The sequence below is a fragment of the Pagrus major genome, chromosome 22, assembly GCF_040436345.1.
Source record: "Pagrus major chromosome 22, Pma_NU_1.0".
Classification (NCBI taxonomy): Eukaryota; Metazoa; Chordata; class Actinopteri; order Spariformes; family Sparidae; genus Pagrus; species Pagrus major.
Window position 1 is genome coordinate 16,895,541 of NC_133236.1, and position 288,358 is coordinate 17,183,898.

A 288,358-nucleotide genomic window follows, 5' to 3' on the forward strand; every position below is an offset into this window, starting at 1 on the left:
CAATCTTTTCACTTTATAGTCGCAGCCCTTTTAAATAAATATAGAGTAAGAGCTTGTATTTAAAATCTTTCTCTTAGGAAAATACTGTGCTGAATTTTGCAGATTTCCATCGGAGTTTTAGGTTGGTATACACTTATTTTTTACAACTAAGGGACCTTTTGAAATGGATATGTACAAAAAAGTATATATGAGATCGCCATATATTTATGATACTGCATTTTGCATTGATTTTGATAATATAAAAACTAATCATGTCAGCTGCAATATGACTTGTGAATTGAAAAGTTTATTAAAAATCTCTACTGTTCTGAGTGTCTTTATTTGTCTGTCAGTGTGTGATTGCAAGTCACTGTCGCTCCAGCAGGTGGAGGCAGTGGTTCAGTATGTTTGAGAAGATTTCCTCCACACACTCCTGTGTAGAAAAATAGAAATGTTGGTGTATGGACAAGGACGAAATCTCTTTGTGGAGCTATTAGTCATTTTGCCTGACTTTCTCATAAATCTTCTCACTTAAATGGTGTCTAGTTACCATGCAAGAAAGATTTATCACACTAAAATATGAATCTTAAAATACTATATTCAAAGGTCTCATTCAGAATGCAAGACGAGCACCACAGGCCTATCATTTTCAGATTAAGGGCCGGAAAGGGTGTGGTGAAATTTGGCATTGATTGGTGGTGACATAACTCAGCCATTTAAAGAGCGTGCTCAGGGGAGAGAAGTGTAGCCTGTCGCCCTCAGGAGATGAGATGGAAGGCATATTGCCCCGAGATCAGGAAGGACAAAGTGGTCCTGTTTCTGTCTCCCACTCCTCACTGACGAGCTGCATCCTGACAGCTCTCATTTACTGTCGGGCTCCTGCAGAAATTAGACGAAGAAGCACACACACACACACATCCTGCGAAACAAGAGGAAGAGGAGACATCACTGCTTATGTGGTCCCTGGATATAATGATACTCGCAGAACATAAAGGAATAGTTTCACACAAAAATGATATCATGCTCTTGCTCTGTCAGTTCAGCATACAGAGTAATAACTCCCATAAACACAGCAGAATGATGTCATCATTTCAAAAATAATTTCAAGACCAGTTCTGTGCTTGCCAAGATTAAAAATCTTAGATTTTGGAAATATTAGATCAGGTGTTTCCATCCTTTTCGACAGCACGGACCAGCCATGAGCTATAATTTTTCTGGCGGCTTTTACGTAAATAAAATCAGGTTTTTGAAAATTGAAAATTCTTTGCTTTTCCTGTGATATGTAATTAAATAGTTGCCTTTTCCAGAAAAATAAACAAAACACAGTGCAGTACATAAATGTTGATTACATCAGCCCCCTTATTTCCTAGGGTCAGTGGGTTTTCACAGCCCGGTACTGAACGACCCAAGGCAGGGTAGTTTGGAACCCCTGTAGTAGATAAACAATCTTGTTACATAAGTTATTCACCAGTTTATATATTTGAATTTGTTGTATATTCTTAAATTAATCATGAATATGACTTTTATGCCTCTACTCTTAAATCTTACATTGAGTAATTTACAGGCAAAACAAGATGTAGATGGAGTAAAGCTACTTACCATTCTCTTACACTAAAAGAAACCTGTTTAAACTAACAGCATGATCACACCCACTCACTCATTTTCAACTTAAATTTGTGTTTTTGATGTTGTTGCTCGGCCTTAATTTTTTCAGTTTGCTAAAATTAAAAATGCCAAGAAATTGAATGAAGAATCAGGATCTGATACTAAAATATATGGGTTTCAGTCTTAATGTATCTCAGCTTGTTATTGACATGTTGTCCATATTGCAGATCAAGTGTTGGAGCAGATGTATCCGTGTGACCGTGTGGTGTATTCAGTGTCATCCGAGGGTCATTTTTGTGTCGAAGCATCGGAGGTTTGCACCGAGGATCAAATGTCTTCCCCTGAGCAGCGGGCCTGCTAATAAGGCCCTATTAGAAACCCAGCTACATGGACACAGCAAAATAGGGTTAGGGATAGAGGAGATGATGAAGACATTACAGGGCTGACTGGTGTGTAGCGATGGAGACAAGGGCAAAAAAACGCTGGATCAATGTCACTGAATGTCTGGAAGACAAATGTGAAGATCGATGGGTTTTATCCAGCAGGGCCGAGGTTAAATCTGATGCAATGTACTTCAACATTATTTATGTTCAGCCAGTCAGTAATAAACATTAATCATTTTCTGGGCCTGACCTGTGAGGCTGCAGGTCAAGGTCATTCTTGCAGTAAGTATACAGTATATATGCTCATAAAGTAGCTGCATGTAGATACGACACGTCTACGTCAACCGGCTCGTCTTTCTTCTCGTTTCTTCAAGTCCATCATTGTTAAATTAAGGATTTTTGGTCACAAAAAGACTGTGAATACGACCCTTTTTTTTTTTTTTAAACATTATCATTAATTTCTCAGGGAATGATGCATGGATGAGAAAAATGAGGCATATCTAGGTGGCTGGTATCTATGAGTGAGTACAATTAGATGCAGATCTAGTGGATTTATGTTTGATTTGATAATGGGCTAGGCCTGATTAAATTTAACAGTATGGTAGAGCTACACGGTCCACCGAGTACCATTCTAGTTTTTATATTATATTGTCAATTTTATAATTAAATTGATTGCTTTTTGACTTGCAGTTCTTCTTATTTTCTGTATCTCTTATTTAAATCTTCGACTTACTGTGTTTATTGTTATTCACCAAAATACCATGTCAGTTTCTTGTATGTGAAAACCTGCTTGACATTTACAGCTCATTCACCACATTGAATGAAAAGAAGAGGCTGCATGTTGTATGTAATAATCTCTCCAGCATTGCTTACATCCAGCTGTCCTTGATGCAGAACCAAAATTGCTTCACGTAACGACTATAGCTGCCATATAACTGACAAACCTCTCAGCTCAATTTCAATGTGCGGTCAGTGGCCTTGAGGGATGTAATCTGCCAGGTTGACCTCTTGGCCTGTGACACCTCTGGCTTCGATTTGTTATCTGCCTGTCATCCTTATCCACAGCTCTCCAGCATTTCACAGTCAGGTCTGGTGCAGTGAACATAAAGGAGCCCCTCGCTCTGCTGCAGGTCAGCTGCTACTCCATCCTTACACAGTAGCTCACGTAATGGAATTAAACCCATCCGTCAGTATTTTAGCTGGACTAAGCAGCTTTTCTCTCTCCTGGTTATGCCAATGGCTCTTGGCTGAAGTCCATTTTTCTCCCGTGCATGCAGCGAGGATGGGACGCCTCAGAAACACGAGGTGCTGGTGACTGACACTGGCATGTTTTGTGAGATCTGTATCACTCCTCATTTTAATGGAACACATAGATCTCACCACTCTCTGCACCCTGACGTGTTGCCTCTGCTTTTGAATGAAGAGGCTCTTAACCTTGCCACAGCACCAGGAAATTATTGTCTTGTCAAGGTGCCTAAGTTGGGACAATATTGAGTTCCAGCATGTTAAAGAAATAGGTACATATTATACTGTAGGAATTACATATTCACCTTTTTGCCAAGAGTTAGATGAAAAGATCGATACCAATCTCATGTCTGTACAGCTAATAATAAGAAACACCAGTAGCCAGTTAGCCTTGATTAGCATCAGGACAGGAAATGGCAGGAAATAGCTTATTTAGATTCTATCTAGTTAATTGATCTAACAACTTATTAGTTATTCTAAAGATGTGATTTCATTATACAGTTAATGTAACAATTAATTGTGGTGGGGTATGCTCCCCTAGTACAGAGCAAGGTGTAATGCTGGTGGATGTAGCCTTGACTCAACTCCTCCCCCAACAAATTCCCTAATCAGGGCCAAGCTATAAGGCAGAGTGTTTTCTGTGCTTATGTCTGGTGCATGTGAGGTGAGTAGGCTTAGTTTTTAAAATGTATTTTAAGATGCAGTGAGCCTAGCTAATTTTAGTTTCCCCTTTTTCAGGTTCACCTGCACAACAACACTGCTGTTTTGCCTTTAGTTTAGGGTTTTGCCCACATTTTTACATTTAGTTTGCCTTAGCCATTTAGTTTGCATTGTCTTGCCCTTTTGCCTTTAGTTGAGTTTTGTGTTTTAAACCAGCTGGGTTACCTTACTTTACTTTGTGTTTTGCTACCTTGTTTGTTTGATTACTTGTTGTTTTTTTCTGACCATTTGTTATTTTCCTAAGCAGAGTGCCAAATTGTTGGTGGTGAGGTCCCTTCACTTTTTGTAAACACACAGGTATACAATATTGACTGCACCATTTTGCTGTGCTGCACTGAAGGTGAGTAGTGGTAGCACCCCTGGATACTACCTCTGTGTAGTCTGCCTCTCCACATATGGCCTCAGCTTAGTTTTCCTTTTTTTATATAGTTGTGGTTGGACTGAATTTTAATATAAGTACACTGATTCTTTTTAATATTTCATATTGAGGCCTTTTTAAAAAGATCATTGTAATAAAGTAATTTAATTCACCTTACTGACTTTAAGTTTTTCATGTGCTCATACCTTTCTTTTCCCCCTCAGCAGTTCCAACCCCTGTCGGTTTACATTGATTATTTTGGTTATTGTTTAAAATAAAACCTTTAATTCACTTTATAACTCGCGTCTCCGCCTATTCAGTAACGAGCCCGTGTGTCCTTTTCTATTTCCCAACCATTCTCAGAGGTTCAAATATTTCTTGGGGTTGCAAGTCCCCAGGTGGCGTTGTTCGGCTTCGTAGTGCCCCTCGCCACATAATGTAAAATTTAATTTGATGAAAACATAAGCATCAGCATCAGTTCCTCTAAAGCTCACAAATGAGCAGGATGTGTAATTTATTTAGGATGTACAAAAAGTAAAGTGTAAAAACAACATTTGGTGATTTTTACAGGGGTTTTACCATGTTGATTAGCAAGCTTTAGATGTGCTTGTTTGGGGATTTTCTTACCTTCAGAAAGAGCCAGGCTAGCTTTTCTCCCTGTTTTCAGTTATTTATGCTAAGCAAAGCTCACCATCTGCTAACTGCTTAATGCATCAATGTGAGAGTGATATCTTATCATGTAACACTTGGCAAGAAGGAGTATAAGAGTATTGCTGTGATGTGAAAAGACGGATACTTGTCATTTAAATCATATAATGCAACGACCAGGTGTGGAGGACGATGGAATGAGAACTTAATGTAGCCTGAACAGTGAGACATTTAAAGAGGGGTATTTACAGTAAATCACTGCAGCAGGTGAAGCTGTGCCGTCCTCCTTCCAAATAAAGTGACATTATGTTTATTACATGGAGTCTTCCTTTGTTATGACTCTGCAAAATAAGCAGCTTTGGGAGACCACCTTGCAGAAATCTGAAATGATCTGGGGTGTTAGAGATGGTGGCTGTAGCCCTGCCAAATGCACTCACTCACTGTAAGTGCTCTCAATTCAGTCCTCATTTCCTGACTCCTGCCAATCTTCCCATGAGAGGACAAGAGCTTTTGGCCCATCCTCACTGCTCACTGAGCCATTGCTTTAACAAAGACTGTGCACAATGACATTATTTATTGCTTATGCGGCAATAAAACACGTGATATTTTCCTCATGACATCTTCGCACACTGGGTCTGGTGCCAATTATATCTATTTTTGTCCCCCACCCATTTGTGGAAACATTAATAGGTACACTTCACAATCAGATTTGTTGATTTTCATGTGTGAGGCCCAATAACTTCACCTTGCTTGCCAAAAGCCCCTTTCTGTGACCGACATAATGTACGCAAGTGAAAATCAGCTACATTACCATTGTCATTGTATCCCAGCTGCTGGGCAAGCTCAAGCCATAAATCGTTGACTTGGTTGTTGAGGTAGTTGTTGTGGTGTTTGTCATACAGTATGTTGTAAGACCCAAGAATGTTATATTAAACCTGGACACAGTGTTGCAGGTGGAGCCCCATTCATTCCTATCAGTTATGACAGAGAAACAAGTCATTTCATGGTGATTGTGATGCTACAAAAAAAGATGTATCCACCATTTTACAGCCACGTCGTTCACAATGAAAGCTTATGGCAAAAAGTATTTTTGGTGCAGAGTGTATCACGTAACAATGAATTAAATGTGAGTTGGACAGTGGTGAATGAAAAGTGGAGGTCCATGCGAGACAGATTTAACGCGGCGTGCTCTTATTGCTTAACTTTCATGCCAACGTGACGGACACATGGAAGTATGTGGGCAGTGATGGTTGTATCATTTGAAACTTACATATATATCTTTTTAAATGAGCCTTAGGTGGGAGGGGCAAGGGGTGTGTTTGTATGTAAAGCACTTGAAATGGGCTTTGAGTATAAAAACAGCTATAGCAATAAACTTGCCTTACCTAGACACTCTTTTGTCGATTCTAACAGCATCATCGTGCAATCAACGGCAGAAAAGCATTAATTTATCTTGTTTAAGCTTAATAGACCTTGTCTTATAACAAGCATCTGTTTGATATAAATTAATTTCATATTGCCAAGATTTCGTTCAAGCTTGACAGGTAGTTAATCTTTAATCAGTGAAAGTGTTGGTTTAGCAGATTTTTTTTCTCTGAGTGTTCAGTTACATCCATCTCTTTAAAGATATTTGGGGAGTAGAAATGTGGTAAATCACCCAAAGCAAACAAACACTCCACTGAACTCACAGTCGATATACAAAACCCACATCAGCATTTTTCCCTTCTGCATGAGGATGTTTCCTTCAAACCCCTGAGGTGACAGTTTCTAGCTTGGTCAATGTCCTGTTCCATCTTGCTGCGATGCATCTCTTCGATCTGATGGATCCTGACTCTGTCATCATCCATCATAAAGTCATCAACATGCAGCCTTCTCCTCTCCGAGGGGAAGTGATGCAGTGGCCGAGTAGCTCTGATTTATCTGTGATTCACTGTTTTATCTGTTCGCCTTGCGTTTGCCTACTCGATCCGTCTCACCTGCACCTGTCCTCCATCACCAGCACCACCAGCATGATTAAGCAGCCCTCGTGTATCCAGACGTGATGGAGTGTGAGCCTATGTCAGCGAGGGAGTAAACTGGACGATGGGTCCTGATTTGTTGAAATCAGGAATTCTTCAGAATTATGGTCTGGTGATCGATCCAGGCACGCAGCCAGAGCTCCATTAGTGAACAAGCTGTTCTGAGAGCTGCATGATGAGGGACCAGTGCGTTTTCTCAGAGGGGCTTTCCCCAGATTGACATCTTTAACATTATTCATGAAAGTATGTGCAGGGTTTTAACATTAAATCATACATTAATGTAATTACACATTTATATATATAAGGGCCTCTTACTCGGGACATTAGGGACACTACTCGTTTAGGAGCATGTACCCTATTTTATCTCTGTCATATGGGGTACACTGTACAATTGTATAACTATGGGGTGTTTCATCATAATATTATGAAAAGATTTCTAAAAATAAAACAACAACAAATTAACAGCATAAAAAGTCCAAAATGCCCAAAATAACAATTATCAGTCAAATTAAAGCACAAATGATCTGGTAATGTAATGGTTTACACATCCACTTGTCATATTGATAACACATTTCTATAGACAAATCACTTAAAAAACAAACAAACACCTACAGAGCTTGTAGAAAGGTGCAGAAAAAAGTATCTCTTTTCCTTCAGCATCATTTTGCATCATCACGATTGTGAATTAATAATTTGAAGAACAAATCAAAGATTTGTTGACGTTGCTCTCACGCGGTATCTGTGTTTCATCAGCGTCAACAGTCCTGGCAGTTGCCATTTGTGGAAAAAAAAATTTAGATAGCTAGCGTTAGCCACATTTAGTGGCTGAATGTAATCAATAACAGCTTTAAGCCTCCTGAACTGCTCACACTGCTCACATCTGGGTCACCCAGATAATATCAACCATGTTTCATATTTTTGATTTGAAATCTGGATAATTAAATTAAATTTTAATGATTTAATAATTACATCAGTACTTTCCAAGCCGGACCACGAGAGTGGAATCCTGGAGCAGCTGACAGGGCTGCCAAACAACGGTAAACATTGTGGCACTTGATGCTAACGTTAGCTAGCATACTGCTGTTGACAGAAACTTAAAATTTCACCTCCAGTATCCAGACTCGTTTAAACATCTGCTTTTGTATTTTTTCTCACTACTACACATTACTACAGAAAGTGTTGCACCATGCTAATCTCCATTTGTTTAGGTCTTCTTCCCCTGAAATCACGTGAGAGGGATCACTTGTAACATTAAACGTGCTGTGGGTCCAGATTGGACCCTGTACTTCCTCAGGTCCTCGGAAACAAGCCTGACAAGTGTGAAGTAGATCAGATGTACGGTTCTCGAATTATGCAAATGACAAACAGACAGACAGTGATTCTTTGCTTTATAGTTTGATTATTAGCCTTTTTAAACATCTTCAGCCTCAAAGTTGTCTCAAAGCTAGTTAGCTGCCAGGCCCATTTGCATTTGACTTCTTGACAGGTGAGCAGATGCTGACCTGACGTCTTTTGAAAATAACAATCTTTTGGCAGATTTTAATCAATGATTACAGTTTCTGGGCAGTAGGAGGAAGCAATAACATGGTTATGGTGGTGGGTTTGGATGGCAATTCAAACACAAATGCACAAATTTCGGTTATTTCTGATGTAAATTTCGGTTTTCTGTTTTTTTTTATCTTCCATGTCTTGAATGTCTTGAATTGTTTTAAAGGATTACCCTATTTCCTGCATGTATAAGGACGTTGTTTTACTGGCCTGAATTACGACAGCAAAGTGTATGTTTGCAATATTTGGCATATCAATTTAGAATTAATGGCCTAAACATCCATTAATGTAGTCCTTTAAAATAAGGGTTAATTTTTCCTCCAGAGCCAATCTGCATATTGACTGGTTGCTCTTAGCTGAATCTCTACAGCTTAAAGTCTTTCTGAGTCAGGCCTCACCCGCCTATTTCTCTGAAGGTTTCACGTTTCAGACTACATCATTGTTGTGACTAGAGATGCTTCAATACATAAAACATGAAACGCTTCTTTCACAGAACAGAACAATACAATCGCGGCTCAGACCTGCAAACTGAGCTGTTTTCTCATCTTACTTTGGGAACATAAACGACAGTATTTCAAGGACAACAACAACTTGTTTAGAATTTACAACTTTACAGCACTTCTGGCTAAAATCAATTTAAAAAAAACCTTGAAAATCTGATAATTTGATTTTCTGATAAACCGATTTTCTCCACAAAGCCTTGGTTCATTTCTTTGTTTTGACACATTTGTATGCAGCGGTGAAGAATACACAACATAAATCTTTTAGTTACACATTATTATACACTCGATCAATAGGACCATTTTCACTGGTGCCTGGGAACAGTCTACATCAGACTTATTGTCTCCTAATGACCGCACAGAAAGCTGTTTCTCAGTCTCTGCTCGGTGGCTACATTTTGCACCCCGTGTGTTATTAGACAAGACGATCGCTCTGTCCAAGAGTGCTTTCTCTGTTTACATACTCAGGTAAACACACTGTCGCCGTTCATTACAGAGAGACTCTTGCTCAGCTCTTATTTAAATTGAACTGACAACTCCAATATCGTCCACATCTGGGCTCCAGCATAAACAATTGTGCTCATTCTCTGCAGCCATTCTCTGGATATTGGAAACATGTTATGTAATACAATATTAATGTAATGAGGAAGAAGTGTAGACTGTTCTGCACAACACCATCATCAACTGAGCTACCGTGCTGATTAAATGCAAAGCAAAGTTTATTGAATAACAATAAGAAGCAGTAGGTTGGTTGATTCAAGAAAAAAAACACAAAAATACCTCCTCGTAACAAAGAGGTTATTTTTCCTTCAGAAAAAATTCAGTGAGATTATGGGGGAAGCACAAGCCAGTCACTAGAAGAACATTTTGGCATTGTATGGCATAGTTCTGCAAACCACAGATACATTACATTTGTCCATTTCATCTATCACATCAACATTTCTACAGTATGTTTCAGCTGCAAAGCGAGAGACCACCGTTAAACCACGAAAGCGACCAGTAATTTTAGGACATTTTGCAGCCATGTTGGGTCAACAAAATTGTATATTTTATCGAGACATAATAACTTTTTGCAGCTTTCTTGGGGGCAGCAAAACCAAATAAAAACAAAGTTTCAATAAGTCTGTGTGATAGGAAACTTAAAAATGTAACACAGTGGTTTGTGGTTTGCAGAATCGCACAATGCCAAAACATTTTTTAGCCATTGGGATGGGGACACAGGGTCATCTCTGTTTGTGCTTGTGGTTTTATAATATTTTTCCGAAGTTTGAATAAAGCATGGCATGAGAAACTAAGATAAATTGATCAAATTAATCAAGAAAAAGTAAATCAATAATCTGCTGACAACACTGAAGAAGTAAGTTGCTTTCAGATTCAGGCTGCTGTATATCTTAGGAAAATGCAGGATCTCCCAAATTAACTGATTAATCACGTTGGCAAGATCCTCCAGAAATAATTTTATGGATCATCAGACCAGAACAGCAGTCCGGGGAGGTTGTGCTTATTTTAAATGACATTGCTGTTTTCAGTTTTCTTATATTTAAAGATAAAATCAAATCAAGTGAGAGCAGGTGCAAGCACTTTTTGGAAGTGCACAGACATTTACAGGATTACAGGAAGAAAGAACAAAATGCACACAGTGACTAGATGTACTTTTGCCTTTTGCAAATCAGCTTTGTAGTGGCATTAATCATACAGGAAGAAATTCACAAATCAATCATATACAAGGTCATCTCAGGCTAATCAAAGCAATCACTAGGGCACAATAAGACTCAGCAATGCAGCAGCCAATTACTCACTGAATAATGCCCTCAGAGCTTTGTTAATTGCTTCTGATCTTACAGTGCGGGGAAGTCTTTTTCCATTTTAATGTTAAATCGACGACGCAAATCAATGCCGCTTGTAACTGATACTGACACAGTGAAATCTGATACGGGCAAATCCATCTTGAGAGCTTGCTGTGTCACAAGAAGAAGAAGATGAAGAAGAAGAAGAAGAAGACGAAGACAGCAAATTAGTCAGACTGAGACAGAGATATGACCCTGTGGCCAACTTGCGACCAAACTTTAACATTAAAGAAACTTTTTTGGAGGTGTTTGAGGTAATGGAGAGCACATTTCTCCACCCACTATCATTACTGTGGTTATTTGAGAGGTGCAACAGATAGTTTGTCACCATTAAATTTGTCAAGCTCATCACTTTCTCATTGTTACTGTGTGATTTGTAGATTCTCTTTATTTTATAGTGCCACATTTATCACTCAATGACAGAAGCAGTGGCTTCATCTCAAGATTTCACACATTTTTCTAATGTCAAAGAGAGAGAGAGAGAGAGAGAGAGAGAGAGAGAGACAGACAGACAGACAGACAGACAGATAGACAGACAGACAGACAGACTGACCTCATTCATAAGTTGTCTTTAATGGGTCTCTCTTTTTCCAGTTTTAAAGCACCTCTGCGAAAATTGAGGGCATTGGTCATAATAACATCATTCAAAATTAGTTTATGAGATGGATGTTCCCATCAAGCTGTTTAATCACAAGCATCTCCTCGTTACAGCTGCCAAAAACTTTCCAGTCATTCACCAGAGGTGCTGCAGTAAAGACAATTAGCAATTAAAGCATGATGCATAAAACTAACTTAAACTACAGCCAAAATAGAGGTCAATACAGCTGCTGATTCCAATTGATTTTTAATAACAGACATTATTTGATGCTCTGAAAGGCTGACTGGACACAATTATGTAGCACATGCATTACACAGCACAGGCAGTTAACGTCAGATGACTGTAAAATCTGCAGTCGAGGTTAAAATAAGATATACTGCAGTAACTTTCAGGCTCAGCCCTGATGGGTTTTATGGATGCATGGATGCATTTTATCATTATAGGTTAAAGGTAATAAAACCATACATCCATGTACTTACTGCATTTAGGCAGAATCCAGAGCACTGCAGTGTCTTTCCAGGTTTTGACTGTAAGAGTTTGGTTTATACAAAACTAACTTTAGCTATATCATCTCTGAAATATAAATATATATATATATATATATACATATATATTTTAAAAAGTCATAAAGATGAACTATGTGCTCATAGTTGGGGCAATTTAACAAACTGTATAAACATGGACATATCACGTTATAAGGTTTTTAAGGAAAATGTCATACATGAATGTACAGCCTTGATTCCAAAAAACGCTGTGCAAAACATAAATAAAAACAGAACACAATAATTTGCAAATCCTTTTCAACCTATGTTCAGCTGAACACCGTACAAAGACTAAATCTAATTTTCAAACTGATCAGCTTTACAGTTAAAATATAAATTTAATATTTATTTTCCTTTATGCTCTCCATCGCCTCCTGAGGGACACATCTGGCTCTTTCATCCACTGTGCTCACCAGCTCGTTGCTAACTTTACCATGTATGGAAACAACACAGTAAGAAAGAACCAAAACAGTGTTGTGAACTATAAAACCGAAACAACAAGCTGAAAGATGCTAAAATGCTCCATAAAGCTGAGCCAGAAGTGACCATATTTGGACGAGAAGGTGGAACTGTGGTAACGCCAGCCGTGGTAGCAACTCAATCACAAGCCCTAAAGCATATCCAGCTTTATCTCCTTTTTTACTCTAAATGTGACCATAATTTACTAAGTTGACTTAATGCCGTATTGAAGAAGACTTGAAAATACTGATTGAGACCATAAACTCATAAGGAAACTGATCACTTAGGTAAAAAATCCAGTGAAAAGTAGGGTAATTTTCTCATAAGCTTACACACAATCAGACCTGTTTTTTGAAACCAATGGAGTCGCCTTCTGCAGGCTATTAGAAAGAATGCAGGTTTAGGGTACTTCTGCATTAGCTTTACTTTTCACTCCACCTTTCATATTGTCTATGGTTTGTCACTATGAATTTACTGCTTTTTGTGGGGAGACATTTGAATACATTTAATATCTTTGGGATTTGGAGTGTTGTTTGGACAAGACATGACATTTGAAGAGTCGCCTCAGAGTCTGAGAAACTGGGATGGACATAAAAATAATCAACAGATTAATTGATAACAGAAGTATGATTAACTGCAGTGTTTGCATTTATTGGAAGTGTGTTCAGCACATGCAGCTATATGAGGTCCGTGTCAGAGTGGTGCTTTGCAGAACATGCTGTGTTTTCGTCCTTGCGTCTTTCACTGGCCCATCCCTCCTCTGTTCAATCCTCTCTCTCCTCTCCTCCCTTCTTCTGATTCATTAGCAGAACTCGGAGCCCTCCTGCCCTCTTTTACTGCCTCCATTAAATCCTTGCTCTCTCCATTGCAACTCTCCATGGATAGCGAGTGCGTCAGTTCATCATCCAAGCTAAGAGCCGTAGCAGTGTACGCTACATTTTTCATCCTCTCCACTTTGTCTTTACTTAGGCCCGGCCCAGCCCAGCTTAGCTCGGCTTTTTGTCACTTTGAAACACATTAATGAAATGTAAATTTAATTCATATAATGCTTGTGAGCCTGTGATTAACAGTTGCAGAGCTACGGTACGTCTCTTTTAACAAGTGTATCTTTCCTTGTACTTACCACAGAGAAAAACAGGAAAAAATTATTTAATCATATTATTTATAAATACAAACTGTCTAACTACAGCTAATATAACACACCATAAACATCAGTTGAGAAGGAGTAAATTTGCATTATTACCCAATTCATTTCGACTGTTGGGAGTGACAAATGGTGGGAAATCCTTGTGCCCAGAGACGAATCCAAACTTGCAAGTAGATATCTAAAATGATGCACAACACATATAAAACATTACGCATCACATGTTTATGATCTGATTTTAATACCAGGAAGTGGAGGGGACGGTGGAGTAGTTACAGGCAAGAAGGCTGTCAGTCAGTGACCACAGTTCAGGTCTGCGTTTCAACATTTATCAGTGAAACCACTGACAATTTCCAGCTGCGTTTGTTGCAACAAAAAACAGATATTTCTAACGGCAAGTTGGGACATCTCTAGCTTTGTTTGTGGCAACAAAAGTGGGTGTTTTTAACAAGACTGGGGGATATCTCCAGCCATATCTGTGGTGACAAAAGAGGTATTCAAGCAAATAAATACAATCGAATATTTAACCTAAGAAACTTAAGGTTGCAACATAAATGAATATAAAATATCTGTGGTTTACAGAAATGTACATTACGAACATTTATTCTGGCAATTGGGTTGAAGGAAAACAAAAGGGGAAACTGTTAAATATCACTTATAACTACTACCCACAGTTTTAAATGACAAGTGCTTTTGTAAATCTGAGAACTATAGTTTCTCCTTACTGCTTATATACAGGGATGCTTTAAGCTCTGCAGCAACCTTGCAGTGTTTAAGCATTAACCTCACGTAACCTGTCAAGACAAACAGGAACTGAATCCTTCTCCAAAAACAAATACCCAGAGGAGGTGATGCTGCTGTGAGTGCTGAACTGGAGTTGTGTTGAGAGCAGAGGACTGAGGTCAGGTTATGTAGAGCCCCGAAACCCCCTCTGAGATGGATACCAGGCTACACATGGGACACTGGATTATCTGCTTATTTCTGCCCTAATAATTGCTGAGGATTGAGTGTAACGGTGGACAACAGACATGGCCACAGAGGGTAATTGAAATGCTTCAGTCTTCTCTTGTTCTTAATTGGATGAGTCACACTGCAGTGTCCAAGGTGAGGTGAAGGTGAGTTAGACCCTAGATGAATTTTTTGTTGTTGTTTTTATTGTCAGAAAGGGACAATCATGATATTTTTCACTACTAAATATAGTTTGGTTTTAGTTTTTTTTTAGTGGTTTACGCAAAGTAAATCCATAGAATACAAATTAATATAAAGATAAGAAACAAAAATGAAAATAAAAGGTGCTTGAAGTGGCTTGATCAGAGCAGTCCCGTTTTTCTAAATTCTGTTTATTCATTTTCAATATTAACAAAACATAACCCACATGATGTACTATAACATAACATGATGTACAATAACATAACACAACACAACATAACATAACATAACATAAAATACAATAAAATAACATCATGATAATTAACATAACATAACATGATAAAACATAACATAACATAACATAACGTAACATAACAAGATGTAAATTAACATAACATAATATGATGAAACATAACATAACATGGTGTGACATGATATAACATGACATGACACGACATAATATAACATAACATAACATGTAAATCAACATTATCATGTAATGTTAATAATATGATGAAACATAACATAACATGGTGTGACATAATAAACCATAACACAACACAACATAACATACCATGTAAATTAACATAATCATGTTATGTTAATAATATGATGAAACATAACATAACATGGTGTGACATAACATAACATAACATGGTGTGACATAATATAACATAACACAACACAACATAACATAACATGTAAATTAACATAATCATGTTATGTTAATATGATGAAACATAACATAACATGGTGTGACATAACATAACATAACATAGTGTGACATAATATAACATGGTGTGACATAATATAACATAACACAACACAACATAACGTACATTAACATAATCATGTTATGTTAATAATATGATGAAACATAACATAACATGGTGTGACATGATATAACAACATGACATGACACGACATGACATAATATAACATAACATGTAAATTAACATAATCATGTTATGTAACATAACATGATGAAACATAACATAACATGTGTGACATAACATAACATAACATGGTGTGACATAATATAACATAACACAACACAACATAACATAACATGGTGTGACATAACATAACATGGTGTGACATAATATAACTTAACACAACACAACATAACATAACATGTAAATTAAAATAATCATGTTATGTTAATAATATGATGAAACATAACATAACATGGTGTGACATAATAAACCATAACACAACACAACATAACATACCATGTAAATTAACATAATCATGTTATGTTAATAATATGATGAAACATAACATAACATGGTGTGACATAATAAACCATAACACAACACAACATAACATAACATGTAAATTAACATAATCATGTTATGTTAATATGATGAAACATAACATAACATGGTGTGACATAACATAACATAACATAACATAGTGTGACATAACATAACATGGTGTGACATAATATAACATAACACAACATAACATAACATGTACATTAACATAATCATGTTATGTTAATAATATGATGAAACATAATATAACATGGTGTGACATAATATAACAACATAACATAACATGTAAATCAACATTATCATGTTATGTTAATAACATGATGAAACATAACAACATGGTGTGACAACATAACATAACATGATGAAACATAACATAACATAACATGGTGTGACATAATATCACAACATAACGTAAATTAACATAATCATGTTATGTTAATAATATGATGAAACATAACATAACATGGTGTGCCATGATATAACAACATGACATGACACGTGACACGACATAATATAACATAACATGTAAATTAACATAATCATGTTATGTTAATAATATGATGAAACATAACATAACATGGTGTGACATAACATAACATAACATGGTGTGACATAACATAACATAACATGGTGTGACATAACATAACATGGTGTGACATAATATAACATAACACAACATAACATAACATGTACATTAACATAATCATGTTATGTTAATAATATGATGAAACATAACATAACATGGTGTGACATGATATAACAACATGACATGACACGACATGACATAATATAACATAACATAACATGTAAATTAACATAATCATGTTATGTAACATAACATGATGAAACATTACAACATGGTGTGACAACATAACATAACACAACATAACATAACATGATTAAACATAACATAATATGGTGTGACATAATATCACAACATAACATAAATTAACATACCATGTAAATTAACATAATCATATTATGTTAATAATATGATGAAACATAACATAACATGTGTGACATAACATAACATAACATGGTGTGACATAATATAACATAACACAACACAACATTACATAACATGGTGTGACATAACATAACATGGTGTGACATAATATAACTTAACACAACACAACATAACATAACATGTAAATTAAAATAATCATGTTATGTTAATAATATGATGAAACATAACATAACATGGTGTGACATAATAAACCATAACACAACACAACATAACATACCATGTAAATTAACATAATCATGTTATGTTAATAATATGATGAAACATAACATAACATGGTGTGACATAATAAACCATAACACAACACAACATAACATAACATGTAAATTAACATAATCATGTTATGTTAATATGATGAAACATAACATAACATGGTGTGACATAACATAACATAGTGTGACATAATAAACATGGTGTGACATAATATAACATAACACAACATAACATAACATGTACATTAACATAATCATGTTATGTTAATAATATGATGAAACATAATATAACATGGTGTGACATAATATAACAACATAACATAACATGTAAATCAACATTATCATGTTATGTTAATAACATGATGAAACATAACAACATGGTGTGACAACATAACATAACATGATGAAACATAACATAACATAACATGGTGTGACATAATATCACAACATAACGTAAATTAACATAATCATGTTATGTTAATAATATGATGAAACATAACATAACATGGTGTGCCATGATATAACAACATGACATGACACGTGACACGACATAATATAACATAACATGTAAATTAACATAATCATGTTATGTTAATAATATGATGAAACATAACATAACATGGTGTGACATAACATAACATAACATGGTGTGACATAACATAACATGGTGTGACATAATATAACATAACACAACATAACATAACATGTACATTAACATAATCATGTTATGTTAATAATATGATGAAACATAACATAACATGGTGTGACATAACATAACTACGGAAGCCCTAAAGGGCCATGCATTCATACATTTTATTTCCTCCGTTTTCCCGTTATAACGAGTTAATTTCATTTGTTTTCTCGAGATCTCGAGTTATTATCTCGAAATAACAACAGCCGTTTTCCCGAGATAACGGGATAATTAATTCGAGATCTCGATATAATGACTGTGATATGGTAGGCCCGGGACCTCGTAGCTGGTCAGCTACGTAGTTAACGACGACATCAGGCTCACCTAGATTGCGCTGCCGATATAGCTGAAGCCTTGCTAACCGTCTTTTTAGATTACGCACACTATGTGTATATTATCTGTAATAGCAAGAAATAATTCTATTTCAGCCTGTGTCAGGCCTTGATTGAACAGATATGTGACGCGGTGATCGATATGCTCCTGCTCCTACACTGAATGATGTTTCCTGCAATGATTTAATATACTACAGTATCGTTTTGTTTTCTCAAGATCTCAAATTAATTATATCGTTATCTCGGGAAAACAAAGTTTCGTTATCTCGAGATCTCGAGAAAATTATCCCGTTATCTCGGGAAACCGGCAGTTGTTGTTTCGAGATAATAACTCGAGATCGGAGGAAATAAAATGTATGAATGCATGGCCATTTAGGGCTTCTGTACATAACATAACATGGTGTGACATAATATAACATAACACAACACAACATAACATAACATGTAAATTAACATAAACATGTTATGTTAATAATATGATGAAACATAACATAACATGGTGTAACATAATATAACAACATAATATAACAACATAATATAACAACATAACATAACATGTAAATTAACATAATCATGTTATGTTAATAACATGATGAAACATAACATAACATGGTGTGACTACATAACATAACATACCATAACATAACATGATGAAACATAACATAACATGTAAATTAACATAATCATGTTATGTCAATATGATAAAACATAATATAACATGGTGTGACATAACATAACATAACATAACATAACATAACATGGTGTGACATAATATAACATAACACAACATAACATAACATGTAAATTAACATAATTATGTTATGTCAATATGATGAAACATAATATAACATGGTGTGACATAACATAACATAACATAACATGGTGTGACATAATATAACATAACACAACATAACATAACATGTAAATTAACATAATCATGTTATGTCAATATGATGAAACATAATATAACATGGTGTGACATAACATAACATAACATGGTGTGACATAATATAACATAACACAACATAACATAACATGTAAATTAACATAATCATGTTATGTTAATAATATAATGAAACATAACATAACATTGTGTGACATAACATAACATGATGAAACATAACATAACATTACATGATGAAACATAATATAACATGATATAACAACATGACATAACATAACATAACATAACACAACATTACATAACATAATGTAATATAACGTTACATAACATGGTGTGACATAACATAACACAATATGACATAGTGTGACAATAAATAAATAAATACTGTGGTGTTGTATCAAAGACAAATGTTCATTGGTTTGTAATAAAGAAATTCTGAATCTGAGATGAAGATTAGTGGGCAGGTTAAAGGACCACTACCTTAATACATGGCTTGTGCACTGTGAATAAATATGAAAAGGCTCATATTTCCAACTGAATTACAGTAGATTTATGTGGTGCCCAGCCAAAAACTCAACCTGCGTCAAAGTGATAAATAATAATGGACATGCACAATAACAATGTCCATCTAGCCTCACTGTGATGAACCTGCATGAGGGGAAAAACAGGATCCATATATAAACAAAGTGGTTTCTTTGTTATATCTGAAACCACCAAGCTCCTGGTAAAGGCTGACTGAAAGTGGTCTGACTGTACTCTGTGGTTAGCAGTACCATGTAATGACTCTGATCAAAACATTAAAATACAGAAGCTAATGGAAATATTAAAACCCTCAGCTCGGGTCTTGAAATTCTTATTCAGGAAAACAAGTATACCTCCACTTGTCCGGCTAATTAACATTTTACAAATGCAGAGACATTATTGTGTTTTCTTTGGCGAGTTGGGTCATTATCTTGCCAATTGCTAAATCATGAGCAGCTATACGAACCACCACTTCCCCCTCAGGTAACAATACATTTTGATAATTGGTCATTCACTTGCTAATGAAGCTAGAGTCAGTGAAAGCTACTTTCAATATAGCAATTTACTAAATTGGGTTCAACATAAGATGTACTTACATACTTAAGAAATGTTGCTTAAAAGCAGTTTTGAGAAATGGCCAGTTTGACATGTTCAAAAAATGTACTAAAATGATAAACAGATATACGTAAGAAGTTTGTTTGCTGTTATTTATATTATACTACTTTATGAAATTCTGTGTTTTTATTTCCTGAATCTCCATTACATTAATGAAGGGTTGAAGTTTAAATTGGTGGGTGGTGAACTGGCTCCAGCAGAATTGCACACAACATGAAACTCCCCTTTTGCCTTTTGCACATTCATCACTGCAGTGACCTTTTCCTTTTGTGTGAGGTGGAGGGATAAATGCCTCCATGGACCCTGAGGCTTTATGTAATAGGCTATGCAAGTTCATTCTCTTACCTGAAAACAAATGTCAGATTTTCAAGGTAAGATTTATGCTTTTTCCTCAAAAACTTGCACACATGGATTAGTGTGAGAGCCTGCCATGTTTCAGCTCTCTCCATCCATCCCTCTGCGGTGACTTTTGTTTAACGTCCACCAGACTCTGCCGAAGTATCCCCTCCTGTCAACACTGCAAGCTGAGAAACATCAGTGTCTCAATTCTGCACACAAACAGTTCACTTCAAATCAACATCAAAGTTCTGACCAGTGATCGTGAATATAAATCTCAAAGAGAAAAGAAGGAAGCTTAAAAAAATGTATTGATTTGTTTTTACTTCCCACACATGAAACTGACCACAGTGTTTCTGACAGGAATTCGATTATTCAGTGACACCTTTTATCCTGGTGGTTTAATGCTCCACTGCATCCAATCAGCTTGGATTAAGACTTTATCTGTACCAGCAGATGTATCTTGGTATGCAACTGCACACCAGCCTTCATGTAATATAGGTTGTTTTTTCATTTAAAGGGAAAAAAAGCCGAAAAAAAGCCGAAGTTTGAATCACTGACATTTGTGCTGACACACTCACCGTGACCTTTACAGGTAATTGGCTTTTTGTCCCCTTTACATCAACAACACGCTAACCAATGTCATTCATGTCCTGTATAACAGACACTGCGTGATTCAGTATAACAATGTATATCTTGTTGAAGAGACACATAAACCTAAATCCACTTTTTAAGTTATTAGCTTTATCACACTTTCTATTGATCCTGGTTCCATTTTGTAGTGTTTATTACATAACAACAACATAGACTTTTTTCCTCTCTCCAGGGAAAATCTAGTAATTCTGTCCACTTGTTTGGAACATACTGTTATACTGTTCACTTATTATGTTTACACTAAGTTAACTTATTATTGCCTTTTTCTGACACAGTTTGGTTAGGTTGAGGCAACAATGATACTTGGTTAGGTTTAGGCATCAAAGATACTTGGTCAGGTTTAGGCATAGAAAGGCATTATTAAACTTTCATGTCAATAAAGCCCCTTTGAATTTGAATTTGAATTTTTTTTTAAAAAACTTGTTTTTAGACAATTCTCACTTGTTCCATTTGCAGATTTTCTTACTTTTTACAAACATGATAATTGTGATTGTGATAAATGATTTTTCTTTTACAATGCCCATACAAGACACTAAAAATAAGAAAGAAGAAGCCTTTATAGGTCTTCAATAGATCAGCCGTGATCTAGTCAAGTTGTTTTTATCAGGAAGACTCTAAAAACTTTAATTCAATTCATCTCGTAAAAATACCAAACTTTTTGGAAGTCAAATGAGAGACACCCGCTGCTGTCGGATATTATGGTATAAAGATACACATCCTGTCATAAGTTCAATAAGTGAATGTATTTTTGCTGACAAAGCATTGACATCCACTTCCCTCAGTAGAAACCATGCCCAAAGCCATGCAGCTAAGAATAATGGTGAGGAACAGGAAACTATCATTATCTGTTGACAACTGTGCTGGAACGTCATCTGCGACTCCTGCAATGGATTCCTCAAAGACTGAAATCACCGTTCACACACACACACGCATTGAATACAGATTTGCCCTAAGAGTGATTGAACTCTGGTGATTAGATATCAATACTTCAAAACGTTCCTCTTTGTTTTTACCTCACATACTGTAACAGCATCAGTCAAAGTGTCAGTATAGCAGCAGTAATGCTCATTATATGCATCGATTATAATTTCATAGCAGCCATAGTTCATTTTTACACTTTTGTTTACACGTTATTGCCAATAATCCAGCCATGCCAGTATTCCCTCATTACCTCCCCTTATTTTGTTGTTGCTGTGGTTCACAACATTTCTGACTTGTGAGCCCTTAAAATAAAGCAAACACTCCGACCCCTCATTAAAGGGTATAGTCTTAGTTTCGGCGTGGGTTATGAGCAGTTCAACTAAAGAGTCATTTTTCTATGGTTCTTTAATGTTGTGTTTTTCTAAAATGTCATTGCATTTTCCAAAATGTTGTTTTCTAAAATGTTTTTGTGTTTTCTAAAATGTTGTGTTTTCTGAAATGTTGTTGTGTTTTGACCCTCTGGGCCACCGTAATTTTCTTTTCCAGATGACAAAATTTGAAGACTTTCCAGAAAGGTTGAAGTTAGCAGTATTTTCTCACAAAAAAGAAAGATTACAGAAAAACCGCACAAATAAACATAATATTCATAGAAGACAATTTCTTATCCCTGTTTTCATACAGTATCCCCTCAAGTTTTTTCTTTTTGATACGCCGCTCTAAAATCAATGCTTGTCTGTTCCAATACTCTGTTTGTCTTTACAATAAATGGCAGCTGACAAAGGCAAAAATACAAAGTGTGGATTAAGCATTATGCTAATATACTTCACCTGATACAGGAAGCCAAGTAATCGAAACTCATCTACTGGGTACAGTAATGGGCTAATGTGTTTACGTTAGACTGCAGTTAGTCTTCAAACAACCTCCCTAACTCCAAACTGACACCCATTTATTTTAAACTAAAGATTAAAGGTTTAAAGTAACTAAAGATTAAAAACCCTCTGCACTTTAGTTCCAATGTGAAAATAAATGCTTCAAGTGACATTTTGGAGTGTTTAGCTCTGAGAGCCGATGCTTCTGGTCAACACCTTCGAGCCCCCTGGAGTGGGAAGATCTTTTACATCGCTCGCTAAAGTAGGACAGCAGCTCATCCAAGTGGCAATGATAGGAGGGGACAGCAAATCAATACTTCCAGGAACAGAAAAGAAATAGAGAAAGTTTCCTCGACAGTTTAAGTGCATTTCACCACTGAAGAAACCACATTGTTGATGATTTTCATCTAGATTCTTAGACTCCAGGAGGTGTTGCATCGCAGTCTTTCGGACATATGGCCATAAATAAATGAACCTGAGCTGAAAACCCTTATGTGAATGAGTGAGTAGTACACTTTCCTGTATGCCGTGTCACAAATGAGAGGCATATTTCTTCTGATTCACTGAGTTTTATTTCATGTCAACATGAGTTACCCAGCAGGAGTCACCAAGCATGCCAAAACAAAAAAGTAATCACAGTAATCTGGCATATCAGTGCTTTTCCACAGTGTTCTGAGAGAGTTGTGCAGCCTCTCTTTATCAGCATCGATAATATTGCATAATTCTACACAACTATTTACATTACTCTCTCTCAAAATGCATCCATTGTTGTTCATGCAGACTGTGTAACATCAGTCAATTAATAGATCTATAATACCATTTCTAAACATCAAACATTGTTGTTGACATTCTAGACTTTTGCCTCCATCTGAACTTTCAGCAAGCAGACGAATCAATACAGGGCATTACTTTGAAAAACATTAACATTATGGCCTCCTACATGCATCATTGCAGTTTTCTCGAGCAGAAAATGGGCTCTCAAACCTCTGAGCAAGGTTCAGATAATTCCCTTTAGATTTCCTGGTTTTAAGCAACGCTGTATATTTAACAGGCTGTTCCCTTGTAGGTAAAAAAAGAAGTTCATGGCCACGATATTTCTCTGTCAAATTGCAGGAGGAAGACAGTGCAGGGAGGCAGAGTCAGTGGTGGAGCGCTCTGCCCTGAGAGGCACGGAGTAAATTTCAGTCGCAAAGGGGAGCGACACTCAGTGAAATGGCAAGAAATCTCATTTTGCTGCCCCATTTTCACAGGTGTCATTATCATACACCTCTATGTCCTGGAGACTGGAGGCATCTGTGTCGTCCCCTGCGCTGCTCTCACTGTTCCTGAAGGCGAAAGCTCCTATAAAGGGGTAAACACTCTCTGTGAACAGGTCTCTGATGTTATAATAAGGGAGTTCTGGGTCTTGTCTCTCAGGTTTTGTGATAGCCTGTCCCTCCATGGCTTTGTTTCTTTGATAATACTTTGAAAACTTATTGAAGATGATGGTGATGGGCAGAGCCACCACTAACAGCCCACAGATGATACACAAGGTGGCCACTATCTTCCCCGCCAACGTCACAGGATAAGTGTCGCCGTAACCGACGGTGGTCATGGTGATTGTTGCCCACCACCACCCCCAAGGGATAGTCCCCAAAACTGTGTCATCCTCCTCCTTCTCTGCAAAGTAGATGAGGGCGGAAAAGATGGATATCCCCACGGAGAGGAAAAGAAGGAGCAGGCCCACCTCATGGTAGCTGTGGCGGACGGTGGCACCCAGCGCTCGCAGCCCGATGGAGTGACGTGCAAGTTTGAGGATTCGGAGAACCCTCATGAGGCGCAGAACCTGCACCACCTTCCCTACATTTTCTAAGTCCTCGCTCTCCTCTGCGCTCACCTCGTCGGCTGTTTCCAGAGCTAGAGTGGCGTAGTATGGCAAAATTGAGGCAACATCGATGATGTTCAAGGGGTTTCCGAGGAACTTCCTGCGAGAGGGCGCAACAATCAGCCTGATGATGAACTCGGCAGAGAAGCAAGCGATGCAGATCTCTTCCAGGATGGCGAGGACAGGGTCCTCGATGGGTCTGTCATTGTCGTCCACCTGCTGAAATTCAGGCATGCTGTGGACGCACATGGCAACGATAGAGGTCAACACCAGGCTGAGGGAGGCCACGGCAATGATCTTTGAGCCTCTGGAGTGACCTGGATCCTCCAGTCGGAGCCAAACGTAGCTCCTCACCTCTGCACACCAGGCGCCTTTAAACTTGGCAAGGTCCTTATCGAGAGCAGAGAGCTCCTCGAAGGAAGAGTCGAAGCTCGGCTGCTGCTGGTCGTCACTCCTGATGTCCCAGTCTCTGTCCTCGATGTAGTCCTTCCTCTCGTGGTACCAGTTGTTACAGCAGGAACTCAGGTGGAGCTCCTGGATGCCCCAGTACTCGATCTCCTGGCTGAAGGAGAAGACGCACAGCTCCTCCATCATGTGGATACGCCCCGTGCGGTAGAAGTTGAGCACGCAGAGGAAAACCCGGGGATTCCTGTCGAAGTAGTACTCCTTCTCGGCCGGGCTGTAGTCGTCGCACAGCTCCAGGATCGCCGCCTCACTTCGGCAGTGCAGCAGACGAGCCAGGCGTGTGTGAGGGAAGCGGAGCAGCGTGTCCGGATCCACTTCATGTCGCACACCTCCCACGTTGAGGTGGACCTGGTCCTCCTCATTCCCCTGCTGGTGTAGGATTTGCCCATACCCCATGGTCCTGATGACACATGAAACATTACAATAAAGAATGAAGTCATTCACTTTTATAGATTTTTTTTATGACAAGAAAAGGCTCCATAAGCATATATAGTCAGGACTGTAAGTGGTACATTTATGTGGAGAGATGTCCACTATTTGTAGTGCACATTAGTCCTCTGAAGGAAAAAAAAAATCAATACAGCACACACAGGAAATGGCTTGAGCTGGAGTGAGTGGAGAGGCGTGAGGTACTGTCACTTCTTGGAGGGCTCAAGTAGAGGATTATCAGCAGGAGAATCAAATTACAGAGCGGACTAGACTAACTCAGAGGAAATGAGAGGCAACAAGTTGAAACTGAGCCCACACATCATTTCAAGCAATCATTAAAGCCTGCGAAAGACTGTTTCCTGCATGAACTGTATGTCCTAATATTTACTCTCCCTTGAAAATCAGAGGAAAATCAACATCTAACGTTTCCCCCGCACCAAACCTCATTTGCAATTAAGTAAATTATTTTTAATTGGACTCAAACTGAATAGAAAACGTAAGGCTTTCACGTACCTGTACTTGGAACCTTTCTTTCCATGAAAATAACTTTTATCCGGCTGGTTTAGTTTTCACATTGTGGTGTAAAGGCGCTCACAGCAGGTCGGAGGAGGGAGAAGTGCGCTGCTGCAGCTTCACGGACGGGACAAGAGGAGCTGGAGGCGGGACAGCGGCACGGCGGCAGTTTATTCCCTTATACAGGGAGCAGGGAGGGGCGAGAGAGGAGGAGAGGAGAGGGGAGGGAGAGTCGGAGACGGCATAGATGTAGGAAGAAATAACTGTGATATATGACATGGTCGTTTTGTAGCGCATTTTATTAATTATGTCACGTTTCGCGTAAAAGGAAGCTGTAGTTCTGTTTTGATATTGAATCCAATCTTCAGTTTATTTTAGTAAGAAGTGCACCTGCAGTAATTTAACACAGATTTATTTCTTTGTTTACATTGGCACTTGGTTTGTATGTTTGTGAACCTGCTGCAGCCAAATCCAGCTGACCTCAGCCTGTCTGCACCTGGAGGGAGTAAAGTAAGTAAAATCACACTGACATTTCAGTCCGCTGTGGCGAGCTGCCAAACCAGGCAGTAACACTGTATTTGGCAGCAAAGGGGAAATGCAACATACCTTTATAGTGGGAACAGATTAGGAGAGTGAAAACATCATCAGTATCTCCAAGATGTGCTGCTTGTAACATAAAACAACACCTCCTTGCAGGGTGTTGTTGGACTTTCTCTGTCCTGCTCCCTGAAAATGAATTTGCCATTTAAAATCTCACTGTCTCCTGAGGGTAAGCACATGTTTGCGGACCTTTTCAGCACATGGTTTGTGAATAAAAGTTGCATCCAGACTCAAAGGTTCACTGCTTGTCAATTGGTGTATTTTCGGTAATGTGGTGACTTGCACATTTGTTAAAAATGCTTTAAATTTGCACCATTTAAAGGGGCACTATGCAGGTTTTGGAGAAGAAATCCAAACTCAGATTTTCAATATTTACTATATTAATGAGGTAATGATACAAACTCATAAATATTTATTTTTTCCATAACTGAATAAACAAGCTGTTCTCAGAGGAAATTAAGGTCCCCAGAACACTGTTTGAAGCTAGAAAGATGGCAGGGTCCGCCACATATAAACAAAGTAAAACAGTATGAAACTGTGTTGTCCTTTTAGTTCAGTTTGTTTATTCAGTTTATTCAGTCATGAAAATGAAAAAAGTTTGTTTATTTAGTTTTTTAACATAATGTCATTATTTCTCCTCTGATTAAACTTTCTCCCCCAAAACTACATATTGCACCTTTAAGTACAATGTCAACTGAAGCAGGTCCAGATCTTGTGGCCCTGAATCATTGAAGTCATTTATCAAGAAAAAATACCAAACATGACCTCCCTCCAGCTGTTCAGGTGTCAGGACATGCTGATTTGTAGTAGCTCATATAAACAGCAAGTTTTGAGGCAGAACAGGTTAATTCAGCCTGTTTATTCAGTTACAGAAAAATATTATTATTATCTCATTAATATTGTAAATATAACAATTCTGAGTTAACATAGTGCCCCTTTAAACCTAACCAGAGCATAAGCACAGGGTTGTCACGACATAAAATTGTAAAAATGAAACATACATTTTCAACATACATCTCTGGTTTGCACAACCTTTTTTACTTAATTTAAAACGTAAGGATACGTACTTAAAACATCCTTTATTCCACAGGTCATTTTCATTCTACACACCAATAGTTTATAATCGATAAAAACATTTTCTAATTAACTATTTTGAAGAAAGCTGATTTATTTCTGCTCATCTGCATATAGATGAGCTGTGGCTGATCATGATAAAATCAATTTCTTTAAATTTAAGTCAACAAGGCCAATCCACTTCTTTGCATGTGTGTGTTGAGTCTCCGTTCAGGCCAGATTACAAGACACTGGTCCACACTAATTATCCCCATCAGGCTGTAATAGGATCCACCTGTGTGAGCAGGAACCTCTCCTCAACCTGCAGCGTTAACGCACACCACACTCTTCATTAAAACCTGTGAAAAACAAGGACTGGCCACCTTTCGTGCCATGGGTCATTTAATTGGATTGGGGTTTGTACTTTTGTTTTTGATCCATTGTTTTCAATCAAAATGTTTTTCTTGCTACTTTGAAAATGATTGAATCTCTTGCAGGTGGTTTGTTCTCCTGATAGCAGTTTTAAACATAGAGGCTCAAAAGAAACCCTCAATAAGTACGTTTTTTTTTGGGGGGGGGGGGGTTTGGTCAATTTTAGATGTTATTTTCCCTAAATGTCATCACTTCAACTGTATCATTTTAAATGTTTGATCGCAGACATCCGCTCAAAATGCCTGGGGAACGTCATGCGTGTGGATGTTGGTCCACTTGGAGGAAATCTTCTCGAAGTTGCTGTTGTCGCCAGTAAGTTGACATTTTGAAAATGTTCTGCCCCTCTCTCATTTTTCCTCTCTTAACTGTCCTCTTTTCGCCTCTCCTCAGACAACTCTGCCATCCCTCTCACACCGAGTTTAGCCTCTCAGTGTGGTTTCAGTATGAAGACAGACCAGCTGGGGAACACCATGATTTATGCCTCCCTTCAAAACTGCTTTGCTCAAAATGTGGTAACGACACTGGAGATATCATTTGGTAGTGCAGCACCAAATGTGTTTTTTAATGTGGTCATCATTTTGAGTCTTATTTCTGTGTGTTTGCAGGAAGATAAGGTGTTCACAACAACATTAAATCTCCGCCTGCACGGGAACCGGATGGTTGAAGACGAGCTGTACCAGGTGGCTGAAACCTGCCACTACACTTCCTGGGCTTCCAGGGAAATCGTCTGTGGCCGCAGCTACATGGAGGCAAGTGAATCTAACAGGACTCTCAGGGGTCATGATGCAGTCTATATGATAAGTGGCTTTATTTCCCCTATGAGCATCAGGGCTGCCTCATTTGATGTCAGTGGGGAGAGGAGAGATTGATTATCACTTATGAGTGGCCTCATTTCTAGGTGTCCGTGAAAAGGGCAGCTCCAGATGATTATGCCTTGCCTGAACATCCCATCCCAGGGGCTGAGCCAAAGTTTGGTGGTCCTCGACGAGCTGCTGAGGTTTGATGAGCCTATTTGCTCTTTTCTTAATATTCTTACATCTTTTTCTGTCTATTTGGGTGTCTGCTAGAAAATGTCATGCTTTAATGTTTTTAAAAAACGCATTTTTCTAGTGCTGTCCATCTCTGCAGCCCCTCTGCTCACGCTCTGTTTTAGTGCCTGTCTCTTTAACGCCCAGGCCTACTCTGATTGGTCAGCTCTCACAGGTCTGAACAGGCATTCCTCACCATGTTTCCGCCTCAATTCTGCCGATGTTTTTGCAACCACGGCTGTGCTGAGGACATGTATAGTTGGGCCATCACAACAGCTTCTAATTTGCCAATTTTGTGCCTCCTCTCTCCTCCCTCCTTCCACATGTAACTCAGAAATTAATCTCTGCGTGACGTATTGAAGGATGTCTCAATTCCTAAAATGCACTAAGAGGAGGGAGGAGAGGGAGGCTTGCCAAAGGAGCAATGAGCCATGACGGACAGTTGTCTCCTTGCAGAAATTGTTTGGCACCCATCACAAAAATCAGACGGGAGCACGCATTGACAAATGTTCCTTTTCATAAGTTGTATTAGTAATTTAAGATGATCAAACTTTGTCCTTAACTGTTCATCTGTTCAAACCACATTTCTTAAATTAAATTTCATCTTTATTACTCAGTTGTCACATTATGCTACAATACGACTTGAATTCAAGTCAATTTTATTTATAAAGCCCACGATCACATTGCCTCAGTGGGCTTTACAATCTGTACAGTGAAGGATATCCCCTGTTCTTAGACATTCAAATTAAAAGTAAATCAAGTTGTCATGACAGATGATCAAAATACTGCTGTAACAAAAGAATGGACAGCTGCTGCAACTGCTAAACTTCATATTTTTCATTGCTTTAAAATAAAGGTCCGACGCACAGACATCTCATTTCGTTAAATGCCTGTTAATATATAAAATTAACTATTTTAAATGGCACATTTTTTAATAATGGTCTACAAAGTGCTTTGACAAACAAGTAAAAGCAAGACAATATTCCAGAGTAAACACTCGACAGTCAAGCCAAACACAAAGAAGCCCAGTGTAAGGTGAGTTAAAACAAAAAGACAATGAGTCATTACAAGTAAGAGGAATAAAAGCCATAAAACGGGCAAAATCCCAGAAAGAGGAAAAAGTGATGCAAAAATGGAGATAATAAAATCAATAATGGACAATAAAGACGACACCACATCAGAGGAATTGAGAACAGATAAATGGAGGAAGCGCAGTAAAACGAATAAAGGATAATAAATAGAATAACAATAAACAAATGAACGGCAAAGGCTGGTTAGAAAAAGACATCACATGAGAGGAATTAAAAACAGAAATGGACTAAGAGCAGTAAAAAAGGATGAAGTCAGTTTTAAAGGGTGACGAGTTACTGTTGCCTCGACTTGTCTGTCTCTTCCTTGCCTCCTGCTTGAATCTCTTATGAGCGACTAAAACATGAGAGAAAAGTGTTGAGGATATACAAACTGAGAAGAGGGAATAGTCTCTGAATCTTTAATGACTTCACTTTGCAATCGTTTTTTCAGAAACCGCCCGTAGACGCAGGATTCAGAATCACAACACTGGTGTTCTTCACTCCTGTGGAGAAGGTGATGAAGGTGGCTGAGGCCCAGAGGAGTGGTTATGGGATTGCAAACACCGCTACAAGACTGCTTCTGAGAAGTCCACATGCTTCACCTGAGATGTACACCCAGAATGTGAGTGTGCCGCTGTTCTCTACATTTCAAACAAGCCTGACGTGATATCTCACCCCTCCAGGCAGCCGCTGGTTAAATTACTCGCAGCCCATTAGATAACTCACTTCTTGCTTACACTTGCAGCCAGTAAACTATTGAATTTGGATCAAATAATGTAATCAAAGTGCCTCTAAATTGATTATTTTGTCTGAAATCCAATTGGCACAGTTAAATCCATTGGTAAGCTACTTTCATTTTATTTACTTCCCCCATTACGTTGAATTACCCACATCCTGAGGAACTGAACTATCTTTGCTTCCAGCTGTATGCATCAATACATTTATACGCAATGTTATGTATCTCCGCTCCACAGGTAGCAGGGGTGCCCATGACGGTGCTAAAAACCTCAATAATATTTGAGAAGAAGTGGCTGGCGACTCAAATCGATGCAGCAGCTGCTTGTCCGTCACTGGAGGGTAAGGAGCATGTTTGGAGGCAGGGTTGTAGCCACGACTGAGGTCATGTCTGGAGTATTTACCCTGGGAATTTGTTTTTTTTTTTTTTGGCAACTGGGAAGGAGTTCAGTCAACAGTCAATCTATAGAGTTGTATGTTTAGACTTAATATATTCAGATTTGACCACTGAGGTTGATCCTGGCAGTGTGGACTCATGACTTCAGTATCTAACATTTTGGCTATGGCCCTTTTTTATACTATAGATAAATGTTTCCATGTTTTCTTTCCCTTTCTACCTGCTGTCATTTGTGTACAGGTAGCGTTTCCTTCACCCCAAACACAATCAGCTGGTTCCTGCCGATGCACATCGACCCTCTGATTTCCTCCGGCCAGTTCAGGCTGTTGGAGGTGCACATGGGCGTCGACGGTCAGCGGCTCGACCCTGCTGAGATGGCTGCCAGGGGATACACGTTGTCTGTCAATGACATGCACATCGTGGTTGAAATTCCTGTCGGGGCTGTCGGTGGCTACTTTAAGGTCAGTGGCACTGAGATTAGAACGATTTCTCCTCCTGATTTCTAGCCTCCATGATACCTTGCGTGAATTATGGTGTGTCTTGTCACTTAACCAGAACCAGGACGCTAATCCTTTTCTTGGCGCGATTGGTACTGCGTATCATTCATTCATGAAGACCTAGGTTAGCGACTTTATCGAGTGAACAGTGCAGGCCCGCTGCACAGCAACTGATTCGTAAGCTATAAACTTGCATCCACCCTGTCCTGTTGGTTTAGACGATCAACTATGATACAATTATCAGTTTAACTTAAACTGGTTACACACACGCACAGCTGTTGACAAAGTTGTTAGTGCTGCAGCTTGATTCCCTGTCTTAACGAGCACTGTCAATATTTTCCCCCGATGTGTCACCCATAAGAGTCCCCCAGAAAAACCACAGTGACCTCCCAGGAAACTTGTGGATATATGAATCGATGAGGATTGTGTCATGCAAACAACTAATCCACCGCCTGCATGGGTTTACAAGATATCATACATTTATATAAGCCAGACATGCACATACATTTTGAAAAAATACTACAAAGTCGAAAAACAAGATTTTCTACAAGTCGCTGATTGTAAAGCACTTTGTTTTTAAAAAAGGTGCCATTTACATGTATAATATAGCACCTTTTTTAAAAACAAAGTTGTTAGATAATTATAGGAAGTTCAGTTCAAAAGTTTGAATATTCTTGAATTCGACTTTAGTATCGAGCAAGAATAACAGGTCAGTAACGACTCGGGATCTTTGGCTTTAGATATGCATACAGTCTTTAAAATGTGGGTTTGATGATGCCATTAAAGGAAGGCCTTACTGAGGATATTTTAATTTTGCAGAGTCATGTTCAGGATGATCATTACTACACTTATTATGCCATTGAGCCGATGCTTGAGGTTCTATGGACTGAAGAAACGACTCATGAGGACACAAGATACAAAGTCCTCCTCCCCATCACGACGCCTTTACTGTCTCGACCTCCGCAAGTCATCGACAGTGAGTCTTATTTTTACACTCTGTGCTTTTTTTAAATGAATATTACAAGCTGCCTTCATTCCTCTTTATTTCGCCCCACAGACACGGTTCCAGAGGAGCGGATATTTAAAGTGCTGCTTGGGCCTTTCGGCGCCGATGTGGCACTGATGAACATTACCTTCCCCTCTGAGGTTTTGTCCGTGGCAGACTGCAATGTCAGAGGCTTTAACGTGCTGGAGCACATGTCCCCGAACAGCAGCACCAAGGTCTTTACACTTGACGTGCCTTTCACGGACCGTGTTGTACTACAAATGGTGAGCTTCACTCTCAACTGGGGAAATTGAATGTTATGTTTTTGTTTTTTAGATGTTTGCTTCTAATCTCCGTCTATATTTCCCAACAGAGAGAAATGGGGGTAACGGTCTACTCTCTTCACCTGACTGTTGGCTTGCTGGTCCTGCCGGAGTTTGCTCCATTTTCTCACACTGCGTATCTGGAAACTAAATTAATGGACGTTGGTATGTAAACATGGAAATGGGCAATCATCCATATTAATCTTGCGGTCATGTAACTGACACACAAAAGGGCAAAATGAAATGGGCTGGAAACGAGTAGCTAAATTTCTTTCTTTCAAATCTGGTTTCTTCCTCTTTGCAGTTCCTCCCTCTGTCTCTGGTGGCTGCGACTATCAGGCCTTCCATGTCCTTGTGAAATACGGGACCTTTAACTTTCAGACCGTAGTGGGAAAACAGATGTTGACCCCAGTTCTGGCTCGGCAGTACGGCTTCATGGAGAACGGAACACACTCAAGTTTTGCGGTGCCGTTTACAGCCCCAGATGTTGTGTTTGAGGTACGATCGGGATCAATTTTTCTTCACCCGAGTGATAAACGTTCAGGAACATTGCTGTAAGAGTTTGTCCTCCTCCTCTGCAGGCTGTTCAGGGGTCATCCATCAGGAGCAGACTCGACGTGGTTCTGAGGAATCCGGAAACCAATAAAAATATCAAAGAGTTCTCTGTGGCTTGCACTTTCTACTCAACCCTGACTGGTTTGTTTTGAGAAAATAAATGTTTTCTTTTTTTTTATATCTGACGATACACCAAATGCATGCTAATGTCTGATCCTCATCTTTGATTTCAGAGTGTTTTCCTAATGGCACAATGACGGCTCTGGCTGTAAAACTAGAGTCTGTTCCCAGTTTGAACCCCAGTCAGCTCACCCTCAGAGACCCCACCTGCGGTCCCTCCTACAGCGACGACCGCTACGCCTATTTCGTCTTCACTGGGAGCTCCTGCGGGACGACCAGAAAGGTGTAAAAAGTTATTTTCCTGATACAGATATTGAAGTTTGACCTGTAAAATAAGCTTTCCTCTCTTATTCCCTCAGTTTTTGCAAAATATGATGCTGTACGAAAATGAAATCTCTCTGCCAGACGAACTTGAGATGAGAAGGGAATCAAAGACAGACGAGCCGGAGTACGAGTGAGTGATTTCAACACGTAGAACTGAAATGATAAGTCGATCATCAGAAGATGAAATGATCATCAAAACAGTTGCCGATTAAAGGGTTACCCCACCAATTTTACACATCAGAGTGTGTGTACAGGTCTTGGGGAGAACTACAGCATATGTGAAAGAAGTAGTTAAAAAATATTTTGTGGCTCCAGAGGAAGCTGCATGTAATCTAATGAACTGCAGTGGCTAAATTGCATTGTGGGTAATATAGGCACCAGGTTTTAAAAAGGAAGACTAGGAAGAATAAAAAAAAAAGATCCCTGGCTCTGCTGTTTTTGTTTTGTTTTTGTTGTTTTTTTTTTTGTTTATAAGCTTAAACATACAGCCTACATTACCCACAATGCAATTTAGCCCCTGGGTGACATCATTGGAGGCAGTGTATCAGATTACATACATCCTCTGGAGCCACAAAATGCTTAGTACTACCGCTTTTTCACATATGCAGTAGTACTCTGAGACCTGTAAACACACTTTAATGTGAAAAAACTCCTGGAGCAAAAATATCAAACACTCCCTTGTAGCAGCTTCTCTAATGTGGGCATTTGCTGCTTTTCTTGGCACAACCACAAAGAAATTCATTTCAGACATTTCCTACTCAACTATAAATTGGGGGGGGGGGGGGGGGACTATATGCAGAGTCATTTATTATAAATAATTATTTGCAGCCCTTAAAGCACATTTTGTTTCCTAAGTCTTCTCTCATGGGTTGTTCCTTTTCTTCAGGTTAAAGGTTTCTTGTTATTACGACATCAACAAAACCCACGCTGTGGCCTTCCACCCCAGACCTCGCAGGAGTGAACCGTACGCTGAAAATGCAAGAGGCGAGCTGCAAGTCACAATGAGACTTGCTTTGGGTAAGAAGTTCTGAACGCATTGTAGTCTCTCACATTATTTCAACATTTATTTCCCAACGATGGGAATCATTTTCATCTCCCATATTTTACAATGCTTCTTGCTACATTCACAAGAATGACAAGTGGGACAATCATGGCAATGTACTTTCAAGTTAAATTCAGTCGCTTATCTGTATTTTACACCTGAAAGTTGTGTGAAGACCTTCCATGCATCAATTCAGCTCAACAAGCCCCGTCTCTCTTCACTTAGACTCCTCCTACAGCGCGTTTCACAGCATTGACGATGAGCCCATCGCAAAGTACCTACAACAGCCGCTGTATTTCGAGGTGGAACTGATGAGGTCGACAAACCCCCAAGTGTCCCTGGAGCTGGAGAACTGCTGGGCAACGCTCAATGACGACAGGACAACCCAACCCAGATGGAACCTCCTCATTAATGGGTAACTTCTTTATCTTGGCCTACTGGGACGTCATGGGCATCAGTCTACTCCCTCATAATGGACAGGGTGACCAATGAGGCATGAGCAGGAGAAAACGTCCAATCTGGTGGATGAGATGAGAATTTGGCCAACAGGTGTCAGAGGTTTAACCTTTTTTTTCCTTTTGTTTCCTTTCAGCTGTGTGAACCCAGTGGACCCGGACCAGGTGATCTTCCATCCTGTTTGGACTGATGACAGAGTTCAGTATCCTTCTCACTTCAAGAGATTTGAAGTCCGCATGTTTGCTTTCGCTGAAGACCAAGATAACTTGAGTCGACAGGTAATTTCAGCTATAAGAATACTCTTCTCACTTCAGATTTGAAAACTAATGTACAAAGCTGTAAATGTCAGTAATACTCAAATGTATTTCCTCTAGCTGTTTGTCCACTGTGACGTGGTGATCTGCGATGCCAAGAATCCACTGGGTGGAGTTTGTAATGGGCAGTGTTCAAACCAGGAAAACAGGATAAAAGGTACGACATGTCATTCTGTCTGGAGAAACAAATGTTGTTGTTTTTTTTTTGTTTTTTTTAATGGCTAGGCTAAGATTTGTCTGCTCTCCCCACAGGTCAAAGACGAGCGGTTTCAGACGGCCAGAGTTTCAAACATGTATCATCAGGACCCATATTTGTAAATTAACCACAAAATAAAAAAGGAATAAATGTGAATTTTTTTAACAATTCGGTTGCATTATTTTCTTGATGGATCTAAATTGTGCTTAGATGTTGTTTCTCCAACTGTGTTTGTTTTCTGTTAAGCATTTTAGTTGAGAGCTCATCTTACTTTTAAAAAAGTATTGGCTGGAGAAGGGCATGTCTGACTGAGCATTATTAACTAGGGCTGTCACAACATCTGATTTTCATCATAATAATAATAATAATAATAATAATAATAATAATAATAATAATAATAAAAATCTTTCTGCCAAATTACCCTCAGTAAGAGTATAGGGAGGTGGAGAGTATTTTGCACAAGGTTGAACAATTTCACTGGATTATTCAGACGATGTTAGTCGTATCAATATTTTTTTTTTTTAATATCGTGGTTCTTGTGACTCACATTATTGCAACCCCTATTCTAAACTAATTTGAATCAGTGCTGACATTTACAAGAGATGGCAGATTACTTGTCAAACTGTTTAACTTTAAACTTGAGCTAAACTTAACATTTGATGACGATGCAGTTGAAATCATTCTTAATGATGTAATTAAATGTTAAATTCCTTTGATACACAAGTTAGCTAATTAAAAATTGATTAAAGCAAGTTTTGTTTGGGAACAAAGTTTACATTTTAATGTGCTCAAACCTCAAAGAATAAGGCTGATTTTAACATTAGGCAGCAAACAAGTATTTTTATGGATGTGCAGATTGTTTCATGGAATAAAGTCTGGACCAGACTGCATCTGTTATTCCAAAGAGCTGCTGCTCCCCTTTTCAGTTAATATAGTTGAATGCGTCCTATAACTGTGGCACAAAATGAAATTGCTTATTATACAGGCCACTAAATGAAAATGTATAGTGTGAGATGTGTACAGCAGTGGTTTCATTTTAAACATTTTTCATAGATCATGACCACTTTCAGTCTTGCACACACACACGTGTTCTATGGAATTTCATTGTGTTTCTGATAATGTAAACAAAAAAAACAAAAAGTAAGGAAATTTGTGTTTGGTAGATGATTTCTTTGTTGTAACGATGCTTCTTGGCAATAAATCTTATACCGTTGGAAAGCCTGTATATTTCCCTTTTAAATGGTGCCATATTTGTAGGGAACATGCATTTGTTGGATGAGCAGCAGAGCTGAGTATCTGGGTTGCGCCCATGAAAAATTTGCCAAATCTTCTCTGCCAAACAGCTTATTCTGGTGTTGACTCTTGTTTGGTGGATTGGATGATTGAAGTCTGAAGAAACAACATATTGGCAATTTAACAATTTATTAATTTAACGAACCGGAGCCTCAGTAGCGTGTGGAAGAACCACACACAGCCACAACAGCCTGGCACCTCCTCCTCATGCTGGTCACCAGGCTGGTCACACACTGCTGTGGTATGGCATCCCATTCTTCAACCAGCATTTGTCGCAAGTCAGCCAACGTGGTTGTGTTGGTCAGTCTGGCACGAACAGCACGCCCAAGCTGATCCCACAAGTGTTCAATGGGGTTGAGGTCAGGACTGCTGGCAGGCCATCCCATCCTCTCCACTCTCAAAGTCTGTGTGTGACAGGTGCCAGGCGGTTGTGGCTGTGTGTGGTTCTTCCACACGCTACCGAGGCTCCGGTTTGTTAAATTAATAAATTGTTAAATTGCCAATATGTCTTGTTTCTTCAGACTTCAATCATCCAATCCACCAAACAAGAGTCATTAGCAGAATAAGCTGTTAGGCAGAGAAGATTTGGCAAATTTTTCATGGGCGCAACCCAGATACTCAGCTCTGCTGCTCATCCCACAAATGCATGTTCCCTACAAATGTGGCACCATTTTAAAAGGGAAATAAACAGGCTTTCCAACAGTATAACATTTATTGGCAAGAAGCTTTAAAACAAAGAAATCTACCAAACACTAATCTCCTTTTTGTGCTATGTTTACATTTATTTCTAACAACTAAAATGACACATTATGCATCCAAACTCAATAAGGTTTAAACTATTTGTTTTACGTTTTGAGAGTGAGGACAAAGAAATGATGGATCTGTTCCAAGTATATGAACCACTGATAAAGAGCCTTAGAAACTAATGACAAGTTGTACATTGAGGTATAATTATACAACTTAAACTAAAATGTTGGTGTAATCATGGGTCCATTTTGTGACCTCAATACCCCTGTGAGAAAAACCAGGGGCAAAAACCTACATCTTTTTCCTTATTTACACCAACTTTATGCATATAAAAGTCAGAGCTTAGGCGGACAAATGGCCAATTGAAAGAGCAAAACACAAAACTACGTAAACTTGCATAATTTCCAAGTTTATGGCTTTAAACACAAACTTATTGCCGATTTTAAATCTGCTACATGATGCAATCATCCAGAGGCTTCAGTGCAAGTGACTCGAAGGAGTCACTTGTCTACATGATCACTCATTGGCTGTTGTAGGCTCCAGGGTGGGCATAGAAGCTTCCATCTGCTCAATTGATCTGCCAAGTGTCAACATAACCCTGTGCACAGCTGGATAAGTGAGTGTGTTTCTCTTTTGAAGGTCCATAAACGAGTTTCTGCAATGTAGTCCATCTCACATCAATGAGATTTTACAAGGCCATATTTCAGATTAAAATGTCAAAGCAGTGATGTACTTTAGGACTCCTTTAAAGAGGAGACATTAAATTAAAGGCAGGGTTTACAAGTGTGCATGGGCTCTGCTCTCGCTACTGAAGAGACAATATGATGGCAACATTAGTCCTCTGAACAATTTATCAAATTGCTTCTTGTAGCTGTGAGCGCGTTGTCTGTATACAACAGTCGCCTATTGTTGATGCAGCCAATCTGCAACAGGAACACTAGTTACAAGAGGTCATGCAGGCCCCGAGTATGCCAGGATTCACTGCAGTAACCACAGTACAGCTTCTCAGGTTGAAAGCAAAGGGAATTAAAACACAGATCGACAAAATGTTTTAAGAAACTTTGTTTATTCAGAGGTTTGACTGAGGGTTTAGAAGAATCGGTCCAGAGGAGATCTGCCTTTGATGGGTGGAGTCTGTACTTCTTCGCTCTGGAAACAAAGTATAGATCAAACTGAATATAAAGTAGATGCCGCTTAACTTTGATTACATGTTTGAGTCCATACAGTTTATATTCAGTCACTTACCCATTTTTATTTCTTTTATCCCATGATGTCTCAAGTTACTCATGCCCGTAGGATCCACACACTGGCCTCTGCAGGCTCCATCTGCCTGGTTGTTTGTGTCACAAATCACTGCGTCGCAGTGGACATAAATCTGTGGACAGAAGGATTTGTTATGCAGGGCTACACACACTCCCATGAGCATAAAGCCAATAGATGCCTCATTTGGATGCGCAAGCCTTTTACCTCATCTTTCAAAACCTCTTCATCTCTGGTGAAGGTGAACATCTTTATAGAGAAGCGCTTGATGTGTGATGGGACTGCAACCCTGGTGTCGCTCATAACAGGATGAAAGATGGTAGCGTAGCTGTCGTCACGGTTCTGGCAACTAGTGAGGGAATAAAAACATGCATTGTAGCATCCTTTAAACCTTGTCTTGTGACTGATGTGGCACAAATACTCACTCTGTCAAGAGACAAATAAGCCGTTAAAAACAATTAGAAATAAACCTGAATTTTGCTTTCAAAATTTTAGGTTGTGTTAGATCATGCTGTGCACTACCTGTCCACAATGATGTCCCAGCTGGGCAAAGATGCTCTGTCCTCTTGAAGGGTGGCCCAACAGTTCTCCAAGATGAGCTCCAACTGTGGGTCAGTTGACTGCATCAGCTCCACCTCAAAGTACAGAGGCTGCCGCAAGTATTTCACGACTGGGTAATCTTCTGCTTGGTAGAAGAGGTCGTAGGATGCATCTGAAGAATTCAGGTAAGGGGGTGGTATGGAAAAAAAAAAAAAAAAAAAAAAAATTATGAATGGTGAATTCCAGTATTTTATAACCTGGGCCCTGTATTCCCATGTTATGGGGTGTAAATGACTTGCTTGAAATTTGCAGTAAACAAGTTTTCTGTTCATGAATAATTGAACCATCAGCATTTAGAGGGCTCCTTTAAACCTTACTATCACTATAAAATTTGTCTGCCAAGAGGCTGGATAACTGGTGACTCACTCCTAGAAATGATTGAACAAACCCACATTTTCAGTTTATTCAAATGTTTGAAGGAGTTCTTTGTGACTGAGGAAAACCAAAATTGTCTTTGCAACAGCGGTGCAAACAATACTTTGAAAACCCTAGGGGGGAAAGTAGTCTGTTGTCACTTCAAGTTTGGAAAATGCTCCAGTAAATTGCCTCAGCTGGCAGCAGCAACACAGCTGCAATGTAATCCTTTGGCGCAACTACAACTGTCGAAGTTACGTTCACTAAAAGTGCTCATTTTGGCCACTCGCAGGCTGAGGGTATTCTGCAAAGTGTCTAACAAGAGTGTTATCGAGTTGCAATATGCAAGTTTGTTAGAGTCCATCTCCAAACATCTCCTCAGCTCGTTTAGTGGATGCATCTTCAGTCAGAGTTGCCAAAAAGCAATTACATTGCAGTCATGTTGCAGCTGTGGTGATCTATTGGACTGGTTCCAAAACTTTTGGTAAGAAGATAGTATGAATCACTTGCAGACCAAAACATGTAAATGTACTGCTGCCAAATTAACTCTGTATGGGAGTTGAGGGCACTGGGGAAATGTGTTTACATCACTAGAGCAGGAGCTTTGGCCTTGGATGGGCCAGGGGGTAGCCGTTAGCATGCTAACTTCAGTAGATGTCACTGCAACATATTGACATCAAGTCAAAACTGTCATTTCTCCACATTCTGTTTAAAACTGGCACCTTTAAAATGTCCTTCAATGCAGTTTCAAGGCAAAAGATAAGTGATGTCCATTTAGTAAAGTACAATCTTACCTTGAGCTAGCCTCATTTGCACCATCAGCTGTCCTGAACCGATCTCTGCGGAGGGCTCAATGCTTCTTGGTTTGTAGCTGAAGGAAATGGTCTGAGTGTCGTTGACCACATAGTAGCAGGAAATGGTTTGCCTGAAGAGATAAAATAAAAACAAAAGCTCTCACTGACCAGATGGCACATCGGGATAAAAGACTGGACGAGCCCCTCTACCTGTAATCCGGGTCAACAGGTGATGTGTAGGCTGCTCCCTTGCGGTTGTCGTGATAGAGGGCGATCTCATTTTCATACAGCATGTAGTGGTCAAAGAACTGGAAAAAAAAAAAGTGGCATTAAAACATTTAACATAGGAACACTTGAATTTCTAGAACTAAGGTGACATTAAACATACTGTTCTTGTGGTCCCACAGGAGTCAACACTGAAAGAGAAATATGCAAAGCGGTCGTCGCTGAACACAGGTTTGCAGGACTGGTCATTTAGTGTCAGCCAACTAGGGTTGAGATTAGGCACAGATTCCACCTTCACAGCCCAAGCTGCCATTGTTCCATTGGCGTAGCACTCTGAAGGTAGAGGAGGCAAGGGATGAAAAATCTTTCCTATAATCCGAACAGTAGAAATACTACAAGTTCTTATATCTTACGAGTTGTTGTCAGGGGGAAGTTGCAGGCCAGGTAGAGATCAGCCAGCACCCAGTTGTTGTTTGGCTCGTATAGAAGCAGGTCAAGTCTGGCTTTGACGGAGTCTGAGGTTATCAGCTGTAAGACAAAGTCAAATTGTCCAGTTCAGATCAAAAGTTAACACTTTAGCTGAAAAATGACCTACCAACATGAATTTTTTAAACAGAATTTGTTTAGCATTTTTTGACGCCTTGGCATCTACTGAAGTTAGCATGCCAACCAGCGAGCCCAGCCCATTCTAAAGCTCCTATACAGTTACGAGTACATGTAAAATGTTTATTTAAGTGTTCAATAAAGACTGAAAAACTTTGCAAGAAAAAAAAAAAGTTATTCAGTACGGATGTTTCAGTTTCTTGACAAACCTCGAAGGCCGTGTCTATGGAATTGTATGGCACTATGAGGCTGAAGTGTGTGGCATTTTCTTGGAAACTGTAGCCCTCGGCCATTTCAGGAGAGAGCGGTCGAGGGCCAACCATGGTCTTGAAATTGCTGCCTTGATTCCCGTATGTCACGCTGACGTAAAACTGGTTCTGGTCGCAGGTGCCTGTGACAGTGGGTAGCACTGAAAGCAGAGAAGAACATACCATTACTCGGCCATGTCGGTTTCACATTCAATTCTGGAAAAAAAAGCAGCCATAATAAAAACAGTATTGTCAAAAGCAAAGATGATCTCACCAACGTCCTGCAGAGAAATGTCCACATCCACTGGGTGGGCAAACGGAGTCTCTTCAGGCAGGATGATGAACCCAAAGATCAGAGGGAGGAAGTAGGTTGTAACCAAGGGTTCAGGGTTCTGCAGGTACAGAAAAACAAAGTTCAGGTCATGTCAATGAAAACGCCACAGTTATATTTTGCAGAGACAATCAGGTCACATACATGTTTCAGGACAACGTCCTCATCAATTGGCACTTGCAGAGAGAAGCTCTTTGTGCCGTTGGGGAAGCTATGCTCCTGGACAGTGAAACCTCTGGTTCTGCTCTCCTCAACAGTGAGAACCCCGGTGGAGAAGGTGATGTTCCTCAGCGCCACATCATGAAGGAAGGTTCCCACAAGAACACTGAACACCCGCTCCTCTGGGACAGTATCTGAGGAACACAGTGGCAGGTTTTTAACCATTTTCCAACAAGCCTGAATTGAGTCCAACAGAAAACAGGTCTTACGGTCTTGGTTGTGGGGAGGTCGAGGCATCAGAGGGGTGGTAATGGGAAACAAAACCTTGTATCTGGTGTCTTCCTGGGAGTTATCCACCCTCCACAGTAACTCAAGCATGGGCTCCACAGAGTATGTGATGTGGTACTGGTAATCTGGGGCATGGCTCTGCAATTATTCATAACATTTCAATAAAACATGCAAATGGACCAGTGACCAGAGTGTTGCATATCAAATCTAGAGGCTTCCCAACCTTGAAGTAGCCATCAGGTGAGCCCACTGGGATCTCAATGACGATGTGGAAGTCTGTGGTAGTGAGTGTGTACCCCCGTGTGGCCATCTGAGATTTATCCAGCTTCTGCCCGTTGATGCCCATGTGCATTTCTGTGATTTTATAGCCACCGTCCAGCAGAGGTGTCACACGGCGAGGTACGTGCCACGAGATTACATCCTCGGTGAAGAGGACACCACCTGTTAATGAGAACGAGACAAACAACTTAGACACTTTAAAAGTACAAATCGTTGTAGGTTTGAAACTCTGTATAAGGCAAGAATGCTTTAGTATCTCAAAAGATTAAGTACAAACCAAATACTTCTGTATACTTGCCAGTGCAAACCAACTAAACTTGAGTATCTGATGATTACATAAGCAACTTATTTTTAGTGTTTAAGTATACCAAGTGTATTGTGTTCACTGAAATCCACAGATTGGCTGAGACTCACCTGTGGGACATGCAGCTGCCAAGTTCACCATACTCAGACCATGTGGCGCCTTGTAATAAGCGCTCACCTTGAAAACTTCCATTGGGATTCCAGCCACCTAAAGGGGATGAATTAATGTCATTTACGAGCAGGAACATAAATGGACACTGGAGATGTGGGTGTGTTGCTTACGTCCTCTGTATAAGACTCTGCTGTATTATACGGGCTTCTCATAACCAGGCGACTTGAAGTCATCATGGCACCGTAGCCAGCCTGTTCAGCCTCCCTCAGCACCATTGACACTGGCTCTGGACTGTAAAATGTCATCTTCCAGATACCATGTGCGTCACCAGATGCCTGTATGGAAGAAAAAAGTAATCCTGCTCATTTCTTCTATTGCAGGGGATGGCAAATTGTGCAGGGTGTCGACTGTAATATGAATGATAAACAGACGTCAGGAACGGCATTGAGCTTTGCGTCTTCTTCCTGAGTCTGCCCCTTAGCTTCAGCTTGTGCAACAGGTTTAGCCATGTGGTTTGACACCTAAAAAACCGGAAATGATTGCTTTATTATTTTCCAGGACCACACACACACACACGATGGTAGGATCAATGTAAAGTGACCTACTTCCATGTAGTTCCTGTCGCAGAGAATCTCCTTGGAGGCCCACCGAGTGTAGCTGCATGTCTGCGTCACGTCATGACTAACCACGTCTGATGGACTCTGGCCGTGCATTTTGAGTCTCAGGCCAATATTAAATGTTGTATCGTCCTAGCAAAGAAAGAGATGCTCGAGGACATTACATTTTGCAGTATTAAAAAAGGGTAGCAATGTTTGTTTTAAGTGTGATTTGTTTAAAAACAGTTTCTTTGGTTTGAGCTTCTCCAGTTTGTGGATATACCGCTTTTGTTTGTTTTATCATTAAATACATAAGCTTGGGTTTAGAAAATCATTTTGAAGACCTCACTCTGGACATTTTTCACAAGACACTGTACCATCAATGATTTTAAGGTAAAAAGTTACATAATGTTGCTCTAAAATAAGTCTGAAGAATAAAAAAGGGACTGTAACAGGTGTTTCATCACTGGAAAAGTACAATAAAATGGCATCAAATACTTTCAACATACTTTGTTGTCCACGTAGCAGGACATCAGAGACGTGTAGATTCTGGTGTTACCCCACGGGTCAGACTCCATGCTGTATCCACACTGAGCAGCCAAGCTGGGTGTTAGCACAATGTGCTGGGTGCCATCTGGAGGAGGGAAAAAAAGGCAAACATGACAGGGATCACATCTCCTAGGGATGAACCACAATCTGCTCATCATTCGCAGTTTTCATACTCACTGATTGCTTCCACCTCAAGCTGGTTCCCCACTGCTAGAGCCTTGTCTAACGACAGCCTCATGAGATTACCCGCACAGTGTGACTTTAAACCACTGCCTGTTTTTAAAGAAAAGGCTTGTGAGGAGGTGAAGCAAATTCAAAAGTCATATAAAAGTGATTTGAATGAATGACGGCTTACTTGACTGCGAATTGAGCTTCCCATTTGGCCTTGCTTGACCCAAGATGATTACTGCAGCCATCAAGTTCCATAACAAACTTAAAGAAACACACACTTTAGAAACGTTCAAGTAGGCAAACAGCACATATTACAAACAAGAAAACTAACTTACACGTTCTCAAGTCTCCTCATGTTGAAATCTGAGTGCAGCCAAACAGAAAACGACAGGAATCCAATCACTATCAGAACTTGGCAGTGAAACCCCAGCAAGCCCCTACCAACAAAAAAAAAGCCCAACTCTGAAGTGACAGGGCTGACTGATTAACCGAGCCATCACCAGCTGATTTATACATCAGTTAATGACAATGAACAGGTGAGGCACATTAGTGATACTACACCCACCTCGGATGAAGTTTGTAATGAAAAGACTCGGAAATTAAAAGACTTTAATCAGTTTTTATGATAATAAAATGGAATTTAATGAATGACTAATGAATCTTAAGACATTTTAAAATAGAAGAGAAAAATCTTAATTGATTGATATTCATGCTTAAACAAACTAAATTAACTGTTTTCATGACTGAATAAACAATCTGACCTTAAAGTTCAACACAATTTCATACTGTTTTACTTTGTTTATATGTGGCGGACCCTGCCACCGTTCTAGCTTCAAACAGTGTTCTGGACCTTATTTTCCTCTGAGAACAGCTTGTTTGTTCAATTATGGAAATTGTAAAATATCTGAGTTTGTATTATTACCTTATCAATATTGTAAATATTACCTTTCAGAGTTTCTTTACCAAAACTACATAGTGCACCTTTAAGCTGTGACTGAGCTTCAATTCAAGAAACCTGTTCTTCCTTTGCAGCTGAGAGACTCATTACTGTATATGCTAACCCTTAATTATGGCCTGTTTATAGTCACAAGCCTCTTCCCAGTGTCTTTATTGCTGACAGTAAAATCCAAGTTCATCCTTTCACCTGGTGCTCCTGGGCTGAACTGGGCTCATACAATGATATACTTTCATTTATGAGGCCATTAAAAATTTTCCAACTGGTATTGAGTCACTGCAGGAAAGAAATTATCGCTGCCCTGCTGAACAAAAATATCAAGGTAAAGGTCTTTTCACACCAACTCACTAAGGCACTCCCATTGCACATCATGGATTTTATTAAAAAATACTCAAGTAAAAACTTTGAAACTCCCAAAACTTTCACTTGTTCAAAGTCCCTCTTGGCATCATTGAAAAAACCCAGTTGCTAAAGAAAGAAGTGTGTAAGCTTATGATTGTAACGTGCTGCCACACTGGCTTGTTAGGAGTCAGCAGTTATTTTCTGGGCAGCATGGGAACAAGCGAACACACAGCTCCATCTAGTGTCTTTGAGAAAACACACCAGACTGAGGTTATGGAAAGAAAAATGCACCTAAAATTGTTCTAAAAGAAAATCAGAATGATTTATAGGTTGGTCCCCTAACGGTTCTTGTAAAGAAAGACAAGGTTCTGTAGACGTTATAGGAACGTCATTTAGAGACCTAGAAGGGACATCCTATAGTATCACCTAATTGTTCCCAGAGTGTCCTGAATATTCCTTGATAGCCACCAGATAACATCACCCTACCCTTTGAAGAACTCCAAATCATGACCGTCTGGGAACGTTCTGGTTTACAAGCAACGTTTTTTTAATGTTCTCAGAATAAACAATTTCTAGCTGGAGACGTTATTGGAATGTGGTGTAGAGAGCTAGAAGGAATGTTTTATAGTAATGGTCCCCTAAACGCTCCCAGAACGTCCTGAATGTTGCCAATTAATGTCCCCCTAACCTTTCAAGAACTCCACATCATGACTTAGTGGGAACATTATAAGAACGTAGTCTAGAAACCTAGACCTAGACCAAGAACTCCACATTGTGGCTGCGTTCTGGAAATGTTCCAAGGTGGTGTCTTTTACACCAGCAGGGACATTCTCAGAACATTCTTGGGATGTACAATTTCTAGCTGCAGACGTTATAGGAACAAAGTGTAGAGAACATTGTATAGTAATGGTCCCTTGAGTGTTCCCAGAATATCCTGAATGTCCCTTGAAAGTAGCCAAATAACTTCTTCCTTACTTTTAAAGAATTCCACATTGTGACCACGAGACTCCTTTTAATTTATTTATTGATTATAGTTTATTTATAGTCACAAATGTCCTCACAGTGTCTTAATTACAACCCAAACTCTGTGCTGTCCACTAACAGACGTATACAATGATATACTTTCATTTCTCAGCCCATTAAATTAGATTTTCCAGTCATGAGTCAGTGCAGAAAAGAAATTCATCAACGCTCTGCTTAACAAAAATCCAGATAGGTGAGGCGCCTAATGCAGTGGAACATTTCTTGTACTGATTGCTTTGTTATTTGTGTTTCACTTTTAGATTTAACTTCACTCTTAATTTATTATAATACAGCTGTACAGAAATGTATGCACAAGTTAAATTAAATTAAATTAAAAGCTCTCAGATTTTAGGACATATAAAACATGTTCTCTACAGCTGATGAGCTTGTCAGTATCCCCTGTTTATCTTGTGCTGCTGGTCCAGAAGTGTCTGTTGCAGGCTCACTTTGGCATCTTCAAAATCTGGATTGAGCTTTAATGCCTGTTGGAAGTCCCTCTTGGCATCATCGAAAAAACCTAGACGATAAAGAAAGACGTGTATAAGTTTATGAGTAATGTGCTGCCAAACTGGCTTGTTAGGAGTCCGCAGTTTTATTTTCTGGGCAGCATGGGAACAAGTGAATACACAACTCCATCTAGTGTCTTGGGAAGGAACATACCGGACTGGCTCCACATACAGAATCATCCAGCCTAATCAATAGCAGACTTTGGGTCACTCCATGTAAACTTTGGCGATTGGTCCTTGAAATTTCAAGACTTTTGATCATTACCAAACATAGAATATGTTAGACCTAGAATAAAACATATCTTTGCAAGCTCCCCCTGACCCTAACCCAAACACCCTGTGATGGAGTGGAAGGATTCTAACTAACATGGCAGGAACTCTCTCTCTGGTTAAAATGAATAAATACAAATACATTTTGAAAATGTAATAAAACATTATTGTGTTTGATAAAAGTGCAGACAGCGATCTTCCACTGTAATCCATAATTTGTTGTTATTTCAGATATCTCAGTGCTAATCGGCTATTAATCGTGACATCAGATAGTGTTGCGGACACTGAGACCACAGAGTGGTGACCACTAACAGAGAAAGGATGCTGCATCAGAGCCAAAGTACTGCATGTTCACGTCCGAGAATTTGTCTTTGCACTGTGAAAATTAGAATTTTATGAAGTCTTGACTGGACTTAACCGACCTACCACAGACTAGATTTAAAGTTAGGTGACAAATAAAAAGTAACAACAACTTGAAGTGTCTTCATAAGGTGTTGATAGACCAGATGTGCAGCCTCTAAACACAACTCTTCCAGGTCTCCTTCCCCTTCCCCTCTCATTATATCTTTGCATCAAACAGCTATCATCGTATTTACTATAGATCTCTCACTTGAATACATTATTTAATTTCACTTTGGACCTAGATTAATAATGAAACAAAAAGGACAAAATATTAAACACAATATAATTTTGACTTTTATTGTGAAGCCTGAACGGAAGTCATTTCGCTGCTCGGTGAGGCTTGACGATGACGGACAGCTGTCTAAACTGTGTGTGGCTGAGTGGTTCAGATATTATTGTGTGTGAATATCTTTACCAAGTCTGTAGTGGATGAGTCCTCTGTTGTAGAAAGGTGTTTCAGTGCAGCTATCAGTTTGTATCGCTGCGGTGAAGTCCTCTACTGCTTCAGTAAAATCCACCCGGAAGTACTTTATCTGTCCGCGGTTGTTATAAGCAGTGGCCAAATGACCAGCTTCACACCCCCTGTGGAAACAAGACACATTTAATGCCACTATCTAAAACAATTAATGACACTGAAGAGAAAGAGACAGGATCGACGTTAGCTAACAGCTAGCGAAAACCGGGTCACAGACTTTCACGGGTCACACAATGTGGCGTAACACCAGTTCGACTACAGCGGCTAACTGTTTGCTCGTTTGACTTCAACAGAGAGCACAAACAGCACCTGGACTGTAAGCAGGACGAGATGAACTCCGTGTACATTTCCTCTGCCTGTTTGAAATTCTGCCTTTTAAACTCAGAGTGAGCATGTTCGAGTATTTGTGTGTTATCGTCCGCCATTGTTCGTTTCCGTGTTTGTTTACTCTTCAATTGCGGATATGACGTCACTCAAGAGAAAGGCGGGGCTTACCGTCAGCAGGCTATGAGGGAATTATTAGAAATATTTACATGAGTTTAAAATAAATATCAACATTTCTCTGAAATTAATGATTTAATATTGATTAATATCAATAAAGGAAAACAAATTCAATTAAATCTCATTTAACTTATCGCTTAATTTTCCTGACTAATTATCATGTACGATTAACATCCACTTGTGAAGCATTTTCCTCCATATTATTAATATTGTGTATACCCTCCTATATTTCTATGGTTGTCATTCTTAACATTTGTAAAATAGCAAAACACTGAAGCTTTCTACACAGCTTTCTAATTATGTAACATATAGATGCATATTTCTCAATTGTTTTTTGTTATTAAATAAAAACAAAAAACAGAAATGTCTTTGTTTATATGTATTTCCTCCTTTTATTTCATTTTGAATGTGTGTTTTGTACTTTACTGTGCACTCATACATATATAATATACCATGTAAATATTACTTATATTTACTGTGCATAGTGAGCATATTTAGTACAAAACTTCCTCTGAAAATCATAAAGCACCAGTATATTTAATTAAAAGTCATATAGAGAGGAAAATGTTAGTCTACATATTCTACAAATACAAAAGGTGGATAATTGTCCCACAATGTTATTTCCCCATTAGAAAGCCCAAAATACCATGTGGTGATTGAAATCCATACCATACCAAACCATGTGTATAAGTGATTTCTGATGTCTAAAATGAATGTGTTTTGTAACAGCAGGGGGCAGACTTGACTCATATCTCATTGAAACATGGCAGCAAAGTAATCAGTGCAAGTACTCAAATCAATTAAAGAGGAAATTTTAGTCTGTGGCTTACTTTTCCACCAGTGTTATCTGAATAATGTAGCAATGGGGGTGTTTTTCATTTTAAAGACAGGACTGTGACTCCATCTCTGTCGCACCAGTCTCCGGACAATGTGGACACTCGCTGCAGTAAATACACAACAAGGAGGCAACCCATAAGCAAACTGGTGAGAAATTCTCAGACGATCACCCGGGTGAAGATGTCAACTGTCCTGGTGAAAAATGACACCTTAAGGAAGTAGAGGTCACTCACCAGGCGTGCACTTCCCTTTAGCGGCCCATTTATCTCCAGACCGTGTGGACGAGTTGAAACAGATCAAACGGAGACCAGTTTGACCCAGTGGAAGAAGATGTAGTCCACCGGCTGTTGACACTGCTGAGAAAATGGCAAAAACATACAACCTGTGGATTACATCACATGATTAAAGGGGTTTTCTGCATCCAAAAACATTCAGGAAGTCACAAACTAAGGCCACATCTTAAAACTCATTCCTTAAGAACACTCTAGGGTTTTCATTGTGACAAAATGACCTGATTGCACTGTGTCAAGAGATCAGGTTTGTTTATCCGAGGCCACTTAAAACTCCTCGTAGCTATGGAAAGTCTCAAAAGGAATCTGTGCACCTGATGCAAATACTGTTATGTACACCATCCCGGGGAGTTGGCACTTCCTCTTGAGCCCTAAATGTTGCTGTTTGCTGAGAGAATTAACACAAAGTATCAAAGTCCACTTTGGTCTGGCAGAACCAGAACAGACATCCATCACACACGTTCATCCATCCAGCTCACCTTTCACTGCCGTTTTAATGTCTCAAAGCTATAAGTCAAGTCAGGTTTATATTTTATAAAGCCCAAAATCACAAATCACATCGTCTCAATGGTCGTTTTTCAGTTAAACCACAAACTGTTGCAAGCGGTGATGGAGTGTATCTAAATCCGTTCACTCAAGTACTGTACTTAAATACAATTTTAAAGGCACTTGTACTTTGCTTGAGTATTTAAATTTTATGCTGCTTTATACGTCCACTCCACTACAGTTTGGAGGAAAACATTGTAGTTTTTAATTCACTGCATTTATTTGGTAACATAAGCAACTAGTTATTTTGCAGATTGCAGGATGCACAGTGTTTACCCGATGTCAAACTTTTAATCTGAGGATGATCATCATCACCATCTTGTTGCTGCTGACTTCATTCTCCCCGATGCAAATTTAAGACTTTAGACATTTGTGAGGATTGCTAAAATATTCAAATGTTTGAAACATGCCCTTTATGACGCTTACAAAAACACAATTATCAAAGCACCAGAGGACCGTTAAACTGTTTTGAGATATTGTTGACAATTCAGCTCTGAAACCTTCTGACCAGGGAACTTTATATGTCTTTCCCACTTCTCAGAGGTGTGTGAGACCCATTCATCTTCTTCCTCTGAAACACTGGTGGGCTCACCTCTCTGACCGCCTTGTGTGTGTGTGTGTGTGTGTTAACCATGAAAGCCTGCGCAATAGCAAACAAACATAAAACAGCTGTCTGGTTAAAGGAAGGAGGGAGAGGATCCAAACCAGACTAGAGGTAAACGTTGGCGTGTTGACTCTCTTCCTCACACAGAAGCAGCAGACAGAGACGCTCTGTTGTCACGGCTGTTTCAGGCAAATAGGCCAACTCATTCCAGAGGTCACACGATGACCCCTGTTATGTTTTCTTGGCAGTGCTGAAGGTGTAAAAAAGACATGATGGTGATAACGGTGCAGAAACAGATTGCGGTGCGGGAGAGGTGTTACAATAATTACTCAGAAAATTGATTTAGTCAGTCAAATGAAAAGAAATCCAGATTTATTTTGCATGTATAGTGTTTGAATATGTGTTAGGGATGAGGAAGTGATTGTCCCCTGACCTCAGGTATCACAACAGTTTGACTGCCAAAGTAAATGATCACACATTGTTAATAGAAATGTCAGAGCTCGCCCGTCATGTTTACCTTTCTATATTGACACAGAAATACACTTACAGTTATATAAGAGAGGTAGATATAATGCCTCCTTTGTATCCACAGACACATTTTAGTGTGATATGTCAGATCTTCTGAATACCCACTGAAACTACGTCTTCAATGAGGGGCACAGCTAATGTACAAAGTGGGATTTGCAATAACGATATTTTATTGAAGGGAATCTGACTTGAAAGATCAGAACTCATCATACTCGTGGGTCATAAATAATTTTGTCCTCCTCACAAGAAAAGGCATGTTTACAGTGCTTGTTAGTATTTAATGTATTCAGAGGATAATGTGATTAAAGATGCTAGAAGTTGTTTAACTGGTTATGAAACAGCCTCAATTTAACACTGATGCCTCTGACCTACATAGGCAAATGAGACCATCAGCGAGAAGATGACCTATTACACCGATAATTTTATTTTTGACATTAAATTTTGCCTCCAAAATCAGCAAAATATCAAAGTTCCTTGCTGTAGCTTTAAAGTTACCTTAAGTTATCTTTTTCCCTCATTTTCATGAAACTAAATCACATGGTGTGTTATAGGTAATGCTTTTAAAGCAATAGTCATTCAGTGTATTCATTATATAGTAGTTTGCACTGTTGGTGGCGGACTCCACCATTTCCATGTTAGATTCAAATTGCTTTGCACGATAGATTTCAGGGCGTAAGGCAGAATTACTTTGTTAAATTTACTTTTATTGTTATTATTATTATTATTATTATTATTATACTTTATACATTTTATTAGATATTTACTATATATACTACATATTATTTTACATATATTTACGTATCATATTTTAATCATGTTATATATCAGTCTGTATATGTTTCCTCATGTAAAGACAATGTACATAAAAGATATCCTTCATATTTATCGCGTTCTATTCCTTTTTGTATCCTGTGCAGTTCAGTAGCTTTGTGCGATTATGTTTACATTTTTATACTTTTTGTTTTTTTAGTATATTATGACACAGAGTGCAGCTTTTGCACACCTTAGGGTCGACAGGTGTGTAGGAGAAGACCGAGGGCCAACAAAATCAGGAAAAAGACTCCTGACAGTGTGCGGGAGTCTTTTTCCTGAGTATATTATGACATACCATGTGTGTATTACACAACTATGGTTGCAATCATCTTGTGCAATTGTCCGCCCTGTTCATATCTCTATCCGAATTAGTGAATTAGTTAATAGTGTATATAGTCTTTATTATTATTTCAACTTTTTTCTACTGTTCCATTTTTGGCTTGTTCGATTTTAACTATCATTCAATGACCCTCTGTTCTTGAATCTCAATGAGTGAATTTCCCCCTGTGAGGGATCAATAACGTCTTATATTATTTTTTATTATTATCAATATTAAATGTGATTAATAGATTTTCATGCTACTGATGTCAGCTCAGTTTAGCCTTTATTAAGAAAAAGAGTATGCGCAACAACTTCCTTTCTTGTCTTTTATTGTTTCACTTTCCAGTTTGCTACATTTATAAATCTTGTATGTCATCTCATAACATTCACAGACACAGAAGATGAACATTTATCATCCACGAAACATCATACAACTTGTAACAAACAATAAGACTTTTGATGATTAAACTATATATGACAAAAAAAATTTATTTTAATGTTGAATGCTTCAGAGCATAAAGTCATTTTTTATTCAAATCTGTTACTAAGTAAATCCAATAAAAACCTCTATATACAATATGCAACTTTGTACAAACAGGATAAATGATACACATAATACAGTACAGGAGAAACACTGAAAATAATACTTGATTTCTTTGGTTATCACACGTCACACTATGTTGGTGTGACATGTGAGATAATAGTGTGACTAGCTTTTACAACAGTTTCAAAACACTGCATCTAATATTCATAAAAATCCCAGCTCAAATGTAGATATTGTGACTCAACGGTCCAAAACAGTCTGAAACTTGAGGAAAGTGAGTTCATGAATCACAGCTTCACTCCATGTGTGGTTGAAATCCACGCAGCAGCTATGGGAGGGTGGAAGACAGGAAGCACATGTCCAAACCAGTGAGCTGTCTCTGCGAAAAGTAAATAAACAAAAGGTCAAACTGTGCGGTGGGTGGGAGACTACAAATCACCCTGGGAAAAAAGAAAAAAAAGCTGTCAACACCTACCACTGTGTCCAGCTTCAGGCGGGGCCCACCATGTTCTCCAGACGCTCTATTCTCCCAGACACATCGGCTAGTGAGGCCAGTCAAGGAAACTCAAGAAAACAGAAAATTAAACATACACAAGACACGCTTTTAAATTATATGCCAGCAGGTTGAAATAAGCAGCTTCCGCCTCAGTGAGACGTGCTGCGGAGAATGTTTATAATAAATCGTCTTCCATCTGAAACAACAGGAAGGATATTCTTGGCCGTGAGCTGCTGGATGGCGGCCTGCGTCTGCTTCTGGAAAACCAGCCTGGCTTCACATTTACACGGATCCTCCACCACCTCCACCTTCACCTCTTCGCCGGGAGAGAGCAAATTTCACATCAGCGTAACAGATCATGTAGAGAGTGAAAAAGCACACAAAATACCACCCACTCCACTTTTTACAACTAGGCCGCTGAATCTCAAACAAATAAAACACGCATCTAAAGATAAACACTTTTCAAAATATTCTACATTACTACTTTGCAGAAATATTTGACCTAATTCTGTAATATTACCTGATAAATGTCCAACAAATGCTACAGTCAATTACAGAAATTATCCACCAGTTGGTTGTGAAGTTGTGAAGCCAAACACAAACTGCACATTTCCTTTTTAATCTTTTACACAAATACTTTTAGCATCAATGTCATGACAAAAAAGTCACATTTGCTGCAGGAATCCATCCAGGTTGTTCTTACGTTTCAGGGAACATGTTTTCTTGTCCGCATTCAAGATATAACCATTCCGGCACTTGCAGTAATAGGAGGCATTGCTGTTGACACATATGTGTTCGCACTCATGTCCCATGGCACAGGGGTCCAGACCTAGAACAAGCAGGGATTAAAGGATGGTGCTGTCAAGATGGCGGCATGGATACATGTTCATGTGCAAGCATAGGTTAGATTGTGTTAGGTAAGGAATGGCTCTGCATGTATGCTGACAAAAAGAAGAACAGTAAATTATTTATATACAGCAATTTCGATTCAATTTGTGATTCAATAAAATGACATTTGCAAGCTTTTTCTCAGGTGTTACTACTTGACCACGTCACTTGTGGTGGAAAACGTGGTCCATTCTTACGCCTTCACCACATCTCAGCCAAGATTTGCCAACTGCTTAGGTTCACTGTGTGTTGGACAACACAGGTTAAAGTCAGAACCCTGAGGTGCAACAGTAACAGCACATTAGTTACGTGGATAAATGATTTCATAAGTAATATGAGGACAAGACAAACAGACAGTCACATGGGAAAAGTACAAGTTCACAGCAGAACCTCATTTGTCCAAATCTTTAATTAACAACTGGCTTCAGGTCAGTGAAATTTTCACGCATTTCACCAGCAGCAAAGAGTGCTTTTTGGGATTCATGTCCGTACAATGTGTGGGATTTAGAGGGATCTGTCTGCATAAGAGAGATAGCCTAAATCTTTCACACTGGCCCTTTAGTTTCCAGATTGCTTTGAAAAAGTGAAGTTCTACTGTGTATTTCAATCACTTCAAATCAAAGGGATACATTCAAAGCAATCACCATAATGACGCTTTGTTTGCAAAACAAATTACTAATGATCGCGATACACATTTTTGCTTTTAAAAAAGGAAGCTGAAAGTTTAGGGCTGCATTGCCCCAAGACTTTACACTGTTTTTACTTGGCAGCTGCAAGCGGGTTCTAGTGCCGACATCTGCAGTCCATGTGGGGGTTGAGAGCATCTGTTATTTTTCCTCATGATGTCAGAGTTTATAATTCACTAATAACACAGTAAATGATCCACAATCTGCAACAAAACCCCCTGTAGACTGTAGGTGCCCCTTACTGAGGAACTAGAACCAGGGTTAATGGTGGGAAAAACCTCTCGCAGGTCGCTTTGTCCTACCGCACAGGGTCTCCCTGAACTTGGAGGTGAGCTTCTCGATAACGCCATACGTCTCCACATAAAAGACGTGGTCGTCCAGAGGGATGCTGGCCATCAGCTGCAGGGAGCGCATGTCAGCACGATCCACTCCGACAGCGTAGATCTCAATGCCTGAGGCCCGAGCTGCAGCAGACACTTCCTCCACCTGGTCTTGAGGTCTCCCGTCTGTGACAATGATGGCCACCTTGGAGATGTTCCTGGAGCGAGGCCGGGCTCCGGACTGCTCGGTGAAGGCTTCATTCACTGCAGTCTTGATGGCAAGGCCAGTCATGGTGCCGGCCGCCAAGGGCTCGATGCGGGAGATGGCTTTCTTCATGTCAGGTTTATTGAAGTGGTCTTTGAGCAGGAACTCGATCTTGACTGTGCTGGCGTAGTTGACCACAGCCACTCTGGTGGCGTCCGTGCCCACGTCCAATGTGTCGACCATGTCAGCCAGGAATATTTTCACCTTCTCAAACTCACCGGGACGCACGCTGCGAGAGCTGTCAATGATGAAGACCAGGTCGAGAGGACGGCTCCTGCACTGAGAGTCTGTCTCTGGTGATCAACCAAACCATGGCAGGGTTAAGTCCATTTAACACTAAAAAAACAGTTCATTATTCAGAGAAACAGTCAAGTTTGCTGGTGAGAGTGATACAGTTAACAATCAAGGACAAAACACAGGGCACTTTGGGATGCACAATACACGTTACCATAGTAACATAAGGAAGCTGTTGTGCATCACTGCAGTGGTGAAATGATATAGTATGCCAACATTCATACTGTATTATTTCAGCGTTTCAACTGTACATCAGAGACGTATCACAGGACATATCCTTTTATCTCATTTCCCTGAATGAAAAGGATGCTTGAAGCGCACACATAAAAAGTGACATCACACCTAAACATGGAGACAGTGGGAGCCCTGCCTGTCCAATCTCAGTGTGCTCCTCCTCACATTTCAAACTTTAAATGCACATTTAGGTTATCTCTTCCAGACATCTTAAATTATTGTCCACATCTCCCATTTCTTAGTAAATTCAAATGGGATAAAAAAAAACAAACAACATGATGCCAATTCAGGCTGCTCCCTTCGTCTCTTGCCACTAAAATATATCACCATTAAAAATGAAAAGACATTACTTTTAAATAAAATGACATCTGCTTTAAAGGAACAGGTGGATAGTTTGGGACCTTTGCTTATTCGCTTTCTCGCAGGGAGTTAGATGAACAGAGACATACCCCTTTTCCGTCTGTATAGTAGGTATCGAGCTTTAGCCAGCAGATGCTAGCTTAGCTTATCTTGGCATAAGGACTGAAATCAGAGGAAACCTCTAGGTTGTATCCCAACCCATCAAGTACTGACGCGTTGGGATGACAGCCGACCCGCTGAGCTTCAGAGGTGCTGGTAGGTGGATTTTACCTCTGGACAGAACCAGACTAATTGTCTCCCCGCTGTTCCCAGTCTTTATGCTATGCTAAACTAGCCGTCTGCTTGCTGTAGCTTTATACTTAATGGACAGAAATGAGAGTGGTATCGATTTTCTCATCTCACTCTTAGAAAGAGAACAACCAAAACCCATTTACTCCTTTAAATAAAATGATATCTACGCTTATATATTTATCTGACTTCAACAGATCTGACCTGGAAAGCACTGAGGAGCATTGTTTGGGTTGGAAAGCAAACCTTACTGGTAATATTCTACCTGTCTCCACAGGACTGATGGTGGTGATGAAGCCGCTTTGGGTACTGACCGGTAGCGTCACAGGAGCGGTGGTCTCCACTGGCGCCACAGTGGTCACCACCACTGGCATGATGGTTGTCATTGGTGCCACGGTAGTTGCTGGCAGCGTTGGCAGCACTGTTGGCTCTGGTGGAGGTGGAAGGGTAGGGAGGTGTACCACAGGGGTTGTTGGCACTGTTGGGTCTGGCTTTGTTGGGCATGGACCTTTCAGTTTGTAAGGGAATGGGCCTTTGAATCTTTGTTGAGGATGGTGAGCTACTGGTGGGGACAGACCTTTGTAAATGTGGTGCATATGCGGTGCCACTGGCCCTTTGAATCTGTGGTGATAGGGCGGCATGGGTACTGAGTGTCTGTGGTAAGTCACTGGAGGAGATAGAGGAATAGGTTGATACACTACCGGTGGAGGGATCCTTGGTGGCTGGTAGTGGTAGTGAAACCCTCCTCTATACGTGTAATCACTTCTGTGAACTACAGGGCCACCAGAAAGGAGAAGTGATAGAGAACATTAGTGGGTTGAAAGCAGGTAAACAGGAAAGTTGTGTAAGTTGACATTGTGGTGACAACAGACAAATTATTAGTTGAAGCATGAGTGTAAGTTCAGCCATCTCTGTTGTTTGCAACAAGCTGGGATTATTCTTGTCAAACACCCAGTGAGAATTTCAGATTTCATGCATGTTGTGTTTGAGAAAAGTCTAAAATCCTGATGTTATATTTGTGGTTCAGTTGCATCATTGAAAGATAAACTACCTCGTCTTAAAAAATTGTATTTTTATTTTTGACTTTCAAAAGTAATAAAACATGTGATGTGCAAAAATAAATGATTATCAGACTATTTTTATTAATTTTGTGTAAACAAATCATAACTGGTGGCAAGAGATCCAAAACGTCTAATGTGGCTAGAAAGCAGTGATGGCATGTAAAATGTTTGCACATTGTCAGCTTTACTTCTGTTTTATGCATTCATGCTTCTATTTCACTACATTTCAGAAATATTGTACTTTTTACTCCACTATAATGATTATAGTTGCTAGTTACTTTAAAATCAGCATTTTACACACAAAACCACTGATGAGCTTTAAGTTAAAGTGAGCTGCACCTTGACCGACAACTAAAATAATGCACATACTGCAAAAACTCCAATTATCTGATATACTATATAATAATACAATACTTATAAGATCTATTTTTCTGCATAAATAAGTATATTTTATTTTGCTGACAAAAATTCTGAATGCACATGCATGAAACAGTGTTTCTCAGTTTGGAGGAAGTATTTATATCTTGTGCTGAAGTACAAGTACGAGTACAACAATGTTAAAATACTCCATTACTGTAAAAGTCCTGCATTCAAATTATTTTTATGTAAACAAATCATTACTGAACAGTCAAAACATCTATTGTGACTTTACTTTAGCACTTTTGTTTTTTTGCATTTATGTTTCTATTTCACTACATCTGAGAGGGACAGACTGTACTCTTTACTCCACTACATTGATTATAGTAACTTGTTAAAAAACAGCATTTTACACTTAAAAACCACTGATGAGCTTGAAGTTAAAGTGAGCTTCACCTTGACCGACAACTACATTAAAATAACCGTTGACGTTTAATCCATTAGCAATTATTATTATCTGATTGGTTAAATCATCTGTCTATATTACTTGGAAACTCCTGCTCTGCTCTGCTCAGTGGTCATGATCACATCTCCAAACGTGGGCCTGCTGTAGATTTTGTGGTTTTTGTCCAGATGTCAGAGTTTTCATTGGCCCGTTTTTTGATCAGATAGTTTTATTGAGTACAAAAATGCAGATGAAATGTTTGGATATTAATTCAAATTGTTCTTAGTATTCAATTATTATTTTTAAAGTAACTGAGTAGTTTACATGATGTAATGCATACCTATGAGTGTAATTACAAACTTGGGAGGAAAAAAAACAAGTTCCCAAAAAAATGACCTGTTTACAGTAATTTGAGTTGATGTAATTAATTACTTCCATCCCTGATATTTGTTGCCAGAAAATTACTTTGGATTCTTACGTACATTTAATATCAGATACTTCAGGACTTTTACTTAAGTACTATTTATATGGCAGAGTTTTACTTTTAACAAAGAAATATTTTAACACAATATCTGTACTTTTACTCAGGTGTGATTTTTGGGTACTTTTTAAAATGATGCTCATCACATAAGTAAGTAACAAGTAGACACTGTACAGACACTCTCTAGTAGCCTTATCATATATGTTGTTCTTAAAGGTAATAATGATTTGAGTAACTAGCTGTCAAAGTAAAAAGTAGACTAAATTGCCCACTGAGATGAAGTAACACAGAGGTATTAAGTAACTCACACCAAAACTGTACTTAATTGAGTGAATGTAATTAAGTACTTTCCATCAATAGTAGATTTTTTTAAATTTCATTTACAATTTTAAATTGTTGTATTGCTACTTTTACTCAGCCAAAGTAAAATCTACTTCTTCCACCACTGCTATGATTTACAAAAAGTCAGAAAAGATAACAAGTGACACTTACTTGCTGGGTTCAGGGTCCTGAACGGTGGTCGGCCATTGTGTCTGCTCTGTGCGTAGCTCTGTGCGGCTGTGAGCTGAGGGTCCCCCGCACTGAGGTGGTATGTGGCCAGTACATCTGCCAGCAGCAGTGAGGCGCAGTACAGCAGGCTCCAGAGCTCGCGCTTCATCGTGTCTGCCTGCACAGGGTCCTCTGGTGGTCTGTCCGGGGTCCTGCTCTCAGTGTCTGAGGGTCCAGCTCTGCTCGGCGGGGCTCCGACCGCCTCCACATATGAGGGGCTTCTCAGGCCAACGCGTCAAACCAGCTGCCCAATCCAAACGTGGGACACGACCTCCAGGACGCGGTACATGACGGTATGTATGGAGGACGGTATAGAAAACGACACACATATCCGTGTGAGAGTGAGTACAGGATGTTTTTTTCAGTGCCAGGTATTCGGACCGGAAAGGAAAACTATTTGGTGGATAAAGTGTCGTAAAAATATAGGCCACCCAAAAGTCATCCCTACTTGATTAAAAGTAAAGACACCGTCTCAAAAAACTACTTTGATAAAAATTAAAGTCACCTATACACGACTTGAGTAAAAGTCTAAAAACGAGGAAAACCCGGAAATCAGTTAGCATTTTGCACTTCCGGTTCCCTCGTGTCAAAGTCAATGGGCTTTTTGAATGGGTATTTGGTTAAATGCCTGAAACAACATCTGTGGTTGCCACAGGCTTGAGATATTTACACGTTTTGTTCTACGACATAAAATACATCAGTAAATGTCCCACGATTTAATTAAAAAGCGCTTACATGTCTGAAAAACTGCAGTTGCTAACAAGTGGCTAAACAAGACTATAGAAGTTGTCGGGGACATTAAATGTCATCACACCAAACACGGAGACTCGTCTACTCACTAGTTGTATTATTTACAGGTGAACTTCAGTTTTAATTATTCTAACTAACTTTACAACTTGTAGAACTTGTAGTACTGTGTACAGTAATTGTTTAGTAAGATGCTTAATGGTAGTGACCTTAGCTTTTTACTTCTAGCTATTTAATTTATGCTTTGAAAATCACAAAAGTGGTGTTCAGATGTGAGGATTATCTTGCTGAACAAAAACATAAACTTGTGTTTTCCATAGAGCTTATTTTACTGTAAAACAGCAATAATCCTAAATCTGATTGAAAAATCTGTTTAGGTGGAGAAAAAAGCCTATTCAAAGAGCAAACTGCATAAAACTACATAAACTTGAATAATTTCCAAGTTAAATCGTAGTAAACTATATATTGCTGGATCTGAAATCTCATTGTCTACATGATGCATCAATCATCCAGAGGTTGGCTTAACTGGTTCAGGAGAAAGAAGAGTGGGCCACTGAACTACACAATCCCTCATTGGCTGTTGTAGGCTCTAGGGCGGGCGTTATTGTCATTTTTCCAGCTTGTATTATTTTTATTAGTTTAACTCTCCATATTTATTGCCGTCTTGGTGTGCGTTGGTCTCTAAAGCCATTTTTGATTTCTTCATTTTCTTTTACAGTCACTTGTACAGCACTTTGAATTCACTGCATCAGTGCTTGTTTGAATTTACCTCAGCGTATCTGACATGTATGAAAGCAGAGGATGGCGCTGTTTGCAAGTGCATTTTTAAGCAGTAATCGAGATCACAAGTTATTTGTTTTATTATTTTTATTTGCAAACACAGCCGTTCTTGGCTTCCGTAGAATATGAACAAAAGAGTCAAGATGAAATAAATGTTCTGAAACTTTTATTGAAGTCAAATGTTTTTCCACTAGGATAAAATCATATTACCATTAAAGTAACAAGGGGGGGGGGGTTGTTGATAAGCATGCAACTACTAATGATCACAAGACTAGCTGTTTGCTCCAGATGTCAGGTGAGAAAGAAGCAGAGAAAATGATCCATCATCAGTGCCCTCTGCTGTCTGGAAAACTATTCACTAGCTTTGCCAACAAATAAGAGCAGCGGCAAGTGATGGAAATGTCAGGGGTGGTGGTGAACTGAACCACAGCGAAGCTAAATAAATAACAGACAAAAAGTGCTACAGACTCCATCAAGACTGAGCTGGAATAGTCTAGATCTTAATAATCAGGAGGGGAAAAGTAACACAATTCAACAATAAGAGCTATAATAATAAGTGGATTGTCATAATAGCTTTTTTTACACTTCATATATCAATCTATAGATAGGATGGTGCTGGATTGATGATAGCATTTCAAGCAATTTAATTTTCACATGTATCCCTTTTACTAAGACATAAAAAAGGCCAGAGAGGGGGGCTGGTAGTTTCTGTTGCAATTCAAACATCACATTCATTCATTCAGATTTCAGTCTTTCCCACCTTTCTCCTCTCACACCTCCAGGATGCTCTACAGAAACACAGAGGGAAGGGTTGAACAAAACATTTTCAGTGGCCTTACATATACACAGTAGGTCAGAGAGGGAGAGTAGGAGGGAGGATAAGGGCATAGTGGTGTTCAGAAAGGGTTAGTGAGGGAAGGTAGGAATGCATATGGTGGTGTGTGTGCATGTGCATGTGTTTTGGCAACAGGGCTGGTGTTTAAGCGGGCATGTAAGGGGGAGGTGGCTCCTTCTCTGGCATCTTCATCGCCATCTCGTAAGTGGGCAGGATGTACTGAAGAAGAAAGGAAAAAACAAAGCGTCAACGTACAGAAAAACAGACATTTCATATAAAACAGTGATGTTTCTGAAAAAATGCAGATCATAAGAGAGAGTGCTGCAACTAACCACTGTTACCGCCGCCAAAGAGGTTTATGTTTACACCCGTGTCCAGTTGTTTGTTTGTAGAAAGATTAAACAAAAACTACTGAATGGATTGCCACAAAACTTGGATGGAGGATGTGTTTTGGCCCAGAACAGACCCCATTAACTTTTGGTGCAGATCTGGATAAAGGCACGAATCCAGGCATTTCTTTTCTTCACTTTAAAATTGTGAGCTGTTTTTCAAAATGGGAATAATGCATGGCTCTTGATGAAAAAAAAATGGCGAAGGTAGGCGCTCTACTGAGTTTTCATTATCGATTAACCTGATGATTCATTTCTGGGTTCACTGGTCTGCAGAATATTAGAAAATAGTTTTAAAAAATAGTAATCCTCATCATAATTTCACAGGCAATTTTTAAACATGTCAACTTGGTCTTTGGGGAACTGTGTGACATTTTCCATAATTTTATACACCAAACAATTCATCAATTTATTGAGAAAATAATTTGCAGATTAATCTATAACGAAAATAATCATCAGTTTTACCATGAGAGCACTCGTTTGGTGTAAACATTTGTAAAGCATGTGCTCCTGGATCAAGAAAACAACTTTTTGATGCATGAATTTTTTGGTGAAAGTCTGTTAAAGCTGGAGATAATGAGTCTTAAATTGTGCATTATAATTACTTGTAAATGTAGCAAGAATGAATGTTTTCTTCCCGACAAGGTAAAATCCTATGAACAGATACCTTCTCGCTTCTTTTTTTTTGACTGACCTCGTGTGGATGAGATGCCACCTTCTGGTTTAACTTCAGCATTACATATTAGTGCCCAGTGTGTTTTTCTGAATGAAGACATAGTGTATATCTCAGGCAGCTTGCATACCTGAGGAGGGGTCTCAAAGGCAGGGTAGACGGCGATCTCTGGCATGTTCCTGTTGTTGATGTACTTGTAGCAGTTCCACACACAGTTGATCAAATAGGCCTGGAAAGCAAAGTTGAGATTGTGTTTGGAATGGAGTCACCTCTTTACTAAACCCACAGACAGGAAAAAAATCCCTATCATACCATATTAGATTTATTTTTAGATATTTTTTTTTTTAAAGCAACCAGATTTAACTGTGAATAACCAATAATTTCACCTTGAGGATGATGAGGAAGGCAAAGAAGACGAGCACAAAGAGCAGCAGGCAGCTGGAGTCCATAGAGAGGAGGTTGTCCTTGTATGGGAAGTCGGGCTGAGGACGTAAAGAGCAGAAAATAAAAATAAAACCTTTTTGAAAACGTATTCAACTTACGTTGAAAAGTAATCTCAAAATAATTTCATGCAGCTGAATTGATTTTTCAGTTCAGTTTCTATGAACGTGGAATCATATTCTAAATGTCAACAGTGTCCTCTTGTGGGGCAATACATCGTTAATGTTTGCGAATATAAGATTGACTTTAAGCTCAGAATAGCTGTGTGGTTTTTTTGGTTGTATTTGGTAAAAATGAAAACGGTGAGTGTGCTGTCAGGATCCTCTGTTGGTCAGACTGTGGACTATTGGTGGGTCTATTGGCACTGACCAGCTGGTCCAGGTAGTCCTTGATCCTTGGTAGGTAGGTGAGAGAGCTGATGGCCACCAGGCAGCTCAGAGCAAAGTCAAACAGCTGGTAGCAGAAGAATGGGATGAGCCAGCCGTCACGATGCTGAGGAACACAGGTCAAATCATGTTAAGAACAATCATCAAGAAGAGAGATCTTCTATCTGAAACCATTGTGTAAAAGGAACATGTTGCCTCTTTTCAACCTCTTCTCCACACACGTTTCTGTTGATCTCTACAAACTCAACAGATGAGGATGCATTCACAGCCTGAGCAGCAAACAGAAACAAAACACTGTTTTTTTGGTTTTATAGGGGTAGTTTAAAATTCTAACCTTGGTTTTCTTGGTTTTAAATGTCTGACTAGAATTTTCCTGGATTTTTCTGCTTCATGAGGGTTGGGAAGGGGGGGACCTACTGGCTTGTTTGTATTTCTTCTAATCAATCACAATCTTGAGTTTTGCATGTGGGAAGACGACTGCGAGCATTAAAATTCCTAAATTCACACAAAATGAAAGTCAACAACAAGTAATTTGATTAGGTTTGAGCAGTTTGCAACCAGGTTGGAGTTGGGGTAATGTGCCATTTTCAGCATGTAGGTGGTTTGGTTGGAGGTTGTTGGTGCCATTAAGTAGAAAACTTAAGCACGCATACAGCAGAGGGATGAGGAGAATGCTGACTGAAAAAGTCGGGCGATGGCAGGCTTATACCAGCAGTGAACATAGGGCGAGTCAGACTACACAGGCTGTGGCTGCATCATCAGATGTGGTTTGGGATAAATGACAAGAGCCTGCCTACAGAGACAGGGAGTGCTGACATTGTAATTGCAAACACAAACATGTCTGACTGTAACAAATACACAGAGAAGGTTGAAAATCAGCAAAATGGTCCTTTGACTGAGTCACTTAACGAGAATCTGTGAAGCACGGTATACTCTGACCCTGACAAAAATATCCACTTCGATCTCCAGTCCTACATTCTGTTGCTAAGTACTACATATCTTTGGTGTATGATGATGATGTAGGGTAGTCCTCTGGGAAACTAAAGCGCTAACGGGGCTGCCACACTGTATTGGACGTAGGGTATCTACTACAGTTTTGGGAGAGTGTGCTTGCACAGCTAAAGCATAACTTTTGCACTAACTGTGTGTCATACTTTAACTGTGCAATCATCCTAACTAGCAGCTCAATGCAGGGCCACGTCAGAAGGCTATCAAACCTGTCAGTCCTGATGCAATCAGAAAGGCCTGTGAGATAAAAATGACAGGCAGTGAGAACATAGCATCGAGAGCTACACTCCCACTGTCTAGGTATTTTCTGTTGCGTCTTCCTTACCTCTCGACTGTGGAGAAATTATGACACAACTTGAAAGCATTTACAGGATTACATATTTGCATAAGAAGCCGGCACAGCGTGTCAAATAAATTGTATGCTGTCAAAAGAGAATTTTAAAACAGGTGACGTCTCCTCTGTGCACACTTACGGTAATGGCTCCATACACCATCATGGCACTGATAGTGAGCATCAGCAGAGAGATGGCAAATCCAACACAGGCGTTCTCTGTATTAAGACAAAGTGAGAATAAATAAATTAAACAAACGCAGGGAAAGATTTATTAACATTCTAGTCCAGCTTTAGTCCTGATGTATATATCAGTGAGTGTATATTTGCCTGTTCTCTTTGAAGCAGCAGTGATTTGCATACAGTATAAGTGAACTGTCTCCAGGGCTTCTCTCTTCCCAGCTCACTCAATTTTAAAAGGCCAGCTCTGGGGAGCATTAAGCCTCTCCCTCTCAGCTGAGTAGCATTGGTAACGATACAGTGAAACTCGGTCTGGGGTAATTAAAAGGTCTGCATTTCATATCCTCTTTTCCCTCCATCACTCAGACTCTCGCTTCCTCAAACTGTTCAGCCTGTTGCACTGGGGAGAAGATGCTTGTGTGAGAGCTACCGCAGCAATGCGGTCCAGAGATGTTTTTTTTTTGTTATTCAGTAGCCATTGCTCTTGTACAACAACGAAAATACGAAAAGGGTCCTGTATGTTTGTCTTTTTAATGTGTGCGAAACTTATCCTTGTGGATCTTTGTCAGATCTAAATGGGTCACTTTCTTTGGATTTATGTCAGTTTTTTGTTTTACCCGTATTTAATTAAAGGTTTATGATTGGGCAGGGCCAGATGTGTCAAAGTATTTGCTATTTTATATGACGTGTCCAAAATAAGTGAGCTTGAAGACTCTTAACATTTAATCCCCTAATTATTTTCCCTTATAAGTGATGTTTACTGTACTAAATGCCAGCAAATTGTGCATTTTATTACAATTAGTTTTCTTAAGCCAAATGTGACCCTTCAAATAGCTCAAAACTCAAAGATATTTTCTTTACTATCACAAAAGATAAAGACGAGCAGAAAATTGGAGATCTGAAAAACCTGCAACCAGAGAATATTTAACATTTTGTACTGCGTTGCACTGAAACAACAAACTTCACTGGAAATTTAACACTTATAATTACAACACGCATATAAAAATATTAGGTTACGTTCTCACATGTTCTTTTCAACAGTTAAAATAATTTTTAACCGTGGCCTGAATAAAATGGGTGCCGCCTGATGAGCTGCACTAATATGCCAACATGGCCTCTGCGGGCTGTGGACAACCTCCACTGCCCCTGCTGTGTGCTGGCATGAGCCTGCTGTGGGAAGGTCAACCCACCATGGTTGTTTCCCCTCATCTCCCGCTGAGTCACTGTTTCGGAAAAATGAAGAGGCCTTCACCAAGCCAACCAACAAAACGACCGCCAGCGAGAAATAAAAGGCTCTCTGATGGTCCTGGCAGCCCTGCCCTGGCACACATAAACACAAACAGCCTGGACCAACATGAATCCTTGAGGATAAACAAAGCAACGACACCAGTGACACTACACCAATGACAACATTTTCTCTCAACACAGCAGTGCTCTGTTGTCCTCATGAGCTGTTTTGTTTTGCAGTCTGTGGGGAGTTGTGCTCCCTGTGGAAGATGAATCACATGTTCAACCTCGGCATACAGAATACAACACATGGGCTCAGGAAAAAGCAGCTTTACACTAAATCCAATGCAGCGAATATTCAGCGATGCTTCACAGGGGATTCAAAGGGCCCACCATAACAGATGGTGTTTGATGTGTGAACGCTTGTTTTTATAATGACTTTGTTAGCCCTTACAGCAGTTCTTATGGAGATTTGACCGCTTACCAGACATCCTGTCTGAGGCAAAGTAATGGTCGATGACCTCATACTGCAAGTCAATAGTGGGGACGTTCTCTGGGTGGGTCACAGCCACAGTCAGCAGGATGCCCATCAACAGGTTGACGACCTGAGGAGAGGAGGGAGACGAAGAAAGGTTTTTGAAATAGATCCTAGCAGTACTTTCTCATGTCTTACCACATTACTTTTGTATCCTTTACATGAGTAATATTTTCTGAATGTGTTTTAGATTGAATTCCTCCCTCAAAGGTAGCCTTTGGTTTCAGTTCATATCAATTTTGTTGGGAAAAATCAAACAGCTGGGTCATCCACGAGACATGCATGATCACAGTGAACAATTCTTCTCCCGTTTTTGTCAAGGTTACTTCATTGTCATGTGGCGATGCCGTCGTGAGGAGGATCCTTTCAAGCACGAACAGTTGGCCTCTGAGAGATTACATTCACAAGATACAGTGTCGTTGAACTATAAATTTCACAAGACAAGCAAGCAAATGTAAAAAAAAGAAATTTCACATACTGACATGAACTGAAACTGATGGTTATCTGGAAGAGCGGAAAATCTGACTTATTACGTGCTATAAAAAATGGTTGGCAATGTTGGAAAAAGTATGAATTTTAAGTTGACGATGAGTGAGACTGCTTTTTCATTGAGAAAAACTAAAACAAACTGGACCAGAAGTGCACTAAATGAAACAAAAAAATCGATGTCAGGTTTAACACAAACGACAACTTCTTATCTAACATTCATCCAACTTACAAGAGCACAAAACTGAAACTCCTGCAAAGCATGTCTGTCGATGTAGGACAGCCTTAAGTGCAGAAATGTCTTGTGTTGTGGGCAGTCCACTTGTGTTAAACTATTTATGTGTTCTGACAACTTCGAGGAGGGGGGAGCTGGAAAAGCATAAGATAACATTTTCCGGAGAAATTCAATCCTGATGGTTTCAGTGAAACGAACATAATAATAAGAGTTTAACTGGTAGTTAAATGGGTTTCAGCATGTTTCACCTGTACAACCCTAAACGAGTATGGGCAGACTAGACCTAGGAGGAAGCAGCCTCATCTGCCTGACCATCATGAACCATAATTAAAACACTAAAATAAGCTCTCTAGGTCTCAATTTCAAAAACTTTCTTGCACAACATGAAGTCCTTGTGACAGGTGCGTAGGATCAAAAACTCTTGACTGGGAAGCAAACAAAGTGTCCTGCAGTATCCCACTGCTCATCACTGGTACTCGCTTCATTTACAATGTTTCAGTCCTCAAAGCATTGTTAAAGACCGACACGTTGTAAATACAATGAGTACAGAGTGATACACACACGTGGTGTATTCTTTGATTGCTCTGCAGCACTGTTTTCTTTGCAGCTGTCTTAACACCAACCCAACAGGTCTAAAAAGGAAGTGATGCATGAAACTTATATTAACCGCTATAAATCCTATCAGTGGAATTATGGCTGATAAATGGAGGCAATAATATGAAGCCAAATTGCGTTCATCGACTTAACATGTGCAGCTTGCAATATACACAGAGAAGAAAAAGAAGAAGAAGTACAGCGGTTGAAGTTAGGAACTTATTTCTAAAATTAAGGGGAGAAAAAAATTTATTGTCATAAAAAAAAAATCCATATCAGGCATCCATACTTCAAGTTTTAGAAAGTGTCTTTCCTGCAACTGGTCACTTTTCCTGATTGCTGCTTCAAGAGGCTTTAACCATAAAAACCAACACAATGGCAATAATAAATATTCAAAAGGTAAGATGAAAATGTTCAGTGATTTCCCCACGGGGCTCTCCAGGGACTCCACTGGCTGCATTTACAATGGAGCTTTTTAATCATTATTATTATTTCAATAGGCTAAATGTTGTTTTTGAGTTATTCACTTTAATGGTTGGCAGCCTCCACCAGATTTGGGTTGAGGGTCCTATATATAAATATAATTACTTTTGCTGACGGGATGCAATATTTTTAACATAAAACACGTGAGCCGTGTTCCTTTTATTAAAAATATTGCATCCCGTCAGCAAAACTAAAAGGATTTTGTGATGAAACCAAAACCGGGAACTGATGCCGACTCCAGCTGAAAGTAGACTAACTGCCTGACCGAAATGCACAGAGGGCAACGACAGCTACCGTTAGCAACCATTAGCTACTTCACCGCTCCTGTGGAAAACAGCTCCTTTATTTAAACTATAACGACAATCTAAGTGACCGTTTACTGCAAAAGTAAGATTTAGCTGGAAGTAGGCTCCATTTATCAAATGTTACTAACTGTGGATGCCTTTATAGTCGAGCTTGTTATAATTTGACAACCGCTACGCCGAGGAATGTCGCCTAGCTTGCGCTAATGGGCTAACTTTTACCAAACGCTAAGTCAAAATGTCACACATGTTGAAGCTTTGGATAACACACAGGTGCTGGTAACTCGCAGTCACATGTTGCCTGTGGTCGTCTTCGGAGTTTTTCTAACCGCATTTTCAAGGTTGGGCGAGTTGTACCGACCAAAACATTTGGCTAGTCAAAACCTGACGTGAAAGCAGGCTAACGCTAGCGCTCTCAGCATGAAGAGCTAACGGTTATTTTAAAATAGCCAAAACACCTAGCTAACACGGGGATAGCTCACTATAATCAGAATCACTAAATTCACAGGAACTGCTAACACATGCCAAGTTGACATTCTTTACATAACTTTGTACTTAATCGACCTACACACACCAGAAAGCGATGCTAGCTAACGTTAGCCTGCTAGCAGCAATCAACCATTTTACGTACCATGTACCATGTTCCCAGGATGATGGTCCCCGTCCGGACATGGCAACATCCACAACACCTGGTGGTGTACAATCTGTCTCGACTGGGTTTAAAGTGATGCATGTCCTCTACAAGCGTAGGAAGAAACATCGGGAGAGCTGGTTGTGGAGGAGAAAGATCTTCTCGGCATCAACAGACAGCGATCGGACACGGAGGAACGCCCACCACTTCCCTGACTACCTGCGTGACACCGCGGATAAAAACAAACGCTCTGACGGGCCGGAAGAGGCGGGGCCCGGAGGCTTCACTTTGACTGACAGGGAGTTGAGCCAATAGCCGTGAAGAAATTATAATTACGACCAATAGGCTTCGACTCCGGTTGAAGCAAGCTAGATGAAACTTCTCCAGTAAATAAATGAGTTTAGCTTTTAAAACAAAGTCTGAAGCAGTGATGGGATGTAAACTAAGTGTATTTACTCAAGTACAATTTTGAGGTACATGTACTTTACATAAGTATTTCCATTTTCTGCTACTTTACACTTGCACTCTACATTTTGAAGGCACATACTGTACTTTATACTCTGCTACATTTATTCGTCACAGTGGTTAATAGTTACTTTGCAGATTACATGCTGTATCAGAGCCAAACAAGTACATTTTTACACCAATTCTCTTTTTCAGCAATCAGATTTAAAAAACAAAACAAAACACTGATTCTGATAATGACAAAAATGCCGGACCTCGGATCTGATCAATGGTCGACCTGTGGTATGCAGTATATACAGTACATACATGTAAATATATGTATAATTTACTTTTACTTTTTGTACTCAAGTATACTGATATACTGATTTTTATTATTTCACTTTATATGGTGTTAATGGTATATTTGACCAAATAACATTGTATCTAATTAATGACTAATAAAAACATACATGCATCAAGAATGACAGAAACAGGTAAGTAGTATATTACAGCATGCAAATAGCATGTACATGATATCCTCAGTTAAAATTGTGATAAAGCTCGTTTATAAACAATTACAAAGTACAAAAATATTTCATTGCACATATCTAGACCATAAAACATGCTACACTGCAACAGCTGATCATTACCTCATCATTTTCATTTCTTTATTCATTTATTATGGATTATTTAGCCAACTGTAATAGGGTATAACACTAAGGTTTCCCTACTTAACATACAGAATCAAATCATTTTGGTACAACAAAAAATTGAGGTCATTAGTCATGCATGAATCTTTGAAAGGCCCCGTTACACCTGTGTGGAACAGAAGGGAAAAGTCAAGAGGTCTTTTCACAGCAGACACTCTGACTAGCCACAGTAGGAAATGCAAAGGTGTGACTAATAACATTAATTATCTCTGTTCTATTCAAAGCATGCACAATATCAGTGCCCTGAAACGGAGGTAGCTAAATGGTATTCAGCCATCATTTATTTATTTGTCCACCATTAAAAGGGCTATAAAGCATTTTCTGTATGCTCACACTACCCAGAGAGGCGATCTAAACAGGCATAAGCCAAACAAAGTAGGCTCTGTAAAAGATACGGAAGAAACGGAATAGTTTTTTAATCATAAATATAAATAAGTTATCAATGAAGGACAGCAGAGATGTTTGCATTGATAGATAATTACTGTCGTTCCCCATGATGCCCTTACCACCCCCCCAAAAATACAGTATTTCCCATGGTACAGAAATGAGAAAACATTGATTTTAAAACGTGTGGACAGCTAAATGACAATAACTTCATCCCTGTTGTGTCTGTAATAATCTTCGTCTGAAGCCCTCTGCTGACCCAGAACGTATCCTTCATCAGATTTCTTCTGCCATTTGTAGATTAATAATCCTGCCAGTCCAGCTGCGAATATCACTCCTGCGACTCCTCCTGCAATAACACCTGTAAACAATAAAACAACTGACAGTTAGGATACAAATTTATAGTGAATCGCTCTCTTAAATTTAGTGTACCATTATACTGCAAAGCACCTGCAAGGATTTCCTTTCTCTCCAAGAAACCCTTACTGTTTGCCATAACGACAAATCCGCTGTCTTTTGGAGACCAGTGTGAGTTGTCAAAGGTCCGGTCTGAAGAACCCTGAAGACGAAAGAACGAACAGTTGCAAAACTTTATTTCCTGCTCTGTCATCCACATTATAAGGCGAAGAAATAGTGAGATTGTGGAAAAGAAGTCATGTGCCGTACATGGGCAGTATTCTGGGTTCCACCTCCGGCATTTACAGCAAATATTCTGACATCTTTGCTGCTGGAGTCGACCGTGATGTTTTTAATTTCACCTGGTGAGATGCAGAAAAGAGAAACATATTCAGAGGTGGGCAGCGACAGAGACAGCGTCATGGATGAAACTGAACCAGGCAACAATGTCGTCAATCACAGAGCAGATTACAGACATTTCTTATTTCTTCTTATTTATTTATTGACAGCTTAATATCCCTAACCCTGTATGGATGTGATATGATCGGTGTATGGCCTGGCTCTGATTGAACCTTTCGTAACAAGACCAAATATGAAACCAGACTGGCTGCCATATCTAGTTGGACAGTCATAACTGATAAAGAACACACATCAATAAAGTTCGCTGACATGCTTGAAGTCACATACTTTCCTTTTCCTTCAGAGTCGCAGACAGCAACAACACAGGACAAAACGATCGCCAGTTACCTTTCCTTTTCCCAGGTGACCACGTGCCCAGTGGCAGACAAAATTGTGTAGTGATTGGGTTTCATTATTCTGTATCCATTACATTGTGCCATCAATATTTACTCCATAATTATACGCTGAAGTCAGGATACGCTGAAGTCAGTTTAAGTTGCAAACAGCTGTACAGGACACTACAGGGAAGTAGTAGGGCCCTGCTTTGGGGCCAAAAAATTACATATTTTTGGCTGTATCAGAGGAATGTCTGATACTGGTATCAGTGTCTGAACCTAATCACTTTTTGGTACTCAACATTACCTTCTTCTGACCAATCCCCTGAACCAGAACTCTCCAGGTCATATCCTGATCCCTCCAAGTCTTCAGGAAGGCCATAAACCTGTTATCATGGAGAAAAAGCAATATGAATGTTTAAAGAGGCTGAATAACAGCACTGCAATACTGTTCCCTTTTTTTCTATTATCAGGGATATGAAAACAGACAAGAGGTGAATCCAGCCTGTAAAGGTACTTTCTTTAAGAGGGCAATAAAGAAATGAATCATGTCTCAGATACAAAGTCCCACTGAAGAAATACATGCACACAATGCATACTGTGGCTGACAAACCCACAATGACGCAGGTGATCACAGTGTTATCAACAATAAAGTGTAATGAGTAGAGAATACAGCCTGCATTAAATGGTATTATCACTCCACCCATTTGGCAAAGCGGTACAGAAACACAGAACCTTTTGTTAGACATTTGCATTCGTCATGTTCAGAGCGAGTGTTTATAGTTTAGTGTTTGAACAGAACTGTAGCAAAGTTCTCTTCAAGTAAAAAGTCCATATTCTACTTATCAACTTGTATTTGCAGTTTAATATTGTCTTACACATGAGGCATTTAAATTGAGAACTGGATTTTTAGTTGTTCAAAGGTGACAACTATAGATGTTTTACAGCCGGTTTTAAGGCTGGGAGTGAATATTTGATACTCCAAAGATTGTTTAGAGGGCGGTGGAGGAATAAAAATATTTGTTTTGTCAGATAGAGTACTGCTGATTACCCAGAGGGAGGAACAATCTGTCACGAACAGTTATACTGTAAAAGTCCCTGCCAGAAGATAAAATGTGCCTGAGGTACTTCCTGGATCAGGGATATTGGTGTTTGTGCTGCCCAGCTGTGCGCTCCGATAAAGTTTCCCGCTGGAAACAAGCTATCAGGCAGTACGGATCCAGCAAACCTTGTGTTAACTTGTAATTGAACCTAATGAACTAAACTAAACTAACTAAACCAAACTAAACATTTCCATTAATTTATAGATTTAAATGGGAATTCTGTTATTTTTAACCTGGGCTCTTTGTTTTCATTATTTTGTATTTGTATTTTTTTTGTATTTTGTGTAAATGACAAATAACAACAAAATGTTTTGGAGTCCAATAGATCATCTCAGAGGGCAGCCATGACACGAGCTGCGGTGGTTGCAGAGATAATCTTGTGGGCAACTTCGACCATTAAAGTCCCCGTTTTTATCACCGACAGGCTGAGATTGTTATTTCTATTATGGAACATTATGGAAAAGATCCCTTCAAGTTAAAGTTTTGGTTTTTGCATTGCTGATCAGATAAAATAAGCGATTCAAAGACATTACCTGGTATCTGGGAAACTGTGATATCAACTTTTGAGTATTTTCTTCCATTTGTTAGACAAAACAAATGCTAAATAAATATAACAGTTAGCTGCAATCCTAAAAGGATGGACGTTTTAGAGTTAAATCCATTCTGCTGTGGTGGGAAAGGAGGATTCAGCAGATGGAGGTGGCTGCAGCAGACCTGCAGCTGGCCAAAATACAGTGATGGAAAGTAATTAAGTACTGCACTTAAATGTAATTTAGAAGTATTTGTACTTTACATTAGTAGTTCCATTTCACGTTATGTTATACTTCTACCCCACCGCATTTCAGAGGTAAATCTAATACTTTTCATTTCACTACATTTATTTGATATTTAGACCTATTTGACGGCTGTAGTTACTAGTTACTTTAATGATTACGTTTTCACTTTCAAAACACGTTTTAGATTACTTTTTTAGATTACTTATAAAAAGGGAGTACAAAGGGAATGAGGGCATTCTGCATAACGAGTACTTGCAGCCAACTTATTTATGAACTTTCATCAAAGTAAACTTTCGATCGAGTACTTTTACTTGTAATGGAGTATATTTTATATTTTAGTGTGTCAACAGTAGGTCTAATAATGAAATATATTTAATGCTGGAACTACATCTACTTCTATAAAATAAAAATGCTTAAACAATATAAGTAATTTCTAGTAGAAACCCAAAACGCCATTCAGTGATTGATGTCCTCTGCTGAAACACACTGGCTACATCAGTAATGCAATGTCAAGTACTATACTTAAGTACAATTTTGAGGTACTTGTACTTTTCTGCTACTTTATACTTCCACTCCTCTACATTTTGGAGCCAAATACTGTACGTACTCCACTACATTTATTTAATAACTTTAGTTACAGATTGCACACCTCGTCAGAACCAGAGTAGTGCATTTTTAAATTGATTTATTTTATCAGCAACTGGATTAAAAAAAACTGATTACGATAATCAGAAAAATATATTTACAGTTTACAGTCATGTACATACACGTATAAGTTTACTTTTACTTTTGACACAAGTAAATTTATTGCCAGAAAGGTGCTTTAAATACTTTGTGAATTTTATTTCTGAGACTTAAAGACTTTAATAAGTAATATTCTAACATCATATCTATACTTTTTCTCAAGTAGCACCTTGAGGTACTTTCTATAACATTGTTCATAATATCTACAATTCTCTGGAGTTAATATTTTGTCTGAAACTCGAGGTGGGAACAAAAATGTGAGGGCAAGTAGCCATTATTGACCTAAAATAGACATGAAGAAGCAAATGAACATGCAAAATATTCGACTTCTGTAAATTAATTATAGGCAGCTGTACCTGACACTAATTCAGGTTTCAATTAATAAACAAAAACACAAAAGTTAGTAAACAACCAGGTCGTAGATAAACACACCTTGACATGTCTTGGCTAACTTCAGGAAGTGAGAAAGGTGAGTGCAGATTGAGTAACGTCTACACTGTAAAAAAAATGTACGTGTGACAGACTGTAAAATGACTTACCGTCGTGTAAACTGGACGTATTAACACAAAAGTAAAGAATAACGAGGTGATTAAAGGTTTCCTCATGTTTCAGTGGAGTTGGTGTCCGGTTTATTTTGTCCTCTTCCTCTTCACGGACCTTCGCAGGTGCTCTGATTGAACCTCGAGCCTCCGCGGTGCTTCCCAAACCACGCCCACCAATAAATCATGCCGATGACGTGATTACAAGAGACACTGGAGTAAAGTTTTTTTAAATTTCATTATTTATTCTTTTAAATGACGTCTAACCGTATTGTATTTTTTTCTATTTCATTTTTAATCTTACTTTGTTTTGTACATATGTTTTATGTATTATCCGTGTTTCATGTCCTTCATGTAGCTTTATTTTCACTTACATGTGTTTTGTTCGTGCTGCTGTTCTGTTCACCTTACTTCTTTGTAAACTCTTTCCTCTTTTTAATTTTTTTTTTCTTATGAAAGATACTGAAACCACTTCATAAGGTCTCAAGGGTCCACAAAACTTCAATAAATCTCTTGAAATCAAGAACTAAACTGAGTTGCAAGATATTATATGAAGGATTATCAGAAAAATACAACTCGGATCATTTTCTTAACTCAACATAGACATACCACAATATATAGAATAAAGCTACAAAAGTGTGAAAGTATTAAAAACAAAAGTATGTTATGCAAATGGCTCCTCTTACAAATCTTATATTCATTTATATCTTTTCAAGTATTATTATTGATGCATTATGTGTACTGAAGCAGTATGAAGGTGGAGCCGGGAACTACTTTATATTCCTTGTGGTCAGTAATGTAATGTAAGCAGCCTACAGGTACTCAAGTGCTGTACTTGTACTTTAAGTATTTCCATTTTCTGCTACTTTATACGTCCACTCGACTGTACTTTAGAGGCAAATATTACACTTTTACTCCACTACATGTATTTTGATAACTTCAAAATTATTTTATTATGTATAATTTACTTTTACTTGGTTAGATAATGTAGGGCATTTACTTAGGTACTATCCATATGGATGACTTTCACTTAATCTAATTAGCTAAAAACAGCTTAAAGAACAAAAAACTAACAAAAAAAAGACCAAAACATGGGAAAAACCACTACAATGCTGGTCAAATGTTAGAAGAACAGTTTAATCATACATAGTCACAATTCTGCTTCCAAAAATGAGTTTTTTTTTTCTTCATCTAACATCTGGAAATGTACATAAGGCCACCTGAAAATGTACATGACTTTGACAGTGTGACAAAACTCATATGTTCATATTTATATAATTGACAATATTTTACATTGCGTTTGCTTACAAGGTAGTAGCTGTTCCAAAATACAGCACTCTTCTGTACAAAAATAATTCTTGTCATATCCTGTGAAGTTTCCATGGTAGCAGAGAGGACTAAATGCAGCCTCAGTTTTAGTACAGAGTGTTTGTTTTTTTTATCTATTTTTTTTAAACTGTCACACATCAGAAAGACTATCAACAGTGGATGTTACAGCTCTGGTACAAATAGAGGCTGGCCTTTCCCATAGCGGATTAAAAACAAAAATCATGCCGGATTGTGAAGCCGTAAAGTTTTTTTTCTTTAAAATAACACTTGATCAAATAAAACTGTATACATTATATTCAAGGGGAAAGGAGTGATGAATATACACACATCAAAATGCACATTTTTGCCTTTTTCTCCCCAAAAAAGTGTAAAAGACATCCCATTTACAGCATAAACGTTTACAAATGTACAACTGTACAGACGAAATAAAAGCATCACTACAAATTTAGAGCAAGGCCTGTCAAACACCACGACTAGACATTTTTTTTTTTCAATTAAACTAATAATCTTACACTTATTAACTGCACATATACTACATGTATTCTACAATTATTCATATGAAGCAAAGAAGCCATCACTACGAGCATTACAGGTGAATTGTATAGCTTTCGATGGCCCCACCAGCCTCCACCAATGCACTTGCATATCCACCCGAAGGAAAAGAAGAAACTTATAAAACAAAACAAAAACAGAACCATAAAAAAGGTTCTCTCAGCATCCCTTTCTTCAACTCATCCCACTAGTTCTAGTTCATTTCACCTCAGATGTACAAAGCTGGGATAAGCTCCACTTCACAACAGTTTTTTTTTTTTTAAATCAACTACTCTGACCTTCAGGCGGTGGGGGTCCCATCAATGCTGCAAAGCCCCCTACCCAAAAGCAACAAGTTACTCATACATAAAGATGCTATACATCGCTAAACTACTTCTACGCAAGAGATGATTATTCAGTACATAAAGATACCGTTTTCTAGGGCAGTGTTCATCTCAAAACTACAAGACAGATAAGATGTTACACAAAACATGATAAAGAAAAAAATTCATTCCAAGGATTAAAACCTGTCACAGCATGCCAACACATAGCCCACTCCCACCCCCACTATCCCCACAAAAAGCCCGCCCCCCCCCCCCCACTACGGTCAATTCATGTTAAGATTATACCAGGTTACACGCCCGCTGTACAACCCAAACTCATGCTCTGTCTGCATCTATAAGTTAATGGTAGCTTTTATCTTGCATAAACTCCGAGTGATCACCTGGATGAGGGAACGACGGCTCGAATGGGGCTCAGAGGATGCAGCAGCTCAGGTTGGTCAGTCTGTAATAATTAGTACCGAAAACATCAGGTAGGCAAGAAAAAGCCACCACTGGAAAACACCACCCTAGACTGAAGCACCAATCCCCGAAGCCAAGCTCGTAGAAAGCGGTCTCGAAGACCTCTGGGTGACTGTGGCACGTGATACATAGTACTCTCTGTGGACGGAGGGGTTTATATCCATCCATACTATGTAGTGCTATTTGAAAACTAATCCATCAGCTGCTTTGGCATGGGAAAACACTTTTACTGTGCATGAGATAATATATAAATATAATATTCAATTGCCTAGACTTAATTAGAACAGCTGACATAATAAGTCTGGTTACAAAAACAAATGGAATTGTTTCTTTTGTTTAAAAAGGATCACTCAGTTTAGCCTTATAAAATCACTTGCTGGTGTTAATTGTAGGAATTGTAAATTTCAGCAAATGTGTATAAGTTTTTTTTTTCTACAGAGAATTTACAAGGTAAAAAACTAAATGTACAAGATAATATGAAAACCAGTCAAATACATCAATTACATCATTAACAATGGGCTTGTGCTTTACCCAGGAAAAGTCGGCCTGCTGACTGTGCGTCCCCTGGGGTCCACGCTGGGGACCGGCACCAGGGGTGGCAGAGTGGCAGGGCTCAGTTGTCACAGCGTTCTTAGGTGAAGTTGACTTGTCTTTTTTATTTTTTTTTATTTTTGGTAATTCCCCCCAAAAAAAGGGACGACAGAGGGTGTCAAAGGCTAACCCCTATGGCTAAGGAGCGTCTCTCACAGAACAGGGGGTTTGGGGCTCCAACTCCTCCACTTCTTCAGGGGACTGAGGACGTTGATATCACTACATGAGGCCGTTCGTGGGGCCACCGATGGGACCCAGTTCAGATCCGCTCTTCATGTAGTACTTTTCTAGCTTGGCCAGAATGTGCTTCCCGTAGGTGTACTTGCGTAAAGTGGCAATGTGAGGCCGGATCTGAAAAAGGGAGAGACGGCAAAGGTCAGCAAATTCAAACTAGCTTAAGTGATTTTTATTTAAATCAATTACTTGATCTACAACAATGCTGATAGACAAGTTAAGTCATTTTTCAAGCTGCCACACAAGGAGGATTAAAAACACTATCAGGTTAGGACGTGGACATTTTATTGTAATAATGTGACAAGTTTCACGTGATAACGTTACATTAAACATGTAAGAAAGTTACAAAAGAACATTAGACACTCAGATGTACCAACTGAAACCTTCCATCACTTAAATATTGGTTAACAGGTCTTATCGAGTCCGTGTCAGTAAAATGTTCTGATGTTGGAGAATAAAAAGGTTATATTTAATCTTTGGTATAGTGTTTTTATCTCTTCAAACCTTTAGTCCAAATATGAATTCACTAAGACAAAGGTTTAACTCTGACCAGCTGTTTCATAAAAAGGCCCCTAATTTAATATCCTTTTATGATCACAGGGATTTAGAGGTGTACCAACCTTGTGCATGATGATTTTGCGCTGAGCAGGTTCTGCCATGTCAATCATTCTTTGGACAACGTAGTTGGCGTACTGGTCCTTCATCATGGTGTACAGGGCGCTGTGGGGCCCGTCTTTCTGGCAGCACACTTCATCGATCAGCAGAGCTCTCTCTGCACGTGAGGAGTGGATCACACACTTCTCCACGACATTACTGAGGACAGAGAGAGAAAAGCTTTTATCACACAAATTAATTCATAACCGAGTTGAAGGAGTTGCAGCACCGGTCATGGTCATGTCCTGCTGGATGCTTTTTATATCTCCATTTAGAAGAGTTTGAATCAGTTTCCTTGTATGTCAATGTTCTAATTGTGATACATAATTAAGAGGCCTGTTGAATTGATGTTTAAAAAATGAACCAGTGGGTGGTGTTTTGAAAATGTGCCATTAGAAACAAAGAATTTCACAATTTTCTAACAATTTACAGACCAAACAACCAACCAATTAATCGAGAAACTAATCAACAATGAAAATAACCATTAGTTGCAGGCCTAAGACATAGCTTACCTTGCAAATTTGTGTTGGCTAAGGACGAGAACCTTCCCACGAACCTCTGCGACTATCTTGCTCTTATCCTCTGGCCTGCCGTGCTCCAAAACATGCTGAATGACGTAGTTACCGTACTGATCCTGCAGGAGGCAGTGGAGGACGTGAGTTCAAGGTAAACAGCCAGTACAATAGTAATTAATCACAAAAGGACTCCGTGCGACACCCTTTATTCTGATTGATACTCATGCACTACTTTTCACCATTGGTCTTAATGGGTGTGAGATAATCATGCATCTCTAGATAGATAGACGAATGAGTGACACCCCCATCAGTAGTCTAACAAATAACCCTTACGTCATCACTGCGGAAGGTCAGACAAAGCAGATGCTGCTGGTTTGGAGTGCTGCTGACCAGACAACACAACCAATAGCATCTTTGCCCCTTCAGAAATGGGTGATAGACAGTTATGGGTGTGGTTTTAGTGTGACAAGATGGAGACAAGAACTCACCTGACCAAGCAACAAATAATACCACTCTGACTTGATCTTTTTTTAAGTAGTAATTTGTTGGGTAGGTAACGTAATCTCCACCTTTAATTTAGAAGTATTTGCCTTCAAATCCATTTCCTGTCAATCTGTTTTACCAAGAACCTGCATTCTTTAGCTCTTAAACTTCAAAGTACTCAAGGTGAAGTGATTTACAAACACTTTAGTTGCCCAAAGAGTTTCAAACTCCCAGAAATCTTCTATCAAATAATTACATGGAAATCAAGAAGGAAAACAGAAAAACAGATTGATCAAGAGATGCTGGAGGCAAAAGAGAGGGATCATCAGACAGCAGGGAAGCATGTGCCTTGTAATTTCCTCTGTGGCATAAAGCAAGAGAGGGAAGAAGGTGAGAAAAAGGCGGCTCAGTGGGTTAGGAGAAGGCCTGTAAAAGAAGTTGGGAGTTGGAGAACTATCTAAATGTTAAATTAGATTGTTTATAAGAGAAAAGATTAAAAAAAAGGGAAAGAGGAAGGGAGAACGGGGACATCCGCGAGAGAGAGGCAAATTGCTCTGACCTTGAACAGTGCATCACGGGACACTGTATAATATGTTTTGGGTGTCATCTCCAATGATACGCCTTGATATTTCTAGATGGAATAAGTGAGGGGGCAGGGTGGATGTTTAAATAATCACATATGTCAGATGTAATGACAGCTAACAGCACAATTACATTCATCCTTACACTTTACACTTAGCAAGACCACAAACTACACAGGACCAATGACAGGCTGAAAATATGAAATGCTCAAACATGAAGGAGACATGCGAATACATGAGACAAGCACATTTCTCAACAACCATCTGTCACATCTAGCAAACGTAAAAAAAAAAAAAAAAGACTTTTGCAAACAACGTGGGCTTAGAAAGGAGACAAGACTGGAGACAGATGTGCTCACCTGGCCCAGCTGTTCAGAGTGCTGATGCAGCTCTTCCAGGATGGGCAGAGTCTGCTCCTGGGTGCAGTGCTCCAAAATCCTTTGGATAACTCTGCAGCCATAAGGGTGTGTGGAGAGCACAAACACCTGCGAAAGGAAGTAAAAATAAGAGTTGATTAATATAGAGGTAGTTTAACAAAAATTGAGCTGTTACCTAATTTGCGTTCAATAATTTGACATTCCTTAATGTTCATGTGATGGATCTATAAGTTATGTTTCTGTGGTTTGGTTTTGGTCAGAGGAAATAAACATTTGGATTTATGAAGGTCTTTTAAAACAATTAACATTTCCATCCCCACCAACTTAAAATGTAGATTATAAGAGGAATGTCTGGCAGCTGAGTTATTGCTTAAAATAATAAACCCACCTGTCCCTGGAAGGCATCAATAATGAACTGCAGGGCCTGCGGCTGGACACACTCAATACACTTCTGCACCACATGGTTTCCATTCTGGTCCTTGACACACTTCAAGACGTGGCCATCAAGCTCTCGGACGATGTCGCTCTGAAGTGAAGTAAATAGGGACAATTTTTACAGATGTCAGTGTTTGAATTGAAAATTAAAGACAAAAAGACGTTAAGAAGATCAATACAACATCATTAGCAGAAACTTTGTGAAAAACAAGTGAAATCTCACTTACAATTACCTGCTGGTCTGAGGAAATCGACTCCAGGGCTTTCTGAATGACCCTGCAACCATACATCTGCAAAGCCAGGGGCAGGACGTGTCCACGGATACGTGTTGCCAAAGCCAGCTTCTGGTCTGCACTTCCAAACTGACCGACACAAAACAAACTCCATTTTCCACAGATGAAACAGAACGAGAGTCTCTGTTCTAAAAAAACAGAAATGACACCAAGGCAAACTTTAAACAGTCCCAACCTCAAAGAACTTTTGGATGACGTAATTCCCAAACACATCAGTCATCAGTTGGTATGCTGCTTGCAGAATCTCTCCGAACACCATCTGCCTCTCAGCAGGAGTGGCTCTTTCAAGCTTCTGCTGGATAAATCTAGACAGACAAGATTGGAAAAAGAGTCGAGATGGAAAATTAAGACACCAACGCAGTGCACTCCTAGTGTTTAGGTTTACAGTTCAAATAGCTGAATCAAGTAGCATTTTTATGCCAAAAAGCACATCTGAGGCACCTGGATCCATGCTGGTCTTGAGAGAACTCCACCATGTGTCCAGGCAGATCACGGAGTTGGAGGTTTGGGAAGCGATTGTTCCTGAAGTCCTCCAGTAGGCGGCTACGTCCGGACGGCATGACATCGGAGCGACTGTAGCGGGGTCGAGATGGAGGGAACAGCTGGCTGCTGGAATTGAAGAGACTGGACGTCCCGCCGGCGCTTCGGTACTTTGCCTCAGCTCCAGGCGCTGCGGAAATGTAACGCCCGCTGCCATTGGTCAGGCCACCTAGGATGACAGGCAGTTGACCACGATCATTGTAGTTGTTATGCATAGTGACAGAACTTAATATGAATTCACCATTTACATGAATATTAGGCTTACCTAGGTGAAGGCTAGAGGAAGATCCATGAGAGGAGGGCAGAGAGGGGGGAGGAGTGAGTGGGGAGTGACCTGGTGTGAGGCCAATAGGACTGGGTGAAGACGAATAACCCAGGCTGTTGTAAAAGGGCTGGCCGATGGGGGTTAAACTGCTGCCGCCGCGTTTGTATAAGTCAGAGCTTGCCAACAGGGAGTCCCTGCGAGATACACTGCTACTGGTAGAGCTGGATACTGCAAGAAAAAACAAGAAAAAAAAGACCGATGTAAGTAAACAGATCCTTTACAATAAACACTTTCTTTAATCGTCATGTAGCTTGTGGCAGAGTCACTGACCAGAGGAGCCAAAGCCTCCAAGAGCAGAGCCCAGACCAACACCAAGGGAGCCGCCGGTACTGCTGAAGCCCAGAGAGGAGCTTGGTGGTGCAGCAGAGGTGTGTGAGAAAAGGGAGCTGCTCTGAGACGTGTTGGGGACTGATCCAGATCCGTAGAAAGAGCTGGAGGGCAGGCCACTGCTGGGTGGGGGAGCCTGCTGCTGCTGCGGCTGGGGCTGAGGTTGAGGCATTGAGCGGTACAGTCCGTTGGCTGGAGGACCAGACATGTTGTTACCGGAGCCAGATGCTGACACCGCAGCTGCTGGTGGAGGCAGAGAGGAAGAGTGTGAAGGATAAAAAGAGAGCCAAGGTCAGAATGGCTGCGAGTGGTACTAATTAAATAAGCTCAGAGAGGAGTGGATCCACACATTGATAAGTATACGGACAGGTGGACTAGTAATTACCAGCTTGTGCTGCTGCAGGGTTGATGAGGAGAGGGGTCTGGACTAGACGGACTGGCCCACCTAGACTAGTTCGGGCACCAGGGCCCATTACCAGGGCCCCGGTCTGGTCATAATAGGCTGCAGGGGCCAACACCTGATAACCTGAGAAATAAGGAGCAGAAAAATTACTCAGCAATTATACATTTCAACATATACACAACAGTTCAAAACAATTCAATAACAAGGTAGATGTTTCTAGTGTCAGACCAATTACTAAGTCATGCACATCACTACAAAATATACTCAAAGAGCTGTTCAAATGACATCAAGCAGTAAAGATAACTGTTTGGCTGTTAGTTAGTTTGTTAGGTGGTCTACCTACCAGGCATTCCTGCGTAGGCCAGTGCTGGGTTTGCAGCAGCTGCTGCAGCTAGAGATTCTTGCTGGCTCTGTTGGCCTTGACCCGGTGTAAGAGGTCGCTGGTTGCTTCCTGTACGCATCACCTGGAGGAAAAGGTAAGGACACAGTCACACCTACAAGCTCCTGAAAACGTGCCTTCAAATATTAGGTATTTCTATGTTGCATTAAACAAATAAAACTAGTCAGAGCTTCATCTGGACTGAGTGGGTTCAGCTTGATCAGATTAGATTGACAGTTGCCTAGCAACATAAACATCACTCTGAAGTGAACTGAGCCACACCCACTTTTAAACCCAAGCACAGCAGGACAAATATAGAAACCCCTCATTTGAAAAAACACACAAACAAGTAATTTTCTATTAAATTTAGAACTGGATTATTTTGTGTTTGTTTAACTGTGTGTGCTCATACCATGAGATGATTGAGCCTTTAAATCTGAAGAACACAGACGCTTAATATTTAGAAACAAGGGGGCTCTTTAGTTGAATCAGGCTTATTTATATAACATTTCCTTAAGCAGGTTAAAATAAGTTATCATGTGAATGTATCCATCCTGGTGAGTTTGATCAGGTCACATTAGCTTCACCTCAAGTTTAACCAGCGTTACAGTTTTCTCACTTGTTCCTCTTTGCTGCTCGACTGTGAACTCCAGTCAATTTGCAGTTAATTTTAATGAACCACATATTGACACAGACTGCTCTTAAAGTCTGAGTTCATATCCTTTTCAGTTTAAAGGATCTGCACAACATTCAGGTCAACATGTCTGCTGTGAAGAGACTGCACTTGAAATCAAGTAACCAACTTTTACCCATGGCTGTTATAGTAAAAATCACTTTTACTACTCGTTCCCTCTTTCAAAGTCACAAAGTAAACAAAATTAAACAAACACACCAGAAACCTGTCTATTAAAACACAACGGGGACAGAAAGCCAATCTGATGAGATTTTAACAATGGTGTTTTTCGTTGTAGTTTTGTACGTACAAAAGCAGTTTTCTTCACAATGAAGTGATGAACTCATCTGGCCACATTAGCTCAGAGTTGTTTTTATGAAATAGCTTAATCCAGTTTAATTTTTAGGCTTGTTCATAATGAGCCCTGCTTTTTATAAAACACCTTTCAGATCATAGACAGTCCATCCTACCTGAGGTTGGCCAGGCCCTGGTCCCTGATTGGATGCTTGCTGATTAGCTGAGTGATTGGCATTTGATGCAGCCTGTTGCTGGAAAAGATTGGCCGGGTACACGCCCCAAGGAACACCATAGTACTGTGGTGGAACCACTGTGGGACCTGAGGAAGACATTTGGATGTTACACGCACATCAAATACATCTGATCATGGCAGCACTTCAAAAACAAACAAACAAACAAACTCAGGGGTATGAAAATGTGCTCTATGCTCACCTGCGAGCGTGGCTGCTGCTGCCAGCCCAGCAGCAGTGTAGGGATCGGTTCCAGGGGGGGCAGCATTGATGATGTAAGGGTTTGGCACAAATGCAGGAGCAAGGCCAGCTGGGTAATAACGGTAATGTAATTCATTATTTCCATATCAAATCTCATTCAAATGAGTATGCAATAGATCACTCGACAATTTGAGACAAACTGTATTACAGGACACATTGAGCGAGACAAAGAGCTGACTTACCAAGATGCTGCTGCTGGGCTGCAGCCAGGGCGTACTGTTGCTGCTGCGCTGCAGTGAGTTGTTGAACGGTCAGGGGATTTGATCTCTGGAACAACTGGGGAAAAAAATAAAAATAATAATTACAAACTGTTGAGCAAACTCACAGTTAGAGCTCTTGATAGATATGTTTTAAACAAACCTGCTGCTGAGAGCTGTAGTCAAACAATCCAACTGGAGTCCCCGATGAGTCCACCTGAATCTGATTTCCCGCATAGTCGAACTGGAGGGACTCCACACCAGCTTGCTGCTCCATTCCTCCCATGTTCTGGGCCTCCTGGTTCTGGAAGTCCTCAGCTGGGGCCTTGTTTTGAGCGGGGTTGTGCTGTTGGAGGGCATGTGGGTGGTGCTGTCCCATCATCTCCAAACCCGTCTGACTGGGACCCATCCGCTCCACGGCCTCAGTGGGGGAGGCTTGACGGCTTCCTGGGGTTGGACTGAGAAGGAAAAGACGTTAATGACCAGCGCACAAGCCAAGTACAAAACTTTGCCTCGTACAAGAAGCCACTACTTTTAACTTCACTCACTCATTTGGACATTTTGATCATGTTTGGGATTCTGTGCTTTGAAATGCAAACATTAGAGGAACTTCAATGAGACTTGTTAAAACAGCTTTGGGAGCTCTGAAATAGGATTATTTAGAAAGAGCCATCGTTATAAAGCATCAAACAATATGTAGCTGTTTACTTCGTTACTGTAAAAAAAGGAAAAACCTACTTAAAATCTTTGCAATCTCTGTCCATGCCATTTAGTAGGCCTCTTCCGTTGGCTTTGGTGGGATCGCTCTCCTCTCCCACCTTCATCTCTGGGCTCTTGTCCTCTTCAAAGGGGGACACTTTCTCTTGGGCATCGTTCTTCTCTCTCCCATCCTGGTCAACATCTCCTCCACCCTGTATTCATACAAAGATTAGGTATGAATGTGTGCCACCCTTGGTTGTTTGAAGCCCTTTCTTTTTGAGTTAGATGTGATACAGAAGCTTGACTTACATATCCACCGTTCCTGTAGCGACCATCCATCTTGTCACCAGGAGAGGAGCTCAGGACGTACTCCACCATGCTCACCCCGAGGCCTCCACCTTCTGAGCGAGGTGAAAGCACAGAATTGGCATCACCATTCCCATGGAAACTCTGGCCTGGTCGCCGCTGCACCATGATTGGCTGAGACACTGAATGATCTGAATGAAAAGCTGCGATCAAATATCTAAACAGTTGTGTGTATATAAACTATAGCTGGGTAAAAGCCCTACGTGGAAGAAAGAAACGCTGCATGAAAATAGGAGACAAAGACAACAAAGGAGCCACTCACGAGATGATCCCCATGCATTGTCCCTCCACTCCTCGCCAAGAAGCATCCCTTTCCTTCCATCCTTGGCCAACTCATCAGAATCCCACAGCTTCTTTGCTGGCAGAAGCTAAAAAGAAATTTCACATATTTTCTAAGCATCTGCAAGATCACCACATGTCTACACGCAATGTAATAATTGAAATACGCCGCTATCAACAACATCTCATTTAAAATCAGATGTATGGTGGTTAGTTTAAGTTTGAACATTAGATTTTAATACAGTAGACAGCTGAGAATTTTTTCACTTCAACAAAAATCTACAATGAACACAGATTTCTGAAGACTTAAGGGGCTGTCAGGATTGTAGTTTGCTCCTTCATGGAGGAAACTTGTGTTTTTTGTCCTTATGCTCATACACAAAACTAACTACTGAACTACTTTTTTGTCAATCCTGAGGTGTAATTAAGGATTGGTTACTGAGACCCGTTATTAAATGGGCCAAAAGCAGGGATGAAAGGGGTGGAAGCTTCTTCTGTAACCAACTGTGTAAAACGGGGATATGATATTGTCTCATATAGTCGCAGGCCCCTGAATTTAAACCTATCAAAAGCGTAACCTGGCAGACTTTGAAATATCGGAAAATATATTATTGTCCATAGATTGATATAATATTGTATCTGATGAAACGAGTGATTTAGACCCCTAATCTTAAAACACAACCCTGCCGAGCTTGCAAGCATGAGAGGGAGTTGGTTTGTGTCTCCTGCTCTTTCACTGGTCACAACTGCCCTCTCCTCGCGTAATCTGATGTACAATAAAAAGGAGCAAACTAAAGATGTCTGAAGGTACCTTTCAAACCTAGACAAGCTGGTGTTTTCTTCTTAAGTCATTACTGTACGAGAACGAAGAACAAGGACTCAATGTTAGGACCAAAAACTACTTACTTCTCCCATTCCCCTCGACTCCAAAGCAAGAGCTTGGAAGTCATAGTTCATTTCATCCACAGCACGGACCTGAGACAAGAGGAAGAAAAGCTGGATTGTAAACAGAATATTTTCCTCAATTTTGTGGCCTTCCATTTAATGTTTATCAGCTATCAGCTTCTGCTTTGAAATAAGCAATTATTGTACTTAATTAGCTTCCCGTTATTTAATTACCAAAAGTATAACATTGTCGAGAATGACATTCACACAACAGATGTTCAAAGGTCACCAACACATGACGGATTAAAATCATCAAGCAGATCGAGCACTGTGACATTACAGAAGGGAAAAACACGGTAGTGCTGCGACGACTTTCACAAAAAGTGAAATCCACAAGTATAGATGACTTACTACAAAAAACCAAAACTTCACCCTGGCCTGATCGTTACGCCTTTGTCACCTCAAATGGAAATCCTTAGCATACAGCAATACATGTCAGAGCGTATAAATATTTAATGGGGTAAAAAGAAAACAAGCAAAGCGCAGCAGTGCAACATGAACCTGGATCGTATCTCTGGTAAAGAAAAGAGACGGCCAAAAGATAGCATCTTTCTTTTCATCAGGCTGAGTGATAACCCCACGCCGACTCCACTGTATGTAAACACAGAGCGGCCTGTTGAACAAAAGGTTTCAGACATGATGGAAAATGTGGACTCAAACTAAAGGAGGGACTTTTGCCCAATTATTGGATTGAGGCAGATTAAGAGGCCATGTGACTCCACGATTCAATCATTACAAGGCTGGCCCCAAACAAGGAAATTAAAAATGTACAATTTTCACAAATCCCAACTGATGATTGGTAAAGAGAGGGGGGATGAGCACAGAAAAGCTATTTTAACCAGAGTTTATTTGCTGAGGGGCCCAAATATCAGTAACCAAACAGTCAGGTCTGGTGGAGGCTCAATAAAACTACATAGAAAACAAAGAATAGCTTTAACTTTTCCAACATTATTGCAGAACAAAGTCTGTTTGTCCAGCCTTTATAGTGTTACCTGTATTAATCAAAGCTCTATTATGTTCTATCAAATACTTTCTATCCAGCCTCCAGTAAGGTGGAGCTCCAGTATCCAATAGTAAGACTGGCCAATTGTCACGGCATAGGTCACACCCCTGCTGTGCCAGTGCAGTCGCCAGAGGCCTGGTCTCACACATTTTATTCTTTGCAGCGGAGACTAACAAGAAAATAATAAAAAGGGACATGGAGATGTAACATTAGTGCGCTGAGCAGTAGGCTCGGGGCGATATCCAAAATACACACATACATATAAATACATACATAATACAGCTTTGATTAAATAGAATACTTGATCTATATACATGTAAATATACGTTTATATTAATATTTTATTGGAATTTTATGTTGATTAGTAGAATGGACAGTATGAATAAATAAAAGGACTGAGAGGTTGATTTGCTGTTCACTTCTCAGCAACACATTCAACACTTTGACATGACAAAATAACATTGAAACTATTAAACTATACAAATATAGAACAATAACCTACAATATTAGGTGCAGCTGGTCTGTCACTGATTCCCTTCCCGCTTAACTCACCAGCCAGATGAGAAATAATACGAATACATTTCAACTACAAAATAAAAACAGTCAGAAAATGTTAGTGTTGTCAAAAATATCCACTTATATTATTACTGAACATTTGAAACAGCCTCAATATTCATTTTCTGCAGTATCGATACACCTGCACCAGCTGCACTCTACAGCGACTTCACACACACTATTTTTAAAACGTTTCTTACAAAAAGGTGATATTAAATATTTACTAGTCCGTTCTATGCTACTAGCCAAGTGAAGGGTTATCTGGTCATGTTTTATTTATCTTTTCATAAAATTCTTAAATGTTTTACCCTCAGTGTTATGTCAATCTTTCCCCTTGGTATTGAACATGAATGTAAATATTTTCAGGAATCGTTAAATAGTCCAGTTTCATGACACCCGACATTTTTTTTACCACTCAGGCTCGAACGGGAGGCTGAGTTCAAATTAATTACTGGCATCAACACATAAAAAGGACCAACTCAGGTTAAACAAATAACAGACTCACCTTTGATTTATCATATAAATTAATCTAGCTGGAGTAAATTATAGACTTTAATTATTACAGCGTTTAGTTTGGGCCTTTTCTCTGCAACGAACATCAAAATAAACTTAATAACACAATTTTATTTTGTTGCTTCAATGCGATTACTAAATTATTTGTACACTTTGTACAGGAAACCTTACACACTCCCATTTTTCTATGAGAGATTCATTTGTCATTGTAAAGACACGTCCTTGTACTGCTGCACCCCCGGGCAGCTCTATTCATTTGCTCCAACTGCAATAAACATTGCCTAGAAGAAAATGGTAATTGATGAATGGCTGGCAGCTGATAGATCAACTGAACATGTGACACAGACGATGTCAGTGGTGACAAACGGGTCTTACTGTTCACATTATGCGTTCAAACACCGACTCTGAGGCAGCACGACGCTACAGAGATTAGCTACAAACTGACTGATCAATTATCAAGCCGAGTTTCTTGCAATTAGCTTCAGTGTTTCCTCATTTTGTTGCGTTCTGGGGTCAGCGTGAGTGAACCACATGTCTGACGGGCGTCTCTACGACTTGTGAAAGACGGGGGTGTTGCTCTAGTAACATTGCAATCACCGGACACTTTACCTGATCAACATGATTGGCGTCTCCGGTTGGCCAACGGTGCTTGCTGGGTGTGCAACCTCCGAGCTGCTCTCCAGGCTGCCTCTGGAAGAAGTACCCGACTGTGGCGTCATCCTGAGATCGTCCACTCAGCGGGGGCTGCGGGGTACCTGGGGTGGGGTTGACAACCCTGTCCATGCCCTGTAAATGTGGGACTCCGGGAGCCTGTCCAGCTACTCCAACTGTGGCTAAGGGCCCTCCACCGTGAACTCTGACACCTCCGGTCTCAGGAGCACCATTTGCATGCAGCATCCCACCTCTCGTCTCCTGCCAGGCCACGTCATTCATACCTAGGATGCTGCATGGAACGCTCATTCCACGGGAAAGCCTGAAGAAGACAGGACATCGTGATTTTGTCAATAAACGATAGTCATCATTGAAGTTTAGAGATACAAACATGAGTGGTTTGTTAACATGAAAATGAGTACAGGCCCTTTTTTTTTGCTATTCTGCACATCATACTGTACTTTGTAGTCACCACAGTGGCTGCCTGACACAAATAACTCAAGTGGTTTAAGTTACTTTTAATAACAGAGTCAATGAAGCACCCATTGTGACATGACAGGCTCCTGTATTCTGCTTTTAAGTGATGAAAGCTGTAAATTACTGTGTGTATCATTGCGACAAACCAACATTTTTAGGTAAAAGTCAAGTAAATTCTCCACCGACAAGAAAACGAGCTACATGGTGAGTGTCACAACTTCATTTTGCACGCAGGGACATGACTATTTCCTGAGTTGCTAATTTCATGCCATGACTGTTCCTCATGTTAAAGATTGAACCGTTGGTTATTGTTGCCCTGAATGTCCAAATTTGCTCACGTGGCTTTCGTTAACATCTGCCTAATGTGGTGGTTTTCTAAGTTACGAATGAAAAAAAGTGCCTGACAAGATCGCTGGTGGCTTGCAGTACCTAGAATGCTAGCTAACGTTGGTAGCCGAGTCTGAGCTAGCTGTTGATAACAGCTAACCTATAATGTAATGATTAAAAAGAAACTCGAAGTCATTAAATGACGTTACTGAAATTTTAGCCACGATTGGAGCTGTCGCTGGCGTGTATAAATATGCGACTAGCTACAACGAGAGATCCAACATTATTGATAATTGTGGCAAACCGACGTGCAAACCTTTCAGCAAAGTGGCTAGCTAACCTAGCCAGCGAGTCCGCTGCTAACAAGGAAGCTAACTCAGCGGCTTTCAGTGGTCATTTACGCAAATTACGGTTTTAATGGATCAGAGTTAGCGGTTCATATCCAGCATGACTGTCATTATTCTATAAGTCAAATCATTTGGTGGCACTAGCGGAAATCGACCATGTTTCTCTTTAGCTAGTCAGCTAATATTACAACATCGGGGGTTGAGCATTAGCAACATCCTTAGCTAACGAGCTAATGCTAACCGCTGCGGGCCTGCTCTGTTTATTATTGGTTGGCGACGCTAGACATCAAAGTTTAAGTCGTGAATTTACCATTGTGTCACAGTAAACTAGTGGGGGGCCGTGTGGTGCGGAAAACAAACTGTTTTCTCGCCTCGAAACGCCTCACTGGCTTGTGCGCTGCGAGCACCAAAATGCACCAAAAAATAGCTAGCGTGGTGGGGGGAAGCTAGCCGACGCTAATTGCCAAGTTGGTGTTGTGTGAGCTAAAACATCAACCTAAAAAAACACCCAGTGGCTAAACAACATGGCCCCCCTTCAAGTCCCAAACAGAGGGGCCTTAACCGCTAAACAAAAGGGGAAATACTCGCACCACGGCGGCCGCGTTCAGATCGTACGTGGTGCGGATCTTTTAGCCGCCGACGTGAAGGAATAAAGAGGAGATACTCACGCGTTGTCGTGTCGAGAGAGGGTCTCTGCTTGTTGCACGCCGTCAAGCCAATTTCTATATTGTTTTGTTTCCTTGGAGAGAGAGCGGTGATTTAGCAAAGGCTTGATAGTCACAGCTAAGAGTTTGCCTACGCTAGTGCCCCCTCCCTGTAAATAGCGTGAACTACGTAGACATGCGTATAACAATGTCAGTGAACGTCTCTCTGGCTCACATATACCTTTTGTACACAATGTGAAGGCAACGCAACGCGTGTTTAATCCGCTCTGACACCTTATTGTTCACTTTAAATCATCACTGTGGCGGATCACGTGTTGGAATATAGTTTGAATGAATGTTTATTTCCATCTAGATAATTCAGTGTTATGGTAAAAAAAATAAAAAAATTTAAAAAAAGGTTGATTCAGGAACAAAGAGAAAAGAAAGATGTATAAAATCATGTTTCTGGTGTTGGATGTGTGTTTTAATGACAACAGGAGTCCGTTATAAACACAAAATGCATCATCATGCAGTTAGATTCGGGTAGTTTGGGCTGATCCTGGGTCGGGTGGGTCCTCGTGGTCCATGACCCTCCTCAACATAAGGAAACCTCGATGAGATCCAATCACCTCCTCCTTCACGCGCTGTGATCTCACCTCCCTATTTCCGATTGGATTGCTATATTTAGGAAACCACCCTGCGCTTTATAAAGAGATCGCACTGGTTACTGGTAATATTTTCTGGAGTTGGGGAAACGGGAGCGGCTCGCGGAAGACGTCTGCGCCGTCTTTTGTCAAGTATAAAAGCCGCGGAGGGAGCGAGTGTACCGGGGGGGACATCTGTGCTGCGGACGGGAAGCGAGAGCTCGGACCAGAGGCAGGAATGGCAGACAACCGCAAGAAACTTGTCGTGGTGGGGGACGGCGCATGTGGGAAGACATGTCTGCTGATCCTGTTCAGCAAAGACGAGTTCCCCGAGGTGTATGTTCCCACTGTGTTTGAGACGTACGTGGCGGACATAGAGGTGGACAACAAGCAGGTCCAGCTGGCTCTGTGGGACACGGCCGGACAGGAGGACTACGACCGGCTGCGCCCGCTCTCCTATCCGGACACGGACGTCATTCTGATGTGCTTCTCCGTGGACAGCCCGGACTCGTTGGAAAACATCCCGGAAAAGTGGGTCCCCGAGGTGAAACACTTTTGTCCCAACGTGCCCATCATACTGGTGGCCAACAAGAAAGATCTGCGCAACGACGAGAACGTGAAGAACGAGCTGTCCCGGCTGAAGCTGGAGCCCGTGAAGGCGGAGGACGGCCGCGCCATGGCCATGCGCATTGGCGCATATGACTATTTGGAGTGCTCTGCCAAAACCAAGGAGGGGATCTGGGAGGTATTTGAAACTGCAACACGGGCAGCCTTACAGAAACGAAAAACACCATCAGGAAGTTGTCTCAAATGCTGTGTTCTGATGTGAATTGACGCTTTTTTTTTGTCTTGGAGAGCAGTGACGCACAGACGAGACGTTTTGGGATCCGTGTCAGAACATGTACGGGCAGTGACCACGGTTTGGGGGATACTCCCTTGTAAAAAAAAAAAAAAAAAAAGAAAATCACACGACCTTGCTTGAACCATGACTGCAAACAAGTTGTTTTAAAACACACCTGATATCTTTGTGTGTGTGTGTGTGGTTACAGCATGTTGTCTGTGGGTCCCACCACATGATCCCAGTCTGACAGGTGGAGGACGAGAAGCCTCCTCTGATGTGGACATGACTCTTTCCAAAGGTCTGCTTTCGAGCCAAGATTTTAAATTGCTCACTTTTTTTTGTGTGTGTGTTTCAAAGTGTTTGCATAGGCCACTGCCTCACTGCCAAGGTTAAGCAAAGCAGTAAAAAAAGAAGAAGATTGCACTGGTTATTTAAGTCCACTTTGTATTGTACGATGACTGTATTTAATTTGGCAAGTTGCACAGCACCTGAACACTACAGCGACTCACAGGCAGGTTTTTATAGAAAGTACACGTTAGTGCAAGGACGCACTTGTTGTGTTCACTGTACAGTTTAGTTTGTTCTGATGTTTGACGCCGTTTTGAATAAAGACACACAGCTTACGTTTACAGTTGAGGACATCAAGTCGTCTCAGGTTCGTTAGTCGGTACCACATCCAAAAAAGTATTGAATAGTTTTCACCCAGCTGGCCAAATACCATTGAGGGTCTGCGAGGCCACACGTTGGCCGGTCTTGAAAAGGGCTAACCACATTGTCCGGTGTACTTTCTGCACGTTTTTCAAGTGGTTGTTCAGTTACAGACGAGCGTACAAACAGTTACTGCAATATATCCTTTTTTTAAAGGTGCAATATGTAAGAATTGGCCACCACAAATAGGGGGGAGCATATCACCAGAGGGTCCTCTAACCGTAGCTGACGTTAGCTCGGTTAGCTGTGCAGCTAGTGGGGTTGGTATTAGGAGGATGGAGAGGCTGTGGCTAGCTGGTTAGCATGCTAACTGCAGTAGATACATAAAGGTCTACACATTTTCTTTCCTTCACTTTCTTTCTGTGTTTTCACTTGAGTGTTTTAAAGTTCTTACGTACTGCACCTTTAAACGTTGCTCAGCATGCTTCTACCCCACATGTTATGCTTGCTAATGTCTACAATGGCACATTCATGAGAAAGGAGTGTTTTGAACATTTTTATATAATAATGAAGAAGGAAGTTACAGAGAGTAGCTTGTAAATAGTACAACCAGCAAAAGAAATGTTTTTTTTCCTTACAGATCACCCTTATCTAATCATTTGAAGCACATAACGGTATCTCACCATGTTTCTGAACTCTGACAGCCAGATGTAGTTTTTCTCTGAAGCAAAGACTTAGACGACGTGCTTGACATTTTCCAGTTACGTGGTTGATGTTTCAACGAGAGGACGGAGCATCTGAGTGCTTCGCTTACAGAGTTTTCTTACAAAGCGTCACATAAGGAAGAGCGGGCTAGCACACTCTCATTTTTTGGGATTAAGCCATCTGATGGCAATTGAACATTTCAACTGTGTTTATATGTTTTGTTTTTAAAAACCCACAATCTTAAGCAAACATTAGGGTATTCGTTTGACTAAAATACTTGACAAAAACTAAATGTAAAGGTTTTTTACAGCAGTGAAACTCAATTGTGATTGATTGAGAGATGACAAACACACTCGATGTCTTCCATTTTGACTGTGAATGTACCTCCAGATTTATTTGGTCGAAAACATTGTCGGGAGCTTTTGAAGTTCGCAACAGAAAGCAGCGTATTTGAGTTTGATTTTTCCAGCTCATGTCTGATCTGTGTCTCCACAGAAGTGTTGTGTTACTGCCCTCTTGCACAATGGTGGGAGAGCTTGTTCAAATGACAGCTATGAACATCGATTACAGAGACTGTTGCTACACTGGGAGTCCAGGGGAAAACCCGTTTGGATTCGCTCTGCTAGTTGGTCTTTGAGAAGAAAAAGCTTACATTTCCCTTAAAATGTTTCTCTTGTTCAGTAAGTAACCATATAGTCGAGATAAATCAGAGTTTAAAAGAGTATCTTTTCTAAATCCAACCAGAGTTACAGTGGTGTAAAAGTCACATTCCTCCATGCCTTCTGTTGCCGGGCTTTTTGCTGACTTACAGGACAGGAATGCATTGTGCTGGACTGGTTAATTTTCCCACACTGGCCCCCCTCATGTGCCTCTGATTTCCAGTGTTGTTAGGTTATTATTCAATGGTCAGACTGAGCAGTTTTTCCTCCTTTTTTCTTTATTTGACTTTTTTTTAAAAAGAGGAGAATATGAGAGAAACATGCTGAAAATGTGCCAAAATGTGTTTTTGTTTTGTAAGAGTTCATCAAATTATGACTACGTTAATGTGATGACATAATTTCAAGGCTTGAACGGGAGATTGGGAAACAATGGAAATTTCTGTGAGGCAAAACAATACAGAATGTAAGGGAACAAGTGGTACTGTTTTGAGAAAGTCAATAAAAGGATCAATGTGTCACCACCTCTACTTTTCCATGCGTTTGTTTGATTGTCTCACTCTAAAGACAAATAGCATTAGTTACGATTTGAAAGAAAAAATAGTGTATATACTGACAATTAAATTAAGTTCATTGACATATGTTGTGAGTTAAATCATCCATTGCATTGGTGTCCTTCTGTTTTGGCAGGGTATACAGTATTTACCCACAAATATGGGCCTTATGACCAGTGGTGAAAAGGTTTTGAGGTACTTGAGTATTTCCATTTTATGATATCTTATACTTGACATTGTTCTTTTTTTTTCTCCACTTAATTTATCTGCCCAGTGGCAGTGTTTTACAAAGCACAAAAAAAGCAAAGCACCAAAAAGTCACACTTGTCATACTAGTCTTATCTTGCTGAAATATTACTTTTGGTAAACGTGAAAGTCACCATTACAAATAGTACTTGAGTAAAAGTCTTAAGAGTATCTGATATTCAATGTACTTCACTATTAAAAAGTAATTTTCTGGCAACAAATACACTCAAGTATCAAAAGTACACTAAAAAGTAAAAAATATACATGTATCTACATGTATTCTGTATACTATAGGTTGACAAATGATTGGCCTGGCTGATGATTGGACCTGATATCAGTGTTTTTTAATCTCATTGCAAACAAAATACATTCATTTAAAAATCAAGGCTTTGATGCAGCATGTGATCTGTAAAGTAACTAGTATCTAAAGTTATCAACTAAATGTAATGGAGTAAAAATAATACAATAATGTCCTCCAAAATGTAGTGAAGCGGATCAATAAAGTCGCAGAATATTAAACTACTCAAAGAAAGTGCAAGTACCTCAAAATTGTGCTTTTATTAAATGTACTAAGTTACATTTCATCCCTGCCCAGCAGGATGTTAAAGTTGTTTAGACAGCTGCTGCAAGCTGTAACATTAAAATACCACATTAATGAGTAAATATTTAGAAGTCAGTGATATTTTGTTCTTTATACATTATGTTTTAAATTCAGCTGATAATACTGCTGGAGTTTTACTTAAGTAAGATGTTAATGCTGTATTTTTACACTGTTATTTGCTACATTTGCTTAAACAAAGGATATGATTACTTCTTTCACCATTGTTGATGACTACACAGGCATAGCTCTCATTAGAAAAAATATATTCATTTACTCCAAAGGGTGAACACATTTTAGTGCCTCGCCTTTTACTGTTGCTAACAACTGTCAAACAGACGCTATGTCTAAGATTATTCTCATTGTTTTTAACAAGATAGCTCGTGTGTCACTGATGCTATTTTTGTCTTGACTAAATTTAGACCTGAGGATAGAAGTGACTCATTGGCATATGCCAGGGGTGTGGAGTGAGCTTTTTAAAATCCTACCACATTGTGACTGTGTTCAGTGTGTAGTTATTTAATAAACAATCTTATATTTGGGAGTTTAAGGTTAAAACATTTAACTACAATGTTTCATGTCAGAAAAGTGCTGTTTTATACACCATAACACCGTCTTGGAGGAATTATCATGTGCAAGAAAATGTTACCAGTTTGTAAAAATCCTATCATACACTGCAGTGGTTTTTAAACTTTTTCTGCCCAAGGCAAACCAAAGGGCAAGCCAAAACCTCAAGGCACAATTGTTTGTTCATATCCTTGCAAAATAGCCACTGTAAGAATTGTTGTCTAATCACTGTGTACATGATTATTTCTTGCTCCCTGGAAGGTTTTTAAAGGATGTTTTTAGAGTACAGAATTTGCCTCTGTATATGTAGTAGATAGATAGATATAATACATTAAAAACTCAAATTCATTGCTCCTAGTACAGTTGTATTTTACACTAATAATCTGTGGTTGTATCACAATCCCAGGGCACGCCTTGACTTGACTCTCGACACACCATCTGAAAGCCCCTGATGTCAGTATCTTTGCTAACACTCTTATTTTTTATAAGCCTGCGATAATGTCTTCAGATATTTATGTTAAAGAATAAATAAGAAATGCACAGAGATGTATGCAGTACAAACTGTCTTTATTGAGGGCCACATATTGTTGTTTTTAAATAGTACAAGACACACAAAGGGAGCACAGTAGGGTCAAAACAACTGAGAGTCTACTGTGAAATAACAAACAAATTAATAATTTGAAAAACAGAGAGAGAGACAAACATGACACAGATAACAGTTGTTAGAATACAGCTTTGTATTTTTTTGATAGAGCAGATTTACTGATGTCTTAGATGGTTACACAATAGACACAGTCAATACAAACACTGTTAGTTAGCCATGGTCACTTAGTTGAATTTGGCAACAAATGGTAAAGGAATGTCAACCTCCATCTGTCTGTCACCTACTCTCACAAATGGTTCAACATTTTTGCTTGTCTCCTTAAGGGTTTTAATGACATTGTTTTGGAAAGCATTGATACGTTTTACCAATAAGCCAATCCAGGACTGGATGTCAGCTTGAAGCTGTTCAAAAGACATGTCAGCCAAAATATTCTCGACTCTGGCTCTCACAGCTCTTACATACTCCACAATAATTCTGCGGGCTGATTCAACCTGCTTGGCAACATCAGCAAGGACCTGGGAGTTCATGGCATCGTTGTAAACATCAGTCACAAAGGTTGAGAACCTCTCTACGTTCTGAGATTTTAGGGTTTGGAGGAACTTCTCATTTTGTTCAATGGTAAACTGAATGAATGCAGAGAATTTGTTAATGATATCTTCCAGCTGGATATCCCCCAGTTTCCTCACAGCGACAATTACCTGGTCCTGAATTTTCCTCAAAGCTACAAACAAGTCATCAAGAATTTCTCTTCCAATGACAACATAGTTAGAGCCAGGAAGAGTGAATTCAATGGCTTTTATATAATCAATGACTGACGTGAACATGGTGGCAAAGTACTCTGGAACCTTTTCAACAGCCTCCTCAGATACATCTGCAACAAAAGTGCTGAATTTCTGGTAGACCTCAAGACCAGACAGCCTCTCTTCATAACCAGGGATCTGGAACTTGGTCTCCCTCAGGAATTTAACAACAGCATCCAGAACAATTTCAACTTTCTTTTGGTACTCTTTAAGGATCAAAATGGTCTTATCTGTGACAGTGGTCATAACATTGGAAAGATCTACTCTTGCAAGATTGTCAACAGCCCTCTTGAACATCACTTTTCCCTGCTCTTTGGCCTTTTCAAAAGAACCCTCAAGCCTGCTAGCCTGTTTGTAGACGGTGTTGTATGTCCTGATTGCAGGATCAGACACCATCTCCATGATTACGGGCACCTGTTTCTGCAGACGCAGCATCATCTCATAGGGCATCTCCATATTCCAGCTTGTCTGAAGGTTCAGCTTCTCAGAGTTCACCAAAGACATCCTCAGACCCAAGATCTCAATGTCAGTTGTTGGCTCAGACTGTGGGAAACAAAAAGACATTTTTACTAAAAAAATAAACACGCCATTTCCCTGAAATCACAATCAAAGGTAAGTAGTAAGCGAATAAGTAAGCAGAAGTTCTCTTACCGGGTAGCGACCATAGAGTCTTGCTTTCACTTGTGCTGGGCGCTTGGTCTGCATCTGAAGAGCGATGAGTCCTGCAGATGGAGTGGACATAGAGACAACGAGGCCTTCTTCTGGGTTTCCAGCAATCTCCTGGTAGATTTCCACAGTCATGTCAGGCAGATTGACCTTTGCTGAATTGGTGATGGAGGTATCAACATTGTCAAAACTGAGGACGATGGTGCTGTCGTGGTTTCCCTCTAGCACTAAATGTTTTACAGACAGGACAGAGGCCAATCTTAATCCGTCGACTGTGTTCAGGTTGCTGTTGCCTGCAATTTTTCCATTCAGAAACTCAAATTCAGAGGTTGAAGAGGCATCAAGTTTGATGACGATGCTGTCCTGGTTGAGGATGCTGGCATCAGTTTTCAGTGTGACCATTGCTGTTTTCACAGAGAGCTCGTAGGTCAGATCACCCATTTTAGGGATCCTGATGTTCTGGATTTTGGGCAGAGTGATTTTTGGCAGAGTCAGCTTGCTGAGGGCAGATGGGACATGCAGAGCAGGCATTGTGATGAGACTGAAGTCGGGCAGAGGAATGGTGAATGTGGACACCTCAACATTCATCACTGGAACTCTGTAGGCAGGGACTGTGATGGTTTTGGGCAGCTCAATGCTATATTTCTCATACTCAGCCTTCGCCTTGTTGTAAGACTTAGCCAGCATGGCAGCAGCCTTGTCCTTGTTGATGAGCACTTTCTTGTGCAGAGTCTTGACATTGCTATTGATGGCATTGATGATTGGATCCATATCAATGTCAATGGTGATCATCTCAGGGTTCTTCATGTACTTCAGCTTGGAGTTCATGTCAAATGTCTGCTGAGTTGTGGTCAGGATGTTGCTCAGGCCGGTGTCTTCCCACAGTGAAAAGTCTTGAACTCTTGGTGTCTTAAAACCAACAAATGGCACATTGATTTCAGGAATGGTGATAGGTTGCGTCAGCACATCCAAATTGGCTTCTCCGTTAATCTGGGAGAATACGTTGATTTCGCTGTCACCATTATCCATGGTGAAATAGTGGGAGTACTTGAACTGGTTGTATCTTGCCAGACCAGTCCAGCTAGCTTGCTGCACTTCAGAGTTCAGGGTAAGGGATGCGTCATTCTGGAGATCCACCTTTCCAGACAGGCTGAATGGAAGGGCAACCTTGGCATTTCCCTTGTTCTTGGTGTCAAACACAAGCTCACTTGGTGTAACTGAAGCGAGCATAGAGCTTGAGAGAGTTCCCTCAACTGGTCCTGTTAGCTCTGCATTGTGAGAGGCAGTGAAATCAATTTTCATGTCTTCAACCTTAGCTTGGAACTTGACCTCTGCAACGCTGGCCTTCATGATGGGTGTTTCTGTCTCAACCTTGGCGTCGACAATTACGTGGCGGAAAATGCAAAAATCTGCAACCACATTTTGATTCATTTTGAATTCGCTGCTGCCTGTTTCTCCAGTGAAAGTCACTTTGGCTGTGTGGAAATCCATGACCACCTCCATGTCACTCTTGTGGGTTGCCTCATCTGAGAAGTCCTGGACTGCATATTTTCCATTAGCCAGATTGTTGATGGTCAGTGTGGCAGTGCCTTCCTCAAGCTGGAAAACGGTCTTTTGGTTCATTGATGTTTCACTGAAGATGTTGATGAGTGGCATGTTGATGTTGTGCTTGTAGCCAGTCTCTACATTGGCAGAAACTCCATTTTCCATGGCAAAGAATGCATTATTGACAAGCTCTGCAACATAGGGCTCAGTGTTGACCTTTGCGGTGGTTTCGGCAGAAGCCTGAGCTGACAGGCCATAGAGGGTCATTGTTCCCTTGTGGTCGAGTGTGATGCTTGACTGGTCAACGTTGATGTTCTCAGAGATCGACAGACGACTCATCTTGGGTGCAGCGACGTGAACACTGGCGTCCACTGTGAAGTCAAGAACTCTCAAAGTAGATGAAGCCCGTGAGTTAAGGTTCATTTTGAACTCTGGTGTTTCTGATTCAGTTGTGGTGTTCTCCAGGTCAGCAGTGGTCCTGAGTTTGTAATGAGGTGAGCTGACACTGACCTCTCCGTAGAGTTTTCCAAAGCAGGGAATCTTGCTCATATCTGCCACTTTCTCTTTCAGCTCCATAGCTAATGTGTCATAGTCAAAAGATTTGATCTTCTGAAGCATTCTCATGAAATAGTCGCTCATGTCATCAATCAGCAGTTTGAAGTGGAAGGAATACAGCTCATTCACAAGCTCCTGAACAGGCACCATAACTCTTTCGAGCACAGGCTGGATGTCAACTGACTTGAGAGCAGCAAATGCAGACTGAATCTTTTCCCTCACCTGATACTGCTTCATAATTTTAACAATCTCATCCATGATAGCTGCAATAATCTTCTCAACCTCATAGCTGGACAGGATCTCTTCTACTTTGGTGTAAATTGCATTGAACTTGTTAGTAATGTTATGTTTCTTGAGCCAAGCCACGATAGCATCCTTCATTGATTTCACCACATTCATGACTTTGTCAGCTGGGAACTTGGCTGTCAGGTTGGTCACATAGTTTTCCACTGAGCTGATATACTTCCTCAGGTCTTGGACAAAGAGGTTGAAGTCAAAGTTGTCAATGACCTCCTTCAGTTCGGACAATTTGTTCTGAAACTTGGCACTGATTTCATACTTGGTGTTGATGTCTTTCACCATCTCAATGCTCTGGTCCATCAGCCTCATCACTGTGGTCTTCACATTTTCAATAACTGCTGGCAGATGCTCAATGAATGGGATCTGGATGAAGTGGCTGTCCATGTTCTTGTCATATTTCACAAATCCAGAGATGGCGTAATCTTGACTTGCATCACTGAAGAGGGGGGTTGAGGCAGCTCCCATCATCTCAATTCCCATTCTCTCTACGTTGTTATAGGCGCTCATTTCCTGATCAAGAGTGTGCTCATTCACTTTGGATGTCATCTTCAGTGTTACACTTTGCTCTTGGAGGCTCAGCATGCTGTTGAACTTGTTCTCCATGTTGGTCTTGATGGTGGGTCTGCCCTCCAGTTCATGAGTGGTTGAGGCTCTGTACTCAAATGAATGTGTGTACAGCATGGGTTCTGCTTTCAGGAGGAATTTGCTGTACAATTCACCATTGTGCTGTCCATACAGATACACAGCTGCGTCAGAGTTGAAAATGGCATCAATGTTCAGAGTGAAGGGTTCAGCGACAGTTTTGACTGTGCTCTCCAGATGAAGATATGGTGAGTTGAAGTTAGCCACATTGTTGAACTTCATGCTCAGACCAGCAACCTCCATATCAGTGGTTTGTGTCATTTGAGTTCCCAGGAGTCTACCGTTGGTGTTGCACTTGGCAGAGAGGACCATGTCAACAAATTTGACTTCATAAGTGTGCTTGAGCTCTTCCTCTGAGAAGACTCCTGTCATTGTTCCAGTCAGCTCCATGTTGTAGGGCTCTGCCTTGAACTGGGCATCATTCACAAAGTTAATCGCCATGATCTTCAGGTCATTTTTCACCATAACTGAGGCAATAAAACGCTCCATGTTAACTGTGATGTCATGCATGTAGGAGTTCTTCTGGTTAAGGAAGTTGTCAGTCTTGGAGCGGAGGGTGAAAGATCTCAGTGTAAGAGACAGTGAGTGGATGTTTTCGGTCCTCATCTCGTTGAAAGATCCGACAATGTTGTTGGAGAGGATCAAGCCATCTTCGTTCACTCTGAGGTTCACTCTGTTCCTGGTGTCGATGTCAAAGAGGTTGCCCTTAAAGACGCCGTTGAGATACACTTCTGTGCTGGCCATCTTTCCCTCAACACTGAGCTCAGCTTTGTTGTCCCTGATGCCTCCCTTAGTGGTGAGAGACATGGTGGCACCAGTGGTATCAACTCCACCATGGAAAACATTCTCGAAGGTCAGTGGGCTGTACTGGGCAGTTGTTGTGCAGCTGGTGACCAGGCCATTGCTGTTCAAGGCCAAAGTTGCCTTGTGAGAGGCGAGGCTTGAAAAGATGTTCAAGGAGGCATCAGCATTGATCTCCAAGCCGGAGGGATTCATGGACCCAGTGACCAAAGAGTAGGCACGGTTCTCGGTGTCATCAGCTTGATTCTCAATCCTGAGGGTGGCCTGTCCGTCGGAGGTGGAGAACTCCATCTGGCTACGAAGCATTCGCTCATCAGCCTTGGTCACAGAGTCGGACTGCATGGTCAGCTTGACATCCTTGTAGTTCAGGCTCATTTTGGTGGTGTGCTTGATGGGGTTACTGTTCATGTTGGTGTTTGATTCAATCAGAAGCTCCTCATTTGCATATGATGCCTTGATCTTGTTCATAAGCTTCAGGATTTCAGAGTTGACCCTCAGTGTGCTCTCCAGTCTTGCTTCTTTCTTCGCTGGCTCAACAGAGAAGGTGTGGAGATAGGTGGTGCTGGCAGTCATGGGTCCAACAGTCACACTTCCGTCTATGTTGATATCCCCGGAGATCATGTTTGAATCGAGACCAACCTGGGTGGTAACAGTCAGGGAAGTGTCCAGACCCGCAGGAGAGTTGGCAAACACGTTGTACTTTCCTGTTGACATTACATTGTCTGTGACAGCAATGGTTTCCAGCACATTGAAACCTGTGTTCATGAGCATGTGGTTCAGGGAACCATCAATGGCGAGTTTCATGGTTTTCTCTGCTGTGTCTGTGATTGTTGCAACTCCTTTAAAACACACAAAACAGCAAAATAATAATTAGTATCAACATTTATCTTGTTTCTCTTGTCTTAAATAACAAATGTAGAACTCTTCCAATTAAAGAAAACAATAAAGATTAAATTACCCTCAGTTGTGAAGGCAAGAAGCTTCATTGGACTGTCAGCCAGGATGTTGAACTTGGCGAAGTAGGTAGGAGAATCTTCTGTATCATTACCAGCACTCATTGTTGTCTCCCAGTTATAATAGTTGCTGTTGACCTTGGCAGACACCTCGGCCACTCCCATCAGAGGCAGGATGAGATCGTATTCATCAGGAATGGTGAAAGTGGGGATCTGGATCTCCTGTGAGGCAATCTCCATACCCAACTGAGGCACGGAGATGCGTGGGGAGGCGACCATTGGAGGAATCCTCAGCTCCTCAGAGGATTTGCCTCCAAGAGGCAGAGGGACGGTGATGATCAAACGCTCCAGGTTGAACCGGTATTTGAATGCGCTTTCACTGGTGAAAGTATGAAAGCAGAACGTTTGGTAAATTCAAAACAGACATTCAACTGGTGAGTAAATCTAAATTTAATGAAAAAAAGGTGGGATTTTCTTCAAATCCATATGAAAAACAATATTTTTAATAGATGTAGATTTACTTACAGGTTCATGAATAGGTTCTCAGGCATGGCGGGCATTTCAGGCATTTCCACATTTGCCATTTTGTTTCTCAGAGTCTCAACATAGGGAACATCAGCTGTGATCTTGTCCATATAGATATTGCTGGCCTGATGAAAAAACACCACATTTCTTATGCTTTAGTCTGGAGGAACAAGAACTAAGTAAAGGTATGCTTGAATAGTGATAATGATTATATTAATTTCACCTCAACAGCCTTGTTGAAGATATGACGCAGTTTCATGTCAGTCTTGACAACCTGCTGGTCCATGATATCCTCTGCAAGCTGACCAAGCCAGGCCTGGAGGGCTTCAGTTGAAGTCACCAGCATCTTAGTGTCAGCGTTTATGTTGGACATTAGCTGAACCTCAGCCTGCTCTACACCTGATGTACAAAGCATATAACATTTTACTTTTACATTACATTAAAGTATTTGAAGAAATTCTTGAAATCATCAATTTCTGACATCCATGAACACTATTTTCTTTAACAGACATACCATATTTGATTGTGACTGCCTGAACGGAGGAGGTCTCTGCAAGCTTGACATCACTCTTGATCTCCACGGTGAATACGCCAGGGTGGCTCACGGTGGCGGTAATGGCGGCATCAGTCTTGAGTGAGGGGACTAACAGCTGAACCTGCAGCATGCCATCAGTCATGGCCTGAAGCCTGTGATTGATAAAAAAAAAATTAAAAAAACGTGATGTAGTCAATGCTTGGATAAAAAAACTGTTAAATGCGTACCTAAGATAGATTATTTATTGGCAGTGTGTTTAAACAAAGTTTGTGGCTGAGTTGACTCACTTGGCACGGCCAATCAAAGAGACCTGGGGCACTTTCTTGTTGGAGATCTCGAGGGTGATGGCTTTGCCTTTGGCGCTGCTGGAGGTCATGCCAACCTTAATGCCAGCCTCAACATCAAAGTCAGGTATCTCGATATTGGTGGTGAAGACATTCCTGTTCCTGTTGTATTTCATGGTGGCTGTAGCCTCGGTGGGCTGAGCACCTAAAGCCACAAAGTTAAAAAAAAGTATAACTTGGTTACTGATGTATTTAACCCCATAAAATGACAAAGGAGGTGATGCACATCGAAAAACTTAGGTTGATGTAATTTTTTTCAAATAAGGTGCTCATACCCTCAGCTCTCAGGGCAAACTTCAAAGAATCGACCTTCTGGCGACCGTCCTTTCCTTCGATGAGGAGATCGTAGGTGATGGTGGCTGTGTACTCAGAGACCTCGTTGGAAGGCTTGATGTCCACAGAAAACCTAATGTGAAAAGAACAAAAAATTAATTCTCTGCTGATATTGTTCAATCATCTTAAAATTGACAAAAAAACCACAGACTCTTAAAAAAAACAACTTACTTAGTCTCTCCGTCCAGGGGGAAGTAAGGAACATTGGTCTTTTCACCAGTGCGAGCACTGATTGTTTCTGTGCAGTATTTGATGCCAGAGAAGAGAGGATTGCAGCTTGCTTCACCCAGTGAGTGTGGGATCACTGTAGCGTGACCAGCACCCACAATCATCACTTTGTTGCTATTTGAAGGAAAAAAAGCACAGTGAGTTTCTACTTTCTAAAAACTTCAAATCAAATGCAATACGATATGGCGCCACATGTTGAAACACTGTGGTTTTTGTTTTATTGCTGCATTAATATCATTTTCTTTTCAATAAATTGAGGTTTTAAGCACACCTTCATGTGACTAACAACAGAGGGAAAACATAAAACCAGATAAAAGCATTTGCAATCTACTACTATAGCACAAACTATTTAATTTATTAAATATATTAATGTATTTTTGTGTTAATTGTTACCTGATGCTGAAGAACCTTGTGGTGCCCTGTGGGGCAGGGATGGAAAGCTTGATCTGGTTCTCCTCCATGGTGATCTTGGCATTGAGAGCGCTCTCGTGGTACATGTTGGTGTGCATCTCAACAGTGGACACAACAAATTCAGGGACATTGACTCCCATCTGAGTCACAAATTCAACTCCAACAGAGGGTGCAAACACCAGCTCCTTCTGTGAACAAAACACAGGTCACATGAAATTAATTAGGTGGCAGGGTCATAAAAATGTATTTTATCATAGACTTTACTAACAATTTGCAGGACATTTTAGGAGGTATTTCAATAACAAAGCAACAATATAATAGAAAAACCAAATTAACTTTTTGAAAATGTACCATTCTCGGGGCAAATCGAAGGCCTCCCTTAGCGCCAGGAGTAAAGGTGCCAGACAGAGCGAATGTCAGGGGCAAACCAGAGGCTGTTGGCATGATGAATTTGTTGTCCATGAAGATGTAATGGGCGAAGATCTCATTGTCAGTGCTGGACATCAGCTTAGCCATGGCCTGATAAAAAGAATCAACAATCACTTTGAATGCTCTCTCACTGAGGTAAAGAAAAAGTTGGACAGTCGTTATATTAAATGGATGACAGTAGTACAGGTCAGTACCTGAGTGGGGATGATCCTCATTAAAATATCTGCATACATAATTGCGTTATCAGCAATTAACTTCAGATCAGTGCCCTTGATGTAGCCGAGCTCAGCTCCCATGATCTTCAGGTAGGCCATGGCTTCTGGGGCCTCCTGATTCTGCAGATCTTTAACCAGCTTGTTGAAGTTGCGGACGATTTCTCTCACAAGATTTTCTGGAACCTGAGAAAGATGTATTATTGTATTAGTGCCAATGATAACATTACTTAGACTGAGAGTGTTAACAGTAATAATTAAACACAAGATTTACCTTGCGTGTCTCCGACTCTGGGAAATTAACCCATTTGTTCAGTTCTGGGATGTTGTCTACAGCCCAATACATAGCTTTGGACACGGTGTCGGGGAAGAACCCGTTCTTTCCAAACAAAGCATCAATGGTTGGCTCGAAGCCCTTTCCTTGCATGCCAATCTGTCGGTAAAAAAAAAAAAAACAGATTCAAAAACAGCATGGGTTAAACTCTGAATCCGGGCTAAATAATTCTGTTATAAATGCTATTTAGCTCAATTTCAGTGGCAGATGTGTAAATTTGGCCAAAAGCAAGTCAAATACAGCACAAAATAGCAAGAAGACACCAATAAAAATAGTTTTTTACTCAAACTACTTCTTGAAAAAGCAATAAAATACTGATTATATGACCCACAGTATTACATACCTCCCAAACATCCATGTTGAAACCAAAAGCTTTCAGGGTAGTTTCCAGCAGGACCTCCCTTGGCAGCTGGTTGCTGGAATCAAAGACAACATGGCCCTGAACGTTGGCGCCCATGTTCTCATAGGCCATACCCAGCTTGTAGTTGCGAGACTTGGTGGTGTATTCGTTGTGTGTCTCGACCTCATTTTCCTGCAGGGCATCCATGATCTTCTTGCCAATGCTGGGGTAATAATGAGATGTAACACAATCAGTTAAATATAAGTAATTGGGTTGTAAAATGTCCATGAAGTAAGGCAAAAAATGTCACTTGAAAGATGCTCTTATCTTACATCTGCATCTCTGAGTCAGTGGAGGAAATGATGTTGTAGACGTGGGAGGTCACAAAGGACTTGATCTGTGTGTTCTGCTCCTGTGTGACCAGCTTCTTCACCATCTCAATGTCACTGTCCTGGGGGTTCCTCATCACGATCAGGTAAGCGGCCAGGCGCTTCTGCACAGCACCCTTGGGGTACTGGCTGACCCTCTGGAGGTTAGAGCGAACCTGGATAGCAAAACAACAGAAACTTGTTTGTCACAGTTTTTTTGTTACTCCACAATACAAAACTATGACTGCCATTCCAAAAAAGTTGGGACGTTGTGTAAAACGTTAATAAAACAGACATATACTCAATTGAAAACAGGACAATATATTTAATGTTTTCCTCATGTGTGCTTATTCTGATAAGTTGGAACAGGGGCAACAAAAGACCCACCACTTTGTGAAACACATGATTGTATAAAGGGTATTACTACATTTTGTAAAACAATTGTTGGTAAACACAGTTCATTGCACATGATTTAATTCTGTTCTTATTTACATTTTAAAGTGTTCCGACTTTTTTAGAATCAGGGTTTTGGGATGCTTTTGATCTGTGAAGGGGATGTTGGTTACCTCATCTGTCACAGACATGCGTCTGAAAGCCTGGATGGCGGCCAGCTGCACGGACAGTGTGGTTGCAGGCTGTCTCATGCACTTCATCAGTGTGGTCTTAATAGCAGCGTCAGCAGCCTCCATTGCATCTCCCATGTTACCAACAACCTGGATGAAGGAGTATCAACAATTAGAAAAAAACATGGAACTGGAAGATGCCATTTAAAGTCGAACTTTTATAAGAGGTTTGTTTTCACAGCTGTTACCTACCCTCAAGGTCAGGAAGGTCAGATCTTTCTCTCCAGCACAGTCTGCGCCCAGGAGGGAAGCCATGAACTCAGAGACAGCAGTGATCTCAGGGGTGACACCCTCAGCCTTGTACAGTCTAGTGACAGATTTAGACATTAGTGATGTACAACAGAAACCACAACTGTCTCAATGAGGAGGACCTTCCTACATGTGCCTTTACTTACTTCCTGACTGCATTGCTCAGGGCATACATGATGGGTTTGCTCTGCCTGTACTGAGCCATTGCCAGCATGTCTTTCACCATGAGGCGGGAGGGGTTGGGCAGGAGTCCCAGGGCGTAGACAGCAGCATCAACCTCAAGAGCACCCTCATCAAAGGTCCTGAGAACCTTCAGCATGGCGCTGGTGCACTCGGGGGTGCCACACTGAGCCAGAGCTTGCCATGTCAGAGACCCTGACATGTCCATCATCTCAACAGCAGCAGATCCCACGATATCAGCGTTCAGGACACGCAGCTCAGACACCAACTTGTGGAAGAGGCTGGCGCGCTCCTCGCCCTTGGTGGTCTGTGACAGAGCGTTCAGCTCCTGGAATGTGGAGATGGCAGCATCCTTGGTCTGGACGGGGGACTTGTCATCAGCAACCTCCATGGACAGGTCCTTGAGGTTGTCCTCATCTACACAGATTTAATCACAAACAGTAAGAAAATGCAGAGGAGTCTGACGTGTTTGACATACTGAACATATTTATATTTTTTACAAGCTATTTATAAAAACTGAAACACTCACTGCGGTCAAAGATTCTGTCGTTGATCTTGGCGGTCTCCCTCAGAGTCACAGTCTGCTTCACAATGGTTGAAATGCCATATTCGTTCCTATTTGCAGAGGAAATGAGACAATTTCAACAAATTAGTTGGACAGGAAATAATTACACTTGGCTAAATGTCTGTTTTGAACTTTTTGGAAATATGGAGCATTGTTAAAAATCCTGAAATATGTGTTAAATTCAAAGCGGACCTCACAAAAAATCATACAACCATGCCAAAGATTTGAATATTTTTGTCTTAAGTCTTAAAGTCAAGGTAAATTTGGTGATCTATTATTTAGTGGAAACTTGATTCTTTTAAAACTTACTTGTGGGAGAGGGGCAGGAAGATGTGTTTCTCTGTGCAGACTCCACTGGTCATGTGCTTCTTCTGGTTGTCAAACTTGTAGTCGCAAGTCTGTGTGCTGCTAATCATCTTGGACAGAGGGTAGTTCTGGTGGTGGAAAGATAACAACAATGTTTAGATTAAACTGGAAAACAGTAAAATAATAGCACACTAGAAGCTGTGGGCTGCTTATAAGTGTTTTTATGTTTTGGTTTTTGTAAGGGAATCCATCAGTCATTTATAAATATAGCTTGTTAAGAAATAATATTATCCTAATAAGAAGGTTGTTTCCTCTACGTAGAGGTCAGTGTGATAGCTTTAACAAATCTTGGCTTCAGTTTGTTATGTTGACAGTATGAGGTTGTTACCATGCCGGTGATGAGGGCCAGAGGACTGGTGTCCTGCCTGCGGGCATAGAACAAGTCGCATTTGGAAAGATCCCTGCTCACGGTCACATCAGTGGCGATGTCCTCTCTGGCGTTGACGGTGAAGTCGGTGTCGCACACTCCATGCACGGTGGACTGAAAATTATGAAAGACGTCATCATCAGTGATCACTCAGAGCTGGAGTGATAAACTTGCTTTTTGTACTTTGGCAATCTCCATGAATCTGATTATCAATTGATCTGAACGATTGCCCCCCATAACGAGAGCAAGTGATGCCATTAGAAAAGATTAACTTATCTAGGACTTTGACTTGAAGATAGCCACTGTGAGGACATGATGTTACAGGAATGTGTTTATCACCTGTGACTGGGGCAGCTTATCTATTCATTGTGCAACTTGTTTATCTTTGCATGAGTCTGTTTGGTGACTCTGGCCTGAATTGACCGGTTACTGCTGTAAATACTGACGGCAAAAAACAAGACAATAAAAACAGTCAGGGGAGCTACCATTTGTTTGTTCCTCTCCTCTTCCATTACTGGCACGATGAGAGCAGAGACAATTCCCCTCTTGATGTTCAGGATGTTGACAGGCTCATCGTCCTCAGGGTAGAGTTTGACATCAATCTGTCCTTCAACTGTGATCTTCAAGGGGTTCCTGTTGATGTGGACAGATCATCATTTACAACCTGCCATTTTAGCCTGTCCTTTTATGTCCTCAATTCAAGCCACTTTTTGATCATACATTTCTTTAGTTTTAAGACTAAATAACACAGATGAATAGACCTTTTTTGGCTACTTACTTTGCCATCGCAGCTTTGAAAGCCTCAGCTCCAGCAGCAGGACGATATATTGGGATCCCTGTTTCATCCACACTAGAGATCTCGCTCAGAGAGCACTCTGTTGTGCGGAGGATGAAGCTACAGGTCTGGGGCACATCAACCTCAACCTGTGCAGCAGATCAAACATTTTTTTTAGCACTACTGTTTCCTAATCAGGGTCACAAGCCTGTTGTTTTAAGTAATGATCGGGGCTGTGAAACATACTTTGCAGGAGACTTTGGGTCCGCTCTTGTCGTCTGTTGCTCCATTCACGCCGTTAAAGGTCTCAGCTTCGTAGTCGTACACAAACCGCCTGAAGTTCTTGAATCTTTTGGCCACTAAAAAGTATTTAAAACGTCAGTTAGACCACTGCAATGTTAGTGTTAAAAACATTGTACTTTTTTTTTTTTTTACACCTATATGACAGATTCACACTTTGTACAGTATACCTTTAGATACTTTAAATGGATGGTTTAAATGTGTCCTTTTGTAGAAGAAATTCAAACTCAGACATATTTAACTAATAATAACTGAATAAACAAACTGTTCTCAGAGGAAAATAAGGTCACTGAAGCTAGAAAGTTGGCAGGGTCCACCACATATAAACAAAGTAAAACAGTATTAAACTGTGTTGTCCTTTAAGGTCAGTTTGTTTATTCAGTCATTAAAACAAATAACGTTTGTTTATGTAGTTTGTTTAGACATAAAAACACAAACGGTCAATGCCAAAACTAGATAGTGCACCTTTAATACTAAGAAAATGACGACTGATAGGTGAAATTCACCAGTAAGGCTTCTCTTTTTTGTTGCCTATTTATCAAATTAAATCACATCTTCCACAGTAATGTATAAAACAATGTTAAGATTTTAAGAAAAGCAACTCACAAAAGCAAACTGGAGATTGTTCCTCAACAGTTCCGACATCTTGCTCTGTAAAGGATGAGAGAAAATGTTTGCTTGACATTTTAAAAACCCACAAGCTGCCCTAAAACTTGACTGAGAATTAAATACTTAAATCATATAAACTCTGTATAATTAAACCATTTTTAAGAGTTTAATCTTTTTTTTTTTTTTAGCTCAAAAGGCTGGATTGACAGTAACTCAACACACTGGCTTTATACAATTATTAAAAACTAGTTACTCATGTGTCACATGTAAAACAGCAACATCTCGCTTTTTAAAAAACGTTTTAAAACCTTTTTTCCTCAAACAGATTGAGATTGAACACAAAATCTTTAAAATCGGCTATTAGCTTTCAAATAAAAACACAATACTTACGGGCTAGTGAATATGTGCCCAGCAGCAGCAAAAGGCAGAGCTTGGTACTCCCCATGATGGGCTTAGTAAAGCTCCTGAAAGCCTTAAGGTAGGGAGAGTCCTCCTCTTTCAGTGAAGACTACTTCTTGTGCCTTGGACCTCTTGCTTTTATAGTCCTCCAATCTTACTGTATGCGATTACCAGGACGTGCAAATGTGTTGCCCTGGTTTCAAAGTCTGAACAGTCCTTGTGGCAGGCCAAAGGTTATAATGTTTCACAAACTAAGACGTGTCTGTCAGCACTGGGTGGAGGTGGGGGATGTTTGATTATGTTAAATTACCTCTCCAGCTCTTGTTTTATTATTTGGGGTTGTTTCCTTGAGACATTTAGCTGTTCTTGAGATTATTTTAATGGAGAAATTAATTTATAAATGTTCATCATTAGAAGAAATCAAATATATCTAAAAAAAACAACCATTTGGAATCAGATCAATCTCTTAAAATAGCTCATAGATGCTGAATCACTAACTGTGATTACTTGTTTGAGCTGCTCAAACGGCAGAACACACTTATGTGGTAGTATCAGCAAAGTGTGTGGATGTATATTACTTCTTAACTCCAAGTGGGTTTGCCATTTTTTTTGTATTAATGTTTTAAAGGTATTGTCTTCAAGTCAATTTCTTGTAGTTCTTTTAAGTCGATTTCTTTTAGTTCTGACAATTTCAGAGGTGTGATTTCACTTTGAAAGAAACTGTCCAAACGATTTAAAAAGTTCTTTAAGATATTTCAATCACAAAGGTGACACTATAGTGTCCTCATATACATGAAGGCCTCTCACAGAAAGTTCAGTAAACCTTTGTCCCATGACTACTGAACAATATGAATCATATCGGCACAGAATCGAAACCCGAGTCAGCTGCTGCTGCTCTCTGAGTGTGTTATCACCGCATATTAGAGCATGTCTACCGGCTGCATTGGCACTTTTATGACACGCATGCTCATATCTGTTTTAGACTGTTTCATGACATTACATTTTAAAGATTGTTCACAAACAATGTCATATTTTTTTAGGACCTGATAAGCACAGGTCTAACAGATAACATTAATAATAGTCTGAGCCCTGGTAGAGTGCATGGTGTGTAACTGGTGTGTGCCTATGACAAGTCAAAATGACTCCCAGTAACACGACCGATTACAGCAACTATACTGGACATAAGAAACAGTGGTGGGATGTAATTAAGTCCATTTACTCACACACACTCTTACATTCTTATAAAATGGCTTTTTAAAATTCTTAAGGCAGCTGGTCAGTCTGAGTACTTAGTGCTTGTTTTTAAACGTTTTCTGTCACTGTCCTGGTTTTATTGATTTTATTTGCATTATGTTGTTTTAATTGTCTTATCTATACAGAATTTTATTTTATTTCATTGTACAAGCACCTTGTAACCTTGTTAAGAAAGGTGCTCTATAAATAAAGATGATTATTATTACTTTTATCATTTATAACATTCATTTGGCAGCTGTAGTTACTTTACAATTTAAGATTAGTGTATAACATTTGAGCTAATACAATTAGTTGATTAATAGGCAATTTCATCAAATTAATCAGCAACGGATTAATTAATGCAAATATGCCAAATACGTCGTGTTTCACTGTCTCAAATGTGAACATTTACCATTTAATTGCCTTGGTACTGTAACTTACATAAAGTATCTGAATACCACTGATTAGGAACAACAAACATATATATAAGCTCTCTCATAGTTTAAGGCTAAAATGATCTGTATGACTTGACTTATATTTGACATTTAATTGGGATTCTTCATGCTTAATAATGTAATTCTATTCGACTGAAACTACATGAATGTCTGTCAGTTTCAGGTTTTGTTATATAATCTACTTTACATCCTACTATTCAAAGGTAGGCTTCAGCGGACTTAGTGTTACAGTCCATTGTGCTGTAATTTAGGCTGAGAATTTATAGAAATTACCAGGGAACGCCTGAAATTTGTTGAAATTATACAAATGGCACCATTGTTGAATAAGCCTTGATTAAGATTAAAAAAACTATTGTCTAAACACTGATGTCTTAACATTCTCAGCTAACCTTTCACCTCCTGAGAGAAGTCTGTGACAGCTGTGTGATCAGCATTACAACAGAGGTGAACTCAAGATAAGTTAATCAGGGAGAAGAAGGCAGTCTAATGTTGCATAAGGGTCAGAAACAGCACTGAGCACAGTGATTACAGCATGAAGACAGTATCTCATCGGGGCCTGGAGCAAATGAGTGTAATTAAAAGTTATACTACCACAAGGACAAGTGGGACAATTGAAAGAACAGTTTTAAATATGTGCTAAACTCTCCTTTTGTCTAAAAAACCCCATAGATCATACAGATATCTTGTAAAAAATATGATCTCTTGAATAACAAATGAACAATTTTCAATTACAGTAAATTAACTAATTAGTGTTGTAACTAATGATTGTTTTTTTCATGAATCTGAAGTTTATTTTCTGTAAAATGTCAGAAAATAATGTAAAAAAATGCCCTCAAATGTCTTGTTTTTTCTACAACCCAAAGATATTCAGTTTACTGTCATATAAAAGTAAAGAAACCAGAAAATACCAGCATTTAAGAAGCTGGAATCAGAGAATGTTGATCCACAAATATGGATCAGTCAAAAACTCAAATTAATTTTTGTTTGGCTCAAGTCAAAATTCATTCTGTGATGCTAATCATGTGTCAAACTTTAAGCAATGTGATCGATCAATTGTGTTATAAAAGGAGTGAGAACAGAGAGCAGATCAATATGGTGAAGTGCGATACATGTGGCGTCATTGTATGGCTACAGTGGTCATTAATACCAGCGTTCAAGACGTCCCAAAGCTTGTAAGCACTGATTGTGTCTTGCCTGTAATCTGGGTTCAGACCGATCTGGACCCTTCCAGGATTAGCTGGAGTCAGATGCATCGATGCTTCTGATGTGCTCAGCAAAATCAACTCACCTCTATAACTGTGGTGATACCACGTGGTCATAACTACTGGAAATTACAGATAAGATTCTTCTGACTGAAATACAGAGAAATGACAGGGAGAAAAGATAAAAAAACTACTACTTTATGAAGTGTTTTTGAGGAAACTACAAAATATTGAGATATCTATTGTGTATCATGATATAGCCTAAAAATAAAAAAAATGCTTCCAATAATTAGCAGTATATCATATATACATGTAAATGTATGTGTAATTTACTTTTATTTCTATTTTTGACACTTATGTCTGGCAGTACGTTTATTGCCACAATACTACTGATGATACTCAAAGCACATTTAATATCATTCACTTTTTAGACTTCTACTCAAATAATACAGAAGTAATATTTTAACATGATATCTTTACTTTAACTTAAGTATGACTTTTAGATACCTTTTACAACACCGTCTCAGTATATTGCAAAACAAAACAACACCATACAACTGAACATTACAGTATAACCTTAATTAATGTATTAGTTTTAGGTAGGTTTATATAACAATGTAAAAAAAAGATTGTAGTTTGTGAGAAATTAGCTCTTGTACAATGAAAAATCTTATATCAGGACCATATATGGAAGGATTGCAAACGTTTTAAAATAAATTTCTAACTTTTTAGAGAAAGGTTATAAATATATCAACTCAGATAACACTAGATAAGTGTCAAAGCAAATAAGAAAACCTCATATTATACATGATTTTCTTCAGGCAACTCAGCTCATTTCAAAATAAGGTTTTATCTCCCACTATAAGACTTCCATACCTCATTTTGTGAGCCTTAGTAGCTAAACTAGCCAACTTTAGCTACTTCTCAGGAGCCATCTTCATCTTCATGGTGTTCCTCAGAAGACTCATGGTAGGTTTTTTACTATTTACTCTTAAGTTATTTAAACTTGGATATCAAAAGCTAAAGTTACAGTACTTGCACTAATGGTAGCTGAATATATTCATGCATTTGAGTTAAGTTGGGGTAAGTAGCTAAGTTACACCATGCTAGCACACAGAATGAGATTGCTTGTTTGCTGAGTCATGCTAGCTAGCTAACGTTAGCGTCTGTACATGCTATGCTAGCACGTTGCCAGTAAGAGTTTGTTTTGTATTAACTGCGACATTCGGGAAGATCAACACTAATGACTTTTTAGATTGGAAATGTTTTCCGAATAACATTTGTATGGTGTGTTTATATACTTGTGATGGTTGATAATGTGTACAATGTTAGCATTAATTTGTGCCTCCTGTCATATCATTGCAGCACCACAACAGGGGATTGTGACACAAAGAGGTGAGTGATTAATTAGCCCTGTTCTTTATTTAGAGACCATATTTACTATTGATGTGACAAACTATGGTTTAAAACTTATGTGAAACTAGTCGTAGGTTGAATTGTGTCTTCAGTTTTCAGTGTGAAGTTACTATGAAGCACCCTTAACCCTAACCCTATAGAGATTAGTCTCAAAATGGTCACAAATGTGTTTTACATGATCTACAAATGAAAATTAAGACTTACAAATGTGTACGATTTGTCCTTAACTCGTCTTTTAAAAAACAAACAAAAAATAAAACAAAAAAACTTCATTATGTACCAGCACAAGGTACAAACACACAAGAAATATAAAATAGAAAAATAGAAATATGAAAACAAAAAATAAATCGTAAAAGCAGTTGAAATGAAATCAGTATACAGATATATTACAGAAATAAATCAAACAGATAAGTTAAACAAATATAGAAAATAAAATAGAGTTTTAACAGCCTTCTTATTAGTACAGTATTTAACAGATTGTAAGTACTGCTCACACTCTTAGTGAAAAACTGAGAGTAAAGGGTTTTTTGTCAACAAAAACTTACATTTATGAATATGCTAAAATAATAATAAGGTTGCTAATGTACACCAAACAGGACATGCTTTTACGTTAAAGTAAAACCATTCATAACTGTAACATTAATAAACCTTGATTTTTTTGTACTCATCCTGAAACTGTGCCTCATTTATTCTGGCATTGTGGATCGTTAAAGGACTGTATGTAAATTTGAGTACTTGCAAATGCGTGTTCCTATCCACACACAAAAAATAAGCAATTTGAACACATTTAACAGTTATAACAGTTTTATGAATGAACACTTAACAACCTGAGTAAAAAAGGATATTTTACCTACAGATTACCTCCAACGTCACAGCTTTTGAAAAGCTTCCTGTGTATACAAAAGTCTAAATATATTTGTGATTTGTGACAGTTACTAGCTAAAGCCTGCTCATAAAACCTGCACTAATTTACATATTCGTGAGGTCATCACATAATAACCTGTTTTTCCAGGCTTTACGTGGGTAAGGGTGAGGTCCCTGAGGTGCTTAAAAGCATGATGTCACCTATCTGATCAGTTGCATCTAAGGTATATTTACAAAGTGTGAGGAATGGTCCTTGCCCTAATGTTGAAAAGCTAGAACAACTTTTACGCGTTGTCAGTAGTAAAGCTGTTTAATAAAGCCACAGAAAAAAGTCAACATGTCATTAGTATGTTATGGACTATTATACTGCAGTGGGTAAATGAACTTGAACTTCAGGGCAGCTCCTTCAACATAAAATCAGGGTGTGTAGAGCTAGGCTTCTCCCATATGTTTGTGTGTCTGTCAGTTGGCAAACAGAGGAATTTATAAATTGCATAATTGATATTCAACTGATATTTGTTGGCAGAGCTTTCAGGGTTGAGCTTCCACAATGTTGTGGCTGGCTTAGATTTGAATTCATTGCATAATATTCCCGCAGAAGAAGATGCAGTAGCAGTGTAACTTAATGTGGAAACAGACAACTTTCTACCTCTAGTGTTTCCAAGTGGTATTGTCGTTTGCATTGCTGTCGCAAAGACAACCGGATTGCTTTCCATTTTTCTCAGAGCAGCAAATACCAACGACACAGGACAAAACATGAATGTATTCATTCATTTAATCTATAATGGAGATGTGAAAGCAGATAGAAATGGTGCCAGGCTGCCAGCTTAACTGGTTCCCAGTCAGCCTTTTTTTTCGTGCCTGGTGGCAGATAAAGTTTACCTTGCGAGGCAGCTGAATTTGCAAGATAATAATGTGCCCTTGCTAATCCATCTTGCTCAAGCTTTGAGCTATGCAACAAACCAATTTGTAAAACAGACGATCTGGCGCGTCAGGTTAAGACACAGCTGCATGGTGAGAGCAAATTAACAGGGAACCATATCTAAACGGCAGTGGTATCTTAACAGTTAAAACTAAAAACGTGTGTTTTGCGGAAGACTGTAGACTTGCAGAGACTGTATGTAGGAACCTTAGTCAAGTGCAAATGTTATTACACAGCAATCTGAAAACATTGCCCTACATTTCACTCAGTGGTATCTTCTAATATCTTCAAGCACGACTTGATAACATGTTCCTGTACAGTTAAGGAGAGTCAAGGATCAAAGGTTCCAGTTTCTGACAGTATTCCTCAAAAGCTCAGTCAGGGATTCAGTGAGGTATATGCCGAACCATATCTGCTGATAATCAGTGGACAGCACAGCATTTCTGCTATTCAGGGTTTTAATGAATGACATGCTACCATTCAAATGAGCGATGATCATTGGGCAATGTCTTTATTTAAAACGAGTCACCTAGAAGTGTAAAAAGTATTAAGTTCTCTTACTTAAGTAGGAGTACTAATGCCATGATTAAAAAGGGCGTTGTTACAAGTCCGGCATTCAAAATCTTACTCAAGTAAAGTATGTAAGTATGCTCAAGAAAATGTTTAAAGTATAAAAGTAAAACTACTCACTATCAAACCAAATGAGCACTGTATAGTTGTTACTTTTAATGAATAAATATCATAATATGAGATTATGTTAATTTTTATACTGTTGCATGATTTAATTTACTGTATATCAATGCACTGTCTTTCATATACTCATTATAGGTTTTTAAAATCTTCATCTGCAAAGTACTTAGTAACTAAAGTCATCAAATAAATGTAGTTAAGTTTAACGTAGATTTCCCTCTGAAATGTAGTTGAGCAGAAGTAGAAAGTAGCAATTAATTAAAACACTAAATCACGACTTAACTATAGTCTTTGAGTACATGTACTTTTCCCTTTCCACCACTCAATTAACCAACATGTGGACTGTATGAGCAGTCATATTATAGTAGCATTATGGTATAAAGCACAGTCATAATAGTACCACTATGATGTAAAGAAAATGTTCCAGTGACCCCCTCTGGTTGCTAACAGACATTACATTTGTGCGTCTGTTGGCTTTTTCATGAATCTAGTAAGATTTGTGCCCCTTCTGCTCCCCTGTTAGGGGTCCATGTAATTCCAATATAAGCATTAAATAGTCTTTTTTATTGAAAACACAATGGCATCAGTCAAAAAGAGTAAAAGACAGTTGTTATGTGTTTTTTTTTAGCATCTGTATTTTTCAGGGGCAGTGATATTTGTCTCTCCTTCACTCACTTCACTCATTAATCTTGTAGATCAGTTGGCAGACACTGACATTTGAGCTCATAGATAGAGACCTACGTCAATGATGAGGTGGAAGTATAAATCTAACCAGATAAACTGTGTCAGAGGGAGATGCTGCCACTGATTTAACAATGTTCAGATAGATTTTATTCTTTAAATGATAAACCGTGTTTTTACTCTTGAGACATATGAAATGTATGTTTCAAACAAGGCAATAGCAGAGCGGCATATGCAGATGCAGTGGCTGGTAGCTCCCTCAAATTCTGCTACATTTTTTAACTAAAAAAACAACTTTTTAAAAACTTTTTCAGCTTTATTGCTGAAACACATAGTGCCTCTGGCAGAAATGCATTCACCCGCATTAGAAAAGGATTTGGATTAAGAGCAGCAGACTTTGAGACAATCCCCAATGGCATTTCATATCCAACCTGACCGGCTGGACCGACTCAGGGAGGAGAGGAAGAGATCCGGGACGGGAACCATGTTTATCCATCTTGGACTTTAGGCTGCTCCTGGCTAAAGTCTGGTTGCAGCAAAATGAAATTGACAAAATGGGACTCAACGTGAAATCAGAAATTGTTGTGTGCCCACATCTTTACAGAGGCCTGTCTCCACCACAACATCCTAGATCAAGCTGGCCGATATTCAGCATTTTCCGAATATTGATATCGGAGATTTTTCAGTCAGATTGCCGATAAAATAAAGTAATTTAAAAATGTGCTACTTTGGCTCTGTTGCAGCATCCTCTCACAGAAGGTCACGTCCATTAAACTATCTGATAGGTTACAGTTCAAAAGTAAAAGCTTATCAACACTGAATAATCTGAATCTGCAAAGTAACTAGTAACTTAATGTATCAAATAAATGTAGTGGAGAGGAAGTATAAAGTTGCAGAAAATGGAAATACTCAAGTAAAGTACCTAAAAATTATACTTCAGAACAGTACTTGAGTAAATTGTACTGTTTATTTCATCACTCGTTGTCAAAAAAATTTATACAAAGATTTTCATTTTACTGCAAATGAATATCCGTCCGAAATATCGTTTTTTAGTCTCCTTGAATAGGAATTGGCCCTGAAAAAGCCTTATTAGTTGACCCCTAATATTATCATCTCCATCTTGTTGCTGCTGTTTACATTCACCATTATTGTATTATATTGTATGTATACAGAATAAATCACTGTATGTTCTATGTTTGTGCATGATGGTAGTTTACAAACTTTAATTTCGTTATGCAACCCTGTGTTGTATAATGACAAATAAATGACTTTGAACCTTGAATAGCATGCCTCTACTGCATATGAGTTATAAAGTGAACCTAATTCAATTTAATTTTACTTTACTATTGTAAATGTATAATTAGTTGGCCATATCCAAGTAGAGAAGAAGAAGAGTAGGAGTCTATTGTAGAGCTGCAACAATTAATTGATAAATTGCTTAGTTGTCAACTATTAAATTAATTGCCAAGTATTTTGATCATCAATTAATCGGTTGATTCAATTTCCAAGAAGAAAAAAAATCTACATTCTCTGATTACGTCTTCTTAATTGTGAAAATCTTCTGGGTTCATTAATCTTTTTCCTTTACAGCAAACTGACTGGTTTTGGGAAACACTGACAACAGATTAATTGAGAAACCAATTGAAAGATTAATCAACAATGAAAACAATCATTCGTTGTACAGTAGTCTATTGGAGAAAAAAGAATTGCTGCACAACTGTATTCAGCAAACACACTTTATTTCACAATCCTATCAAACACAAAGATAAAAATTAGAATTAAAATACATATGGTATCCAGGTTGTGTACGCACCATTGTTACATGTTACACCATTATCATATGCTGATCCACTGTTCCATCCAAACAAAACTGAACATGATACGTGGTGTTAATCTAGATATTTTCCTCTATTGTTTTAAATAAATTGTAAGATGTTTGAACACAATACTGTATTCATTCAAAAGTAGCATTTCAATCTTTTAGCATACTCGTGAAAGTGGAGTCAAAGAGTAATCTCAAGCTTTCTACCCTTAACTTTTATGTAAGCTCTGTACTGAGCGGGAGCCTGCTGCAGATAGTCAGTAACTGTGTGGTTGAATTGATTCACTACAGATCTGAAAACATCCAGAATGTAATCGATGCTGCCATTTATAAACTTAATATCCATAGCTGTGTTTGCGTACGCTGTGACCGTTGTCACTAAGCTTACATAGTTTTCATACAAAGCATTAATGTAGACAGCAATGGCATCCAGGACATCAGACTTTAGGGCGTTGTCAACAAAGTCCTGCGCTTTATAAACATATGATTTTAAGGTGCCTCCCAGTTTCTCCAGGAACATGTCTAGATTCTCCATTTGCTTCAAAACATCCACAATAGGATTAGGCATTGTCTTTACGGTGTCCCTAATCACATCCATTATCTTGGCTCCAGCCATGACATCACGAATGGGCATTGTGACCTGAATTTTACTGATCATGCCAATTATGGCATTGGAAGCATATTCTACATTAACAGCCACCAGCTGGGTTGTCTTCTCTACCATAGCCGTAACACTAATGGTCATCTTATTGAGCACCTCAAGGAGAGGGGTCATCTCCTCAGAGCCTGGCAGTTTAACATGGGTCTCCCTCAGAACCTTGATGGCAGCATCCAGGAAGACCTGAACAGCCTTCTGATACTGAACAACAGTGTTCCTAAAGAGGATGGACAACTGACTGAGATCTGGGGCATGGTTCTTTGCAATGTTGTGGGCCTCCTCAATATAGTCAATAATAATATCCTTCAACTGGGCAGCATATCTGAACAGTTGGTATTTCTCAGCAAAGCTAGACAAACAAGAGCTGATGGCAGGAAGTCTTTCCTGTAGTCCGCTTAGCATGATGTCAGGGGCTTCCATGTTGAAGACCATCTTCAGATTCATTTTATCAGCATCCTTGGCGGAACCTCTGACAGTGAAGATATCAACATCCTTCCCAGGATCAGACTGTTTAACAGAAAAAAACATAAAATGAGATGAAAATCTCTTGATTGTTGTAATTGTGCAAATACTAATAGCAGTATGAAATCCTTACAGCGTAACGGCCATAAAGTCTAGCATTTATCTGAGATGGGACCCTGCCATGGAGCTGAAGACCCAGGAAGCCAGTAGACGGAATAGAAATTGTGGCACTAATTCCATCTTTACGGACAGCATAACGCAAGTTCACGTCAGTGAAGGCAGGGCTGGTTATGTCCGAATTCATGGTGATACGGGAGTCACTATGGAGACAGGCATGAATGTGTACATTTTTTTTCATAGACAGCAACTTTTTCCAAGAAACAGAAATATTTTACAGGAAATAATAACGACTATACTTTATCATATGATGTACTGTACTGTAAAATCAACAAAATGTTACACAATGCTTATTTAAAGTGTTACCTCGGTGTATGGGAAAGGACGTATTGAGTGTCCATGGTCAGATCGGAATGGGTGAAAACCATCTTCCCAGTCAGGCTTACACCAGCATTTTCAAAGTTTAGGGTAATGGAAGCTGTTGAGGCATATTGACTTGAGTTAAACTGAATATTGATTATTTTTAAGTGCAAAAAAATTGTAAAAGAATATGGCATGCTAGAAGAAAAACTTACAGTCCAGGTCATATTCCAAGAAGACAACGACAGAGGTGGCAGAGGACTTAAGGGTGACTTTGAAGACAGGAGCACTGCCCTCTACTTCAGCTGCCAGGTCTGTGGTATGCAGTGGGCTGACAAACTTGATATTGGTAGACATCTTCTGTTTGGCAGCTGTCACTTCAGCAACAGTCTTGTCAAAGATGGAGAGGTCACCCAAGTTGCTTGGCTGAGAAATATCTATCTCCATATCAGCAATCAAGGAAGAAGTTGGTGCAAGGTCAATTGTCGCCTGGGCAATATGCTTGCCATTGGTGTTGAAATTGAACAAGTTTGCCTCGTTGTTGCCAGTATACTTCAGCACTGCATACACGCGGCTCAGGGAGGCTTCAACAGCAAGATTCTCATTGATATCCATGCCAATGACTTTGGTGGTGCCATAGTTAAGTTTGGCATCTGCAATAACCTTGGAGGTGGAGCGTAGGCCATCGTTATTCAGATACAGATTGATATCATTATCCAGAACTCCCAAAAGTAGATAGTCATCGAGCACTGTGCCGTCCATGTTTGCCTTAGTGGATGACTCCATGGAGACATATTCAAAGGTTCCCTCCAGCTTCAGACTGTGCTCTGCCTCAGCCTTCCCAACAGCCTTGATCACAGGGATGTTAAAATCACCTTTCATCCCTAAGGTGGAGACGGCATTTGGTTTGGTTTTGGTGTCTGCCACCAGATTTTGGTTTGCCTCTAAGTTGAGTACGGGCAGTGCAATCTTTCCAACAGTAGCCACAGAGACTGCAGTTTCAAAAGTCTCAGTACTCACACTTAATGTGCTGTCATGAGTGCCTTCAATGTGAGGATTTTCGAGGGACAGGGAGTTGGCCAACTTGATTCCTCTCTTGGTGGTCAGACTGGTGGTGCCGTCAAGTTTGGCTTTTAGACCCTCAAACACAGAGGCAGTGGTAGCTCCCAGACGGAAGACAAGATCATCATCAGTATACAGTCCAGCATTGGCATTCAGATTAATGATGGCAGACTTGAAAGACAGTTCTGTGATCAGGTCACCCACAGACGGAATCATGATCAGACCCATCATATCAACAAGGGGTGCAGCTTGGCTTTTCTTGTAAACAATTTTGGCATCCACATCAACAGACTGTTCAGTGGTAGTCAAAATGTGTTTCAGACCGGTTTGATCATACAGGTCAAGATCACTAATAGCTGGAGTATTGAATTCAACAAAAGGCAGGTCAATCTCAGGAATACTGATGGGCCTAGTCAGGAAATCAAGGTTTGCTTCCCCTTCTACAGCAGCAAGGATGGCAGCCTCCCTTTCATTGTTCTCTACAGTGAAATTCCAGCAAAGTTTGTGCTGATTAAGACGGGCCAGAGCTACAGTTTTTATGTGTTGTGTGTCAGGGCTGAAGGTGGCAGAGTAATCATTCTGCAGATCAATTTTGGCCGTAAGAGCCTCACTGAAGATGACCTTGGTGTTTCCCTTATTCTGAAAGCTGAACAAAACCCCTCTAGGACTAAGAGAAAGGTCAATCACATTGTTTAGGGCTCCATTGACAATACCAATTAAATCTGTGCTATGGGTTGCCTTCAGCTCAACGTTCATGTCATGCAGATTGGCATTTACTGATCCCACTAAAAGGTTGTTTTTGATTGTGGGACCTTCTGCCTCAGAGCGAATATCAAACTTGAAGTAGCTGAAGATGACTAAATCAGCACTCAGGGTCTGTCTCATCTTCAAAAGGACTGTATCTGTGTCACTACTAAAGGTCAACTTGACTGTACTTGGATTGACCACGACTTGCAGTTCACTCTTGTGAATACTGTCATGAGAGTTGAAGGTGGAAGTACCTTGATTTCCAACAGTTACTGTAATAGTGGTGCCTTCCTGGTGGGCCACAGCTTTTTGAGTACAAGATGTCTCATCAGTAAGGCCAATGACAGGGAGGTCGAGCACATGTTTATAGGAAGTGTCAAAAGTGGCAGATAAACCACCTTTGGTAGCTAAGAAAGCTTCATTTAAAAGTTCAGCATTGTAAGATTCTGCGGTGGCCTTTACTGTTGTCTTGGCTGAAGCCTGGACTGAGAAATCATTTAATGTCAGAGATGCATGGTGGTCCAATGCAAGAAATTTGTGAGTGAACTTAAGTGTCTCAGCAGCAATCAGACGTTGCCCATTGGGAACAGCAATACGAGCAGTAGAATCCAGGTTGAAGTTAAGGATTTCATAGCTGAGAGACGTACCCTGAGAGGTCAGAAAAGCTGTCAGCTGTGGAGTCTCATCTACATCTAGAGAGCTCTGGACTTCAGCAGCATTCCTTATAGTGTAGATGGGAGAGTTGACTTTTATCTCATAACTCAGTTTACCAAATCCTGGAATCATGATCTCACTGGGAATGAGTGGCAGCTCAAATGCTGGGAGCTGCAGAGTCTTAACAAGTTTCTCTGCTGGAACATGAGGAAGAGTGGGGAAGGAGAACTCAGCTACTGTAATTTCAGGAAGCGAAAACTCAGGCAGGGGAGGGAGATAGTTCATAGTCAGGTCTCCAAATAAAGCACCCAAATCAAACATCTTCATCTCACAGTTGAGAACAAGATCTATCAAATCAATAATTCTCTGTTTAATATCATCAGCTGAGATGGAGATGGCTTGCACAGTGTAGGAGCCCAAGATAGTAAACTCAGGGATGTCCAGCTGTGGTGGGATTTCAAACTGATGAAGCTTATATATGTTGAACTTCATGGAAGGCACAACAAGATCAGTGAGAGGAATGGTGAAGGATGGCGTGTTCAACTCGCAATCCTGAAGTTCATTAATAAGCCCATTCATGATTTGTTTAATCTCGCTTATGATTTTCTGCTCACGTACCACATTTGTAATCACCTCAAACATAGAGTTGAACATAAATTTGGTGATGTCTGTGGCTTTTCTCGATAAATTAATGACACTGTTCAGCAAGGGCTTAATCTGAGCGTTGACATCAAGATTTCTAATTTCCTGTTTTGTATATTCAGCAAATGCCTCAATGTCATCGGTCATATCAAACACAAGCGTGTCAATGATATCCTTTGCAAATTTAATAATTTCTGCAAGTTTGATTTCTCTCAGGCGTTCCAGAAAGCCTCTACCAGAGGATAAAACAGCATTGACAAAATCTCTTGTTGCCTCAAGCTTCTGGGGGATTTCAAGAGTCCTGATCAACTCATTCACGTAAGCTGTGTACTCAGCAATAACTTGATTGGCAACATCCACAAAGTCATTGTATTCCAATGACTTCAGCTTGGTCACAAGAGTTTCAAGATACATATTCAGCCCTTCAATGATATCCTTAACCTCAGTTGTTTTCAAGTAGTTGATAGCACTCTGGAAGACTTGCATGAATTTGGTGGGAATGTCTGCGTCCATCACCATCTTGGCTACGTTCCTGATGGTTTCCTCAATTCTAAACTGCTTGATGAGCTCCACAGCACCTTCCAAGATAGCTTGAACCTTTTTGTCAGCCTCGTACTTTACAATCAGCTCTCTCATCTTAGCATAGAATGTGTTGATCTTGCCTACAATGTCAAGTTCCTGAATCATTTCCCTAATATAATCTGTCATATCGCTGAAAATCTCTGTGGGTATCCAACTCACTAGTGCATTAATGGGACGTCTAAGGTTGATGGATGAAACGAATGTCTTCAGATCATCAACAAATGTCTGCATGTCAAATGTCTCAATCATTTGTTTCATATCAATCATGATTCTCCTCAGTGTAGCCATGATTTCATACTTGGCATCAATATCACGCAAGAATGCGATGCTACTTCCCTCCAGTTTTTCCAGGTCAATCTGCTGGATCATCCCCCTCATGGTATCAATCACAGACACAACCATAGCCTTGATGTCAAACTCCTCGTTAATAGCATTCAGCTGTTCCTGAATCTTCTGAATAAAGGCTTCGGGCAGGTTGTTACTAACAATCATCTCCTTTATCATGCCAGCAAAGTTTTGAATGAAGACACTGAGATCAGCCAGCAGATTCTCTACAGTAACCTTCAGGTTTGTCAAAGAGGCTTCCAAATCCTCCATGGTGATGGCATATTCCTGAACGAAATCACTGAAAAATTGCTTCAGCTGAATTAGTTTGTCTTCTACATTCAGTTGAGAGACAAAGTCACTAACATGCTGAGGAAGAGCCTCAAGTTTGGCCCTCATCTCCTCATTGTTGATGTAGTCTTGCAGTGTCTCAGCAATACGCACAACAAAGCCCTTAAAGCTTTCCAAGAAGACAGGCAGACTTTCAATCAGAGGCAACTGAATTATGTGACTATTTGTGCTCTTGTCATACTTGAGGAAGCCAGAGATGGCAAAGTCCTGGTTTTCTGTGGAGTCTGTGTTGAGGATGTTTGTGAGGATTGTGCCAGAAAGTTCCATTCCCATTCTCTCAGGAGTATTGTAAACACTCATCTCCTGATTGAAGCCATGCTCATTCAGTTTAGACTTCATTCTAAAACTGGTCTTCTGCTCTGTGAGTGACAGAACATTATCCATATTGGTGTCAAATGTGGTCTCAAGGGAAAACCCGTTATCTAGCTGCTGGGTTACTGAAGCCCTACATTCATGTGAGCTAGCAAAAGCCAGGGGTTGTGCTCTCAGGAGGAACTTGCCATAGAGTTGGGCACTGTGCTTTCCATACATGGTCACATCTCCATCAGCATTGAAGACAGCGTCAAGGTTGAAATCAAAAGGCACAATGCTGCAACGGATGGTGTGGTCAAAGCGCATTGGCTGTGAGCTGAAGCGGGCATCATTGGTGAACCTGGCAGCAAGCCCAACAACTTCAAGCTCGGTGTTGTGGCTCATGTGAGTTCCAAAGACTTTTCCCGTGGTGCTGCACTTTGCATTAGCAGTCATATCGGCATAATTTACCTGATAGGTGTGCTTGATCTCTTCCTCGCCATAGATGGCTTTCAGGCTGCCAGTCAGGTCGATCTTGTACAGCTCTGCCTGCAACTGAGCCTCATTAATGAAGTTGGCCTCCAGAAGTTTCAGGTTGTTATTAACATTTGCAGAAGCAGTGTAGGGTTTCAGGTCAATGGTGATATCGTGAGTGTAAGAGGCATACTCGCTTGCGATGGCTTCAGCCTTTGAGTTGAAGTCAAGGCTAGAGAGAGTAATGGTCAGACTGTTGGCATTATCAACTTTGATGTCACTCATTGCAGCCTTATTGGTAATGGATAGAGTCACCCTTGAAGCATCAAGCTCAGCATTGAAGGTGTTTTCAAGGGTCAGGGGGCTCTGGAGGGTGGTTGTTCCAGTGGTGGTCACACCATCCTTGTTCATTCTCAGTGCAGCCTTGTGAGTAGCCTCATTTTCAAGGAGCTTCATGGTGGCATCACTGTTTACAGTCAGACCATTGACATCAAGAGAGGCAGTCAGCAGAGAATAAACACGATTATCAGAATAATCTGCATTTGTCTCCATTCTCATGACAACTTCACCAGCACCAGCAGAGGCTTCGGCCTGGTTGTGAATCTTGATACCAAGAGCAAGAGCATTTGCATCAGACTTCAGTGACAGCTTGCTGTCTTTGAAGGAAAGCTCAGCAACATTGGTAAATGTGTCTTCAAAGGCATTGGTGTTAGACACAACTGAGAATTCACCATTGGCAAGGCTTGCTGCAATTGTGTTCTGGGCCTGAACAATGGTGGAGTCAATCTGAACAGATGAATCAATCTTTGCCTCTGGCCTGAAGGGGAAGATGGCGAATGACTGGGTTGAAATGGTCTTGCCATACATGGGTCCAGCCTTGAACATACCCTCAAAGTTGCTGTCAGCAGAGATTTCTTCAGTGTTGATTCCAGTCATACCAGTGTGCTCTAGTGCAATGTTGAGACCAAATGGACTGGTGGCTTCAATCTTGCTGCTTGATTTCAAGTTGACTTTGTCCGTCATCGTTGCCTCTTCACTAATACTAATACTGGCTTCAATGAATTTATGGGCCAAAGAGCTTTTCAAATTGGCCTTGATGGAATCAGTGGTGGCCAACATACCAGAGCCTTAAAAAAAAACACAACAGAAGAAAAGATGATTGGTAACCAATAATTGCATAGTGTGACTTCTCAGCAAAATTTTGAGCTTAATTTGCTCATATAAAACATATGGAACAGAAATCTATCTAAGTTTCATCATAGAACACTGTAACACTGTTAGTGAATGTTAGTCACATTGTTTTTATATTAGTTGAAATCTACCAAGAGTGAACAACACATCATTTCAACCGAGCTAAGAGTAACAGTGAAGCAAATTCTAAATTCATTGATTATATTGATAATAAAATACCTTCAATCTTTACTGAGAGGATGTCAATTCGGGAGGTTCCTTTTACGTCAAACTTAGCTGAGTAGCTTGGTGTCTCCACAATATCTTTGCCAGCAGCCATTGAGGCCTCCATGTCGTATAAGTTATTCCTCATGAGAGTTGAAACTTCAACTTTGCTGAAAAGAGGAATAGACAGAGAAAGGCTCTCAGGTACAACAAGCTCTGGGATGGGAATCTCCATGGAGACAATCTCCAGTCCAAAGCGGGGTAGAGACACGCTGGGTGTGGTCAAAGCTGGTGGGAAGTTAAGCTCTTCTGTTGACTTTCCTCCAAGAGGGAGAGGGATAGCAATGGTGAGGCGCTCATTGTCGAAGTGGTAGATAGCCTTTGCTTCACTGTAATCAGCAAAAAAGATAAAAAATCAATTACATTTAAACAATAACCTTTTTGACAGTTATGATATTGATTACTGAGTTATTTCAGACTTACGCATTCAAGAACAGTTTCTCTGGCAGTGAAATCTCAGGAATATCAGGCATCCTGATGCTCTGAATGTAAGGGATGTCAGCAGCGTACATTTCCATGTGATTGTTTGTTGCCTAAAGAATGAGTAATGTATGTTTTATGCTTTTTCCAATAAAAAAAAAAAAATCAAAGATCTGTCAGCTAAAATAATTGTAAAATCAAAAATTTGTACCTCCACAAATGACTTGAAGATTTGACTGATTGTCATGTCAGTCTCCCCTATCCGCGTGTCAAGAACATCTTTACCATACTTTGTAATCTTGTCAGTGTATGGAAGGATTTCCAAAATCTCAGAGTTCACATCTGACTTCAACTCAACCTCAACCTTGCTGGCATCTGTAAAGTAAAAGTTGAAAAAATTCCTGAAGGATCAGAAAACATTTCCCTTACGCTCAGGCTAGTTTAGGTTTGAATAAAGATTTTTATTTAACAAAGCCTTTCCATCCACACTACAATGTAAACAATCTGAAATACGACCAAATCTGAAGTACAAATGTGCTGGTATCTAAGAATTAAGAAAAGAGACGTACCATATTTAATTGCAACCTTCTGCTCAGAGGTGGTTTCCATGACCTTGATCTCACTCTTGATCTCCAATTCCAGCTCTTCATCACGCTTGATGTTAGCTGTGACAGTGGCATCAGCACTGATTGAGGGAACAAGAAGTTGGACCTGCAGCATACCTTCCTTCATGGCCTTCAGACTGAAAAATGCAGCAACAAGTTAGCAAACCTTTTACGTGATATTAATCTTATATAATGAGGGTTTATGGTTGATTCCTTACTTGGCACGGCCAACCAGTGAGAGCTGAGGGATGTTCTTGTTTATAAAGTCAAGAGAGATGGAGTGAGTTCCCTTGCCCTTGGTGTTTCCATCAACAACACCCAGCCTGAGTCCAGCCTCCACATCGTAGTCAGGGATCTGGATGTCGGCGGTGATGACATTCTTCCTCCTGTTATATTTCATGATGGCTCTGGCCTCAGTGGGCTCTGCACCTGTTTTTGATCAATCAATCGATTAGTATTACATAACTCCTTTAAACTTTTTGGGCCACTTAAGCCACTGCGAAAATGGGAATATTGTATGATATTGTCGATATTATACATTACCTTCTGCCCTCAGAATGAACTTCACAGAGTCAACCTTCTGCCGGCCCTCTTCTCCTTCCCTAAGGAGCTCGTAGGCAACAGTGGCTGTGTACTCAGTGACTTCACCAGTGGGGTGGAGTTCCACGGCAAATCTGTTCACATAATATAATTATTACCCAACATTAATAGGTAATTCATTTTTAAAAGACAATTATTTGCTGTTGGTCAAGAAAGTTTTTCTCACTTGCTGTCTCCAGTGAAGGGGAAGTAGGGGGCTGTCTCCTGAGAGAAAGCATCAATGTACTGCAGAGCAGTGCAGTATTTCATTCCAGCGAAGACGGGAGTGCACTCACTAACATCAACCTTGTCTGTCACCATAGGGGGGATGGTTTTCACCTCTGATCCAGTCACTGCCACCAACGTGTTTCTATGTAGGGAAGTCATAAAGATACCAGTATAAGACCCCAATTTCAGATTTTGTTAAGATTTTTGTATAAGACCAGAGTATATGTAGTAGGGATGGGCATTTCAAGCAGAACTACTATTCGATAATCACAGGGAACTAATCGATTATTTTTCGACTAATCGCCCCCCCACCGCGCCGCAGCAGAAAGACACCCACGTTTTTCATAATATGATTCCGTTGTCAGTGCTGTCCATGAATCAGTGGTCAAAGACAGTTTTTCAACACTCGTTAACCGAGTGCGCAGCTCACTTGCATTAGCATCAAAAAGTTTTTCAAGTCTTGCTGTAATGTTTTTTCTTGATGGGACCGTGAACTCTGGCTCAACAAATGCCATCAAACTCCGAAAACCCTCACCTTCAACAAAGCTGATGGGGAACATGTCTTTGCAATCATCTTTGAAATGAGGGACGTCGTTTGCTCCGCACGTCTGGCATCAAATGTACTTCGTCTAGTGAGATAGCTGGCCATTGACTGTTGCTGTGACGACGGGCCTCCACTTTCTATCGGGTGCTTCGCTCTCATATGCCTGTGCATGGCTGTCGTAGACTTGTGATATGCAAGCTTTGCCTCGCAGAGATTACACCACACCTCTGTTTCATTAGTTTTTTTTTAAATAGTTCCACACGGAACTTTGTGACGGCTGCAGCGCTCTCTCCATGGCTCCTGCTTGTTTCTTCTTCTACGGTGGCATCTAACGTCAGCCCATCACACAGCGTATCAAATGCTATACTGCCCCCGTGCGGAAGGCGCCAGTAAAACAAAGGAATATTTTTTTCAGACATGATTTACTAATCGATTATTTATGATTTAACGACTATTCGAATAATCGAAAATCATTGCCCATCCCTAACATGTAGCTGCACCTGGAACATCTTATTTGCTTTCTTGGTAAATAACAATATTAATTACCAGATATTCTATTGGGAGCAACTCCACATACTATTTAATGACAAGCATGTGTAGCTGTCTACTGTACACCATGTTTATTTTCAAATACTGTCAATGTCCCACTTTTGCTATAGTTTAGGTACTGTCAATATACTGTGGTAGAAGAGAATCTTGTTCTATGTGATAATGACCAAGAACTCTGCTTACGTCAATTTGATGAGCTTTGTAGGACTCATTGGAGCAGGGATGGTCAACTTGACATTGTCACGTTCAAAGGCGATCTTGGCACTGAGCCCACTTTCGTGGAAAATGTTGGTGTGCATCTCTAATCCAGAGTTGACATATTCAGGCATGTGGGAGCCAACCTGAGTTACAAACTCAATGCCAGCAGAGGGCATGAAGGTAACTTCGCTCTGTGGAAACATGACAGACATAGGTAACTAGTGTTGTTTCTGTATAAAAGAGAACCATACAGTTGGGTGTAAAATATGTTTTTGAAGGGAATTTTGAAGATAATCACCATGTCAGGAGCAATCTTAAGTCCTCCCTTGATGCCAGGGGTGAAAGTACCAGACAGTGCAATCCTCAGGGGCACACCAGTGACAGTTGGCAGGAAGAATTCATTATCCATGAAGATGTAGTGGGCAAAGATTGTGTTGTCAGCCTTGGTCATCAGGGCCTTCATTATCTGTGGCAAATAAATGTAGACATATGACATCATAAACAAGGAAATTTCTGAATGAATGTAATGTATTCAGTGTGTTTTTGTTTTCTTTAAAAATAACTGATAACTTCCTTACATCAGCTGGGAACATCTTGAACATGCTGTCAATCATCATGGCAGCAGAGTAGGCCATCTCCTCCATTTCGTTGGTCCTCAGATATCCAAGTTCATTTCCCAAAAGTCTCAGATAAACCATTGCCTCAGGAGACTGTGCTGTCTTCAGTTCCCTCACAAGTTTGTTGAGGTTGCGTCCAATGTCCCTCATCAGGTTCTGGGAAGCCTAAAGAAAGATGTGCATGCTGTATTACAAGATTTTTCTCCTCTGGAGAAGTTGATCATTCATTGATCACAGTGGTTTTTAGTCTGATTAATTAACAGATTGGTTTGAGTACCTCTCTCTTCATTCTGTCTCTCTTCAGAGCAGGCAGCATGTTCTGCAGGATCTCATTGAGTCTCAGTGGCATGTTGTCAGAGACAAAGTACATTGTCTTCAGGGCGGTGTCGGGGAAGAATCCATTCTTTCCGAACAGGGCTTCAACAGTTGGCTCAAATCCTTTGCCCTCCATACCAATCTGTAATGGTGACAACATTTTCGTTAACACAATTTAGCTGACTGAAAAATCCTCTCAAAGCATGTGTTGGATTAAAACAGCTCAAAATATTTACCTCCATCATGTCAATGTCATAGCCAAATGCCTTCAGAGTCATTTCAAGCATGACCTCCTTGGGCAGGTAGCTGGTACCCTCAAAGATCATGTTGCCCTCAACAGATCCGATCTTGTAGTTACGAGAGAACTTGGTGGGGTCCATGATGGATCTGACCTCATTACCCTGCAGGGCATCACGAATCTTCTGTCTCAGTCTGTAGGAAATAAATAAAATGTTACATTTCAAATCAAATCAGAAAACCTACTCAAAATGTTGTGAAACAGCAAATATACAGCTGCATGTGCTTTTCACTTACTCTTGGGTCTCTGGCTCAGAGGACGACAGAATGTTGGTAATGTGGGAGATCACAAAGCTCTTGACTTGTGTGTCCTGCTCATTGGGCAAGGCATCAGCCAGCTGGGACAGTTCAGTGGGCTGGGGGTCCTTCATAAGCACCAGGTATGCAGCAATACGCTTTTGCATGGGGCTGGCACTGTCCAAGAGCACCTGCATGAGAACTTCTCTGCCCTGTAAAGAATTGAGCCCAATAAAATGAGCATACAGTGGATTTATTTATTTATTACTATTTGTCAAAACTTTAAATAATTTGACTTGCCTCCTCAGGGACAGGAGTCAGCCTGTACACTTGAATGGCAGCCTGTTGCACAGCTGGGGAAGCTGCTGGTTGGTTCACACACTGGATCACAGCGGTTCTGAGTGCAGGACTAGCAGCTCCCAGAGCTGGAGCCATGTTTCCAATAACCTAGAATGAAAGGACACATTATTCTCTTTATTCATGTAGGCAGTTATTTACCTTTTAATCTGCAGGGTAGGTTACTCACTCTCAGGGTCATGAAAGTGTTGTCCTTGTCACCAGAACAGTCACCCAACTGGGCAGCCATGAACTCAGCAACAGAGTAAATTTCAGGGATCAGTTTTCCTTCAGCTTTGTAAAACCTGTTGGAGAAAAAGCCATTTAGAAATTAAGGCCTGTGTATCTTCTTTTACATAATGAGGAAAATCGTCTGCTGATTTATTATTCAGGTATTTGACCTGGAGTGAAGTGTAGTTAACTTCACTCACCTCTTGACAACGTTGCTCAGGGCAAACATGATGGCCTTGCTGGGCTTGTATTTGGCCATCTCAAGCATGTCATTGATCAGGAGGGCAGAGGGATTGGACACCAGTCCCATAGCAAAAACACCAGCATCAACCTCAAGTGCAGAGCTGTCAAAAGTCCTGAGGATCTGCATGATGGCACTGCTGCACTCAGGGGTTCCACACTGGGCCAGAACCTGGTAGGTCAGGACAGGGGACACGGCAAGAGCCTCGGGAATGGCGGGACTCAGGGTCTCAACCTTCATTCCACGGACCATGGTGACAAGCTTGTGGAAAAGGTGGGCCCTCCTTTCACCCTCAGTCTCGGGCAGAGTGGCCAGTTCTCTCAGGAGGTTCAGAGCTGCATCTTTATCCTGGACAACACTCTTGTCCTCAACAGCCTCCATGTGAAGACCCTTGACAGTCTCACCTATGATACACAAGTAAAAGATTGGAATTACTTATGGATATAATTAGCTCCATTTAGTAATAAATAACAAGAACAGAGATGAGGGATCATCTTACTGTGGTCAAAGACTCCTTCATTGTGAGGAGAAACCTGAACCAGAGTCAGTTTTTGCTTGCCGACATTATTGACTCCGTATTCTCCGCTGTGGAGACAAAACAACAAAGCATTAAAGTACAGTAAAAGAAAAGTAGACAGAAAGGTACAGTAGAAACCTCTGGCAAGACACATCAGCAGAGACGCTTACAAAATAAAGAACCATATAGGAAGCATTGTAAGGTTGGACTTACTTGTGAGAGAAGGGAATGAGGATGTGTTTCTCAGTACAGGATCCAGAGGTCATGTGTTTGTTCTCATTGTCAAACTTGTAGTTGCAGTTCTGTGAGCTTCTGACCAGCTGGGCAAGAGGGTAGTGCTGAAGATAGAGAAAGAATTTCAATGCAAGATTCTTGTCCAATGATTTTAACAACATGGTGATTGCTAGGGGCCCTGTTGTGGTTTGCCTTTACATCAGAAAAATTACACGTCTGACAAACAGAATTAGTACAGCGATGTGACTTTTATCAGATCCTGAGGCAGTAAAGTTAGGAAGATCAGTTCACCAGACCCACCCATGTGTAGCTTGGATATCTTACCATGCCAGAGATAAGCGCCAAAGGGCTGGTGGGATCTCTCATTGGGTTAAATTTGTCACATCTGGACAGATCCCTTTTGAGGCTGATGTCAGTTGCAATGTCCTCTCTAGCATTGATGGAGTAATCTGTCTTGCACTTGCCATGGATAGTGGGCTGGAAATGGGTGTGAAGAGAGATATCTTTGCATTGCTTTTTCGCTCTTTTTTATTGTGTTCAAGTAAACACTTGGAGACTTACCATATTCCTATTCTTGTCTTCTTCCAGCAGAGGCACAGCCAAGGCAGAGATGATGCCCCTCTTGATGTTAAGGATCGTTGTTGTCTCACCGTCCTCGGGGTACAGTTTCACATCATACACACCCTCAACTGCAACCATCAGAGGATATCTACAGAAAATATGAGACTTTTACCATTAAGTCCTGTAGCACTTGTATGTTCATGCCACTGGATGTCTAACTTGATGGAAAAGTACCTCTCCATTTCAGCTGCAAAGGCATCAGAGCTGGGTGAAGGACCAAACATAGGGTTACCCTCTGCGTCGATGTCAACCACCTCACTCAGGCTACAGCCAGTGGTGCGGACGATGAAACTACAAGCCTGAGGTACTTCAATTTCAACCTGTATTAAAATAATATTTTAGCTTTTCTCTGCTAGATGTAGCACAGAAAAAGGATATACATCACATATATCTAACAGAAGTTCAAGCACAGTGACATGTACCTTGCAAGTGGCCTTAGGTCCATTCCTGAGATGTGAGGCACCATTGATAGCATTCAAGGACTCCGCTTCGTACAAGTATTCATACTTGTGGTTGGCTTTGTACCTTTGGTTTACTGGTAGAGATGATAACGATTTCATGTTAGATCTCAAGTATGCCAAAGTTATGTGAGAAAGTTCAAAGTTTCCCTCAGCAAGTCAGCCAAGGTTTAAAACAACATTATGTCACTTTTTGACCTTAAAATAACAACTTCAGGATCATGTTGATGGTACAGTGTCTTGTAATAGGGTGAACGGTGTCTCTGTCTCAGCCACTCTGCCCCCCATCACTTATTTCTGCACTACTGTATGTAACTTCAGTCAGAGGGTAGGGTCACAGTGTTACATACATGTTTACTTCAACATACAAGTTTTCAACATTGCTATGACGTAATGAGTTTTGTTTGTAGTTAACACCTACATTATGTCTGACAAATTCTTACAGACCTAAGATAAGACATTTGATATATTATTGTGTTGATATAGAAAAGTGAAAAAAATAATAATATATGTATGTACTAGCATCAAAGTTCATCTTACCTTGGATGTCCTGAAATATAGTGTTATTTGTAAATTTCTTGAAGCTTTAGTGTATTTAACATTTACATCATGTTCAGGTTGTGTAATGAACATATCAAAATACTGGAACTTACTCAGGCAGTTTGCATGATTGTCTTGGGCATCTGTTAAGATAATCATAAAAAAAACATTAGCTGTTAATTCTCCAACAAGAAAACTATTTTTAAAAGAGAGATCAATGGTATCCCAAGTCAAATGCAACGTAATGTAAAATACTTACAAGTCAAGGTAAGTGTGGTTAGGAGAAGGGAAAGACAGAGCTTTGAGTCCCCCATTGTGGGCTCTGTGCAACGCTCTCCTTGGGGCTCCTTTGGCGAGTACTCAGACGAGACTGAGGTGTACACCTCCTCATGGGCCTTTTATACCAAAGGTGTTCCCAAAGGAGTGTCAGTGGGTATAACATACAGTACTGTCTCAGCTCCAAAGTCCAGTCTATACGTACGTGTGGAAGGACAAAGTTTCATAAAGCTTTCCTTTATTTTGATTGTCAAGCGTCATAATCTGTTTTTTTTTGTTTTTGTTTTTTGTAGAAATGTGGGAACAAATTCAATTAGAATTCTGTATAAGATAACATAACTTTATAAGATTATAATACATTAATAGATTATTTTAATATTAAGTATAACAGCAATAATATCCAGTTCTTGCTTCTCAAGTTTCACCTAAATTTTTTAAATCATTTTGAGTTCCTTGCTATTTCCATGTTTTTCCAAAATTCTCATTATGGTGAATGTTAAATAAATATAGGTTTATCTCACAACTTCATCTGCGTCAACACATTTCAGTCAAATAGTTACATTTTTTTTGCATGAGACGGTCTCATAATATTATTGCTTCTATTATTGACTTCATTGTTAAACATATTTACATGTTACATCTTAGTAGTCAAAAGCCAATATTAAATATTCACTGAATTTTTATGTCTTTAATTATACTTAGTGTATAAAACATAGAATCATGCATTGCATAATCATACAGTGTGTACTGTTTTAAAACCTCTCCCCAGAAACTGTGGAGTTGTCATTGATAAGGAGTTGACACTGAACTTGAACAGTTTGTTATCAAACTCTTGCCAAAGGAGCATTGGACTACAGTCTCTGGCCGCTGTGTAGACATGATGTTGCACACATAGTTAGATTGTACTTTCTCTGAACTGGTTATCTCTTTTGGATAGAAAATCTTTATCATAGATACCATACCAAAGGTACAGTGAAATCCTTTTGAGGCATATAGTAGCTTTTCTAGTACATATAATACATAAAACAGTACCCAGATCTTATTAAAGTATAGGCAGGACAGAATTGAGACATGTTTTTGTACTTTTTGAAGGATATTTGCTATTTTAATTGCATTCTTTAAAAATGTGTTTAAGAATAAAACAATAAAACAAATAAAACAAAGCTAAGATAATTTAGGAAAACCAACAAAACAAAAATACACCACGATATCTGAGACAGTACAGGCCCTACTTCATTTTATAGAAAGGACGTGAAGATGATCAGCCTATCTATTATTTTATGAATGACTTTGCGAATAAAATTGAAAGAAGTCGCTAAAAGATGATGGAAAAGTAAAAGGCAGTCAAATATCTGAAAATGTTTCACGATATATATTGACAGATATATATGTTTAGTTTTCTAAGCAGTGGAGTCGAGGCTTCATTGGAGTTTGAAAGATCATCTCGTTTTTGCAGCAAGTAAAGTTAATGAAACTGGAAGGGTATATATTTGCCCAAACAATACCTTACATCAAATAGGGATACATTTTTTTCCCTGTAGAATATGTTTATTGCATTTTTCATATAAACACAGAATACAGAAGAGAACAGCTCAGGCATGACGTGAAAAGATTAGTAGATGAGAGTAAAAAAAGAAAACAATACCATGTGCATTTTATCTATCCCCGAGCTTCTCCGTCCCCCACAACAGAGAAAGGGAACACAAGACAAATATGTAAACCAACAGCACAGTTACAGGAGGGATGTTTTGCCACAGAAAAGGTAAGCATAAGATGTATTCTTTGGCAATATTCATATTGGCAATTCATACAAATACCTCGTCATACAAATACCTTGGGCTGTGGCTGGATAATAAACTGGACTGGACAACACACACCAGCCACCTGTATGGGAAGACGCAAAGCAGGCTGTACTTCCTAAGGAGACTGCGGTCTTTCAACATCTGCAGCAAACTGCTGTGGATGTTTTACCAGTCTGTGGTTGCCAGTGTCCTCTTTTACACTGTGGTGTGCTGGGGGGGCAGCACATCCAAGAAGGACACATCCAGACTGGATAAACTGATCAGGCGGGCCAGCTCTGTGGTCGGCATGAAGCTCGACCCTCTGGTGACGGTGGCAGAGAGGAGGACACTGGAAAAACTGCTGGATATTATGGACAATACCAGCCACCCTCTGCACACCGTCATCAGCGACCAGCGGAGCCTGTTCAGTGAAAGACTGCTCCTTCCCAAGTGTAGGACCAACAGACTTAAGAACTCCTTTGTCCCTCATGCCATCAGACTGTACAACTCCTCACTTGGGGGGAGGAGGAAATAGATAGCCGGCAATACTGCAATACTGTGTCACTGTGCAATAACTTATTTATCTATTTACCTATTTATTCACATACATACCTGGACACTCTTACTTTCGTGCAATAATTTCTGTACAATAACACATATACAGTCCTCTACATTTATATTTATTTTATTTTATTTTATTTATCCTATTTTATTTTATTTTATTTTATTTTTTATTGTATTCTATTGTATTTTGTTCTATTCCTATCTTTATTTTCTATTTTTAGCTAAGAGTTTATTGTGAACTGTATGCTGCTGGAAATTCAATTTCCCTGAGGGAGTCATCCCAACGGGATCAATAAAGTGAAGTCTAAGTCTAAGTCTAAGTCCAATACACTCCATTATAAGATTGTGCCACAACTTCTCTGTAGGAGCAACATCCTTGTTCCAGAAAAGCTAAATATTCTTTTTTAGTGGCAAAAGTCAGTAGCTTGAACAGTCTCTTGTGTTTGATATTTACATGTCCATCTGGAACACCAAGAAGGAGGCACATTGGGTCTATCTAATAATAATAATAATACCAGACCAGTGTCTTTGTAGCTTCACACATGTCCAGAATTTACACTAACAACAAAGTGGAGACACATTAGCATCTTAAGAGCAGGTGTTATGTACTGTATGTGCGATGTAAAATTATAAACTGAATAAATTTGGTTCGATTACAGATAGAACTCTCCATAGCCTGTATCCATCTTTCCTGCCGGTCTATATTGTCAACAGAGATGCCAAACTATCTCTTCCAGGCCTGCTTATAGCTTGGGAGGTTAGAGATGAGCTGGGATTTAGGGCACTATAAAATACACTAATGCATTTCTTGGATACTTGTAAAGACAGGGCACTTTCTACATGTGAGATGTCACTATTGGTTGCTAATGTGGTGTCTTAGGTAATGAAGTGTGATGTTGGAATAATGTAAAGTAAAAAAACTTTTTTTTAAAAATGCCTAAAAACCACTGAGGTACAGCTCTGATATAGCTCATGAATCATAGACAGTGATAGGAATCTTTTTGGGCCCACGGTGGACAAATTTTGAGGAAAATAAGAAGGTCACCTCTGTTTCTAGATGCAAAGATAAAAGTAAAGCAGTAAAAACTCATAAGCTGATCAGTACGAGTGTGTTTGTGCTGGTAGGCCAGAAGACAGGATGTTACAATGTTAATGCCATCCTTGACTTTTGATTGTATGTTAGTGGATCTTATCAGTTGTCTTTCATAGCCTGGTAATTATTTTTGGGTGTTTGCAAAAAATCCAGGAATATGTTGTCTTTAACTCAGGTGGCTTGCTGAGGCATATATGCAGATGGCACACAAACCTGAACCTCTCCCCAACAGGCAGGACTGAAACATCTGATCTGACTGTTCAAAGATAATATCTTTTTCTTACTGACATGTTGTTGTATCATGTCTGTCATAACCCAGCTCTTAGGCCATGACAAATACGGGATGGACACAATAGTTAATTAAAGTATTAAAATAAAGCAAATAACAGAAGATGCACGATAAATGTGGAGTGTGTAAGTCAGTATTATCAGTAGTGTAAATGTGAATGTGTGAGCATTATGAGGTGTGTGGTGTTGTAGTGAACAAAACCAAAACCAAACGAAGCAAAGGTGTGCTGATCCTGGCTGGGTCTGGACCAAGTGAGAGAGAGCAAACCCGCAGAGCAGGGGTGGGCTTTTATTATGTGTGAGCACTTAGCCCAGGTGCTCCAAATCAGGTTGGCTACTGCTACCTCCTCCACCTTTATAGAGAAACAGTACGACACAGTAACTTGTCCATAACAACCAAATATCACAAATGCAGGGGCCGTCACATGTCGAACTCTTATATTTTGATATTAGCCCTTATACTGTGTAATGTGACTTGGTTTGACAAGTAGCCACTCCACATTTACACCAGTAGATGGCAATGAAGACAATGATCAGTTTTCTGTCTGGGTTCGCTCCACACTGGAAGGGCAACAGGCTACTTATCATCTGTCCTGTGAAGTTTTCTTGGAAACCAAAAAAGTGCATTTCCTTCCTCATAAAATATTTGCAGAGTTTTAGTAGTATTTTGAATCCAGCATTATTTACATCCAAGTATATTAGTTTGTAGTCTGCTTTCACTGGTGCATGCTTGCCGTGTTATTGTCACCTGTAGATCAGTAGAATAGTGTGAAACCATTGGTACTGGGTAATATACAGGTGTACTTCACATGGACGGGATCAATGAAAGTATGTATGACCCTCTCTGGAGTGAGGCCAAAGTGCACCTGAGTATATAAGTTAGTATGTGATAAAATTATATTGATATCATCCGTGAACCAAATGGCAAAAGAAAATGTACAAATGAATGAAAAATTCTTAATGTGAATGAGAAACAAGGATCCTAGAATAGATCCACGTTATATGCATTAAAAAATTGTTGAAGCAGATCCATTTATTCATACATGTTGCTTCTCTTTTCATGTAACCACTTCAGTGTATCAACTTGGAAACTGTAGGGTTAGGTTTTGGTACTGGTCAACCCAAAAGCAGAGAGACGAGGATTTGAAGTCACAAGGTTTATTTTAACAATAAAGGGGAATGACGAAGACGAAGGCAGACAGGTGAGCAGGAGACAAGTTGCAGGGTTGAGTGGTCTCACTGGGTTACAGGGACGCAGCAGGCAGTGAACGAAACAGTTTGACAAACAGCATCAAACAAAGGCATCCAAAAACACACAAGGTAAGTCACAATGAAAGAACACTGGAGAGTCACCAGTCGAGACAGAACAATGCGGTACTGAAGTGAGGTGGAGACCAGGGTTTTGTAGTGGCTGTTGATGAGTTGATGAAGCTCAGGTGTGTCTCTCTGCTGCAGCGGCAAACCATGGTCACGAGCAAACACACTGGGAAGGAGCACGTGAGTGGGGAAACAGGTTGGGAAAAAACAACAGGAAACAAACACAAACAAGGCTGACACGGCACACAACGTGATACTGTAGTGTTTTAATTTGGCTAACAAAATATCATGATTTATAGTGTCAAATTGCTTTAAAGAGAAGTGCAAATGTGTTAATTTGTAGCTGTCAGTGTTATCTATGATTTGTGAAAGTGCCATGTAGGTGTAATTATCCTTTCTCAATCCATAATAAAGCTCATATGAGAACTTAATTGTAGATTAAACACATTAAACTCCTAAATCCTGTTAGTATGGATATGTTTTCTTTAAGTGCATTTCACTGGTGCATCCTTGCCATGTTATCACAGCCCGTGGATCAGTAGAATAGAGTAACACCATTGGCAGTGGGTGATGCACAAGATCAACAAAAGTAAGGCTTTTCCACTGGCACTTTTGGCAGTGTCGCGAGACAGAGATAGCCGTTTAAAAAAAGTGTGTGTTCATCTCTCAGCACTTTTTATAGCTTCTAACTGAAGCCCTGTGGTCTGATCATTCTGTTTATTCTTTTGAATGATGCAGGGAGTATTTACAGCTGCTTTTTTGACCAAACCTGGGCACTCTCGAAAGCCATTTTTCTTTTGTTATTGTTGCTGGGTTTTTTTTCAAGATCACCTATAAACACAATTCCTGCACAATTTATTCTGTAGCTCTTTAGTAACACCCAGTTACTTAATATTTGGAGGAGGCTAAGGACCTCTACTGTCTGCAGCCATTTACCTTTAAGATATTGTTATCATAGAAGCTGTCCCAAGTGCAAATATGCTTTTCAGTTGCAGTTGCAAGTTTTTTACCAGACTACGATTACACAGACTACTGACTACTCTGAAACAGGCTCAGAACGTACAGCATGTGCATGTTGATCAGCTGTCAGGTGATGCAGAGTATGCCCAGCCGGCATATGCGAGTGCTAGTTCTTTGTGGTTGGGTTAGTGTGTCAGGGTCCTAAATATTGCAGAGCAATGAATATTTTTTGTATTTCTGTCTGTTGCTCTTGAGTTACTGGCAACCTATCAGACTATTATTTGTATTAATTCTTTTTTGTGTTGTTTTATCTCGTTAGTGCTGGAACTGTTTAGAAGTATACAGTGCATGTGTATATTTTGTAGACACATATTTGGGTGACAACAACAGCATGAACACACTAAAATACATCAGTAATAATTAGTGACTTCACTACGTGATTAAATCAAATAATTTGTAAGTTTTGCAGAATCGCAGTTTACTAAAAATACCAATAAATTATATCTCTACAAATGAATTTAATACAGTTTTGATGAGTTGCTCTCGCTTATGTAAAGTGTGAAAGTGAATTCCAAAAAGGCCACGAAGAAGGAAATCAGACACTTAGATTGCATTGATGTTTTTTATTGATGCTTTTCACTCTTTGTTGGAACATGAGTTTGAGCAAAACTAACATTTTCAATCTTTGTACACAGTAAACCATCTAAATTAAAACGATGCAACAGGTGTTTTTTGTTAATCTCATTGTTATAAATATGGTTATAGAGCTAATGGTCCATACTCCTTCCAAGCATGTGTTTTGAACAGATGGCAGTGTTTCATATGGACTTGATGGACTGTGAGGGTACCTCACTGTTGGAAGGGAAATGGAAGGTCAATCTCAAGCCTTCCTTCGCTAATTTTAATGTAGGCTTGAGCCTCCTCTGAAGCTTGTTGCATGATACCAGAAACGGTGTCATTGAACGTGCGTACTACATAAATGCACACATCCATAATGTTATTAACTATGTTGTTCAGATCCTCCATATTGAAGGCAGAGATCTTGTCAACAACATTCTTTAAGGCTGTGATAAGGTTACGATAGAGGACGTTGATGTTAACAAACACTGAATCTAAATAGTCAGACTTGACAGAGTCAACAAACTCTTGAGATTTATCCACAACAGCCTTCAGAGTCTCACCAATCTTTGCTAGCATTGTGTCAAGACTCTCCATATTTTTCACAAAGTCCACCAGTTCATCAAAGACTTTCTTGAAAACTGTTTTGGCCTGATCCACAATCTCATGTACAGTGATTGCATCACCAACTGGCATGCGCAATTTTATACTGCTGATGTTCTCAACAAAGGAGTTATAGTAGACCTCCATGTTCTCAGAGATAGTCTGGATGGCCATATCTAGCATAGCAGCAATGCTGCTGGTCAGCTTCCTCAGAACCTCAGGGAGAGTGGTCATCTCATCAGACCCAGGCAGTTTGAATTGGGTCTCCCTTAAGACATTGATGAGAGCATCCAAGAAGACCTGGACAGTCTGCTGGTACTGGACAATGATGTTTCTAAAGAAGATTGACAGCTGGCTCATTTGGACATCGTAGTTGATTGCGGCATCATAGGCCTCGCTGATGCGGTTAACAACAAGGTTCTTCAACTCCTCCATCTTTGTTGTAATCTGGTACTTGTCAGCAAACATTGTAAATGTAGAGATGATGGAAGGCAGTCTTGTCTTCAGTTCAGACAGCATTACTTTGGGTGCCTCCATGTTGTAGGCTATCTGTAGGGTCATCTTATCAGCATCCTTAGAAGATGATCTGATGACGAGCATGTCCACATCAACCTCTGGGGCGGACTGTTGAATAGAAGAAAAAAATACATATATTTTTGCGATATTCTTTTATTTTAGAGTTTAGTTTTAAATAGTATCAAAAAGGTCATGTTAATGATACTCACAGGATAACGACCAAAGAGTCTTGCACTCATCTGAGGGACTCTGCCATTGAACTGAAGGCCAAGGAAGCCAGTGGAGGGGGTAGATACTGAGGCACTGATACCGTCTCTTTGAGCAGCATAACGAAGGTTCGCATCAGTGAAAGTAGGGCTGGTGATGTCCACATTCAGAGTATAACGAGAGTCACTGGAAAAGAAAAAAAGAATTTCAAATAAAAAATCACAATAAATTCTTGACGTGAAGGAAGAAATCTAATTAAGATTGAATATTTATCTGCCATCATCATGTCGCTTTCCTTTAAAATGTCAAAAAGGGAGTTAATTTCTTTAAACATTGAATAGCAGAAGTAATTGTTTAATATATAGTAAAACAAACATAGATTGTTACCTCAAGGCTTGCATAATGACATGGTTGACATTCATGGTCAGGTCAGCGTGTGTCAGGACAATCTTGCTAATAATGTTCAGAGCTTCATTCTCAAAGTTTGTTGTAGTTGAACCTATTGAAAGAAATCATTTTTGCAAGATTTAGTGCTCACCAATGCTTTCAACATAAAACAGGTAAAGATGTTCAGGGAAGTTTATCAACTCACCATCCAGGTCATATTCCAAGAAGACAATGACAGAGGTGGCAGAGGACTTAAAGGTGACTTTGAAGACAGGAGCACTGCCCTCTACTTCAGCTGTCAGGCCTGTGGTGTAGAGTGGGCTGACAAACTTGAAATTGGTAGACATCTTCTGATTAGCAGCTGTCACTTCAGCAACAGTCTTGTCAAAGATGGAGAGGTCACCCAGGTTGCTTGGCTGAGAAATATCAATCTCAATATCAGCAGTCAAGGAAGAGATTGGTGCAAGATCAATTGTCGCCTGGGCAACATGTTTTCCATTGGTGTTGAAATTGAACAAGTTTGCCTCGTTGTTGCCAGTATACTTCAGCATTGCATACACGCGGCTCAGGGAGGCTTCAACAGCAAGATTCTCATTGATATCCATGCCAATGACTTTGGTGGTGCCATAGTTAAGCTTAGCATCTGCAATAAGCTTGGAGGTGGAGCGTAGGCCATCGTTATTCAGATACAGATTAACATCATTATCCAGAACTCCCAAAAGTAGATAGTCATCGAGCACTGTGCCGTCCATGTTTGCCTTAGTGGATGACTCCATGGAAACATATTCAAAGGTTCCCTCCAGCTTCAGACTGTGCTCTGCCTCAGCCTTCCCAACAGCCTTGATCACAGGGATGTTAAAATCACCTTTCATCCTCAAGGTTGAGACTGCATTTGGTTTAGTTTTGGTGTCTGCAAGCAGTTGTTGGTTTACTTCCAGGTTGAGTATAGGCAGTGCAATCTTTGCAACAGTCGCCACAGAGACGGCAGTTTCAAAAGTCTCAGTGCTCATAGAGATAGTGCTGTCATGAGTGCCTTCAATGTGAGGATTTTCGAGGGACAGGGAGTTGGCCAACTTGATTCCTCTCTTGGTGGTCAGACTGGTGGTGCCATCAAGTTTAGCTTTTAAACTCTCAAACACAGAGGCAGTGGTAGCTCCCAGACGGAAGACAAGATCATCATCAGTATACAGTCCAGCATTGGCATTCAGATTAATGATGGCAGACTTGAAAGACAGTTCTGTGATCAGGTCACCCACAGAGGGAATCATGATCAGACCCATCATATCAACAAGGGGTGCAGCTTGGCTTTTCTTGTAAACAACCTTGGCATCCACATCAAAAGTCTGCTCAGTGGTAGTCAAAATGTCCTTCAATACAGTCTGCTCATACAAGTTCAGATCACTAATAGCTGGAGTACGGAAGTCAACAAAAGGCAGGTCAATCTCAGGAATGCTGATGGGGGATGTCAGGAAGTCAAGATTGGCCTCACCGTCCATTGCAACAAAGACGCCAGCCTCATTTGCATTGTTGTCAACAGTGAAGTTGTAGAACATTTTATACTGATTAAGACGAGCCAGAGCCACGGTGTTCATCTGTTGGCTGTCAGGTTTGAACATAGCAGAGTAATCATTCTGCAGGTCAATCTTACCAGTCAGAGTATCAAAAATGTTGAGCTTGACATTTCCTTTGTTTTGGAAATCAAAGACCAACTCAATGGGTCGGGCTACAAAGTTGATTCCGTTGGACAGGACTCCACTGACTGCACCAACCAGTTCTGTGTCATGGTTTGCTTTCAGCTCAACCTTCATATCATAAAGGCTGCCTTGTCCAGATGCTACAAAAAGACTGTTCTTAATAACTGGTGCCTCTGCCTCATTGCGGACAGTAAACTTGAAGTATGTAAGGGTGCCACATTCAGCAGCAATTTGCTGTTTCATCTTGAAGATAGAGGAGTCTGTGTCACCAGAGAAAGTGAGAGTGAAAATGCTGGGAGTGAGTGACATCTGCAAATTGCTCTTGTGGTTGCCATCTTCATCATTAAATTTGCCATTTCCTGAATTGTCAGCTGTTAGAGTGATGGTGTAGCCATCTTGACGAACAATTGCTTTCTGGGTTACAGTGGCCTCACTTCTGACATTGACGATTGGGAGGCTCACGAGATGATTGTAAGTTGTATCAAGAGAGGCAGACATTCCTTCTTCCATGGCAATAAAGGCTGTGTTCATGAAGTCGGCAGTGTAAGGTGAAGTTGCAACCTTAATTGTAGTTTTGGCTTGGGCCTGGCCTGATAGGCCGTAAAGAGTGACAGATGCTTGATGTTCAACTCCAAGAGCAAGGTGGTTCAACTTAAGTGTCTCTGCAAAGACGACACGACTCATTTTTGGGATGGCGAGACGAGCAGTGGCATCAAGTTTGTAATTCAAAAATTCAAAACTTGGAGACGTGGCCTGGGAAGTAAGGAATCCAGTGAATGTGGGTGTCACATCACTCTCAGTAGAGTTCTGGAACTCAGCAGATGTCTTGACATTGTAGATGGGAGTTTGGAATTTGATCTCACCATAGAGTTTACCAAAGCATGGGACCATGAGCTCACTTGGAATGGTTGGCAGCTTGATATCAGGAAGTTGAAGAGACTTTAAAAGCTTTTCGACTGGAACTTGGGGGATGGTAGGGAATGAGACCTCAGGAAGAGCCATTTCTGGGAAGGTAATCTCAGGCATGGAAGGAAGGTAACTCAAAGTCAGGTCTCCAAAGAAAGCATCCACATCAGGCATTTTGATCTCAAAGTTTACAATGAAATCAATTAGTTCAATTATTCTCTGCTTGATGTCATCAACAGAAATTGTGGTGGCTTTCACAGTGTAGGAGCCCAGGATGGTGAACTCCGGGATGTCCAGCTGTGGTGGGATTTCAAACTGACGAAGCTTAGCCATGCTGAACTCCATTGAGGGCACAACAAGATCAGTGAGAGGAATGGTGAAGGATGGCATGTTTAACTCAGCTTTCCTAAGTTCAGTAATGAGGCTGTTAATGATTTGCTCAATCTCGCTGATGATTTTCTGATCAGTGACCATGTCTTGAACAATGTCAAATACTGTGTGGAACCAATGTTTGGTGATGTCTGTGGCTGTTCTGTATAAATTAGTGACAAGTCTCAGCAAGGGCTGAATCTTAGCATTGACGTCAAGATTTGTAATTTCCTGTTTTATATAGTCAGCAAATGCCTTAAGGTTGTCAAACACAAGCGTGTCAATGATATCCTTTGCAGATTTAATAATTTCTGCAACCTTGATTTCTCTCAGGCGTTCCATAAAAGCTCTACCAGAGGATAAAACAATGTTGACAAAATCTCTTGTTGCCTCAAACTTCTGGGGGATTTCAAGACTCCTGATCAACTCATTCACGTAAGCTGTGTACTCAGCAATAAATTGATTAGCAACATCCACAAAGTCATTGTATTCCAATGACTTCAGCTTAGTCACAAGAGTTTCAAGATACATATTCAGCCCTTCAATTATATCCTTAACCTCAGTAGTTTTCAAGTAGTTGATAGCATTCTGGAAGACTTGCATGAATTTGGTGGGAATGTCTGCGTCCATCACCATCTTGGCTACATTCCTGATGGTTTCCTCAATTCTGAACTGCTTGATGAGCTCTACAGCACCTTCCAAGATAGCTTGAACCTTTTTGTCAGCCTCATATGTTACAATCAGCTCTCTCATCTTAGCATAGAATGTGTTGATCTTGCCTACAATGTCAAGTTCCTGAATCATTTCCCTAATATAATCTGTCATATCGCTGAAAATCTCTGTGGGTATCCAACTCACTAGTGCATTAATGGGACGTCTAAGGTGGATGGATGAAACGAATGTCTTCAGCTCATCAACAAATGTCTGCATGTCAAATGTCTCAATCATTCGTTTCACGTCAATCATGATTCTCTGTAGTCTAGCCATGATTTCATACTTGGCGTCAATATCACGCAGGAATGCGATGCTACTTCCCTCCAGTCTTTCCAGGTCAATCTGCTGGATCATCTCCCTCACGGTATCAATCACAGACACAACCATAGCCTTGATGTCAAACTCCTCGTTAATAGCATTCAGCTGTTCCTGAATCTTCTGAATAAAGGCTTCGGGCAGGTTGTTACTAACAATCATCTCCTTTATCATGCCAGCAAAGTTTTGAATGTAGACACTGAGATCAGCCAGCAATTTCTCTACAGTAACCTTCAGGTTTGTCAAAGAAGCCTCCACATCTTCCATGGTGATGACGTAATCTTGAGTAAGATCATTGAAAAACTGCTTCAGCTGAATTAGTTTGTCTTCTACATTAAGTTGAGAGACAAAGTCACTAACATGCTGAGGAAGAGCCTCAAGTCTGGCCCTCATCTCCTCATTGTTGATGTAGTCTTGCAGTGTCTCAGCAATACGCACAACAAAGCCCTTAAAGCTTTCCATGAAGACAGGCAGACTTTCAATTAGAGGCAACTTAATTATCTGACTATCTGTGTTCTTGTCATACTTAATGAAGCCAGAGAGGGCAAAGTCCTGGTTTTCTGTGGAGTCTGTGTTGAGGATGTTTGTGAGGATTGTGCCAGAAAGTTCCATTCCCATTCTCTCAGGAGTATTGTAAACACTCATCTCCTGATTGAAGCCATGCTCATTCAGTTTAGACTTCATTCTAAAACTGGTCTTTTGCTCTGTGAGTGACAGAACATTATCCATATTGGTGTCAAATGTGGTCTCAAGGGAAAACCCGTTATCTAGCTGCTGGGTTACTGAAGCCCTGCATTCGTGTGAGCTAGCAAAAGCCAGGGGTTGTGCTCTCAGGAGGAACTTGCCATAGAGCTGAGCACTTTGTTTTCCATACATGGTCATGTCTCCATCAGCATTGAAAATAGCATCAAGGTTGAAATCAAAAGGCACAAAGCTGCAACGGATGGTGTGGTCAAAGCGCATTGGCTGTGAGTTGAAGCGGGCATCATTGGTGAACCTGGCAGCAAGACCAACAACTTCAAGCTCGGTGTTGTGGCTCATGTGAGTTCCAAAGACTTTTCCAGTGGTGCTGCACTTTGCGTTAGCAGTCATATCGGCATAATTTACCTGATAGGTGTGCTTGATCTCTTCCTCGCCATAGATGGCTTTCAGGCTGCCAGTCAGGTCGATCTTGTACAGCTCTGCCTGCAACTGAGCCTCATTAATGAAGTTGGCCTCCAGAAGTTTCAGGTTGTTATTAACATTTGCAGAAGCAGTGTAGGGTTTCAGGTCAATGGTGATATCGTGAGTGTAAGAGGCATACTCGCTTGCGATGGCTTCAGCCCTTGAGTTGAAGTCAAGGCTAGAGAGAGTAATGGTCAGAGTGTTGGCATTATCAACTTTGATGTCACTCATCGCAGCCTTATTGGTAATGGATAGAGTCGCCCTTGAAGCATCAAGCTCAGCATTGAAGGTGTTTTCAAGGGCCAGGGGGCTCTGGAGGGTGGTTGTTCCAGTGGTGGTCACACCATCCTTGTTCATTCTCAGTGCAGCCTTGTGAGTTGCCTCATTTTCAAGGAGCTTCATGGTGGCATCACTGTTTACAGTCAGACCATTGACATCAAGAGAGGCAGTCAGCAGAGAATAAACACGATCATCAGAATAATCTGCATTTGTCTCCATTCTCATGACAACTTCACCAGCACCAGCAGAGGCTTCGGCCTGGTTGCGAATCTTGATACCAAGAGCAAGAGCATTTGCATCAGACTTCAGTGACAGCTTGCTGTCTTTGAAGGAAAGCTCAGCAACATTGGTAAAGGTGTCTTCAAAGGCATTGGTGTTAGACACAACTGAGAATTCACCATTGGCAAGGCTTGCTGCAATTGTGTTCTGGGCCTGAACAATGGTGGAGTCAATCTGAACAGATGAATCAATCTTTGCCTCTGGCCTGAAGGGGAAGATGGCGAATGACTGGGTTGAAATGGTCTTGCCATACATGGGTCCAGCCTTGAACATACCCTCAAAGTTGCTGGCAGCAGAGATTTCTTCAGTGTTGATTCCAGTCATACCAGTGTGCTCTAGTGCAATGTTGAGACCAAATGGACTGGTGGCTTCAATCTTGCTGCTTGATTTCAAGTTGACTTTGTCCGTCATCGTTGCCTCTTCACTAATACTAATACTGGCTTCAATGAATTTATGGGCCAAAGAGCTTTTCAAATTGGCCTTGATGGAATCAGTGGTGGCCAACATACCAGAGCCTAAAAAAAACACAACAGAAGAAAAGATGATTTATAATTGATAATTGCATAGTGTGCTTACTTTTTTGACAAACTTTTAAAATTTGTTTGCTTGTTTATCATACACAGAGCAGAAATGCACATTACACCACTACAGTGTAGTTTTCTTTAGAGAAAACTATAACTGAAATTAAGTTGCATTGTTTCACATCAATGGATGTTGAAAACTGTAACTGAAAACCTTCCTACCAATGGTGAACAATAAATCAGTGAATTAAATATGGACATTCAAATTTCTGAATGACATTTACTATGAAATACCTTCAATCTTTACTGAGAGGATGTCAATTGGGGAGGTTCCTTTCACGTCAAACTTAGCTGAGTAGCTTGGTGTCTCCACAACATCTTTGCCGGCAGCCATTGAGGCCTCCATGTCGTATACGTTACTCCTCATGAGAGTTGAAACTTCAGCTTTGCCAAAAAGAGGGATAGACAGAGAAAGGCTCTCAGGTACAACAAGCTCTGGGATGGGAATCTCCATGGAGACAATCTCCAGTCCAAAGCGGGGTAGAGACACGCTGGGTGTGGTCAAAGCTGGTGGGAAGTTAAGCTCTTCTGTTGACTTTCCTCCAAGAGGGAAAGGAATAGCAATGGTGAGGCGCTCATTGTTGAAGTAGTAGATAGCCTTTGCTTCACTGTTAAAAGACAAAAGTTATATTCTTAAATATTGTGGGCAAATATTCATATAATTTAAACATTTATCATGGAGACATTCACACTTACGTATTCAGGAACAGTTTCTCTGGCAGGGAAATCTCAGGCATTTCAGGTACTCTGAAGTTCTGAATGTAAGCGACATCAGCACCATATTTTTCCATGTAGTTGTTTCCTGCCTAAGAACAAAAGACAATCAGTTAGTTGTTTGTGCATGCTTCACATTTTTACCAAAGAAAATCTGAATCATTGTCAAATCAAAGATTCCTACCTCCACAAACTTCTGGAAGATGTGACGGACCTTCATGTCGGTCTGCCCCACCTCCATGTCAAGAAGGTCGTTGCCATACTTATCAACCATATCGAAATATGGCAAGCTGGTGGTGTCAGTGTTCACATCAGACTTGAACTCAACCTCAAACTTGCTGGCATCTGCAACAATAGAGAGCAATAAAATGAGTCATGAGACAGGAGAAAATATTCCCCTGAACCCAAGGTGAGAGTAAAGCTGGAATTGGCCCAGGACAAAACTTACTCTTCACAAAACAAAATTTTCCATTTTCTCACAGACAAAAAGACAGGTTTGCTACTAGAATGTTTTTAGCTTTGATTTGCCCTCTGTCAGCCTAAAACTAAGTTGTCTTTAAATGGCTGACATTGTCATGTGATTGGTTTTCGGCTAATTATTTTGGGTTGAAGATTTTAACATAAGTTCAGCAATTCCAGAAGTAGCAGTGTTTGGGATGTGAATGGGGTTTATATGCACCTGTTTAAGAAACAATTATGACAACAATGACTTGCCATGCAATATTCTAACAAAAAGAGTAAAAATTACATTACCATATTTCATTGAGATTTTCTGCTCGGAGGTGGCGGCCATGACCTTGATGTCACTCATAAGCTCCAGTTCCAGCTCTTCATCACGCTTCATGTTAGCTGTGACGGTGGCATCAGCGCTGATTGAGGGGACAAGAAGTTGGACCTGCAGCATACCTTCCTTCATGGCCTTCAGACTGAAAAATGCAACAAAGAGTTAGCATACTCTCAGTTATGAGGGTGATATTAATTTTATACCATGAGGATTAATGGTTGATTTCTTACTTGGCACGGCCAACCAGTGAGAGCTGAGGGATGTTCTTGTTAATAAAGTCAAGAGAGATGGAGTGAGTTCCCTTGCCCTTGGTGTTTCCATCAACAACACCCAGCCTGAGTCCAGCCTCAACATCGTAGTCAGGGATCTGGATGTCGGCGGTGATGACATTCCTCCTTCTGTTGTATTTCATGATGGCTCTAGCTTCAGTAGGCTCTGCACCTGTTGTCGGCCAACCAATAGAGTCATATTTCGTAACTCCTTTAAACTCCAGAGCTTTTACAGATTGAGTAATAAATAAATAATAAATCACACTTAATTTCCAATGTTATACATTACCTTCAGCCCTCAGAATAAACTTCACAGAGTCAACCTTCTGCCGGCCCTCTTCTCCTTCCCTAAGGAGCTCGTAGGCAACAGTGGCTGTGTACTCAGTGACTTCACCAGTGGGGTGGAGTTCCACGGCAAATCTATTTAGAAAAAACAATTTATCAGCAGTTAGTCATAGGTAAGTAATTAACAAGAAAGTGCTGTTGGTTTATAAAGTTTTGCTCACTTGCTGTCTCCGGTGAAGGGGAAGTAGGGGGCTGTCTCCTGAGAGAAAGCATCAATGTACTGCAGAGCAGTGCAGTATTTCATTCCAGCGAAGACGGGAGTGCACTCACTAACATCAACCTTGTCTGTCACCATAGGGGGGATGGTTTTCACCTCTGATCCAGTCACTGCCACCAAGGTGTTTCTGAATTTTAAATGCAGAAAAGTTAAAATGTGACTTTGGCTATTTTCAATTGAACATAGAGAAGTTGACATTGTGGAACAGAGAATATTGCATAATATCTGAAAGTTCTGCTTTGACCTACGTCATTTTGATGAGCTTTGTAGGACTCATTGGAGCAGGGATAGTCAACTTGACATTGTCACGTTCAAAGGCGATCTTGGCACTGAGCCCACTTTCGTGGAAAATGTTGGTGTGCATCTCTAATCCAGAGTTGACATATTCAGGCATGTGGGAGCCAACCTGAGTTACAAACTCAATGCCAGCAGAGGGCATGAAGGTAACTTCGCTCTGTGGAAACATGACAGACATAGGTAACTTGTGTTGTTTCTGTATGAAAGAATGATACAGTTGGGTGTAAAATATGTTTTTTAAGAGAATGTTGAAGATAATCACCATGTCAGGAGCAATCTTAAGTCCTCCCTTGATGCCAGGGGTGAAAGTACCAGACAGTGCAATCCTCAGAGGCACACCAGTGACAGTTGGCAGGAAGAATTCATTATCCATGAAGATGTAGTGGGCAAAGATTGTGTTGTCAGCCTTGGTCATCAGGGCCTTCATTATCTGTGGCAAATAAATGTAGACATATGACATCATAAACAAGGAAATTTCTAAATGAATGTAATGTATTCAGTGTGTTTTTAAAAAAAAAAAAAAAAACTGATAACTTCCTTACATCAGCTGGGAACATCTTGAACATGCTGTCAATCATCATGGCAGCAGAGTAGGCCATCTCCTCCATTTCGTTGGTCCTCAGATATCCGAGTTCATTTCCCAAGAGCCTCAGATAAACCATTGCCTCAGGAGACTGTGCTGTCTTAAGTTCCCTCACAAGTTTGTTGAGGTTGCGTCCAATGTCCCTCATCAGGTTCTGGGAAGCCTAAAGAAAGATGTGCATGCTGTATTACAAGATTTTTCTCTTATGGAGAAGTTGATCATTCATTGATCACAGTGGTTTTTAGTCTGATTAATGTGTACAAAACAGATTGGTTTGAGTACCTGTCTCTTCATTCTGTCTCTCTTCAGAGCAGGCAGCATGTTCTGCAGGATCTCATTGAGTCTCAGTGGCATGTTGTCAGAGACAAAGTACATTGTCTTCAGGGCGGTGTCTGGGAAGAATCCATTCTTTCCAAAGAGGGCTTCAACAGTTGGCTCAAATCCTTTGCCCTCCATACCAATCTGTAATGGTGACAGCATTTTTGTTGACACAATTTAGCTGAATGAAAAATCCTCTCAAAAGCTTAGTTTGGATTAAAACAGCTCAAAATATTTACCTCCATCATGTCAATGTCATAGCCAAATGCCTTCAGAGTCATTTCAAGCATGACCTCCTTGGGCAGGTAGCTGGTACCCTCAAAGATCATGTTGCCCTCAACAGAGCCGATCTTGTAGTTACGAGAGAACTTGGTGGGGTCCATGATGGATCCGACCTCATTACCCTGCAGGGCATCACGAATCTTCTGTCTCAATCTGTAGGAAATAAATAAAATGTTACAGTTCAAATCAAATCAGAAAACCTACTCAAAATGTTGTGAAACAGCAAATATACAGCTGCATGTGCTTTTCACTTACTCTTGGGTCTCTGGCTCAGAGGACGACAGAATGTTGGTAATGTGGGAGATCACAAAGCTCTTGACTTGTGTGTCCTGCTCATTGGGCAAGGCATCAGCCAGCTGGGACAGTTCAGTGGGCTGGGGGTCCTTCATAAGCACCAGGTATGCAGCAATACGCTTTTGCATGGGGCTGGCACTGTCCAAGAGCACCTGCATGAGAACTTCTCTGCCCTGTGACCAAAAAGATAAATAAAATAAGTATACAGTGGATTTATTCCAATAATGTGTCAAAACTTTAAATGATTTGACTTGCCTCCTCAGGGACAGGAGTCAGCCTGTACACTTGAATGGCAGCCTGTTGCACAGCTGGGGAAGCTGCTGGTTGGTTCACACACTGGATCACAGCGGTTCTGAGTGCAGGACTAGCAGCTCCCAGAGCTGGAGCCATGTTTCCAATAACCTAGAATGAAAACAAAAATAGGGATTTTCCTTATTGGGCAGAGCTAAATTCAGACATGCTTTAGGAGGTCATCCAGTGGAGGTCAGGTTTTGATGTTTGTTTGTTTAATTGGCATACTTTAAAATAAGGTTCTGCTTATAAATCCTGTCATTAATTTTTAATTTTGAACTATTGGGTGCGATGCCTACCCTCAGTGTCATGAAAGTGTTGTCCTTGTCACCAGAACAGTCACCCAACTGGCTACCCATGAACTCAGCAACAGAGTAAATCTCAGGGATCAGTTTTCCTTCAGCTTTGTAGAACCTGTTCAAGAAAAAAAAATCATACAGTTCAGGCTTGTGTATCTTCTTTGACACAAAAATTATATGTTAATTATTCAGAATTTAACCTGGAGTGAAGTGTAGTTAACTTCACTCACCTCTTGACAACGTTGCTTAGGGCAAACATGATGGCCTTGCTGGGCTTGTATTTGGCCATCTCAAGCATGTCATTGATCAGGAGGGCAGAGGGATTGGACACCAGTCCCATAGCAAAAACACCAGCATCAACCTCAAGTGCAGAGCTGTCAAAAGTCCTGAGGATCTGCATGATGGCACTGCTGCACTCAGGGGTTCCACACTGGGCCAGAACCTGGTAGGTCAGGACAGGGGACACGGCAAGAGCCTCGGGAATGGCGGGACTCAGGGTCTCAACCTTCATTCCACGGACCATGGTGACAAGCTTGTGGAAAAGGTGGGCCCTCCTCTCACCCTCAGTCTCGGGCAGAGTGGCCAGTTCTCTCAGGAGGTTCAGAGCTGCATCTTTATCCTGGACAACACTCTTGTCCTCAACAGCCTCCATGTGAAGACCCTTGACAGTCACACCTATGGTATACAAGCAACATGTTATAATGAGTCTGTTACCTCGAGTGACCAATCAGCTGTAAATCAAAACAATACAAATTAAACATAAGGCTTACTGTGGTCAAAGACTCGGTCATTGTGAGGAGAAACCTGAACCAGGGTCAGTTCTTGCTTTCCAACATTGGTGACTCCGTATTCTCCCCTGTAAGAAAACACATGGTTCAAAATACTGTAGATGTCTTGCACAAGACATACCTGTATGTACAATTAAATAACTGAGCATTTTATAGAGTTTAGTACAAGGTTTGACTTACTTGTGAGAGAAGGGAATGAGGATGTGTTTCTCAGTACAGGATCCGGAGGTCATGTGTTTGTTCTCGTTGTCAAACTTGTAGTTGCATTCCTGTGAGCTTCTGACCAGCTGGGCAAGAGGGTAGTGCTGAAGATAGAGAAATATCCATGTTTAGCAGATACATTGAAATGAAGGAGCTACAGAGTTTGAACTGCACTTCCTAGATACCACTTTTCAGTCAGATGTAAGAGATATTGGTATTGTCTTGACAAATGTAGAAATATTTGAGTTTCATTTGTTGTAATATTTAAGGTGTGAGTTAAAACCTGGAAATTATTTTAAAGTGTATCATTTACTGGCTCAGATTTCTGGATGAACAGAGATATTTAACCATATCGAGTGCCAGTCGATATCTGAGGAAGCATTAATATCTTTCTTCTAGAGTCTGTTAAGTGGCAACAGTTTGGACTTAATATCTCTCTTGGAGATTTGATGAAAAGTCAATGTTTCTAACACAAACAATGAGGTTTGGGCATCTTACCATGCCAGAGATGAGTGCCAGGGGGCTGGTGTTATCTCTGATGGGGTTGAATTTGTCACATCTGGACAGATCCCTGTTGAGGCTGATGTCCGTTGCGATGTCCTCTCTAGCATTGACAGTGTAATAAGTCTTGCACTTGCCGTGGATGGTGGGCTGAAATGAATGATCAAAGAAATATATATATATTTAGAATGTACAACAGGAAGTTGTTTCGCATATATGCTGCAAATATCAGCATGGTTTGCTTTGAAGTTGGTACTAACACATGCAGATGTTTTTAATTTCTTGGTTTATAAATGTACCATGTTCTTGATCTTGTCTTCTTCCATCAGAGGCACAGCCAGGGCGGAGACGATACCTCTCTTGATGTTCAGGATGGTTGTTGTCTCACCCTCCTCAGGGTACAGTTTCACATTGTACACATCATCAACCTCAACCTTCAGAGGATATCTGAAAGAAAATGTATGACATTTAGATTTAGTTATCAGTGCAAAATCTCAGAAAAAATCTCAGATTGTTGATTCAAGTTTCATAGAAAACATCAGTGATTCTTATTGAGTTACGTACTTCTCCATTTCCATGGCAAAGGCATCAGAGCTGGGTGAAGGACCGAACACAGCGTTGCCATCTGCGTCCATGTCGACCACCTCACTCAGGCTACAGCCAGTGGTGCGGATGATGAAACTACAAGTCTGCGGAACTTCCATTTCAACCTGTGAGAGAAGGTAAGTGTGTGTTTGTTTAAGTGTTTAAAGGACAAAACAACAAAAACATTTAACAAAACAGTTAACTAAAAAGGATTGTGAGAGATCTTTCTCATACCTTGCAAGAGCCCTTGGGTCCGTTCTTGAGCGATGAGGCTCCGTTAATGGCATTCAGAGATTCAGCTTCATACAGATATTCATACTTGTGCAGGGGCTTGTACCTTTTGGCCACTGGAAAAGAAAATTAATGTTTAGAACATATTTTGTATGCAAAAGCAATATATTTACCTCCATAAAAATGTCGTAAATGTGTAGACTGGATGTGAACACAAAAATGAAATACTATCATGATCACAGCAAGTAGTCTGGAGTAACTTACGTGGGCAGGTTGGTTGATCGTCATCTTGGGCAACTGCGAAGAATGAAGTCAGATAATTAATTTTTTAGTTATTATAATTCAGGTGAAAAGAATCAGATTGACTGTTGAATAAAACAGAATATAGCTTAACTACACTTATCCATAGGTCCTGGCTTATAATTATTATAGTAGCATGTCTCCACATGTAGGTGGGTAACATTTCACTTACATGTTATTTTGTAACTTTATAAGGGGAAAGTAATGCTTAACTGATGCGTAACTCATGGTAATTAAATGCATGTATTAATGTGGATTGTATCATGAAATCCTGTTGCTCACATTTAACAAATAACTTTATGTGATCAGTTCACATAAGGAATGTTAATTCACGGTTACATCATAAATTATCTAATTAATATGCAACAATATTAGGTGTATTCCCCCTTACATAAAAGTTCAACTCAGGACCTGAAATTTGCTCAGGCTTTCTGATTTTAATTTTGTTTTGGTATTCTGACACATTTGCAACATAGTGGGTAGAACATTAGCTCATTGCCACATTAGGTTGTTGTTGCAATGATCAGTCAATTCAGTCTTTTCCAAGCAAAAATGTCAAACATTTACCAGTTCCAGCTTCTGAAATCTAAGAATTTGCTGCTCTTCTTTGTTATTTTTGATAGTAAATGAAAAGTCTTTGGGTTTTGGATAGTTTGTTAGACAACAGATTCAATTTGAAGATGTCCCTTTGGGCTCTTGGATATTGTGATGATTACTCTTGACAATTTCTTGACATTTTAAAGATGAAAATATTTATTTATATTTTGGTTTTAAGTGCATCTTTCTCTACTGTCCTACACCCCACTGACTTGAACAACACAAATACATTTAAAAAAAAATGTTTCAACCACTTTTTTGTAAATGTATCAAATATGCTAATCTAATTTAATTGTAACGCTTAAGTGTTATCATTATTAGTTGAGTTTAGTCTCAGATACTTTTAAAGGTTCGTCAAAAAGAATACAATACTATTAAGGACATTTTTGAATAATTTGCAGACAACAAAACAGTGGGAGATCATATGCTAAATTTAAAAAGAAGAACTTCAAAAAAAGCTATCATACTCTTTTAAGTATGTACAATGCTCAAAGAAATGTATTATAAGAACTACTTACAAGCCAAGGCAGATGTGCTAAGGAGTAGCAAAAGGCAGAGCTTTGAGTCCCCCATGATGGGTTCGTTGAAGCTCTCTCCCTCGTTGTTAGCGAGTACTCAGACGAGACTGCTTTCTCAGCTTCTGCTCAGGACTTTTATACCTTCAGCTGGGCTCTGTCAGAGAACAGGGGAGGCACAGACAGGGCTGTGAACGCTCAAAGTCCACCCCACCCTCCCGTGTGGAGGGACAAAGGCAAAAGGTTTAAAGGATACTCATGGCTTACAAAACTGATCAATTCTGATAAATCTTCAAAATGTTTTTCTTTTAGCTGCATTAAAGATGCACTTGAACAATATTTAAATGTACATCAGACTGGATAAAATACTATACCACATCTAATATAACTGAGATGAAGAGTAGTAGCATGGTCAAAGGGATTTTACTGTTTTCAGTCATGTCGAGGCCTGTTTCTCTGCTGTCAGCTATATAAGCCATTTATTGAAGAACTCTTATATTCCCTGTGATTTTCTATGATTTATAGTGATAACTCATATGACAATGATCATACTACAGTAGTTTGTTATTTAACATCTCACTGGATCCATAATTAGAACTAGTGGGGTATTTTATGGAGTAAAATTTAGGACCCAGGGCTTTAAAAGTCCATACTGTAATCAAGTGAGCTTAATACTCTTGAACTGCTGTAACAATGCAAAGTCAATCAGTGGAGTTCACCAGCTAACAGCCGTCCTGATCACTGGGTGATCAGGACGTGCTCTGGACACAAAGTCTCTCTAGATGACACAATGATAAACTTATCAGCTGCTGATGATACTGAACAAAAAGAAAAGAACACCTCAAAGTAACATTTCTTCCTTTGGTGTTGGCTTGGTCATTTTATTTACTGGTTTGTTCAACAGGGACAGTTCACATCAACAAACTCTGCTATAAATGCATCAGAGTTGGGCTATTTTTTTAAATCTGTACTTAGAGGTGTTATCAGCTTTTTATTATTTTAATGATTAAGTAAGTATTTAATTAAAGTTATGAAACACAATAATACACGCATTAGGACTATCCTCGCTGTTTTAAATGGGAATGAGGCTAATCTTTACAGCTAGAATAAATGTAGTTATTGTACTTACAGTATTGTACCTCGTAAAGACTTTCTGTAGATGCTAGTTGTTCAGCTTCCACTGCCACGAGACCCAAATGAAAACTGTTAAAAACATTTACCCACCTTGAATGTGTGTTAAATGATGTACTTTGATCTACAAATATTCAAATGTTCAGCCAGTTTGATTTGCTCTTTAAAATGGCACAACAGTCAAATTTTTTTGGCAGGCAGAGGTCACGCAATAAATAAATAAAGAGTGATCACCTTGGATTGACTGATTTCTTTTGTCAGATATTGTTCAGTCTTTTCCACACTAAGTTTAAGAGAACATGCAGTTTTTTAAAATGTAAATATAATTTGTATTTTTTTTAATAAATCCATCACATAACTATATTTGAACATTGTGTAATGGCCTTTTGCAATATATCCTCAACAGCACCTTTTAAAAAAGTTTGCCTGATACTGACAGTGTTTGCACTGACCGACATGTACACAGATAGAGTCCAAAGGGAGCTTCAGCCTCTGAACACACTTTGTGCTTCATTTGCATTTTAGACGCTCCAGTTGATCATGTCAGAATGTGCCTCATGATTGGATCTGCCTGACCACATCTGGAAGTAGTCTGACTCGCATCGTGTTTTTATCTTAGTTAGATGTAAATGCAATCTGTCCAATGTGCTGGTATCTGTACACAACATAACATGACACATGTATTTGTATTTAGCTAACATAAAATATAAGTTGTTGTTCAAATTTAGACAACAAATAACTGAGAATGCTGGTAATTACTGATTAAACCTCTATTTTGTGCTATGAAAGTGCCAAAAGATGCGTTATTGAACAGAACTGCATAAAAAATGAAAGCAATTTGGTGGGAGATTAATTATATACAGTAAAAACTGTGTGTGATGATCTGTTGTTAAGCCTATAATTTATGTTGTTACATGCCGGTACCGCAACACACCGGGACAAACTGACACTGTATTTTTTAATCAAAGAAAGAAATAACATATTACATTTGTAGAATTTACTAGAGGGGAAAGAACTCAACAAATCACAAAACTCCATGATTTTCGAAGGCAGTCGGGGGCTGATTTGTGCCACCTCAAATTACACCCACGCAGGTTTTTTCTTCGGAGGAAAGAGACCCGATCTCAATGAGGATAACAACAATGCATTAAAACTATCAGGTGTAAACACAAAGGCCAGATTGGATCACTTATCTGGATAACTTATCCCGTAAAAGATCTCATTTTAATACCATGTGTAAATCGGGTCAGAGTGTCTAATGAGATAGAATACTTTGAGGGAAAAAGTCTAAAAATAGTTGCTAGCACACACTCTTATTGAGAAAAATGTCTTTTTATATCTGAAATATTTTGTTTGACAGTCACTAGTATCAAATGAGTGTACTCGAAAAGTCTGTAGTGCTGTCAGTCATTTAATGTTCAAAGTTAGAGTAGAATAGGTTTGTTTCTAAGTGCAGTTTACTGTGATACAGTCAACGTTACTGTCACAAGTTACTTTTGTCTTCCTTAATTTAAATTTGTCAAAGTAACTTTTACCTGCCGTCGATGTTTAGAGGGGAATAATACATGTGTGTAATGTTCACTTTTGTGGTCACCATAATTGCACAAATCCAGTGTGATGTTATTGGCTGCAGCTAACCTGGCTCTTGTTCTTTTCCACTGGTGATCTTATAATCAGCTTTCTTTTTCTGTCAATTTATGGACTCAGATGGAAAAGTGATAAAAAGAAGAAGAAGAAGAATGAGAAGTCAGAGAAGAAGAAGGGAAAGGAGGAGGCAGCATAGGAGAGGATGGTAATGATGAAGCTGATTACATCAATTTTCAGTCAAAAGAAATAAAAGAATGGCACATCATCCTGCTGATGTTGAGGCCCATGAAAGTGATCATGAACTCTCTGACCCACATCACAGGAGACAAACATGTGCAGTCCCCCTCTGGGCGGCTGTAGGCACTCTTGCCTAATCAGTCATTGGGCATAAAGGTCAACTGTATGATCCCCTGAGAACACTGATTATATTTTCTAAGATTGTTCCCCTTCACTATTTATTTATTTCCCGCTGTTAAAAATGTAGCCTGAGAAGTGCATATAGCTTCCTGACGGTGCAGGATCAAGCTGCAAGATAACATTAACACGAGATGATTAGAAAGAGGTACAGCTCTGCAGATATTATCGACTTTATGCTCTGCTCTGTGTAATCAGTGGTTATCTGTCGACTTCTTAATCGCATTTCCCAACCCCTTCAGTATGGATTGTTACACTGAGTAGTTTGCCAAATCTGCTAACATCAGCTTTGTGGTCACATAAGCTTTGAGGACTGCCAATTTAAACAAGATTGTCAAAATGATTTAATCAGACGAAGGTCACACATGACAGCTTATTTTTGCAAACCAAAAAAAGCAGCCATTCAAATCAGAAATAGAATAAAAAATATTATTTTATTCTATTTCATTTTATTAAGACGGTTGTGGTTACATTTTTTATCAATTAAAACTTAAGAATTACAGGGTTTTTCCTACCACTATAAGAGTTAGGTGCATTAAGCCTTTTGGATGTTTATTAATTATCTTTTTTTCCAACTTTTCATACACAGATAAGTAACAAGACTGGTCCAAAATTATTTCAAATAGCTTTTTCTTTTAATTAAAAAATGTAAAATGTCCTTTTTAGGGAAGGACCCCCAAATCCCTGCCAAATCCATGCACCTAAGTCTTCCACAAACCAAGATAAAAGAGATGAATTATACACAGAAATCAGAGTAACTGGCTGTGGGCAGGGCATTGCTTTTAAAAGGGATATGATTGGCTGTGAGGTTATGTATTTCTCCTAGGTTTGTCATGTCCACCCACCCACATGCTCCTGACACACTGGAAAGGGTGCTCAGATACATCTCCTCTAATGTAACCCCATGTATGTCTGTATTATCACCATCAATAAAGAACAACATGCCAAAAAAAATTATGCTAAATCTTTAAAAGGAAAAACTACTAAACTACTAATACGTTTGTAAGTTTGTCATCAGTAGCATTAAAGAAAAAATAATAAATTAAAGGCACAATGCATGATCCAAATATAACAAAAGCATAAATTAATATCTAACTTATTGTATTCATGTAGGCTAGTAATTTATTATGCACTTTTAATTCTGTTAGACCTCTCAACCTTGACACAGCTGATCACTTTATTCCCTTGTGTCACTACCGATGGATTTATTCGTCTTAAGTTCAGTCAACATCACCGTCATCAGATCCATCGCTCAACTGTTCAAATACACGACAATGTGCAGGATAAGCATGCATTTGTATCACGCACAGACTGTAGAAACGGAACTATAAATATGCATATGATATATAAAACATGCGAATAAACACAACCAAGAAGGATTGATTGACCTTATGAACTCTTTACTATAAACCTCTCCTGATTCTCGTGTTGTCTTGGAGGAGATGGCCATAACTAAATGTGTCCCTGTACAAAGTTGGAAATGTACTTCATTGTGTAGTGTTAATACAAAATAATCTATATTCATGAAAATAAATCAAGTAAATAACAATCATATGAAATAATGGCATGAAATATATTTATGGCAGTCAAACCTTGGACAGTAGTCTATGATTAGTTTCTCTTATACAGAGACAGAACTTTTCTTCTTCCTCTGTAAGAATCTCCTGTGGAGTATCACTGTGTGCTCTCTAGCGCTCCATATTTTATTCTGTTTAATACATTCAATAATTGGGACTCTATTTTTCCTTTTCTTATTATCTTGTTATGGAATATATTTGAAATAATCCCCTTAATATAAAATATTTTAATGTGCTGGATGGTATCCTGCACTGTTTTCCTTAAAAGTCACATTATGTAGAAATTGGCATTTTGTGCGATTTGGCGCCCCCCACAGTTTCTGAGTGCAACTCCACTGTGGTAAATAAAAATCCAAGGCCTGTAATGCCTTAACCTGCAGCACTGTTAACTGCACAATACAGCTTGCAATACAGTCTCTTAGTTTACTGACCGACCAGTCAGTCTGATTGAGCAAACACTGGCTGAAAGTCCAGACACAATGAAGTCATGCACAGGGTATCGCTGTGTCATAAACCATCATGTTTGCTCCAAGTCATATTGTTCTTCAGCGCTATCTGGAGCTGACAGATAGCACTAATCAGATAAAAACCTCATTGATAAAAGCACTCTAAGAAGACCAAAGGGTCAACGCTTTTTATGTACCACTCAGCATAGAGAATACATGCATGCGTACATAAAGCATTCACATGTGCAGGAATCCTTAAATGTATGCATAATTTCTATATTACATCATTGTAATTCAACCAACCAGGTTGCCGCATTTTTGTTAAAAATATAGATACATTTAATTCTTGACGCAGGGTAGCATTATTTAGAGAGTAATGCATTTTCAGTACCTGATGATGCACAGGTAATTATGTCATTGTTTCCCCTTTGTACCCAAAGTATTGTATGTAAAGATGGCGACATAAAATCCCAGAAAGTACTGAGTATAGTGCGCACTGTGCATGATGTGTACAGCTGATTTTGTATATAAATCATAGCTGAAGAGTCAAGAGAAAAACTTTACGGTCACCAAAATGAAGCTACAGTATCTTTATTTTAGAAGTATGTTTGTGCGCAGCAGTGTTTATTCTAATCTGCTGATTAGTTTCTGAGTTGGTCACATGCAGACAAAGAAACAGTGTCATTGATGCATATTCCTTGGCTAAGATAACAGAGTTGAGCATTGACAAAACTACCAAAAGGTCAATACATTAAAATGTCCAAACATAAAGTGTGACAGGAATATTGCATTGTGAAATGTTCTGGTCTTTTGGATATTTTGTTCACATTGTTATGTTATTATTAAGTCTCAAATGTGCTTTTGCTTGTAAAACATCAGCCAAAAAAAGACTTACTATTTTAAGACTGGTTAGAAATGCTGCTTGATGTGTTGATATCTTCTCTGGGATGTCGCTTTTCTGTTACTTAATGTTTAACTTTGTGCTAACAAACTTTATATCTTCAGTGAAATAATTATGTTTTTTAGTGTATTACAGAAGAGTCAGAAGAGTAGAAAAGTTGCTTGTAATTGCAGAACACATGGACACCTTCCTAGTTGAAAGTCCCTTCCATATCGCCTCTATCGAGTCTGTAGGTTGACTGTACCCAGACTCCACCTGTACAGGACATGCAGTATACCGCCTGCACAGAACATCATATACACTGTACATTTGGCTTCCTCCCAAGATACATACATGCACATGCAGTTCTAGAAACACACACATTGTGATTGGACTTTGGCAAAACTGTGTTGCATTCAACCTTTGCTCCACTTCAGGAGACCTGACTGTCTGTACGCTGCCACAGTCACTCTGTAGGTGTGAAAACACAAGATCACTGCTGACACATGAGTCAGTGAGTTGAATATATATTAATATTAATGGCTGTTTATGCTGTTTTGTTTTTGTTCCCTAATTAAACATTAGTTTTCATAATCTAAGAATGTCAGGAAGAGTGACAGTGACGCCGGAAGTCTACATTTGACATATTTAGGCTCAAATGCATTGAAAGCGATAATTGACATGCCTCATTTAGCACATGTCATTTAATGCTCCAACACCACAGAACCAGCACACATATATATTGTTCAAGTATTCTTCTATAGTGGCTGCAATTGCGCACAAGGACCACTTAACACACACATACATGAACACATGCAGCCTCTGTGTCAAACCATACAATAACTCTACCTCTGACTTTGTCTCCTCTCCTCCTGCCTCCCTACAGTTGCATTAGAACATTATGACATTTATCGATTGACTGATTGATTGATTAAAATGTATTTCCTATATGTAAAGAACAAGAAACGACAGACAAGAATAATAGTTCAAAAACAAATTTTAAAAAATAAATAAAAAACATAACAGACAGGAAAAAATAATATTTGCAGACAATGAAAAGCATAAAGAAAAATAAACTGTCAGACTTTCTTTACATATTCAAAAAGGAAAGAGAAAAAGTATAAACTTATTTAATCCAACCCTTCTCCATAAGTCACTGAATGATAATTAACCAGTTTCCTCAATGGTCTAAACCTATACTCTTAATTAATTTTCCTAAACTTGTCTAAATATAATACTGAAAAGGACTTCTGCATAACAGAACTGGGATAAGTTTTGGTCATTTGGTCAGCTGGGTTATTGATGAGTGATTTCACAGCAGTGTGCAGCCCTCAGCTGGGCTAATTATTTGATTACTTTTATAGTTACATTTAGCACAAATTATAAAATGAGATAACACTTTTATATTTATAATAATACCATGTGGTAATAACTCATGTATTATATCACATTTACAGTATGTGTGTCACACATGTACCTTGAGGTCACTAGAGAAGAACATAAGGTAGAAGATTCTTAAACTGATTCATTCACTGTACATGTAATCAGTGTGTTCAGACTTTCACAATGGCCAAGGGTAACAACGGAGCTCGAGATAACAAGTCAGCAACACTCGGGCTGCCCAGAGGACTCGAGGTTATCAAGATGTGACTTTTAGGCAAACGTGAAGCATGGCATTATGACACAGATATTATCATATTTCACAGATTAAAAGCAAAGTTTTTAAGTGGTTTTATATGACATATAGTATACATGATTAACATTGTCCTCAGGATTTTGTCTGTAATATATTATGAATGTTTAATGAAAGCCATAATGAAGCTATAAAGTGTCACCATGTTCAATAGTGTCAACTCAGAGCTTCATATACTGTTCGATCCTGCATGTTTATAACAAGAGTCAATGCCACTTTCTGACCAGCACCTAAAACAAAACCTGTAATATGAAATGACACAGACTTACATGTAAGCATTTTATTAAATGTTAATCCCCTGACACGAAGAACTACTTCACTACAAAAAAACTCTATTCAAGTCATTCACTTACGATTAGAAACTTCTAGGAAAGTCTGCTTGGCATCAGCACAGCACAATAAAAAGCAAAGTAGTGCAAATATGATAAGCAAGCTGCAGCACATGTAGCTTATCAGCATATCAGCATGTCCACATAATACTACCGTCTGCTGTCTAATCAGGTCTTTTTGATTGCAGCAAGTCCAACAAACTTGCATATGTATAGAAGTTTAAAAACGATGATTTCATAAGCAAACAAGATCATTGCAGATTATTGGTTTTCATCTGACATGTATACATTGCACAGAAGAGGCTGAACCTGAAGGGGAATCTGCTGGATTGCCTGACATCACAGAAAGGGAAAATGGCATAGTTTTTCCCAGCTTAGTCTCACACCAGAGTGTGTAATAGACCCACTGATCCACTAGAGGTCAACGTGTTAGGGAATGGTCAGGAAGTTTATTTTACGACTTTCGCTCAAGCAACTATGGTGCGAGTCCCGTGTGAGGCAAACAGCCTGTGGTACCTGTTTTGCGGAAGTGATTTTAAGTGAAACCATGACCTTTTTTTTTTTTAACCTAACCAAGTAGTTTTCGTGCCTTTATTTTGGAACTGTAACCAGACGTAGCATGTTTGTCTGGTAACTTGACCACAGAACAGACCGTGTTGTTTTCACGGATAGGAAAGGCCCAACGTGACAGTGACACGGTTTGGTGTGATACCGGGTTGGTTTCTCCATAAAAACAGACGACATGGTAAAAATTGAAGAGGGAGTAGAAGCATAGACGCAACTTTGATGAACATACCCTGTTAATGATGTGCTGTAATCAGAGCACGCATCGAATTAAAGTTGGATCCATTTATGCCAGACTGTTGGTCACAGCTTAAAATAAATTTGCTAACACAACAACATCACTGCTAATTACAATTAACATGTATTAATGTATTCAGAGAATGTCTTGTTTTTTGTTTTGTTGGCCACTAGGGGGCTGCAGAAACAAGCTGTAAACATATTATTGACATATTATCACTTTTTAAATGGATATAGTTAACTTTAACTCTGTATTTACATATCCACCAAATATAACATTAGCATTTATTTGGAGTTCTGTTTCTGAACACTTTACGAAGTCCAATATTCACTCTTCTTTCAGCTTTGTTTTGGTCTTTACTAACAGAAAAATATCTGACTCTTTAGCTGCTGACTGTTCCACTGGGTTCACCAGCTAGTTGCTAACCTTGTCTGTGGTGCTTGACAGGTAGTGTACAGAGGGTTTACGAGAGTTTTTGACTAAAAATGCCTCCTGCTGCTGTTAGAAACAAGGTTGGGGAGAGTGTTGAAAGTGAACCGAAACTGTAAAGTTCTGGGCAATTAAACCAAAAAAATGTAAGGACGCTGGAAGGCTCCTTAGAGATTAAGGGAACTGCAGCATCAGGTGATGATTCTTTGCAGGTTCTGTGGCTGATGCCTTTCCCATTCGATTGACCGGCAGCTTTATTAAGTGCTGGGTGGAACAGCAGTCACTCCTAATATGTGCCTAACTCTAGTAAACACTCATTCAAAACAAGAGCAGTATCAGCTATCAAGTCGAATAGGAGTTCACTCTAGGTCCTTGTTTTGATCTAAAACGGTTATTCAACTTAGAAAAAAAACAGGAAGCCACATTGTTTATGGGAAATCCCTCGACAGTCCCTGTAAATCTTTTTATCCCTGGTTCTATTTTAAGGCAATTACATCAAAATGTGTCAGTTGCTCAACAATATAAATATATTTAAAAACTTTATTTTACAGCACCATAAATGCTAAAGGTAGGTCTCTAGCACTATTGTAGTGCCATCTGGAATCAGCTGAACAACACTACTAGGCGATTAGGTGTCGAAAACATCACACGTGACTTAACATGACTGTGTAGATTGTGACTGTGTACTGATATGTTTATACACGGCGGAGAGCAGTATAGAGACTGAGTGAACTGAATTAAACTCACTGCAAATGCATGTGCCACATTGAAAATACCTCAATCAACTTAAACTTTGATTTCAGTGCCATGTGTTCCCTTAATATTGACAGAAGACTTTAGAGGGGAGCATTGCCCCCCACTCTCTGTAATGTAAAGACAGACAGATCAATATTTGAGGAGTGTGTGCTGCTTTTACAGCCACAGTGATTGCTTGTCACTAATCATGCAGAAGATTAAATGTACATGTGTGCCACGGAGGAAAGAGCAAAGGGTCAACAAGTCTTCACGAAGAAATTTAACAATATTGTGCAACATGATTTGATTCGAGCTTATCTAATCCTTATTACAATAAGGTCCGATACACTGTAGTCAGGTAACCAGAAAATAAAATAAGCAGTTAGAATTATTTTTGAAGTTATTGTCATTTTCTTGCAGAAACACACTGTTCAGATAGGCCTGCTAATGCACAGAGAAGTAAGATTAACTTGATAAACTCTGACTGAAGGATAAACCTCTAAAATGTTTGTATCTGAAGTTTCACGTGTTGATAATATTAATAATAATGCGTAAAAAAAAACACCATTAATCAATTTTAGGGTACTTTTCAAATAATTTTTTGAAGGTATTGGCTCAAAATCAATTAACAGGTGGAGGTTTTTTATCTTAACACAAAAAGGTCAAAGGTGCCTTGTTCTGAGTTTATTTTTAATGTTTATTTCAATGTTCATTTTGTTTGACAGGTATATTTTATATGCTCTTGTTGGCAAATAACTAAACACTAGCAAACTGATTTATTTTGTGTTTATGACTGGATAAAAATCCAATACTTGACAAGGTAACGTGCATTTCTTTTTAATTTGAGACGTGTTTGTTATTGTATGTTTGTGTATGCATGAATATATCTGTGTGGATAAAATATGTGTTTTTGTGGCAACAACATAACTGAAATGACAAGCAGCAAAGAGGAATGACACAACATGGCACCACTACATCCAAATACAGAATACTCTCTAGTAATTGGCCAGATGGGGACTGTGCCCCTAAACACCCCGAGCACAGATAAACACGCCTGTCTGATGTTATAAAAGGCCACCCATGAGCTGAGTACCTCCTCAGTACCAGCAGAGTGGAGGGCTGTCGGCGCCCTCTAGTGGATCATTATGTTTCTAAGAACAACACAGAAATGGTCCCTCTCCATGTATTCCCACATTACTACACCGGTGGGAACTATTCAGAGTGTTTTTTTAGGTAAACGTGCTAATACAACACTGGGGCGGCTTTGGCTCAGAGTAGTCATCAGATGGTCAGATTGCTTCTGGAGTCAACATGTCAAATTGTCCTCGGTCGAGATACTGAACCTCCAATTACTCTCGGTGGCTGTTGCATCGGTGTGTGAGTGTGATGAGCAGGTGGCGCCTTGCATGGTAGTTAATGTGTGTGTGAATGGGTGAATGCTGACTTGTGTTGCAAAGCGCTTTTAGTGGTGCAGGAAAATGTACTTAAAATATTAAAATTCAAAGTCTCAAAGTAACTAACTCCTAGTAGAAATATGGCCACTGTTTAACTATTATGTATTATATCATTAGATTAGTGCAGTAATATAAATGCAGGATTTTGGCGATGGAGGTGCAGCTCGTTTTTTGATTATTTTGTATAGGACAATGAAAGAATAATATAATTATATAAATAAATAATATTTTAATTATATGGATTAATCTGCTGACTGCTATTTTCTCCATTTATTCTCCATTTTCTCCATTAGTTGATTGTTTTGCTTGTAGAAATTCAGAAAAATGTGAGAAATGCCATCACAAGCACCTATGCAGAGACCAAAGTGACACCTGTACAATTATTGGGTGGTAGAAGTAGCAAAAATTAATTGATAAATAATAGAGGTGATGATTTGATCAATGGATTTGATTCATTAAAAGCCAATTTGATTAAAACAGTCGGGATATGAAGAACACGGAGCCATATTTTATAATTTCCCCTGTTTTAAATTCATCGTTCATCACTGACAACACAAAAAATGTCGTTTATCATTTAAGGAAAGTGGCCTCAAGGCTGGAAGTAACAACAAGAACTGACTTTTCTCACATTTGAGAATCATCTATGCTGCCAATTATTTTACTGTCAGATTAATCAACCAATAGTTTCAGCTGTACTTGTATATAATGTTGACTAGTTTAATTCATAACAAAATTCTTATTTTTTAAAGTAACTACTTACTAAATCTGTCAAGTAAATGTGTTTGAGTAAGTGCAACTACATCAACACCAGCAGCATATCCTCTTATAGCGTCTTTAAGGAGTGTTTACTAAATGTAATCCTTGCTCACTTACTTCTGTCCAGGATTAGAGCATCAACCTAATGCCTAAACTACAAGTGTATAAGATGGAAGATGTAACAACAGATTCCGTTAAATATAATTTTTTCAGCAATTATTATTATTACTGCTCTCTTTGGATGATCTTTTAGGAAAAGACACGATTGTAGATTGTACAACAGTGCCTCTGTTGGCGGAAAAAGTAACTGTCCAAAAACATGTTAAGATTTTTTTGGAAAAACATTCTTACTAGCTGGCAGCAACATAATCATTGGCAGATATGAAGAGTTTGTTTGGTGTGGTTTTGTGTCAGTATCGCATATCTTCAAATATAACCATATTTATTACTACAAGAACTCAATAATTAACATTTAACATCATACCAGTGATTGTGATAATGGTGAGCAATCAATATTTTAGATCATTAAGGCCCCCTGACTAGCTTCCATAGATTTCACCTGCATGTAAGGGTTTTTTAGAGGTCAAACTAATGTTAACAATCTCAAAATGTATGTTCTCTCATCTGTGTAATCTTGCCAAGGTTTTTCTCGCAATACCCTAATGACAGCATACATGTACTAACCTGCTAGTGGCCTTAACATGTTTTATAACATTCAAATAGAATGTGACTACATAAGCTGTGTTTCATTTATTTTTTTGGTAAATTGCTCCTCAAAAAATATATTAAAGCGATCCCTTGTCTTTAAGAGAGCCACAACAGTGTTTCACATCCGCTTTACTCCAGCAACAACAGGCCTGTGACAGTGTTAAGTTGCACATTGGCAATAACAACAAAAGCAACCTCAGACTACTTTATCACTGCCTCGAACCCCCCCTAGTCTGTATTGTACTCACTCTTTGGTAGAGATAAACACTCCATGTGCTTATAGAAACAGGTGTCAGGCTTCAGGAAGACGCACACACACACACACACACACACACACACACACACACACACACACACACACACACACACGCATACGCACACAGTTAATTATTTATCCACTCACTGAAATGCTGACATACACACCACCACCCTGCCTGCAGTGTCACTTTAGCAAGAGAGGTTACTGTCATGTGCACTGATGGACGTGTGTGTGTACATCTTCAGATGGGCTGAGAGAGGACATCACACTGGGATGAAATTAGGTTATAAGTTAATTATGTCATTCCAGCTGTAGCACATCATTACCAGAGGAACTTGTGAATGGATAAACACATTTGCTTTTATTTATCAGGGCACATAATGATGCTGTAATTAAAAAAGACTGTCCACTAAGGAGGTGTCATCTCTCTTCTAGTAGTAGTAGTATGCCAGTATTTACCAATAAGGATGTCATACAACACTAAGGCTTATTCTGGAGCTGCTTTAGCTTCATTTTATTAAAGAATTACAGTTTTTTAAAATGGACTTTTCTGTCCGATAATATGTATGTTCGTTGTAGTTGCTAAGTACGTCTTCTAGTATCAAGATTTTCCCTCCAATGTACACCGTTTATTTTAGATATTGTGCTAATAATAGTCTCCAGTGATAATTTTCCACAGGACGCTGCTGCGACTGTTTCTACGATGGAAGCGGTGAGTGCGGACGGTTCCATTCCGTAGGCGGGGGTGTACAAAGTACCACACAAAAAAATAGAAGGCGGAAAATCATCATAAAATACCTCTTAAAATAGCGACTACGTCTAGTTTCGACACTTAATCCCTTAATGTATCAGTACGACGTGCGCACACGTCTCTAACAGACAAAAAGGGTGTGTTTCAGCGCCGTCAAAGAGGAAAGAAAACCCTGTTGTAGTGACTTGGGCGAGTCGGATGAAAACCGAGCTGTGTGCCACATCTTCCACTAAATGATAAAGCCGCTACCCTGGAACTGAAGGTAGGAGCGACTAAATAGAAACCTAGCTTTTAAAAAAAACACACATTTAAGCTAGTCTGGTGAAAGTTCATGTCGTGTTTTTTGTCTGAGAAAGTGTCGTGAAAGTCACTCGAGCATCTTGAATTCTTCTCGCGCTTGTATTCGTACAAAGTTACATCAGTAAGAGGAGGTGGTAGGTGCTGTGAGTTAACGATTGAGTTGGGCTGTCGGCGACGTCATAAAGTGGGAAAGTGGGCTTAACCGAAGTGGACTTTTTCAACCGGAAGACTCATAAACAAGTCCTCAAGGAGGTAAGTCTTCATCACTTCTTGAAAAACAACATACTCAAGAGTGGTTAAAACTACTTACTGCTACTTACTAATGTAATGTCCAGTGTTGCTCCAGTGGTTTTAGTCTGCTGTGGCAATTTCACCAAAAGCAGAGAAGGGTGTTAAAGGGCTACACCCAGACCAGACGAGCCCACACCTCGCCCACTTCTCACATGTTAAAGCTGGTTTAAAGTTTTACACTGACCCAGAGATAAATGTTTTAATATACTGTTAACAATACCGGATACATGACATTGCTATTCATGTAATTATTTACTCGAAGCTAAAGTAGTTCTGGGTAATGTGACAATATTTATGAGGACTATTCATCTTGCATTGTACAGCAAGACCACATAAAATAAATAAATAAAACTGTTCAGAGCATTGATTTGTGCTTCACTGTTGGGGCAAACATTTAGATGTGTAAATCAAATGCCTCTTACTTCATTAACTCGTAGTGTAGTTGTGTGGGATGATTTTCTTTGTGTGAGTCAATATGATCATGTGTTTGTCATTTGTTTTTAATAGAGCCTGACCGGTGCTGGATTTTTCCAGGCGCACACCGACACTGATAATAGGGAGTAAAAAAATATGCTGTTTTCTTTATGTGAGGTTAAATCAAACCAAATCAAATACATTTTATTTATACAGCCCAAAATCACAATCACATTACGTCAGTGGGCTTTACAAGTTCAGTGAACGACCCTTGATTTGAGTGAGGGAAACTTGCTATACTGAAAAAAATGTTTATATTGTTAAAATGAACTGTACATGTACAGAATATAGATGGAAGGCAGGACATTTCACAGTGTATCATAAAATAGTGTTCAAAATTATATCTGCAATGAAATAGTAAAAAGTTTTAATGATGGCACGTATCGGTTAACATGTACTGTTATATCTATTATGGGCAAACTGATAAATAGTTTTTAGGTCTCTCTTGAAAATAGATCTTGAGTTCCATGATATTTCCTTAATAAAGGAAGATTAAACAACTAACTAAATCATTTATCTAATTAGCTAATTTAATTTTTAATTACAGCTTGAAAAAAATGACTTTTTCCTGATGATACATTGGTTGGCTGATTTTATCAGCTGATATAGGCTTTGTCCATAAATTGGTATCAGGTGCATTTGTTGTCTGATGTCACAGAAACTAATTCAGAAAAAGATTCTTGGGGAAAATTGCATGATTAAATTCCCAGTCAATTTATTTAGCTGTTTCAGTACACCGAAGTCATTTTGGATAAGTTAATTGTTAATATGTAATACATCCTGCCTCCATTAAATAATCTTAATGAAGGCAGGATATATTCTTTGGGTTTGACAGCCAAGTTTAAGGGATTATGGGATTAAAAATGTGTGTTTATGTATTAATTCTGTGTGGTATCGGCTCCAAAAATCCAGTATAAATTGGGTTGTAATGTGGACAAATGAAATTTGTAGTATGAAATAGTGTTCCTATGGACACTATATGATTCTGCTGAAAGTCTATAATTGATAATATTGAGTTATTGCTCAGCCCTAACAAAAATATATAGTGTGAAGCCTCCTCTGGGACTGTTCATCACTTAAAGCTTTGTGTCTTGTCATAATTATGTTTGCTAGCCCACTAGCTCTCTTGTGACACATTTTTTTGTGTCACAAGAGAGACAAAAATTTTAACTACTTTTCTACACTGTTGTTGCTGTTTTCACACCTTTCAGTAACAAAAAGATCAAAGCCAAAAAGTAGAGTGTGTATCCAACATTAAATAATCCTAAAAAACTGACATTCTTATAAACACGCTGCTAAAATAAAAATACGCATAATGATTTTGCAGTTGTGAACTTTTCCTCACAAAACATTTAGAATATGCAATAAAAAAGTTAGTTGTATCAAGCAATGAGTGTGATGCACAAATCATTGTGGATGGAAAAATAAAATGGCTGCATTCGTTTAAACTGTTTCTTGAAACCACCAGCAAACATTTTAAATATATGCTCACAGAAAAACTGTTCTTGTTTCTCTTGAGTCTCGATTTATCTCCTGCCCTGCGTGTGCCCCAGATTGATAGTTACACCGCCTCCCTCTCATAAGCCTTAGCACTACTATCCTGTTGCCTTGACTACTGGTGTGTCAGGGGACTTCATCCTGATCCACTGCATGATTTTCTCTGACACTAGTTCAGAGAGACTGCCACGAAGCAGCGCTGAAAACGAGAATAACTGGAGAGCTCATTTAGTCTTTTTCTTCCCCTTACAATGGGTCAGCTCCTCACCCACCTGAGTTAACAGTAGTTCACTGTACTTCAAGCTGCGGTGCTGCTCTGCTCATCCACCACGCACCACAAAAATGTGAAGTTTGCTTTCTGTCTTTGCACCTCACCGTCACTTTGTTCGACTTCGACATCCCATTGTAAAGAGGCGTGATACAGACTGCTAGAGCTGGGCGATATGGCAAAAAATAATATTGCAGAATGTATATCTTGATCTTTTGAAATCTCCTCAAAAACACTTCATAAATGCTAAAACTGGGCAACAAAATCAAATATCACAATATTTTTTGACAAAATAGCTCAATATAGATATTGCAACAATATTATGGTACATTCACAGAATATTAACACAATTACATTTTTGATAAATAATCATCAGTAATGTGGATATAATGACTAAGTGGGTAGAGGCAAGTATTAGAGCAAGTTAAACAGTCTGGTTAGTCTGAAAGGGGATACAAACGCCATATCTAGGTCTGCTGCCATCTCAGAAAATATCACAGTAAACGGTATTACAGAAATATAAGTATTATTACAAGTTACAATAACCCTTTAAGGAATGAAAAAAAGAAGGGTATTTTTTTTGTTGAACAAAATATTATGTCTCAACTGACCTGAAACTTGAGATAAACTTGAAATATATATATTTTTAATGACACTAAAACGATATATTGTCCAGCCCTACAGACAGCATGAAAAATATCTCCTCTCTTGTTTTCATTAAATGTTGAGGATGGGAAATGTCAAATGTCAGTTCTATTTTGGGAAAAAAGGGTAAATGATCCTGTTGTTTAGCAAACTTTTTTTAATGTTGGGAATTGTGATTATTATTGTTTTTTATCCTTTAACGGGCAGATAATCTTTTACTTATGTTATTACTTATTGATTAGTGTTTAGTCTATAAGATATCTGTCATAAAGTTCAAGGTGAGTACAAGGTGACGTATTTAATTGTCTTATTTTCGTCTGACCAACAATCCAAAAATCGGATATGAAATTTACTGTCATAGAAGACAAAGAAAGCCAGCGAATATTCAGTTTCAGGCCAGCCGGCGGACTTAAATGTTGTCAGTTAAAGTTTCTGCACATGACTCATATTTGTGCATGTCATACAATCCATATTGACATTTCTACACTGTGTCATATCATGCTCACATTACATGTTTATAGGCTGTGTTTCGACATTTGTAAGAGTGAAACCACGGCATATTTTAAAGGAGACCTCGGGACAATTCACAGCCATGTTTGAGGTGACCAAAGCAAGTATTTTAAGCCAAAACATAATCTTTTCCTAACCCTGACCAAGTGGTTTTTGTGCCTAAACCTAAATTGAACGTAAAGTTGCAACATAAAGAAATGGAAAGTTTCAACACATCAGTGCCACCATTTATTCTGGCAATTTGGTTGACAGTTTAGAAGCTGTAACCAGGGATTTTATCCTCACAAAATGGTTTACTTTTAAGATTAACTGTTGCTTATTTACTTTGCCATTGTTTGCCATTTACTAGACCTAGTTTTTCTTTGCCAACTTAATTATTTTTTACATTTATTTTACAAGTTGTTTTTGTTTCCTACACTCAGAGGCATAATAAACTCCGTCAGCTGTATGTCATGCTTTAAGCATCTACTTCTTTACACACACACACACCTTCATCCCTCCCGAATGACTTCTTTGCTATACAAGAAGTAACGAGCATCTGGAAAGAGAAGAAAAGACTTTCTTTGTTGTGACAAGTCATTACACAGGAAATGAGGCGGGCCTAAGAATGGCAAACAGCGGTGAACCTGGCCGGGTCAGAGGTTTACATGATCCCCTACTGCAGGCTTGGGGAGGGGGATACTTGCTGCACTGGAGCCTGTGTGAAACAGTCTCATTAGGCAGGGAACCAACTGGAAAAAGTGGACTACACAGAACAGGGATGGCTGTGGGGGTTGGGGACAAGGAGAGAGACTGTTGCTGTGTAATTGAGGGGAATTGCAAACACCGAATGTGGAATGGCATTCTCGTGTGGCTGTTGTGTATCAAACAACGCTTGTGGACTGTGGCTCACAAACTCTTTCTTGAACTCTAGCAGTCAAGGCAGTGAGAGCGTGATGCTCTGTGCAAAGGGGGTCATGTACAGTAGATGTCAGAGCAATATCCACAAGTTATTTCTGACCACATTTCCAAACATTTTCCACTGCACTGTGAAGCAACTTTAAGAAATGAAACCAGAATAGTTCCCAGCTGTAAAAACGTTGAAAGCATCCTGTGACGTCTCAATAAGGAACCTACGTGCATATATGGAAATCACAAATGGAAGTATTTTAGTAGTATTTTAAGGCTGGAGCCACAACAATTAATCGATTAATGAATTACTTCTAAAGTGTAAGGATTTGATGCGTTCCTTTGTCATTTATGATAGAAAATGAAGAGTCTTTAGGTTTTGGACTGTTTGTTAGACAAAAAAAACAAAACAATTTGAAGACTTCACTTGGGAAATCGATTAATCATGGAAATAACTGTCAGATTAATCGATAATGAAAATAATTGTTTGTCTAAGCCCTAATTGAGGCAAACTACAGTCTCTGCAGGAACTCAAATAATATGGAGCAAGCCTTAATTGCAAACTCTACTGTATCTGTGGGATTCTAGTTTGGTTTTAGGCTTTAATTACCCAAATTCAGTAGTCAGTGGAATCTGTAAAACTGTTATGCAACCCACAATCTCTGATAACTGTTTGTGTTACTTTACCAGAGTACACAGTGTTTTCCTGTTTTCCCCTCATGTTATAAATCACGCAAGCACTCTTAATTTATCCTCTGAGATTCTTGAAACCTCATGGCAGCACTTTTCAGTCTTGGAATCTTCTGGGTTTCATGTGGCTTTGTGTGTTTGAGGGAATAAATAGAAACGCCCATATTTATGTCTGCTCCAGCTCAGCCTGCACACTGAGCTGTCCTGGAAAAGTCCATGTGACCCAGAGCTGAGGAGGTGCTGCCGCTTCCTCATCCTGTTGTATGTCAGAGCGGAAGGACTACGAACAGGCCTGCGGGCCAGCCATGTGTCATTTAGACCATAGCCCTGTTAAAACAGAGTCACACAACACAGTGATTTCATATTCCCAAAGTGAGCATCACTTTCATTCTTGTGGATGACTACTGCACCACAATGTTCATAAGCTTGCTACAAACTTGGATAAGGCACCACAGAATCCTATGATGTGGTGATGTGTTGGTTTTTTCAGCTGTGCCAGCAGCTCCAGTGATGGCGATGGTGGATTTTTATGAAATTTCATAAACTTTAATTGTGTCCAGAGCATTTCAAGTCTCCTGTGGGTGGATGTTAATTGCTGTGGGTATAATTTAACTCTGTAAAATTAATCGATAGCGTTTGCATTTATATTAACATTTTAGATGTGACAAGTACAGCTTTTTTTAGGCACCTTGAAAGTGCTTGAATTTTATTCTCAAAAAGCTGTATGAACCTTGTATCAAGTGAAATATTACAACATAGACTCAATGGATCGGCATGAATTTTTGTACAGACTTTTCAAATTTTTTCTTCAGTTTTCAAAATCTCACCAAGCACATTGGTTGAAAACATTTTCAGCCTCATTTGCAGAGGTTATGCTGCTATACAATTTGTTTGAGCAGTGCGCCGTTTGCTGAATTGCTGATTTCACAATTATGCAGAATAAAAAATCCAGGGTAAGAAATAAGCTGTATTACCGTATGGTGCATCTGGTTTCACTGATTTATTTTCCATCCGTAAGCCTGAGTGACATTGTTAAGAGTATGTGTCACTGGCTGCTTCTCGAACCTGCCTGCCTCTCATGTTTCTCTGCGACTTTTCATAAAAGTGCAGGAAATTACACCCCTGTGACAATTATGAGAAAAGAGGGTGTCCGTGTGGAGAAAAAACCTCATCCAAATTCACAACGCTCTCATTTGTGCTACGCCAGATAGAACGGTTCTGCTGCCAATAACACACGAGCGATGGGATTTCAATAATTGAAAGAACATGGAGATAATACATCTTTCTCTCTCTCAGATAAATTCATTATAGGTAGCTCAGAGCAGTGGAGGTGTTATTCAGAGGGATCATTATGCAATTGAACCGCAGGTATTAGCAAAGCGGCTCACATAGTATGGCTGGAAATAGTTTTTCTTTCTATGTGTCATACTTTTTCCATTCTTTTCCTCCTCCCTGCCCCCGCACATCTCTGTTTCTGTCCCTCCCACACACACTTCACCAGATACATGTTGTAAAAGATTAGCTCAGCCATCATGTGTTTATTCATTTTACATTCTCACCATGTTGATCTTTCTTTTCCTTTCTTTCTTACCTTCTCTTTCCTGGACTCGAATCTTTTATGAAATACAAATTTACGATGGTTTATACTGGAAATTTTTTATGTTACTTAGGAAGGTAATTTAATTTGCCCTGATGTAAATTGCCAATACATGTGTGTCTTTCTGTCTATTTCCTCTTGCTTATGAGATACTTGAAATGGGGGAAACCAGAGGGGCAAAAGTGACATTTTTATTTAAATGATTCATGCACTACGTATCAAATTTACCTATGTCCTTTTGACAAAAGAAAGAGCTCATCGAGAGCTTGATGAGCAGTTTCTTCTGTCAAAAAGGCATATGTGAATTCTAGGCAAGACAAGGCAAGTTTATTTATATAAGACCAGTCAGACACAAGGCAATTCAAAGTTATTTCCATGGCTATAGATACATTAACAATAAGACATTCAAAATTACCTTTTAAAATTCAATAATAAAATTTATTGGTTAACTAAACCACTCCAGAGTTATTAACCAAGAGCCAAAAGACACAAGTGTACTCATGTAAAAGAAACAAAATCAATAAATGTCAAAATGTTGTTCATTCAACTGGCAAAATATCAATTTTATTTCAATGAAAGGTTTTTGATTTAATGCATCATTATAAAGTGAATGTTGATTGCACAATGTAATGACGACAGAAAAATGACACCCGAATATTGCCATCCACATTTGTGACGTTTTAAAGGATTAGTTTAACCAAAAATTGAAATTCAGTCACTATCTACTGACCCCTCTGCAGATGGAAGGTATGATGAAGTTTCATTGTCCACAAAACATTTCTGGAGCTTCACAGCAAAACTGTGTTGCAACAACTGAAGTAGACGAGGAAAAAAGAAACAAAAAACAAGCAGAGAATGGCTCCTAACAGATGGCCTGGCTTAATCCAAGTTATCGGAAGTCCCAAGATCCCAAATTGATTTAAAAAGACATTATTTTCACCCTCGTTGCCCGGTCGAGCTTGTGTACCCACTTAAGACGGGGTGTGCGCTAACACGTTTGTGTAAAATCACTCTGCGCTTTCTGAGACTTGGATTATGCTGGACGAACTGTAATGAGCTATTTTATGTTTGTTCTTGGTTATGTTTTTTTTTTCACATTTTAAAACAAGTCCCCATCTACTACATCTACTTTGCTGTGAAGCTCCAGAAACATTTTGTAGACTACAAAACTTTCCTTTAGTATTAAAGATTGAATATCATAAACAAAGTCAGGACAGAGTATGCTAAAGTTGGTCAAATGTCACCTACACTCCGGTTCTCACCCCTTATATTTTCCCCCCCGAGTACAAAAAAAAATATGCCCCATCAGTATGCAACACACCCATGTTCGCGTCTGCATTATCAGTGGGTTGCATGCACAAAGCGTCCCATTTAATACATTTTATGCTGTTTTATTCTGGATATGCTGTTTTTATGCATCCTCATATCCCCAATCATGAATACCCCTGCATACATGAATAAACAGATTTCACTGAATATAACCATAGAAACAAAGAGACAAACCCCAGAATTTAAAGGTGAATAGGTCCAGGTGGTTAAATGTTTCAGTGTCTTTGTTTGCATTGGTATTTTTTAGCCATCATTTGTGTGGTTGTCTTTAATCAGTGTATGACCAGCACCTGCTTAAAATCAATGAGAATATTCATTTTCACATAAAGGATGAGATTATTGTTGAGGTGAATGTCTGGGCGTCTCAGTAACAACAATCAGTATCAGCCTGACCTTTTAGAAAAGTGGCTTTGTTGGGAATTACAATGCCCTAGGAAAATTGTCCTTCCGCCATGCTGTGAAGGGTCGATAAATTATCACCGTGCCAGAGGATTCATACTGTATCCACGGAGACCAGACCACCCCCACCCCACCACACACACCACACACCTTTTGTAACCTCATGACATCGGACTAATTCTATTTTTCTCCTGTGTGTGGACTCAATGGTCTGTATTTATCCCTCTGCTTGTCTGTCTGAGGAGCATCTTCAGCACACTTATTATGATGAAACACTGCCGCAAGCTGAGAGGAATTATTGAACCAATGAATCATTTATTTTATCCATACAGGGAAATTAATGAGGGTTGTTGGTTTCCTGCAGGAGCAGAGAAAGACGTGACGTGGGGAGTAAAATCACGGAGAGAGTGGAGAAGTGAAAGGAGAAGGAGGTAGAAACACCATCCCAGCTATCTGCCTGCCTGAGAGTGCCGCGTCATGGGGAAACAGAACAGCAAGCTGCGGCCGGAGGTGCTGAACGACCTCAGAGAAAACACAGAGTTCACTGACAATGAGCTGCAGGAGTGGTACCGCGGCTTCCTCAAGGACTGTCCCACCGGACACCTGACTGTGGAGGAGTTCAAGAAGATCTACGCCAACTTCTTCCCCTACGGAGACGCCTCAAAGTTCGCCGAGCATGTCTTCCGCACATTTGACACCAACGGTGACGCCACCATCGACTTCAGGGAGTTCATCATCGCCCTGAGTGTGACGTCTCGTGGTGGACTGGAGCAGAAGCTGCGCTGGGCTTTCAGCATGTACGACCTGGATGGGAATGGGTACATCAGCCGGGCAGAGATGCTGGAGATAGTTCAGGTGAGGACACACTGTATGACTCATACTACAGAAAGAGGGTTTCATCACGGATGTGTGTGCTGTATATACCAATCTCTTCGGTCTTCCTCTGAGTCATCTGAGATATAAATGTGACCTCAAAATGTAGCTGATATTATGCAAGTATCGAGTATTAGTAATAATCAAGTATGAGTACTGTAATTTTAAAAGTTTTTACTTGTTTTGGTTCATAACAGTTTTACCTCTGATGGATTAAAATCTGAACCCATAAAAGGAAAAGGAGAATAAAAAGGAAGATATCCCGTCAGGTTCTTTTGGCGTTTGCACATTTTAAGACAAATCTATGTATAAATGCAACAAAATACCAAATGTAATTTATTCAAAACTAAAGACTTAACTAAATTACTACTTGTTTTACAGATTTTCATTTCAAGTAGGGCTTCAATTAATGATTGCTTTCATTATCAATAAATCTGAAGTTGTTGTTGATGTAGATCAGGGTTGGCCAAAGTGTGGCCTGCTGTAAGGTTAAAAAACGACAATGGCACTCAGTAGGGTGCGTACTTCCATCAAGTCCCAACAGTCACCTTTCAGCAAAATCCATCGATTATTACCTGAGAAATTAACAAAAAATGTCAAAAAAAACTCCCTATCTCTCAATGTGAAAGAAAGTGAGAGGGGTCTATTCTTGGGCAAGACACGTCCTCCATTCGGGTTTTGGGGAAATCCGTCAGTAGATTTAGTAGTTAGTGTAATCCTGCTGACAAACCAACCAAACAACCCACCAACAAACAAACATGGGAGAAAACATAACCTCAGTTTGGCCGGATGTGTCTAGCAAATTAAAAAAAAATAAATTCAAGTAATGTCTCTGCCCTTTATTTTTTTGTGACATAAAAATGCTCTTTAAATATGTTGGATCCCTAATGTTTTTTCATAATCTGAGCGTGGCAGGCAGAGTGACGTTTGGTTTTTGTTATGTCCTGTTTTATTTTGTAGTTCATATGCTTGTGTCATTTTTCACTTTCTACTTCCTCCCTTTGTCTATTTTCCCACCCTTTTTGCTCCTCATCTGTGTTTCCTCCTCATTCTCTGTTGGTCTCACCTGTCCCCCTGTCCTGTGTTCTACTTGTGTCTCCCTGATTTGTTTAGTTTTACACTTGTTGATTTCTGTTTTGTTGCCTGAGTTTTGACTGCCTGCCCTTGCTTTTCTATTTTTTCTCTGCCTGCCTTTGTTGTTTGGATTCAGAATTTAGGATTTTTGTATTTTGTATTTTTTGTCCTCTGACTTAATCAGCTTCATCAGCTTGCTTTTGCCTTTTATCTGGCTGCCCCTGTGTCTGCATTTGGGTAATTTAGCTTTTGGCACGTAGCTCACCATTAAGTTTCAGTTTTTGGCCTCTAATGGAAAAAGATGGCACCCCTGGTAATGAGTCACTGATTATTTGTGTCTATAAAATGTCAGAAAATAGCAAAAAAAAAAAAAAAAAGCTGTCATAATTTCCTTTATCCCAAGGCAAAGTATTCAATTGTCTTGTTTTGTCCGACTAACAGTCGAAAACGTAAAGATATCCAGTTTTATATACCAAACGACAAAGAAAAGCAGAAAATCTTCAGATCTCAGCAGCTGGAACGGACTGCTATTTTTACTTGATGATTTGATGAAACAATTACTAATGAAAATAGTTGTTAAATATTGATTAATCCACTCATCATTTTCGCACTATTCCCTTGTGTTGTATGTATTTTATCCCACTGTCTGTGACTGTTTTTAGGCGCAGTAGTCAGGATCATTTCACCTCACATCATGCATGCAGGCTGCCCTTTCTGTTTTTTCCTTATCACTGTGGCTATATTTACTCTTCCAATATGGTGAGCTGAGCAGCCCACAGAGCCATATCAATATTGGCTCAGTCCGTTGTGTTTGTGGATACAAATGAATGTTAGAAAAAAAAAAAAACCTCTTTCCCTCATCAAAGCCACAGACCTTCACATGGACTGTGTATAGTTTTAAAGGATACAAACACACACACATTGAAGCCTTTCAATCTCACTGTGAGTAACAGCAGGATGAGCTGAACATTATCACTACCAGGTTGCAACAGGAAACAGGTCAAAGCATTCAGACGAAACCTGTCACAAATATGTTAGGTGGGAGCAGTTATTTTCTGTCTTTACTGCCTGAAAGATTCACCAAATTGACATGAATATAACAGCAATCAATGTTACTCCTCTGTAGGCAATTTACAAGATGGTGTCATCCGTGATGAAGATGCCTGAGGACGAATCGACACCTGAGAAAAGGACAGATAAGATTTTCAGACAGATGGACATCGACAATGATGGTGAGACTGATGTGGAAGCTGCTGTAAGCACATTGTGAAGAACAATACAGCAAATTACAGTTTGTAATAATATAAAATATCTTCGCAGGAGAGATTATAATTGCTGAGAAGCCCAACATAAATGTTGGTTGGCCAATATTATTAAGGCCTTAATATATGAGTATCAGCGTGTATGTTGCCCAAATGTGCCGATTTGAAAACTTTTATTTTACAGGTAATTTGTAATTATTAAATTCCCAGCAAGTTTATTATTTCAGTGCACTGATGGCATTTTGGATAACAAAGTTTATTGTTAAATTGTAAAGTATCCTGCCTCACATACATATCTTTTGTCACAAGTGTTTGATAACCACATTAGAGGGATCCATGACCGCATTCACAAAGACTGAAACTTTTTGAAAAACAAAAGTGAACTGGTTTAGCCGCTCAGTTACACATGTGTGGGTAAGATAGCTAAAAATATAGTCGACATGTCATGAAAGATTAGTTATGTAATGTTCTTTGACATTATACATGTACCACCACTGAGCTGTTTGGAGAGTAACAGGAAATGAGGAAGATGGGGGACCAGCAGAGTCAGAGGGAGAAGTAGGATGTCGCATAACAACATGACATAACACGACTCACAACATCATTAACAGTCTTTTGCATCCGAGCCCGCTGAGCCACCTCGATGCCAGTGGTTTGACATTTAGTGTGAAAAGGTGACGCGACACCCATGTGATAGGTGGCTCAGTCCAACTCCAAAGTCTTACTGTTCTGAATGCTTTTGTCACATCTCGGTAAGATATTTAAAGCTGTTCATCTGGCAGCGGGAAGCTTAGCTTGTTCTGAAGCAGAAGGTCAAACTGTGTGTCTCAGGCTCAAGTTTTATAACACAGACCGGGCCTACGGCTACAGCTGCAGCAGGGGTAAATCCACTAAAACTCAGTTAACCTTCCTATCTAATGAAATTTACACAGATGCTGTGTGACAGAAAGCCATAGTTATTTTAAGCTAATTACTCTGTGCTGTTGCATTTTATCTTTGTGCTCCATCAGTCAAAACTGAGGAAATATTTGCAACATTTGCCTCTGGTGTTATCAGTTTTATTTAGCAATTCTTTTAAGTTGGTTGCTTAGACAGTCTGTTAAAATCTCAAGTAGCATGTGAAATATTAAAATAGTGCAGGGATGCATCATTGGTGTGAAGGCTAAAAGATATTTAAAATCATAAATATGTCATTACTCTAGTGCAGCTTATTTGGCTTTAATAACTATGAAACATTTAATCATTTTTAAGTCTTATATAAAATACTGATATAAAACTAACTTCCATTGATTCTGTATTTTAGTGTGTTGCCAAATTATAAGGGGTTGTCCCCTGTTAATCCTAGAAACCCACCTAATAGAAATATTAAGTAATAATTACATTTTAAATATTTTCTTTACGTTTAATTTTAAAATTATAATTCAATTTTGTAAATTTTTTAAATATAATTTCATGAATATTTATTGAGTTGTTGTTAGGGCACAAGCTGCTGTCAATTAATGCAAAGGATTTTTAAGGAGTCTCTGAATTAATAAGTCACAAAAAGGAGGTTGTGTTATTTCCACAAACTTATAAAAAGTATTCAGTGTTGGCATCATTAATATTGACACATGAATTTAATTGTTTTTGCATCCAGTTCAATCATTTCAGTGTTGCCCATTCCTTCTTCTTATCAAAGTGTTAATCAGTTAAGTATTCCTGAAAATGAAAATAGCTCTACAGCACCACCTGCTGATCACTGCGACTTCACAGCTGTGACTGACTTCATTATTCAGTATTAAAAATGTTGGTGCAGGTTCATAGTAATGAGAAGGAATATCAGGAGCTTCTCTGTTAAATTTTCGTAGATGGTTGCTGCGTGATCCAGCCAATCATCACATGTTCGAGTGCTGCTGCTGTCTCTGACTGTGAATCTTTTTTTGGTCTCTGCGTCACAGGGAGATTGTCTTTGGAGGAGTTCATTAAAGGTGCCAAGAGCGACCCGTCTATTGTCAGACTGCTGCAGTCGGATCAGGGAGCCTCGCGTCAGTTCTGAGGACAGAGACAATGACGGACACACACTCTGAAATACAATCACAAACACACACCCATCTGGCTTTATGCTGCTCACCTGATCCCGTCATCACAACAACAGACAGTCCTTTCATTTCACTCCATGTCTTCATGTTTACATTAATGGATACTTCTCTTTTTATCGATGTGGCTCCTGTTCTGTGGACTATGACGTGCTTTCAGTTGAGGTCTTCTGTGTATTTTCCAAAGCTCTCCTGCCTTAAAATGGTTTTACCTTGTTTTCTCCATAAGTGAAGTGCCATATCATCTATTTGTACTGACTGGATTATGTGCTTGCAAGTATTATGACTCCTGTTATGTTACATTAAGAGGAAACTAATTATATCACTTCATATAATTTGATTGGACTTAAAGGGGAATTGCAGTATTTTTAAACCTGGGCCCTATATTTTAAAAAAAAGTTTTAGAATTGGTCCAGCAGATCGCCTCATCTGTAATGGCTGTTATGTAATCCTAGGGACTCCCTAAAAACTTGGTTTTTCCCCCGGAGACAGGTGTCCACATCTCTTGTAACTTCAGAGATGATTTTTTTTATTTTTGGTCATCGTCTCTGCTCCTGTCCCTCTCAAACCAAAAAGTGAACGCTGAGTTATTATTTCAATCCAGACAATGATCAAACCTAACCACGTAGTTTCATTTTCTAAAACTGACCAAATCCATGAAACAAAACTACATTTTCAACACGGGTTGCAAACTCTTAATTTATAGGGCCATCATTTAGCTTGATTTCTGGGACATTTTCCTATAAAATGTCACAGGAGTGCTTGTAATATTGGTTTCTAACAGCAGCCAGTCTCTTTTATGTAAGCTTATTGATGAATTTAGAAGACACTTTTTAAATGGTCTACTGTAATAACTCAGTCTTGGTTATTAACACAACTTATTTAAGGCTGACATAACATATATTAAGCTGTACATATAAAAAACGACCTTTTACCTGAGACATACTGCCAAACAATCTTTGGTGCTGACAGGGTGGTTTTGATGTCCTTTAAATCAATGCCACGATAGTAAAATTTAGCTTCAACAGACAACGGCTCTTGTAACAGAGTGTCAAATTCTCTTGACTTCATCTTTATGAAGAATTTCATAAAACCATAATCTTCTATAGGTTTTCTTTGTTTCTCTACACAACAGACAGCAGTATCAGGTCATTAATATCCATTTTCCTAAGCTGCCGAAAGAGCTGGGATCGCAGTGTGTGCTTGGCGCCACCAAGTGTCTGACAACATTACAGAATCGACTCCTACATAGATGAACCTTTTTGTTAAATAGTAAGATACATTTCTTTTTTTAACCAGAAACAAGTCTTGTTAAAGAAGTCTCGCTCTTATATCTTGCAACAACTGACCTGTTGAGAGATTTCAGAGTGACACTTGTCCTTCTGGACACAAAAAGGATCTTATTACTTAACGAAAAGGGCTATCATGTCAGACACTGTCAGGAATTACTCAATTACACACCCAAACATGTTAACATATAGCCCAGGTTTAAAAATACTGGAACTGTCCTTTACCTGTGTTGAATAGTGGCTTATTGTTGTTCCGGATGTCAACAAGCTCTATATGCCTTTGGTATTGCATGCGCTCAGTGATAACCGTTTTTTCTGATATTGTAACAGCTCATGTGAATAAGGAGGCCGTGATTGTTTTTATTCCTTTTTATTTTTGTAACAAAAACGTCATTTTGTTTTCACACAATTGAAATAAAGTCGTGTAAGAAAAATCTACACAAGAAGTCCCACAGTATCCCCCCTTGCCCTGGACAGAAATGATGCAAACCCACCGAGAGTCACACTCACTGGTTTAAGAAGAGAAAAAAAAAAAATTATAAAGTCACATCAGGTTGAACATTGAAGTGTTACTTTGACAAGTCCACATCTTAAAATAGGTGATTGAGGGGGAGCTGAAGAGGAAGGAGGGGAACGATGTTTGAAAAAGACGTGAATGAACAACTGAGACACATTCGTAGCCTCCTCCCTCTGCCACTCAGCTGGCGGAGGTCGTATAAATATGCAACTTCTAACGTTCAGCAGGTATGTGAGGCAGAGTTCACTCCAGGGACACGACGCACACCTCCCCCCTCCCCTCCCCTCGTGACTGACAAAGATGATGTGAGAAACTGCAGGTGTCTCTCATGTGTCTTTTCTGGAGTATTTCAGTAACTGGGCGACCGGGCCTCCCATTCGTCCACAGGAGAGGGGAGGCGGGTCACGCAGGACCAGACCTGACCAGATCAAACCGAGGCAGTCTGGATCAGATCCCGCCCCATTTGGGCTCATAACTCGTCCTTCTCGAAGTCATCATCCAGGTCTACATCACTGAGGTCGTAGTCCTCCTCCTCTGGAAGCTGCGGGCGACAGTGTCAAATAAAGAGTGTCAGCAAAGAAGCCAAATTATTATCAGTAGATCATAAAAAATACTGTTCTTGTTGGACTGTTTTGCCTTTATTATCTTATTATTATTACATTATCTGGATCCTTGGGAGCCAATCCAACTTCTAGATTACATAATAATGTTACTTGACATATTCCTCTGTGCATGATAGCAGTATAGTGCCACAAACAAGAACAGGTAGAGGTTTTTTTTTTGGTTTAAGCAGGGTAGACACAGCCTGCACTAAGCCCCATTTTACCCTCAAACTGGTCACCCCCCACAAACTTTAAAACCGGCCGAATCTGAGGTACATCTGCCGTAACTGGATGTGCAGTTTGAAGGGGATCGAGACCGCTGATTAAATTGCACCAACGATCAATGATCTGATAGTCAGGGAGACGCTGTTGTTCTTAACACACAGTACACAAGCCTTCTTATATTTATTTGTTTTTAGTACCAATCTAAAATTGAATGCCCTCAATGTTGTGTCAATTATTCCCTGTGGTATCAAAAATATACATTTTTAAAAAGGTACCATATTGAAGTTAGAATAACTATTATTGTCTGACCACTGTGATGCCCCCTCTCACCTGTCCATCTTTGCCGTCCCAGGCCTCGACAGTGTGTATCTTGGGCATGGCACCTCCTCCAAATGTGGCAGTTGAGCCGCGGCCCACAGAGAGCTCCCTGAAGAGAGGATGAAGCACGTTAGCACCATCATGAAGCTTAAAATCAAAACCAAATCAATCCAAACCAAAAAAAAAAACAGTTAACCCCTCACCTGAGGAACTCGTGGATGCCCCTCTCACTGAAGGAGCCTCTGAGCAGGGAAAACTTCATCTTGCGCGAGTTGATGGCCGCCATGGCCGGGTAACCAAAACCACCAATACCCAGAGAGGCCTCCAGCTCCATCTGAGCTCCAGCTTCAGTCCACAGCCAGCTGACAAAGGCAGAGCAGGCTGTTAGTCACAGACATAATTAGTGATTCCAAGAATAATCCAAGACTGGTTTCTCATCCTTACCCCCACATCTTCTTCTTGTACTTCTCAGCCAGATTCATCATCACCTCCAGGTAGTCGTTTCTACCTGAAGCACCTGTTGAGACACAATGACAGCGGATGGTGAGTGATTCAAGAATAAATCTATTCTTGGTGTGATACATGTCCACACACAAATATTTTTAAGCTTCTCAAAACATAAAAATATTACCATTAATTATTTAACATGTCCAGAGTGAGAGGTGTGTGTGCTTGGTCTCACCTGAGTCCAGGATGTGTGGCAGGACTGCAATGATACACAACTGACTGTCCTCACAGGTCTTCTTCATGATGTCTTCACCGAGGATCTGACAGACAAACATTTACAACATCAGTAAATGTGATGATTCTGTCAAATTCAAGCACTTTTCAAACATTTGCAGGGTGCATTTTCAAGCTTTTCCAGCATCTTACTTCTGTGGTTAATAACATTTTTATATTAAGTTGTTAGGGATGCAAATTTTAAGCAACAGAAGTGTCCTAACCTCCTGCAGCTCAGGAGGAGCAGCGTTGTCAGAAAACAGATCCAAGGCCTTCTCAATGATGTCTCCACGGGAGCGGCCTCCTTGGTAATCTTCAGGCTCCTCGCCTTTGCGGAAAATCTTGATGGTGGGAAACCCTCGGATCTACACACACAAAACACATACACTGCTTCAGTTCTGTGAATTCATTGCCCTTGATTACCCATCAATATTTAAGCACTATTCACTACATGGACGACGCTTTGCGTTGTTCAGAATGGCACAGATGCAGACAGGAAATATGCATGAAGGCAACTTCAACAAACATGGAGAAGAGTGAGCGTGAAACAAAACTGGGTCGATCTGAAAAGGAGCAAAATGAGCCAAGACATGATGAGGAGCTCGTAGTTAAAAGAACAGCTACTTGTGACGCATGGACCTGATTTGGGTATAAACCGTCTGAGACACGAACCAGAAAAACAGAAATCAAATGTGAGTAAGAACCTATTTGTTATGTATACATTTCAAAATGTCAGAAAAAATAGTCACTGAACAGCTCTGGTTCATTCTTTTGTTTTGTATCCACTCGTACAGCAGTTCGTATTAGGATCGTACACCAGTGCACATCATGAACTTATTGATTCTTGCTCACCCCGTAGCGGCCGGACACAGCCTGGTGCACAGTCGCATCCACAGCTCCGAGGCGAACTTTGCCCTTGGTCTGCTCCTTGACAGCTGAGGCTGCAGCTGCCCACTCAGGCTCCAGGCTGTTAACAACAGAAGAGAGTGATGTTGAAAAAAAAAAACTGAGGATGATAAACTTGATAAAGAAGTAAATCCACAGTAGAGAATTCATGATTAAAAAAATTGTACAAGTTTCCTTTTATGGGATTTTTCATGTAGCTGCACAGATAACCAAGCTAACTAGTGAAAGGCAACAACAGTTAGGAGCAGTTATTGTATTATTGTACAGTAACCAGTTAGACTCGTCTTATCTCGTATCCCGTATCTTAGTGAGGCTGAGGGCTTTCATGGTCAGGTCAGGTAACAAACTCACTTTTTGCAGTGTCCACACCAGGGGGCGAAGAACTCCACCAGCCACACCTCATCGCTCTCCAGCACCATCTTGTTAAAGTTGTCGTCAGTGAGCTCGACCACATCCTGCTTACTGCCACCGCCACCCTGCTGCCGGAGGACAATTCAGTGTTACGTAACCACGCTTAGTGAAGTGTTCGATCTTTCTGATTTTAATATAACTGCAACTAAAAGCTCCTCCATTGGTTAGCTGCTGGATGTACCTGTTTGCTGTGGCCAGAGCTGCCAGACTTGCCGCTGAGCCTGTCTTTCACCAGAGAGCGCAAAGCGTTCATGGCTCCGTCCACGATGGCCTGGCTACTGCGTCCACCTGGAGGATGAAAACATGCAGGGGTCAGTTAGTTTAGCCAAGAACAATACTTTATTATCGAAGCTCAAAGTCTGTCTCAAAATAACTTAAAGGAAGTTCACAAAAAGGCCTTGAAAGCAAATTAGGGATTTACTGAGAAAGTACACGTACCTTGGTACTCCTCTGGCTTGTTCTTATTGGCTCCAAAGACCTTGATGGTGGGGAAACCTCTGACGCCATACTGACCGCCCAGTGACTTGTGCTGGTCTGCATCTACGGCACCGATCTTGACAATACCCTGAGGGATTTAACAAGAGACATGTTGTGAGTGTGCAGTCTCAGCCTTTAATAACAGCAAAATATAGGCGGCCCGTTAATCATTTTCTCCACGTAACATCTGTGTGTCGACTCTAGAGGTCAGCAAGTGTAACAGTTACTTATGTGTGCAGGATTTGATAAACACTAGAGGTGATATATATGTGCGGAAAAACACATTCTGTGAAATAAACAGCGAGTCTTGTTTTAGTCTGGAACAAAGTTAATATTATTCATTAATATCTGCCCACGTCTCACGCCTCTGTCTGCAGTTATTCTCACTGCTGAGTTAGAAACTTCTAAACACTTGTAGGTGGGATGAAGCTGTGAGCTACAGCTTAGCAATCGTGATTAGGGTTGCAGCGGTAAACCGTTTAACGTATACTGTGGTATGAAAATCAGTAATTATCTTACCATGTACATTTGCTTATCTTGGTTTTGCATTCTGCTGAATTAGTGTTATTAAAAAATAAAAATATTTCACGTGTATATCAAGTTTCATGTGTGTCAGGACATATTCTGTGAAATTATATTAGCTTAATAAAGGTTAATTCCTTTAGGGGTCATTTTAACTAATACTCATAATTGTTTCTCATGTCTGCAAATATCAACTGCAAGCATGTCATCATAATCATCTTGCCAATAGCAGCATTCACTGAAGATATTTTGTACTTTTCACTGAGAAAGTCTTCAGCTGAGACAACACAGCCTGTCAGTCAGTCTGCAGCACAACTGGCAATAAACTGGAGATGGCCAGAGAGGTTTGTGTACCTTGAGGGCAGTGGCAGCCTTCTTCCAATCAGGAGTCAGGCTTTGACAGTGGCCACACCTGTGGTGATAAACAGCAGAGAGAGAGGGAGGGAGTGAGTGAGGACAGGGCTGCTGAACGTGTTAACAAATATATCACAAGTATTTGTCACACTTGTATTAATTACAGAAAAAAATCCAATGTCGACATATCCGGTGAATAATTAACACTTATCATTTACGTGGACTATCTGCTCACTACTTCACTGGCTACTTGTTCATAACAGAATTGCCTTTGGTCGGGCTGCAACTAACGATTATTTCAATTGTTGATTAATCTGTTGATTTTTTTCCTCAATTCATCAATTCGCTGTTTGGTCTGTAAAACTTTGTCGATCAATATTTTTGGAGCCAAAGATGACGTCCTTAACTGTCTTTAATGTCTACAACTCAAAGATAGTCACCTTACTATCATAGAGGAGTAAAAAAACAGAAAATATTTACATTCAAGAAGCTGGAATCAGACAGTTTTGACCTTTTTTCTTGAAAAATCACTCAAACTGAATAATTCATTACAAGAATAAGCGGCCCTCTCTAGATCAAGTGATGGATTGAATGTAACCAAGTACATTTACTCAAGCACTGTGCCAAGTTCAGTTTTTAAGATACTTGTACTTTACTTAATTATTTCCATTTCCTGCTGCTCCACTACAATATGGAGGCAAATATTGTACTTTTTACTAACTACATTTATTTGATAACTTCAATTAATTCATTTTAGCAGCAATCAGATGAAAAACACTGATTGCATTAGTCAGAAAAACTGCCAGAAATGTACTTTTATATTTAATATCAGATACTTTTAAGACTTTTACTCAAGTACTAGTTGTATGGGTGACTTTTACTTTTACCAAAACTAATATTTTAACACAATATCTTTACTTTTACTCAAGTATGACTTTCTGGGTACTCTTGACAACACTGATTTTAGGATACTGTAGAAACATGGCATACTTTGTGGAAGAAGACCTCCTCTCTCTATTGATAAAAAACACAACAGATCTTATATTCAGGTGATTATACACCAATTAAAACATAATAATTATGAATATTATATTCCATTTCCTGCCAATAGATCCTTGAACATCCTTCACACTGGACCTTTAATCAAGAGCTCAGGTCATTTCCTGTTTAGTAATATTCTGACTTTGACTTGTTTTTGTGTTTGTTGTGCCTCTACATTTAAACTTGGACTTTGTAAGGGCAATCCAACCCAAGGAGGAGCTAACTAGCTTTGCATACAAGCCTCTTCAGATCCTAATGTTCCTATGAAGAGTCACAACAGATGCTTGTACTGAAGCCACTGGTCATCCTGGTTGATCTGAGGACAACTTGTTATCGCCACCAAAGTTATACGGACTCACCAGGGAGCGTAAAACTCAATGAGCCACAGGCTGTCACTCTGGATCACCTCCCTGTTGAAGTTGGAGGGGTTGAGCTCAACAACATCGTCGCTGGCTGAGTAAAAAGCTTGGGCAGACAGGAGCAGGGAGCAGCCCAGCACTCCTGGAGGAGGAGGAGGAGGAGGAGGAGGAGGAGGAGGAGGAGGAGGAGAGGAACACAAAAGGTTTACTCTCAGTGTGTGTGCTCACAGTCACACCAGCTAATGTGAGCACTGGAGCGACCATGTTAGCACACGTAAATATAGTTTAAAAGCAGAATTAGCGCACATGTGTGTAATAACAAGTGAAAGTGAAGGTTATTAATTCATTTACTGACGATTACGGAGGCCTGGTGGCTCTTCTGCGCTCCTCAACTTAGCTATTCAAGCTAACCACACTCGCGAAAACACACCGAATGTGAACACATTCACACACATTATCACAAATTCACGTTAATGGACGTGTGCAAGCTGTTGTCACTCACCGAGTACAAGCGGTCTCATGGTTTCTAGCTGCTCTCCGCGCGGCTCCCGTTACAAACACACACTCAACCCGCTGCGTCTCCCTCAAAAGTAGATCGAAAAATCTCACCGTGGCCCGCGCTGATTGGTCCGCTGCTAGCGACGCCGCGCCTCGGCCAATCAGAGCGCGCCGTGTATTTTATGGCGCCGGCACACGGAAGCGAGGAGGAGAGAGAGAGAGGAGGCAACATGTTCCGTCCAGCAGGAGGAGACCGGGCTGACTGAAGACACCCGAAACACAAAGTAGGCTACTAAAAGCTACTGTTATGTTAGCGTCACTTTGATGTGGAAGAAGTCTGAAAAAACACTCCATTAAAGCTAAAAAGCAGTGAGACTTTTAGACTATAGATAAATAAATATATAGATTAAAGGGCCAATACGCATGCAATTGGCTCTTTATGATGTCACCCCACCAATTTCAACACGCACGCCTGTTTCTTTCCAGTGTTTACGACCGCAAATGTAAACATACATCTAGCAACTCATGTTCGGGAGGTGTAAGACCTGATCTGTAAGGCACCAGCTGGTGTCCCAGACCAGATTTCTCCTCCAATCAAATTGGCCTTAAACTCCTGTGTGTTTGTTTAAAGGCTGGTTTTAAAAAAAGTTGCATAGTGCACCTTTGCAAAAAAAGTGAAACAGTAGACTGTAACTTCAGTAAAATAGACTAAAATGAAACCTAAGAATAGAGAGCAGGTGCAGGAAATAGAAACTAGAAGCAGGAAGTCTGGTCAGTCAAATATATGTAAAGTGTCAGGAGACTGGCTCTTTGATCAATATAACTGATGCAATCATGTGTAACTACTATCGTAATGTTGTATCCACTTGAAGAGGAGCTAGTTAACTACATACTTTTAGTCAAAACTCTGCAAAGTAACTTCAGCAGGGATGACAGGGACTTGACCCCGACAATGTTTAAAATAATAGTTTAATTATATGGTTTAGTTTGTTTTATATGTTCTTTGTTGTGTTTTTGCCTCATTGTGTTCTTTCTTATACCATTAATAAGAAAGAATTATGTCTTTCAATAAAGCATTAAAAAAAAAACAATCTTTCAAATGGCTGATTTTGTCCCCAACACTTTTTATCACTGCTGCTGGTTCTGGTGTTAAAGGGGAAACTGTGTAGTTTTGGAGAAAGAAATTCAAAATCTTTTTTATTTTCAATATAAATGAGGTAATAATACAACCTCAGAAGTATTTATTTCTTCTACAACTGAACAAACGAGCTGTTCTCAGAGGAAAATAAGGTCCCAGAACACTGTTTGAAGCTACAAAGGTGGCAGGGTCCGCCACATATGAACAAAGTAAAGACACTATACACTTTTAAACAAACTTGACTCCACTGCATTGCAGGTTTTTACTCCGGTTGCTGTTTACAAACACAAACACTGAACTTTATTGTTGCTGTAAATGATCTCTTAATCACACATTAATGGATTCCTATCCTCAGCGGTTTGCACCAGTGTTCAGAAGCTGAAACATAAAAAGCCTGCAGGTTACTGTCGCGTGGAGGTTTGGCCACTAGGTGGAGACAGACAACAAGGTAAAGTTGCTGTTGGAGAAGCCGTGTGGTCACTTCTGTCTGCCAATCAATAATTCAGAGGTGACCACTGCAGAACATATCTGCAGATCTGTAGGTGAAAGTTGCTCGGTCGTCCCAAAAAAAACAACAGAAACGACACATTACTACTGATGGCACGCGCACTGACATCACTAAAGAGCCTCATTATACAAGTTATTATAACAGCTTCATGCTTGTTGAATCTATTCTCTCTCACATTAAGCCATTATTCGTAATATAATTATATATAATTGATTATTACTCAGCTCGAGTCTCTCCATCTGTGTTATTGAGCCTTTAATACATTCAAAATGGATGATGATGATGCGTCTGAGGTGCTGAAGGGAAACATTTTACAGGCTGTTGTTGTTAAAAAGGCTGATTTAGGGCGCGTGTGCGATGTTTCCGGTCAGTCGATGACCTTTCCACTAATTGTTGCTTCTTCGGGGCCGCAACAGAAACCGAGCTGAGTCTGTCTCAGCTGATTTCCCTGTTTGCTACTTCACAATTCATTACATGCCGCTGAGATTTATGATGCGCTGCGCTGCGCCTGGCTGCACTGCGCTGCGTCAAGACGGCCGCAGACAGGAGGAGCAGGACCGGAAGACGCGGCGGCTGGCCTACAAAATAAAAGCACCAGTGGCGATATTTGTTTATTTAATTTTAATATTTACGCTGTGTTTTGAGTGGCATATCTTGTTCTTTGGTCAGTATGATTTAAGTATTGCACTTTTTACCCAGTAACCCCAGTAATTAATTACTTCGAAGACTGAAAGAGAAAACATTAATTCTAATAAATGAAAAAAAAATGCTTAATATCTGGCACCAATAACTGACCAACCCATAGTATGTAACATACACAGTACGTACATGTATAATTTACTTTTATTTGTACTTTTGAGTAGTACATTTATTGCCAGGAAGTTGCTTTAGATACTTGCGTATGTTTAATATCAGATACTTTCAGACTTTCACTTCTACCAAAGTCATATTTTAACAAGAAATCTTAACTTTTACTCAAGTTTGACTTTTGGATATTTTTTACAACACTGTTTATGACACAAAAACTTTGGTGTATTGTCCTGTTACTACTACTTCTACTTTTTACAACACTTACTCAAGCGAAGACATTTTATTTTGAAAGTAACCACCGGATGCCTCGTGGTTTCATTGTGTTTCGCTTGACATTACGCGCACTTCAATGCCAACTTTGTCGGAGCGCACAGGCGCACTGTTCACTGCCAAACACGGTTGTGTTGAGAAGACTTGGAGCTGCAGTCGCCTCTGAGCAAACATTTATTTATTTGTTTGTTTGTTTTTTGTTTGTTTGTTTGTTTTCTTTGCAGTAAAACACAGATCAGGAGATTTCGGAGGTTTTACGCACAGCGCCAGAGCTTCTGGTCACTTGCGTTGACTTTGATCCGGCGCACACTTTGGAGAAAATCTCGACGACTCGGAGTGATTTCGCGGCGGTCCTGCTGTCAGCACGATGTGGGGGATCCAGAGGACGCGGTACGCAGACTGCAACGGCTCCGAGGCCAGCGAGGAGCCGGAGGTCGTTGTCAACATCGGCGGAGTGAAACAGGTGTTATACGGGGACGTGTTGAATCGCTACCCGGACACCCGGCTGGCAGAGCTGGTGGACTGCTCACTCAAATCCTCTGAAGAAATATCTTCACTATGTGACGACTACGACCCTGACACAGGAGAGTTTTATTTTGACAGGGACCCTGAGGCCTTTAAATGTATAATCGAGCTGTATTATTATGGAGAGATTCACATGAAGAGAGGCATCTGCCCAATTTGTTTCATGAAGGAGATGGAGTTCTGGAAAATCGGCTCTGATTTCCTGGATGACTGCTGTAAATGCCACCTGAAGGAGGTGGAGGATGAACTTGCGGAGATCGCAGAGAAAGTGAGAACTATCCTGGTGGACCGGGAGGGAGATCCGTCTGCAGGAGGCTGGCAGCGCTTCCAGATGTGCCTCTGGAGGCTGATGGAGAAGCCGGAGTCCTCGCTGCCTGCGCACATCATCGCTATAGTTTCTTTCATCTTCATCCTCGTCTCCTCCGTGGTGATGTGCGTGGGGACCATCCCCGACCTGCAGGTGGAGGACTCGGAGGGTAACCTCTCGGAGCACCCGACTCTGGAGGTCATCGAGACGGTGTGCATCGGCTGGTTCACGATCGAGTACCTGCTGCGTCTCATCTCCTCCCCGAACAAGATCAAATTCGTCCTGGCTTTCATGAACATCGTCGACTTCATGGCGATCATGCCCTTCTTCGTGGTGCTCATTCTGACCTCCTTCGGCGCGGGAGTGATGGAGCTGGCTAACGTGCAGCAGGCGGTGCAGGCTTTACGCATAATGCGCATTGCGCGCATTTTCAAGCTGGCACGACATTCCTCCGGACTCCAGACCCTCACATCTGCCCTGAAGAGCAGCTTCAAAGAGCTCGGGCTGCTCCTCATGTACATGGGCGTGGGGGTCTTCCTTTTCTCCGCACTGGGCTACACCATGGAGCAGAACCACCCGGACACGCTGTTCACCAGCATCCCACAGTCGTTCTGGTGGGCTGTGATCACCATGACCACGGTGGGCTATGGAGACGTCTACCCCAAGACCACTTTAGGTCGCTGTAACGCAGCCATCAGCTTCCTGTGCGGGGTGATCGCCATCGCGCTGCCCATTCACCCCATCATCAACAATTTCGTGCTGTTCTACAACAAGCAACAGGTGCTGGAGACTGCGGCCAAGCACGAGATTGAGCTGATGGCGCTGCGCTCCGCCGACGGCGCGCAGGAGGCTGCGCCCGGCGCACACAAACACGTCTGCGGCGCAGGGGTGTGGGACAACGCCATGCGCTCCTGTCACAGCGACACATACATCCCCTTACTGAAGGATCCCAGGGGAGCAGCGGGGATCCAGACCCCCAGCATGGACACGAGCTTTGAGAGCACAGCTGAAGCCACTGAATATTTCATCTCATGAACGCTGAAGAACACTGAAAAAAAAACAGACAAACAACATCAAGTTAATTATCCATTTCTGAGCCATTCAGACAGTTTCAGGGTTCCCATGATGGAGACGTGCTTGTAAATAGCCTCATAGAGAGAAAAGGACTGCAGTGGAGCTCTCCAGGGACCTCCAAGGGAAGCATTTGAGGAAATGCGCCTATTAAAGGGACATGTGTGTGAGATATTGACTTGATGAGCTGTGCCTTTGCGCAGTAACTCCCTGCGGACTGAGGGGGTCTGTTTGAACAGCAAGAACACTGATTTCCCCATGTAGGCTTCTTATATAACAACCCCCCACATCCCCAACCCTCACACTCATACTGTAGACTGCACTGTAGCTCACTCACCTGTACAGAAATATATCACAATAGATGTTTTTTAAACTAATCAACATCAACAAACTGAAGGACAACTGCTGGTAGTTCATATAGCCTAATGTGCACACACAAGTGAAAGCAACATATCAGCAGGTGCATTTCTGTGGTCTTCTTGGCATCAGTGTGATTTTGTGTGACTGATCGTGAGTTGATATATCAAAACATACAAATCCCCTCTACTGTGCAGAGGCTGTGATCAGAGAGGGGTCGTGCAGCCGACACCGAGGCCTCCGAAGCTTCCCCCGGCTGCAGGACGTGTTCCTATAATGGGTTTAAATGTTGCAGCAGGCGTCACCACTCTGCTTCTCTGCTTCTCCCCCACCGGAGGTTCAGTCAGTGGACTGACTTGACTACCAAGTGGAGGAAAGAAGGAGCAACAGGCTGGAGGTTAAACAAAAACCATCCCACTAGTTGAGTTGTTCAGCTTGAGAGATGTTGTTTTTTGCAGTTAACCTGAAGATCTGAGGAGAGGAAAGGAGCTGTGATGGAAATCGAAATAAAAAGTGTAACAACAAGGACTTTCTTTTTCATTAATCCATCACAATGACATGCATTATCAGACAGTGGAAGATTAACGGGGCCGTGTCTGCTGCTAAAATGTGTCTTATTTAGATGAAACTTGAAAGGATGATGCATTTTATTCCCACTCTGTATTTAAAGGTTACATTTTCACAGTCTGAAAGGTCTCTACTCCTACACCATTAGTCTGAGTGACATGAAACTTGCTGCATACATTTGAACAATCCTTAGAAACTGCATTAGTCGGCACAGTAGGCGAGATGGAATTAAAATCTGACATGTTTGATTCAAACGTCACGTCTCAGATGTCAGTGGTTTTGATTTTGTTGCACCTTGGAGGGATGACAGATGTCAAGATTGTGTTTCCCGAGCAACAGTCTAATGTAGCGTAATCAACATTATTAGATGTAAGTAAGAAGAACAGCTCATCAGACATCTGATCATGGTCCAAAATGGCCTATTTAACACTATTAAGTCAAAGTGGGCTGTTGTTAAGCCTGTTTTAATACAATTACACTGTTAAACAAGTAAATCAGTTTGGTCACGTTTGCATTCTGAGGCCTTCTAATAACACTAAACTGGACATTTCAACCATTTATCCATTTATCCCCGACTTTACGCTGACTTTTTATCCTTTACTTTTATTTATCCGTTACTTTTAGTTAGCAATTTGCTTTCAATAAGCCCACATTTAGCTATTCGTTTATCCATTAGGCTATTTATTTATCTTACTTTTAAATAGCAATGTGTGATCAATTAGCCTTCCTTTAGCTAACTATTTGTTTATTTATTAGGCTACTTTTAATTATTCATTTATGTATTTTAGCATATTATTTCAACCATTTATCCATTAGCTACTAAGCTAACAATTTACTTTTAGCTAACTATTTGTTTAGCCAATACTTTTAGCTAGAAATGTGTGTAACAATTAGCCTTCCTCTAGCTATTTATCCATTAGGCTACTAGCTATTTATTTATTTAAGCTAGCTATTCATTAGATTTAGCTAAATATTTCAACCATTTATCCACTAGCTACTTAGCAAAAAAATAAAAAAAATAAACTGCTCACTTTTAGCTAACTTTTTGTTTATCCATTACTCTTAGCTATTTACCTATTTATCCATTAGCTACTTAGCTACCAATTTCAACCATTTAGCCTACCTTTTAGCTAACTATTTGTTTATTCATTACTTTTACTATTAGCTAACTTGGCTATTTCAGCTGGTTATCCATTAGTCTGCTTTTAGCTAACAATTTACAGATGGTAAAAATGGCAAACAGTAGTAGCTTAAAGTAATGGACAAATGGCTTCAATAAATTTAATGCAATTTAATGTTTAGCTAATGAGTCCGGCTTGCTTTCTAGGCTAGTTTTCATGCACTCTCAATTGCAACAGTGTTCAGGTTTTAATATGTAGCCTATTCAGATTTAATAGTCAAATTGCAATGTTAATTTCTTTAAATTAATTGTTAGCCTGTTCTGCAATTTTTAGATTACTAGGGCTAACTGCTGAGGTATAAGTAGGCCTAGCCCTAGTCAGGAATCAGCGCCGTAGAGTAAAAGTGACAATGACAAGCACACATTTCATCACATACAATTTTATGCCGGACTCAAAAATACAGATGTTCCGTTAGTTCAGGTGTGGTCGAAAATGTAAAACCTGAAGCGCTGCGATAACCAAATGATCTGTCATTTTCTCAAAGGAAGGAAGACGGGTGATACATCTCACCGCTGCCTGCCTGAGAGGGTGTCTGCATCAATTACTGGGACAAGATGTCGGTTTGTTTGATTAGTAAGAGGGCACTGATTCAGCATCAGATACCTCCTCTGTAATGTTTTCCACTGCGTCTCAGTTACGCAGCCTGAAAGAAAGATCACGCGGGAGGTCAGGCAGGACTCTGCAGGCTGCCCACCCACACACGTCCTATACAGGACTGTGCTATCTGGTCCTGGCCAGCAGCAGAGTCACACATGTCAAAGCCTGGAGAAAGGCCTTTGTGCAGGCTGACAGGTGGAGCTGGAATGTCAAAGGCGTGTATTGTATCATGGAACAATGATCCTCCTCCTGCAGAGGCACATGCAAATACACATGCACCGTCACGTTCAAATTTAGATCTACAAGAGCACACACTGGCATATACAAACAGCCCCCCTCCCCTCAGCCGCCTACCTACAAATACAGACAAATAATTACACACACATGCACACAATCCTTCACCCGTATACCCACAGCCATGTGTGATCCACTCCACAGTGACCTGCTGTGCTCCGCTGGCTAATCACCAATTTTTTACACCCACATGTTGGTCATCGGTGGCATTCAGTGGGCGTTTAAGATAGGAGGTGTTCCCGCACGTTGACTGTAAATTGTGCTCATTATCCCCTCACTTATATATAGTCGCTTTTATTGTTTGATTTTCCATCTATCTAATGGTTGTTGCTTCTACATCCATGCATTTTTCTTCGTGATCGTAGCAGTTAAGCTGTGAGACAGGGAAGATGGATTTCTTTCTGAAGGTATGGTGGACAAGCTGTCATAGTTGAAATGTTTACTTGACTTGACTTGATGCATGCGTACGTGCGACACAGATATTTTTCTAAAGCCTCAGACTAAAAGGATCACCATCTGTGTAGGAGTGCTTGAGGAAAGTTCTCCAAATTCTCCAGCTGACGATTAAATGACTTTGTTTTATTTTTAGGCCAACATGCAGCGAGAAGAATAATTATCAAGAGAGAGTCTATAGCATGCCGTGGTTGTTTCAGTACCATTACATCTAGTGATAAAATGTGCATCATGCTTATTTTGTCTGATACTTTAATGTACAACTACTGTTTGCACGTGTTTGAAGTAATCAGAGCTAATCCTGAAACTCACGTGTCCCGTCCAGCTGACTCCCAGCTGCGATTGTTTTCTGGTGACGTGCCGGCACATTGGTATTGAGTTACACACAACCATTTTGTTGACAGCACAAACACACAGAGGCCTCACCTCGCCCGCCTCTCTGCTCCCCTCCACTTTTAGGACGAGGATCTTCTTCCCCTCAGTCCCGTCTAAAAATAGGGAAATCACTGAAGGTAGCCTGAATACAAACGGTACAGACAAGTGGAAGTTCAGCTTTAACTTCCAACTGCAACTGTTAACTTTGAGCTAGGCTATTTACTATAAGCTAACCTGTCCATTAGCCTTTAGCTAACAATCTAAAGTTGGCATAAATGTCAACTATTTATTTAGTTTATTTATTTAGTTAACAATTGTATTCGTTAGCTTTTGGCTAAGCTAACTATTCTACTCCTATACTACTCCTTGAGGCTACCTTTTAGCTAACAATTTATGGATGGTATAAATCTCAACTATTTATTTGCCCATTAATTTTTAGCTAACTATTGCAACCATTTAAGTCTATCTATTAGCTACTTAGCTAATAACAAGACATTGTTAACTTGTAGCTAGGCTAAATATTTACTTTTAGCTATCCTGTCCATTAAATTTTTTTTTTTACCCATTACTGTAATTTTAGCTAACCATTTCAGCCAATTAAATCCATTAGCCACCTAGCAACTGAAACCATTAGCTAGCTTTATTAACTGTTTATTAGCTAACTGTTTTCCATTACCGTACGTTTAGCTAACAATTTATCGATGGCATAAATGGCTAAAAGTGTAGCCCTAACCCTAAATATAAGAGTTTTGCTTTTAGCTAACAATTTCAAACATAGGCTAAATTAAATTTAATATTAAGATTTTCTTGAAATAATATTGTACGGCTGTTTTTTCCTCCAAAATGAGTTGAGCTAACCACTGTTAGCCTAACTCCAAGTACCCCTGCTTTTGAATCACCTCTGTAGCGTAAAAGTTAAATGTAACTGTGTCTTCACTCCTCCTGAGTGACAGAAAAATATATTTTCTATTAAAAAGGTTAAAATGGCTCGTACCTTTCAACAGCATCCACCAGTCTGAGTCACAACATTTAGACTGACATTTCAGATACAGTGTAAAGGCCAAAGGCGGAGATATAAAACTATTGAATGAAAGAAGAGTAAAGAAAGAAAAGAGATTAAAAACACACATTACGAACAACAACACAAAAGGCATACAAACACATCATGGATAACATATTGCCCTCAAGACCACAATAAAGGCAGATCTCTCCTGAAATGGTACAAATGGGATATTTTAATGGATTCATATCCTGCAGAAGATGGTCAAACACATTCATCTGAATAAAAATGTCTTTGCATAATAATGGGGCTTAAGAGCGCTATCTCTGTTTGAGACGTATCTTCAGCTGCAGGTTACTGTGCATTGAACGAGTTTAATTTCTCAAACAGGGATGTTGAAAACGCTGCGGCGCTGCACCCTGGGGCACTTTGCTTCGGGTAGAGAGCTGCATAAAATTGCACGACAATAATTACATAGATTAAATATGACCTTTTACAAAATAGCAGATCGGGACGATGCGCTTAACCCGTTCGAACCATCTGCAAGAAATGATTTCCATTTCTTTCCCCTCCTCCGACCTGAACACTTCTTCAGCCTCTTTCAGCTCACAGGATGTTCTCTTGCTAAATCCTCACGTCCGTCCTTGTGGGGATTTTAAAAGAACATGGATCAGAACAATAGCTTTTCACCATAAAGTGTTGAACAATGTGTCCTCTGCAACCTAATTACCGGCCAGTGAAGATTAAGTGAGGTCCTTCTGCTGCTTGCTGCTACATTAACCTGAAAGTAAAAAACACAACTGCATGTGCAACACGAGATGAGTGATTTTCCAGGAAAATAGTTCATTTCTTTCTCGTCCAGGGGACCATTAAGAGACGCTGGGCTGGTGCAGAGCTTCTTGCTCCTGCGGAGGATTGAACGAGGGTTTTTGCAAACACTAAGTTTCCCTCTTGAAGACGGCAGCAGGAGGATACTGAGTGATAGTCACGGCTGCACTGATATGAATCTGCAACGAGTATCCTCACGGTGCATTAAAGTAGAGGTTTATTACCTTTTATCTTTCTCTTTTTTAAAAAAAACAAAGATTTATGCCGAGGCTCGTGAGTGTAAAATTAAACTGTGATGGATGTTCATCCTGAATTCACCGGAGAAGATTACAGAAGGGTGTTCAGAGTTCAGCGTCTTGAGATCAGGCCGGCGAGTTACAGCCTCGTTGTTTCAGGTTGTTATCTGAGGGAGAGTTTATGACACCCTTTTATGTGAAATAGAGTCGGGTGATTCTCGGCTATCGCAGTTTAATGCAGAGCCTGAGGGAGGCGATGCGGCCTTAACTCAGGGAGAAACATCTGTGACGGCTCCGACTCAATATGCTTCACCTGCCCTCGACCGGCCAGCCCCCCCGCTGCTCCACAGACAGGTGTGTAAAGGCTCAGAGGGATGTGAGGCCGGGAAATACCCCGTCTATATTTATCTATCACACACCGGAGAGCAACATGTTTTTTATGAACTCACTATTAAACTACGGTTGTTTTCCTAATTGTTGTTTCAGGGAGTGGAGAGGATGGGATGGCTGCCAGCAGTCCTGACCTCGACCCCACTGAACACTTGTGGGATCAGCTTGGTTGTGATGTTCGTGTGCCAGACTGACCGACACAACCACGTGGCCTGCATGAGGCCCTGGGCCAACCTCACCACAGCATGAGGAGGAGGTGCCAGGCTGTTGTGGCTGTGTGTGGTTCTTCCACACGATACTGAGGCTCCTGTTTGTTAAATTAATAAATTGATAAATTGCCAATATGTCTTGTTTCTTCAGACTTCAATCATCCAATCCACCAAACAAGAGTCAGTAGCAGAATAAGCTGTTTGGCAGAGAAGATTTGGCAAATTTTTCATGGGCGCAACCCAGATACTCAGCTCTGCTGCTCATCCAGCAAATGCATGTTCCCTACAAATGTGGCACCATTTAAAAGGGAAATAAACAGGCTTTCCAACGGTGTAAGATTTATTGCCAAGAAACATCGTTACAACAAAGAAATCATCTACCAAACACAAATTTACTTACTTTTATCTATATATCGATACTGCAATTTTCGTGCTACCTAATATTGGTGTTGGTCCCAAACATCCAGTATCAGCTGCGCTTTAATGGAGACAGGTGAAAGAAATAAGATACACGTTTATTCATCAGTTTATGAGAGACCCGGGCTAGTTGTTCCCCTGCTGCCAGTCTTTATGCTAAGCTATGCTAATCACCTCCTCTGCTCCAGCTCTGCACTCGAGACCTGAGCGTTTCATTGACCCTCCCAGCTGTAACTCTGCAAACCTTCTACATATTCCTTTGAAAGTGAAAGTAAAATCCAAAAACACTAATGGGGGGAAAAAATCTACGGACTCAGCAAACTGTGAAGGTCATAAGTGCGAGGCAGCAATATTTCCTTCAGGGAGAAAAATCCCGTCTTCACCCTCCGCTGTGAGTCCTCCAGTGTACAGAGGAAACACATGCAGCAAATCTGAATATGCAGATTAAAAGTCAGGATCGTGGCGTGTTTCTTCATGTTGTTGCCCTGTAATGATTTGTGTCGTGTTGTGTGAGTCGTCATTTCGCGGCTGTGCACTTCTGTTGTGTTTGGCGCTGCCTGCTTTGATCAGTCTGAAGTGACGACCTTCACATTTTTCTGCCGCGCCGCAGCCTCCTGATGAACTTGGGGCTTTTGAAAGCAGCCGTCCACCGACAGCCTCAAATAACTTGTTCAAAGCCGAAGCTTGTTACAGCTGCCTCAGTTTATGTAAAAATCAATCCGTCCGTTGCTTTTTTAGCAAATGAATTTAATTAGAGGGTTATAAACAGCAACACATGAAAGCAATAAACGTCTCTCCTGTGTACCGCTGCCTGCATAATAAAGACCTTGTTCTGCTGAGTGTCGGAGCTGTTTTCACTTCAAAAAATGGCTCACAAAGGGCAAATTTCACTGTGTCAGCCATGTTGCAGTGGCCCTGTGTCACTTATGCTGATAAATGTATGGACATCTCATTAAGGAAATTGGCTTTGAGAGGCCGAAGCCTTACAGTGACGGATCTGACCCGGTCGCCGCTGCTGATTATCTCACCCAGAGACGATAATGTTTAATGGACTGGAGCATCGTCGTCCGGTCGTGGATTGTTTAAATGATTACAATTAATTTAAAGGCTGCAGGTGATAAAAACAATATTTAGTGAGGGTGTCATCAGACTTGAACCTCCTCTGGGACGACACATTCATCTCTGTCACAGATTCACTCAAACATGCACCGTCCATATGTCAAACTGTGACAGCGCTGCATTATTGTAATGGATTTTGGGTCTCTAGCGCCGGTTAATGCGACACTTCGAGTGACGTTTCATTCAAAGATGCGACATCCATCTTGTGATAAATGAAACAGACACACACAGAGGATTGATTGTTGCTGTAAGAGTAAAAACTCTGTCGAGGGCTGAAGATTAAAGGTTGTGTTGATTTTTTATGTCGAAAAATCCTGAAAACATTATCATGATTGTGAATTAATCATTTTTCCAGCTTCGAACAACTGCTAGCTAGCGTTAGCAACATTAGCCAGCGCAACGATGTTGTAACGTGAATACGATGGTAGGGGGGAGATGTACTGCCTCATTCAGTGGCTGCATGTTTTCAATTAAAAACCTTCAAGTACATAAAAACATTTATGAATTAATCTCATTTGGAAACGTAGAGAATTATGACTTAGATACTCACAACTGCAGATATTTTGAGGAACTCAGCTGCACGTTTCCTTTTCTTTCTTACTGAGAGATCGATGAGGACGCCACGCTCACGCCTCTGCATGCAAAGTTTAGTTAAATAGTGGTAACATAGTGTCACATTTTGGGAAATTCTTGCTTTTGTGGCAGAGAGTTGAGAAGATTAGAAGGTTAGCAGGTCTGCCTACTAGCACCTGTTTGTATAGGGGCCAGAATATCTGTGATCAAGAATCTCCAAAACCACAAACCTCCGCCAAGGCCCGACAGCTCCCTCTGATTGAATCGAGCCTATAATCCAACATCAAACTCGAACACGGAAAGAGCAAGGCTAGCTGTTTCTCTCTGCCTCCGGTCTTAATGCTAAGCTAGGCTAATTGGCTCCAGCTATGGATTTAATGCGCAGACATTCCTGAATAATTGATCACTCAAACAACGATCTTAGCAGGAGCTTAACCGATGCACTGATCAATAAGTGGTTAAATGAATGTCTCTTGTTTTTCTTGCAGGCCGCCCTCACAAACAGTCGGCCTGACCCCGTCTCTCTGCGCTCGTCCCTGACACATGATCTCCCCCCGCAGCAGGCCGGCCTTGGCCTTGTTTCTACGTGCCGTGAAGAAGTTTCTGCATCGCTCAACGCCGCCCGGCCCAACAACAGGTGAAAGGTCTGTTACAGGCGCTGCAGAAAGCCCCTCCGGGCAGATGGAGCCAGATGATAATCTACATGAGCTCAGTGTGAAAGGATGTCAGCGAGCCGACATATACACTTCTGGCCGATGATGCGAGGAGTCACCGAGGAGAATTAGACGTCAAACGGTGATGAAATGCTGTGTCCTTGTCTTTTGCGCTCGGAGGTAATTAAACTCCCTCGGCCTCGCTTGTCCCCTGCGTGGGGTCGCCGCGGGTGATTACAGACGGACGGAAATGTGCAGATCAATCTGCCATCGCCGGCAAGAAAAATTACAGAGTGAGACACAAAAGGAATTGAGCGTCGACCAGAAAGATTTTCCCTCCAACAGCAGCCTCATCAAATCTGTACACAGCAGCACGCATCACAGCAGAGGAATATTTACATAGTAATTAGAGAGTGGATGTGTAGAGTCAGAGATGAGGGTGAAGTTGGGGGAAGAGTAAATGATCTGTGGGTGGGTTTTTTTTTTCAGAGGCTAAAAGCATGTCATTAGTCGATCAGAGCTGTTGGGTTTCCTCAACGGCGGGCGAATGAAAAATGCAGATAAGTGCTCACCAATCACCACCACCAGCGTCCGGACTCCATGGAGGGGCTCTTCTTGCTGCTGCTGCTGCTCAGGGCAGATGCCCTTCGACCAGGACATCTTCCTGTGGAGTCTAAGCGCCAAAGACTTTCTGACAGGACTCATTATCACTTATCATCTGCTGTAATAAACATTTTCTTTACTTCATTCACGCTCCTGGTTGAACTATAGGTGTGGTGTGATGACCAAAAGCAGTTTATCTTCCTGGCAACAGAGTAATCATTGCCCTGGAAAACACACTGAACACACCGTCAGATACTTCATAGCGACGATTTTCTTCAGTGGAAAGAAGTTCTGACTCCTGGAGGTGTTTCTGCTGATGGTCCAGAACACACGGCCACTAAAAGGGTCACAAACTAAGTGCTTCAACAGCGAATGAATCCCCCTCGCTGTGGGGCGGCCCGCGAGCTCAGAGACCTCTGCTGCATGTTTCCTGTTTCTCGCTACACTGACTGTCGAATGAGGTTAAAATGCAGAAACACAACCTTTCACTGCCGTCCCCATTAGAACAATTATTGCATCTTAACACCGTGTTTGAAAGCTTTCCACCTCTTAAGCGTGGCCTTTAAAAACAGCTATTAACACATTGTTCCTCAGATTTGTTTGGACAAAGTGTCGTCCACTTCAAGAATAACACATCCCAGTGATGGAAGAAGTGTTCAGATCCTTTACTCGATACAACAAGTGTTTAAATACTCTTCATCTTGTTCTGTTTCAGCCGCATCATTATTAATAAATTAAGGGATTTGTATTTACGACAGTGGTGCTCAGAAATTGTGGGGGATTTTTACATACTGTTGCTTTAATGTTGCAGCAGGTAAATGTTGGCCTCATTTTGATTCCTTTAAAAACTGCTGGACAGCTTGTTAATTGTCCCCTCAGGATAAAAAATGCCATCGAATAACAAATAAAATCATCACTGCACTTAAACACACCGCAAAGATGAGCTCATACGTCTGAGGAAATAACTCTCTATACCACCAGGAAGCTGGAGTCTGTGTTCGTCATTATGACTCCTGCAGAGACGCCTGCAGATGTTGCCATCCACTTGCCATTGTTATTTTCGCACCACTCTTGCTTACATAGCTGCTTCTTATCAAGAATATGTCTGCAAAGAAGTTGCAAATGGCAGCGGTGAAGAGGCAGAGGTGAAAAAAAAGGAGAAACCGTGCTAAATGTGGAGGAGCTTTCCCTTTCTTAATCTGTCTCTGTTCTTATGCAACAATTAATTTAGCCGAATAGCTACGTGATTTCACCGATGGGCTCCACCGATGATCTTACAAGTCCAATCAGCCGAAAAGCTGCCGAAAAAGGGCCGACTCGTGTCAACGGAGCTGCACAAAAAGCAAAAACTCGGGCCACAGATGCTCATCGATGTGTCAGGTCCCTTAACTTAACCTGTTATTATGTTTTGTATTATTAACCTGAATCTGCAAAGTAACTTGTGAAGGTTCCCAGCGTACAAACAATAAGTGAGAACATGTAATTTGTTTGAACCAGCCCTTTAAACAGAAACCTGACACCTGTCCGTCCTCTGTGCTGAATTTCCAGCCTCTCGCAGTCTGATCAGGTTATTTTTATCCAGCCTTCAGCACAAACAACGAGCAGCATCCGGCTGAGAATATAGAGCAACATCCGTAAACCGATGCCTCACCTCCTCTCTTAAAAATGCGTCACCGCTGCTGCTTTTGTGTCCTCCATTAATCTTGTCGCCATTAAAGGTTGTGTGGCTGCCATGTTGATCAAAGTTTCTCCCACTTCTGTCTGCGATTTCACACGTGATTGGAGATTTTGATGGATAAATATCTGATTCTCTCGGCAGAGGTTAATGTGTTTTCCGTACGGTTACCGTCTGCATGTCTGGGGACAGGGAGGGAGCCTCCATCAAAACGTTTATTCCCGCAATAAAATAGCCTCGATCTGTGGCAGGGTGTTAAACACGGCGTCCATCTAGGAAGAGCCCCCTAATAGCCCATTTCCCTGGAGAGCTCAAGAGGCCATTTACAACAACCAATCGCGCGGCTGGGGAAGCCGCCTCGGTTCTCTTCGCCGATGATGAGATAATGCAAAAAGGCAACAGCACAGTCCCTTCTCCGTGTTTATGTTGTCAAACAGAGCGATGATTTATGAGCGGGGGAACAGGATTAATAAAATGCACGTAGGATTATGATAAATGAAGATGCAGGTTAATGCGCGGCGTCGTGATGTTTCTCCACACTCACCACCTCCAACCACTCGTGGTAAAATTGATTAAACATGCAAGGTGAGGGCTGTAAGATGCAATGCATGCTGGTCCCAAACACGCATCGGTTTAAGGCATAAACAACATCCTGTCAGCTGTGAGTGAAACAGCGTGGGAAGGTTGATAAAGGGCTCAGTGGGGCTGTTTTGCTGTTCTTAAGTGCTTGCATGGTTAATGGCCTCGAGCTCCTGAAGGCAGCTGCAGTGTGACTCTCTCACCCACCTGCAGGTGAGCTTTTAATGAGTCAACCAGTTTTCTTATTTCAACCTGAGCTCGAACACGTACAGCGTAAAGAAGGTGAGCGTGACCTGCAGGATCAAGGCTGAAGAACAGAGGGAACAGATGCGTCTGTTAATGAATGCGTCTCTGGTTAGAGGAGAAACTTCATCTTGGGATTTGCTTTCTTTGTGATTAATTGTACTCCAAAAAAAAAACGGAGACAGTCATAGAGTGTATCGAGAAAACGATGTGAAGACTGCAGATGAAAAACTCAAATATTCAAAGCAGCAGTATATAATATAAAAACAGTATCACAAGACTTTCACGGGAGTTTGACTAATACGCTTATTCGTTTTCTGGTGGAGAGTTACATGAGAAGATTGTTACCTCACTCATATTTATGTAATATATATATAATGTACAACTACAGCCAGAAGATAAGAAACGGGGGAAACAGGCTCGCTCGGTCCAAAGGTAACAAAATCACACCGCTATAACACCTAAAGCTCACAAACACTTAATAACAAAACGCTGAACAACAACCAAAGTGTAAAAACACCAACGATGCTGTTTTATGGCCGGATCAACGTGACGTCGCGTTAACAACAACAGTCACTTCCTGGTCGGACCTGTCTGACATGACGCATGAAATGTGACGCTTCACACTGAACTTATGCAGGAAAGTAAAATTCTTCCTGGCTTGCTGTTCCCCCCTATTTTGGTCTTTAAAGCAGCATTATGTGGAAATTGGTATTTTGTGCGATTTGTGCGACACCACTGTCCCTGTAAATACAAATCCCAGGTCTGATGTGATGCCGGTGATAACTACAAACAAAACGTGTTATGTCATGTGTTGAAAACTTGCAGAGTGGCTGAGACAGAGACACCATTCATCCTATAAGACGACACTGAACCATCAACGTGATTCTGAAGCTGTTATTTTAAGGTAAAAAAGTTACGTAATGTTGCTTTAAGCGAAGCTAACCGACTGCTGAAGGACATAAAAGTGGTGTTTTGATCTCTAAAAGTGTCAAACTCTTGCTTTAAATTTTTACTTTACAGTATTATCAGCAAATGTGCTAGATTATAATGTGCAATGGCCCTTTTGTGTGGGTTATTATACATATATTATACTCTGCTGTGCCATTATTATTATTACAGGTGCATTAACACGCTGGCAGGGTTTGAATGTTTGAATGTAGCTGGATGAGGTCGAGGTCACAATATACTGTTTGTATATAATTTATAATATTTCAAGCTCAGATGGAGTTTTTAATATGTAAAATATTTTGTTTCTAGGTCTATCTAAAGGTGTTAAATACAAGTATTATAGACAAAAGTAAAATATCTCCCTCAAAACATAATCAAAATTGTACGTACTTGAGTAAATGTACTTGTAAATGTCCATTAGTGCCCATTTTGAATTGAAATGTGAGTTAATATTTACACTGTTTTGCAGTTTATTGATGAGTGCATGAGAAATAAATGTGTATTTGATATATATATAAAAAACTACACCTCAAATGAAGCATACAACAAAAAAATATAGAAGGCAAAGATTGTACTGAGTTTAATACCTGTATACATTCAGAGACATCCTGCACAAGCTTATCATGACAAAAAGGTCGGCTGATTAGTGCGTTATTATGTGCTAACGAGCAGCTATCAAACATTATCATGTCTCCATTATTACAGCACCAAGTCAGAAAGGCTGCAGTCATTTTCAAGTGCGTGAAAACCCTCCAGATGACCTTTAGATTTCAGTGTCAGTCAGTCATCGTTAGCCGACAGCACGGCAGCGAGCCAGAGATCAGACTCCATTCCTCCACGCTGATCTGAGGAGGGGAGCCTCGTTCTCATTTGTCCGAGGATAAATCACACACTTACAAACATCAGGGGCTCGGAGGATTCAGGAGCAGATGGAGATTAAAAGTCCTGCCCAAAGAGCAGCAGCAGTTGTTTTAGGTGGAGGAGAAGTGCCTTTGTTCATCTACCCAGAACAGATGTTTCCACCCAGAGGGAACTCTCATAAGAGGAGATTAGGATTCGGACCAGCACTTCCTGCACCTTTAACCTCCCGGATACAATTTGGAAAAAGGTAGAATGAGAAACATCCATCAACCCTATGAAGTTTCCCAGCGGCTCTTTGGGGAGTATTTGCAAACAAGGTTTAATTTTGGTAAGTAACAGCCTCTAAAGGAGGCAGTATTTTATATTTTATGAGAGTAATAACTTACATTTGGGGTGCACTCACTGTGATCAAGGCTTCAGGACAGTAAGTGTACACACACACACACACATACTAAATCTAAAAGAGAGACAGAGAGACTTAAAGAAAGAGAAACAGAGAGATATTTAAACACATCCACAAGAGGTCATCTGCGAGACTCAGCCATTGCACTGCCCACGCACTCCCACACGCTCAACATCATTAAAAACAAAAAGGCACAACTGAAACAATGCTGCAATCTGTGACGCAACCCGACAACAAGTGAGACAGATCTGTCGGAGTAAGCAGCCACGTTGAGAATCTTAACAAAATAAAACATCAAGGGAGGAGGGATAGAAAGCTGCAATCTCTTTTCTTAATCACAGCTTCTTTCGTGCTCCTCAGTGTGACCGTACTTTGATTTCTATCATTTAACTAGAGATTGTGTCCTTTATAGGAGAAACAATATCATAACTAATCAGATGTGTTAGCATTGAGGTTCACTTTAAAACATTTTGGCCGGGATCTTCTGAGTAAATTGGCTCTTAAATGACCTGCACTCATTGCTCACAGCTCATTGCTTTGGAAATGAATTGAGTATCTTACGCCACCCAGTGGGCTGGACAACATCCAAAAACAATGGAGAGATCAGAAGGAAGCAGCGCCGGGTGAATGACTTGAATCATAAAGTTTTATTTCAGCCTCTGACACAGTCAATTATATGTGAATATTTTACTTTGGCAGGAGATTTTAGTGGAAATTTAGAGGGTACAAGGAAAATCTCCACTCCACCACGCCACCTCCTCATCACTCATTTTTAATCTTGTCAAGTCCGAGCTCACTGCTGGTCAAAGAGACCACTTGTCGCAGAATGAGAGCTTCAGGCGCTTCACATGTCACCTCCTCCAAAAAGAAGACATTTTGGCGATGGGTGGTGAGCCACGTCCACAGGTACTCCATCCTCTCATCGCACACCCAGGGGTTTCCTGTTAAGATCACGCTGAAAGAGGATTTCCTGCCATCCAGCAGCCCTGAGGGCAAATGCTGCAGCTGATTCTGATCCAGCAGCAGAAGTTCAAGACGTTGGAGACCCTGGAGGACGGTCGCTGGCAGCTCTCGGAGCTGATTCTGCTGGAGAAACAGCTGGGTTAGTTTCAGGTTGTGGGTGAAGGTTGCAGGTTTCAGGGAGGTTAGTTTGTTCCCGTTGAGATTCAGTGTCACCAGGTGGGGCAGGTTCTTTAAGGCATCAGGTTGAAGGTCTTGCAGGTTGTTGTCACTCAAGTCTAGAGTCTCCAGACTGGGCAGCTTGTGAAGCAGAGCAGCAGGTACGCCTGCTAAACGGTTTCCAGACAAGTCCAGCCAGGTGAGGCTGCTGTTGTCAGGAAACCACTCAGCATCTGCTTTTTGAATCAGGTTGTTCTTCAGCACCAGACTACGAAGCGCGGCACAGCTGAAGATGGTCGGAGGAAGATGAACCAGCCGATTTCCCGTCAGATCCAACGTGTTCAAGTGAGGAACGTGCTGCAGTAGATCTGGAGGGAGGCTCGACAGGTTGTTGTGATACAGCTGGAGGTTGTTCAAAAGGGGCACGAGACTCAAATGACTGGCTGTGATATTGCTGAGCTTGGAGGATTGGATGGACAGTCGAGTGGTGTTGGAGGGTAAACCATCTACAGGGAAATGTGTGAGGGAGCTTTGGCTGCACACCACCCCTGCACCTGAACAGGAGCACAGATCCGGGCACGAGTGGGAGCCTCTTTTTTGGTAGCGGCATTCAGCCAGCACAGTGAGAGTCAGGAGGACCCACAAGTTCATCTTTAAAGTACTGTACAAAGGAAAGAGAGGCATTGTAAGGGAGAGATCCATGCAGGATATCAAGAAAATGATCATCAATGTATAATCCTACCTGAAAGGCGCAGCAGAACTCCCTCTGTGTTTAGTTAAAGTCTTGGTTTTATACAGTGTTGACTATATTTGTTCCCAGCAGTGAATCAGGACAAATTTTGCAAGAGGCAAACAAAACCAAAGCAAACAAACCAGCTCATCAGCCTGAGTGGTGACTTGTCCCTGTACTTTTCTGAAAGAACAGATGTTGCTTCACACAAATCAATATCTTCTTCTTTTTATTATTCTGCAATGGTATGGTATGTTTTTTCAATTTCTAAATCAATGATATGTGCAAAAAAGTAGTTACAAATTGAATTAATGAGGTATTTGATTTAATCCTTTAATCTATTTTCTTAATCGCAGATTCCCTGTGTTGGGATTTCACCTTTATAAGTCCATAAAATGTGTTAGAAGAATAGTTTGACATTTTGGGGAATATGATTATTTGTTTTCTTGCTGAGAGTCAGATGAGGAGATCGATACCACTACAATTTCTGTCAATGAAACACTGATTAGCTTAGCTTAGCTTAGCTTAGCTTAGCATAAAGACTGAAAACAAGGGGAAACTGTCAGCCTGACTCCAGCACTTTTAAAGCTCATTATTTAAGGACAGCCAGATACAGTGGCGGGCTCAGGACGTTTGTGGGGCAGCTGCGAAAAAAAGTTAAAAAGGGCACTAAGGGCACCCAGGAGGGCACTTTATTTAGTTTTATCTACCTGAACATTGTAACATGTAACAGGCTCTATAGCCTCAAGCAAAAGTCAGTTTGGTCCATTTTGCTCAAAGCAACCACTGCTGACCAGTCTGATGAAGCTCTAGCTCAACATGTCCGCATGCATCGGCATATTTAAGGCACTTTGTCACCTCTTGTTTTCTGATGTCTCTTTAATGTGTTGCAGAAATATCTACTGATGTTAGCACGCTAACCAGCTAGCCCTGAAATCTCATGTGTTAGCAATGTAAACTCCAATACTCCCCCTGGCCCCTGAGCTCCCAGTCTGGACCGCTAGCTGCACGGCAAAGTGAGCTAACTAGCAAAATGGCAGCTCCAGTTAGCAGCAGTTAGTGGTTACCCTGGTGATGTGCTGCCACCTGTTTGTTTGGAGAAAGAATTTGACAGGTGGCCAATTCTTACATACTGCACCTTTAAACATATTTTGATGCTTATTAGGATAATAACACAGGATAATGGTGACATGAAATCTTATTGCCCAAAATTTCAAACTATTCCTTTAAGAACAAGTTTAATCTGCAATTAAAGTGCAAAAAAAACCCAACAAACTTGTAAATGCTCTTTACTCATATATTTAATTATACAGTCACATTACTGTACAGTGATGGAAGAATGTTTCATGATTGAAAAGTAAGACAACTGACAGGCTGAGCTGAGCACATATCAGATTGTAACAAGTTTGACAGAAAACGTTAAGACTGAAGGTTTAGTTCACTTTCTGTCAGTGACATCACTGAGCGCTCCCTCAGAGCCTGCGGTCCGGCACATGTGATTGTCTCCGGCAGGAACACCTTCTTCTGGTTCTTCTGAAGCCACCTCCACAGGTACTCTACCTTCCCATCACACAGCCAGGGGTTGCCTGTCAGGTCCAGCCCCTCCTCGTCCAGGGAGGTCAGAGGGTCCAGCAGACCTGCAGGGATGTGGCTCAGCTGGTTTTCTTCCAGACTCAGGGCTTTGAGCTGAGTGAGCTCCTGGAAAAGGTTTTCGGGGAGTTTGTTGAGTTTATTGCGAGAGAGGAACAGATAGGTGAGGTTATGGGTGCCCTTGAGTAGAGATGCATCCAGGGTGACTAGCTTGTTGTTTTGCAGGTTGAGCCTCTCGAGTTTGGCCAGTGCGTTAAAAGAATCGGCAGTGATCGCCTCCAGACGGTTGTTGGAAAGGTCCAGATTCTCCAGTTGGGGCACCTTCTGAAGCAGAGCAGCTGAGATTTTCATCAAGCGGTTCCCAGATAAGTCCAACCAGGTGACAGTGCTGTTATCAGGAAGCCACTCAGCATCGGCTTTCACAATCTGATTGTTCTTCAGCACCAAGTTGACGAGCGGGGCGTGGCTGAAGACATCCGCAGGCAGCTCAGAGAGTTTGTTGTCTGTGAGATCCAAAGTGTCGAGGTGAGGAACGCCTCTGAGAAGATCCGAGGTAAGGCTCTGCAGGTGGTTGCTGTACAGGTGGAGCCCTTTCAGCAGGGGTATGGCGTTTAATTGCTGCTCTGAGATGGAGGTGATGTTTGTGAACTGGATGGTCAGCATGGTGGTGTTCTTCAGGAGACCCTCAGAGGGGAACTCTGTCAGGGGAACCTCATTACAGACCACCTCAGCTCTCCTGGGGTAGCATTTGCAAAGTGCCGGGCAGGACAGAGTGCCATGGCAAAGATATGCCAACCAGAGGAAAGCAAGAGCACACCAGGACTTCATGACTAGAACACAAGAAGAAGAGGACACGGAGAATTTAAAATGAGACATCAGAAAGCTTGCAAGGACTTAAATAGTATTTCACCCACACAAATCAATAATTTCCAGTTCATGCACACAATGTTCAATAAGTTAAAACTTACTGTTGTTTTCTAGTTGGATGACTATCAGCCAGACTCGCAGCAGTGTTCGCTCACAAATTACTGAGTCATTTGGGGAGCACAATCCCCCAATCTAATCATTACTTATTGAGTAAACAAGGACCCGTCACAGCACAGTCATTCGTCAAGGACAGCCAGTTGCAACAGACTCGAACCTGCAGGGAAAGTACAAGACCTGGAAACTTAGTTTATGTTTTATTGAATAAAATACTAGTTCTGCTAAAGATCGCTGATTCCCAAAAGAATTCTGAAGTGTTAATGTGAGCTCAAGAGGTTTGATTGTGTGATGTTTTTTTTCACTGAGTGAAAAATGAAATACTTTGTTTTTTCAAATGTGGGGAAACAGAAGGAGAGTGGGAGGGAGAGAGCAGTGAGACAGAGGTAAAACTGCATGATCACCAGTTCAAAATGAGATAAACTGCATTTATTTTGCTGGAAGTTTAATGAATCGTCAGAAAAATGTTCTAGTTAACGCCAACTAACTAGGTAAAAAATGTTAAAGTTGTTATATGTAGTTGTTCAGCAGTAATCTCTATGTGGACAGTTAAAACATTTTGATGAACAGTTCAATAAACATAACCAAAGGAGAAATGTGTTGATGTCACAGCAATGATGGAAGAAATATTAATACCCTTTACTTGTGTAAACGTAGTCATACACAGTGAAGGAATGTAACTAACTACATGTACCCAACTACTTTACTAAAATAAGATTCTGAGGTACTTTTACTTTACTTGAGTATTTCCAGTTTTTGCTTCCACGCCACCAAATATTGGAGGGTCATCACAGTTTTTTCAATGTGACATAATGATCAAACAACAACTGAAACGTGTTCACAGTTGTGCTACAATGCAACAATAAAACTATTTCCCATTTCTTCCCTCTGCCTTGAAAACAAAGGAAGAATAAAGGTAAAGCTCAATTAACATAAATGTACAGCATGTTTAAATTAAATTGGTGAACAGCCCTCGACATTAGCCGACATTCTGCACACATATACACAAGCATGCACATAGAGGTAGAGAGAGTGAGAGAGCGAAAGATAAGAAGATGATGTTGTAATGTTGCAAACACAGAGGATTGTGTTACTATGAAATACAGATGTGCAAAAGCACTACAGCTTGTGTGTGTTTTTATCATTGTAGCTCATGTCTCCTCTCAGCAGAATAAATAAAAGTTATGTCATATCAAAGCTGTGTGAAAGACTGGATGTGTTCGCTTAACACATATATATACTGTATATATATATACATATATATATATATACATATATATATACATATATACATATATATATACATATATACATATATATACATATATACATATATATACATATATATATACATACCATTTATCTGTGTATTTTTAATGTCAAATTCTGTCTACCTGCCCCTTTTACCCTGAACAATGTGACCCAGCCGACCCCGAGCATACAGTAAACATACATGTAAATATGTAAATATATGCATAATTCATTTTTACTTGTACTTTTGATATGCAAGTACATTTAATATCAGATACTTTTTACTGAAGTACTATTTACAGGGGTGACGTTTCACTATTATCAGAGTAATATTTAACACATCTTTAAGTTTACTCAAGTCTTGGTAACATACTCATAGTATTAAAAGTATTCTTTATGTTAAAGATGTTTATTACTAAGTAATCATGTATTTATAGCTTTATACTGTTGTAGTATGTAAAATCTTACTCGCCAAAGTAACTAACAATTACAATTGTCAAAATAAATAGAGCAGAGTAAAATTATTGTAAAATGATATTTCCCTCTGAAATGAAGTGGAGATGAACACGGTGACATGAAACAGAAGTACTCTCATAAACTGTAGATACTGTCCTTAAGCAAAGGTTTACATATTTATATGTTACACCAACAAAAAACATGCAAACGTCAAATTGTCAAGGTGTTCATGTCCTCAGAGAAGATAAGACTCAATTATAATATTTAAATAAATAAATAAATAAAATAAACATCAACAGATTAAGAAGCAATCCACTCACCAGGTAGTTGAAGCCTCACAAAGGAGCAGAGACGATGGAATAAAGGTTAAACAATGTGACGGTCCTCAGTGCACCGTGTTCTTTAGTAAACATCTATAAGTACATCGAGTATGATCACCGATATAACTGTGTTGACACATGAGAAGGAAGGAACAGTTCAATTACTAAAGTAAAAGTAGCAATTGTGCAGTACAGAAATATTTCAGTAAATGACCTACAGTGAGTAAAGGTGCGCATGCAGGCCGTTATTGTACTTACAATGCAGAAAACTTCCCCTGTGAATGTTATACTATTATATATTACATTATTATATCATCATTACTGGTGCATTCATGATTTTGTAGCATTTTACTGTTGTAGCCGAGCTCATTTGAACTATTTCATATACAGATGGTAGTAATCTTAAGCAGTGCATCATATTTGATAAGCTCACCTTATGTTCTAGTCGGTAAACTAACCAAGACACAATAAATATGAAGTAGCCTGAAATTAAAACACCTCACTTCAGTACGGCATGATATAAATACACAAGAAACATAATTTTCATAAATGTAACTTCAAAGATTAGAGTTAAAATCTGCAGGTTTATCAGCGAGGAGGAGGAGAAACAGCAGCAGAAGGCTGTGAGCCACCCGAGGTCGCAGCAGGCAGGTATAGCAGGTTTCATGGTTATTTAACCAGGATGTACAGTCACACGGCTGATGGCGAGAATGGATTAGACCAGCAGTATGAAATACGATTTTAGCAGATGGGCAACATGATGAACTATTGCATTATGTATGATGAGTGCCAGTTGGCTTTAGGCTGCTCTGAAAGATTTATTTCAGTCAAGCCCACTCACTCCACATGCACTTGCAAGATAGAGACGGACTATTCTGGTGTAATTCAAAGTGTCCTAAAATACACTGTAGTCAGATGTTACACCTCTGAAGGATGTTCCTATAACACGTCTGTATACGTAATGACTCTATATTAATCTCATTCTGCTTTTGGTATTGTCACTTTAGTGTTACTAATCAGTGTACACTGTATATAATTTGCTCTGATTTTTAACGAGTTTACCTTAAAAAAATAATTAGGATCAGATACGACACCGATGATTCAGGTGAACATACAAACAAATGTGATGTAACATGTTAATTTGAGAGCTTTAGATAATCCGAAGAAACTTTGAATGAACAATGAACGAGATCTTGAAAGTTAAAAAAAGGGTCGAAGTCCACACAAACAGAAGCTCCTTTCTCCCACAGAAAACAGTGCTCCTGAACGCCTCATCAGTAGTCCCACTTTTAATACCGTTACTCTGTGACATCACACTACATCACCATGTCATACATTTGCATAATTTATGCCTGGCAGCTAGTTTGGCATGCAAGAATCGTTTTAGCACAGCTGCTCTGTTGTTGTTAGTGGTGCTGGCTCAGGCATCTGTGAGCTGACCAATCAGAGCAGACTGGGTATTTAGGAGGTGGGCCGAAAGACAGGAGCTAAAACAGAGCATCTCAGACAGACGGGGAGTACAGAGCTGCAGCACTGGACAGTATGAGAAAACTGATGTGTTTTTTGAGCATTAAACTGTGTAAACTTATTCTAGTAGTAACCCAACATAAAATGATGAACTTGAAAATGAGCATAAAACATCTCCTTTAACTAAAGTTTAATTAAAAATAAATTTAACTCAAAAGTTTTCCCCAAAATGTCAAAACCCAAGAAAAACTCACTAAAACTGATTCTATTCTTACATATTTCATCCCCCGCCTGTCTTCTGCTTTTGATGCAGCATCTACATTTAGTCTGAAAGCTTTCAAATATGAAGATGAAAGCACAAAATCATCATTACGACCACTCTTTGCAGTACTGTGTTCATAAATCCTTAACAGCAATATATATCGAGACATATCAGATTTTAAACAATGAATGAAAAGTGAATTATTCATCGTCAGAGTAACAGATTTTATTGAAATTCGTCATGAATGGTGAGAAAACACTGTTCAATTCACATTATTCTGTGTTATGTTGTAATTGTGAGACAAAATATGTCCAAAAATCGAGACTCGTGATGATTCAGTAAAACTGTATTAATTTACAGGACAAGCAGATACTGTATAATGTGCTGCTGACTTATATCCATAAAAATAAAACAATCATATACTATGAGCTACACTTTCTGTGCTACAATACACAGACAGACCTCTTAAACCTATGTACAAATGTTCACACACATGCCTAACACCTCACACACACACACATCCATGTGAGTCACTGAATCTGACAGAATAAAATGTTCATGTTTTTGTCATGGTTACAAAATAAGGCAGCTGAGGCTTGCAGATGAATACTGCTCATTTTTCCTCTTGTTACAACGACAAAGACGGCCCCAGTTCTCATGACGACAGCCAGTCTCTGATCGTTTCTCTCCATGATTATCATTTCTTTTTTTTTTTTTTCAGTCTACTTCCCAGAAAAAAAAAATAACACATGTAGGCACTGCGTCCAGACTGTGGTCATTAATCCGCAAAGATGAAAACGCACATCTTTGATCAGCCAGGGTTAACTGTGAAGAGAAGGAGAGAAAGAAAACTGATGTGAAAACCTGCGATGATACCAAAAGGATGGCTGGACTTCAAAAGGCACGCCCACACAAAATCACACACATATTATACAAGGAAGCTTTCCACACAATGCACGAGTGACACGCACAAAGAGCAGACAGATATGGGAATAATACTGCTCTGAATTTAAATATTGAAGCACATTTTAGGAAATACGCTTATTCGCTTTCTTAACTCGATTCTCATGGCTGCAGGGCTCAACAGTGAGGATTGCCGGGGTCAAGTAAAATACCAAGCCGGGCGAGTAAATGTAGCTGAAAAAAAATATAAATCAAACACATTGCTTTTTAACATAGCTGATGATGGAAGGAGCTAAGGTGTGAGTTATCTCGCTTCCTTCTCATCTCTGTTGAGAGTTGCACATGTGCAGTACTTATATCAAATGTCAATATTTTCGACATGCAAGAATGTTTATTGCTCCACATCTATGGCACATCGAGTCCTTGTTCTTATTAATATGCTTAAATAAAGATTAAACATTCATGTTGAACAAAGGTCTGTATAGTTAATGTGGAATTTTAAGCTACAGCCAGCAGACAATAAGCTTAGGTTAGCATAAATACCAGAAAAAAGGGGGAAAAGGCATCATGCTAGCTGTTTCCTCTGCTTCCATCTATTATGCTAAGCTAACTGTCTGCTGGCTGTAGCTTCATATTTACCATACAGCTGGCAGTTGAATAGGCCTGCTATTGATCTCCTCACACAACACTTCAAGTCAACATAACAAAACAAGAGTATTCCCATAAATGACAAACTAAAACTTTAACATTTTACTTCTGGCAAACATGCAGATAAATCCCAAATCTGTCTTCTTTTTGTGCATTAAACATGTGCAGCGAGCATATTTCCAAAAGTGTCAAACTTTTATTGTAACAACGATTCAAACACAGAGTTCTTGTTTTCAACTCGACTGTAAATTTAACAAAGTCACACAAACACAACATGCCTCTGGCCACAGTGAGGCCTTCTACCAACTGCAAACCAACACATGCAGAGGTCCAGTTACCCTCCGTCCCCCCTCTTTCACTTCCTTCAGAAGAATAAATCATCATCATCATCATCATCATTATCGACATCATCCAACGCCCAACTCCAGTCTTTCAGGCCAAACTCAAGCAATCTGAAACAGTAAGTATGAGGTTGATTCCTTTAGTGCTTTATTAACCTCAGGGGCAATACGTGCCAAGTTCACCTGGGGGCAGCACAGAGCTGTGAGCAGTTAACTGAGCGCTTGTTGCGATGAGGGGACGGTTAGTGGACACAGCATTACGGAGGGCGGACATGGCACAACAAGCTCTGCTACTTACAGTCTCCCAGCATGAGAGACGTTAGAAAGGAGAGGTCAGAGGTGAAGAGGTCAGAGGTCAGTGGAGGATGATACGGAGCATGGGGCCAGCACTGAGGGATGAGAGCCAGTTAGGTTGGGGCTGAGAGAGCAAACTTTGAGTGTCTTAATCAATCACAGGAAACAAGACAGGTACAATTAGTGACTCCTGTAATGGTTTGGTGCCATTTCCTGCTCAATTAGGCGGCTACTGACGCCGCATTAAAGCTGCATACAGCCTTATGCGCATGCAGATGAATCAGGATATCACTTTTAAGCAAGACATCGAGCTGTGGGCCCCTTTAAACTAAACATAATCACGAATCATCAACAAATTAACAACAATTAATGAGGCTTTCAACCATTTTACGGGAAAATAGATCAGATTTTTTGTAGGATTAGCTCAGATTTTTCTACATGTCAGCATCATCATAGTGAGTTTGACCTCAAGATCAAGATGGATGAAAGATGTAAAAAGTAATGCTCTACAGAAACAAACTCAGCATTAAAATATGTGAAAATTTCTCATATTTTCCAGCAAAACTTTCCCCGTCCTCACCTGGGCTTCCCTGACGGCTGCTGCTGTCTGCTAGGCTGGATCTTGATGGCTCCGCGATGGGTCGACATACGAGGCGAACTCCTGGGTGAAGGATGTGGAGAGACTCGTGGAGAAGAACGTGACGATGCTTCGTTAGGGGAGTTCTGTATCACAGGGGGAGGACTCATTGTCGGGTGTTTCCTCGGGATGCGTTTGAGGAGGTGGCTGACCCAGCGCTGCTGCTCGTCCGGAGAGTTGGCCAGCAGGAGCAGCTCTTTGGCAGTGGACATGTCATAGTTCACTGTCGAAGAAAGATATTTAAGATACATCAGAAACAGAGTAAAGTTAAAGTTTTGTTTTAACATATGTATCTAACATATCACTCTGGGGAACAAACTTCTGGTTCCACGCAAGTGAAGCTCTACATCAAGTCTTGAATGAGCATACTGACCCCTGCAGGGCACGATAACTTCCTCCTTTTTGTCCAGGTGGTCTTTGTGGCACTTGGTGTGGCAGCGGCGGCACTCGAGGGCTGGCGGCGGCTTGAAAACGTGCCACAGGGGCCGAGTGCAGGCCTCACAGCTGGAGGGGAAGTGGTAGAGAGTGAGGATGAACTCGTGGCCCTTGTGGCTGATGTAGGACGGACGATCACCATACGGTGTGGGCTCCACGACGACTTCCTGGTCACGTTTGAGCTCCCCTTCATTGGCGTACAGGATCTGGGAAAAAGAAGAGAAAGGAAATGGAATTTTATTAAGGAAAAAATTATTTTAAAAAATATACCTCATTAAGAGAAGGTGCTTCACACATTACCTGGAATATCCTTGGAATTTCTTTGGCATCTGCACGGTACACATCAGTATGAGTGACAGGCCGGACGTGAAACAGCTTACTGTAGAGGGAAGACGTGGAAGAGTTCAGTGTAAATCAAGGGTAGTAAGTGTCAACATCTCTCTGGCAGCGTCAAAAAAGGAAAAAAACAGCAACAAATTAACTAAGATATATAAAAATACTGAAAATTAAAATTAATGTTAGCATGCTAACAGGCTCAACTAAGATGGTGACCATACAATGCATACATGCTAAACGTCGGTTAGCATTGTGAGCTTTTTAGTATGCTGACGTGCTGAAAAATGTTTCCAATATTTTGTCCACCACATCTTAACTTGACTCAACACCTCTCCAACACAGTGTCGAACACAAAGAGAAAAAAAGAAAATGGCCCATAAATAAAGAAAATACTGAAAACTAAAATGAATATCAGCGTGCTAACTTGCTAAACTTAAAAGGTGACTGTGGTAAACATTATAAATGCTAAACTTGCTGTTAGCATGATGACGTACTGAAAACTGTTCCTAATATTTTGCAACAACAAAAATTTAGAAACATGTAACAAATACTTAAAATGAATGTTAGCATGCTGACATTCTCAGCTAAGGGTAAGCATAACATTATACCTGCTAAAGTTCATGTAAGCACTGACATTGTGAGCATGTTAGCATGGTGACATTAGCATGTAACTCAAAGCCTCACTGGACCAGAAGCCAAACGCATGGCTGTTGATTCTTTGTAGTAACTAGGCTACTAAGATTAGCAACTATTGTACTCAATACATTAATTCTACCTATATTATGAATTATTGGTACTTTTAAATGTTCAAACCAAGCTCGAAATGACTCACTCGATGTCCAGGGTCATGAAAGGGTTAGCCTGCTCTCGGTCCAGCTCGCTGTTGTAGAACAGGATCTTCTTACTGCTCACAACTATGTACTGCAGAGGAAAGGGAAACAAGGCTCGAAAGGTTAGAGGGGGGAAATGACTCAGTGGTAATGGTGCTTACTACGAAAACAAATGTTTAGATACGAGAAACAACAGTGGACACATTACTTTTTTGTCCCAGCCAAACCGCTTTGTGTTCTTGGTGGGAAGTGAAATCCAGCCCTCCAGCCTGGAGTCTAGTGTGCAGAGAAAAAAACAGGAAGATGTTAACACAAAGAGGAGAGCAGCTTTTAATCATGCTATAAAAGAACACCTTGACATTTTGAGCATTTGGTGGCATTTTCCTGAAAAAGACACTCAGCACTTGGAGAGGAAATGATTCCTCACTTAAACCAAAGGGCAGGAGGAAGCTACAAGATTTCAATAACAGATTTTTCAGTAGGAACCATAAAGATAATAAGAGTCTACAGCACAACATATGGCAGGTGTCTGATGAGGAAAATGAACTAAAATGCGGTCAATCTCCACACACAAACTTCACTCTCGGTGAAAGATTTCTCCACGTCCTCTGCAGTGGAATAAATCTGAAGAAAGCAGGCCGGGATCAAGCTGTGAGTATTCTTGTGTCCAGTGAACGTTAAAAAAGGATTAGAGCACAGCAGGGACAGAGTCAACAGAGTAGAGGGATTAGCTGAAACTTGCAAGGTTGAACCAGGGTTGAGGCTTTTTTTTTCTCAATTTCCGTAAAAAAAACTCTGGAAATACTTTGATGGATAAATGTTATAAACCGGTATTTTCATCCCCATCCCTGGTTTGAACCTCCATGCAGGGTCACCTGCAGGTTCAGCCTCAGCGGGCTGATCATAGGTGAGGGCCAGGGGGCGTTGGCCCTGCTCCAGCCGCCCGTCATGTTCTTCCTCATCCTCATCCTCAGAGTCAGAGTCAAAGAGGGTGTGAGACGAGCGAAGGTTGGGTCTGGTGTCGATGCAGACGGATTTGTGTGTGCGCTGGTAGGTGAAGGACATTGATTCGGACGTGTGGGAGTGAGTAATGCGCACTGCGCCGGACCCCGAAGAGAGAGAGGTGAAATGAGGAGGGGGGAAAAGGAAGAAGCATAAAGAGGGAAAAGGTCAAAAACAATTGGCCTGGAAGACAAAGAGGCTCAAAGTATAAACAGAGGAAACAGCAAGAACTCAGGAAAAGAGACTGAAGAAGGAGGAACACAGGACGTACATGCAGATGTGTATTCGCTTACTGGCTGCAACATATAGGACATTAAGTGTGGGAGTAAGCCTCCTTTGTCTACCTGGGTATCCTTCACCCATGTCCAGCTCGTTGCCACTGCTGATGCTGGTGGAGTCCAGAGAGTGAACGCTGAGGGAGGTGATCTGGCAACGAAGCTGCTCGATGTCGCTGTCTTTACTGTCCAACGCCATCTGGAGCTCCAGACGCACCTGGTTCTCTTCTGCTATCAGCTGAGTATCAGACATTAAAACACAGTTTCATCCGCAGACTCTGGGCTGTTTACGATTCCACATCAATGTTTCTTTATGTTTCTCTTTGCTATTAAAGAAGATTTTTTCAGAAATATAGGTAAATATTTAAAGCACCTACAAGGAACTTTTGTTTGTTGTTGGTTCTGCCGCCCCCTGTGGACGGTACGGGCACATACGCCTTGTGTCGTCAAATTCTTGATTTGACTGTTGGGTGCATTTGTTTTGGAAATGAGTGAAAGAAAGACGCGACTCATTTAAAATACTACTTTTCTTTTTTACACAGCTGTCTGCAGGATGCATAGCGATGCAGTAATGTGTCTATTTGTGGCTATGACAGATTGATAACTGTAATATGACGATAGCGAAACAAAGTAAACGTTGTGTTTTTTTAAATGCTGCATATTTTGTGGCCTTTGCTGTCGACTGATAGGAATCCTCCTCCTTCACATCTGGAGCAGCTTCAAATTTTAATTAACAATCTTATTGATTCTGCACGGATCATTTAACATCCTACAGTGTGTCAGTACACTTCACAGAACTGGATTTAAATGTAATTGTTCTAACTCAGGGTAAAGTCCTGCCAGATGTTTCTAGAAGGGAAAAAAGTGAGATTAAAAAAAATAATAATAAAATATAAATAATCAATTAATCTGAGAATGGCAGACACTCTGCGCAGGGAATTTGGGATCCGAGAACCATTTTGCATCTTAAAAACACAGTAAGACAGGTGTCTGATTTTGGCTCCCTAAGGAACAAAGTTTGGGCTCCCCTGTGCTAAATGTATCTATAAAGTTATCGGCCATAATTGCAGAATTGTAGAGCTTTTAATTAATTATTCAATGTAAAACAATAGCTTTAATGGCTTTTTACTAGCCGATAGTGGAACTGCCTTTTCTTTGTCAGTATTCCTCCTTGTTATTGTTATCGTGACTCAGTGGCCATTGTAAACGAGTCTCTTGAGTATAAATTAATTTATTTGACTGCTAAATCTTTCTTATCATCACAATTCAGTAATAAAAAGCATCAGTATCTCCCAGGAACACGTTCTTTTAGTAAATGTGGCTGTATATATACGTTATGCCGTTTATGGATTTGCCTGTGTGCAGTGTCGGCGTACTGACCGCCTGCATATCCGTCATCTCTCTCTGGTATTTGATGATGGTGCTGTTCAGCTTCTCCTTCTCCGCTCTCAGCTCCAGCTGCAGCTTCCTGTTCTCCTTCTCCTTCCTGTGCACCTCGGTGCCGGTGCCTCTGTGGCCACCTCGCACCGTCTCCCTCCTGTTCATCACCTCGGCCAGCTTGTTGACAGCCTGGGAGGCGGAAAACACCGCAACACAAGCTTTACAGAGATCTACTTGAGATAAATCTGAATTCAGTGAATGCGGCAGGAATATCAATGCTGCTGCGGCATAGATTTTTTAAACTTGCTTCACATCTCAGTGATTTTGCCCGGAGTTCAGCACCAGCCTGCAGCTCAACATTATTCTTAACAACAGATGATGTGACATAACAGACGTCTGTGGAAAAAAAGTTAAAGTATAGAAACAATTTCCAGGGTTTCCAGACCTGTGTAGGCAGCCAGACACACACCTGAATTTTTAGTGTCCTCTCGTTCTGCAGCTGCCTTTCAAAGGACACTTTGAGTGAGTTCATGTGCTTCTCCTCCTCCTTGGCTTTCTGCAACTCTGTATAAATAGCAGAGAAGAATATTAATTCAGGGCTCGCACAGAGTTTTACTTTACAGAAGTTTTACAGAAGTAATCCACAACTTATAGTGCAGGTTTTAAAATGGACATTCTGCCCCTGATGGAGGGACTCATGGCTGCTTTTCAGGGGATTTTCACAGCCTTCTCCCTATAAATCATCCTGATGTGTGAGAGCTTTTTAACACATTTTCCAGGACTGAGGGCAATGTCATTCCTGTAGAAATTTGTTCTCTTTCCATGGTGCTCGTTAACTTAAAAAAGAAAAATGACACTCACGTTGCTGCATTTCTTTCAGCTGGTTGTTGAGCTCCTCCTTCTCACTGGCCAGGTTGGCCACATCCACCGTCAGAGTGCGGTTGGACTCTTCCAGCTGCGATGTGTCAGAGCAGAGGTGAGTCTCATCCATACATACATGATTTATACAACATATTTGAAAACAGAAGTAAATCAGTTCATTTCACATCATTTTGGCTGAAGACTTCCTGTGTCTAATCGACTCAAACTGCTCTCACCGAGCTGATGGTGGCCTCCTTGTCGCCGAGCTCCTGTTTGTGTCTCGCCATCATGTCTTTGATCTCCAGCTCCTTCATGATCTTCTCCTTCTCCAGGTCGGAGTATTGCTCCTCCGCAATGGAGCGAGCCAGCTGCTCAGAGTCCGCCTTGGTTAAACTGGCCTCCAGCTGGGTCGTCAGGGAATCCCTGCGGAGGGAGGAGAGGAGGGAGGGAACGATTATTAGCATATTAATATATTTTCTCTTTGCATGTTCTTGACTTACACTGGATCAAATCTTTTTCTTTTGGTGCTGTAGTGTCTCTTGTTAAAGTGTTCAGACTGGGAATGAAGTAGTGAGAACAAAGTAGTGAACAGTTACCTCTCCTCCTCATATTCTGCCAGTCGCTGCCGCGCTTCTTTGCACAGTTTGTTCTTCTCATCACACTCGTCCTTCAGCTCACGGATCTGCGTCTTGTAAAGGGTCTTGCAGGAGGACAGTTGGAGACTCAGTTAATGTCATATCACTGATGTGAGATGGAGGCTTGGAAAGTAAACTCCCTCTCCGCTCATATACTGTAGATTTATATTTGTTGCTAGTCTGTTGCTGAGCTTCAAATATTTCAGCATCTAAGGTGCACAAAAGAAGGACAATTGTTTGTGAGAATTACCGTGAAATACTGCTCTGCCTCCAGCTGGTCCTTCAGTTCTTTCAGCTGGCCGCCCGCCTCCTGCTTCTCCCTGGAAGACGACCAACAATCTGTCAATCGTCGCTCCTGGCCAACTACCCACAGAGCCGAAGCACTTTCCTCACATCAGATACGATGAATGAGATTCTCTACAGCAATTTGCCGGCACTATCACAACAAACTCAGCTGCACTGTGTGTTTATGTTAAATATATAAATATGTAAGTGTGTGTGTGTGTGTGTGTGTGTGTTTGACCTGCGTAGCTCCTGGTTCTGTTTCTCCAGGACCTGCTTCAGGTCCAGCAGGTGGTTGAGCTCCTGTTTGAGCTGTTTCTCTGACGAGCGGAGCACCGACACCTGCTGGTTCTGAATCTTCAGCTCGCTCTGGCTCAGAGTCCGCTTGTGGATCTCCTGCTCCAGACGCTGGTTCAGGTTCTTCACCTGCACAAACACACAAGCATTTTCAGCGGCGGCAGTGGGGACAATTCAAGCTGAAGAACAAAGGGTTAGTCAGGGCTGCAACTAACGATTACTGTCATTATGGATTAGTCATTAGTCTAAAAATAAGGAACGCATGGCCACAAAGCCCCAGAACCAAAGCATCATCATCTTATTGCTTAAGAAACCTGAATATGTGATATAAGAAAATGTGAGGTGATGCTTTATATTAATAATAAGCCACAGTTAATAGGTCACAAGTAGTGCAGGAGTAGTTACATTACTCTTTACTTAAAAAAGAATGCATTACTTTACTTATTTACTCCCCACAGCAGTAATTCATTACATTACTGTTGCGTTACTCAGCACATTGCCAGAGATGTTTCGTCACATAATTCCCACGTAGCGTTAAAACCTTACATGACTACATATCAGCGCAAATCCCTATCCTAAGGAGGGCAGCCACGAGATCTTGCTCTTTAATACCACAAAGCCGACAGCAAAGTTGGTGAAAACCGGCCCAAATAGCTCTGAAAAGAAAAATGTCACGGCAAGAACAAGGCTGAATCGCACGCCGAGGACAATCAAGCTATCAGTTCACTGAGAGGTCGGCCTTCCTAACACTGCCAAGTACAAATATAACATATTTTCTTTATTTTATTATTTCATCGCTTCACAAGACAGGACAACTGAAGGACGACAGGAAATGGGACGAGAGAGAGAGAGAGAGAGGACCACAGGCGGCAAAGGGCCATAGATAATGATAAGGCCTTGGTAACACTTTATAATATAATATCATTAATAAGTGGTAAATTTATAGTTAATTAAACTTTAGTTAATAGTTATTTTATTGTTAACAAACAATTCAATGCTTTAAAAACTATTTATGAGCAATTTTTGGTGTAAAGGTGCAACTGATGTTAATAAATACGGTGTAGTTAATTTATAAACATTATCTGGATGGCCATTATAAAGTTTATAAACCTTTACTATTGCTTAATAAATGTAAATCTTCACTCATACAGTCCTATTAACACAATATAATGTTAATTATCATCTTATATATATATATTATATATCATAATGCTTATCAAAAAGCATTACCATTATTTAAAAAAAATTACGTATAAAAATACATTTTCTTGATTAATGAACTGATTGTTGGAGCATCACCTCTTCAGACAGTTTCTCCTTCTGCGCCTGCAGCTCGTCCAGTTTGTGCTGCGCCTGCTTGTAGTCACAGTCCAGCATGGAGTGGTCCTTCTCCAGCTGCAGCAGCTTCCCCTCCACCTGCAGCTTCAAGCTGCGCTCCTCATGCAGGGTGCACTCCATCTCTGGACCCCAACAAAACAACCGAGAAAAGCCATGAGGAGGGGAATCGAAGCCGGACCAATTGTTCACAGTATTGACAAAACAATTCGGATGAACCTCAATGGAGCAACAGATAAATGGCCCGCTGCACCGAAGGACAATCAGAGCAAAGTGATGTGGTTGAAGGCCAGACTGCTTTCTGACATATTGCAGGACACAAAGCAGAATTATTTGACCAAGGTCTACTGCATCAATCGGCACTTCATCGTTTTCAAACGAGGTCTCATTTCTTCTTCTCCTCCTGAACAAAAGAGGCCGACTTTCATGATAATACTTGTGCACTGCCGTGTCTATTATCTCAGTATCTGTGATGATTGAGCTCAGTGAAACACTGTTTAAACAGTGCTCATCCCTCCTGTAGTCATCTTTAACACTTGCTCACCTTTTAGAGCCTCAGACTTTGCCTCCTCGATGGACTGGTAGATCGTGTTTTTATCTGCGAGCTTGGCTTTGGTGGCCTTGTGCTCAGCCTCCTCCTGCTCCAGGCTCTGCTGGAGCGACCTCAGCTTGAACGTCAAGTCGATCTCTTGGTTGCCCTTCTCCTAAAGAATCAAAGAGGATATTAGGCTCTTTAACACTCTTGTGTCATAGGAATGAGAACGTAAATGCAATTAAGAAATGTCAAATATATAAAAAGCTCAAAAACAAACAGACAACCAACCTTCTCGAGGTCATTGAGCTTCTCCTGCAGCTGCTTCTTCTTAGCCTGGACCTTGGACAGAGATGACTTCACCTCTTTCACCTCCTCTTCCAGGCCAGAGATCCGTCCTGAGGTGGAGTAATGGGAGGAGGAGATAATAGCAAAGAAATTAGAAAAGGAATATAGGATGACTTTTAGAAACTACAAGCAGTGCACCTGAACTACAGACTTGTTTTCGGGGACGTGAAATACTGCTCCTGGACTTTATGTGACGTTTGGCCTCCAATATCCGAAAAACAACTCACTTCATGTGTATTTTCCCTTTCATGAACTCCACCCACATGGAGAGGGAAAAAAGCATGAGGCATCACAGCAAACAGGCTTCACCGTTGTTTCCCTGTGTCCCCTCTGACCTCAGCGAGCGGCCTCTGAGCACGTTTAAGTTTCCAAACATCGTCTCAGAAGAGGTGCTGGCTCTGATACAGCATCTTACTTCACTCTCAGCCTTTTGAAACAGATGTTTCCACCTATGATCTGATATTTCCCGAGGCTCGGTCCAGAAAAACGATTCACATCTAATACCCCGTCCAGCCTCCGGCTCTGTGTTGTGTAACGGCTTTTTCCTGCTACTGACGGGATGTTTACTGCTGCAGCTTTGAATGAGCCCGTAAAGATCACAGTTATGGCAGTGAATTAACCCTTTTGTCTGGGAGATTTGCTAACCTTATAACATTTTAATAGACACATTAGAGTTTGGAATATAATAGGCTTGCTAATAACGGTTGGCTGGTGGCTATTGTAGTTAAATTTAACAACCACATTTAACGGCATTTCTCATCTGCTTATTGTTAATTTCTAGCCGCTGTGTGCAGGAGAGGTGTTTAAACACACAAAATAAAAATGTGAAATAAACAGTGTTTAGCTATTAGCGGGGGGAGAAGAGTTATAAAGTCAAGAAATTGACTCTTAATTGTCTGCTGTATATTTAAGGAACGGTTTACTGAAAAATGATAATTCAGTCATTATCTTCTAAACAACTGAAGTAGATGGGGACTTGATTTTTCTGGTGAACTGTTCCTTTAACGTATCTCTACAGTTGCTGACATTAGCCGCCACAAACTACGAGTCTTAAACGATGTGTTTTTTTCCTCATAAAGTCAACGTTTCATGTGTAAGATGAAGAAAGGCTGCACAGACTCATTTAAATGACTTGGAACTGCTTATTTAGTGCGTTTCAGTCCTTATCAAAGTGAACCAGACGGCCGTGTCTCACCCTGCAGGTCAGTAATAGTTTCTGTCCCGAGGTTGTGAGCTCCTTTCTCCTCCTCCAGCTCGGCCTGCAGCCCCATCAGCTGCTTCTCCAGCTCCATCTTGTCGTTTTCCAGCTGGCTGTACTTTTCCTGCATCTCCCTGAGGCTAACCTCCAGGCTCTGAGCCTGTTTCTGCGCCTCTGCCTGACTCTTCTTCAGCCGCGTCGCCGCCTCCTGCTCGGCCTGAAGCACGGCGTTGGTCTCCTCGAGCTGCAGATGAGAGACGGACGACTGGGTCAGTTCATGTGGATTATTATACTAAGATGCTTGATTTACACAACAGTGAAGAAAGCTATGTAAAAGATTAACAAGCATCCCCCCTCACTTGTTTCTGAAGCTGGATGTTCTTCTCATTGGAGATTTGGGAATTCTGGTTCCTCTTCCTAAGATCCTCCAGCTGGTCCCTCAGGTTGTTCACTTGTGAGTAAATACAAACAATTAAGAGTTAATTCAGTATTTGCTCTCACACATTCAATAGACCCTGTAAAAAACATGTTATCTAAACAGTGAGATGCAGTTTTAATGAGCTTAACAGTTGCACTGATATGTTAGAAATGCATTTTTGAGCGATGTTTAGATACGATGTTTCCCAGATGCTCACATTCATTCTCCAGGCCGCGTTTCCTGTCCGTTTCGATCTCCACCTTGCGCAGGTTCTCGGTGCTCTGGTGCTGCAGCAGAGCTCGCTCTCTCTCCAGCTGCCTGAGCGAGGCCTCCACTTTCTGCCTGCTGCTCATCTAATCGGGGAGGTAATCACACAAATGCTTTGAGTGGGATGATCTCTAATCTGCTTTATTATATCATGATTGAAATGCCCTCCATCCATCCATCCTTACCTCCTTGTCTAATTCTTTGACCAGCTTGTCTAAACGGTTGGTGGCATTTCTAGAAAAAAGAGGACAGTTTTATTGCAGACTTCTGTTTTCTTATTGTCACTATAGGTGCGTACAGGTTTCCAAATATTCAGTTTTTCTTCATGTTGTGTAAAGCAATCAAACAGATTTCCTGCCTCAGGCCGGGCACAGACTACAGGAGCATTTAAAGGAGTTTTGAAATGCTAAGTGATTTTAAAATCAGGCTGCATCATGCACACAAGAAGAATCTTCACAGATGTTGTCGTCTCTGGTCTCAAACATGCACACACAACAATATTTGAAGATATGGGAGCGTCACACACACCACTGGATACATTTAAGATTATCGTGCCAGAGGAAGCGATGCACCACCTCACAAGATCTCATGGGGAAGCAGATGTAAACAAAACGGAGACACTGTCAGTGTGTTAATGTTAATACTTAAAGCTGGAGGTCAGAATTTAACTTTTAACAGCAGTATGCTAGCTAACGTTAGCGTGAATGTTTGTCGTTGCCTCGCAGTATCAGCAGCTGCTCTGCTCTCTCATTGGCTATTTTGGTGCCGCTCGTTAAGTGCTGACGTAATCATCCAGATTATAAATCATAAATTTCAAACGTGCTTGATGCTGTCGGGGCGGCCCCGATGAGTCTCTGAGCAGTTCTGGAGGTTTAAGACCGGATCTTTTAACCCTTCACATTAGCAGATAATCTGGGCTGAACATCTGCAGCGGCTGAGGACCAGATTCCTCCTCTGATTGTCAGACGGGGTGAATCGGGACTAAATCGACCTGAAACTCCTGTAGTCTAGCCTGGTTTTATCCAGCAGATGGCACAAAGTGAATGCCAATCTCCTCAGTGATTGTCTGCTTTGTTCAAAGTAGTGACAGTGACATTGATGTTATATGTCCCGTCGTACTTGCACTTGTGCTCCAGCTCATCTTTGGCCTGCATCTCATGGTCGAGCTTCTCCTCCAGCTGATGAAGCTTCTTCTGCAGCTGCTCAGATCAGAAAAGATAAAATAATACTATTATCTAACAACCATTTCCATCTTTGGTTCATTTCTTCTCAAGAAATAAAACACCTACCTCTTTATCACTGTTCAAGCGAGACTCTTTATCCTCAGACTTGTCTTTAATGTCCTCTGAATCCTCCTCAGAGTGGTTGTTTTCCACTTTCAGCAGCCTGAAAGAGGGAAATGGAGACACATGAATGTCTGTAAGTGAGTTTGCCTGCAATTCTCAACATCAAACACCATCCACAAGCCCACATTTCGACAACCAAGTGACATATTCTACCCAAAACCAGATCCATAAAGCCACTTTGGTCATCAATCGAGACACCCGTCACATTTAATGCATCATCTTTTCCTCTCAGAAATCACTTTTACTTTAGATCCTTAATCTTAAAACCTGAAGCCATGTGCTGTGGAGGAAAAGCAATAAGGTCTGAGGATCTTTCTCACATCTGGATGGGTTTACCTCTGGAGAAACCCAAAGGATGCCTCCAACCCACGCTGCCTGTTGCCAACTGTTAACCATGAATGGTGGGCAGTTATCTCTGGGAATCATTACATGACTCTGCCTCACAACTGCATAATGACCGAGGAATCTGAAGACACTTTACGATCATTTTATAACCAGTTGTGCCCTTTGGCGTCAGCTGTTCTCTGACGGTGTTCATGAGTTTTAAAAAATGGAAATTGACTCAATTATACTGCTGATGCTTTCAGAAAAGGTAAAATCATAATCCTGGTCTACAGGCAAAACGTTTCTATTACCTGCTCAATACTTGAGAATATAACAGACTGAAAGATACATTAGACACAAGTAGTTGAACCTTCAGCTTCATGAATATAAGCCCCGAAATTAAAAACATACCTTGAAGTCAAACCATTGCTGATTAAAGTGTATATGATCACAAATCCAACACAAAGGTGTCATTTTTTCACTACATCTCCTACTGAATCCAGACCACGGCTTCAAAAACTTCAGCAAAGAGGGCATTTAAAGGGGCTGTCAGAACAAGGCAGCAGTGTGGAGCTCGAACAGGCATACAGTGTCTGACTGGTGTAAGACTGTATTAACAGGTACGGGTGTGAAGCTGTCTTTTTCTACCTCTTGCATTTCTGTCCCTAAACCTGTTTCCTGAGGCCATGGTAAAAGCTTCCACACATGAGAGCTACATTTTGTTCCAGTGAAAATCTCCATAAAATGCTGCTATTATTCACACAAGTAACAAAAGTGTAAGGTCAGCGAACACTAATCCAGACAAAAGATTTAAATAAAATGACAGAATGAAAACTCTTTCTTACTGGTCCTCCTTGAAGTAAGTGAAGCCGACAAACGGTAGCTGGTTGCCCACAAAGGCTCTGGGTGGAGGGAAGGTCTCAGCATCTCCTTTGTCATCCTCTATGTCGTCAAAGTTACTGGTGTCTATGTCACCGGTCAGCTCGGGCACAACTGGAGCCACAGCTGGAGGACAGAAACAAGAGGGAGAGAGAGTCAAGAGAGGGGAGCAGAGGAGGTGCAGCCTACGAGCGGCTGAGAAAAGAGAGGGATGGTGTTTTACATAAAATGAGGCCACTCCACGCATGTATTTATATTCTGTAATGTGTCTGACATGGTAATTACCACATTAAAATCCCTAAAATGGCACCTTCATTTAAAACTCCAGGATATGTTAGAGGTGCAAGGATCAGCTGTGATCAGCCACCTGTTGAATTCATACTCAGAATAACTGCTCAATACTGATAACTAGAGCAAGTTAGCTCTGCCAGCCTTGCATCCAGTGGTCTGGACTGGGAGCTCAGAGCAACTGGGAAGTGTTGGTGTTTACACTGCTAGCACAGGAGCTGGCAGCGTAAACGTGCCACGGCTAACTGGTTAGCATGCTAACTCCAGTAGATCTCTGCAACACAAATCTCCACTTGCACTTTGTAGCGTGACGTATCCGCTTTATAAAACTGCACATCCTTTGGCTTCTGGTGCCAACTCTACAGTATACGTCTGTAGTTATCACAGTGCAGTACTTCACTTTTCACAGTTTGCTTTGTATATATTGTTAGTAGTTTGTTGTATATAGTGTTTTTAACATTTTTGATCATTTGGGACGTGCTGTAGGTGTTTTTAACGAGCGAAGCTGTCAGCTAGCCTCGTCGGCATCAGAAAAAGCTCTGCATATACACATGATAGTATAACCAATAACAGTTCTCTCTGATTTAGTGAGGTTTGGAGCTTTGACAAGGCGGTGCACGTTGGTCACTTTAATTTTTGGCAGATCTTCAAAGAACACAGCGTATTAAAGAGCCATAGCAACCTAACATCAGCATGTGGATAGCTAACATCGGCAATGGTTATAAAGGTATAAAAAACACTATATACAAACACAAATGGTAAACTATTAACAATACATACAAAGCAAAGTGTGAAAAGTATTTGAACTCAGTTATGGATGGAAAAGCACTGAGATAACTACAGATGTTAAAGCTTTTTCTTCACATTCTTTTTATAATCAAATACATTTTGAATGTTTTCAACAAAAAATTTCACACATTGCACCTTAAACCATTTTGATAATCAATTCATAGTCATTTTTCAAGCAAAACTGTCAAACATTTGCTGGTCTCAGCTTCTTAAATTGAAATGTAAAAGGATTTGGTGCTGTTCTTTGTCATTTATGATGATATATGAAGAGTCTTTGGGTTTTGCACTTTAAGTTGGACCAAAAAAGCAATTTGAAGACGTAACTTTAGGCACTGGCAAATTGTGAGGAGCATTTTTCTGAATTTTCTTGACATTCAATCGACTTAACTTGATTAACTGGTTAGTTGCAGGCGGAGAATATATAAATATTTTTCATTTAGCTGTTGGACACAAGCTGCCTCCTACTTCACTGTCATGTCCATTCTCAGTGTTTGTGCAATGTACACTCCGAGTTTCCAAATCACACTTGTTTCTGTTAAATATTGGACCAGAATTGGCTGAAAATGTACACTTTCCTTACTGAACGTGAAAAACATCCTCCTAGCGTCAAACTCTGCATATACATCATTCTACACAGTGAAGCTCAAACATTCAACTGTAGGAACAAGAATGAAAAAACAGTTTTGACTGGAGGGGGACTTTAAATTTAAAGCACATCTTCAAGTAACTCTCAACATTTTTTCCACAAGTAAACTCTCTGCCACCTTTGGGGAGTAAGCTCTCTGCAGGTTGGCGTGAGGCTGACACCACTCCTCTTCCCGTACAGTGCTCGCTTTGTGCCCCACACACAGTGCCTTTCACGACTGAAGCCTGAACGCCTGCTCTCTCCTCGCAGGAGCAGCCGTGCTTTTTAAAACTCTGCACAACAGGCAGACAAAAATGTGTCAAAGGGCCAATCAGATAAAACTAAGCTAGTCCTTTAACCTATAAATAGTTCCTAATTGAGAAAAAAAGGGCAGCCATTATGGATCGTGTTCCTCAGACCAGCGCAATGCTGGCTCTGAGCAAAGAGCTCATTACTGTTAGGTCAAGACACAACCCTCAGCGTGACAAATGTGCCTCAAAGAGATCAAGCACAGGAATGAAACAAATGAGGGGAGAAAAAAAAAAAAGCCAAAAATGCGGTGAGACAGAAAGAGACACGGGCCGCTCCATGGAGGCCCTTGTGGCACGACTTCCCAGAATGCTCTCTGATAGCGGGCGGCTAATGACAGGCAGCCGTGGCCACAGTGAGAGTGAGAGAGCGGGAGCAACCCTCCAAACTGGGGCGCCCCTCTCATTAGGCCGGTCCACGCAGGCCGCACAGCCTGCCCCGCCCGCCGCTACGGGGGGCGCTGCCTCCCGTCTCATCCATCCATCCATCCATCCACGGTGCTCGCGTCTTTTCCCTGAACCGTCCCAACGCTTAATAAGTTTGATAAACATAAAGTAGAAGAATCATCCGTGTACAGTAGCCCAGAATCTCCCGAGTCATGCGGGGGACTGGACTGGGTGGTACACGCAGCTCTGCGGGACGCCACAACAGCAGCGGGGTCGTGTCTTCATGACTGTGTGTTTGAGTGCGAGCAGCGCAGAAGTGCCACAGTGGTGGTTTTGTGCTGCAGACGGCCCGGCAGTCTGAAGTTCAGTCAGGAGTTCTGTCTGTCGTCTTAATCAGAGCCAGGTGAAGCAGAGAGAGGCTGCGAGACACAGAGGTCCTGTTCTCACTCCTAATATATCTTTCCTTATTTCCTTCCTTCCTATGAGACGCTTGATCTGATTCAATTGTATACTGGGAGACGACTGTTGCAACGATCAAGTGCTAAATTTAAAGGAGCAAATTATAAGCTTCACTTAACAACTGATCTATATCATTACAGCTGCAGTAGGATTTGTTTTTGATTTGTTCTATCTTTGTTTTTGTTAGTAAATAAACCTATAAATCATTCATTTGTAAAGGATTTACAGTGTAGTCACTGATTTTTAAACCCAAGAATGCATTAAGAAGGCTGTTTATGTTCATTAACTCTGATTGATCTTCTCTTTCACTGCTAAGGAAAACCATAAAGGAAACTCAGCAAGGATTTAAATTAACTAAATTAAAAACATCTTCGACTCACTTTAATGGAAATTTCACATGATTTGTCAGTTCTTCGGCTACACAACATTAAAGGTGCACTGTGTAGTTTTTGGAGAAGAAATGTTAATCAGAAGAACAAACCTAAACTAACTAAGTTGACAGCCTCGCTTTGTTTTCATGACTGAATAATCTGAATAAACAAACTGACCTTAACTGGCCTACTGTTTTACTTTGTTTATATGTGGCGGACCCTGCCAATTTTCTAGCTTCAAACAGTCTTTTGAAGACATTATTTTCCTCTGACACTCAAAGGCTGTCTTAGTGAAAGTCTGCACCAATAGGAGCATGTGTTTAAAGGGACACTATGTAGTTCTGGAGAAGAAATTCAAACTCTGAATTTTAATATTTACAACATTAATGAGGTAAAAATACAAACTCAGAAGTATTTATTTTTTCCATAACTGAATAAACGAGCTGTTCTCTCATCAGTGTGCATTATTAGTAGCTAGCATGCCATGTTTAACCCATTGAATAATGTAGGGCTATCAGATGAAACTGTCCCAGTTAAATATAATATCACTGGCTAATAAAACATGTCTTCTTCTTGCAGGTTTCCTGCATCATGCGCTCTGCTGCTCTGCTGCTCTGCTGCTCTGCTGCTCTGCTGCTCTGCTGCTCTGCACACCATCCTGTCGTATAATGTAAGATACGAGTGGGGAGCATATGGAGAGCATGTGCGTACACATATATGCAGGCTTATTGGCTCAGGAGGTGGAAATAAACTATGAACTCAGGCTGATAAGAAACAGATCTGGAGAGGAATGGGCTGCAGATGATAAGAAGTATTAGAACAAACATTACCACAGATGGAAAAGGGGGAAATCTGCGCCTGTATTGTGTTGAGTTAAAAGATACACAAGTTTCAAACACATGCACATGCACACACTTACTCTCTCGGATGTTGTCAAAGGTCCACTGCTTGTTCTTGAAGAACGGGTGGCACTTGATCTCATCCACTCCGGTACGGCCCAGACGAACCTCCCTGCACACAGGACCGAGACTGTGAGCCGAGCCTCCTCAGCATGAACACAAAACACATCCCCGCCCGTCCCCTCCACCCACCGTCGTCATCAACATCCCAAACACACAGGCCAGTGGAGTGACCACTAGGCACTGACCACACTGACCAGCATGGAGAGCCACATGACCACTGGCGAACACTGGAACCTCCTCTGACCAGACCAGATAATATGGATCCAGGATCAGGCTGCAGGAGGTAACATCAACACAACTGACTTCCCTCTATTTAAAACTCTACACACTCTCTCTTTCTTGTCCCCCTTTCCTCCTCCTCCCTCCTCCTCCTCCTCCTCCTCCTCCTCCACCGCTGGGTACAGGACCGGAGGGGTGCGGCAGTTTGGGCTTGCCACGTGTGGGACATTCCAGACCCAGCCAAGAGGAAGACAGGGCAGGGGCGGGGAGGAAGAAACAGAGAAGGGAGAGTTTTTAAACCCCCGCAAAAAAAAAAAAAAATCTGACATGCAACCAAGCAAAGGCTTACATCGAGCCATGTCTCAATGCCCAGAAAACTGCAGGAGTGCGAAGGAGAAAAAGGAGAAAGTTACAGCAGCGAGGGGAGGATGGAGGAATGGAAAGTGGCACCGAGAAAAGGTAGAAAAAGAAAATTACAGATGGAAAAGAAGGAAAGAGGTGAAAAACAAAGTGAAAAAAGGAGAGGATGGTGGTGCTTACAGGAATGATTCAGCAAGTGACTGAGCATGTGTGGTGAATGAATGTATTGGTCAGTGTTCAAGATACGTGTGTGTGTGTGTGTGTGTGTGTGCGTGCGTGTGTGTGGGTGTGTGGCTGGGCAGCCGTACACATGAGAGATTCTGTCTGTGGTGGGAGAATAGTGAGCGAGAAGGTAAATAAACTGAGGGAGGGAAAATGAAAGGCTGCTCTGTGCTGCAGCAGAAAGGGCCTGTGTTTGAGCCCGGTCGGGGGGCGGGGCTACTAATGTAAACAGGAAGTGGTTTCTTCAGAGGGGACGGGCCGCTGACCAAGTACAAGACCCACACCCACACGTTCATGTAACCGTTACCTTTAATACTAATTTGTATTTAGATGGCAGCTGTTGTAGCAAACTGATTCAAGATAGAATATTAGTTGTGTTCCACACTGTGAAAATACTCTGTTAAAAGTTAAATTCCTTCATTCAAAAGTAGTGTCATCAGCAAAATGTACTTAAAGTGTGAAAAGTAAAAGTACTCATTCGACAGAAAAATAGTCCCCGCCACTGTTTTTAGTTTTGTTTGGATAAATATTACTGTTGGATGCTCTTTCCAGCTAATCCAAGAGGGTTTTTAGTGTTTATTTATCTTAAAACGTAGGAGAAACACTTAATGCTACAGAGATTTTCACTGGATAGGAAGGAAAAATTGTAATATGAAAAGTAACCGGTAATAAAAGCTGTCAGACAAGTAAAGTACAAGTAGCTCACGTGTACTTAATTACAAACAAATGCAGTTTTTGCTCCAGTCAGCAGGATTACTGGATTGAAAACTTCTCCACAGATTTCTGCAAAACTTGGACGGAGGATACGTCTCAGCCCAGAATAGACCCCTTTAACTTTTTTAGTGTGGATTCTGATAAAAGGGAAGGATCCAGGAATTTTTCTCAGTTTCTTTAACAATTGCGATTTTGGGCGTTTTTCTACATTTTTGTTAATTCTCAGGGAATGATGCAAAAAAAAAAAGGTGTGAGTGACGACAATTTGATGCAGATTCTAATAAAAATGTGGATCTTGCTGATTTAAATATGTGTGATTTGATATTGCATTGGGCTTGACTGAATTAAAGGGGACTGTTGGCGGAGGTATGCGCTCTTCTGAGTGCCATTCTAGTGTCGAGGTTTTAATTTGAAAAATCAAACTGTATATTTGGAAGCTGTTTTTAGAGAGTTACATCTTAAGTTGGAGCCAATAAGATTTGGGCAGACAAGCTGTGGAAGTTGTAAAGTATTTAGAGACAGACTAACACATTCTTGGTTTTGGTCTTTATGAGATGTGTTGAGAAGAAAGAAAAGACATTTGGTGAATAAAGCACCATGTACTGAGGAAGAGTGTGCCACATGTCTAAATTTAAACAACGTCGTCATGTCTAATCTTTGACGCAGCTCTCACACTGTTTACTTAAGCTGTTGCTCCTCTCAAACGGGAGTCGTGACCTATGTGTATTGATCGTATTCAATCACGTGATTCAACATGTTGTTTATGAGTCTTTTTAGACAGATTTTTAGCAGAAAGTCCAAAGTTTAGTTACAAACTTGGAGGCCTTCGCTTCTGTGATCCAGAGCTGAAAATGAAAATGTGAGTGTGTCTGCAGCTGTCTGCTCATGACAGGCAGCCTGAAATTGTGAAATATTCTGAATTCTCGTTAAAGCACAAAGCACAAGTGTTAGTTTTTTTATCATTTCCATGTGCGAACCTGTCAGTAAGAAAGGCACAAATGAGGTCTTTGGCATCCTGAGACATCTCCACATCATCTGGGAAGACGAGCGTGTTCTTGTGGTTCATGATCTTCCCATACGTTCCGACCAGGGACTCAGCATAGAAGGGAGTTTCACCTGCGAAACGAGTAATTTTGTACAAGGAATTAAAAAAAATATCAGGATCTATCCTGGGTGTAAGTACATCACATCCTGTTGACATGTCAGTGCGTCACAATTCACTTACCGACAAACAACTCGTACATAAAGACTCCTACAGACCACCAGTCGCACTCCCGGCCGTAGTAACCATCACCACCCTGAGACTGGAGCACCTCGGGGGAGATGTAGTCTGGCGTGCCTACAGCTGTGTCACAGTGCACCATGCCTGTCTGCAAACAGGACAATAAACAAGATTTACTGTAGAGGGAAAACAAGAATAGAATAGCAGTGACAGTAAAAGGTTGGTAGAGTTAGAGGAGAAAGCAAATAAGCAGTATTTCCACAGAAATATGCAGTGCAGGGACATCATTTCATTCATTCAGGCTCAGATAGCCAATTTAGAGCAGACTTCACTCTCTTCTCGACTGTTTCGACCATCTTTACATGACACATTCTGTCAACTCGCTGATTTTCAGAGAGCTCAAATGTGTGGAACCGCTCGTGAAGCAGCTATTTAGAAATTGCTGTGGTGAAAAACAAAAAACACTTCCTGACCCACACCAGAGGCGGGACCGCTGCCGTCCTCCAGATTGGTTGTTTAGCACAATAACCTCTGAGGCCTTACAAAACAACCTGATGCAACCGTGCTGCACTGAGTTTCACTTCACAGTCTGAACACTTGGTGGTGCACTAGGGCGGGGGAAAAAAAGCCACCTGTCTTGAGCTGGAGTAGTCAATTCACTCTGTTCAGCTGGTTCAGGAGGTGTGTTCTCTTAAAAATTTTAAAAACAAAAATTCTCCTCACATCAAACTACAAACCTACCGAGTCCATCTTCATGCACGTGCCGAAATCTGCCAGTTTGAGGTGTCCGTTTTGGTCCAGCAGCATGTTGTCGGGTTTGACGTCACGATGGATGAATCCCAGGGAGTGGATGGCGTTCAGCGCCAGCACCACCTCAGCCGTGTAGAAGCGAGCCCACTTCTCAGGTATGTCGTAGTTCATGGTGAGCGTGACCAGGTCGCCTCCCCCCATGAACTCCATCACCATGTAGAGGTGGCGGTCGTCTTGGAAAGCGCAGCACAGCTACGAGACAACAAACTGAGTCACTTGATGTCACTAAAAGTCGTTCGCAGGACGTGAAGACATTGCTTTTATACAGGTTTGACTACCAGGTGATCTGTGTTCAACACCAACAGACCTCAAAGATTATTATCTCCAACTTGATGCCAACATCATGACGCCTCTTTACAACTACAATGCACACCAAGTAGAGCTGTAAAAAAAGAAACAATATACACTGTATATTGTGACATAAAATTGTCCTCTATGCTTCGGGTATTAAAAAGTATTTTACATGTTGTCTTTCCAGATCTTTAAAGGTTTTCTATGCAGGATTTTCCTAACAAAATAACAAATGTAGCCCAGATTACATTTAAAAAAATAAATAAAATAAATTTTATAGTTACATTTTCAACTACTTGATACAACTTTTAATTAGGTCTTCACAGCAGCTTCAAGGAACTTTCATTAACTGTTGTTTCTGGCGGCCCCTGTGGACAAAAGTGGTACCACAGCCTTGTTTCATAAAGATGTTGATCTAAAATTATTGAGACTTGATTACAATTTTTTAATCCAATGGATTAAACTGCTAATTACGAAAGCATTGTAATTTAACTGGTCGACAAGCCATCAACCAAAGAGTCAACCAACATCAACATTGGCCATCAACCAACATATCCTGCACAGTACGCCTTTTACGGATAAATGATCAGATGTTTCCCAATTTCTTTCTGAACAATTCAGCTGTCTGGGAGCTTAAACACTGTTATTTAACTCTTGCTCTTTATCTGTATTTAATAAGGAAAACAGGGAAATTGATGGCTTCATGGTTGATATTAATATTTAGCCAAATGTGTGTATTTCTGTGTATTAAAAAAAAATTCTGACGTGTGTTTAATGGGACGAGATATCCAACAAAAGCTTGTTCTGTCCCTCGGACCAGAAGGAGGCTGAGTCTGACAGAGAATATGCTTCTTTGTTTATGTCTAAGCCTCCCACGAGGTTAAACATCATGTGTTTTTAATAGAATAAAACCTGTGCACACCTGCACGACCCAGGGACTGTTGGAAAAAGCCATGATGTGCCTCTCCTCCCAGAAGAATGCCGAGTCTGACCGCTTGATCATCTCAAACTTGTTGAGCTGCTTCATGGCGTAAACCTTCTGCGAGGCCTTGTGGCGGACCTACAGCAGAGGAGGGCGAGGGACAGAGAGGAGACGTTAGCGTGTAAACATCGATAAGTGTGTGAGGACAATATGAACAAGATAGTAAGAATGTCACAATGACCAAGATAACATGAGAAGCACAGAGAGGGTTGGCAGAGAGGGAACCCATAATTACAGGCACACACCCATCGACAGACATGCTTACACAAGATTTCAAGCACAAACACAGTAAGCACCCCCTCCTCCTCCTCCTCCTCCTCCACACCAGACTTCACACTCCTCTCCCACACACTGAGCCTGTCCAGACTTGCTTCTACCACAAGACGCTCGGCAGAGACCAGATTCAAGCTTCCTCAAGCACAAGAGGCAAACATCTGGAAAAGCAGGGAGTTCGAAAAGGAATTACCGCCCGCCCTAATTACTTTTTCTAAATGCAAAGACAGCTAAGGTGGTCGTGATGAGGAGGAAGACGCCTTTTATATTTGAAAAACAAGCTGCAGATGTTACACATATTTTGGTGGATTCACAGGTTGTTGCTCCCTCTGGTGGCTAACATGTCTGGTATTTTGGTGTAAATTGCTAATTTCAGGGACCTCTGGAGGATCTCTCCTGCTCCAACAACCTTTTATCAAATCTCACTGCTGCTGCTTCATGTAAAATCCCAAAAAAACATCTCCAGGCAACGAATCTCACACTCATTCAGCTGTCATCACAGACAGAAACATCTCACCAGCTGCACTTCTCCGTAGGCTCCCCGCCCGATCAGCTTCACTTTCTCAAAGTCCTCGAGCTTCACCTGCAGCTCCCGCAGCTGACTCACCGCCTTTTCATCTGTGGGATGGGATGCATACGTTACCATGCCAACACATAGGTCAAGCTCCAATCGTTTAAGGCTCAAAGGAAACAGATCAGAGAGAGGTCAGTGAGAGTTTAGTGGAAGTTACACCAGTTTTATGATATTTATCGAAGCCACGGTAGCTTTTAGATGAGGAAGACAGATAAGGAGTATCTATCAGTCAATCGAAAGAAAAACAATCATCAACTATTTAGAAAATCGATTATGTTTAAGTCATTTTTCATGCAAAAATGTCAAACATTTGCTGGTGCGAGCTACTTAAATGTAAGTATTTGGTGCTTTTCTTTGTCATTTATGATAGTTAATGTAGAGTCTTTATTTTTGGGATATTTTATAGACTAAAAGATTAAAAAGGTCCAGTGTGTTTGATAGTTTGTTATCACCTGAAACATGTTGCGTTTTCATTACCTTAGTATGATCCTTTTTAAAGGAGACATATGATGCTCATTTTCAGGTTCATAATTTCATTTAAGGTTACTACTAAAAATAGGCTCACATGCTTTGGTGCTCAAAAACCACATCAGTTTTCTCATACTGTCCAGCAACAATGCTTTGTTTTAGCTCCTGTCTCTTTAAGAGTTCCCAGTCTCTTCTGATTGGTCGGCTCACACATGCCTGACCCAGCACTGCTAACAAACAACAGAGCAGCTGTGCTAAATTTATTCTCACGTGCCAGACTAGCTGTTTAGCATAAATAATGCAAAGGTGTGACCCCGTGACGTGGTGTGATGTCACAAAGTCACGGGGCTACTGATGAGGCGTTTCAGGAGCAGCGTTTTCTGTGGGAAGAAAAGAGCTGCTGCTGGTGCAGACTTTGAGTTTTTTAACTTTCAAGCACAAGAAACTACGGAAATGCCAGGAATGGACAAACCAAACATGGACTCTGGACCACCATAAGACAATTATCAACCACGCTGCTAGATGCTGCTAGATCCTACACACTGGACCTTTAATTATGAAAATAACAGTTGCAGCCTTGGTATGGTGGGCGGTGTAAGTATTCAACAGACTTTTCTGCTGTATGTATTCTCTCTTACATAAGACCCATGATGTTAATTTTAATATTCATCAGACTAAACAGAGATAAAGTTACAAAAGCAGAAAGCCTGTACAAAAGAGACACATATCTTACTTTTAACAATATTTTGGCTGTAAGAAGTTGATTTGAAAACCAAAATGTCACTGATTATAAGAGCACAGAGGTTTTAATACATAGCCTGTATTTTCTTATCTCTCTTGTGACCTTTAGCAGGAACATCAACCACTGCAAACAGTGCACGCTCTCTTATATGTGGCCTGTTTAAAGATAAAAACTTTCTTAAGAAGGTCTGAAAAGTCACGTTTTTCATCATCTAGACATAAAAGGTTTAACCGAATGAACAAGCTACACACTCAGTTCCTCGTGACCAGAGGTCTCTGCTTTGTATGTAACAACTTTATAGATATTTTTCAAGCCAAACACGAGAACCTTGACCTTCAACCAAACACACTGCAGCTCTTACATCGATTTAGAAAAGCCTCGATGTTTTTGTTTTTCCTCAGGGCAGGATAGTTCAAATCATGAGCCAACGCGTTCATGGAGTCCTGAAAAAGAGAAAAGACAAGAAAAAGAAATTAGATACAAATCAATCGCAGACAAATAAATGGACACAAAGTGTGGATTCTCAATCAGAAAATATGTAACTTCTTGGTTTAGCCCGCTGTAATAAAAATGCCTCTAGTTAGAAAAACAGATATCATCCACCATCGGAGTTATTATGGCTTGGGTCTTGGCTCAAATTTTCGTCAACATATTGAGAAACATGAGAATAAAGTTGTGTTTTCAAAGTTGATTTCAAGTAGCATTTTTGCTGGAAAGGAAGGAAGAAAGATCTTATGCTTCTCTCGTTTATCTGTCAGGACAAGTCTTGGTAGTTGGGCAAGCCTGGCCCTTCTGCTGGCTGATGAAAGATAACAAAGCTGAATGAATGGAGGAAGCGAGGAAGGAAGAGAGGAAGGAATTACATTTGAGTGAGCCGTCTGCTCCGAATTGCAACATTAATGGCAGAGAAAACAAGACGGCTAATGTGCAGCTAAGGAAACAACGACAGGAGGACAATGGAGGTTGGGTGTAAAGACAAAACAAATCATACAACAATAACGAGCCTCTGCCCCCGAACACACAGACCATCACCAGCCAAACAAACATAAACCCCTCCCTGAGGCTTAACGCAGAAGGCCAGGGGCTGCATCAGACTAAAAGCCGGGGCCTCAGTAGTGTCATCAGTGCTTAAATCAGCGGTGTTGAGTTTCACGTGGAAACCAAAATGTCTCTCTGATCCAAACACACGAGGCTGGCAGGGCAGTTGGCAGGTGGGTGGGGGGGGTAGTATGACCCTCTGTTCCCTAAAAACAAGGTTCAAGTGGAGTCATCCCCTGTGTGTGTGTGTGTGTCTGTGTGTGTCTGTGTGTGTGTGTGTGTGTGTGTTCGTGCAGCTGGGGGAGTCTGGTCTTTAGTGTCTGTCAGACTGTTTGTTCGGGGACATGTGAGTGGGTGGGCAGCGGGCATGTGGAACAATTCTGCACCTTTAAATAGCAGCGGTGCGGAGAGAGATCTCCCCCACCGCAGACGGGTGGAAATAGACCTGAGGGCTCAGAAGCTATTGTGGGACAAACAGCTTATGGGTCTGGATTCAGGATGAACGCTCGAGGATCTGTGATCATTTTACACAGTGTGTGTGTGTGTGACGGTCAGGGTTACTGCAGAAGAAACTGAACTCTGTGAGCCATGTTAAAGGGATATTACGCAGGATCTGATCGTTGCTGCGTCTAAACACACCACTCAAACGTTGCAGTAAGCAATTCTGAAGAAAGAGAGATGGCAGCTGAGTCTTATTCCCGGCTTTGAGTTGGCGAGTCACCAGCCCGAAGAGACAAGAATCAACTATATTTCTTCAGACTTGCTGACGCCCAGAAACATCACGAACACTACCAAAAATACCAAGGACATCAGAGTATACATGCAGAGGGCAGAGTGTGTCTGCAAATATACACACCGCCACACATTTCTAGTGGGTCATAAGTGATGATTGACAGGGACTGTTTTTGTATGAGACTAGACATTGTTTTTTTCAGGAAACTCCTGCATGGGGATGATTTTAACATTTGAATAATATGGAAATATGATCTAATTTTAGGAGATTCAAATGAAGCATTTGGGAAGTGTGTGTGTGTGTGTGTGTGTGTGTGTGTGTGTGTGTGTGTGTGTGTGTGTGTGTGTGTGTGTGTGTGGTAGCTCCTGCTGCCTGTATTACATCCTTGTGTCTTTGATGTAATGTTATCTATTTTTTTGCCCAAGATTCATACACCAAGAGGTGCCAAAAGAAGAGTAATACTATAATAATACAACTAGAAAGACGCTCAGCAGAGCGCATAACTCCTCCTAGGCCCGCTCATAGATACGAGCCACCCAAATACACCCGATTCTTTTCATCAAGATCCAAGCATTTTTCCCTGAGAAACTGACGAAAATGTATCTCACTATCTTACAATGCTAAAGAAAGTGAGAAAAGATTCCTGGATCCGTCCCTTTATCTGGATCTGCACCAAACGTTAATGGGGTCTATTCTGGGCCGAGACACATCCTCCATCCGAGTTTCGTGGAAATCTGTTCATTAGTTTTTGTGTAATCCTGCTGACGAACCAACTAACTAATAAACAGGAACAGAAAATTGTGGTAGTGTACAATGAGTTAAAAATGACATCTGTGACTCAGGTTGTGGTTCAGTATGAAAGGTTTCATTTCAACATTGCAGTGGGACACATGTAAAGTGTTCAGCACATCATTTCCTGTACTTTGGTGATTTTTCATTTATTTGCCAATTCATGCCCAATAGTACTCATGCATAATAGTGAAAATAATAATAATAATAATAAATTTTATTTATATAGCACCTTTAAAAACAGAGTTTACAAAGTGCTTTGACAACCAAGCAAAAGCAGGAAACTCAGGACGACAATATTACAGAATAAACACTCCAAACAGCAGGAAGTCTAGTCTGAGGTGGAGTTAAAACAAGAAGGCATAACACAAAATGTAAGAACACAAAAACACAATGAGTCATTATAAGTAAAAGGAACAAAACAGTTCACAGAAAAGAAAAGTAATGCAAACCACTGCAGAACATTATCAGAAGTCGTTTTGTTTGTACTGTATCGTGCATGCAGAACACATCAGACACAGACGCCGACTGCTAGCGAGTTAACATGAATGTAAACAACGCAGAGTTTAAAATTAAAGCATTCAAAAGGTTCGCTCGACCTCACAGAGGAAATCTCCATGGGGCACTTTTGTGCTGACTTGTCAGATGGCTAACTGAGTTCGCTGCGGTTCTCCTCGCTAATAAAAAAGATAAAAGACTTAATAAGAGTTTTGTCCGATTAGGTGTTAATCAAATCTGGCTATCTAAGGTCGAGCCTCTTTATCTGTGACGGTTCAAACTAGTTGATGAAATATTTTAGTCCCTCGGCTGTCGAGAACATCTACGAAGCTGTAATGATCATCTGGTTTTAGCTGTAATTACATGTATTCTCATTTTCTCTGTATAGTTCACGTTAAAACTCAAATGATGGTCAACTATCATGATTCTTGTGACAGTTCATGAGTTTCCATGAGTTGCTGTGTGATTCAACACCACTCTTTATTTACAACATACAGACAGTACACATTATCTTGCGGTGTGGAGGGTTTAAACCTCTCGCCTCCCGATTCAGCCTCAGACCAGTCAGAGCCAGAGACAACTGAACTGACACTCGTTTAATTTTCATTCCTGGAGTCTGGACAAATCTGAACATGATCCTGCAGTTCGGGCTTGGTTTGTGCGTCCTCGCTGCCTCAGACAACGCCTCCCACCTACTCCGCCGTGCGAGCTGATACTGCCTGAGCACATCCAGCAACAATGGAGAGGGCTCTCAGATTGTAAACTGCGTCCTGCCTCCACCGATCGAAAAGGGATCTGAAGAAAGGCGCCTCCGCCGATACAAAACAGGCCTGAATTCGGTTATTCGTTCGTGTGCACAGCATCTGATCCGCACATGTTTCTACAAAGGAGGTTTCACATACCTCTGGCACATATTTGCATGTTAGCTCCCTCTATTAATCATTAGATGTTTGGATTCTAACAGTAAAACAGAGCGACGGAAAAAGAAACACATGATGCCTCCTCGGTGTGTTTGTTCTGTGTAATTGCCGGCTACACTGAGGATAATAAGTGCATCTGAGGGCATAATCATTTAACTCTGACGGTACCTGTACGTCCGGTGATTATGCTATGAACTGGCCAATGATAAGATAATTCTGCGAACGCTTCACGTTATTGGTACGTGGGGATTATTATTGGTGTTCCCTAATGTGCCTTGTGTTGTTTTGTGCCAACTTTTGTTCTGCTTGTTTTGTTGGAAGCCTCTTTAAGACGTTGGCGAGGGGACTACAGATGAAAAACAGCCTTTTGGCTAATTCTACTGTTTCTCCTCATGTATTACCATGAGTGTGCGTGTGTTTTTTTATTTATTTATTACTTATGATCAAAGGGGTACATCCCAGTACGACTAAAATACATTTCAGAAAAGAGAAAAAAAGAAGAGAACAAATACAGAGACAAGAACAAACAAACAAACAAATGGATTCTCGTTGTGATTTACTAATTTGCACTGAACTAAACTTGAGCTTATTAGTATTTATCATTTACAACTGGTTGTTTTTGTGAACTAGTGTAAGAAACTTGATCCCACAGATTAATTGCAGAATTTATCCATCACAGTGTGAATTACAGTTTTACTGCTGCTGTTACTTTTAAGAGTAATAATTCCCTAAATCCTGAATCAGAGTTGCAATGAGAAGAAAGACGAGACGGATGTGTGCTTTTACGGACAGGTAGCTTTACTTGTTGCTATTGTAAACGCTAGCTGCTGCTAATTGTAGCTGCATTTCGCTAATGAGCTCAGTTAGCAGTGCAGCTAGCGGTCCCGTTAGCTGACTCTGCCCAGGCTGGAAGGTCAGAGCTCCGGAGGGAGGTTTATATTTCTTTTTAAAAGTCATATTTCTCTCCCTTTTTTAAAAAACTGATCTAAAAAATGATCCAATCTCAAAACCCTGAGAGAATCCAAACCGTGAGTTTTGCTAATCTGCTGCACCCCATTCTTGTGCTCAGCTCTAGTTGGCAAAACACCCCCAAAAAACACCACTAGATAATTATTTCTATTGATTTTTTTCTAATTACTAGATTTAAAGTAAGTCTGTAAAATGTCAAAAAAATTAGTCCCATCACAACACAAAAGCCTAAATTGATGCCTTGAAAGTTCTGACTTTGTCTGACAAGCAAATCAAGTCACGTTTAAGAAACCAGAGCCAGCAAATGTTTGGCACTTCTACTTCAAACGATTAATCAGCTGCCAAATGCACCAGTGACTCATATTCTGATGAAAATATCTTACAGCATCGCTCATAACCACAAATAAACAAACAAATCAAGTATTAATACACAGACTGAAAATCATTAACAACAATGTGCGGTGGAATAACAATGATTACACTTTCACCTGTTTTCACGCGTGTCTGTTTGTTTGTTTGTTGGTTTGTCAGCAGAATTACACAAAAACAACTGAACAGATTTCAATGACACTTGGATGCAGATAAAAGGAACGGATCCAGGAATGTTACTCACTTTGTTTAACATTGCGACATAAAATTCAGAGTGATTGGATTAGGCTTGATCGAATTAAAGGGAACGACCAACCAATCCAGACAGACGGTATACACACAGCTTATCTTTTAAAAGGCGTCATCCTTTGTTCTACAGATAAAAGACGCTTCAAACAAACATCTTTTGTGAGCACACAACAAAAATGATTGTGGACAAACAGGAAATAGTGTTGTGAGGTCACGGCAGGATAACACCATCTCAATTCCAGGAAGTGACTTCAGCTTCCTGTGTGGTAGCTCCCTGCATTAGGCAGCACGGTGGCCATTGTTCAGCCCACTATACAGAGCTGCTTGCAACCAGCTGACTAATGTGATAAAACTGTGAATAATGACCGCTGAGGTCTGGATGGACAGTCCATGTGGGCTCAGATGAATTCATTTCCCTCCGATGTCCCATTTTTATCACTGAGTGACATAAGTTGGGTGAAGCTGAGAGCAGCGGCTTCACACTGGACTTGTGACTCATCAACACTGAAAATAGACGTGGCCCCCTCCAGCAGGAACTACTGCAGACAGAACCAGATCCAATCTGCTTCAGCTGCCTCGCCTATTCTTCAGGTGTACATACTGACCCCAGCGATGACCCCGGAGCATGATGTCACCAAAATAACCCGACTGACAACCACAGCTGGTTTTGTTAATATCAAAAAACCCATACGAGGCAACTTCAAAAAACATGCTTCTGGACTTTGCTGAGTGATAGCGAGAACATGCAGAAAAGCATGTTCATCCAGTCTCCCTGACACTTCCTCAGGTATGTCTGAAAGGCATTTACTTTCCTCTTCAAAGTAGTGCGAGTGCAGCGCTGAGAAATGCTCGTGCACCGACAAACAAAGCTGCTCCATATCAGCTCAGGAGTGTGTATCTTTTGCTAGAGGATGGGGCGAGGGGAGCTTAGCAGTGGCATTTGTTTTATCAGAAGTGGGCTGAGTACATTCTTAGGACAGGTCAGAGAGAGGGCATGTCAATTAGAGAGCCAGCAGTGATGGAGTGGCAGGACAAGATGCAGGGCGCTGATTGTTTTCTTGCCTATGGCTTTTAATGTGGGTCAGTTTGGTGCAACTTTAAAGGAGCACTATGTAGTTTTGGGGAAGAAAGAGACAAACTGACATTAAAGGACATATACTTTGTTTATATGTGGCGGACCCCGACACCTTTCCAGCTTCAAACAGTGTTCTGGGACCTTATTTTCCTCTGAGAATTCAGTTTTGGGAAAAATAATTACATATTACCTCATTAATATTGTAAATATTATAATTCTGAGTTTGAGTTTCTTCTCCAAAAATACATAGTGCACCTTTAACTCAATTTCCTATCATGTCTTCCCATCATCACTGGGAAAATGAGGGGGGAAAAAAACACAGGAAAAGGAGGCTACACGTTGAGTTTAGGTGGGGTTTCCTCTGATTAAAAGCTAAATTCATGATTAAAAAATAAAAAAACTGAGCTTTTCAAATGCAGATATCTCAGCTATGAAGAGTTGTGTCCAAGTTGTCACTCACACAATAACAATGTAGTGTTTTCTCCATTTCCTTCTGATTGTGTGCCTGGTTGTTGATGTGTTAAATCTCTCCAGCTGACGTGTGTGTCACTCACTACCTGTGTGACACCCACCTGTGTCAGACCCTGAAGGTAAAGGTAAACTCACCAGCAGCGTTTCCAAGTTTAGTGCCGAGTGTGGGTTCCTCATGAGGGACTCCAGCTTCTTCAGCCGGCTCTCCAGCCTGCTCTCCGCTCCGAGCATGATCACAGCACACGGTGAATCCAGGTCACATGAAAAACAGCAGAAAGCACAGAAACACCTGTAGGCCTGTAGGTGTTTTTGTGTCAGGACACAAGAGCACTCCTCCTCCTCCTCCTCCTTCCTCCTGCTGGATCAGATCCTCATGTCAGCTCCTCTGTAAACTGCGGCTTCCGCGCTCACTTTAATTATTAACCCGCTGCCAAAGTGTCTCTCCGTCTTTTTTAATCAATGTCTCAGAGGAGAGTGAGAGCCGGGCGGACTTTAACGACCCGAACAGAGGCCGCACTTCACTTTCAGGTGAGTCCCGTCTGCTCGCAGGTAGCTACAACCAAATCTGATCCGACCACAGCGTGCCCAACCTGCAGGACAGCGCAGCGTCAGGCTGCACGGAATAACAGGGGGCGACTTCCGGTTAGAACTGTCAAAGTAAAACACCTCAGGAGAAATTATTTATGGGTTATATGATGTTAACTAATGCGAAGAAAGTTACACTTTTGTTTGTTTGTTTCCCCTGCAAGAAATTGGTGATATATAGTATTTTGTAATTTAATTTAATTTATTTTCTTTTATTATTTTTTCACACACACACACACACACACACACACACACACACCCAAATAATACTATGATAAAGTATATATACATATTTATTAAAAATGAAGAATTATTCTCGATGTTATTTCAATTGTAGAGTTTGTAAGTAAATAAAAAAAACTTTCAATTTAAGAAAGAGATCAATATCATAGAGGCCTAGGACAAGATTTAAAAGAAATGCAGATGGTGAAAAAAAGGGAAAATATGTCAATATACTGGGTCTACATGTAAAATGTAACGTATTTAATTCTTTCTCTTTTTGTGTGTGCATAAATCACATTGTAGCTCATCTGCATCACCCTCTTTTGTATGAAATGTCTGATATAAATCCACCGCTCCAAATTAGTTAGGGATATTGGGGTATAGGTGCATGTATGCGTGTGCATGGATATGTAATAAAGGTCAAATGAGCTCTATGCCACAACCCTCTGATTCTCAGGTTTAATGATATGATTTAAAGTCAAAATGTCAAACAAGAAATAAACTAACAAAACACTAGGCTACAGAATACAGCTCATTGCTCTGTGCTTTTATTTCGAAGGCAAAGCCATGCATCCGGTTTCATTCTGCCTAACTGTATGTGACTTCACAGATATTAATCTTCTATCTGTTCCCTGTTTCCATGTGTACTTTACTTTTAAGTGTATTTGGGACTCATATCCAGCACTTAAGGTTTCTATCTTACCCCGAGAAAGTCGCCCGACACAGGAGACACCACTTCCCCCTTAAATACCTCCAGTCACTGTTCCCAGCAGCCCCTCACCAGGCCGGAATTCCTGCTCTCTTATCTCATTCATCTGTTTTACCGTCACAGCTCAGGGCCTCGACCAACTTTCAGTATTTTAGGAATGCTGATACGCTGCCTTGCAGACGAGCTGGCACTAAAAATAGAAGTTTAGAGTCACCGCAGTGTGTTAGGCGTCCTTATCTACAGCTCTGATTGTTTTGTGTTTATGGTACACGATTGTTTTATGTGTGTGTAGATTAATTAGGTTCATGTAGATCTACAGTCAGATTGAGAAGGTTACAGCACAGGAAAATATCAAATCTTAGGTTAAAATGAGAAAACATTTAAAGTGTAAAGAGGAAATCAAGGATCTAAATCCAGTGATGGAATGTAACTGAGTACATTTACTCAAGTACTGCACTTAAGTACAGTTTTATATACTTTATATTTTCACTCCACTACATTTGGGAGCCAAATATTGTACTTTTTACTCCACATCATTTATTAGACAACTTTAGTTACTGGTTTCCCTCAGATTTCATGCTGAATCGGAGCCAATGTAGTGTTTTTTTAAAGTAATTTACTTTATCTACAATTGTATAAAAATTACACTGGCTCCAATAATAAGAAAAATGCTGAATATCACAGCCGATAAAACTGATAATCAGTCGGCCCATAGGTAGTCGACACATAAGTATATGTAAATACATTTTTCTCTTTTTTACTTGTACTTTTGATTCTTCAGTACATTTAATACCAGACACTTTAAGACTTCTACTTAAGTCCTTTTCCTGTGGTTGACCTTTACTTTTACCAAAGTAATATTTAAACACGATATCTTCTCAAGTATGACTTCTGGGTACTTTTCACAACACTGAAGAAATCACACCAGACGTTTCCTTTGCTCTTAGAATAACTTTTATTTATTTTACTTTACAAAGAGGTCTCCACCAAAGCTCTCAGTAACTGAAACTATATTCAAATACAAACAATCTGTGAATAATCTATTCAGACAGTGGGCTAAATGTTTGACAGGGGCGGTCAGAAAGTACCAATGAATTTCAGGCAATAAAACAGCAACAAAATGTCTGACACAAAAGTCTTTTTTTTTGTCCAAACATTTGGATTAACACACATCCTGTATCAGGTCAGAAATGGCAATGATTAAAATGTGCAATAAAACCAACGATGGCAGTCTTAACAACGTCTTTTTTGGCCTCCGGCGTCAGAGCAGAGGAGCGCTTGTTGACACCGCAGCTATATGCATGCCGTGATGTCATCACTGACTCACACGAGCTGTTGACAAAGTCCCCTGGCCAGCCGAGGATGACACTAACATAACGGCATGACCTGTGGTGAAGATGTAGGCTGGAATGAGTGGGGATACATGTGTCGCTGCTGTAGGCACACACACAAACGCACAATCACACAAACTCATAGGCATGTAGTTTTGGAATGATGGCAGGGGTGGGTCACATTTGGAGTTATTCTAGGAGTCGGCCATGATGATTACGTATCCCAGGGGACTGTGAGACTCTTCATTAAGAGGAGGCTTTGAAGGGCACCCTGGGTCTTCTTGGTATGACACGGCTGTAACAGTTGGCTAAATTGGGATGTAATGAGAGAATAATGGCAGCGAGATGTGGAGGAACAGCTATCTACTTGGCATTGGATATCGGTCAGCTGGCACTGAGTGAAGTGTTCTGTGTGATCGTATGGGTTTCAGCAGACTGCCTATTGGCCTCTGGGTGCTTTCTTGTCATAAAAAAAAAAAAGGGCAGGTGCAAAGTTACAAAGGCAAACACTGCTCTCTAGTGGGCATACAGTATATAAACATAAAGACGAGAAGGGGCTTTTAAGAGCTTCGGCACTCAAAATACAATCATCGAAGAAAAAAAAACATATGAAGAAATAAAGCACTTTTTTGTGAAAATCTACATATGCATCATCCATAAGTTAATATAACAACAAATAGTATCTGTGAACTAGAAAAACTGAAATCTTACAATGGGACAAAAGTGTTGACGAAGCCTCTAAGTGATCAAATCTCATCAGGTATCCCCCAACAGAGGGAACTGTAATACTGATCGCTGCATACTACAGCATTTGACGGTTGAGTATAATACCACATTTGGTAAAATTACAAGCCTCTCTCTTTTTTCTTCTTTTAGAATCATCTGATCAGAGACAGTGACATTCAAACATCAGGATCAGGATCAGTTAAAGGGACAATTCACCCCAAAATCAAAATATTGTTCCTATTACCTGTAGTGCGACTTATCCACCTAGTTTGCTTTGGTGTGAGCTGCAGAGTTTTGGAGATACCAGCTGTAGAGATGTCAGCCTTCTCTTGTATATAATGGATCTAGATGGTACTTGGCTTGTGGTGCTCAAAGAGCCGAAAAGAAAACATTTTACAAAGTCAACAGCAACTTCTCTCTCTAGAAATCATGACCCAGTTACTCAGGATAATCCACAGACCTTGTTGTGAGTCGTTTCATGTAGGAACTATTTTCCTTATGTAGGAAGAAAGTGTGCAATTACTCATGGAATAGAGGCCAAGCCCCCAGGAGGAGAGCCAGGCTTTGGAGCCAACTTTTGTAGAGGCCAAACAGTACAATCACATCACATGATGCACCCGAGCCCAAAAGGACTTTCATCCATAAGTGTACATTGCAAAAGAGGTGGCTGTAAAATAGTGTATAATTATTTTTGACCATCAAAACCCTTGCGAAATGAGTCATAATTTGAGCTATTCAGTCCAATAAAAATGTGGGAGGTCTAGAAGAGCTGCAAGATTAAATCATTTTTACCTCTATTGAAGTTAGCCGGATGCTAAACCAGAAGTTAGCCAGCTCGGACGCTTTTTGGGCCGCACAACACAGAAGATCCAGGTACTTTTATAGCCGGGGAGTCGAGCAATTTTGGCTTTGTGTGCCACTGTGGGCCCCGTCTCCAACACTGTGCCCGGGTTTTAATGTAACGCCTTTGATAGAGGCTAGAGAACTAAACTCGCTTATGCTATAGCTCAGCATAGGGGGATGTCATTAATGTTTACAAGTCAGCAGCAATGTCTCTTTCCAGAATTCATGACCTGATTACTTCAGATAAACCACAGACCTTGTTGTGAGCATTTTCCTGTAGGGACTATTTTCTTTCAACCGAACTACGACGTATCGACACACAGAGGGAAAAGTCCATCTACTCATGGACCAGAGGCTCGTGCCTGTAACAGCTCAGGATGTAAACATCAATGGCGTCCTCCTTGGCTGATCTGTAACGCTGGTTACCTTGATTAGCTAGCCTCTCTACCATGAGTGACTGCATGCTTCCTTCTGCGTGGTGATACAGAGAGAAAATAGTTCCCACCTGAAACTAGTCATAATAAGGTGTGTGGATTACTTTGAGTAAGCATGTCATGATTTCTGGAAAGTAACATTACTGTTGAGTTTATCAACTGTAATTTTTTGCCGCTTTTGGTGCCATTCAGTTCCACTTTATTCAAGAGAAGGCAGACATCTCTACGGCCGATATCTCCAAAACTCTGCAGTTCACACAAAATCAATCTAGATGGATGAATAGCACTACAGGTAAGAGGAAATATATGTTTGTTTTTGTTTTGGGGCTAACTGTGCCTTTAAACTATCATGTGCCACGAAAGCTGGCACTAATTTGCTATCAAAGCTTTGGCAGATCAGATGAAAGGTGAGGGTCTGTACGTCACACATTTATGGACCAGCGTCATCAGGACGACCTAAGTGTCCACAGACCATCTCAGCTACTGTATATCAGTAGGTTTCCCCTCTTATAATCTATATTGTTTTAGAGGAGGCAGAGGGAGCATCCTTTCCTGTTTTACTGCTCAGTCATTTGTCTTAACAGCCCAGCCAGGCTCTCTTCACACAGGATAAAGTCTTAATCTCAGCAGAATTTCTCTCCTCCCTTGAAGGAAGTGAGCAGGGAATCACAGGCAATCAGTTGTGAGGAACCAAATCTCAGAACCAGTATGTTTCTGTGTACCGTATTTAGATTGGGCGCGAGGTGGAGGGGAAGAGGGTATACTATATTCCTGGCTGTCGGTCAAAAAAATAGAAAAAAAAAAGCTCCTGAAGTCTGAGCCCCCGTCGGCCAGGTAACCCAAAACCTGGAGTGGGGAGTCAGCGTGGGATATGGGGAGAGGAACAATGTGGCTCTTTGTGCAAGCCGGGCAGAGAAAACAAACCGTTTCCCCTGGAAAGAGATCATGTTCAGGCTCCATCTGAGAAGACCACACAAGGCTGATCAGAGCCCTGTCTGCTGTGTACAGCAAGGAGGAGAAGAGGAGGAGGAGGTGGAGGAGGAGGAGGAGGAGGAGGAGGAGGAGGAGGAGGAGCGCATCTGGGCAGCCACACACTCACACACAGACACACTTTAGGGCAATGTCAGACAGGAAGAGAGAAGCACGAGCTGAGATGCTCCATTTCAGGCGCTCACTGAACACAACATCACACACCAGCCAGTAATACTCTTTGGTCCAAGACAAAATGTGTGACTGTGCTGTGTTCTTCCCCCCACGTTGACTTGTGAGAATGTGGCCATCTGGGCTGCTTCCTGGGTTGGCACCCTGCTGGTCTACAGGCAGAGCGACACTCTGATGGGCTGACAGGCTGAGGGACTGGCTGGAGGGTGTTAGCACTGGCGTTGTCCACGAGAGGGCGTGGCACTGATTCTGGCACCGCCATACAGTGTTAAACAGGGAGTCTGTTCATTAGGTGGAGAGAAAAAAACCCAGAAAGAAACAGAAAGAGTGGTGAGATGTTATAGATTCTGGGCTGATTCTGTGTAATTTCCATTTCTAGCATATCTTATATCAACCCCGCCTGCTCTGGACACTCATTCCTTAATCCGCCCTTTCTACATAAACACAGAGAATGAGGCTTTTAGTCATGTCAACACTCAGATAACTGTCGCAGAGGGCACAATCAAACCAAGAACATCTGGCCTCTTTCTCTCTCACACACTAACACAGACTTTCATTGAAGCACACATATTAAACGTAAACAGACGCACACACACACTCGCATCTAAGGGCCAAAACCAGGGTTCTGTACTCCCTCTGTCCCAATGCGTTTTAGTTTCAAACGCTCAGCGAATACCCATGTGGTGGGATCGGATTACATGGGGCTATAAAATATCCCAAATAAAGGCAGGGAAAACTGAGACGCAAAAACGGGCCGTTTCCTGAGGTGAAATCCTCCAGTTGGCCGCTGATTCTGTCAGATTTTATTAAAAAAAAGACTTTTTAGCAGCGGAGACAATAGAACAGGACAGCAATGTTTGGCTTCAGAGCACAGAGGTGGCGAGCTAAAGTCATTCGCATACGGCAGCCAGCTCCCATTACACACAACGCAGGGCCATAAATCCGTCTGCACGACACAAGCAGCATGCTGTGATTTCATATGTATTGGTTACTAAGGGGACGCATGAAACCACAACAAAAACCAAAGAGTAAAGTGGAAACTCATTAAGTCAAAGGGAATCTAACTGAGAACATCTGCGGTATGAGATAAAGGTTTATGTTGTCTTTCTCTATCAGCAGCCATCATTTTTAAACATAATTATTGAGCTGACCTTTGGAGAGGAGAGTGGAGAGAAAAGCAGGCCAGTTGAAATCCAAACCATCTCTCTAATATCAACGGATTAATCTCATGGCATACAGTAAAATGGTAATATGATCTCGTCATGGCGAGATACAAGCGGGTGAGGACGACGGGTGGTGTTACAGCCATTTGGACTCCCAATCAGGCAAGTGAAATCAATAGGCCCTTTGATTGGTCGAAAGTAAGGAGGGATTTTCTGCAGCACTCTAACAACAACATCTGGTTGGCAGTGGACAGCGGCGGTGAGTGAAGAGAAGGAAAAGGACTGAAAGGCGAGAAGAAGAGTGCTAAACTCATACATGGGAGAGACGAGCCGAAGCCAGAACAGGGTGTCATTATGACATGCGTAATCGGAGCGCTCTGGTTCTGCCCCTGTGTGTTCTAGTGAAGCCCCAGAGCTCTATCACAGCTGAGGCCTGGCTCTCATATTCACAGCGCCTTGTAGTCTGCCTGACAATCACCTCTGTCTCTGGAGCGACCTCAGAAAGATGTCTGCACGGACTCCTAGCTCATACTGCAAGAGCAAGACTTTCAGGTCACTTAGTCAACCTCACTTGATCTGTCTCTCTATCTCGGTGTCAGGTGGACAGACCATCCCTTAACCTCAAGGTCACGGTTTTGTCTTAGCAGCAGCCATCTGTCCTTGTCGGGATAATGAACATACAACCTTTTCATACATTGCAAATAGCTCTGGATAAAAGCATCAGCTAATTGTTTAAAATGTAGAAATCTTTCCCTCCCACTAAAACAGACACGCACTCACATATGTTGGCAAAACTGAGCCTACAAAACGGACTGCCATGCAAACAAAGCATTGTGACCGTCAGGTTGTGGTGAAGTGATCGCCTTTCAAAGTGACTCTCACTGCCTGTGCCCTCCACCTCCTTTCCCTGTTGTAACCTAAGAGCCCCGAGGAGTGCCAGGTTACTGGGATTCTCTCTCTTTGGCGCCATGCTGTTTAGTGACCACGCGCATACTGTGAGACCTGTGATTAAGCTCGCCCTGTGTATGTGTGAATGTGTGTGTGCGCACATTTTCCAATCCCTAGTTAAATGGCATTTAAAAATAATTGCTGCTTTTTCATTTAGCCAACACAGAGTACCACATGGGTGGGTTTGCCACACAGAACAATGCAATGGGATTTAGAAAGGGTTGTGCAAATACATTTGGAGTCAGCTTGGTATACTATTAAGTTTATGCTCTGATGCAATAAATCCCACCCATTGGCTGCTTGTGGAATTTCTTCTTTGGAAACAAGGTACCGGTGTTCCCTCCCTTCTGCAGTAACATCAGATAGAAAGTCAGTGAATCCAATGCTATCTATACTTTGCCTCGCCTTGAAATAGAATCTCTCACCTCCATCCTCTACTTATTCTGATCGCGGATTCGTAGGCACCGCCTCTTCAGAGCTGGCTCCATGTCTCCAGCACTGGGCATATTAGCAGGGCTCCGGAGGCTACCCTTGTCCCTGAGTTTGGGCAAGAGCAGCGGGGTGGTAGTTCCACCCGTCTTTGGTGCTGTGGGCAGGGCATAGGCATGGTCCTCATCAGGAACATGGGGGTCCTCTCCTACATCCCCAACTACTGCTAAGGGCTCTTCTGACTGACTGACTGGGCCCTCAACCCGCACTGGACCAACAACAGAGCACTTGTTCTCTTTGATAGACTCCAGCTCACTGAGTGCAGGGTCAGAGGGTGGTGCTGGTATTCTCTGGGGTAAGGAGGAGTCCGGACTGGCAGGTGAGGGGGACATCCCATTTGGACTGTGGTCCTGAGATGTCAGGGCAGAGGGCGTAGCATCGTATGGATGGCTGCTCTCAGTGGGGCTGGGCGGGGTGTTTGAAGGTGGAGTGTGGGAGTCCTGGTGGTGGTACACAGTGTCAGGTGAAGGGCACTGTGGTAGAGGAGGGGTGGGTCTGATGATGTCATGGAGCCCTGATCTGGTACCCTGCCCTGTTCCTGACTCCCCCAACCCTGATAGGTCCACCACTCCATTGGCACTGGGCCCCAGCTTCACTTGGGTCCTTTGAAGAACCCTTTGGATGACTTGTCGCTCTGACTGCTGCTGCTTATAGTCTGTCAGCCCCTCTGACTCTGGGGCTGAGCAGGGGGAGTCGCTGTACTGTGCTCTGGGGGAGGATGATCCACTGTGGGGTGTGGATGTTGGAGAAGGGAATAACCTCTCTTTCTTAACCCAATCTGTGTCCCTTGTATTGGGGTCAGTTGGTGAGGGGAGACCTTGAGTAAAGGTCAGTTTGTTGGCTCCCAATCTGCTGTCCCCTTCTACGATCCCTGGAGATGACAGTCTAGTAGCCCTGGATCTACCCCTGTCTGCCCCCTCTGGTACAGGCTGGATTACACCACTGTGACTTGGAGTTTCTAGGGTTGACTTAGAAGGGACTGGAATGGGGATAGGAATGGGTATGGGGACAGGAAGTGGGACAATGATGGGATAAGGCACCAGGACAGTAGGTTGGGGCAGAAGAGGGCTAAAAGAAGGGATACCATAGTTCATCATGGGGGGCATTGGGACAGGGCCTCTTGGCATCATGTTCATGGGAGGAGAGTGCAGGCCAGGGAAGTAGGCTCCTGGGAAAGGATGCATCAGTCCTGGGGGATTCATGGAAGAGGAGGTTGGGGGCTGCAGGTGAGGAGAGTGAGGAGGTCTGTGGATAGGGCTGGAAGGGGGGCCTGGGTGTCTGGGGGGGTTGGCAAGGGGGCTTTTCAGGCCCTGAGCATGAAGAGGAGGTCTGATGAAGGGCATAGGGATCTGAGGTACCGGCTGGTGTTCCAGAGTGGGACGAGGATGAGGTGGAGGATGAAGGGGAGTAGGGTGAGGTGACACTTCCACAGCAGGGGGATGTGGAGGAGGCTGAATGGGTCTCTCCAGTGTCCTCAGCCCAGAGACAGCCACCCTGGAATTAGAGGCCTCTGAGGGGGAGATGGAGGTGGATTCTGCTGATGCATGGGTTGGCGTAGGGCCTTTAGGGGAAAGGTTTCTATGACGAGCTTCTGCTGCACCGCTGCTGCTGCTCCAGGACTCAGGAGTGAGAAGCTTCTGTCCAGTCACGATGCTGTCCGCCCTCCCCTCCTGGCTGGGTCTGCTCGGGCTGGAGCTGGTGAGAGCAGCACGGGCTTCTCTGTAGAAAACATCCATCTTGTACTGGTTCAGACACTTGGTGCTGCAGAACTGGAGTCGCTCCTCACCAGACCCGAAGTCCAGGTATTCTTTAGTGTGACGGACATGCTTGCACCAATCACATACCTGTGGCACAGGGGAGAGAGACTGTGGGGGGTTATTCAAGTGATGGATCTTAGCTATAAACTTTCAAGGAGAAGTTCACCCAAAAATGAAATTTCAGTCATTATCTACTCACCCCCATGTCGATGGAAAGTCGGGTAAAGTTTCAAATTCCACAAAACATTTCAGGAGCTTCAGAGCAAAACAGCATTGCAGAATTAATTGTGTGTCGAGGGTGTAAATATTGTCTTTTCAAATCAATTTGGGATCTTTGGACTTGGACGTGGATTACACAAGACAAGCTGTATGGAGCCATTTTGTGTGTTTATTTTTTGTTTATTGTTTTTTTTTTTAACAAGCTCCCATCTACATCAGATGTTTGATAAAACTGTGTTTTGCTGTGAAGCTCCAGAAAAAGTTTTGTGGACTCAAAACTTCACCCGACTTCCATGGGTTAGGGTTAGTTACCCTGTAGCCTGAGGGTAAGTAGATAATGACTGAATTTTTGTTTTCGGGGTGAACTGTTCCTTTAACACTTTTGTACAAATATACAGTAATGCGAGATGGGCTGACTTCATCCCAACCTTTTAAGGTGAGAAGACCGCAAGCTACATGAGCATAAAACTGTTTTAATCTTGTAATTTTATAGCATATTCATGATAATACTTTGCATTGGAAAACAAAAGATACATTGATAGTGTCCTCTTACTCTGACATTGCTGTTTATCTTCAGCACCAGTCTGGGCGAGTCCTCTGTGTGAGGGTGCTGAGGGGATCTCTCACCGTGGAGGTCTTCATCTCTGGCCTGACAGGGGAAAACCCACAGACACACATGACATGAACCCCTGTGAGGCAGCTTGTCAGACCTGAGTTCACACTACTTTTGATGGATCCATTCTCCGATTCGTCATGATGCCATACTGGAATCATTCTGTGGTCATTAAACCAAATTTGAGCTTCTCATATAACAAGTGCAAAAAATAGCTTCAAATGAATTGCCTTGTCATCAAGGTTAGAAGCAGTTTAAACGTCAAGCGTGGCACCAAAGCCTAAAGGTCAGTACAACAAAGGGAAATCACTAGTGTTGTGAAACAGATACAACTCTACAACTGAGCAGAGAGATAATGCAGGTGATGTATTGTCATATTATTAATGGCCTTGCCAGTATTAATATAGGAAATTCCTCGATTCATGTAAGCTGATCTGCTGTGGATCTGAGTGCTCCCCCTTCTCTGTGACCCATTGAGTCGTGTTGAGTTACGAAACATGAGGCAGCTGAAGGTAAGGTATGCACTGAAAGTGGACACCTCGCCCCAGGCCTCCTGGCTTTCCTCTCAGACAAGCAGCGACAAGCCAACGGCAATGCTTTCTTCCCCGCCTACGAAAAACTAGAGGGCTTGTTGCACACAGTCTGTTCAGCCCTCCTTTTTGTCTCCGTTGTCTTGTGAATATACCTACCACAGTATAAACAACAGTGAGGGTGAAAGGGGATACAGCTGCCTGTCACACCGCACCTCTAAAGAGGGTATATCCATGTCGTAATGGAAGGTGAAAAATCATGGCAATGTGCATCGGAGCGGTTCACCAGAGTTGCAGCTTTCCTGTCCTGCAGACCAAAGCCACTTAATGGCCGGCCCCTCCTCCATTAACGAGAAACTGATACTAAGTGTCCTCTACAAACTTTGACCTCCCACCCACCATTCCTATACTGGCTTCTCCATAATAACCAGAAAGCGTGTTCTCAGAGATCACCCCTTTCTAAATTCCTGTAAATTAATCTGTTAGTTATGACCTCATAAGTATCTGTTTCAGAAGGTCTGTTTACCTGACAGAAACCACCTGATGCTTGCTTCTCCTGTGTACGGAGAGTGACACAGATGGCACAAACTGTCCATAAACAGAGCCTCTATGTGTGTGTGCAATCTACTGAATGCTCACCAAAGAAGGGAGAAGCCGTAACTAAATGTTTATGACTGCCCACAGTGATGCTGATATGCCTTGTATACATATTTCCTTTACCACTTACCTTATTGCGTTTGAAGTAGGCCCGTCTGCAGGCGGCAAAACACTTCTCACTGCAGAAGCTCTTTAGCTCTGAACCCATACACAGGGAGTAGCGTTTCACCCCTTCCTTCTGGCACCAAACACACACTATCTGCACATTCTGTACATCTTCCACTGTGGGAGAAAAGCAGAAAAAAAAGTTAAAGAGTGCAGCTTTGCTAAAGCAACTCAGTCCCAAAAGAAGTTTGTGTGGCTGTGGGGTTTAGAGGATCTTTTGAAGAGTGTTGGTATTGATTTCGGAGGATTTCAACAGTGATATTAGAAGTCTTTACCTCTCAATATCTGTGAAGAGCTTAAGCTAAGTTCTGTGGACCAATAGTTATTCAATCTCACTGGAACTCAGGTGACACGATCGAGTTGTGCTATGTGCAATTATCTATGTCAGTATCTTAGTATGTACCTTAGTGTGAATTAATAAAAGAAGTCTTGGGGCAATTTTCTCTTTCACAGGGTCTACAGAGCCCGCTGGTTCTAGGGTTAGGGTTATCAGCACCACTACTTTGTGCACTTTCCCACAAAATTAGCTCTGGTTTCAAGATTTTTGGAGCCTTGGTGCTATCTAGCAAACCAGCCCACACTCCCACCAGTTTTGAGTGCAACCATTGTAACCATGGATGTGTCATTAACCCGTTAAAGTCTGTTATTGCTTCCTTAACAGCACTTAAAATATCAGCTGAACAATGCATTTGTATCATATGTAATCATCTTTGTCTACCCTTGAGGAAAGATAAATATGTGAACTCAAAAGTTTTGATTTTAACATGTGTAGCCACATGTTTTGGCAGTTTTCACAGCAAGTTTAGTGTTTCTACATCCAACAGAAAAAAATCTGTGGGGCTTTTCATTGACATACTAAATATAGCTGTTAGTCATTAGTTACACAATGAGCACCATCCTGGAGAACATGATACGACCACCTCGGTTCAAACTTCAGGTCAAACTAAACCAACTATTTTTTGGTTCCACCTGCAAACCAGCAGACCCATATACAGGACTACAGAGTCAAAACAACAGAAAATAAGTTACTTTACAAATACCCATGGACTGCACAGTATATCAAGCTAAACTTATAGAGCATCAACGTAAACTTGTTGAATGAACTATTGCTTTAGCAGCATGAATCACTGGAAGGACAATAAACCAAACAAAAATGACTGTTTACATGTCTTTTCTGAATGTTCAGGGGCCATAACAAAACTTCTGAAATCTATAATTGCTCCATCCACATAGCTGACCCTGCACTCTGACTTCTCCCATATAAACACAACACAAGTCATGCATTATGTGTGCATGTGTGAATCTGGGGGCAGCGCTGCTATAAGCTAAAATCTCTTCATGTGTAGTCCCGTGGCCCACTACCTGCTGATGGCTTTATCAGGGGGACAATGACCGGGGCACCCTTGTGCTCTTTCGGGGTGGTCAGGGATAAACTTGTTGAGGAAGAGGAGGGTGAGGAGGAGGGGACACCGGAGGACTCTCTCTCTCCGCTCTTCATGGCGAGGACCGAGTGACTGACTTTGGCGTCCAGGCTCTTGGGTTTTGGCAATGAGTTTTCTGAAAGACACAAACAAACTATGATGCAAATGACCCGGAGTTTTCATGTAACACAATAGCATAACAGTGTCAGCACTGACACTGTTATAACTCTTGCATCAATGCCAAACGTACTCAGAAACAATAGATGTATCTGAATGAATGAAACGTGAGAAGAGTGTGTCTAGCACATTCGATCAGTGACTCAATGTCTGCACAACAACCTGCAGAACCTGTTAGTGTAAACTCAAGAGCTCCGACACTTCCCCTCACCTTTTAGCACCGACACATGCTGACGCCTCTCTCTGTAGTTTCTGATCTCGTTGGCCTCCGACTCTCTGAGATCCACCTTGTCGTAGCCGTACCATCCCAGCAGCTCGTTCATGGTGCTCTCTGCGAACGTCTGCACGAGAAAAGGCGGAGAGCAAATCACTAATTAACCTTCCATGTAAAGGGATAGGGTAACTGAGCCACGGCCTGCCTGCAAATGGGAAATTGTGAGCGTACATGTTCGGGGTTGTTAGTGGAACTTTTTATCCTATGTTAAACATAATCAGACCTCCCTACTCTGAATCAATGCGAAGGATTCTTTCTCAGCCCCAGCCCCAGTCGGAGAAATGAATACGGGCACAGTGGAGTACAGTATGACGCTTTTTCCATGATGTGTTCAAGTTGTTTACTCTTGCTAAATCTGAGACGGAAAGGTTTAAAACCTAACACCAGTGTGAAATCTATGAATCATCCTTTGTTTATCTCTTTTAATTGGAAAAAAGAGGGAGAAAAGAAAACTGTTCTCCACAGATGGGATGTGTGGTCCCTTCTTTTTTTTTTATTACGACCAGATGAAAAAAAAAAAAAAAAGCACAAAGGTCTCTCTCTTTATCCACCCACCTCTCTCTCTCTCTCTCTCTCCCTCTCTGTGGCTTTGGGAGAACCGGATTGGAGGAGAAACCTGATCCGGAACGGGCAGAAATCAGAGCGGGACACCCTACACCACAGCGAGGTCCCACGGTTCTCGGAAATGCCCCACTCCTCTCCCCTCTTCTCTCTCCACTGTCCACCACTCTCTCTCTCTCTCTCTCTCGCTCGCTCTCTTTCCCCCTGTCCCTCCCCTTGTCTCTCTTCCTCTCCTCTGCCCTCCCTCACCTCCCATCTTCACCATCCTCCCCTCCACTCCAGCACCTTCTAGGCCTGACACCCGACACAGCGCTGCCTCTCAGGTTTCACCCTTTTCCAGCATAGCCAGCCTGCTGTGGTGGTGTTGTAGTGCTGTAGTACTGACTGCACATTCTTTCCCCTGCTTTCCTCACTCCGACCTCTGCTCTGCACTAGGGCCTCCAAGAAATGGATCTCTCCCTTGCTTGCTCACTTTCTGCTGTGTATGTGTGTGCGTCTGGGAGAGTGTGTGGGTGAGTGGTATCATATCCAGCTAAATATGCCTAACGATGATTAAAGTTAAGTATCCGGTGTCTGGTGCTGCGCTCGGGGCTGACGTGGAGGGAGTAGGTCCGAATGTGGTGTTGAAACAGATGTATTACAGAGACAACACTCGGCTGGACCTCAGCTGAGCTAGAAAATCTGTTCCCCTGCCTGCCTGCCTTCCTGTCTGTCTTTTTTTCTCTCGGTGTCTTTCTTTTGCCCTTTCATCATTTGACTCATTTTAAAGGTGCAACCTTCACCCAAAACGGGCCATAAAGGAATTCAACATTAAAGGGGCATTATGTAGTTTTGAAGAGGAAATTAAAACCCTGAATTTTAATAGTAACGACATTAATGAGGTAATAACATAAACCAAAAAATATGTATTTTTTTCCATAAGTGAATAAACAAGCTGTTCTCAGAGGAAAATAGTCCGCAGAACACTGTTTGAAGCTAGAAAGGTGGCAGGGTCCGCCACATGTAAACAAAGCAAAATTGTGTTGTCCTTTATGGTCAGTTTGTTTGTTCAGTTTATTCAGTCATGTAAGTTTTCTTCCCCGCTGCTCTGCTTTAAACGTGCACATCCCCAGGACCGCTTCATATCACGTCTAACTTTGCAGGAGGGCTACACTAATGGCAACTCTCCTGTCTCGTTTAGTCTCTCTGTTTTCTTGTTAACGAAAGACGTGCAGCTTTTTTTTTTTATTTCACCCACCCCTCCACTTCCCACAATGTTGTTTTTGTTTCCTTTTGGCAGTTCAGACAAACATCTGCTTTGTGAGAGTGACAAGCCATATCCCAAACCGCAGAGAGAGTTGCAGCCAAAGGCAACAAACCGGGGCCGACCCTGAGATCCAGCCCAGGCCGGGCTCACATCAAGCGGGGATTGCGTTTCACATGTTTTGATTAAAATTAGTTAAGTTGTAACACTACACCTCCCCTGGATATCAAGCGCTCACAATCCAAACCACTTACACAAAAAGACCACATTTCCTCTCTCTCACGAAAAGGCCAGAATCTCCTCCTCCCCCGTAAAAACTGCTTGTCTTTTTAGATTTCTGAGCTGCTGCTTGAAGGAGGTTCAGATATCCCTTACGACCGCAGTCAACGCTCTCAGATAGCCTGTGTCCAAACCCAAACAAAGCAGACAATCCATGGATTAGTTTCCATGCAGTAACGGCTCATAATGGTGGGAGGGAGTCATGTCTGTTACTGTGATTTCACTTAGTATTGCCTTTTAAAAATCAAGCAACGGAGGGGAGTTTTTCTTTTTCATCCTTTAATTAAAATCCTGTGATAGAGCTTTAGTGTTTGAGTGTGAGGCTGAGGTGGGCTATTTACGGGATATAAATACCCTCTCTTCTTCTTTTGGAAGGCGTGAGGGCAAGCCTCTGTGGTGGAGCAAGTGTGCGCACCGAGAGAGAGCGGGGAAGAAGTGACGCACATCTGGATCTCCGCTGGACATTAGCGTCCGGCCACAGCTGGCCTGACATGGCGTCACAAGAAGGCGAAGGCCAACCTACTCTTCCTCACTGCAAACATGTAGCCTATAATTAAAACGTCCTGTGACAATGTGCGTCACATTTTGAGTTTATATTTATATCTTAAAAAAAAACAAAAACTTTTACATTTTAATTTGTTGTGCAAACTTTTTTTTTTTTAATCTAAAACTTAATAAATATTTAACAAAAGTGTGTAATTGTTTGTATAAAAGACACAAGCAGAGCATTCATTCACAACAAACAGTGTGTGATTATTCGCAGCATTGATTTGTGCGCAGTTGACTCGCAGCAGGGAGACTTCGTGTGCGTAAAGAAGTTCACTCGGTCAATAATAAAAGAGACAAACTCTCACCTTCATCTCCTGGTTGATCTCCCTCTTTACGGGGTGCGCAGGTTTCCTGCTGCGTTTATTTTCCGGTGGTCTCCCTTTCTCCATCTCTGGCATAGTCCTGGTTCTGGCTGGATCCGATCCGGATCAGTGTCGCCGCGCGTCAAGCTGGAGGTGTTTGTGTTTTTATTAGCGGAGTCGCTCCGAGTGAAAGCTGTCACTCCCGGTGACAGCGGCTGTCATTCCCGGCCGTCTGAGTCCCTCATCTGGGGCTTCACACCATACGAGTCCACTGAACACGCGTGCGCTCCAGGCTGGAGGCTCCGCCGCCGAACAATCACCGCTCTCTCCCCTCCGACACCGTCAACACCTGGCGGCGACGACAACACAGCTTCCGGTGGGGACCTTCAAAGTAAAGTAGCGTGTTTTTAGAATACAAACTTCGCAAAAACAATAATCAACAACTTATGTAGTTGTTGTTTGTGTTTATTTGTTGTTTTACTGATTATTCTGAATATTTGCCTTATCTAGATCATATTTTTTAAAGTATTTCCGTTTGTTCTACATATTTGTTAAGTTTAATTATCTGCTTATTTAATTATTTACATATTTTGTGTAACTACTAGTTTGTTTGTTGTTGAGTTCATACATAGGGCCGGCTCCATTTTCTGTTTACCAGAGCATGAGAGGGATGCAGGAATTCACGATCCTTTGTTCTTGTGTTTGCTTGCTTGAATTTGAAGAACTAAACATAAGAAACTTTGACACTTTGCATGGATTTTGCCTGCGTTTATTATATAGCCATGGAGGGGCAGTGGCCCCTTGGTTGTAAGTTTGACTCTAAAGTTGATATTTATATTTTTGGATGAATGACCACTTAACTTAATTATGTCTTAAAGGTGCAACTTGATGGGTTGCACCTTCCCAACTCGGCAAAAACTGATGCTTTGGGATGGCAGCCGACCCGTCCCGTCAGTTTTTGAGGAGTTGGGAATGAGACTCAAAAATCAACTTTTCTTATAAATAGCACCTTTAAAACCAAATAGAAATGCTTTAATGATTTGAAGATTTGTGCTCAATTTATATCTTAAAACCTTTCGAAATGATAAATTTGTTGGTGTGAGCCATTTTTTTCCTTTCAACAATCCCAAATGAACTCCACTTTGATATAAATAGCATTCTCTGTTGCCACAAACCTGAGAAAAACTATCCACTATCACGTCCCTGATCACAACTTAACTGAATTTACTCATTTCTAGACGAATGTTTAAGCAGTTATGAAAGAGAGTGAAACAAACAAGTAGGCCTGTTGCTTAAAAACAATCCCTCTAGCCACATTAATACTGTAATCTACACATAAAAAAAAAATAAAAGAGGGCAAATGTAGCTAAACTTCTCTGCTCTGTAATGCCTAACATTTCCGCTGTTATTGTGAAAGCAAATTCATCTCGCTTCCTGTCTCATTCGTGCTCTTCCTGTGCAGCTTGACAATGCCCTCTCCAGTTAGGGAGGGGAAGGGAAGGGAAGGGAGGGCCCTCTCAGTTGATGTAACCCAACACCTGGCGCCCACCCCTCCCAAATCTCAACAGATACATTTCATAAGGAATGCAAAGACTGTGTTTTATCTGCGGGGACACAGCACAAACACTGTACAAATACTCTTGTCCTAAAATAAAGAGATGAAAAGAGCGCGGTGAGTTAAATGATACCATGGCAGAATGCATGGGGCTTTCTCAAATGGCATCTGTTTGATCAGTGCCTGTGTGTCTGTCTGTGTGTGTGTCACATTGTGTGTGTGTGTACTGCACATAAAAACACCTGAAATGTCCACGTTTGGCCCCTGAGCTTCCCTTTGCCTGAGGAAAAGTACCACATGCCTGCGGGGATTCACATGTGTGGGTGATGTGTTTGAACATAAACATTCGTCCCATGTTATTCTTGATGGTAAAGGCCGGAGGCTTTATTACAGTATCATGTTTCCACGCTGGTGATGGAAGGATGGAGACAGTCCAGTTGCATCGAGCAACATAAACAAACCTCAATGTTATTTCAGACAAGTTGGACAACTTTATTTTACTGCTATTTTACTTTTTACTGCTAAGTATATATAGTTTTTATATAAGTTTTAACTAGCATCAGGTTCATAACCCCACTGTGTGGAATTTAGGATATAAAGTTAAATAAATATGGAGGGAAACTGGGCTTAATTGTCTCTACTGCATCCTTAAAGGTACAATATGTAAGAATTGGCCACCCATCAAATTCAAACTCCATACAAACGAAGGCTGCTAACTGCTGCTAACTCTAGCTCCCGTTACTTAGCTCATGTAGCAATGCAGCTAGCAATCTGGACAGTGAACTTGGAACACCAGGGGAGAGTTGTAGTTGTTAGCACAGCGAGCTAAGTAGCTTTGGACCGCCAGGAGGACGGGGGGTTAGCTTGTTAGCATGCCAACTTCAGTTGATATCTCTACAACACACTTAGATGTCTTTCACATAATATAAGAACTTGTGTTTCTTCACATTCTGTTGATAATTTTTGTTAATTTTTGTGTGTTTTAAACTAAAACTCTGATGTAACACACCTTTAAATGTCGCTTTCGTGGAACTTTCACTAAACCACACGCAGAGAGACAGTCAGGTAGACAGACAGGCTGGAACAGGAGGCCTGTTTCAGAACCTCTCTCCTCCCTGTCTCCAGCCGTCCTCGGTCTGCTCTGGTTGGAGGAATCCAGGGACCGCGCTCGTGTAAACAGAAACCTGATCCAGTGCGCAGGGCTTGGGTTTCGGCCCCTCGTACACCCGCTGATGATACCCGATCCGGCCCGGCTTTGGGAACAGGGCTTATCTGATGCCTCACAAAAGGCCCCTCTCTCCGGCTCTCCATAACAGCGCACATCTGGTGCCTCTGCAGGGAGCACTGTCCCTGCTTTGGGTTCCTCTGGGGGGGTGAGAGTGGGGATAAGACTCAGAAATCCACTTACACAAATGATTGACTATTTATAGGTCTAAAGTTACAATCCCCCAACATCTGGACTGAATGATAAAATTGGCCACTTTGTCTATCATTATTTGCATTATTGTCCACAGAGTGAACATACCCTGTCAATTTAAACGATGACTGAATATGTTGTAGTCTGAGCAAACAGTATGATCTCCTGTGGTTTACAGTTATGTGTTTTCTCCATTAGGGGGCAATGTCCACCCATTGATTTTGAATAGTTGTGCCAATGAATATAGCCCGGTGTTTTCCCTGTATCAAATTACATGCAGATACAGTCATGATGAAGGCAGCTGTGTTTCTGGTCCAGTGATTAAATGAATTGAGCCGGAGCGTAAAAAACAATTTTAACTGCAAATGCATTTACATTTTACAACAATATCTTTGACACTTCAACCCATAAAACACCAAAAATAAACTACATAAACTTAAATCAGAACATAACCACAATAAACTCTGTTGCAAGTTAAAGGTGCAAAAAATGAAAAGGGCACCCTTAATCACATTTTCTTGCACACTGGGTCACAGTAGAGGGCACTTTGTGGCATTTATCCCCCACCACCGCCACCACCAGCCTGCAGCCCCTCCCTCATGTTGGGCTTATCTGTTTATTTATGTATATTTGTTTCTTATCTTATCTTTCTTCTAACATGTAGGTTGTCCTTGAATGTTTAGGTCTACTAACTGGAGCTTTAGCATGACTGAATTATAATGTCTACACCACACAAACTACATCAGTTACAAAATTTACACACAGTTACTGCCAGGTTACAAATGTTGTGTAGCTATCTGACTCAGCAGACAAAACCAAGGTTCACGTTAATTTGCTATATGACTGATTTGAAGAGTAAGATGAGCCTAATAGCTAAGAACTGGAAACAGAGCAGGCATGCCCAAAAGTTTCTTACTTGGAGGGCAAAACTGAGTTTCCTTAATCGACTGGCTTACTGTGCAGTGTCTCAAAGAAATATAAAAGCATAAACATTAGCCTTCTATAACTTTTGAAAATATAACGTTTTATTTTTTTCACTTGGTGGGCCAAATTTTTGAGCCGTAGACCTCACTTTGGGCAGCCCAGGAATAGAGCGAACTGAAACTTGACAAATTACCTTTAATAATAATGTTAATTTTTTACAAAAATAATACAATATAGGCTACAAATCATGACTACTAATAACGTCCGACTTAATGTTAAACTCTCTTAATGTTTGAGTCTCAGCGCCTTGGGATTGGGGGTTGGGTCGGCCGCCATCCCATGAGTAGGCTAAATAGAGTGCTGTAGCGATGACACGCGTTTTGTTAAACAAGATGATCTTCACAGATGAGCGTAGAAAGCGTAAATTAAATCTCTACAAGTAAAAAACTAATGAACAGACTACATTGCAGTCGCATGACTTAAACGTCACTTCTACACAATTACTATAAAGGTTTTCTGTAAACTGAACGATCAACAAGTTGTAAAGTTAGAGTTAGAATAACTTGCAACTAAAGTCAGCCTGTAAAGACGTATTTATGAGTAGATGAGTCTCCATGTTCGGTGTGATGACGTTTTAACGCCCCTGACAACCTCTGCAGTCTCATTAACCACCACCGTAAGACACACAAGCACATTATTAATTAAATTGTGGGACATTTAATGATGTATTTTATGTCTTAGAACAAAACATGTAAATGTCTTAAGCCTGTCGTGATCACAGACCATATTTTTAGGCTTTTAATTAAAAACCCATTCAAAAAACCCATTGACTTTGAGACGAGGGAACCGGATGAGCACAAATGCTAACTGATTTCCGGGTTTTAGGACTAATTACTACACTAAGTTAGATCTCATTCTAATCTGTATGAACTTTCCTTATCTGAAACACACACGTTTGCTCATATTCAGACATGAATGAAAACAAATCAAAACCTACCTTTACAGAAAGCCTCTTTTGTGCCTCTCACACTTCATTTTGTGAGTCGAGCTAGCTTGTGATGCTATAGCTACTTCCTGTTTACAAAGCTGATTGCTTCTGCTTGGGCAGCTGCTTTAACGACATGTTTCAGGGACCTTTTTACAGATACCTGAAGTCTTTAAAGGCTGAAATAACTAAATAACTTTTTAACACATCACCAGGTAGAAATGATGCACTATTATAGAGCACGTATCCGGTGCGTGCGTCCCCCTCCCGGACACTAGGTGTCGCTGTTGCCACACTTATAGCTGAAGCCTGGCACGAGACACCGTTCAACAGGTCGTATTAACTTTCCAGTTTGCCATTTTTCTATCTTTCATTGGATTTATGTGACTTTCTCGTCAAGTGCATCATCAGATTGTGAGTGTCATCATGTGAGAGGGGTGTTCACAACTCAATAATCACGTTACAGCCTGAACCAAGCAGCCATTATTGGCCAAATAACGGTGGGAACTGTGTGGGTGTTATTCATGGTGACAAGTGTGACAAGTGTGTTATCCTCACGCCGTCGAGCAAGGCATTTTAAACATGCCGGGACGCAATTTATAGGAGCAAAGTGGGGAGATGTAGGACCGGATTATGGAACATGCGCGCTCAGCCGGCGTTTCAAATCACCAATATATTTAGTCCCAAGTGTGCCGTCGGTTCCGTAAATTTCCACACAGTTATATCACATTTCTGTACAAGCCTGTATTTCCACCATGCCCGGCACTCTGTCAGGACCCTATAGGCTACGTCACAGACCTGCAGCTGGTATAAAAAGCTCCGTCTGATGCAGCGTCCACATTAGAGAGAAGCAGCGTCTGTGGGCATCCTCCTCCATCTGGCCAAATTACTGCAAAACAAATAACATGTCCAAAATGACGATCGTTCAGCTCGGAGTGCTTGTGTTCGCCATATGTTTATCAACAGAGGTAAGGAGACATTTATTTTGTATTTTTAGCTGTAAAATTGATGGGGTTGGATTTCATTCCGCACCGGCAGAATCATCTTTACGCACCACGGATGAGGAATGAACTGCGTGCTGATGGGTTATTTGACTTTTACTGATGTTTGTAGACGCTTATAATCGACTGGTTATGTGATGGTCTGGATTACAGCAGGCTAGACTTGAAGCTCTCCTGGGAAATTAACATGATCCTGAATTCTAGTCAGTCGATTTTTGTCCAAATTGGTGTGTGTCTTTAATTAAACTTCCTGCCCTCCCAGCCACAATATGTTTTGTCACGTTTATTTGTTTATTTATTTTTTTTACCTCATGATGACCTCACACTGTAGCAGAATTAATGATTCAGGTGGAGTGTATTGTCTACCTGTGCAAAGGTGGGGAGAGAATCTAAAGTTTCTTGTCGGTGCCTGGTGCCAAACGAAACCTGACACACAACAGATGAAAATTAGGTCGCTCTTAACGTCTTTTTATTGTTTTTTTTGCTTTCCTGTGTTGTTAGAAAGTTTGTATCATTGTCTGAGTGGTTAAAAATAAGTGTGTGAATAATCTAAAGCTTGGTAAACATATTTTAATCACGTTTAATGATCAGCGTGCTTAATACAGTTTTGTTCCAGTAGATTTCTTGCTGTGAAAATTTATTAGTTAATTTGGATTATATTTTAAAAAATGTGTGTATTTAAAAAAACTAGCAGGAGCTTTGTTACAGAGTCCTCATCCCTCCATCCCTCCTCCTTTTCCTCCCTCCAACAGGTGGTCTCCCAGAACAGCACAGACCCCACGGCAGGGGGAAACTCCACCTCCAACCCCAACGCCACCACCATGGCCACAGGCACCTACAGCAGTTCGGCCAACTCCACCTCCGCCACCGGAGCAGGTGTCTCGCTGCACCCAGGCACCTTCTCCTTCCTGATCCCCGTCATCATGGCAGCCTCTCTCCTGCAGCGCTACTGTTGAAGCCCGGACCTCCACGCGGCCCCCTCTTCTTTGCCTCCCCCTCCTCCTCCTCCTCCTTCAATTACCCGACCCAGTCCAGCCTCACTCCTCTACCCTTCACTGCACAGAGACCACGAGACTAACATGGATGGCCTCCACAACCTTCTTTTTGTCCTCCTTAAGTAATGATTAAAAAATATGTAATTCAAGACATTTCTTTCAATAAAAGGGGGTTTAATCTTCAAACTGGAGATCGTCACCAAGACCCCATCAGCCCCTCCGCGCATGGAATCAAAAGGAACAGCGGTTCGCCCAGCTTCCCTTTTGGCTTGCGTTTCCATAGTCACGCCATCACATTTTGGAGATGCTCAGGGCTGCGGTTGTCATGTCACATGTCTTGATTGAAATGCGGACCACTTGAGTGTGTACAGAGGTTCTTTCTGTGGCTTCACATCCACCTGGCAATCAATATCAGAATGGTTTTTGTCTGTTAAGTGAAGTTTGGCACATTCAGTAGGAGATTTAAAACACAAAAAAAGAAGCCAGATGACATTTTTAGTTGGGTTTTTTTCATAATTTGGCTCTCCGGTCTTTTTATTAGAAATGTCAAAGAGATGTATGTAGCAAATAAGTTGCCGCAGGACTTGTGTCAGTTTTGCCTTGTGATTTTTAAAGAGTTGTGGTCTTTTACAATGAGGGTTTGATTGACACCTTTCCCCCCCCTTCATCCATGGGTTAGACCCAGGAAATGACTGTATGTGTAACCATATGGGAAGGGTTGATGTTAGATTTATATTTCCCCCCTATAGTTTATATTTTGTATAAATGGAAATGTACTGTTTATTAGTTTGGGTATAAGATAATGGAAGAAATGTACAATAAATAATGAAAAATGACAACAGTAATTGTTTCTTTGATTCCTGTTTTGTCCAACATTTGCTGTAAATGTTGATCTTTCCACCCAAACACTTTCTAGTCTTTGGTAATCTTGTTTTCCGTCCTCCAAATTTGCATGGATCTCAGTCCATAAAACCATCCTGATAGTTGATGTAAAGGGTGTGGCGGCGATGTTGTATTCATCATTACTGAGCTGCCAGGCAGTCTAGACAGGCAACCGCTGCGATACAGGCCAGAGATGGACTCAGCATTCCCTGATGATGCCCCCACTGATCTCCTCTGGATCAGTGCCAGAGCAGCACTGACTGGATAAGAAACAGCACCGGCCTCTGTGGTATCCTAGTGATGTACAAAGTCCAAACAAGCCTGTGCAAAACATTTAGATCGCCTTGATCCTTCATTTTGACGCTACACGTGGAGAAAAAATACGCCTTGGTAGAAGCTGCTAGCATGCAGAAACCTGTCAGTCAGGAGTTTGAATACCATTATTTATATCTTCCAATTACTGGAAGAATAAAGATAAGTTTAGAGAGGGACCCTAAGGGAATTCAGTGTCATATTTGATTAGGTCTTCAAACAGGTTTTGGCTGTTGCTCGACACTGTCTAGTCCTGTCTATGTGCAGTGCTTAATTCTCCAAGTGCTGCAGAGCATGGGAAAGTATCTGTACACACACACCCTAATATCAATTAAACTTGGATTGGATTACAGATGAAATTATGTCTTCAGGAGAAGAGTTTTCTTTAAAATGGAATATACACTATTGAGAAAGGTACAATATGTAATAAAAAACAATAAGTTTAAAGTTATTCTAATATTTTTACATGCAGAATAATATAGAGGAATTGATTCATGGTGCTCTTATCTGCTTTCTTTTTGTGTTTGGTTGAAATGTACGGTGTGTTTTTACCATTGATCAAACAAGAAGTCAAGTAATACTGACCAAGAGAAGTAAAACTACCCCAAAAAGCTACAATATGTGTGTGTTTGGGGGATCACTGTGATGGGACAGTGAGTAGCGTGCAGCTCGGAAATGCCTCAGCACCAGTAAATCCAGCCTCACGACTCATTAGCCCAGCCTATTGTCTCTCGATCCTCTCTGCACTATTAACCTCTCCCCCACACAACGCCATGCCCCCCCCCCCCCTTTTAACATCCCTTTTTCCAGATCAATCCATTTACTGTCCTCCACCAGTCTGGTATAAAGAGTACTGTGTAGATGTGGGTTTTCAAAAATGATGAAGGGTGTTCTTTTCCTGAAAACATGATTTACAGAGTGAGAATTTCACCTCTAGGAGATAAAAAAATCACTGAAAAGTTGGTTTAATTTTGTAGTAAACGACCTCAGGTTATGAAGCCATTGACTCCAGGTATATAGAGCACACAATTTTAAAAAAGCAGTCTTTCTTGTATCACTGATAACCTAATGACTCTGGAGCACCAGCCAGTCCTGAGAGAGGACTTTAAAAGGGCTCTATGTAGTTTTGGACAATAAATGCAAACTTTTAATATTTACAATATTAACGAGGTCATAATACAATGTAGCGTTGAAATGATGGTCATTTAATAAAGTTTGTTGGCGTAATCCATGTGTACTTTTGACTGTATTCTTGAAGCTTTTCCTGATACTAGAATACCCTACGCTAATCAACTCCATGTGAAGCGGTTGTTGCACGTTAAACCTTCTTCTTTCTCTTTGTGAAGTTACTTTAATAAAACCCTTTCTTAATACCATCATTCCATAAATAGAGAGGACCAACTCAACTCAGTCTTTGGTATAAAATGGTAATACAGTAATTCACTGTGCCAAACAGACAA

At 40.7% G+C, this 288,358-nt stretch overlaps 17 protein-coding genes across 22 annotated transcripts in view; 4 read left to right on the plus strand and 13 right to left on the minus strand.

The window, feature by feature from the left end:
• The window catches only part of mideasa (mitotic deacetylase associated SANT domain protein a), a 13,769-nt gene extending 13,462 nt beyond the window's left edge, over window positions 1–307 (plus strand). For both annotated transcript variants that reach the window (XM_073492608.1, XM_073492609.1), the window contains one exon: window positions 1–307. This exon is cut by the window's left edge and continues 625 nt beyond it. The gene's annotated coding sequence lies outside the window, so the exon portion shown is untranslated.
• A 24,018-nt stretch (window positions 308–24,325) lies between these two features.
• Window positions 24,326–25,825, minus strand: LOC141017579 (delayed-rectifier potassium channel regulatory subunit KCNS3-like). Its single transcript, XM_073492276.1, has one exon. The coding sequence runs from the start codon at window positions 25,823–25,825 to the stop codon at window positions 24,326–24,328; it is 1,500 nt and encodes a 499-aa protein (XP_073348377.1).
• Window positions 25,826–28,338: 2,513 nt separating this feature from the next.
• On the plus strand, window positions 28,339–36,666 carry LOC141017578 (uncharacterized). The gene is made up of 21 exons (XM_073492275.1): window positions 28,339–28,440; window positions 28,522–28,580; window positions 28,682–28,768; window positions 28,847–28,968; window positions 29,062–29,205; window positions 29,355–29,453; window positions 31,006–31,176; window positions 31,529–31,631; window positions 31,927–32,147; window positions 33,003–33,159; window positions 33,241–33,452; window positions 33,542–33,656; window positions 33,796–33,989; window positions 34,073–34,187; window positions 34,280–34,449; window positions 34,526–34,620; window positions 35,377–35,507; window positions 35,758–35,947; window positions 36,125–36,266; window positions 36,363–36,459; window positions 36,555–36,666. Exons 1-21 carry the CDS (start codon window positions 28,418–28,420, stop codon window positions 36,623–36,625), a joined length of 2,718 nt encoding a protein of 905 aa, XP_073348376.1. The 5' UTR covers window positions 28,339–28,417; the 3' UTR covers window positions 36,626–36,666.
• A 2,919-nt stretch (window positions 36,667–39,585) lies between these two features.
• zpax1 (zona pellucida protein AX 1) lies at window positions 39,586–131,172 on the minus strand. Of its 2 annotated transcripts, XM_073493057.1 has the most exons (22): window positions 131,169–131,172; window positions 45,746–45,863; window positions 45,595–45,671; window positions 45,417–45,512; window positions 45,200–45,324; window positions 44,700–44,843; window positions 44,526–44,615; window positions 44,265–44,429; window positions 44,094–44,190; window positions 43,624–43,841; window positions 43,382–43,538; window positions 43,098–43,306; window positions 42,897–43,014; window positions 42,584–42,783; window positions 42,185–42,299; window positions 41,935–42,104; window positions 41,757–41,854; window positions 41,547–41,677; window positions 40,321–40,510; window positions 40,006–40,147; window positions 39,784–39,913; window positions 39,586–39,687 (listed from the first exon to the last, which is right to left on the minus strand). In XM_073493057.1, exons 2-22 carry the CDS (start codon window positions 45,763–45,765, stop codon window positions 39,608–39,610), a joined length of 2,772 nt encoding a protein of 923 aa, XP_073349158.1. In that variant the 5' UTR covers window positions 45,766–45,863; window positions 131,169–131,172; the 3' UTR covers window positions 39,586–39,607. The 2 variants fall into 2 exon arrangements, with proteins under 2 accessions (XP_073349158.1, XP_073349157.1); XM_073493056.1 differs by lacking the exon at window positions 131,169–131,172.
• Window positions 47,714–49,819, minus strand: ttc32 (tetratricopeptide repeat domain 32). Its single transcript, XM_073492826.1, has 3 exons — window positions 49,693–49,819; window positions 49,324–49,490; window positions 47,714–48,247 (listed from the first exon to the last, which is right to left on the minus strand). The coding sequence occupies exons 1-3, from the start codon at window positions 49,806–49,808 to the stop codon at window positions 48,120–48,122; spliced, it is 411 nt and encodes a 136-aa protein (XP_073348927.1). The 5' UTR covers window positions 49,809–49,819; the 3' UTR covers window positions 47,714–48,119.
• Window positions 54,404–61,568, minus strand: matn3a (matrilin 3a). The gene is made up of 6 exons (XM_073493346.1): window positions 61,035–61,568; window positions 56,740–57,315; window positions 55,567–55,692; window positions 55,081–55,179; window positions 54,843–54,912; window positions 54,404–54,746 (listed from the first exon to the last, which is right to left on the minus strand). The coding sequence occupies exons 1-5, from the start codon at window positions 61,198–61,200 to the stop codon at window positions 54,857–54,859; spliced, it is 1,023 nt and encodes a 340-aa protein (XP_073349447.1). The 5' UTR covers window positions 61,201–61,568; the 3' UTR covers window positions 54,404–54,746; window positions 54,843–54,856.
• Window positions 62,768–71,571, minus strand: laptm4a (lysosomal protein transmembrane 4 alpha). Its single transcript, XM_073492984.1, has 7 exons — window positions 71,355–71,571; window positions 68,573–68,693; window positions 66,824–66,900; window positions 65,326–65,448; window positions 64,902–64,997; window positions 64,646–64,744; window positions 62,768–63,672 (listed from the first exon to the last, which is right to left on the minus strand). Exons 1-7 carry the CDS (start codon window positions 71,481–71,483, stop codon window positions 63,598–63,600), a joined length of 720 nt encoding a protein of 239 aa, XP_073349085.1. The 5' UTR covers window positions 71,484–71,571; the 3' UTR covers window positions 62,768–63,597.
• On the minus strand, window positions 78,301–115,369 carry LOC141017722 (apolipoprotein B-100-like). Its single transcript, XM_073492452.1, is given in 51 exon segments — window positions 78,301–80,789; window positions 81,293–81,485; window positions 81,839–81,960; window positions 82,884–82,955; window positions 83,265–83,390; window positions 83,671–83,808; window positions 83,945–84,079; window positions 84,186–84,315; window positions 84,452–84,719; window positions 84,816–85,043; window positions 85,146–85,445; window positions 85,588–85,728; window positions 85,949–86,069; window positions 87,128–87,273; window positions 87,387–87,494; window positions 87,628–87,721; window positions 87,806–88,100; window positions 88,381–88,553; window positions 88,651–88,838; window positions 88,970–89,075; window positions 89,893–89,961; window positions 92,612–92,975; window positions 94,473–94,634; window positions 95,105–95,226; window positions 95,259–95,863; window positions 100,738–101,854; window positions 101,963–106,659; window positions 106,779–107,152; window positions 107,299–107,423; window positions 107,522–107,697; window positions 107,813–107,985; window positions 108,121–108,322; window positions 108,453–108,583; window positions 108,682–108,852; window positions 109,132–109,337; window positions 109,501–109,668; window positions 109,773–109,976; window positions 110,065–110,223; window positions 110,468–110,687; window positions 110,797–111,008; window positions 111,399–111,545; window positions 111,648–111,762; window positions 111,851–112,301; window positions 112,414–112,499; window positions 112,759–112,883; window positions 113,144–113,296; window positions 113,668–113,815; window positions 113,961–114,106; window positions 114,204–114,316; window positions 114,864–114,908; window positions 115,257–115,369. Coding segments are annotated over 51 exon segments (14,457 nt in total). The 5' UTR covers window positions 115,312–115,369; the 3' UTR covers window positions 78,301–80,657.
• LOC141017723 (apolipoprotein B-100-like) lies at window positions 124,732–140,058 on the minus strand. The gene is made up of 26 exons (XM_073492453.1): window positions 139,921–140,058; window positions 139,673–139,818; window positions 139,439–139,586; window positions 139,202–139,354; window positions 138,857–138,981; window positions 138,626–138,711; window positions 138,086–138,530; window positions 137,845–137,959; window positions 137,619–137,765; window positions 137,319–137,530; window positions 137,021–137,216; window positions 136,747–136,926; window positions 136,431–136,634; window positions 136,151–136,318; window positions 135,838–136,043; window positions 134,521–134,703; window positions 134,298–134,428; window positions 133,973–134,183; window positions 133,719–133,891; window positions 133,361–133,524; window positions 133,153–133,262; window positions 132,685–133,058; window positions 126,363–132,401; window positions 126,154–126,265; window positions 125,804–125,990; window positions 124,732–125,715 (listed from the first exon to the last, which is right to left on the minus strand). The coding sequence occupies exons 1-26, from the start codon at window positions 140,056–140,058 to the stop codon at window positions 124,732–124,734; spliced, it is 11,337 nt and encodes a 3,778-aa protein (XP_073348554.1).
• A 7,325-nt stretch (window positions 140,059–147,383) lies between these two features.
• apobb.1 (apolipoprotein Bb, tandem duplicate 1) lies at window positions 147,384–163,975 on the minus strand. The gene is made up of 28 exons (XM_073493055.1): window positions 163,822–163,975; window positions 162,671–162,703; window positions 162,410–162,522; window positions 162,155–162,300; window positions 161,890–162,037; window positions 161,588–161,740; window positions 161,069–161,193; window positions 160,871–160,956; window positions 160,331–160,775; window positions 160,101–160,215; window positions 159,766–159,912; window positions 159,472–159,683; window positions 159,174–159,369; window positions 158,899–159,078; window positions 158,576–158,779; window positions 158,296–158,463; window positions 157,985–158,190; window positions 157,681–157,863; window positions 157,464–157,594; window positions 157,136–157,346; window positions 156,875–157,047; window positions 156,306–156,466; window positions 156,104–156,213; window positions 155,642–156,015; window positions 149,312–155,341; window positions 149,107–149,218; window positions 148,722–148,905; window positions 147,384–148,620 (listed from the first exon to the last, which is right to left on the minus strand). Exons 1-28 carry the CDS (start codon window positions 163,874–163,876, stop codon window positions 147,625–147,627), a joined length of 11,397 nt encoding a protein of 3,798 aa, XP_073349156.1. The 5' UTR covers window positions 163,877–163,975; the 3' UTR covers window positions 147,384–147,624.
• A 14,003-nt stretch (window positions 163,976–177,978) lies between these two features.
• On the plus strand, window positions 177,979–193,679 carry hpcal1 (hippocalcin-like 1). Of its 2 annotated transcripts, none has more exons than XM_073492387.1 (4): window positions 177,979–178,031; window positions 187,022–187,512; window positions 189,731–189,836; window positions 191,804–193,679. In XM_073492387.1, exons 2-4 carry the CDS (start codon window positions 187,135–187,137, stop codon window positions 191,899–191,901), a joined length of 582 nt encoding a protein of 193 aa, XP_073348488.1. In that variant the 5' UTR covers window positions 177,979–178,031; window positions 187,022–187,134; the 3' UTR covers window positions 191,902–193,679. The 2 variants fall into 2 exon arrangements, with proteins under 2 accessions (XP_073348488.1, XP_073348487.1); XM_073492386.1 differs by lacking the exon at window positions 177,979–178,031 and adding an exon at window positions 178,056–178,321.
• pdia6 (protein disulfide isomerase family A, member 6) lies at window positions 193,585–200,627 on the minus strand. 2 transcript variants are annotated; one of them, XM_073492384.1, is made up of 13 exons: window positions 200,185–200,627; window positions 199,683–199,824; window positions 198,283–198,340; window positions 197,368–197,494; window positions 197,111–197,217; window positions 196,870–196,997; window positions 196,465–196,579; window positions 195,837–195,977; window positions 195,575–195,659; window positions 195,337–195,409; window positions 195,096–195,254; window positions 194,905–195,001; window positions 193,585–194,288 (listed from the first exon to the last, which is right to left on the minus strand). In XM_073492384.1, the coding sequence occupies exons 1-13, from the start codon at window positions 200,201–200,203 to the stop codon at window positions 194,217–194,219; spliced, it is 1,323 nt and encodes a 440-aa protein (XP_073348485.1). In that variant the 5' UTR covers window positions 200,204–200,627; the 3' UTR covers window positions 193,585–194,216. The 2 variants fall into 2 exon arrangements, with proteins under 2 accessions (XP_073348485.1, XP_073348486.1); XM_073492385.1 differs by having other exon boundaries at window positions 196,870–196,994; window positions 200,185–200,289.
• A 2,422-nt stretch (window positions 200,628–203,049) lies between these two features.
• LOC141017660 (voltage-gated potassium channel regulatory subunit KCNF1-like) lies at window positions 203,050–205,691 on the plus strand. Its single transcript, XM_073492383.1, has one exon. It carries the CDS (start codon window positions 203,274–203,276, stop codon window positions 204,771–204,773), a length of 1,500 nt encoding a protein of 499 aa, XP_073348484.1. The 5' UTR covers window positions 203,050–203,273; the 3' UTR covers window positions 204,774–205,691.
• Window positions 205,692–218,665: 12,974 nt separating this feature from the next.
• On the minus strand, window positions 218,666–221,304 carry LOC141018415 (uncharacterized). Its single transcript, XM_073493381.1, has 2 exons — window positions 221,235–221,304; window positions 218,666–221,153 (listed from the first exon to the last, which is right to left on the minus strand). The coding sequence occupies exon 2, from the start codon at window positions 221,141–221,143 to the stop codon at window positions 220,136–220,138; it is 1,008 nt and encodes a 335-aa protein (XP_073349482.1). The 5' UTR covers window positions 221,144–221,153; window positions 221,235–221,304; the 3' UTR covers window positions 218,666–220,135.
• Window positions 221,305–222,505: 1,201 nt separating this feature from the next.
• LOC141018416 (uncharacterized) lies at window positions 222,506–223,887 on the minus strand. Its single transcript, XM_073493382.1, has 2 exons — window positions 223,781–223,887; window positions 222,506–223,642 (listed from the first exon to the last, which is right to left on the minus strand). Exon 2 carries the CDS (start codon window positions 223,638–223,640, stop codon window positions 222,642–222,644), a length of 999 nt encoding a protein of 332 aa, XP_073349483.1. The 5' UTR covers window positions 223,641–223,642; window positions 223,781–223,887; the 3' UTR covers window positions 222,506–222,641.
• A 3,862-nt stretch (window positions 223,888–227,749) lies between these two features.
• Window positions 227,750–262,106, minus strand: LOC141017881 (rho-associated protein kinase 2-like). 2 transcript variants are annotated; one of them, XM_073492675.1, is made up of 32 exons: window positions 261,665–262,106; window positions 254,780–254,861; window positions 253,152–253,252; window positions 252,302–252,439; window positions 251,020–251,280; window positions 250,282–250,426; window positions 250,034–250,172; window positions 247,499–247,590; window positions 243,319–243,478; window positions 242,093–242,189; window positions 241,923–242,002; window positions 240,989–241,037; window positions 240,754–240,889; window positions 240,478–240,569; window positions 240,116–240,362; window positions 238,864–238,970; window positions 238,585–238,744; window positions 238,005–238,165; window positions 236,650–236,834; window positions 236,377–236,446; window positions 236,088–236,191; window positions 235,728–235,914; window positions 235,492–235,585; window positions 235,100–235,194; window positions 234,631–234,819; window positions 233,320–233,488; window positions 232,182–232,249; window positions 231,976–232,064; window positions 231,108–231,186; window positions 230,746–231,013; window positions 230,316–230,595; window positions 227,750–228,374 (listed from the first exon to the last, which is right to left on the minus strand). In XM_073492675.1, exons 1-32 carry the CDS (start codon window positions 261,758–261,760, stop codon window positions 228,371–228,373), a joined length of 4,224 nt encoding a protein of 1,407 aa, XP_073348776.1. In that variant the 5' UTR covers window positions 261,761–262,106; the 3' UTR covers window positions 227,750–228,370. The 2 variants fall into 2 exon arrangements, with proteins under 2 accessions (XP_073348776.1, XP_073348775.1); XM_073492674.1 differs by lacking the exon at window positions 227,750–228,374 and adding an exon at window positions 229,459–229,830.
• Window positions 262,107–265,425: 3,319 nt separating this feature from the next.
• LOC141018333 (sine oculis-binding protein homolog) lies at window positions 265,426–279,153 on the minus strand. The gene is made up of 7 exons (XM_073493278.1): window positions 278,831–279,153; window positions 275,831–275,960; window positions 275,384–275,578; window positions 273,987–274,138; window positions 272,670–272,765; window positions 270,077–272,005; window positions 265,426–267,821 (listed from the first exon to the last, which is right to left on the minus strand). The coding sequence occupies exons 1-6, from the start codon at window positions 278,921–278,923 to the stop codon at window positions 270,086–270,088; spliced, it is 2,586 nt and encodes an 861-aa protein (XP_073349379.1). The 5' UTR covers window positions 278,924–279,153; the 3' UTR covers window positions 265,426–267,821; window positions 270,077–270,085.
• Between the last annotated feature and the right edge of the window lie 9,205 nt (window positions 279,154–288,358).

Coding starts and splice junctions, on each gene's coding strand:
- LOC141017881 (XM_073492674.1), bottom strand. CDS start 261,760: ATGCTCGGAGCGGAGAGCAGGCTGGAGAGCCGGCTGAAGAAGCTGGAG. Junction 251,281..252,301: donor ACAGTCCCTGGGTCGTGCAG/GTGTGCACAGGT, acceptor GTTGTCTCGTAG/CTGTGCTGCGCTTTCCAAGA. Junction 238,971..240,115: donor AACTATTACTGACCTGCAGG/GTGAGACACGGC, acceptor ACTCCACCTCAG/GACGGATCTCTGGCCTGGAA.
- LOC141018415 (XM_073493381.1), bottom strand. CDS start 221,143: ATGAACTTGTGGGTCCTCCTGACTCTCACTGTGCTGGCTGAATGCCGC.
- LOC141017579 (XM_073492276.1), bottom strand. CDS start 25,825: ATGGGGTATGGGCAAATCCTACACCAGCAGGGGAATGAGGAGGACCAG.
- matn3a (XM_073493346.1), bottom strand. CDS start 61,200: ATGAAGCGCGAGCTCTGGAGCCTGCTGTACTGCGCCTCACTGCTGCTG. Junction 57,316..61,034: donor CAGGACCCTGAACCCAGCAA/GTAAGTGTCACT, acceptor GTTGATCACCAG/AGACAGACTCTCAGTGCAGG. Junction 55,693..56,739: donor GTTCAGGGAGACCCTGTGCG/GTAGGACAAAGC, acceptor TGCTTGTTCTAG/GTCTGGACCCCTGTGCCATG.
- LOC141017660 (XM_073492383.1), top strand. CDS start 203,274: ATGTGGGGGATCCAGAGGACGCGGTACGCAGACTGCAACGGCTCCGAG.
- LOC141017723 (XM_073492453.1), bottom strand. CDS start 140,058: ATGAAATCGTTATCATCTCTACCAGTAAACCAAAGGTACAAAGCCAAC. Junction 137,766..137,844: donor ACACTTTCATGACCCTGAGA/GTGAGTAACCTA, acceptor CTTTCATTCTAG/GTTATTGGAAACATGGCTCC. Junction 133,892..133,972: donor TCACTGGTTGGCCGTGCCAA/GTAAGGAATCAA, acceptor TGCATTTTTCAG/TCTGAAGGCCATGAAGGAAG.
- LOC141018416 (XM_073493382.1), bottom strand. CDS start 223,640: ATGAAGTCCTGGTGTGCTCTTGCTTTCCTCTGGTTGGCATATCTTTGC.
- LOC141018333 (XM_073493278.1), bottom strand. CDS start 278,923: ATGCCAGAGATGGAGAAAGGGAGACCACCGGAAAATAAACGCAGCAGG. Junction 275,961..278,830: donor AGATCAACCAGGAGATGAAG/GTGAGAGTTTGT, acceptor TTTCTCGTGCAG/ACGTTCGCAGAGAGCACCAT. Junction 274,139..275,383: donor CCTGATAAAGCCATCAGCAG/GTAGTGGGCCAC, acceptor TTTCTCCCACAG/TGGAAGATGTACAGAATGTG.
- ttc32 (XM_073492826.1), bottom strand. CDS start 49,808: ATGGCGGACGATAACACACAAATACTCGAACATGCTCACTCTGAGTTT. Junction 49,491..49,692: donor TCGTCCTGCTTACAGTCCAG/GTGCTGTTTGTG, acceptor TTGTTTCCACAG/GGGGTGTGAAGCTGGTCATT. Junction 48,248..49,323: donor ACTCATCCACTACAGACTTG/GTAAAGATATTC, acceptor TTTATCGTCTAG/GTTTTTTCGATGATGCCAAG.
- zpax1 (XM_073493057.1), bottom strand. CDS start 45,765: ATGAGGAGACTTGAGAACGT. Junction 43,539..43,623: donor CACCTGATGGCTACTTCAAG/GTTGGGAAGCCT, acceptor GAATAATTGCAG/AGCCATGCCCCAGATTACCA. Junction 39,688..39,783: donor GATAAAAGAAATAAAAATGG/GTAAGTGACTGA, acceptor CTTTGTTTCCAG/AGCGAAGAAGTACAGACTCC.
- hpcal1 (XM_073492387.1), top strand. CDS start 187,135: ATGGGGAAACAGAACAGCAAGCTGCGGCCGGAGGTGCTGAACGACCTC. Junction 187,513..189,730: donor AGATGCTGGAGATAGTTCAG/GTGAGGACACAC, acceptor ACTCCTCTGTAG/GCAATTTACAAGATGGTGTC. Junction 189,837..191,803: donor GATGGACATCGACAATGATG/GTGAGACTGATG, acceptor TCTGCGTCACAG/GGAGATTGTCTTTGGAGGAG.
- apobb.1 (XM_073493055.1), bottom strand. CDS start 163,876: ATGGGGGACTCAAAGCTCTGCCTTTTGCTACTCCTTAGCACATCTGCC. Junction 159,079..159,173: donor ATGACATTGACATGATGGAG/GTAAATATTTTG, acceptor TCACCATTACAG/ATTGGTATGGAGGGCAAAGG. Junction 157,048..157,135: donor TCACTGGTTGGCCGTGCCAA/GTAAGAAATCAA, acceptor TGCATTTTTCAG/TCTGAAGGCCATGAAGGAAG.
- LOC141017578 (XM_073492275.1), top strand. CDS start 28,418: ATGGGTCATTTAATTGGATTGGG. Junction 28,581..28,681: donor TCAAAAGAAACCCTCAATAA/GTACGTTTTTTT, acceptor GTTTGATCGCAG/ACATCCGCTCAAAATGCCTG. Junction 33,453..33,541: donor ACCGTGTTGTACTACAAATG/GTGAGCTTCACT, acceptor ATTTCCCAACAG/AGAGAAATGGGGGTAACGGT.
- laptm4a (XM_073492984.1), bottom strand. CDS start 71,483: ATGTTTCTTCCTACGCTTGTAGAGGACATGCATCACTTTAAACCCAGT. Junction 65,449..66,823: donor TGGTGTATGGAGCCATTACC/GTAAGTGTGCAC, acceptor TGTGTTCCTCAG/CATCGTGACGGCTGGCTCAT. Junction 64,998..65,325: donor AGGACTACCTGGACCAGCTG/GTCAGTGCCAAT, acceptor TTACGTCCTCAG/CCCGACTTCCCATACAAGGA.
- pdia6 (XM_073492384.1), bottom strand. Junction 196,580..196,869: donor TGGTGTGGACACTGCAAAAA/GTGAGTTTGTTA, acceptor TGTTGTTAACAG/CCTGGAGCCTGAGTGGGCAG. Junction 195,410..195,574: donor GCCACACATCCTGGACTCAG/GTGAGACCAAGC, acceptor GTGTCTCAACAG/GTGCTTCAGGTAGAAACGAC.